Below are 218,445 nucleotides of genomic sequence, written 5' to 3' on the forward strand. Positions count from 1 at the left end.
CAGTTAGCTCAGGGCTAATCTTCCTCAAAAGAAAAAAAAAGATGGCAGTATTAAGTGCTCATATATCAATAATCACTCTAAATGTAAATGGACTGAATTCTCTAATCAAGAGACACAGAGTGGCAGGATGGATTAAAGAACAAGACCCAACAATATGCTGCCTCCAGGAAACACATCTCAGCTCTAAAGACAAACATAGGCTCAGAATGAAGGGATGGAAGACAATACTCCAAGCTAATGGCAAACAAAAGAAAGCAGATATTGCCATACTTATATGAGACAAAATAGACTTCAGGATAAAACAGGTAAAGAGAGACATAGGGGCAGTATATAATGATAAAAGGGTCTCTTCACCAAGAAGACATAACACATAAAGATATATGCACCCAAAACAGGAGCACCAAAGTACATAAAGCAACTATTAACAAACCTAAAAGGAGATATTACCAACAGCACAATAATAGTAGGGGACCTCACACCCCACTTACTTCAATGGATAGATCATCCAGACAAAAAGTCAACAGGAGAGAGTGGGATTAAATGAAAAACTAGACAAGATGAACTTAATAGATATACAGAGAGTACTCTATCTCAAAAAGTAGAGTATACATTCTTCTCAAGTGCACATGGAACATTCTCAAGGATAAACCATATGTTGGGAAACAAGGCAAACCTCAATAAATTTAAGAAGATTGAAATCATATCTACTACCTTCTCTGACCATAATGCCATGAAACTAGAAATCAACTACAAGAAAAAAACAGGGAAAGGAACAAAACTGTGGAGACTAAACAACATGCTACATGAACAACCAACGGGTTCTTGAAGAAATACAAGGAGAAATCAGAAAATACTTGGAGACAAATGAGAACGAAAACACACCATAGCAACTCATATGGGATGCAGCAAAAGCAGTCCCAAGAGGGCAATTTATAGCAACACAGGCCCACGTCAACAAATAAGAAAAAGCTCAAATAAACAATCCTAAACTACACCTAACAGAATTGGAAAAAGAAGAACAAACAAAGCCCAAACTCAGCTGAAGCAGGGAAATAATATAAATTAACACAGAAATAAATGAAATTGAAACAAAAAAGACTATAGAAAGGATCACTAAAACAAGGAGCTGGTTCTTTGAGAAGATAAACAAAATTGACAAACCCTTAGTAGACTCACTAAGAAAAAAAGAGAGAAGGCTCAAATAAATAAAATTAGAAATGAAAGAGCAGAAATTACAACAGATATGACAGAAATACAAAAGATTATAAGAGAACATTATGAAAAACTATATGCCAACAAACTGGACAATCTAGAAGAAATGGATAAATTCTTAGACTCTTACAAGCTCCCAAAACTGAATCAAGAAGAAATAGAGAATCTGAATAGACCAATCACAAGTAAAGAGATTGAAACAGTAATCAAAAACCTCCCCCAAAATAAAAGTCCAGGACTGGACGGCTTCTCAGGAGAATTCTACCAAACATTCAAAGATGATTTATTACCTATTCTTCTCAAACTATTCCAAAAAATTGAGGAAGACGGAAATATTCCTAACACATTCTACGAGGCCAACATCACCCTGATACCAAAGCCTGATAAGGACAACACAAAGAAGGAAAACTACAGGCCAATATCACTGATGACATAGATGCAAAAATCCTCAACAAAATTTTGACAAACCAAATACAGCAATACATTAAAAGGATCATACACCATAATCAAGTGGGGTTCATACTAGGGACACAGGGATAGTTTAACATCTGCAAACCAATCAACGTGATGCACCACATCAACAAAATGAGGAACAAAAATCACATGATAATCTCCATAGATGCAGAGAAAGCATTTGACAAAATACAACATCCATTCATGATAAAAAAAAAAAAAACTCTCAATAAAATGGGTATAGAAGGAGAGTACCTCAATGTGATAAAGGCCATATATGACAAACCCACAGCCGACATCATACTTAATGGGGAAAAACTGAAAGGCATCCCTCTGAGAACAGGAACAAAACAAGGATGCCCACTCTCACCACTCTTATTCACATAGTACTGGAGGTTTTGGCCAGAGCAAGTTGGCAAGAAAACGAAATAAAAGGAATCCAAATAGGCAGTGAAGAAGTGAAACTCTCACTGTTTGCAGATGACATGATTTTATATATAGAAAACCCTAAAGAATCCATAGGAAAACTATTAGAAATAATCAACAACTACAGCAAAGTTGCAGGATACAAGGTCAACATACAAAAATCAGTGGCATTTCTATACTCTAATAACAAACTAACACAACAAGAACTCAAGAATACAATCCCATTTACAATCACAACAAAAGGAATAAACTATCTAGGAATAAATTTGACTAAGGAGGTGAAAGACCTATACAAGGAAAACTGTAAGATACTACTGAAAGAAATTGATAATGACATAAAGAAATGGAAAGACATTCCATGCACAGGGATTGGAAGAATAAACAAAGGTAAAATGTCCATACTACCTAAAGCAATCTACAGATTCAATGCCATCCTAGTCAGAATCCCAATGACATTCTTCACAGAAATAGAACAAAGAATCTTAAAATTCACATGGGGCAACCAAAGACCCCAAATTGCTAAAGCAATCCTGAGAAAGAACACACCTGGAGGCATCACAATCCCTGACTTCAAAATGCACTACAAAGCCATAGTGAGCAAAACAGCATGGCACTGGTACAAAAACAGACACAGATGAATAGAACGGAATTGAAAGCCCAGAAATGAAACCACACATCTATGGTCAGCTAATCTTTGACAAAGGGGCCAAGAACATATCATGGAGAAAGGAAAGGCTCTTCAATAAATGGTGCTGGGAAAACGGGACAGCCACCTGTGGAAGAATGAAAGTAGACTATTTTCTTTCCCCATGCACAAAAATAGATTCAAAATGGACCAAAGACTTGAAGGAAAGTCCTGAAACCATAAAACTTCTGGAAGAGAATATAGGCAGTACACTCTTTGACATCCAACTTAAAAGGATCTTTTCGAATACCAGGTCTTCTCAGGCAAGCGAAACAAAAGACAAAATAAACAAGTGGGACTTCATCAGACTAAAGAGCTTCTGGAAGGCAAAGGAAACCAAGATCAAAATGAAAAAACAACCTACCAACTGGGAGAAAATACTTGCAAATTGTATATCCGATAAGGGGTTAATCTTCACAATATATAAAGAACTTACACAAATGAACTACAAAAAAAAAAACAAACAGCCCACTCAAAGAGTGGGCAGAAGATATGAGCAGACATTTTTCCAAAGAAGATATACAGGTGGCCAATAGGCACATGAAAAGATGCTCAACATCACTAATCATCAGGGAAATGCAAATCAAAACTGCACTTAGATATCACCTTACACCCATTAGAATGGCTATAATCACCAAGACAAAAAGCAACAAATGTTGGAGAGGTTGTGGAGAAAAGGGAACCCTCATGCACTGCTGGTGGGAATGCAAACTGGTGCAGCCACTGTGGAAAACAGTATGGAGATTTCTCAAAAAATTAAAAATAGAAATACCATATGACCCAGCTATCCCACTACTGGGTATTTACCCAAAGAACCTGAAATCAACAATTCAAAGAGACCTATGCACCCCTATGTTCATTGCAGCATTATTCACAATAGCCAAGACATGGAAGTGACCCATGTGCCCATCGACTGATGAATGGATAAAGGAATGGTATATACATACAACGGAATACTACTCAGCCATAAAAAAGACGAAATCGTCCCATTTGCAACCACATGGATGGACCTTGAGGGCATCACATTAAGGGAAATAAGCCAGACAGAGAAAGACAAACACCATAGGATTTCACTCATATGTGGAATATAAACAAACTTATGGATAAAGAAAACAAGTTAGTGGTTACTGGGGGAAGAGCGGGGAGGGTGGGTACAAGAGGTGAAGGAGCACATTTATATGGTGTATGACAAATAATAATGTACAACTGAAATCTCACTATGTGACCAGCTATTATGACCACAATAAAAAAATAGATTTTAAACTGCCAAAAAAGAAAGAGATGCCCGGGCTTGGACGAGGTGGGCAGAGAAGAGGAGATGATCCAGGGGATTTACGGATGGAACACACAGGCCACAGGGCCCTATGGGGATGAGGTGGGGGGAGGAGAAGAGGAAGATAGAGGAAGGGGCCTCCCGCCATGGGCCATGCCTTCTCCAACAGGACACGAGTCTCCAGGGGAAGAGAGGGTTGAACTGGTCCCTGAGGAAAAAGAAAAGGTCTAGAGGCTGTTCCAGCACTCAATTGCCAACATGTTCCTGACTTCCTGAGCATCGCTTGTTGCAAACAGTGTCGCTGGGGAGAGGCCTGGGAACACGAGCCTGTGTTTGCTCCCGGCAGTCAGCTGGGCAGGAGGGCGGCCAGTCCCGGCCAGGAGCTGGTGCTGCGGCTGGGTCCTGTGCGAGAGAGGCGGGCCGACCTCGGCGGCATCCGGTCTGCACTCCTTCCGTGGCCTGTGGCTCTTCTCAGAAAAACACCCACAGGCACCAGCACCATGGGCTGCACACAATTTTACCCTCCCTCCCAACAAGCCCGTCTGCGGGCCCCTGGGGGTTAAGACGCTTCATTTTACAGGATGGAGAAACGAGGCTGAGACAGACTTGTCCAAGTCCCCCCAGCGTGTCAGGCGCTGGGCAAGGACTAAAGGCCAGATGTCTGCGTGCACACAGTCAGCACTTGTCGAGCGCTTACCACCAACCAGGCACTGCGCGAGGTGAGAGCTTTCCCTCTCATTCTCAAAACAATGCTCTGAGGGGGTTGTTGTTTTTGCACCAGGCTCAGAGAGGCCAGGCAGCTCGCTGAAGGGTGCGTGACTGGTGGGGGGCACTCAGCCAGGGTAGTTCACTGTTCTATGCAACGTTTCAGGACATCTAGGAAGCTTCCAGCGGCGGTGACGCGTGAGCAGGGCCACGAAGGAGCAGGTGGGAAGCAGGACAGGGCCGTCCAGGCTGAAGAGCTGGGGGGGCGCAAGCCGTCCCTGGGGCTGGAGTGTGAGCACCAGTGTGGATTCTGGGTGGCAGGGAGTGAACTGGATTCTGACGCTGCAGGGTGCTGGCAGAGGTTTTAGCAGGAGGAACACATTGGCTTCCTCCTTCTGAGGGGCTGCACAGAAGGCTCTCCTCTGTACATCAAGAATAAGGGCGTCGTGGCCAGACTATTTTGCAGGCGTGAGAGGAAAAAGTGAGATCTGGACTGAGAACGCCATTTGGAAACAGTGAAGCTTCCAGCAGAAGAAAGGGGGGTGCCGCGCGTGGTGTAGGGCCTTGGCGAACATTCACAGGCAATACTCAGTGAGCCTTCGGTACATGCCAAGCACCGTCACAAACTGGTGTGTGTCTTGTCTCTTGCGTCTCATTTTCTCTAATCCTCGCGCCCAGTCCTACCCAGTTTGGTTATGTGCACTTCACAGAGACAGAGAGACAGGAAGTTGCTTCCCTGAGATCAAGCTTTTGAAGGGCGGATCCAGGATGGATCTTTGAGAGGCCCAAATGCAGAGCTCTCCATAGTCCCTCCTTGACGTCTCACTTTTTCTCAGCCAGGACTCCCAGAAGAGAAAGCTGGAGCGCAGGCCCGGGGGTGGCAGCCTGTAATCGGGAGGTGGCTGGGCTGGCAGGAGAACAGTGTTTGTTCTTGTCTTGGTTATGGGTTCTTCCTTTCAGAAAGAAGCGGATGCCATAGCAACCACCCAAACAGCACTCCTTAAGCCGGTCCAAAGAGACGCAGAGCCCGGGTGGCCAGCCGGGCCCCTCCCCCGCTTCACATCAGCAGAGCGGGAGATTTCATGCCACGGCCTGCAGCGAGGACCCAGGGGCCAGCGTCAATATTTGCATCTCCCAGCCTCCGGCTCCGTCAGTACTCTAAGTATGACAGATTCTTTACTGTGCAAACACACAGGGACAGATGAAGGGGATTTAAAGTGGCTCAGGCTTCGCCCCAGGGTTTGGACTGGAAATCTGACCTGCTTAACCCTCTGCCGTCACTGTTTGCTGGCCCTCTCCGTTCATCCTTAGACTCATGGAACCGCAGACGTCAGAGCAGGTGAGGAGCTCAGCCCAGCCAGGCTGCTGACAAGCGGACACTGCGTTCCAGAGAGGGAAGGGACCAGCCCAAAGGGCCCTGCCTGATGGCTGTCGCTGGGATTCTGAGGGCCACCCAGCAACTCCAGGCCAAGGTAGGAGCGATTTCTCTGAGTCCTACAAAATATATATATATTTATTGAGGTATAATTTACATGCAACGAAATGCACAGATCTTAAGCATACAGTTCAATGAGTTTGTTTAAACAGCTTTATTGCAGCGTAATTAAAATATAATAAGCTTCGCATATTTAAAATGTACACTTTCCTAAGTTTTGACATATGTATACACCCACAAACTATCTCAATTAAGATGGTGAGCATATCCATCAACCTCAAGTATCCTTGTGCCCGTCTGTAATCTTTACCCTCACGCTCCCCAACCCTCACTCCCACACTCAGGCAGCTGAGGATGGGTTCTCTGTCCGGACAGGTTAGTTGGCACTTTTCCAGAATGTTATAAAACTGGAATCCTGTAGTGTATGTTCTTTGTCTGTCTGGCTGTCTTCACTCTGAATGACTAATATGAGACTTCTCCATGGGGCAGCATGCCCAATGCTCATCCTTTTTTGCTGTTGAGCAGTATTCCACATGGTTTGTGCATTCCAGGCTGGAGGTGCACCCTTCAATTATCCATTTATTTGTTAATGGATTTGGGATTATTACCAGTTTGGGCTATTACAAGCAAATCTGCTATGATGATTTATGTACAAGTCTTTATATGGACACGTGCCTTCATTTATCTTGGGGAAATACCTAGGAGTGGAATGACTGGATATAGTCAGTGCATATTTAAGTGAAATCGCCTGTTTTCTGAAGTGGCTGTATCATTCCACACTCCCACCATCAGAGTAGGAGAGTTCAGTTGCTCTGTATCCTCACCAACACTTGGTCAACACCAAGCTAACACTTAGTGTTAGCTTTTCTAATAGGTGTGTGATAGCAGCTCATTGTGATTTCACTTTGCATTTCCCTAATGACTAAGGATGCTGAGCATCTTTTCATGTGCTTATTTGCATTCATCTTCCTTGGTAAAGGGTTTGTTAAATCTTTTACCCATTTTATTAGATTGCTTGTTTTTTCATTATTGGGTTTGGAGAGTTGTTATATACTCTGACGACATCCTTTATCAGATGTACCATTTGCAAATATTTCTCCCAGTCTGTGGCTTCTCTCTTTTTTTTTCTTTTATTTTTTGAGGAAGATTAGCCCTGAAATAATATCTGCCACCAATCCTCCTCTTTTTTTGCTGAGGAAGATTGGCCCTGAGCTAACATCTGTACCCATCTTCCTCTACTTTATATGTGGGAAACCTGCTGCAGCATGGCTTGACAAGCGGTGCCACGTCCGTACCCTGGATCCAAACTCCAGGCTGCCGAAGCGGAACGTGCAAACTCAACTGCTGTGCCACCGGGTCAGCCCCTTTTCATTCTTTTAAGCATCTTTCAAAGAACAGAAGTTTTTTATTTTGATGAAGTCCAATTTATCAAATTTCTCCTGTTATGGATTATGCTTTTTGCATTGTATTTAAGAAATTATGGCTTAACTCAAGGTCACAAAGATTCTATCCTATATGTTCTTCTAGAAGGTTTATGGTTTTAGGTTTTATAATTAGATCTATGATGCATTTTGAGTTAGTTTTTGTAAATGATGCAAGGAATTACATGAACCACTTTTCAAATGCATGATGGATATTGGCCCGCATTTTTCTTTTCTTGACAAAGGAATGTCCGTCAAGTTTTGGTATGAGGGTAACGTGGGCCTCATAGAATGGGTTGGAAAGTGTTCCCTCCTCTTCAGTTTTCTGGAACAGTTTGTATAGACTTGGTGTTATTTCCTTAAATGTTTGATAAAATTCACTGGTGGAGCCACTGGTTCTTGGAATTTTCTTGGTGGGGAGGTTTTAAACCACAAATTCAACTTCTTTAATACACACAAGAATAATCAGAATATCTAGTTCTTTTTGAGTCAACTTTGGTAATGTCTTTCAAGGAATTTATCCATTTCTTCAACCTTGTTGAATTTGTTGGCATAAAGTTGTTTGCAATATTCCCTATTACTCTTTTAACATCTGTAGAATCTGTAGTAATGCCATTTGTCTCATTCCTGATATTAGTAATTTGTGCCTCCACTCCATTTTCCTCATCAGTTTAGCTAGAGGTTTGTCAATTTTACTGACATCTTCTCTCTTTTTTTCTTTGTTGGTCTTCCTAGAAAGACACCATTTTCTGCGTACACTTGAAAGAATGTGCTTTCTGCTGCTGTGGGATTTTATAAATCAGGTCTAGTTGGGTGATAGTGTTCTTCAAGGCTAGTATATCCTGCTGGTTTTTCTCTCTACTTTTTCTGACAATTATTGAGAGGAGGGTATTGAAATCTCTGGTTAGAATCACGGATTTGTCTATTTTTCCTTGCAGGTCTATCACTTTTTGGCTCATGCATTTTGAAGTTCTCTTATTAGGTGTATACACATTTAGGATTGTTATATCGTCTTGATGAAGTTACCCATTTATCATTAGGAGTTGATCTTCTTTATCCCTGGTAATATTCTTTGCTCTGAAATCTATTTGTCTGATGCTAATTTAGCCATACCAGTTGTACCAGTCAGCATGGTACATTTTTCCATCCTTTGACTTTGAGCCTATTTGTGTCTATATTTAAAGTGTGTTTCTTTTAGTCAGCATGTAGTTGAGTCTTGCTTTTTATCTAACCTCACAATTTCCTCTGCCTTTTAATTGGGATATTTAGACCATTTACATTTAATGTGATTGTTGATATGGTTTAAGTTACCTTGCTGTTTGTTTTCTATTTGCCCCATTTGTTCTTTGTTCCTTTTTTTATGATTTCTTTTGGGTTAATTAAATATTTTTATGATTCCATTTTCTCTCCTTTGTCGGCTTATAAATTAAAACTCTCTGTTTTGTTATTTTAGTGATGCTTCAGAGTTTATAGTACACATTTTTAATCAGCACAGTCTACCTTCAAGTGATTTTATACCATTTCACATAGAATGTAAGAACCAACAATAGCATACTTGCATTTCTCCCCACCTGACCTTTGTGTGCAATTGTTGTTGTACATTTTATAATCCATCGCTGTTATTCTCACTTAAACAGGCAATTACCCTTAAAGAGATTTAAATAATAGAGATGTTATATATTTCACCATGTAGTTATTTCCAGTGCTATTTTTTGTGTGTAGATCCATATTTCCACCTGGTATCATCTTCCTTCTGCCTGAAGGACTCCTTCGACATTTCTTGCACCGTAGATCTGCTGGGGGTAAATTCTGCCAGTGCTTTAAAGAGGCTATTCCACTGTTTGCATTGTTTCCAATGAGAAATCTACTGTTGGCTTTATCTTTGTTCCTCTGTATGTGAGGTGCCTTTTTTCTCCGACTGCTTCTAAGATTTTCTTTATCACTGCTTTTGAACAATTGGATTAGGACGTGTTGCTTGGTGTGGTTTTCTTCACATTCCTTGTGCTTATTGTTCATCGGGCTTCTTGGATCTCTTTTCATCAAATCTGCAAAAAAGTTTACCATTATTTCTTTAAATACTTTTTCTGTCCCTCTTTCTCTCTCTTCTCCTTCTGGGTCTCCAATTACACACATAGTAGGCTGCTTGAAGCTGCTCTCCTCATTTAAAAAAAATGTTGTTTTCCTCTCTGTATTTTGCTTTAGACAGTTTCTATTGCTATGTCTTCAAATTCACTAATTTTTTCTTCTGCAATATTTAATCTGCCATTAATTCCACCAATGCATTTTTCATCTTAGACAATGTTGTTTTCACCCCTAGGAGGTTGATTTGGGTCTTTTTTCTATCCTCCATGTCCCTACTTAACTCTTTCAACACATGGAACTCAATTATAACTTTTTTTTTTTTTTTGGTGAAGAAGATTGTCCCTGAGCTAACATCTGTGCCAATCTTCCTCTATTTTGTATGTGGGATGCCACCACAGCATGACTTGATGAGCTGTGTGTAGGTCTGCACCCAGGATCTGAACCCACAAACCCCAGGCCACCAAAGTGGAGTGTGCAAACTTAACCACTATGCCACTGGGCTGGCCCCTCAATTATAACTTTTAATGTCCTTCTCTGATGATTCTAATATCTGTCAGTTCTGGCTAGATTTAGATAGATTGAATTTTCTCTTCATTATGAATTATATTTCTTGCTTTTCATGCTTGGTAATTTTATTTTCATATTACAGCTTTATTGAGGTACGTACATACCATACAATTCACCCATTTAAAATGCACAGTTTAATAGTTTTTAGTATATTCTTAGGGTTTTGCAACCACCATCATAATCATTTTAAAACATTTTCATCACCCCAAAGAGAAACCCCATACCCATTAGCAGTCAGTCCCCATTTCTCCCAAACCCCCATACCTAGGCAACCACTAATCTATTTTGTCTATAGATTTGCCTATTCTGGACAATTCATATAAATGGACTTATCCAACGCGTGGCCTTTTGTGACTGGCTTCTTTCACATACATGTTTTCAAGTCTCATCTATATTGTGGGACATATCACTACTCCATTCTTTTTTGTTGCTGAATAATATTCCATTGTATGGAATACCATATTTTGTTTATTAGTTCCTCAGCTGATGGACGTTTGGGGTGTTTCTACTTTTTTGGCTATTATGGATAATGCTGCTGTGAACATTCAGGCACATGCTTTTGTGTGGATGAACATTTCAATTTCTCTAGTAGTGGGACTGCTGGATCATACGTTAAACCTTCTGAGAAACTGCCAGACTGTTTTTCACAGTGGCTGTACTGTTTTACATTCCCACCAGTAGTGTATGTATAAGGGTTCCAATTTCTCCACTTCCTCAACACGTACTACGATTGTCTCTTTTCTTTTTTTTTAAAGATTTTATTTTTTTCCTTTTTTCCCCCAAAGACCCCCGTACATAGTTGTATGTTCTTCGTTGTGGGTCCTTCTAGTTGTGACATGTGGGACGCTGCCTCAGCGTGGTTTGATGAGCAGTGCCATGTCCGCACCCAGGATTCGAACCAACGAAACACTGGGCTGCCTGCAGCAGAACACGCAAACTTAACCACTCGGCCACGGGGCCAGCCCTGATTGTCTCTTTTCTACTACAACCATCCTAGTGGGTATGAAGTGGCATCTTATTGTGGTTTTGATTTACATTTCCCTGATAGCTAATGATGTTGAGCACCTTTTCATGTGCCTACTCGCCATTTGTATATCTTGTTTGGAGAAAAGTCTACTCAGACCCTTTGCCCCTTTGAGTAATTTATCTTTTTATCGTTGAATTGTAAGGGTTCTTTATATATTCTGGATACAAGACCCTTATCAAATAAATAACTTGCAAATATTTTCTCCCATTCTGTAGGTTGTCTTTCCATTTTCTTGATGGTGTCCACTAAAGCATAAAAGATCTTCTTTTATTTTTTTGAGGAAGATTATCCCTGAGCTAACAACTGCCACCAATCCACCTCTTTTTGCTGAGGAAGACTGCCCCTGAGCTAACATCCATGCCCATCTTCCTCTACTTTATATGTGGGACGCCTACCACAGCATGGCTTGCTAAACGGTGCCATGTCCACACCCGGGATCTGAACCAGCGAACCCCAGGCTGCTGAAGCGGAGCATGTGAACTTAACTGCTGTGCCACTGGGCCAGCCCAAAAATTTTATTTTTGATGAAATTTAACATATTTTTTTTGGTTGACTGTGCTTTTAGGGTCATATCCAAGAAGGCCTTGCCTAACTCAAGGTCAGGAAGATGTGTGCCAATGTTTCTTCTAAGAGTTTTATAGTTTCAGCCCTTACATTTAGGTCTGTGATCATTTTTAGTTAAATTTTGTATATGCTATGAGGAAAGGGTCTAACTTTATTCTTTTGCTTGTGGATATCTAATTGCCTGGCATCATTTGCAGAAAAGAGTATTCTTTTCCCATTGAATTATTTTGGCACCCTTGTCAAAAATCAATTGACTATACATTGAGGGTTTATTTCTAGACAATATCTGGTAATTTTTTATTGGATACTAGACATTGAATTTTAATTTCCTGGGTGCTGGATATTTTTGATTTCTTATAAATATTCTTGAGCTTTGTTCTGGGATGTGGTTAAGTTACTTTTAACAGTTTGATCATTTAAGGTCTTGGTTTTAAGATTTATTGGGCAGGACCAGAGCCTTGTTTAGTCTATGCTAATTATTTTCCAGGATTGATCATTCCCCACTACTGAGGTGAGACTTTTCTGAATGACATACTTAATACCCATGGATAAGGTTTCCACTATTCCCAACCCTGTGTGGCCATCAAGTGCTGTTTCCTCTAATCCTTTTTGATGGTTCTTTCCTGGCCTGGTGTAGTTTCCTCACATGCATGTGCTGATCAGCATTCTGCAAAATATTCAAGGGGCACTCCGCGTATCTCAGTGTGCTCTGCATCTGCAGCTTTCTCCTCTCCACTGCTCTGTCCTGTGAACTCTAGCTGCCTTGTTTTCCCCAGTCTCTAAGCTCCATCTCCTCGGCTCTGCCTGGATGCCCCTGCTCTGTGCTGCAGCCTGGAAACTCTCTCCAGGCAGTCACTGGAGCAGTCGCAAGGCTCACCTTGTTTGTTTCCTGTCTCTCAGGGGTCACTGTCCGTCACTGCCTGATGTCCAGTGTTTTAAAACTGTTGCTTCATCTATTCTTCCTGTTTTTTTCGTTGTTCCAGGCATGAAGGCAAAGCTGGTCCCATTTTTCCGTCTTGGCTACTTTCCAATTCCTTTGAGCAAGGCAGAGTTGCCAGAGTTTTCCAGACCCACCCAGGCCTGGGGTCTACACCTGCAGATTTGTTCCACTTCATTCATCAAGAAGACAGGGTCCAACCATCATTATTTTGTTTTATAAGCTAGGAGACTGAGGCAGCGACTCAAGCCTCCTGTTCTCCCCAAATGGGAGTGGTGGGAGTGAATGAGATTAAGGCTTGAAAAATTTTCCATTTAGCCTGCTCAGTGCTGTAGGGAAAAACTGGACCTGAGAGTCGATCTGAGATTATACCCTGACTTTCCCAGCAAGCCCCTGCACTGCCAAGTCTAGTTTCCACTCTGCAAAGCACACTGAGATTTAGAGTTGGAAGATCCTTGTTATCCTCATTCCACCACCTTCATTCAGTTTCTCAAAAAGGAGTCCTGAGATCTGCCACATCAGATTCTCGGGTCGGGGCTAGGGTGAGGTGGGGTGTTATTTGATTAAAATGCAGGTTCCTGTGGCCAACCAACTCTCCAGCATCAGAATCAGAAGGAGTGGAGGTTATCTGCACTTTTCCTTACAGGCTCCCAAATGACCCTTGGGAACTTCTGGGAACCACTGATCCAAATCTTAAGCTGGTGATTTCCCTCCCAAGAGCTACAATGCTTGCTATATGTGCTATCTTGTTAAGCTATACTCTATACTATCCCTCTCTAGCCCCAACCTCATAAGCATTATGTGGCATGATCTTTTTTTTAATAAAATAAATCAAAAGAGTCTTTTTGATCATTTCACAAAATCCTTTGAGATGACCAGAAAAACCTGATAAATGTTAGGGATTCCTAAGTCTGGAAGGGACTTTAAAAGTCACCTAATCCACCCCCCACCTGATGTTTGGATGGTCTATGTACCAGCTTTGCCAAATAATCACCCAGCTTCTGTTTGCACACTTCTGAAGATGAGGAGCTTGCTACCTCTCCTAGTAGCCGTGAATTTAGAAATTTCCTTCTGCTACTGAATCAAGTCTCTCTCTCTTTAATTGGTTCTGGATTCAGGAAACATACCTGTTCCCTCTGCCACAGGAAAGTTCTTCCTCTTAAAACAGTTAACCATCTCCCTGTGAGGCCTCTCAAGCTGAACAACCCCCAGATCACTGGCTGTTCCCCCTGGGCTGAAGGCTTCTGGTCTCCTGAACAAGCCCACACACACAGCTGCACAGGCTGCCTCCACTCACCTGTCACTTCGCTTCCTCCTGGTCCGTGTGAGCCACTGGCAAACTGCCCATGGCCACTTCTTTCCTGAACAGTAAGGACTGATGCAGCCTGGAGCCATGGTGGCCATAGATGCCTGTCCTTCTCTGCTGGTTCGTTCCTTGTATCATATAAACATGGGTTGTGTCTAGGTCTTTCTAATTAAAACCGCCTGCTTCTACATCAGGCTCTCCTCTGGCTACTTTCTCAACTCCAGATCAAATTGCTTGTATCTGTCTGTCCTCCTTGCCCTCTTTGCACCAGGGGGTACGTCTTGGAACATTCCTCTCTCTTGGTTTCAGCAGTGGTGCACTCTTCTGGTTTCCTCCTTCTTTGACCATTTCTTCTCAGTTGCCTCTTCTCTGCTTCCTTTTAAATGTTTCCATTCCCTAGGGCTCCAGTTTTAGCCATCTGCTTATTCCATTTTACCTCAGTGGTTCATAATTTAGGGGGGAGGGTGTATCTTCTCCCCTTTGAGAATTGGCAATGGCTGCGGATCTACTCCACAGTGCATGGAGTGGGAGAAAAACCCACATTTATCCAAACACAACATTTTGTATACAATTCCAGGTCCTTAACCTGAAGCCTGTTCTTCCTGCATGATTTCATTCCCATCCCCAGCTTCTTCCCAGTCTTTCTCCCAGGCCTATAGCTCTGTTGCCTCTCAGACTAACAGATCAATAGTCTCCTGGGCATTTTCATTTGGTTGTCCCACAGGCACCCCAAACTCTACAAACTCCAAACTGAACTCATCTGACCCCAAACTTGTTCCTTCTTTAGTGCTCTCATCTCAGTGGTTGCTTACTTTGGGCTAGAAACCGTAAAGTTATCTTTGACACTCCCGCTACCATAGGTCAACACCAGTCCTCTCAGTTCCACCACCGAGCTCCACAGCACAGTGTCTGCTGTTCATACGGATCCCCATCACCGAGCAGAGTACCCGGCTCATAACGGATGCTCAACACACACATACTGAATGATTACATCTCACTGCCACCCCCTTGGCGGCAGCCCTCAGCCTTACCTCAGGCCTCCCCTGGCTCCTCACGGGGCTTCCCCTCCCAGTCAGCTTTCACCTAGTAGCCAGAGGTGTCAGATCTCTGCCACCCCTGCTTTAACCCCTTGCATGGCTCCCTGATTTTCAGGGTAAAGGCCTCCTAAAGTGGTCCCTGCTGACTGCTCTAGCTTCATCGCTCAACTCTCTCCAACTCCCATTGGCTCCAGCCACCCCGACCTCCAGAGAGCCTCGCATGACACTCGCTTCCTGTCTTATCTGCTCTAGCAGAGCCCACAGGAGTTGCCCAATAATTGTTTACCACATGAGTGAAAGGAAGAACGTATAAGGGTTCTCCAGAGAAAGAGAACCAATAGGGAGCGTGTGAGTGTGTGTGTGCGCGCGCATGTGCAGTAGGTGTGTATACGTATGTGCTGAGAGAGAGAAATTTATTCTAGGGCTCTCAGTCTTTTCTCTCGGGCCTACAACTGATTGGCTGAGGCTTATCCACATTCTGGAAAGTAATCTGTTTTATTCAAAACCTACTGGCTTAAATGTTAGTCATGCCTATAAAATACTCTCACAGTGACACTCAGATGGTGTTTGACCACACGTCTGGGCACCACACCCTAGCCAACATGACACACAAAATTAACCATCATAAGGAATAAAGTCTTTCTCTCTGAGGCTCAGCTTCTCCACCTATGAAATGAAGAGCCATGATAATGTCTGAGGATTCTACAAAGAAATCAATGACCGTAATTAGAGAACAGCTGGATTAGACTCTAGTTTAAAGAATTTCACTTGCATTCTATCATTTAATTCCTACAACAATCCTATCAAGCAAGTCTGTTACTGTACAGCAGTCCCCCCTTACTCCCGGGAGATACATTCCAAGACCCCCAGTGGATGCCCAAGACTGCAGATAGTACCAACCCCAATACATACTATGTTTTCCCTATACATCCATATTTATGATAAAGTCAATTTATGAATTAGGCACAGTTAGAGATGAACAACAATAACTTCTCTTTGGCATATCTGAACTGCCAGTGTCACTACTCTTGCACTTTGGGGCCATTATTCAGTAAAATAAGGGTTATCTGAACACAAGCACTGTGATAGCTCGACAGTTGACCTGATAACCGAGAGGGCTGCTAAGTGACCAAGGGGTAGCATGGACAAAGGGATGATTCATGCCCCGGGCTGGCACAAGGTTTCATCATGCTACTCACATGATGTGCAGAATGATGCACAATTTAAAGCTTACGAATTGTTTATTTCTGGAATTTTCCATTTAATGTTTTCTGAAACTGTGGAAAGTGAAACCGCAGACAAAGGGGGACTATAGCATTCTTTTCACAGATGAGGATATCAAGGCCCAGAGAGGGGAAGAGATTTGCTGATAAGTGACAGGACCTGGCCTAGAGCCTGGCTTTTCTGATGCCTACTTTAGAGCTGATCCTTCAGGGCCCAAAGAACCATTCTTGAGAGTTGGTAGAGGAAGTTGCCAGGAGTGAGAGGCTGAAGCAGAAGCAGAAGGGAAAATTTTGCTACAGAAACTCAGAGTAAAACCACGACAGCAGGACGTCAAAATCGGCCTGATCAGGGCAATCTAGGAATTTCAGAATATAACTTCTCTTCTCCAATTGAGAGAGGCCAAGTATGGCCAGGGCTCAACACCTGGTGTATTAAGAACTTGGCGTTTAGGATAAATTCCAGAAAGTAAAGATAGCAAAGATAGTTAAAGGTGGCCAGAAAAGCTGGGTCACTGCTCTTTACTTGCCAGAAGTCATGCAGCATTTATTGTTGCCAGAATATTCTCTTACAAATCTACTCCAAAGCTAAGCTTTCAGGTTATTCCCAGACCAAAGATACAAAAAGACCTTCAAGGACTAGAAGGACTAGAAACAGAGCAAGGCCTTCTGGAAAGATGTTCTCTCTGACATGGTATTACTTTTGTTTATTTACAGGACTCCAGAGGTTCAAAGTTAAATTTAACACTTAAAAAGGCAGTAGGGAGAATCTCAAGACCAGAAAAAAATCTGCAAGCTGACTCTGCAAGACTCGTCAAGAAGCCAAATGTCCCAAGCACCTCCATGGCTGGGAAAGCTAACTGCTTTCTTTAACAGTCCCCATACTTTCTCATTCTCCTCTATTTCCCCTGTCTGGGGTCTTCAGGGGACCATCCATTTCCTTGCCACTTTCAGCATCTGGAGGCCACCTGTATTCCTTGGCTCATCTCCCCTTCAAGGTATCACTCCAACCTCTTGTGTCCATCGTCACATCTCCTGCTATTGACTGATCCTCCTGCCTCCCTCTTAGAAGGACCCTTGTGATTACACTGGGACCATCTGGATGATTCAGGATAATCTCTCCATCTCAAGATCTTTAATTTAATCACACCCGCAAAGTCTCTATTACTATGTAAGGTAACGTGTTCACAGGTTCTAGGAGCTCTGATCATTCAGTTATTCAGCCTACCACAATGGGTAATGGGTACATGGGGTTTGTTCTATTCTTTTTTTTAAATATGTTTGAATAAAAATTATGAAAGAAAACACTCCTTTGACCCCAAGACTCTAGTTACCATCAGATTTTGGAATTTACACTCCCTTACACAGTAAAACTTCTTGAATTTTTTTCTGTAGTTCTTGTCTTCACTTCCTCACATCCTGTTCTCCTTAATCTATTCCAGTTGGGTTTTTGACATTTACCTATCCCCACAACCCAACCGAGACCACAATCTCCAACTTGCCAAATTATCTGTCCTCATCCAACATGACCTCTCAGAAACATTAACACAATTCACCACCCCCCCTTGTCAAAACAACTTCACTGCTAGGCTCACATTACACACCCTCCTTGCTTTATCTCCTAATTCAACACCCACTCCTCTTCTGCTTGATTTGAAGAGTGGCAAGGCCCCAGGCCCGGTCTCAGGCACTCTTTTCCTATCTACACTCTCCCTACGTATCTCATGCAGCCATGGGCTCCAAAGATCACCTCTCTATTGCTGAAGCCCAACTATATTTATATCTTCACTCCTGACCACTCCCTTGAGCTCCAGACTCATATATCCAGTTGCTTACTTGTGCACCTCATTAGGCATCTCAAATTTACCTAAAACAGAACTTTCTGATTTTCCCTTCTGCCCCAAACCTGTTCCTCTCCTGCATTTTCCCATGGTAGTCAATGACACCATTATCCACGCAGTTGCTCAGGCAAAGCTTTATGAAGGAGTCATCTTTGACCTTACTCCTCTGCTCCTTTACTCCCGGACAACAAATGAATTAACATGACCTATCAGCTCTACGTCCAAAACAGCCCCTGAATCCAACCTCTTCTCATCGTCACTGCTATGGTCTGGTCCTAGCTGCCATCATCTTTCACCTGGACTTCTCTAATGGTCCCGATTGGACCCCCTGCTCCACTGTTGCCCTATGATCCATGCTCCACACATTGGGCCCATCAAGCAATAAGGGTTCATTCTTCAAAATATAAATCAGATCACATGTGATTTGTACTTATCAGTGGCTTCCTGTTACACTGAAGCAAAACTCAAATTCCATAAACCACAAGGCCTAGATGGTCTGCCATTTCTCTCCCTAAACTCACCTTTCACCCCTTCTTCACTATGCACTAGCCACCTGCCTTCGCGTTTTCCTTTCGTCTCTTGAATGTGCCAAGCATCTGCAGCTCAAGTTTTTGCACTTGTTCAACCTTCCCTGAGACCCTCTGCACCCGGATGTTTGCATCATTAGCTCCTTCTTACCATACTTCTCAGCTCAAACATCACTTCCTGAGAGAGGCCTTCTGGAACCCCCTCAATAAATTAAATATCTAAATTAATTCTCCCCATCCCCCAATAACCCACTACCCTGTTCTACTTTCTTTAAAGTACTTATCACTATGTGCACTTTGTTGACTGACTGTCTTATTTACTCACTTCTTGTGTGACTCACCCCACATGAACGTCCCACTTGGATGTAAGCTCCCTGAAAGTAAACACTCTCTTTTGTCTTGTTCACTGCTGAGGCCCCAGCACCTGGAACATGTTAAATCTTCTCAAATGAATAGCTCAGAATTTTTTTAATGAATGCATGAGAAGAAACTTAGCCTAATGTCAGATTCTTACGTAATTCTAACAAACCAAAAGATTCTGATTCAGTAAAGATGGGTAGGGTCCAGGAGTTTTCATTTTAACAAATACTCCACGATGCTCTGGGGCAAGGGTCCACAGATCCTACTTTGGAGAATATTGATTTATTCATTCTTGCAAGCATTATGTAGGTAGGAGACCTAGTTTTAAAAAGGCAAATTGAGGATTAGCAGAATTGATTTACTTGTCCAAAGTTCCTGATGAGTCGGCAAGTGAATTCTAAGAAACAAACAAGAAACTCTAAAAACAGCTAATTCTCACATGTAAGTTAAACACACACACAAATTACCCCATCTACTTTATGTTAGTCATAAATTCCTGACCTTCATCACAATCATTAAAACAAAGCCTGGACTATCACAACTCTATTTGAATGACTACAATGAACGGTTCAGATCAAACAAGAAATATTTGTTTAAAAGAATCACCAGCAGAGAAAAATGTGATCCTTGAAACAAAAAAAGGATTAAAGAAAATGAAATCTTAGCACTTAGTACACTGTGTTTATAAAAAAGAAGTGATCAGGGGCCGGCTTAGTGGTTAGGTTCGTGCGCTCTGCTTCAGTGGCCCAGGGTTTTGCCAGTTCGAATCCTGGGTGCAGACATGGCACCGCTCATCAGGCCATGCTGAGGCGGCATCCCACATGCCACAACTAGAAGGACCCACAACTAAAAATACACAACTATGTACCAGGGGGCTTTGGGGGGGAAAAGGAAAAATAAAGTCTTCAAAAAAAAAAAAGAAGTGATCAGAAGTTGCTCTGAAGGATTTGTCCTCCAAGATGATAAAAACAGGTGGGATGTTTGAAAAGTAATTCCAGATGCCACTTTCTGACAAAGCATTGCAACACAGCAACAAGGGGGTGTTCTTGGAGGGAGCTGATCAAATTAGATTCAAGTTTGACTAACGATATATGCTAAGTTTGACAAGCAAGGCTGACTCTTTATTTACACCAGGAATTTGGCAAGGTGTGCTACTATCCATCCAAATGACATTTTATAACTCAACTTTACTTCTACAAAGAAAAACAATCTACACGGAATCTGCCTTTCTCATTTTATCAATTTCAAAAATCAGAGCGTTTGATACGATCTTGGGCAACAGGCCAGCTTTCCAGAAGTAGCACCTTGTCTAGCTCTAAATAGCAAATACAACATGTATCAGATGCACGATCTACCTTTATTAAAATCCTGGTTAAACTCCAGAGCATTTCCAAATGTCAAGCCAACGTTCTTAATTCCTTGAGGTCTTCTGTTCCTTCCTTCTATTTGCCAGTAAGTCTTGCTTTAAGCTCACCTTTTAAGAATGGAGTGAGGTCTAGAGCAGCACTGTTCAATAGAGATATAACACAAATCACATGCAAGCCACGTACATTTTCTAGTAGCCACATGAGAAAAATAAAAACAGATGAAATCAGTATTTTTAACATCAAAAGTACCATTTTAACACATAATCAATACTTAAAAAAATGAAGATACTTTTCATTCATATTTTCGTACTTTGGTCTATCTGATATCCAGTGATTTACAGCACATCTCAATTTGCACCAGCCACATTTCAAGCATTCAATGGCCACATGTGACTAGGGGCTACCATATTGGACAGTGAAGATCTAGAGCCTTGCTACTCAAAGTATAGTCCACAAATTAAAGCACTGGCATGCTCTGCAAACTTGTTAAAAATGCTCAATCTCCGTTCCCACTCCAAACCTACTGAATTAGAATCTGCATTTCAACAAGATCTTCAGGTGATTTGCATGCACAATAAAGCTCAAGAAACACTGGTCCAAGGCAAGTTATTGGTCTCAGGTTCCTCATCCGTCAAATAGAGGTGACAATCCTCACTTTGCAGGACTCTCGTGAAGATTCCTGGCAGTTTACTTCACAGACTGAATAGCTGGGATTTTAATAAATGCTAACTATCATTTAAGGAGGCGAGGTAACAGAGTGGGCTTCAGAGTTAGAGCAAAAGGAGGACAAGTTCTAGTGCTGTCACTTCAAGCTCTGTGACCCAGAACGACTCACTTACCTGGAGGCTGAGTTTTCTTAACTTTAAACTGGGGCTAATATCTATCTTCCATGGTTACTGAGAGGACAGGGCATGGCACATAGGAGGCATTCAATAATGGGAGCACGTGTGTGTGTGTATATATATATATCCTATGGGCTAGGTCAAATTGGGGTAGTAACAAATCACGTGAAGCTGCCTTTTTAGTTCACACGGCGTTCCATCCCCAACCAAAGTCTTATTTCTAGTTGCTCCAGTCTATATTTCACAAGCAGAATTTATGGACAGCAAAACGTTTATTTGAAAAATTACTATGTATTGAAAATATACATTAGAAATTACATACTTCCATAGTACTCCCCTCCCCTACCACAAAAGTAGAAATATCTGCTTGCTATGCTAATGCCATAGGTAAATTCAAACAAAAAGGAAAATGTCATCAGCCCCCTTTCCTCATACATTAGAGCTGGGGGGGAAAGGTCAATTTCTATCTGCCAGTCAATAAGAATTTAACAAGTCCCAGTCTTCCACGGCAAGACACACATATTTCTGCTTTGAAGACTGTGAAGAGTTACTTTGTTCCTTCTCTGGCTCCTCAAAAACTCTCTTCTTGCTCTTCTTTGACTCCTGGCTTAAGACAGCTTCACATTTCAACAATGGCCCATGGCAGTCTGCAGCTTTCTCTTTATAGAACTGGAGTTTCTCAGAAGAGTTCATGTGGGTATCTGCCAGCGGACACTTCCCTGGGGCTTCTGTTCGAGCCCGCTTCCCATCTATAAGAGCGACAGGAGGGAAGGGCGATGAGTTTACCACTGGCCTGATAATGCCCGCTTAAGCCCAGAAGATGATCCAAGGAAACAACAAAGGCCCCAACAAGTGGTGTTGGACTAATTTTATTCCCTTCCAAGTGCCCAGTCAAGTAACGGTGGCACAGGCACTAGCACAGGCTGAAGGCAGGTACTCTGCCACTTCCTGGGGGAGTGACCTTGGGCAAGTGACTCATCTCGAAATTCACTTTTCTCATCTTTATAAAGATATAAAACCTGTTTCATAAGGGTGATGTGAAGATAAATGAAATAATGTGTAAAAAGTGCTTAGCACAATGCTTGGCACACAGTAAAAGCTCAAAAAATGTTACCTACTACTATTCAAAATCTGGACCGGACTGCCTTCTAAGAGCCAAATTTGTGGCACAACTCTAACAAATGTTACAACCTTTTTCTGTATTTTTTGATACGCCCTGGATTCTTCTTACTTTGTTACCTTTATTTTTCCCTCACTCCAATTTCATCACTTAACTCTTTTTAAAAATTACTGTAAAATATCTATAACATAAATTTACCATTTTAACCATTTTTAAGTGTACAATTCTGTGGCATTAAGTACATTCACACTGTTGTGCAAATACTGCCACCATCTACCTCCAAAACGTTTTCATCTTGCAAAACTGAAACTCTGTACCCATTGAACACTAACCCTCTGTTACCCCTCCCCCGAGTCGCAGGCAACCACCATTCCACTGTCTCTCTATGAACTTAACTATTCTAGGAACCTCGTATAAGAGATTCCTATATGTATAATATGTATAAGAAGAATCATACAATATTTATCCCTTTTTGACTGGCTTTTCACTTAGCATCATATCTTCAAGCTTCATCCAAGTTATAGCATGTATCAAAATCTCCTTCCTTTTTAAGGCTGAATAATATTCCACGGCATGTAAATACTACACTTTGTTTATCCATTCACCTGCCAATGGACACTGGGTTGCTTCCACCTTTTGGATACACTTAATTCCTTTTTAATCCCTGTACTCTATCTACTTTTGTGCCACCACAAATCTTTTTTGGAACAAGACGGGATATAAATAAATAAATACCTACACCACTTAATAAGCTATTTTCCTGGTACAGGTGCTCAAAGCTGTGTAAATTTACATTGGAACCTATGTTGAGAGAATACAACTCTTGCTGATCTAATGAAGTCAATTCTATCATAACTTATTTTCCCACTGAGTGAAAACAGGCTTACTGCTTTAAGGGTGAAAAATAACTCAAAGGCAAAAAACTCCAAAGGAAAGGGAAAGTCTCACAGAAGCGCTGAGCTGCCGCTCGAGGCTCCGAGGTTTCTTGTAGCTTCACAGCTTCTGAAGTCACACGCTCCCACTGCAGAACAATCTAAAATGTATTTGGAAAGATTTGAATCCGAACAAAATCTCAAGCTTTGAATCTCAAGCCTTCCTTGTTCCCCTTGCTCCCTTTCCATAGACACAAACCCCTGTGGCAATCCTACTTGAGATGAGTGGTGATAAGAATAAGAACTAAGTCAACTCTGGACGTTCTGTTTTAATAAAGGAGTTGGTCAGAAAACACACATGTTGGATATGTATGTTCGTATGACTCAGGAAAAATCTATAGTAATGCCCTGTCTATTTTCATCTCTATTCCAAGCTAGAAATAAATTGCATATCCTTAAACTAAATACTAAAGTTTAAAACCTTCGTCATAATACTTTTCACGCATTCCCAGAGTCACTTTCATGCCTTAACATATACCAATTGTAACTCAAACTCGTGTGTGTGTGTAAAACGCTGTTTCCATATTCTCACACTTCACAGTCAGTTTCCATTTTTAAAACTGTCACAAATGTATTTTTATTATAAGCTACTACAAATCCTTTTGGAAATTTGGCTGAATATAAACCATGCATAAATAAAATAAAGTAAATGATTATTTCACATTTCCCATGAGTAACAAGAACTTTAATATTTCTCACTACGGTATGCAATGAAATGATCATAAAGAATCAAGGAAACATTTTCAGGGCACAGAGGCCGTCCAACAGCTTAAGAACACAGTCCCGGAGTCAGCTCCACTACTTACTAACCAGGGGACTCTTGGCAAGTGATTTAATTTTTGAGTCTCAATTTCTTCACCTGTAAAATACGGATTAGTAACAATACATACCCCATCAGGCAGTTGTTAGGATTAAATGAGATCACACACATACGGGGCTTAGCATCATGTCTGGCACACACAAACCGCTCAGTCAGTATTAGTTGCCGCCCCTTCCATGATACTTTCCTGATTATGGAAAATGGGGACAGAGCTAAGAGAACACCATGAGGAACAGCTGACTCTGGCCAGTCAGTGGCAACGGGGAAAACGGTGCTTCCACTAACGGAAAGAAGAACATCAACAGGACGAGCTGTTCAGGGCAGAGGAAGAAGAAAACGAGTCTGGTTCTGGAAAAGCTGGATCTGAGGTGCCAGGTGGAGATTTATGGACGATCCTTAGGAAGAGGTTAGTGTGTGAGAGAAGATAATGTCATCTCTGCAGGGACAGCTAGGCTCTGAGAACAATTAAGATCACAAGGAGAATGCGTGGAGACAGAGGAGGACAGGAGGAATTGAGGACTCAGCAAGAGGTAGAGGGAGGAGTGAGAAAGTTAGGGGAGAGCTGGGGAAAGGCCAAGAGAGAAAAAGCACAAGGCACGCATGTTTCCATCAGCACTGCGGAGAAGCCCGGCAGGTGAGGGAGGAGAGCACGTGCCGCCTTCCAGAGAACACCTGCAGGAGAGCAGCGGGGCCAGAACTAGGTTACGAGGGACTTAGAACTGAGAAGGCAGCAAGGAGGTGGGAGGAGACAAAAATAGCAACGAGCCACCGCTGTGCTGGGGGTGAGGCACATGTTAGAACAAGGGTAGCTCGAGTATGTTTATACACAGAAGGCAAACAGGCAGCCCAAGGTGAGAATGCAGATGCAGTGAGGCAGTAGAAGGAAACAATTACTAGTAAAACATCACAGAGGAAGCCGGAGATCTTAGGGAATAGAAGTGAAAACAAAAAACAAAAACAACTCTAAAGGGCTTATCACTGGAATAAGGTGGCACATCTGTGCCTCTACAGAGGCGGGAGGTAGAATATGGCTGAACAAACGGAGAAATTTGGAGACAGAGATAAGGCAGTAAGGGGACTCCTGTCAGATGGCTTCATTTTTCTGTGTTACCTGCTGAGAGTGAGGCAGGAGGGGAATGGAGTCAGCCTGAAACAACTCCAATAAGGGAGCAACAAGACATGGAGGAAGCTCTGCTGCCGAGCCGCAGGGGCCCACGCGCGGCGCATGGCATGAAGCTGCCCTGGCCCAATGAGCTCCCTCCAGGCCCGGCTGCCAGGTATCTCCTTCCCCCTTACCAAGCTCTGCTAGAGCGGTCTCAGTTGCTGCATTTCACAGGTGAAGAAACAGAGACTCAAAGTTGCCTCAAGTTGTACAGCTATGGCGTTATCAAGCCAGGATCCCACACCCAGCTCTCTGACGGCATAGCCTGTGCTCTTTCTACCACGTCACCTGCTACCAAACTACATCAAGCCTTTGTTACGACCATCCCACACCCGCCTCAAGTCCACTGGATACATCTAGCCTTCACCCAGGCCTACCAACTGTGCCTGGCAATGCACTGTGGTGATTACTCCAGGAGGCATTTTTCTGGACCAACTTCAAAGTGCTTCTGAAACACAGACTCACTTGCCCCCTCCTTGCTCCTCTACAGGGAGGTGATGCTACAACCAGGCGGTTGGACAGGTCCACCATCAGGCATTATAGCTTGAGTCGAGGAGGGATCCGGAACAAAACAGTCTGCGGGGGGCCTCTAGGCTTCCGCCAACAGACCTTGGGTTAAAGTGTCTGAAGGAGAAAGGACCAGCCACAGGTAAGCTGGCAGCTATGGCTGCTACGCTCCTTGGTCACCCTGTGACTTCCTAATTAAGTCTGTACTCTACTACATTGGGAAAGACCATCAAGAAGACGAGAGGCAAAGCAAAGGTCAGCTAAGAAACTAAAAATGGGAAGGCTCAGTCAGAAAAAGGCGAAAAAGACATTTACCTCACTAAGGCTCTGAGTGGTAAGAAATTTGCCCAAAAAGGGAGAAGAGCCAGATATGAATCCTTATCAGTGTGGCTTATTCTCTTTCTAGTATATACACATTGCTAAGAGAATCTGTCCTTCTGAAGGTGGGTCATACTGCTTTTCTGCATAGCAAGCCAGAATTCACTTATTTTCTGAGTCATTTATAAGAAGGAATTTTCTCCTACGTCCAATAAAGATGAAGCAGAATCTAGTGCCAGAAGCATGAGATTTAAGGAGAGGCATCTAACACCTTTCCTCAAGTAGCTGGGTCAGTTAAAGGCCATCAGTGTCTCTGATTTGACATGATGATGACAATTCAGCCAAGCAATACCAAAAGGGTTAACGTTTGTTCAAAGTGTTGAATAAGACACTTGGAATTAAAATGAAAACTACATTAACTGTAGGGGAGAGAAAGCTGCATCACCTGGTCGGCCCAGCCCTCCGTCTTGCAGTTACTGTGATCGAATTCCTTCAAGGGCACTTTGGAGTGAACAAGGCCGATGTGGGTCTGGAGCTTGTGTTTGATGGCTGTGATGTCCTGGCGAGGGGAAAACAGAACAGCAACACACACCTCAGGTCAATCCTGACTTGCTTTCAGTAGCAAAGGATCACTACTAGAAATACCGGCCCTTTCTAAACACCAATTAGCAGAAGTAAAATATCAAACTGTGAGTGTGGAAAAATACGAGAAGGGAGCACAAGTCTTACCTTGATCCCCGTCCCAGAGATATCTAAGCAGTTTAGTTTTCTAAAAGAGAAGAGGTATCCAATTCCTGCATCTGTGATCTCAGGGTTACCTAGATGTCAAAAACATGGATAGTATTCTGTTACAGTATAACTATTGCTAAAATGCCAACAACAAGGTCAGAAAAAAAGCTGAACAATGATAAAGTATAAAACATTGAGTGAGCAAACTTAAGAGTAAATTAAATACACAGATCTTATCTTTAGCCTATCTGTAATATGTAGGAGCCACGCTAAATAATCCTTAAGATCCTTTATAGCTCTAACTTTCTAGAAGCTGAGGGTTAGCAGAAAAATAAATGAACCAGGTAGGGTTTAATCTGGAACCACATGAAAACAGCATATAAAAAAGTATTAAAATGGTACATTAGACTTTGTTCACAGCCATTTCACCTCCAAAGTAAAAAGATTTATTTTAAAAAGATTTTCAAAGGTACTTAGATACAGAGACTATTACTACTCTTACTAACTTGCATTGTTTTCAGAATCCTTTCTTGTGTACTGCCTTCTCACATCAGAGAATACTACATGTAGCACTGAGGCCTCAAGGTCATGGGCCCAGTGCCTGGCACATTGTACACGCTCAAAAAATATTTGTTGAACGAATACACTTCCCTAGGAGGGAGGGAGGACATTCATTATTATCTTCATTTTACAGAAACCAGAACCAAGGTTCAGAGAGGTTAAATAACTTACCCAAGGGCAGACAACTGCTAACAAAAGTAACAGTGCAATGAGTGTTACCCTGACCGCAAACCCTGCTCCTTCTATTCTTTTGACACTATACCATCCTGCCACATACTCAATGGATGCTCAGTTAAATCATAAATGATTTCTATCAGCTTTCTACCATTGGAGTCAATATCTGGTTAATTCTGAGTAAGTTATCAGAACTGTGGATTCATTCAGATTTTCATCAAGCAAATACTGATAAAAAAAAAGACCTAGCTGACAGACACTATGGATCAGCAATGCGAAGAAAGAAAAGATGAGCCACATGTCCTTTATATATGCTAGGAATATGATGAAAGGCTGCCCCACGTGCACGTAGTGAGAGGCATGGATGAATCAGTCAGGGCTTTTCCTCCTCTAAAGAGGTGGCAGCAAGCCAGGAAAGGTATCTGGCCAGGAGTCAGAGCCTCTGCCTAGGGTCCTGCTCTGTTAACTTGCTGTGACACCTGGGAAAGTCCCCTCAATTTTATCACCTCTAACATGAAGAACTAAATGATTTCTAACGCCATTCTTCCAACATTAATAATCTATAATTTCTAATAAAACTTACAAGATAAGTCTAATAATGTTAGATTTTCAAGGCCTCTTTTCATCACTCGAACTGGTGCTGTCATTTTCCGCACCCCGGCATCAGATAAACAATTATCCTTCAGGTGGAGTTGAGTTACGCTAGGGAAACAAAGTCCATAAATAAATTACTTAAAGAGGGTTTGAGACAGCCTAGGTATGAGAACATGCTTTCATAAATTTCATTAAAAAATACAAAATGTCCTCGACTTCTTGCGATTTCACACCCAATGCATTTAACAGACAAAGATCTTTCAGTGCTACTTCAGTTACTAAGCGAGGGTTAACTTAGCGATCAAAGTGTCATGTAGTACTAATCTCAGATGGCAGAGGGCACTAATGGCATATGGGCAAATGAGCTAAACAGGGACATCATGAAGGGGACAAATATACTTTGCTTAACACAAAAGGTGCACTCCTAACAAATCCTGTTGAAAACCCAAAACACCAACTATGTCAGGCAAGTCTGCTAAAGAACTCCTATGAGAATTCTTTTTGCACAGCAACCAATCGTTTAATTTTAACTAGCTTTATAAATCTAGATTTTTAGATTGGGTTTGTAGGTATCTTCATAACCCAATCCATCCAGCTAACCTGAAATTGGTGTAGAATGTTCTTCACTGTCCCAAAGACAACAAGAAATGTGAACCTTTACTAATCTCACACAGAAACACTTTTGGACGGAGCCGTGGGTAGGTGTCACTAAGGCAGGCCCCAGGTAGTGGGTTGGACTCAGGTTTGTAATGCTGCTATCCTTCTGGGTGTTTATGAAACCACAACGGAATCCATCTGGCCTCCTCTCTGCTGGCCAGACTGAGTAACCTGAGACCAGTCAGACTATTTGCAAATGATATGAACTGGACAATTTCTTTAAATTATGGTTCTAGAAACGGACTTACTTGACTGCCTTTAATAGTTCACTTTTTAGTTCACTGATAGTTAGAATATGATAATGATTGTAGAAAATTGTACAACTTTTCACCTCTTGTCAGCATCAACTAGGACTGGACAAATAAAGGACAAAATCATTTTTCAACCCAGGTAGCTTCCAGTACTACATGTTGAAATAAAGGTTATTCAGAAAAATGAACCAACTGACTTATTTTCCTAAGAGTTGTCCAATCTATATTGTTTGTACCATGTAAGTGGAGATTGAAAATGTTTTAGGAAAAAAAAAATTAGCAAATAAACACAGGATTGGGAAGTAATTAGCATTCTTCAAGATGATCCCATTGGATCATCCTTTAAAAAAATAGCAAAACATTTCATCTACAAGTGGTGGCAAGGCAGTACCTAGACAGGGCCTCATTGGTGAGATGCTCTAGAAGTTCGTGCTCATCTCCAAGCTTGCAACAGGAAAGATCCAGACAGGTCAGCTCCCGGAAAGACTTAATCTCCTCAAGTTTTTCTGAAATCACCAGATATCTGTGGGGTGGGGAAAGCAGTCAACAGCTTTTCTCTCCCTTCTTTTATAACATCATCACTTGCGGCTTTGTGCCACAGTCAACATTCCATCAGGACAAGGTACTAGGTAATAAGCAGACTCACTGATTACCATGTGGGCACAGGTTGAATTCTTTAATTAGTAAATGCCTTGAAAGTTTTTTTACATGACGGTGGAATAATCATCTTACATGACAGAACTTGGTGCTGGTGTTGGGACCTTATTCGAGAATTTCCAAACCTCAGGATACTCAATTATTCTTTAAGGTTGCTTTTTACCTAATGCTCAGTATCTAGTGGGTCTAACAACTGCAACAGGGCCAAGAACTCTGGGTTCTAATCTTGACATCCCCAAGAACATACCAAGAGATATCAGCAGATGACTTTTTATCTTTTCTACTCAAACACAAGCTTGAGTGGCTGCCCACTCCACTGTGCCTCTGTTATCCTGCTAACTTCACTCTCGAAGTATGGGCAGCCCTCCTACCACAAGGACTCCTTGTAATCCAGATGGGTAAGATAAACCTGTGAACAAGCACAATTACACTGGAGCACCTCGCCAAACTGTTATCAGGAAACATCAGGGAGGCCTCCGGAGAGGAAAAGGAGATTAAAAAGGCATTCCACAGCCCAGGCTACCAGCTCCGCCCTGCTTTCTAGTTGGTTGTTCATCTATTTCAGATGACGTAAGTGAGAAAAAACGAAGAGGGATTAGGTGTGACAGGAAACAAGAGGAGAGGATCCTAAGAGAACAGGGAAACTGACTTGTAGCAAGAGCATGCCTTTCTCATCCACTTTCCTCACGGATTTCCAGAAGTTTCCACCGCAAGATGGTACGCTAGAATCAGTGGGGTTACACTTAAAAGCGTTCACATCTCTCTTCTGTCAACAGGATCATAATTACCAAAAACAGGACGCAATAATCTGAGAGCAAGAGGGAAGTTAAATCTCTTCTCTTCCTACTTCCAACCAAAATAAGATGTACTGAAGCGGATCGCTGGCCTGACTGCTAGGTACAGATGGCCTGGGGCACTGATACCCCCTCTAAGCTGCCTGGTGACCAAGCTCAGCTGGGTACACAAACGAGCCTTATTTACTCAGACTATTTTAATTGCCGCCGGCTTCCATCTTCCAATCACAGAGCTGCAGTGGGTTAATGGAGATTTGGGGGATTACTGGCAATCAGAGAAAGGAAAACACACATCCTTTGATCAATTAACCAACAGACTTTTAGTAATTCTGAAACAAAGGTTAGCTGTCAAGTACATAACAATGTATAACATGATTAACAAACACTACAAAAATGAAGACTGAGAAACAAACACACAAAGCCACAGACACTCTTAGATGCTTCTCTAGGACATAATCAAAGCTCTAGAGTCCTGCTCACACAAGTCTTCCAATTTGCCCCGTAGAGTTCAGAACCATGTAGCAGAGAAGCAACAGAAAGAGCAGAGATATATTTTAGTGTCAGACAGGCCTGAGTTTGGATTCTAACAACCTTAATTACTTGTGTGATTGTGAGAAAGCTACTTAACTTCTCTGAGCCTCAATTTCTCCAGCTGGAAAATGGGGCTGACGATTACTTTTCAGGATTAAGAAAATGAGAAACAATATTCCAAAAGCACATGGCATTTTATAGGCCCTCACTAAACAGTAACTATTGTAATTACTTCAGTCACACAGCGTGATATTTTAAGGAAAACATACTTGCCTCCCTGAGACCACCAATAGGACTGAAAGTCACTGGGGTTTCAACACAGGGAAGAGTTTTGTAGGGCTGGAACCCAGTCAACAAAGAGACTGGCTTCTGCTTCTGGCGGAAAGCTTTGTGACCCAACCTCAAGACATCAAGTGCCTGCACCTACCCAATTATCTTATTGTCAATTATTTTCTCAAGCTCTTTCCCTCCAACCTGAACCCTTCTGTGCTGGTAAAACCTTTGCTGCTGCAGCTTCAAGCCTGGATTGCAAATGCAAACCCAAATCTCCTACCCCTTCCTATTTTCCTTTGGGGATTCAAAAGGAGAAGGGAAGTTTTTGATTATAATTGAAAATCTTACTCTTGTATCTGAATAAATTCAGACAGTAAAGTTTGGAACTGTCACAATAAAATATTAGCCAAAAGAGTACATTAAAAAGTTCCTTATATTTTTCCGATTATAAAAGTAATACATGTTCCCTGGAGAAAAAATTAAGAAAATATGGACATTAAAAAAATTAAAACCAATTTCAATTTCACTATCTAGACTACATTTCCATGGGTTTCTTTTTTTCTTTCTATATACTCAATACATATAAAAACTGCCATTTTTAAAGCAAAATTAGAATCATATAGTATATGTAACCTTAATTCTTCTTGCACTTTTTATACAACAAACATTTCTCCACATGATTTTAAATGATCTTTGAATATTATGTTAATAGTTATATAATATTTCATCATATGAATGTACCATAATTTGCTTAACTAATTTCCTATTGTTGGATATTCAGCTTTCAAGTTTTCACTATTACAAATGGTACTATAATGAACAGCCTTATGTAAAAATATTTGTTCCTGTAACTGATTATTACATTAGAAATTAGAATAGATTCTTAGTCAATGGAATTAAAGGGCAAACAACTGGTACGGATGTTTTTAAGGCTCCAGATGCATACTGCCAAGTAGCTTTCCAGAAATGCTACAGTAATTTATGTGCTCATCAAACATGAATGAAAGTGCTATTCTCATCCAATCTGACCACTGGAACAGTATGGAGACATCACAAATGGATAAAAGGATTTTCACTACCATGAGAAATACTTAACTTATAATGGTTAGGTGGGGGGGAAAAAGAGAATACAAGTCGTAGATAGAGTATACTCCCAAATGTATAAAGATATATATTTGAGGGGGCTGGCCCAGTGGCACAGTGGTTAAGTTCGCACGTTCCACTTCTCGGCAGCCCAGGGTTTGCTGGTTGGGATCCCGGGTGTGGACATGGCACCGCTTGGCAAAAGCCATGCTGTGGTAGGCGTCCCATGTATAAAGTAGAGGAAGATGGGCCCGGATGTTACCTCAGGGCCAGTTTTCCTCAGCAAAAAGAGGAGGATTGGTAGTAGTTAGCTCAGGGCTAATCTTCCTCAAAAAAAAAAAAAAAACAAGATGTTTGAAAATGTAACCACGAATGGCGGGATTATGAATTTATTACAGTTTTATGTATCTCCAAAATAGTATGTACTGCATTTATAAAATAATTCTAAAACAAGGTACATACCATAATTCTATTTTTCATTTTTCTAATATTTCTACAATGAACATAAATAACTTGGAACAAAAAGTGAAGGCATAAAATTATTTTCAATGTATGAACTACAATGGAATATTGCTTGGCTTTTTCATTTAGACAAGGTAATTTTTTTCTTTTCCACTGACAGCAGCCCCAGGCCCAGCTATGCCTGAGACCACAGCACAGAGAGAGCTTCCACAAGGTGCCTGCTCAGCTCCTGAGTCCCCGGTTCTATTCTTGTCTGCATGCGTTTATGTCTTGTCTTTATAAAGAACAATATTTGGCCTGGGGTAAAACCACTAATTCTATGAGCTGATTAAATAAAGACTGCCTCTTTATTTTTTTAAGCATAAGAGCTTAGCTTATGCTTTTCGGTAAGACTTTCTCCTCTTTTCTCACACACTCTGTTTAGCCTTGTTTTAAAGGTCATAGTGATTATGCATCTTAATAGTAAGCTACCTTTCACATTTTCTAACTACAAAAAAGTTCATATAGGGGTATACCACACAGTTACTTTAAAATTCGACAGGTATTCATGGTAAATACTTTTCAAAATATGTGAAGCAAGCAAGGTGCATAACAATGTAAGCAGTGTGCTTCCATTCCTGTAATGAAGGGGAGAGCTATACACGCATGTATATGCACAGAACACCTCTGGAATGATATAGAAGAAACTGATAACAGCAGTTGCCCCTGAGGAGAGGAAATAGGAGATGAGATGGGAGGAAGGCTTATGTTTCACTTTATATCTTTTTGTGTTTATGTTTGAATTCTTTCCATGTCCATTTTCTTAATTAGTAGATGCTTTGAAAGTCACTTTACATCTTGGCAGAACAAAAACTTTAAATCAATAAAAGTCTGAGCAAAGTCAAGTCCTAAGAGAAAACATCTGCTCTCTTGGAAAACAAACAGACCTTGGTGTTGGTTTGGGGAACTTAGTTGAAAATTTCCCAACTTTAAGACACGTACAATTTTAATTACTCATTCTTTTAAAGTTGCTTTTTATCTAATGCTCAATATCTAGCGGTCTAAAGACTGGAACAGGGCCCAGAACTCTGGTTACTAATCTTCACATCCCCAAGAGCATACCTAGAGAGAGCTGGCAGATCACATCTTGTTTCTTCTATTTTCTCTTACCAGGAAAATTGGCAGAAGAGTACTTTCTACCTAATGGAGGAACTATGGCAATCAACTAATCCTGGTAAAGTGTTTTCAAAACAAAGCTAAGTGTTGTCTGGGACGGTGAGGGGGTTAGAAAGACAGTGATTGTTCTCAAAACGGCCCACCAATTTGTGTTTGGAAGTTCTATTTCATGGGGGAAACCCCCAAGCTGCTAAGCCCCGGAGCTCGACAGTATTAACACACCCAATACAATACTCAATATCCTAACCTGAACACCCACCTGTTTCGCAAACACAGGGAGCAGAGCACCAGACTTCCATAGGCCTCAGTGAATTTCTGCAAAGCCCTCAGCCCCGCACCTGGTTCTGTGAATTTCTGTCTGGCTTCAGCAGCAGAGAACAGCTTTTCAGCAATCTGCTCAGGAAAGCCAATAAGGGAATCAATGTGATCAACATTGTCGGAGATGAAGCCTAGGACAAGGCTGAAGAGGGATTTGGCAGAGTACCGAAGATTCCCCTCCCGGGTGTATGTGAAGATGAAATGATCAGTCTTCTCTTTCTGGGCAGTATCATCTTCCCTGTTCATGCAAAGCTCCACAGAAAAGCCTTTGGGAAACAGTCTGAAAGGCCTTGGCTTCTGCAGGCTACTCCTGACGCCATCCAAGGCCAGATTGACCATGTGTAGCTGCCCATTTTCTCGCACATAGATGGGCCCTGGGTCCAGGTGGTTTTCTGAGTTGAGGTAGCAAGACATTGCCTTGGGTGTGACTGTAAAAGTAAGGCACAAGGAAAGCAAATCCAATTAAAATGCCATTCGTAACACGTAACTTCATCTTGCTATGCCCAGAGCTTTATGAGCCTACCAGGCAGGCCTATGGCTAGTTTGGGGAAACAAAGCTTACAAGTTGCCTGTGAATTTTAGCACTGCAGGTTGCTTCTACTGCCTCTACCTGGAATGCCCTTGCCGACCCTTCCATTTCTCTTGTCTACCTGGTAAACTCCTACTCACCTTTCAAAATCCAGCTCAAATCTCATTTCTAAAACTTGCCCTGAAAAAGTTATCACAGAAGCGGCCAAAGAGTCACCTACAAGGAAAGTCATGGCCGCACAGTTGATGTTTGCAAAACAACTGGAAACAACCTAAATGTCCAACAGGAGTGTATTAAATAAATTATGATATGCCCATGCCGTGGAATATTATGCAGCCATTAAAAGTGCAGAATTTTTATTGATTCACAAGTTACAAACAGTACACATGGAATTTACTATTTCTGTTTTTTATACATACTTCTGCACAGAACAAAGAACAGAAATTAACAACTTTCTTGGCATCTTCCACACCCTTCTTTGTTGTACCTGGCTCACTGTTCTACTACTGATTTATCTCTGGACTTGTGCTCTGCTGGTTTGAGCTCAAGAAGAGGGACCATGTTTAACTCATCTAGACTCCCTAAAAAGTGCTCTGGCATGTAACAGTCCCTGACTATTTGTGGAATTAAAGTTAATTCATTTTCTAAACCTTACAGAGACCACAAGCAACAGGGTTTTTTGGATCTACAAATAAATACCTCCACCACAAGAGCAAAATAAAAGCTATTCTAACCCTTGGAAGCATCACATCTATTAAAGCACTATTAGGGCACTTGTAAGGTAAGACAAAATATCAAAAACAGCTGGGCATTTATACAATGGTGTGGGCGACATTTTTTGCCCAAGCACTAACTGGAATAACTACTTGTTTTCTGAGCAACTGTGAGATTTCAAAATATATGAGAAATTGAAATGAATATTTCAAATTACTTATGAAATTAAATAAAACGAAAGTATCTGATTATCAATTCTACAATAATTTAAAGGGAAAAGAGAGGTAAACTTCAATATAACATAGGTCAAAAAGCTGCTATTCTCTCTAAAAAACTGATTGACTTTCAGAGTGAACTAACTCAGCTTCTTCTGCGTTAATGCAGGACTAGGATGTAGCTCTGATGCCACTTAAAAGTGTCAGCAAATCAAGTCAGTGATGAAAAATGCTGAGTCTCTGGAGATCAGACCTGATCCTGTTTGTGACATCAGTACCATCCATGTTTCCCCTGAGAATAATTATGTGTGTAAAAGCACATCAGAAAGGAGGGCCCTGCCTAGCCTGAGAGCCTCACCTTTCCTGCTTATCTCCTATGCCCTGCTCTCTGGCCATGCCATACCAGCCAGGTAAGTTGGCTGTGCTCTCTTGTCCTACTTGGCCCTCACCCATTCTGCTCCCTTCGGCTGGAACATCCTTCTCTGCTTCCCTGACTTAGCTAATTCCTACTCATCAGCACTCAGCTCAACCACTATCCCTCTCCTGGGAAACCTTCCCTAAGGCCCGCACGAGCCACCAGCGCATGCCTATCTGGTTCTCCCAGAGAACCAGTGTCTCCTACATAGCACTTAGCACCGCATACTATGTCTGCTCACTTGCTCACGTTCCCAGAGCTGGGAGCTCTTTGAAGGCAAGGCACTTAATTGCTTCGTCTCTCTTTCCCAGGTCCAACACAGCCCCTAGTACTGAGTAAGCCCTCAACAGACATTTGCTGAACCGAAGGAGAGGGAGGGTGAGACCTCAAAGGGACAGTGCTCTGAGCTGCAGGGCCTGCTGATACTGTTGCTAGGAGCCAGCTCCTCTTCCAAGCAACAGCTGCAGGCTCCTCCCCCACTTGCCAGACCCTTCTGCAGGTGGTAGAAGCAAAGCAGATGATAGGAGTATATTGTTACTGGTACTACCAGGCGAAAAAAAAAATCTAAAAACTGGAAAAAAAAATTCCTGTCACAGTGCCAGCTCTTATAACCCAGAGCATAGCCTTGCCAGTATTCAGTGCCTGCTGCTAAGGAGATGCCTCGCTTACTCTAAACTATTCTTCCAGGAGAAGCAAGCATCTGGCCCCTTCAACCTCACAGATTTAATCCTGATGAAGAGATAAAGCAGATCTCCTCGGTCTTTAGCCCTGTGATTGGATGTTCAGAGTCCTACTCTACCTGTAGGGCAGAAAGTAGACACCAGGCAGGGCCCTAAAGAGGAATGACTTGATTTTAATAGAAGAAAGGCAACTTCTATGGAAGATAACACATAATAATGGATCAACACACTACAGGCTTCCCGACAATGAAACATGGTCTGCCCATCTGAATTACCCCTAACCCTCAGCCCCAATAGTGCCTTCCACAAACTTTGGGGTAAAATGGACAAACGGATGAATGGACGACCACTTTGGGTGAAAAGCAGAAAAGTCTGATTCCATCCAGCAGAGGGCACAAGCAGACTGGGACCAGAGTAAGGATGCTACGTCAAGCTGCCCCAAATCTTGGCAGCTTCTGCTTCCATGGATCATTGTCAAAAAAGTCATAGTTCTGGCTGTATTTTATCTTTAAATTACTCATCGAATGCTAGTTCTCTTTCTAAATGACGAAAAAAATCAGGTCTTTCCTGAAGAGTAAATCCACATCATCCGTCCAGATGCCCCAAGCCTCTGTTCTTCAACTATGGTTCTTGAGGAAGTGACCGTGGTTCAGGGAATCCTGGTGACCTTTGATTTCTACCAAATTTGTGAATCTTACATTCTCCAAAAAAGGAGTTTCCTGAGAGTTTGGGACGTACTATAAAATGGTCTAACAAGTAAATTAATGTTTAAACTTTTCAAGGTTAAGAAGCATAAAGACGAGAGAATTCCAAACAAAGCTGCTGTACTAGGCTTTGCTTGTAACTGGCTGATGTACAGTGGGGTTTACTAGAAATGGGCCACTTCAGGAGACCAGGCCTGTCCCAAACCATGGTAAAACCCCATACAAACTGGAAAACTAATTAGTATCTGCAAGAATAACAACGTGCAGTGTAGCTCTGCATTAGCTATATTTTATATTAGATCAAGAGAGTAACAGGGGCACTCTGAGAGTCTCCCAGCCCCCTAAAGATAGGGAGTTTTGTAATTCATACATCACAGAAAAATACTAGAATAGTGCATGTTCTAGTAGTTGGTCACCACAAATGAGTCAAAGTTTCCATGAAGCATGTCATTTTGAATAAGAGGCAGGATAAAATAATTGATAACTAGATATAACAGCTTTTTCGACCTTGAAGCCAGTTTACCAAGCAAAAAGCATGACTATCCCAGTCAAGTGGACTGGGGGAGGAGAGGAGGAAAGGAGGAGGAGGGAGGGAGGGAGGGAACAGGATTAAAATTGTGAGCTGAGTCTATGGCTATCTAATTTGAAAAGAAAGATAAGAAAACTTTAGAGTAAAGAAAGTTAACAATCCCAGAATAATAAATCATAGCAATCAATGATTACGATGCTAATGAGAGTGGGTGTGACAGCTACCATTTATTAAGCAGCCACCAGTTGCCAAGCATTGTGCTGGGTACCATGTAAAACGATCTCATGTGTCCCCAACAATCCTATGAGGCTGGGACTGCCATTTAACAGGTGAAGAGGCTCACAGAAGTAAAGTAACTTACTTAAGGAACAGAGCTACTAAGTGGCAGAGCCAGAATTCAATCTCAAGGCTGTATTACTCCAAAGCTTAAACTCTTTCCACTGCATGATGCGGTCTCTCAAGAATAAAAATACGACATCAGCCTTAATCATAAAAGAAAAAGTTAAAAATTAATCTCACCCACCTGTTTGATTCCTCTGGTATTCACTGGCTCAAGCTGGGGGGAGACAGAGAGGAGATAAAAAATAGTAGACATGTGAGGAAAGAGCTGGTGGGCACAGAGCCAGGACAGAGCTACACTGAGGCCTCTCCCCTCCCCTCTGCTAGGGTAGAAATCACCCACATCCACACACCAGGAAAACATCTGCAACCCACGGCCTTCACCCCAAGGCTGCAGACACCCCTGGTTTATCCGGAAACGCAGTATTCTTGAGAAAATTTCTAACATAAAAACCCGAACAGAAGCTAGCTCCAAACCACCAATAACCAACTAATAATCTTCCATTCACTGCTCTGCGCCGCCACCAGCACTCCATTTTCAACTCCTCTCAGTACTGCTTTTTTCCTATAACTTGCACTTTCCTACCTGCCTTCCACCCATACCCTTTCCTCCCCCAAGGTCCAAAGGGTCACGCCTAGCAGCTCCCTACTTCCCTCCAGGAACGTGCCACTCTCTCCTACATCTTGACACCCTTCCAGTTTTCCTACCTGCTAACTCTAGAGCCTCACAGGAAATCCAGTCCCCACTCCAAAAATCCTACGCTCCTCCCTTCCCCCCACTTCCAGCTCCCCTGCCCCCTCCTCTCAAACCTCCTGCCCTTCCAACCCTTCCAGACCCTGAAATGCGGCTGCCTGTCCCCCAGACCCAACCGCACCCCCACCTGCCTCCCTTCCTTCCCCACGCCGTTCCACCCCCACCCCCGACGCCCCCTTCCCCGTCCTTCACCGGGTACTCTTCCCTTCCTCCCACTCTCCGGGATTCCCTCTCCTAGGACCCCCGTCTCTCCATCTCTTTCCTTGTTTTCTGTCCTCAACCTTCAAAACCCCCTTCCTTCACCCCTCGCCATGCCCGACTTCACAATCCACAACCCCAACTTCTTTCTTCCCTACCCCAAGACCCCACCCCTTCTATTCCGATCCAAGATCCCTTCTCCCCGCCCCAGGACCGCAATTCTCCATCTCCCTCTGAATTCCCACGCACGCCCCTCCCCAAGTCCGCCCAAGCTAAGCCTGCTCCCTGCTCGCGCCCCGGTCCCGACCCCCAGTCTCACACGCCCAGCACCCCGCCCCCACCCTTACACCCACCTCCCAAACCGCAACATCCTCATCCTCGCACCTCTCAGCCGGCCACACCCCGCCTGTCCCTCCCGGCCGTCCCCTCCCCCACACCCCGCCCCGCCCCCACTCGAGCCCCGGGCTCCGCGAGCGGCTCAGCCCGCGGCCGCCACCTACCTGTGTCTCTGCCCGGGGCAGCGAGCGGCAGCTCCTCCGCGGCGGCTCCCTCCTCCCGCGGCGCGGCTGAGGGGGAAACGGCTGGGCGCCCCGGGCACAAAGCTGCGGAGGGTGGGACGGAGAGAGGGTGGGAGGAGGGAGGGGGCTGGGGGCGACCTGGCGCCGTGGGACCGCGGGGCGGCGGGGGCGGGGGGAAGGCTGGGTAGGAGCGACGCGCGTGCGCGGGACCCGGCATGAGGGGCGGGGCCGGGCCTGGAGGCGGGGTCGGGCCGGGGGCGGGCGACCTGAGGGCTCGGATCTGGGAGCGGGGGCTGAGCGTACGCACTCGCACGAGGGCGGGTCCCATGGGTCTTGCAGGCCCCAGGATCGACCCCCTGGGGGAGGAGGCAGCGCGTGCTCAGGAACTAGCCCGTCGAAGGGCGCCTGGGCGGGGCTGCGCCCCTCGGCCCGCGAACTGAAGGGGAGCACGGGGGCGGGGCGGGGCGGGGCGGGGCGAAGAGCCGACACCGGGACTCTGAGGAGGCCGGGAGGGGGCGGGGCGGGGCGGGGCCTGCGAGTGAAGTGGGCGAAGAGCCGGGAGAGGAGTTGTGCGCGCGCACGGGAACTCCGTGGGGCCCGGGGGGCGGGGCGGGGCCTGCGAGCGGGGAGGAGCGAAGAGCCGTGGGTAGAGCCATGCGCGCCGGGCCGCTCTGAGGAGGCCGGGCCGCTCTGAGGAGGCCGGGCCGGGCGGGCCGGCCGGGAGAGCCCGAGGCCCGACTGTCGGCGAGCCTGGAGCTAGCCGGAGGTCCAGGCGAGCGGGGCGGCGCGGCGGGCTAGGCCGGCCCCAGGGGAGCGGAGCCTGGCGGGACGAGGCCGCCGGCGGGGCGCTGGTGGCGGGGAGCGAGCGAGGGCGGGCGCCGCGGGGCGGGGAGCGAGGCCTGGGGCGGGGGGGGGGGGGGGGGGTGGATCTCTTCCCTGCCCTTAGACGCTGGTGCCGGCCCACGAACATTTTGGAGGCCTGGAGTAATGTTTTGACCCCAAAGAGGGAGAAACGATTGCAAACCGAAATTAATAAATCAACCAAAATGTAGCCTGTCGACTGTAACGGAACCCGTGTAGTTATGAACTATGTTTGATGTAGGATGTGGGTTCATGTAACACGTTTTAAATGGTTTGGGGCAGGACGCCCAGCAGGCAGTGTGGAGAGCCCTCGGGCCGGGGGGCGGGGGTGGCGGCGAGGAGGGGTGGCGGCGCGGGTTTGCCGCTCAGCTGAGGCCAAGCGCAGGCCCCGGCCGCGGGGAGAGCAGGATGGCTGTAGGCCGAGTTACACAGGGGAGTGTGTTAGGGAAAAGGGGCTTTGAATTGCAGAATCAAGGGGCTGGTTAGGGAGAAGGTGAGCTGAGGACTTCACCCCGAAAGGCTTGCGGAAAGAGGGCCCGGAAAGGGCATGAGAACTGGAGGTGAATGGGTGGCTGAGTGGCCCTGGGGTTAGAGGACAGGGTGAGGCATCGGGGGAGTCCGGGGTCAGGGGCCTTTAAAAATGCGAAGGACGGCCCCCCAGAGGGCGCCGCCGTGGGCGAGCTGAGGCCCGGGGGAACGGTGTGTGTAGAGTAAGGCGTCCCAGCTGGGGCTTAGGCTGCGTCCCCCAACCTGCCTTTGAAGTTGTGGAAGCGCCACACCTGCTGAGTTGTTCCATGGGTTGGTTTGGGGTTGGTTTGCCTCTTTCTCACTAACCACGACAAAGGAACCTTAAAGAGAACCCAATTTCTGCTGTGTCCTACTTCCGACTCAGGAAATAGGAGGGATATTGACGGATGTGGGAGGTGTGAAATGAGTATGGTGTTAAAGCACGTGTCTGCTTCCCTCAGACAGCCGAGCTCGTAAGCGTGGGAGAAGACCTGAACATCCCTTCCTTGTTCATGGACCACGTGTCAGCGCTAGATACCGCTCCCTAAAGTATAAAGCAAGTTCTTTCCCTGAGTCTCCAACTCCCGCATTTCCACCCCCAAATAGGTTGCTACAGGGTTTCTCCACCTCTGCACTATTCACATTTTGGGCCGTATAATTATTTGTTGTGAGGGACTGTCCTGTGCGTGGTGGGATATTTAGCAGCATTACAAAATGCCCACTAGATGCCAGTAGCAGCACCACCCCCACCCCCACCCCCCCGTCGGAACAGCCAAACTGTCTCTAAACACTGTCAAGTCTCCCCTGGGGGTCGAAATCACTCCCAGTCCGGTTGAGAACCGCTGGACTAAAGGATAAAACCCATTGTCTTTAACGATCCTTCATTATCTGTTTCCAATCCACCTTTCCTAGAATTTGATTTAGGCTAGAAGAACCACGAGTGCAGGAATCCTTTCTTTAGTTTCCCTCACAGATTATCTCCTAGTCTTGGACACTTTCCGAGGTGGAAAAGATTTAAAATCTTTTAAGTTTTTGTTCTTGTATCTTTGGTGTCTTCTTCCTTAAAATTCATATTTGTTGAGTCCAGTCCTCCCTCTTGGAGTTGTAAATCCTTTTTCCATTTGTGAATACTTAACGATAGGAAAAATTGTAATCAGGTTTCTTTTTTATCGCTGTCGAAACGTTTCAGCCCCTATTCTTTCACCTTTCTCCATGTAGCATGGTTTATAGATCTTCATGAACTTTTTGCTTTCCACTGAACAATATCAAACCTGACAATGTCCTATTTAAAATATGCTACCCAGTGGTGAACACAGTGTTCTGGGTGTAGATCACACTATTATCACATAACATATTATGTTGCTAGTTACATGCTCATCCATCTTCCTTGACTCTGAGCTTGAAGGCAAGAACTAAGTCTTAGTCGCTATCTTTGTCTTGGGTTGTAGTCATCTTTGCGTTACTAGCACAGCGCCTGGCCCTTAGTTGGTGTTCAAAAACTTTGATGGAATGTAGTTTCTCCTTAACTCTATTGATAGAATCTAAGACCACATTCCTTTACCTTTGGGGGCAGATACAGTACACTCTTGCCTTATGGTGGCTTCATAATGAACCAAACCTGTATGCTTTACACATCTTGATCAAAGATCAGCAAACTTTTTCTGTGAAGGGCCAGATAATAAATATTTTAGACTTTATAAGACTTATAGTCTCTGTCACAGCTACTCGACTCTGTCACTGTGCCACAAAAGTAGTCATAGACAATATATAAATGAATCAGCATGGCCATGTTCCAGTATAACTATTCATTCTCACTGAAGTGTGAATTTCACATAATTTTTATGTGTCACAAAACATTATTTCAATTTTTTTAAAAATTTAAAAATAAAAAGCATTCTAAGCTCATGAGCCATACAAAAAGAGGTGGCAGGCTAGATTTGACTTTCAGGCAGTAATTTACCAATTCCAATCTAGACCAATCCTTGTGTGATTGATATTTTAAGTCTGAGTATAAGCCTTTACTGTTATCCTTATTAAATATCTTATTCATTGCAGCCCATCTTTCTAGCTTGCTCAGATCTTTTTGTGTGCTAATTCTGTCATCTAGCATATTAGCTGACATCCCAGCTTTGTGTCATCTGCAAAATTGATAAGCATACTTTTTCCCTTCCTTAATTTAAAATGTGGAATGAGATAAAAATAGAGGTCTTCCCCAATTCATTTTGTTCCATTAATCATCATTCTTTGAGTATAGCCATTCAGAGAGTTAAAAATATCTATGAAAAGTACTGCCTATCAGCCAACCCACATTTCTATATCTGGTCCACATATTGTGAGAAGCTTTTTTTTTTTTTTTAAAGATTGGCACTTGAGCTAACAACTGTTGCAGATCTTCTTTCTTTTTTTTTTCCTGCTTTTTCGCCCCAAATCCCCCCAGTGCATAGTTGTATATTTTAGTTGTGGGTCCTTCTAGTTGTGGCATGTGGGATGCTGCCTCAACATGGCTTGACAAGCGGTGCCATGTCCACGCCCAGGATCCGAACCAGGGAAACCCTGAGCCACTGAAGTGGAGCACACAAACTTAACCACTCGGCCATGGGGCCAGCCCCTCGTGAGAAGCTTTGTCTAAAGTTTTGTTGAAATGTTCAGAACATGTCCCTAATTGGTAGTAACTCCATCAAACAAAAGATATAGGGTTGGTATAACTTTTGTGAACTAATGTTACTGCTGCTTCCTATTTTACTACTTTCGTGTTTACCTTTTCAAGACCATCATTTTAATAATGAAATTTAATAATTTTAGAATTTTGTTGAGAAAATTAACATCCAAGTTCATCAATCTGTATTTCTAGGAATTCACCATCCTTTTCTTCAAGCTAAGTTAGGTTAACAGTGTTCATCCAACACCAGTTCTCTGGTATCAGTAGTATTAAAAGCAAAAAAAGGTACAAATAAAAAATATTGGAGTATGTGCCTTATTCATGCTTAAAAGAAAAAGAACTGACAAACTAGAAAGAGAAGGGAATTTCTATAATCTAGTGAACTATAAGACCTTCAGTGAGGGGCTGGCCCCATGGCTGAGTGGTTAAGTTCTTGTGCTCCACTGCAGCGGCCCAGGGTTTCGCTGGTTCGGATCCTGGGCGTGGACATGGCACCGCTCGTCAGGCCATGTTGAGGTGGCATCCCACATGCCACAACTAGAAGGACTCGCAACTAAGATATACAACTATCTACGGGGGGGATTTGGGGAGATAAAGCAGGAAAAAAAAAAAAAAAGACCTTCAGTGAGCATCACATTTAATGGTGAGGTGTTAGAAATATTCCTTGTATGGTAAAGAATAAGATTTTTTAAAATAATGTTATTTTTTAACAGATCCCATTTATGGTAGAAATAGAACCTGCAAGGCATCTCAGCGTAAATCTAACAGAAGAAGTGAAGATATGTTTGAGGGAAACTATAAAACAATTTAAGGACTTAAAAGAAGTCTTAAATAAATGAAGAGTTATGCCAGATCCATAGATATGAAGACTCATTGTCGTAAACACGATATTCTCTCCAGATTAATCTATAAATGGAATTGAATTGCAGTTAATATCTCAAAAAAAATTTTTTCTGTCACTTGACAAAACTGTTTCTAGAAATCAAGGTATAAAGCATAGAACCAAACCAATTTTGAAAATTAAGTAGAGGAATTTACCTTATCAGATATTGAGACTTAGTGTATCTTATTCTAACCTTTTACTTTGTTTATCCTTATATTTAGAGTGTGACTTTTGAAAAGAGTATCTGCTTGGTTTTTTAATTGTCTGATAGTGTAGTGTTTAGTTTCTTAACATTTAATGAAATAATTGATGTATTTGTGCTTAAAACTATCTTCTTGCCATTTATTTCCTATTTGTCTTTATTCTTTTGTTCCTTCTTTTTGGCTTTCAGATTAATCAATTGTTTTTATGGTATTCCATTTTTTCTTCTCTGTTGGCCTTCTTCCTGTAACTCTTTGTTTTATGGTTTTCAGTGATGACTTATTCTAATCCTAGGATTACAACATGCATCCTTAACATCCTAGTCTCTTTTGAATTAATATTATTTCAGTCATGTTCAATGTAAGAACTTTATAAAAGTACTTTACAAAAAGTACAGTCTTATTTACCCTCCTCTTGCCTTTTGTGTTGTTACTGTATTTATTACTTCTATATCCATTAAATCTATACCATTCATTGCTGTTTTTTTCTTTTAAAGAATCAGTACTCTTACAAAGAAATTTTTAAAATATTATTTTACGTTAGCAATATATTTGGTATTTCCAGTGCTCTTCATTCCTTTCAACAGATCCAGGAATCATTTCCCTGTAGTCTTAAGAACTTCCTTTAATATTTTTTGTAGCGTAGGTCTAGTGGTAGCAAATACTTGTAGCTTTTGTTTGCCTGAAAATGTCTTTATTTTCACTTCGCTTTCAAAGAATATTTTTGCTGGCTATAGAATTCTATATTTTGTCTTTTAGCACTTCAAATATGTCGTCCCATTGTCTTTTGGCTTCCATTGTTTCTGATGAGAAGTCAGGTTTGATTCTTGTTCTCTTAAATGCAATATGGTTTTGCTTTGACTGATTTTAATTTTTAATCTTTTTTAAATTTTCAGCAATTGGCTAAGATGTGCCTAGGTAGGATCTTCTTTGTATTTATGCAGCTTGGAGTTCATGAGCTTCTTGGATCTGTGGGTTTATGTCTTTCATAGATTTTGGAAAAATTTCAGCCATATCTCTTCAAATTTTTCTTCCACACTATTTTTTTCTCCTCTCCTTCCAGAACTCCAACTATGTATACTTCAGGATAGTTTGATATTGTTTTCTAGATATTTGGTGCTCTGTTTTTTTGTTTTCATATTTTTTCTCTCTCTTTCATTTTAGATCATTTCCACTGACCTATCTTTAAGTTCACTGACCCTTTCTTCTGCTCGGTCCAGTCTGACGGTAAGCCCATCTAATGAATTCTTTATTTCAGATTTTGTATTTTTAAGTTATAGAATTTCCATTGTATTCTTTTTTAGAATTTCCAAAATTCTCTTTCTGTTCACCCAGTTTGTCCATTTTTTTTGCTACATTCTCTAACAGATTTGTGGTAGTTATCTTTATCTCTGTCTGCTAATTCCAGCACCTGGGTCATCTATAGATCTGCTTCAAGTGACTTTGTATGTTGGATGTCGTGTTTAAAAAAAAAATAGACACTGAAGTAGATAATGTTTTTTTCCCAGAGAAATCACACAGTTTTCTTGGTCTCGTCGCTAGGATAAGGGGCAAATCACTTCAGTCCAGCGAGAGATTGTGCTGGGATTGGACTGCGTTGTAGTTTTATTTGAATAGTTTCACTTTACCTCTGACTGCAGATATTTGGGAGTGAAATAATTTCCCTCCTTCATTAGGGCCTTGGGATCTGAGTTAAGTACTCCAGATTGCAGAAATCTTTCTTTGCTTTTCAGTTCCTATCCAGTGTTCTGTGAAGCTCCACTGAGGGGCTGATTTCTTTCTATCTTATCAGGAGCTGAGGTGAGTGGGGCTGGGTTGCAGCTTTACTTAGTTGCACTTCGGTGCAACAACAACTGGATAAATCTCAAAACATGGTGACTGAAAGAAGCCAGATACCAACAAGTACAAAGTGTATATTCCTTGTATATATATGACTATATATATATATAATCCTAACTATATATGTATACATCTATATAGTTCAGGCAAAATTAATCTATAGTGTTAGAAATAAGGACCATACTTACCTTTGGGAGGGAGGGAGGGGTAGTGCTTGGGAGGAGGCATAAGGACGGGTTCTCAAGTGCTGGTAATGTTCTATTTCTTTACCTGGGTGGTGGTTACCTGGGTGTGTTTACTTTGTGAAAATTTATTGCGCTATACACTTATGATTTGCGTTCTTTTCTGTATGTATGTTATAGTTCAATAACAAAAAAGAAAGTATGTGATGGGGATGAGGGGAACTCTTACACAAAAAAACAAAGTTAAAAAGAAAAATCAAGCCACAGAGTAGGAGAAGATATTTGCAACATATGTAACAAGGGATTTGCATCCAGAATATATATATTTTTTTTTGAGGAAGATTAGCCCTGAGCTAACATCTGCTGCCAATTCTCTTTTTTTTGCTGAGGAAGACTGGCCCTGAGCTAACATCCGTGCCCATCATCCTCTACTTTATGTATGGGACACCTACCACAGCATGGCTTGCCAGATGGTGCCATGTCCACACCCAGGATCTGAACCAGCGAACCCCAGGCCGCCAAAGCAGAATGTGCGCACTTAACCACTGCACCACGGAGCTAGCCCCCCAAAATATATTATTTGAAAAATTCCTACAAATCAGAAAGAAAAGACCAAAAAAAAAAAAAAGCAACCCAACAGAAATATGAGCAAAGAATAAGAAAAAGCAAATAGCAGAAGAAGAGACCTGAATGGTCGATAAACGCATGAAACAGTATTCAGCCTCACTAGTAATCATGGTAATACAAATTGAAACCTTATTGAGATACCATTTCACACTAGTGAGACTGGCTAAAGCCCAAATGTCTTAACGATACCACGTTTGTGAAATTATGAGGAAGCCCTCTCATGCATTGTTGACGGTAATGTAAATTGTTATAATTTAGAGATCAAATCGATCATTTATTGACTTGAAGATATGCTGATTCCAAGTTTCTATGATTTTGCTTCTATAAAGAGAGACTCTTTTATCATTAAAGACTTTCTACCACTTCTGCATGAGAATATGTGCACAAAGATGTACACTGCAAATTTGTTTATAATAGCAAAAAAATTGGAAACTGACCTAATACCCTTCCTTAGAGAAGTGGGGAAATACCTTACAGCAGTTAAAATGAATGAAGTAGATTTACATATATCAACATGATAAAATCTTGAGAAGAATATTGAATAAAAAAAGTAAGTAGCCAAAGGATATATGCCCTGTGAAACCCTCTAAGTTTTGAAAGAACAGTACATATTGTTTATGGGTACATATATGGTAAAAGTATAAAAATATAGTCAGGAGGGATATTCATCCACTTCAGGATAGCTGTTACCTCTGGGCAAGGAAAGGAATGGGGCCACTAATAGGCTACTTATTTCTAAAAAAAAAAGTAGATATGGTAAAATGTTAACGTTTGTTAAATCTGGGCAGTGGGTACAAAGTTGTTTAATATATTTATTATTCTCTGTACTTCGCTTTTTATTTGAAATAATTTCATTTTTTAAAAAGTTAGACTGGGCTCAGGCATGAAGGGTATTAGAAGCCTTCCTCCCTTTTCCAGACACTCTTTGTGTTTTAATTCTTTTTGGATACAGCTTTCCCAGTCACTTTGCATCGATATATATTTTGGTTTGTGCCCCATCTCAACCAGACCAGAGAGGAGGGTGAGTGAGATGTGACAGAATCTTCTCTCGTCTTCCTTCTGCCTCACCCTCCAGGGTCCATAGCAGAGCTCAACAATATCTTTTCAGGATACTTTTGTTAAACTTAAAATATTACCATACAACAGAAATGTCTTTAAGTCCATGACCTAAGTGACTTAGAATTTAAAAATAAGTAAAATGTTTGCTTCTCTCTTATTTTACATTTCTGTTCAAAAAAATAATAATGATGATAAGGTGTCTTTTAAGATGTAAATAGTATTGTTTGCTACTTCATTTGACAAGTGTATGGATAAACAGCCACAAAGCATCTGTTTTTATGCTTCAGTTTTTTTTTATTTCAGAGAGAGAACAATATAAACAACTTTAAAAAAAATTACCCACTAATTCGTGTCACTTTAGCTTGTTAGATGTTTCCATATAATTATTGAGGGCTTTTAATTTTAGAAGCAGAAAATGATGTCAGAATAGTCAGGGACTTGTTTTGTAGACTAGTGGAAATAGTCATATCTTACAGATTGTCCCTGGGAGACATCAGACGTTTACTTATGTAAATAAACATGTCAGAGCCCCTCCCACTTGTCGAAGAGCTTGGTGGTTAAGCTGTGTGCTAGGCAACAGGCTTTGGCTTCCTTTTCTCAGAGAAAGTTCAGAGAATCAAAAAGTTGCTTTTGTTATTGTTTTATTTGCAGGTTCAGCACTTTAAGATGAGAAAAGTTGATCTCTGTTTGAGCTCTGAAGGGGCTGAAGTGATTTTAGCTACATCAAGTGATGAAAAACACCCACCTGAAAATATGATTGATGGGTAAGAGTTACTGTTCTCTCTTCCTTAAAGTCTTGCTTTTACGTCAGTGAACCGCTTGAGCACTGGAACTATGTGTCTTACAGCAACTAGCACTGTTAAACATACTTTAATTTGTGTTTAGTGAACTGGATTACCTGACGGTATCCACCTGTGGTATCATTCCTGGAACTAATTCAGTTGTGTTTATTCAGGTTTATGATCCTTTTCTTTATAATTCCTAAACTCATCCTTTCATACAAATAGTTTTTTAAGAAGTGGTTTAACAAGGCAAAACTTCAAACAACCACGACCTTATTTTATGGAAGTGCATATTTTAATATCTGGTTATAGTTTTATTCCAAGTTTTTCTTAATATAAACGTTGTAACTTCCCGTCTGCTGCCTATTTCCTTACTGGTCTAAGCAACATCTTTGCTAAACTGAATGCTTCACTTCCTGCTGTCCACCTGCGTTGTTTGGTTCTCAGCTGCTGGAGATCATTCCACTTTCCACTCTTCACTGTGCTGGATTCTAGGTAGAGATAAATATCATTCTCAGACTTTCCAATTCCAAGACAAAGTAATTAATGGGAGAACTCCTTTTTTAATAGTTCTGGCTGTTTTATTACTCTCTCGAGTTCTCTTTCTTGGTGTCTGTACAATGACCAGAGTTTGACTCATAGAATCATGATTTTAGAGCTGGAAGGACTTACGAGTTCATCTTATTGACACCTTTCATTTTAGAATTGTGGTAAGAGAGTCTAAAGAGGTTAAGTCCTGGTTTTAACTGTCGAAGGCAGAGCTAGTTGTAACAGGTCTTGTGTTTTTTGTGTTCTATTATGAAGCCCAAGTATATGGATAAAATTCTAGCAACTTGACCTCTTCCTGTAAGCCTAGTCCTTATGTCATCTCTGACATCTGTTCCTTTCCCCTCAGGTAGAATGAGTTTGCCTTTTTGTTGGACTCCGTTAGAATTTGGTATACACCTCTATTCCCTTATTTATTCCTTTCTTGTGTAATTATTTATTTTTTATATTCATCTCCACCCTTCAATGTGAATTCCTACAAGGCAGAGTCTATGATTTGTTCATCTTCGACTCCACAGTGTCTTAAAATATTTGTTGAGTAGCTTCTTGAATTAGACCATCAAATATTAGTCAAACTCAACTAATATTGAAAAGCAGCTGAGTATTTATATATATATATACACACACACACATACATATATATGTATATGTTACTTTACATTTGCATAGAGCTTTGTAATATCACAGATGTTATATCATTTGACCCTCACCATAAGCTTAGGCAATAAGAGGCAAAAATATATGTATTTTAAACCTCACTGTAAAGATGAGGAAAAGGATGCTCAGAGGCAAAATGACTTGCTCAAAATCACACAGATAATTAAGTGGCAGAATCAAGGCTCACACTCAGGTCTTCTAACTCCTAGTTTGGGGTTCTTTGTACTATGCTATGATAACTCAAACTTAAGGTTTGAATCAGAAACTTCAGGGGCCGGCTCCGTGGCTGAGTGGTTAAGTTCACGTGCTCTGCTGCAGCGGCCCAGGGTTCGCATCCTGGGCACGGACATGGCATCGCTCGTCAGGCCACGTTGAGGCGGCGTCCCACATCCCACAACTAGAATGACATGCAACTAAGATATACAACCATGTACAGGGGGAGTTTGGGGAGATAAAGCAGGAAAAAAAAAATAAAAAGTTTGGCAACAGTTGTTAGCCCAGGTGTCAATCTTTGGGAAAAAAAAAAAAGAAGATTGGCAACAGTTGTTAGCCCAGGTGCCAATCTTTAAAAAAAAAAAGCTCATATCTGTTTTGCCTATACCTCTTAATCCTTCTTAGATTTTTACTTCCTGAAATTCAGATAATCGTTGTTTATCCCACTCTACCTTGGAGTAGAGAAATTAATGTGGGAACTGCTGTGAGGACACACAGACCTGTAAAGATTTACCTTAAGTTGTTTGCCAGAAATAGAGATTTCTTCCAAAGATCAGCTGTACTAATTAAGGACATAGTATTCTTGAGATTAGACAAAACCTTTTAGTACAGAAAACTATGGAATAAAAGTAGTTACTGACCTAGTAACTGAACAGAGCACATCAGAGACTTTTAATACATATGCACATCCAACAAATATAATTAGACTTTATATGATAGATATGAAAAATTATTCTCTGCTCAAAAGTTGATTTATCTAAATGGAAGTAACCATAGAATTATTTGGAGACAATGGTGCTGTAAATTTGCCCCTATTGGACAGTGCTCTCAACTCAATTTCCTCAGAAATAAGAGTTAAAGGAAGTGATTGTATTTCTGTTTGTCCTTGACTCTACTTTTCCCCTCTGGTATTTAATATGTCAGTGAAAAAAGAGGAAAAAAAGTTCTGCATTAGAAAAAACTTAGTTAAGAGAAAAAGTAGAAGAGAGAGAGAGAATTAGTCTTTTGGCATAGTGTAGAGGAGTGCTAGATTTACAGTAAGCTCCTGGGTGAGTGAGAAATGTGTGTTGCCTTGGGCTCACCACAGTTTCCTGGTGTGAAAAATGGGAGAACTACCACCTTCCCTGACTACCTCAGAGGTGTGAAGAAAACCACGGGAGATGATGGGTGTTAAACCAGTTGTCAGCTATAAAGTCGTTTTTTTTTTTTGGCACCTGAGCTATTAACTGTTGCCAATCTTCTTTTTTTTTTTCTGCTTTTCCTCCCCAAATCCCCACAGTACGTAGTTGTATATTTTAGTGGTGGGTCCTTCTAGTTGTGGCATGTGGGATGCCGTCTCTGCATGGCCTGACAAGCAGTGCCATGTCCGCACCCAGGATCCAAACTGGTGAAACCCTGGGCTGCCAAAGTGGAACGCACGAACTTAACCACTTGGCCAGGGGGCCAGCCCCTATAAAGTCTTATTTAAAAAAAAACTACCATTTTGATGACTATTATTTGTAATTATGAGGATTCACTTATATGTCATTTTTAAATCCAAATACATCTCTATGTACTATTTGATATATTGGTTGCTATATTGGTCGTGTTCCTTAAAAGCACCTGAGAAAAAATATAGGACAATTAAAAGCCCTATATTTATATTTATTTAATATACTTATTTAAATAAATAAAATTTAAAGCCATATAAATTTATGAAAATAAACTCTATTTAAATAAAATTTAAATTTATTTTTTATTAATTATTAAATGTATTTAAGTAAATACAATTTAAAACCATATAAATATAAACAACAAATAAATTGTGAAATATTAAGCATAGTATTAAAAAAACCAGAATTGTGAGTTAGGAGACCTGGCTTCTTTCTTTTTTCTTTTTTGTCACAGTTTTATTGACATATTATTCATATGTTATACAATTCACCCATTTAAAGTGTACAATTCGTTGGCTTCCAGCATATTCACAGAGTTACACAACCGTCTTCACAATCAATTTTAGAACATTTCAGACAGTTTTAGAACACCCCAAGAAGAAAACTTGCAACCCCTCACATTCCCCCTGTATTCCCCCTCTCCCCACCAGCCTGAGGCACCCACTAATGTGCTTTCTGTCTCGATAGATTTGCCTGCTCAGACGTTTCATATAAATGGCATCATACATATGTGGTTTTTTGTGAATGCCTCTTTTACTTACATGTTTGCAAGGTTCATCCAAGTTGTAGAACATATCAGTGCTTCATTCCTTCTTATTGTCAAATAATAGTCCATTGTATGGACATAGCACATTTTGTTTATCCATTCATCAGCTGATGGATATCTGGGTGGTTTCTACTTTGTGGCCGAATTTTCCCCCAGTGTTATTTTAAAATGCCATCTTGTAGATCCAAGAAATTCAGCAAACCCAAAGCAAGATAAATACAAATATACCATATTGTAGTCTGCCAAAAAACAAACATAAAGAAAAAAAAGGAGGGAAAAAAATACATTAAATACAGGGGAACAATAGTACCAATTACAGCTGACTTTGCATCACAAACAATGGGAGCCAGGTGACAATGGAACAATATATTTAAAATGCTGGAAAAAAGAGGAATAATAAACCACCCTGTCAACCCAGAATTCTGTATCTAGCTAAAATATCCTTCAAAAATGAGGACAGAATAAAGACATTTTATTCATCAAAAGTTAGACCTGCATCACAGGAAATGATAAAGGAAGTTCTGCAGGTTGAAGCCATATAATACTAGATGGAAATTCAAACCTATGGAAGAAATTAAAATGGTTACGCACTGGAAATGGTAGATATTTGGGTAAATAGAAAACATGTCTTTTTTTCTGGGGCCGCTTAAGTTCGCAAGCTGCAGTGGCCCAGGATTTGCTGGTTTGGATCCCGGGTGTGGACATGGCACCGCTTATCAAGCCATGCTGTGGTAGGCGTCCCACATATAAAGTAGAGGAAGATGGGCACAGATGTTAGCTCAGCGCCTATCTTCCTCAATAAAAAACCACTATCTTTTTTTTCTTTTAATTTTTTTGAAAGACAACTGACCACTTAATAGAAAAAAATACATTTTACTGTGGGATTTATTACATATGTATATGTAAAAAGTGTTATATATATAGATATAAAATATACAAAAGCAATGGCACAAAAGTGGAATTCACTGTAAATTGACTATCATGACGTTCTTATAACCTTGAGAGCAGCCATTAAAAAAAAGGTATATCTTCACTGCTGATGGGAATGCAAACTGGTGCAGCCACTATGGAAAACAGTATGGAGATTCCTCAAAAAACTAAAAATAGAACTACCATACGATCCAGCCATCCCACTATGGGGTATTTATCCAAAGAGTTTGAAGCCAGCAATCCCAAAAGTCCTACGCACCCCAATGTTTATTGCAGCACTGTTTACAATAGCCAAGACATGGAAGCAACCTAAGTGCCCAGCAACAGACGAATGGATAAAGAAGATGTGGTACATATGTACAATGGAATACTACTCAGCTGTAAAACAGAACAAAATCATTCCATTTGCAATAACATGGATGGACCTTGAGGGAATTATGTTAAGTGAAATAAGCCAGCGAGAGAAGGATAATCTGTGTATGACTCCACTCATATGAGGAATTTAAAATTGTGGACTAAGAACAGTTTAGTGGATACCAGGGGAAAGGTGGGGTGAGGGGTGGGCACAAAGGGTGAAGTGGTGCACCTACAGCACGAATGACAAACATTAATGTACAAGTGAAATTTCACAAGATTGTAACCTATCATTAACTCAGTAAAAAAAAAAAGGTATATCTTAAAAACCAATAGAGGAGTTAAATGGAATTTTAATTTTTTAAAATTCATTCTAAAGTAGACAGAAAAGGAGAAATAGAACAAGAAAAAAATAGATAGGAGGGACAAATAGAAAATGAACAGCAAAATAGTAGACTTAAACCCAACCATATCAGTAGTTATATTAAATGCCAATAGGCTGAACAGTTGAATTAAATGGCAGAGATTGTCAGACTGGGTAAAAATGTCAGACTCAAGTATATGCAAGAGATGTGCTTTAAATATAAAGTCATGAATAGGCTGAAAATAAAAGGATGAAAAATATGCATCCAATAAACAGTAAGCATAGGAAAGTGGCTGTGACTATACTCATGTCAGATAAAATAGAATGTACGATAAGGAGTATTACCAGAGATAAAGGGGACATTTTATAATGTTAGGAAGTGAGTTCATCAGGAAGAAGTAGCAATCCTAAATGTATATGAACCTAATAGTAGATCTTCAAAATACATAAAGCAAAAACTGACAGATGAAAGGGAGAAATAGACAAATCTACAGTATATTTGGAGATTTTAACACCTTTCTTTCAGTAATGATAAAGCAGCTAGACAAAAAAATCAGTAAAGATATAGATGACCCACACAACACTATCAGTCACTTTGACTTAATTGACATTTAGAGAACACTATAATCAATAATGGCACATGGAACAAGTGTGCATTTAACATTCACTGAAACATGCTGAATCATAAAATAAATCTCAATAAATTTCAAAAGACTAAAATCTTAGGGAATATGTTCTCAAAAAAAGATAATTGAGATGATGGATCATTAACAAATTTTATTGTGGTCATCATTTTGCAATATATATGTGTATTAAATCATCATGTTGTACACCTTAAACTTACACAATGTTGTATGTCAATTATATTGCAATAAAGTTGGGGGAAAAAAGAATGTGTTCTTTGAGCACTATGTAATTAAATTAGAAATAACAAAAAGACATCTAGAAAAATACCACTGAAACTTAGAAATCAAACATGACACTACTTCTTTTTGGTGAGGAAGATTGGTGCCAAGCTAACATCTGTTGTCAATCTTCCTCTTTTTGTTTGAGGAAGATTGTCCCTGAACCAGCATCTGTGCCAGTCTTCCTCTATTTTGAATATGGGATGCTACCACAGCATGGCTTGATGAGCCGTGTATAGGTCTGCTCCTGGGATCCAAATCCACAAATCCTGGCCCACTGAAGCAGAGTGCGCAAACTTGATGACTACGCCACCAGGCTGGCCCCCAAAACATGACACTTCTAAATAACCCGTGAATCAAAAGAGGAAATCACAAGGGATATTAGAAAATATTTCTAACTGAATAGTACTGAAAATTCAGTATATGCGCATTTATGGTATGCAGCTAAAGCAGTGCTTCCAGGGAAAGTTATAGCATAAATACTTATATTAAAAAAGAAGAATATTTTAGAATCAGTAATTAAATTTCTACCTTAGGAAGCTAGATAAAGAAGAGCAAATTATACCCAAAGATATTAGAAGAAAGTAAATAATAAAAGTAAGAGTAGAAATCAATGAAATGGAAAATAGATAATCGGAAAAATTAACAAAGCCAAAGTTGATTATCTGAAAGGATTAATAAAAATTATAAACCTCTAGAAAGACTGGCCAAGAAGAAATAAAGAAAATGCAAATTATCTGTACCAGCAATGAAAGAAGCAATATCACTACAGATTCTAAAAGAGTAATAAGTCAATAGCAAGAACAAATTTAGGATATCAAATCATTATGTTGTACACCTGAAACTAATATAACGTTATATGTCAATTATACCTCAATTAAAAATATTTTGGGGGACTGGCCCCATGGCTGAGTGGTTAAGTTCGTGCACTCCACTTCAGCAGCCCAGGGTTTCACTGGTTTGGATCCTGGGCGTGGACATGGCACCACTCATCAGGCCACGCTGAGGCGGCATCCCACATGCCACAACAAGAAGGACCCACAGTGAAAATATGCAACTATGTACTGGGGGGATTTGAGGAGAAAAAAGCAGAAAAATAAAAAATAGACTTAAAAATATATATATATATTTTTTAGGGGCCAGCCCAGTGGCCTAGTGATTAAGTTTGTGTGCTCCACTTTGGTGGTCCAGGGTTCACAGGTTTGGATCCTGGGCACAGACCTACACATCGCTCATCAGTCCATACTGTTGTGGTGTCCTACATACAAAATAGAGGAAGATTGGCACAGATGTTAGCTCAGGGCCAATCTTCCTCACCAAAAATAATAATAATAATAAAATAAAATAACTAAAATTGGAGTTTGTGGCAGGGCCCAGGAAATAATAAAGCATGGCTTAAAAACAAAATTTTTTTAAAAAGAAAAGTTAGGCTAATAAATTAGTCAGATTCCTTGAAAAAGTAAACCTATAAAAATGACAAAAAATGAAATAGAAAATCTGAATAGCCATATATCTATTATAGAAATTAGATTCTATCAAATATTTAGAGAAAAAATACTGATCTTTCAAAAATAGAGGAGGAAACATTTCTCAGATTGTTTAGGAAAACAACATAACCCTGATACCAAAACCTGACAAGAACATTACAAGAAAGGGACATTAAAGACCAATACTCTTTATGAACATTGATGCAAAAATCCTTGTAAATTGAATCCGGCAAATGGAGTTTATCTTGGGAATGCAGCGTTGGCGTATTTACCACATGATCATGGGAATACAAGGTTGAGTACAGTTCACTTTACCAGAACAAGGGAGAAAAATCGTACGATCATCCCAATAGATACAGAAAAAGCATTTGGCAAAATTCAACATCCATTCATGGTAAAAATTCTCGGCAAGCTAAGAAGAGAAGGGAACTTCCTCAGTCTGATAACAGCATCTACTAAAAACATTCAGCTTAATGGTAAAATAATAAATACTTTCTCCCTGAGATTGGAAACAAAGCAACAATGTTCGCTCTCACCATTTCTACTCAACATTGTTCTGGAGGTCTTAGCAAGTGCATGAAGGCAAGAAAAGACATAAAAAGCATAAAGATCAGAAAGAGAGTAAAATTATCTTTGTTCACAGATTATATGAATGTTTCATAGAAAACTCTAAGGAATTTACAAAAAAAACTAGAGCTAATAAGTGAATTTAGCAAGGTCAATATACAAAAATCAATTGTATTATTATATACTAGCAGGAAACAATTGGAAAATAAAATTTTTAAAAATTCCATTTACAATAGCAGTCAAAACATAAAAAAATTAAGAATAAACTTAACAAGATATGCAGGATCTTTACGCTGAAAACTATAAAATGTTGCTGAGAAAAATTAACTAAATAAATGGAAAGATATACTACATTCATGATTGGGAAACTCAATATTGTTAAGATGACAATTTCTCCATAAAATGACCTATGGGTTTGGTGCAATGTCAATCAAAGTCTCAATGGACTTTTACGTAGAAATGAACAAATTGATTCTGAAATGTATATGGAAATGTAGTGACCTAGTCTGGTCAAAACAATCTTGAAAAAGGAGAAAGTTTGAGCACTTACATTATCTGATTTCAAGATTTAGGAATAATATAAGGTAATCAAAACAGTGCAGTATTTTTGTAAAGATATGTCTATATAGAACGTTGGAACAGAATAGAAAGCACAGAAATAGCCACGCACATATGTCAATTAATTTTTAACAAAAGACTAAGGATACAGAAACAAGTCAGTGGAATAAAATGGAGGAGGCAGAAATAGATCTCCCCATGTATAGACCACTCATTTTAGACAGAGATACCAAGGAAATTCAATAGGAAAACAAAAGTCTTTTTAATAAATGGTGCTGGAACAACTGTATAAACATACAGATAAAAATGAACCTTGACCCCTACCTCATAGTCAACACAAAAATTAATTCAAGATGGATCATAGATCTCAAAGCTAAAATTATTAAGCTTCTAGAAGAAAACATAAGTACCTTCGTGACAATGGGATAGGCAAAGATTTCTTAGGATATAAAAATCACTGATCATAAAAGAAAAAGTAATAAAACTGAACCTTACCAATAATAAAATTTCTGCTTATTGAAAGACACAATTAAAAATGAAAAGGGAGGGCTGGCCTGGTGGTGCAGTGGTTAAGTTCACATGCTCCACTTCAGTGGCCGAGGTTTGCCGGTTTGGATCCTGGGTACAGACCTACACACCACTTGTCAAGCCATGCTGAGGCAGTGTCCCACATATAAAGTAGAGGAAGATGGGCATGGATATTAGCTCAGGGCCAGTCTTCCTCAGCAAAAAGAGGAACATTGGCAGCAGATGTTAGCTCAGGGCTAATCTTCCTCAAAATAAAGGCAAACTACAGAGTGGGAGAAAATATTCACAATACATGTATCTCACAAAGGACTGCTACAAATATATAATAAAAATACAATCTGTTTAATAAAAAATGAGAAAATACCTAATAGACGCTTCACAGAAGGAAATATATGAATGGCCTTAAAGCACATGAAAAAAATGCTGAGCATCATTTGTTATCAGGGAAGTGCAAGTTAATACCATCGTAGGACACATGCCCTGGAACGGCTAAAATTAAAAAGGCTGACAACAGCAAATGTTGGCAAGGGTGTGGAGCAACTAGAACTCTGATATTGCTAGTAGGAATGTAAAAGGGTACAACCACTTTGGCAATCTGATAGTTTCTTTTAAAGTTGAACATACCTCTACCCTGTGACCCGTCACTCCTTCTAGTAATTACTCAAGAGAAAGGAAAATATGTCCACAAAAACACATGTACAAGAATGTAGCAGCTTTATTCATAATCATAAAAAACTGGAAGCAATCCAAATACCCAACAAGAATATCATACATAAGAAGGAATGAACAAATTGTGGCATAGTCTATAGTCATAGAAATCAGAGCGGTAGTTGCCTAAGGGAGGTAGGAATTGTCTGGAAGGAAAGAGAAGGAAAGTTTCTGGAGTGATGGAAATGTTCTGTACCTTGGTTGGGGTATTGGTTGCATAAGCATATGTATTTGTGAAAACTCATTGAATTGTACAATGTAGGTAAGTTTTACCTCCAAAAAGGAAGAAAGAGGTTCTGTAGTTAAAATAGAAATGATTATTTCGGGGCTGGCCCGGTGGCGCAGCAGTTAAGTACGCACATTCTGCTTCAGCGGCCCGGGGTTCACTGGTTCAGATCCCGGGTGCGGACATGGCACTGCTTGGCAAGCCATGCTGTGGCAGGCATCCCACATATATAAAGTAGAGGAAGATGGGTACGGATGTTAGCTCAGGGCCAGCCTTCCTCAGCAAAAAGAGGAGGATTGGCAGTGGATGTTAGCTCAGGGCTAATCTTGCTCAAAAAAAAAAAATGGGAAGAAATTATTATTTCTGTAGTCAGTACTATATATGTTATATAAATAGATTTAATTTTATATATATGACATAAAATTGAGTACATGTTTTAATATTTTTCAACACATATATTGTGCATCTACTTTGGCTCAGCCATTGTGATAGTTGCTGTGGTGTAAAGATGAGAAAGAGAAAGTGGCTGGACTGAAAGAGCTCAGCATCCAGCAGGAGCCATAAAAACATGAGATAAATGCCAATGTAAAAATGGATGTTGAGTGAGAGGCAAGTGCAAAGGAAGGAGGAATGATTCTGATTTGTTGGGGTTGGAGGATGGCACCAAAAAGTGAATAAACTTTTGTAAGGGAAGAAAGGTTTTAGGTCAAGAGAACCTTGTGAACTAAGGCACGGGAGCATGAGCCTGCATGACGTGTTTGCAGAATTTTAATTGGCCCCATGTGAATACAGTTATGAGAGATGATATCGTGGAACTCTTTACTTTAATGATGGGACCAATGAGGAATTGAGATTTATAGGCCATAAGGGACCACTGAAGCCTTTTAGACAAGAGTAACATCAATGCTTTGTTTCTCTGTTTTTTAAGAATACGTCTGGTAGTGGTCAAGAACAGTTATTAAAGTTGGGGAGAGACTCGAGGCAAAATGAACAGAGAGGGACTGCGGGAGTCTAGGGGTCACTTATTTTTTCTAAAAGACTTATTCACTAGAATTTTGTGGTTAAACATTTTAATTTGGCTATTCCTTTCTCTTTTTAAAATTAACAATAGGAATCCAGAAACATTTTGGACCACCACAGGAATGTTTCCCCAAGAATTCATTATTTGTTTTCACAAACATGTAAGGATTGAAAGGCTTGTAATCCAAAGTTACTTTGGTAAGCAAATCATATGTTAATTTTCATCATCTGTAAACTTTTGACAAAACACTCCTCTTTTTTTGCAGCATGGAAGCTAGTTTTATTGCTTGGGGGGAGAGCGGGGGGTACAGGTCAACTGCCTTGAGCACAGTTAGCTTCTCTGAAACTGCGCATTTGAAACCCTTCCAAAGCACGTCATAAGTTCCATGCAGTTTGCTGTGTGAAAGGCTTTGGCAAAAGACCCTATTATGAACATAAGAAGCCAATCTGCCAGAACTCTAGATTCCTTGACATCTTTATTACAAAGTCATTTGGCTTGGGGTTTTCTGTCAAATTCTTTCTGAAAATCTGATAACCCTTGTTATTTGCATTGGATAATTTTCGTTCTTCTGTTCATAATGGATTTTCTGAGGGATTTAGGAGAATCTCCCATTGGGCCATCGTTCTAATCCTGTCTTATGTTTATTTAAGCATAAAGTGTATCAGACAAAATCATGGCAGGAAACAGAATACATCCTAGATGATTCAGATGAAGAGATTTTATTGCTGGGACTACTTATAAAATTATCTTCTGGGTTAAGGGAACAAACCAGGGAAGATGAGACACCCAGAAACTGGCTACAGCAGTAAGCCATTACCACTCCTGGGACAAAGGAAGGAAATAGTGTCGCTGGAGCCCAGTGAGAGCTGGAGCCTGTGGATGAGGGCCTGCCCGGCAGGAGCTGTAAATCATAAAGGGACATAGCCACTGTCAGAGACATGGCACTGAAGCAGGAAGGGAGTGCAGGAAAAACAGCTTCATCTCGCTTCCCCACTGCCCTCCAGTTTCCTCCCATTGGCCAAATCCGACCAGGAGCCAGAAGAGTCCTGGTGATACAGTCCATGGCGGTCCTCCCCACAGGGCACAGAACAGAGCAGGGGAAGAACGGATCTGGGGTCCCAGGAGCCAGGTTAGGGGGGATGGAGAAAAACCAGCGCAGAAGGAAGATGGCTGCATTCCTGCGAAGTCTCTCTTCTGTCGTAATTGTAGAGGCTCTGGGGTCAGACAAGCCTGGAGCTTGAGTTCCGCTTCTGGCACTTACCAGCACCATATCACTCAACACTCTGCCTGACTTCTCTAAGTTGCCTGATTTCTCTAAAGCTGTTTCTTCATCAGTAAATCAGGTTAACAACACTTTTCTCATAAGATTGTAGTCAAGAACGAATGAATAAATATGCCTGACTTATAGTAGGGTCTTTATAAAGGTTTATGACCAAGGTCACTAATAGTATTATTATTCTTATTACCAGTATACAAAACAAAAATTCTGGACGATACCAAATTCAAAAAGGCTTTACCAGCTCTGTGTTGTATCCTTGCAAACATTTGTAAGATTACAGTGACACAGACTGCACTGCACCAAAGAGACTTATGCAAAAACAGAGTGAGTGAGTGATTTTCAGAACATAGTGTTCCTGACCCCAGTGTGTTGTACTGACATACCAATGTCTGACAGTCTCGGACAGAAGAGAAAAGGAACATGGGGACAGCAACATAGAATCGGGTACATAAGTAACACTTTATTTATTTTGTTTATTGACAACGTCAGTGCAGACTTTGAGGATTGAAAAGAGCACATCTAAAGAGCCCGTTGATTTTGAGCAATGGATTGAAAGAGGTATGTGTTTGTTTCATCAGCATTGTTCTGAGCGTGTGGGAGTAGAAAATTGTCCTTTGACTATATTTCCAGTCAGGCTGCATTTTGGTGAAAAAAGATGACCTGAATGATTCTTGTGACCTATGTAGGGCCTACAGAAACCCAGGTTTGAATACAAGCCTGCTTCTTCACTTACTGGTTATGTGTAACTGTTAACATGTTACTTAATTTTTCTGAGTTTCAGAATCCTTATCTGAAAAATAGAGATGATATGTACCATTTAAGGCTTTTGTGAACATAGTGTCTGGCATGTGGTTGACAAACAATAAATACTAGTTTCTTGTCTTTCCTTCCTTCCTGATTAATGGTACAATTTAAATAACATCAGCAGAATTGGTAGCCTCTAGTTAAACACAGCATATTGCCTTCATGTGTGCATCCCCTTTCCTTCCCAAAGTACTATGAAAATAATAGTAAAGGAGCAAAAAGAGGCTTAAACCTACAAGGACAAAAATTAAAAATAAGCAAAAAAACAGGAGACAAAAGCAGATGTGAAAGATCAATATATATTATGGAAGAGTGGACAGCCATGGAGGAGAAGTGACTTCAGTAGCTCAGTGGAGTATGTTGTCATCTAAGTGCCGGCCAAGGAGAATGTCAGTGAGAAGCAAGCCGGGTTGCCCAGGAGAACCCCAGAAAGATGTAGAGCTTGAAGGCAAAAGGTACCATGGAAAGTGTGAGTGAGACATGGACCAGAAAACAAGGGTGATTAGTTGAACATCTATATGTGGAGTGGTTGGACCCTAGGTACCTTCTCCTTCCCCACAAAGCTAGGTGACCACTCCTTCCTGCCACAAACTGCCCACGACGGATGACTAGGAATATTGAATGTTGGGGCTCAGAACTCAGGGAAACCAGGCGTGGGAGAGAGAGTGAGTGTGACATGGAGTTGAAAATGGGATTGAAGTGGAAGCCTGCATATGGAATGATTGGGAACTCCTCCTGTGCTCTGCTGTTAACGACAGCAACTGAGAATATAGCCCCAGCCAGGAGACTGGAGGGTTCATCTTTGGAGAAACTGAATGGCCCCAGAAAAAGATCTCTGGATACTGAGAAAGGCTAGCTCATTCTTGGTCACCTGATCAAAGTCTATTAGTCAGCGAGTCTGGCTCTTGATCACAGTTTTCAAATGAGTTATTCGTAAGTAGCAAAAGACAGCCAAAGATCACCACACATTTGATGAAGACCTCAAACTCTGAATGTAATCAAGACTTTAGCTCTAATTTCCAATCTATAGGAAATATAGAGGATAGAGGAACAAATTAAATGAAACCATGAGAAGGCAAGATGGCAAATTGTGGGACATTATACAGGACAACTGACCTGCTTTCTTCAATAAGTCAATGATGTGGGGAAAAAAATATGTGTGTGGGAGAGAAAGCAATTCAAGATTAAAAGAGACAATTCTGGGGGCCAGCCTGGTGGCATAGTGGTTAAGTTTGCATGGTCCGCTTCAGCGGCCCAGGATTCACAGGTTCAGATCCTGGGTGCGGACCTAGCACCGCTGGTCAGGCCACGCTGTGGTGGCATCCTGTATAAAATAGAAGAAGATGGGCACAGATGTTAGCTCAGCGACAGTCTTCCTCACCAAAAAAAAAAAAATTTTGATTTGAATAAATCAACTGCAAAAAGACATTTTGGGGGAAAATGGGGAAATTTGAATATAGACTAGGTACTACAGTCATGCGTTGCTTAACAATGGAGATACATTCGGAGAAATGTATCATTAGACAGTTTTGTCATGTGAACATCAGAGTATACTTACACAAACCTGGATCCTATAACCTGCTACACACCTAGGCGATGTGATACTAATCTTATGGCACCACTATTGTATATGAGGTCTGTCATTGACCAAAATGTCATTTTGCGATTCATGACTATATATGACTTTGGAGCAATTTTTTTTTTTTTGAGGAAGATTGGCCCTAAGCTAACATCTGCCACCAGTCCTCCTCTTTTGCTGAGGAAGATTGGCCCTGAGCTAACGTCTGTGCCCATCTTCCTCTACTTTATATGTGGGACACCTGCCACAGCATGGTTTGATAAGTGATGCATAGGTCTACATCAGGGATCTGAACTGGTGAACCCCGGGCTGCCGAAGCACAGCATGCCAACTTAACCACTGTGCCACCAGGCCGGCCCCTAAAGCATTATTTTTAGCGTTAGTATGATAACAATATTGTGGTTATGTAAGAAAATATTCTTATTATTTAGAGATGGATAATCAAATATTTAGAAGTAAAGTGTCATGATGTCTTAGACTTGCTTTAAAATAGTTTAGCAAAAAAATTAAATAAATCAAGTATGGTGAAATGTTAGTAATTGTAAAAGGTGATGGGTATATATAGGAGTTATGTTCTGTCTTTTACATATGTTTAAAATTTTCCAATGTTTCATAATTAAAAAAATCTAAGTAAATGAAAAAAGAAGTTATTATTAACTCCTGATTGGGGAGGAGTTGTATAAGAAAAAAAAATATGATCTTAATTTATTACTTATTTCAGCAGCAAATAACATTTGTGTAGATAATAATGTAACCATCAAGTATCGATTTCAAAACGGAGAGGATGGCAGGAGGGAAAAGTTAGTGGCAGGAGGAGAAGGAAGAGGATATTGGTCCTAGAGACCTAAATTTTCACCTACCATAGTATAAAGTCAGTAAAAATCGATAAACCAAGCGGAGAAATATAAACATAATTCTAGGAAAAACAGCTGAAAGAGTTACAAACATTTACCTCTGTGGAGCGGGACTGGAGGAGTCAAGCCGGGGTTACTACTTTTCATTACCTCAGAGAAAGGCTAGGAGACAGAAAGAAAGTCATATATAATCTTACTTCCGGAGACTCCCCTTTTTGTACTGCATGCCTTTGAAAATTGTGTACACTAACTATTTTGATACATATAAAATTAATTTCTAAATAATGTCAATATTTATTATTGTATCAATTAAATATTTCATATTTCCAAAAGAATGTTTAACCAAATAAATTAATCTGTCCTAAAAAAATAAAAGTTTTGTAAGTTGGCTACCAGAAAAGATCAATTCATGGGCAGCTTAGCATAATTCGGCATCACAGTGGAACTTCACAGTGGGAGCTGAGGTCTAGTCGTTACCCATGGGCACTGTGAGGCGGCTCCCTTCAGGCCTGCAGTTACTGTCGGTAGCTTAATCCTTAAAAAGGATTTTCACATTTTATCAGTTCCTTCCTTTATATTCCTTTACTATAATTTACGTTTGCATTTCCTTTTGTTTGTACTCACTAGAGAGATTTTATAGCTCATAAATAGTTTATCTTTCATATCTTTTATATCAAATATCTCTCTTTTTATGTTGAATTTTAACCCCAAAACACTGGCAAATCTAGTCTAACTGTAGTTTACCAGATATCCTTTTTTGCTGAACATAAATTTCAGTAGCTCACTTCATGTATTTTGAGCCCTAACTCATTTCTGTTAAATTTGTGTTTCAGATCTAGTACACACAGAAGGGCAGCTTCAAAATGAAGAAATTATGGTAAGTAAATTTATTTCCTAGAGATAAATATTGTCTTTAGCCAGCGCAATGTATTTAAATTTTAAACGTATCTCTATAGTTAAAGTTAATACATACCCGTATGATATTATAGGTTCTGTACCTAATCAACCAATAGAGGTATTCGCAATAATATTAATCTAAATGTAGCATTCATAAATTAGGCTCTTATCTGTCATAGACAGAATGACAGCAAGGATAAAACAGAATTCACTTATTTGTTTTTGTTTTCATTCATAGATTCTAAGTATTTACTTGCTTTACTTTCTTTCATTTGATTCTGTAGGCCTATAGGAATCAAAAAAGGTTGAAATGCCAAAATTGGATGTTAATTTAAGCATGAAAGGACAAGGGAGATTCAGATGAGGGGAACTGGAGCATAGGATCAGCAACAAATAAGCCAAAGAGAGATGAGGTAGAAAGAGAACCAGCATTTTTCGACAACATTCCATTGGGCTTTGCTTGTCAATGGAGTGAATGGCCGTTGATGAGGAAGCTGCTGCCTCATCAGGAGTTTCTCTGCTCCTGCTGCTTGGTCAGGCCCTGGTTTCAGAAAACACAAAAAAGGGAAACAACTGAATGTGTGTTTTTTCAGGTGGTAGTGTTTGTTTAAAGTTTCTCTAAATGAGGGTTAAAGTGGTACTTTGTCCATTAAATTTCCTCCTTTACAACTTTCTGGGAGCCGCCATGAAATAAGTATTTCAAAAGATTCTGTAGGAAGTTTTTGAACCCTATGAATTCTCTTCTCTACCACCCAAATGTGCCCGATGCCTGGGGAGGCCAGTGGAGGGGCAGAAAAATGATTAATTAGACTGAATTGTATCTTCCTGTTTTTCTTCATCTTTATAATGGTTATGATTAGTAAGTCTCTGCTAAATATTTTGTCAGGACTCACTGTGGATCAGGCAGGGTCGCACTGCAGAACATTTGGAAAATAGTAAGAGGAGGTGGGAGGCTGAAAATCACCCATCATTTTATACCCTGCCACAACAGCTTTCACTACCCCTGCCTTCTAGTTGTCGGCTGTAAGCATCACATAGTTATAATAGCAATGATGAACAATTTTGTATCACTTTTTTAACTTAATATTATATGCAGGCTTCATAATTATAATTCTAAGATTAAATGTATATAAATAGGCAAATGCTAACTAATTTCTTTTTTCCTCCGTCTGTCGTTAAAAGTAATACTACAAGGGACGTCTTATGCACGTTCCTGCTACCATGATCTCATCTTTTAAGTTATTTTCTAAGATTAAATTTCAAAGAATGGAATTACTGTGTCCAATGATATAGACGTATTTATAGGTTTTTATTTATATTGCCAAATTGCTTTCCAGAGAAATTATATAAATGTAAAAGTATAGTAATATTTCAGGATTATATTTCAGTATATTTTGAGGCCTCATTAAGCAAAGGAAATCTCTTATCATGAAAACTACTCTAGAAAGACACTTTTATAAATTTGATGAGAAGTGTGCAGTTGCGATTTTTAGCTCCACCTGTTATTTTTCCTCAAACCAAGGCTGATGTTCAGTTGATACACACTAGAACAATGTACTGTTATATATGGCTGACTTTTCTTCTGAATGTCATCCTGTAGATTGTTATGTATTTAGACTATTACTTTGGCATCAAACCCTTTCTTCTGCTGACTGCTTGTTTAACAGTGAACTAGAATTGCTAAAAGTGTCTGTATTGATTTTTCCCCTACAGGCACGTGATGGACATGCCACTTACTTGAGATTCATTATTATGTCAGCCTTCGACCATTTTGCATCTGTACATAGCATTTCTGCAGAGGGCACAGCACTCTCAAATCTTTCTTAGTAATTATAACAAGATGTCTGGCATGATGTTTTAACAATATATTTATTTAAATGTGAGGTTCTTTTATATACTTTATTAAAGGGATTTGTATCAGTCTATTTCAATTTTCATTTATTTTCTGTTCAGCATTTTGTGCAAAGGGATTTGCTTTCATCAGTCACCAATGATGGTCATCATCGAGGATATAAAAGCTTCTGCTTCAATATATAGCTTCATCAAGGAAGTGACTATACATGAAAACTTAACTGATAATACATTGTGTCCCCACGCATCTAACATGGTGCCTTTCAGGTCTCAGTGCATTACACATCTCAGTGCATTAATATTTTAATTTATTGATTGATCGATGCAAAGGGCTAAGTGAGCAATATAGACAAGGTTAAATCAAGCACAAGAAAAAATGACACGATCAAGAGACATGGTAAATACACTGCTGCCAGCGTAACACCGCATACTGTTTTACAGTAAGCTTTTTTTATAATTAAAGTGTACACTCTAACATAATAATAAAAAGTATAATATAGCAAATACGTAAACTATAACATAGTCACTTATTATCATTATCAAGTATTATGCATTGTACATCATTGTATGTGCTATATTTTCATATGACTGGCAGTAACTAGCTTCGTTTACACCAGCATCACCACAAACACATAGTAACACATTGTGCTACAATGCTGTGACAGCTATGACGTCACTAGGTGATGGGAATTTTTTAGCTCCATTATAGTCTTATGGGACCACCATTGTACATACGAAACATTATATGGCCCATGACTGTATGCACACACACACACACACACACAAACATACATACATATATACATACACGCATCCTTTTGGTTCTGTTTCTGTGGAGAACCCTAACTAATTCAGGTTTTGGTAAAGACAAGTAGAGCTGCGAGGAAATCTTAGACTTCGCTTAGTTAGTTATAGGTAGTAATATTGTACTTTATCTTGAAACTATCTTATTATCCTATATATTGTAGGATAATGCAAATAAGTTATTATGATAATCTGGTAGGAATCATGATTATAGTTTAAAAGTAAAGAGATACAAGTATAATATAAAAGAAATTAAGGAGGGGCCGGCCCCGTGGCTGAGAGGTTAAGCTCTCATGCTCCGCTTCAGCGGCCTAGGGTTTCACTGGTTTACACCCCACATGCCACAACTAGAAGGACCCACAACTAAAAATACACAACTGTGTACCAGGGGGCTTTGGGGAGAAAAAGGAAAAAAATAAAATCTTTAAAACAAAAAAGGAAATTAAGTAAATTTCTTACAGTTTAATTTTAATTGAAAATACAGTATAAACTCTCTCCCTCTCCCTCTCTCTCCCTCTCCCTCTCCCTCTCTCTCTCTCTCTCCCTCCCTCTCTCTCCCTCTCTCTCTCCCTCTCTCTCTCTCTCTCTCACACACACATTTCTGGGGCCAGCCCCGTGGCTGAATGGTTGAGTTCACGCTCTCTGCTTTGGTGGCCTGGGGTTTTGCCAGTTCAGGTCCTGGGCATGGACATGGCACCGCTCATCAGGCCATGCTGAGGCAGCATCCCATGTGGCACAACCAGCGGCACTCATGGCTGGAATGTGCAACTGTGTGCTGGGGGCACTTTGGGAGAAGAGGAGGAAAGGAGGGAAAAAAAAAAAAGAAGATTGGCAACAGATGTTTGCTCAGGTGCCAATCTTTAAAAAAAAAAAACAGAATACACATTTCCTCCTTTGTCCACTGAAAGGGCTTGGAAGCAATGACATCCACATAGCAGTGAGCACAGCAAGTACCCAGAGTGTGGTCTCTAAATACCTTTCCCATTAATTGGAACCAAGGCTCTTTGGAGCAACTGCTGATTTCAAATCTGGGACAAGAAATACACAAGATGAGCCTGGGACATTTTATTATGCCACAATGTAAAGAGAGATGGGTCATATTAGAAGGATACAGAAGCCAACATGAAGGCACTCTTGTTGGCCAAAGACGGGGCAATTTGAACAGAAAATAAAATAATACAGTTGATTGAAACATATTTAATATATTTTAAAAATTAATTCATATTGATATGTGAAAGAGAAAATAAAAGACCAAACCAACAAAACCCTCGTTGGACCCCATGGGAAGTAACTAGGGCAAAATTTCTCCTTTGAAAATTTGTATTTAAAAAGAAACAATTAGGCAACTATTGTGTACAAGCTGTATTTGAGGGTTACTAAATAACCCTAGTAGATAAGAGAAAGTTCTTTGCAAAAGAATTCCTGCAAATAAATGTGGAAGGTATAATAGAGTTAGAAAATCATTATTAATTTAGGTGAAGTTAAAAATTGATACGGGCAACAATCATTAGTGGATGAAACCTTAATTGAAAGATTGATGGGGAACTTTATAATGAAGGGATCAGGCTGTTACCACCTGAATCTACTAATTTACCAAAAGTAGATGAACCAGTATATCAATTGTTGCTCTGTTATAGGCCACTGGCCTCAAACAACAATTTCATTTGCTCACAATTTGGTGGATCTGCTGGCAGTTTTTTCCAGTTTGTGCCTGCTTGGCTGATCTCTTTGGTGAGCTGGCAACTCGGCTGAGGTTTAGATTGTTGAGGATGACTTCTCTCACGTGTCTGATGGCTTGGAGGTTGGTTGGTCTAGGTGGTCTCAGTTGGGACTATTCATCTCTGCTCTAAGTGGTTTCTCATCCTTCAGTAGGTGCTACAGCCCAGGCTTCTTCACATGGTGGTCTCAGAATTCTACAAAGTAGGAAGAAAGGGACAGCCCCAATGTGCAAACATTTTTTGAGTCTCTGCTTGCATCATATTTGCTATTGTCCTGTTTCCCAAATGATGTCATATAGCCAAGTCCAGAGTCAGAACGAGAAGGGTCTACCCAAGGGCGTGGATACAAAGAGGTGTGACCAAATGGGGGGAGGGGGTGGTGGTGACTATTACTGCTACAGTCTACTACAGTTAGACTCCGTATGCCTCCTGATGTGATGTGCTAGGAAGCACACAGACCAGCTATGAAGTTCTGTCACCAAAATTACTGAGCCTGTATCTAATCAAGTTCCAGATTTAACTTTCATTTTCAGGAAATTCAAGGGATAGAGGAACAAGTAAAATGACACCACAAGGAAGCAAACAGATGAGTAGCCATTAATGCAGCTCACTGAAATGCCCAGATCTGCGCCTCCCCCAAACATAGTAAGATATACTTCCCAGCTACCTTTGTTTGGGTAGGTCCATGTGACCAGTTTTGGCTAACTAGAGGAAGGGTAATTGACTTTTAGGCTGAACATTTAATTACCTGCATGAGACCCTTCAAAGCTCTTTTCTTTCTCTGATGCAACGACCAGTAGTGATGTTCTACATAGTAACTGCTTCCTCAGTCTAGGTCTGGGAGCGAGACTGAGGATGACAGAGGGCAGAGCTCCCAGTCAATCAGCGATGGACGTATAGGAGAAATAAAGCTTCATTGTCTCAAGCCAATGAGACTTTGGAGTTGCCAGTTATCACAGTATAACCTGGCCTATCCTGACTGATAGACAGACAAATCTAGAATGTGGCTCATCCTACAAGAAAAGTGACCTGACTTCTTCAACAAGTCAGTGGCATGAAAAATGTTAATTAATTCAAAAGGGGTTCTGCTCTAAATCCAAAGAGATATAAGAGCCCCAATAACCGCATGCCATGTATGGCTCTCATTTGGATGCTGATTTGAGCAAACCAATTGAAAAACAAAATGTTGTGATAATTGGGGAGATCTATGGACTGCATGTTATTTTTCATCCTACCAGGTGTGATATGTGATACAGGCATTAAGCTTGTGTAAGAAAATGCCCATATTTTTCAGAGATGTATATAGAAATATGTGGGGGTGAAATGACATGATATCTGGAATTGGCTTTAAACTACTTAAGCAGATTGTTTTTAAAGGAAAAAATGTTAGTTGAAGCAATACAGCAATAAATTCTTGGATCTGGGTGATGGATATATGGGGCTTCATTGTACTAGTCCCTCTACTTTTTTTTCCTTCTTCTCCCCCAAGCCTACTAGTACATAGTTGTATATTCTAGTTGTAGGTCCTTCCAGTTGTGGCATGTGGGATGCTGCCTCAGCGTGGCCTGATGAGTGGTGTCATGTCCACGCCCAGGATCCGAACGGGGGAAGCCCTGGGCCCTTGAAGCGGAATGCGTGAACTTAGCCACTCGGCCACAGGCGGCCCCTAGTCTACTTTTATGTATGCTTGAAATTCTTCATAATAGAAAAATAAAAATAAATAATGTTGCTGGGGACATCTTTGTACATAAATCATTGCCTGCCCCCAGATGATTTCCTTAGAAGAGATTCTGAGAAGGGTGTTAGTCAGTGCTGAACAGCTTTAGGGCTCTTTTTTTTTTGAGGAAGGTTAGCCCTGAGCTAACTACCGCCAAGTCCTTCTCTTTTTTGCTGAGGAAGACTGGCCCTGAGCCAACATCGTGCCCATCTTCCTCTACTTTATACATGGGACGCCTACCACAGCATGGTGTACCAAGCAGTGACATGTCCCCACCCGGGATCCGAACCGGCAAACCCTGGGCTGCCGAGAAGCGGAACGTGCGAACTTTGCTGCACCACCAGCCCGGCCCCAGCTTTAGGGCTCTTGACACTTCCTGATAACTTGCTTACCAAGACTTGTTGCACAGATTTACGCTTGGAAAGGTAGATTTTAGATCAATGGAGGAGAATAGGAAAGGTATCCTACGACAGTGTGGTCAGAGGTGAGGGGTGTGCTCTCTCATGAAGCACATTTGGGGAGTGATGAATAAGAGTCTGACCAGACCAAAGAAAGACCAAAACCGTGCATGACAGCTGGATCACAGAGAGCCTCTAATGCTTTCAGATATCTTCCCGGAACGCTGGAGCCATTTAAGGTTTTCGAGAAGGAAGGTGACTTAGAGCAATCATGTTCATGTTCAATAAAATGAAATGCTGAGGATTTTGTTTTGGCCAACTTCCTAAACTGAAATGTCAATAGTTCTTTGTCTAAGAAAGACTGTGTAAGGCTTACAGATTGCTAGAAGGGGTCTCCAGAGGTTATCTGATTGATCTTTGCGGCACAGGCCTAGTAAGTTATTTCTAAGTCTTTTTCTCTGTTTACATCTTCTGTGGAGGCAGAGAACAAGTTTTCAGTGTAGTACTTGTAATACCACTTTATGATATTGGAGAACAGCATCCTTTAACCTTCGTTTTCCTAGGCTTTAAAAACTCATTTTCACCTTATAAAACCACTCCAAGTTTCAAGCAATAGACATAATAACATGTGGCTTTATCTTTTTCTTCACTGCTGAACCCCATCATCTCTTTTAAGTCTCGTTGGTCCCCAGCTGGCTTCTTCTATCCCCTTCATTTGGCCTCTTCTCCACCTGCCCACTAACTCCTGACAGCCACCATGCTGCGTGTGCTGCCTGATCCAGACCTTTCAGTCTGCTCTTTCCTCTGCCTGGAGGCCTCTTTGCTTGGGTGTCTGTACAGCTAGCTTCCTCATTTATTTCAGATCCTTACCCAAAAGCTCCTTCTCAGTGAGGCCTTCCCTGGCCAGCCCTTCCCGCCGCCCCCCCCAGGCTCCCCATCCCCGTCCACCCCTCCAATGGGATTAGGCCACTGAGGTAGCCCCTGTGTCCGGTGCTTCGGGCTTCTTGTACTTTACTCCTTTATTCTCACTACCATTACAATTCAACTTAGGTTTGTTCCCTTTAATGATATCCCAAGCATCCTATGAAAGAGGAGGGCTGTGCGGCCTCCTTTCAAGTGTGAGTATGTTGGGTGGGGGCTCAATTGATTGAATTGCCCTCGGCTCCCATACCCTTTTAGGGAGCCCTGCTTATCACGATCTATTTCTCCCTTATTTATCATGTAGGTTGTGTGCTTTGTCTCTCCATCACTGGAATATAAGTTATGAGGGCAGGGAGTTGTGTTGCTTTTGCTCTTGACTATATCCTCAGGGCTGAGAACAGTGCCTGGCTCACAGTAGACTTTCAATAAATATTTGTTGACTGAATAAATGAACATCGTTCATTTATTTGCATGTCTGTATCTCTTTACACAGTAAAATCCTTGAGGAGTTTTTAATAAAGTTAGCTAATAATCTATACATTTTTGGATCACTTACTGTAGGTCAGTGCCTATCACAGTGCCTTGCATAAAGTTAAACAACCAGTCAGTGTTTATTAAAAGGGATGGATTTTAAAAAGTAGAAATCTTATCTTAAAAAATAACTTTTCGGGGCCAGCCCCGTGGCCGACTGGTTAAGTTCGTTCACTCACTTCTGCGGCCCAGGGTTTTGCCAGTTCGAATCCTGGGCGTGGACATGGCACTGCTCATCAGGCCATGCCGAGGCGGCGTCCCACATGCCACAACTAGAAGGACCCACAACTAAAATTACAACTATGTACTGGGGGGATTTGGGGAGAAAAAGCAGGAAAAAAAAAAAAAGATTGGCAACTGTTGTTAGCTCAGGTGCCAAGCTTTAAAATTAAAAAAAATAATAAAAATAACTTTTCAACCATATACTTAAGCAAGGCAAAGAAATACTATACAAATGAAAATTAATGTGTCCAGCACTCATTCACACAGACTATGCAGTTGTGAGTCCCGTCTCAGGAACGCCCCTCTGTGGGCATCCTTTTAGGGGCTTCATCTCCTAGGTGATGCTCCAACAGCCCTTCGCAGCTTGCCTCTGACAGCAAGCCTTCTAAAAAATAGCACACGGCAGAATGCATCAAAGTTCTAAACACACATGTAGCCTTTGACACGGAAATTCCATTTCTAGGAATCTAGTCTCATGAAATAATCAGATAAGTGACAAATGGACAAAGATTTACAGCAACGCTCTTTATAAGATGGGAAACCGGAAACGACTATGCATCCATACATTAGAAAGTATGATATACATGTGATATATACAGATATCATATATCATACTTTATAATGGGATATGTGTCATATCTAAATATAGAATGGATACTTCTGGTTAAAGATGCTGGAGTAAAGGGATTTCTACTCCAACCTCTTTTTCAAAAGTGATTGTTCACAGCAAAAATGTTATAAAAAGAGAAAAAAAATTATCTTCAAGGAAATAGTTACAACTTCTAACTGGGAAGTGTACTCACTAAATACTGTGAAATTAGGATTCGGTGAAGGAGGAAGCTGAGAACTGACATGCTCTCCCAGAGCTGGAGACTTTCTTCACGTGACACAGAAATGGAAGGCTTATCCGACAATCTCTTGATTAAACTGAAGTGCTCTCGGTCTGTAGGCACCATCAGGAGGATGGAGAATGTCCCCGTAGGGCTCAGGTTAATAACTTGAAACGGCAGGGAGATGGAGCTGAAGGAGAAACATGGCAAGACACGCCAGAGGAGGCTGCTGGAGGTAAAGCATGGTGAAGGAAGGGTCTTCGATGGCTCAGGCTGCCTTAACGAAACGCCGTAGACTGAGTGGCTTAAACAGACGTTTATTTTCTCACAGTTCTGGAGGCCAAAAGTCCAAGGTCAGGGGGCAGCATGCTTGGTGTCTGGTGAGACCTCTCTCTTTCCGGCTTGTAGGCGGCCACTATCTCACCATGTGCTCACATAACTTCTTCTTTGTGCATATACAGGGGGAGAGGGGAAGGGGGGCAGGGGCGAGGGAGGGAGAGGTGAGCCAATTCTCTGGTGTCTCTTGCTATAAGGACACTAATCCTATGGTATCAGGGCCCTACTCTTGTGACCTCATTTAACCTTAATTACTTCCTTATAGGCCCCATCTCCAAATACAGTCACATGGGAGTCTAGGGCTTCAACATATGAATTTGGAGGGACACAGACAAAATTCAATCCATACCAAGTGGTGAAAAGGCAGTCAAAGCACAGAGAGTGTGACCAAAGGGGATTTCTAGAAACCCCATTGTAAAGGAAGGACTTAATAAGAGGATATTCAAGACAACTAATCCAAATCAAAGTTGAGATTGCCCAGCTTACTCCTCATCCTTCTACACTATGTCTCAGCAAATAACCAGCCCCATCAGAGAAGAGCAATCAGAAAAGCCCCAGAAGGGGCCGCTTTAGGTCGGGTTCTCTAGACACATAGCCTGAGACAGGAATTCTTCCAACAGTGATTTTATTAAGGGAGTGTTCTCAGGAAGCAGGACAGGGCAGGGCCGAAACGTAATCAAAGATATGGCTTCCTTGAAGTCTAGCCTCAGCCTGACCTCATAGGGAGCTCTGGAGTGTGAATGGCACTAGGAGGTATACTCCCCGACTTGAGGCAAAGTACCAGGACTTTGCACTCCCCAGCCCATCAATCACTCACCATGTGCCACCCTCAGGGAACATAACTTCTCAGGCATTTTTGGGTAATGTCATTTAGGGCAATTCTCAGGAGAAGGGGCATCTATGAGCCGTCAGCAGCCAACATTCACAGCAGCTGGCAGATGAGTGCATTGGCTTGTAAAAGGGATCTGGGCAGAACACCAACAGCATCCATGATAACAGTGGTTCTCAAAGTGTGGTTCCTGGAACAGCCACATCAGCCTCCTCTGAGAACCTGCTATAAATGCAAATTCCCTTGGGGCTGGCCCCATGGCCTAGTGGCTAAGTTCAGTGCACTTGGGTTCCGTTCCTGGGCATGGATTTGTACCACTCGTTGGCAGCCATGTTGTGGTGGCAACCCACATATAAAATAGAGGAAGATTGGCAACAGATGTTAGCTCAGGGCAAATCTTCCCCAGATCTATTGAATAAGAAACTCTGGGGATGGGACCCATGAATTTGCATTTTCATAAGCCCTCCAGGTGATTCTGATGCATGCCAAAGTTTGAGAACCACTGTACCATAGGGATCTGTGCCTAGAAACTAAAACAAAAGGATGGAGGGAAAAAAAAAACAGAAAAATAAGGCAGATACAGAACATTTGTTTTAAGGGAAATTACACAAAGAACACATCAAGAACTGAGACCCATAGTTCTCTCTCAAAAAGACAAAAAGAGCTCAAAGGAAAGATACAAAGATTTAAAGAAAAAATGACACAAGATGAACAGTAAACTGGCAGAGCTAAGAAAAGAAATGGAAGAGAAAAATAAAACAGTTTCAGAGGTGAAAGCCACAAGAAACAAAGGATGATGATTATGATGCTAACTGTAGCAGTCAAATGCTCAATTAGGAAAACCGAAATCACTCTACATATTTAAAGCAGAGAGGGAAGTAATGCAGGTAATCTGATACAAAGTGTTGGAAAGGCTGGGAAAACAAAAAGGAGATGGCTGTAACCCAGAGCCGGAGCCCGTGAGCTACACTCACTGTTGACCAGTGGAGGCACCATGACTGCCTCTGAACCAAAACCACCCTGTCACCATGGCTGGTAGTACCAAAGCTGCTACAGTGTGCAGTCACCTGCAAGCCTACAGCCAGAAGTGGCAAAAATGGCTTCTCCCTTGCACCCACCTTCCCAGCTCCCACCAGTGCTTCCCATTGGCAGAAGCCAACCAAAAAGCAGCTGACAAGGGAGTCTGGGAAATGCAGTTTTCAGGCTTCCAGCTCCCTGAAATCCAGGCGTAGGAAGAGTGGGAATGGGTGAGAACCAACAAACTATATCTGACACAATAATAAACCCAATTTAAGAAGAATCAGGATCAGAGAGCTTGAGAAAATCACAAAACGGAATCGAAAAGAACAAAGTTTAAAAAAATAATTATAGAGAAGATAATAATTATGGAAGAAAAGGAGATAAAGCATAGGACAAAGGCAGCAGAAAACACATTCAAGGCAATGTCCCTGAAATTAAAAAGAATTAAATCTTGGGATCCAAAGAGATATTGTGTTTGCCTTAGTCCATTTGGACTACCTTAACAAAAATTACCCTAGACCAAGTGGCGTATAGACAACGGAAATTTATTGCTCACAGTTCTGGAGGCTGAAAGTCCAAGGTCAGGGGGCCAGCGAGGCTGGGCGGAGGCCTCTTCCAGGTCACAGATATCTTGTATCCTCCCGTGGCACAGAGGAGCAAGCTAGCTCTCTGGGGCCCTTTTGTAAGAGCACCAGTCCCATTCACGAGGGCTCTACTCGCATGACCTGATGGCCTCCCACAGGCCCACCTCCTGATACCATCACGCTGGGATTCAGTATTTAGAATTGAATTTTGAACGTGAACTTTGAGGGGAGACAAACAATCAGACCATAATATTCCAGGAAATTTTGATAGAGAATAATCAACACTGGACTATGTCTTGGTGAAGTCACTGAACTTCAAGTAGAAAGAAAGAATCTGACGGGTTTCCAGGCAGAATACAAGCAATTCAAGGGTCAGGGGAAATAAATTAGGCCAGCCTCAGACTTCTTTCATAACCAGTACATGACAGTGGAGCAATGTCCACAAATGTCTCAGGTAAAGAGCCTGAAACAGAAGAATCTAGAACCCAGCCAGGCATCCCTCAGGCTTGGAGACAACAGACTGGCAGTTGCAAGTGTGTAAGACCAGGGAATTCACGATCAACGTGCCCTTCTTGAAACGATGTCATCTACGTGGCAGATTAGGTATCCTGGAATCCTTCCTCAACCAAACCCCTAACGGTGCTGGATAAAATATTCTAACACACCCTTTTAAATGAATGACTCAGTTTTCCAGAAATAAAATAGGCTGTGGCCAAGAGCAAATGGAGAGCCCACTCTAGAGAGGTGAACCAGCATTAAAGTCGGGGGGTGGCTGGGGGGCGCGTGCCAACTCCTAATAGTCCAAGCTTGGGTTTCTGGGCCTCGGCCTAGGAAGGCAGATGTCTTGCATCTGCTAGCTCAGAGCCCCCACGTAAAGCCAGGTACCACAAAGGGCATCATTGTCAGAGAACAGGTGAACTAGGGGAGAAACCTCCCCATTGAAAGCAGACAGACATGTTGTGATGAAGTATTTCCTTCAAATCAGTTGATGTTCTGAATGCCAACTATACTTGGAGCTGGACAGGACCCATTAACAAGATTTTTTTACTTACCAGTACCCTACAATGTTGGCCAAGCAGAGTGGGTTCATTCTTGGTATGCAGACCCAGAGAAGTCACTTTCAAAGAGAAAAGCCCTTTCTCCTCAAAAAACTAAAAATAGAAATACCGTATGACCCAGCTATCCCACTACTGGGTATCTATCCAAACAACTTGAAATCAACAATCCAAAGTGACCTGTGTACCACTATGTTCCTCGCAGCACTATTCACAATAGCCAAGACACGGACGCAACCCAAGTGACCATGGACCAACGGTTGGATAAAGATGTGGTGTATACATATACAATGGAATACTACTCAGCCATAAAAAAGACAAAATCATCCCATTTGCAACAACATGGATGGACCTGGAGGGTATTATACTAAGCAAAATAAGCCAGGCTGGGAAAAAACACCAGATGATTTCACTCATATGTGGAAGATAAACAAACATAGGACAAAGAGAACAGTTCAGTGGTTCCCAAGGGAAGGGGGGAGAGGGGTGGGCACAGGGGGTGAAGGGGAGCAGTTATACGGTGACAGACAAGAAACAATGTACACCTGAAACTTCACAATGATGTAAACTATTATGAACTCAATAAAAAAAAAAAAAAAGCCCTTTCTCTTTCATGAATTAGAACTGGGTCCAAACCTCTTGCAGTCCCCTTCGCGTGCTCTTTTTCCCACCTTTGCCGTGTAGTTTTCTCCACTCGCCCTTCTCCCTTCCAATGTTCTCCAGGTTCCCATCCCAAATTATGGAAGGACTGGGCATCCTTGAAGACCAGGCCCAACGCCACCACCTTCATAAAGCTTTCCCAGATCCGCCCAGCTCAGAGGGACTGCTCCCTCCTCTGTGCTCTCGGAGCATTTAGTCTTCACACCGGCTCTAACCCATCACGTTCCGCCCTGAATTACGGTCATTGCAGTGTGAGTCTGGTCCCCCAGGAGGTTAAGCTGCTGGAGGATAAGAGCTGGACCTTGTCCATCTTTGTGTCATTCAGCATCCAGAAAATAACCAGTGCTTAATTAATCTCTGAAGCATTACATTGAAGAGAAATAAACTGAAATGCCTGGGGTCTATTTCATCGTTCTGCAAACTCCTCCGTTCAGCGACTATGATTTGTTGAAAATGGGAGCTTTCTGTGCATTTACAGACACGAACTGAAGGAGTTTCTGAGAAGTGATTCAGAAGAGCGTGGCCTTACACGCTCCCTCCTTTTGTGGACCTTAGTGCTGGGGAAGGACAGTGCCCGGCTGTGCTTTAGCGCCACCGTTTTCACAGCTACTCATTCTCAGTGGGACCTCACCAACTCATCTCAGTATCACTCAGTGGCTTTGGCAGGATGAAGAGTTTTTATTCAGTGTCCCCACTGTCCTGTCTCTTGTCCATCCCCCACCCTCTAAAAAGGGGCCCCAGTGAGGCAGTTGTGGGACAATAATGATGATAGTAATAATAATAGCCAACACTTCCATGGTCTTTTCTACAAGCCAGGCACAGTTCTGAGTGCTTTATTCATGAATGCTCTCTGGGGGAGGCACTGTTCATGTCCCATTTTATAGTTCAAGACCCCAAGGCAGCTTAACAAAGTTGCACAGCGGGCAGGGAGCAGAGCTGGGACTCCGGCCTTGAAGGTGGAGACAGGGTTTGAATCTCGGCTTGTTACTTACTAGTTCGGAGACCTTCCACAAGTGACTTAACTCTGAGCCTTGATTTCCTCGTCCTTAAAACGGGGATCATAAGCTCCTCTCTGACATATAGACATTAAATGAGATAACGTATCTGAAGGTGCCTGTGCCTGGTAGGTGATTAATGATAGCTATTTTTAAAAGAGTAAAATAGCAACATTAATTATATTAACATTGTAGCAGCTAAGGCAGTCAAGACTACGTGTTTTCATCTTAGAAAAACGTCTCCCGGGTCCATTCTTTTATGTCATGTTGTGAAGGTAGTTTGATTCCAGTGTGAAAAATTCTCTAGCGGGAGTTCTCAAGATGAAACCACATTTGACACGTAACACAGCGGGTGAGCATTCATCCCACCGAGTGAGGTCCTTCTAGCCTGTGGGGCTTTTGCTGATCAGATTACATTGGGATATAATAAAAGATAGCACAGGCTGACACAAATTGGAAAAGAAAATGTAAAGATCACACTGAAGACATACACAATAGCCCGACGTACTTTAATCATTCTGTATTAGCTTGCTGCATCTTAAACCATTTCCTTTCAAATCAAGTCACAGCTGTGTGTACTTTAGGCTGTGGCCATCATAAACAAATAGGAAAAGAAGCAGAGTTAAAACAGACGAACACTAATAGTTATCCATTAACACAAATGACCATTAAGAGACTTGCAAAAAAAGCCAGAGACTCAGAATTTCAAATATGAGCTCAAGCATGACCGAATGACAGCCGCGCGGTGACTACTGTCTAGTTTGGTTGAGGTTATAACGTTTTTGGGAAGCAAGTCCTCCCTGCAAGTGACTCTGTTGATAAGTGAAGACAGCGGAAGATTCCAGGGCACAGAGAGCCGGGTTTCTGTGAAGTACCTTCAGAGACAATAAAGTGAGTACCCTCTTCTGCGGTACAACTGGGGATAAGTTACCGTGGAAACTCGCCCCTCACCACCACCACCAACTGGTTTCAATCTTTTGGCAAGGAAAGGATCGCCATCTTTACTGTCTCCTCCCATTCCCACCCCCTCCTCTTCCAGTTCCTCATCTTTCTCTAAACCCCTGGACTTCTCCCCATGCCTGGTTCTAAAAACCAATTTAGTGTCTTAAAATATCAACCCATAATGGAAAATTGGGTAAAATGAGTTTACCTAAGGGTTGCCTATCTAACCATATGGTGTCAGAGTGGCTGGAGAGAGCACACCTCAGAGGACGCCAAGGCGTGCCACGGCGCTCGCTCTCAGACATCCTGCAGTGCCCCGGGTCCCCACCGTGGGGGCAGCGGGCAGCTGTATACTCTTTGACACTCTGCTTGCTTGCTGCTTTGTTGTCTGATGATGACAATTGCTCCTGATTGAGTGCTGTGTGCTGCGCTCCCCAGCTGAGAGCTGTTTGCTTAGATCAGAAAAATCTGAGTTGGTGATTGAGCCGGGGACACAGGTCAAGAGGTAAAAGCCAGCTGGGTCAGGGGGCGAGCAGAGCCTTGAAGAGCCCTCCCATTGGTCACCTGGAACTGGGGGATCTTTCCAGATTAACTGTGGAGCTTTTCTAGAACAGCACGAACTTCCTCTGGATGGTAGTTCCAAGGGCCAGGTTTACCCTGCAAGAGAAATGAATGAGCATTCCCAGATTTGTGACTTGCGGGAACACCCGGGTCTGGAGCTGAGAGATCCAGTGATGGCTGTGTGGGAGTCGACAGGACTGTGTAGTTGAGGGCAGAGGCACCCAGAGGTGGCTGAAATCACCAGGGAGAGTGTGTGGAGGGGCACCAACATTTAATGGGAAGGCTGGATAGAGAAGTCGGAGGGAAACCAGAGGGAGTGAAGTGAATCCTTTCAAAAAGAGGAAGGGGTCTATGCAAAGAAGCTTCTCTCCCCTAAGCAGACCTTTACACTGGCCTTATCTTCTCCACCCCCACGTCAAGTTCCACCGCCCGCCTCAACCACCTCAGCCTCTTTAATCCCGCATCCTCAGTCTCTGCTCCCTCCAGTCCATTCTTCCCTCAATACCCCGTGATCTTTCTAAAGTAAGGATCTGATCGCGTCTCCCCCTGCTCAAAACTCTTCAATGGGTCTCCTTTACCCTAAGAGGAACGCCAAACTTCTTGGTCCAGAACGAGACCCCTGTAGCACAAATGCCCTCAATTCTCCGTTTGCTCCCTGACCTAACATGCCTCAGTGCCTTTGCCCACCCTCTTCTGATATTTGCAATGATTTTCACTCACCATGCTCATGTGACTGGCTCCTTATTCTGAAAGGCCCAGGCAATTGTCACCTCCTCTGAAAAGCCTACCCTTCCCCCCAGGGTGGGAAAACTCACTGTCTGAGAGCCAGATCTGTCCCAAGGCCTCACTCCCTTTCTTTTGAGTATTGTCTATGCTGTTTTTGTGCTAAATCAGCAGAACCAAATGGTTGCAACAGGGATTATTTGGCCCAGAGTCAAATCTTTCCCCTCTGGCCCTTTCTCAGAAAGGTTTGCTGGTCCCTGCTCGGGAGTCTCACAGCACGTGGGCCACTGCGATGCTGTTTGTCTCTTCCTTATGCTCCCATCTCCGAGCACCTTGACGTAAGGTGTGGGCCGTTTTTAATCCATTTTTGTGTTTCCAGTACTCGCACAAGGCCTAACCCACGGTAAGGACTCAGTGCCCAGCTCGCCCCAGTCATGCCATTTTAGTACCATGTCCCAGGGGAGGGAAAAGGAAGGATGGGATCTTTGTGCCGTGACCCTTGGCACCCTGGGGATTCATCTGCAAGTTGTCGCTTGTTTCACCTGCGTGAGCAGGGCCAGCCTGAGCAGAGGGCAGAGGAGCCTCCACATGGTTGGGCTTCATGTGCTCTCCAAGGCTGGAAATCCCTTTAGCGGCTATAAACTTAGTTTCTGCCCTCTCAGAGGAGGGCAACACTACCCGGCGTGGGGGCCAGGGGTTGTGCTTCTCTCCTTCTCCCTGGCCAGGCTGGAAGCCACCAGGGGGCCACGATCGCCCGAAAGGAAGCCTGAACTCATTCCTGCTTCACCGTTTCCAGCTCCCCACTACAGGGCTCACTTTCTCCCAGCCTCCCCCACCCGCCTCCAGGTTCCGGCCTGCCTCCGAGATCAGCAACTGCAGCCTCTCCCACTCCTGGCCCATCCTATTCAGACGATTTAGAATTGAAATTAGAGCCTCGTGCAGTGTGACCTCGGGCAAGTCCGTTTCCTTCTCTGGACTTTGTTTATGAAACGGAAACAAGGTTCTCTCTCAGCTCCAAACTAAACGCAGGCTGGGCCAGTCTTCCGGGCTCAGAAGGCAGCCATGAGGTGGCAGCTCCAGTCCAAACGTGAGGACTTCCCTATGCATTATTTCATCCCCTGGGATGAGGGGGCCAACACCTCCATTCTGCAGAAAAGAAAGCAAAGTTCCAAGAGGGGAAAGGACCTGCCCACCGTCGCACAGCTGGTAAATGGCTGGGCAGCGATTGAATCCGAGGCTGCCTGATACAAAGCCCCCTCTTTGCCCTCTGCCCTCCCTGGGCGCCTTCCCCAGGGCCCCACCTTGTAGAGGATCCTGCGCGCCTGCAGCACGTAGAGCCTGTCGGGCAGCGCCGCGTAGAGCTGGCTGCTCCGGTTCTCCATGCTGTCCACCACCACAGGGCACGGCGGGCTCCTGTCCAGCAGCAGGCGGGCTGCCCGCAGGCGGTCCTGGAGATTTCGGTGATTCCTGATGACCACGTTGTTCTTAAAAGCCCAGCCATCTGCAAGAGAAACCAGGGCAGTGGTCCCAAGGCACAACACCCACTTCCTGCAGACTAAATACACCCCACTTTCAATTGAGGGTCCCAGATGGAGGAGCCCTTGGCCGTGATTTGGCCCAGTGTCCCATTAAAGGTGAGAGCACAAGATCACGTAGGGAGTCAGTGATGGATCCAGAACCAAAGCCCAGGGCTCCTGAGTCCCACACCTTGGCTCCTCAGTGTGAGACAGCCCGATAGACCGCTGCTTCTTGATCTTTATTGTGTGTACGACTCACTCAGGGACCTTGTTAAAGGAAGATTCTGATTCAATCTGTCCAGGGTGGCCCTGAGGGTCTAGCCAGCTCTCAGGATGCCAAGGCTGCTGCCGCCTGGCCCACACTTTGAGAAGCAAGGGTCTGGAGCAGTGGTTCTCTACGAGTGTGCTGCCCAGACCAGAAGCGTCAGCCTCACCCGGCAGTCTGTTAGCAATGCAAACTCTCAGGCCCCACCCTAGACTGACCGGGAGTGCAGCTCAGCCATCTCTTAACAGCCTTCCAGATGATTCTAACACACACTGAAGTTGGAGAACTGCTCGAGAGTCTAGACAGTTTCCCTCTTGTAATTCTTCTCCACCAGTGTCCTTTCCAACATGCAAACCTGACCACGTCACTCTCCTGCTCGGACCCTTCGAGGGCTCCCCCTCTCCCTCAGGACAAATCCCAAGCTCCTAGTGTGGCCCGCCAGGTCCTCAGTGACCTGGCCATCGCTCCAGTGGCCGGGGGAAATACTTGGGATCGCTGGAGCCAGTCCCTGCGAGCTGTCTCTCGCGTCCGCCCTTTTCATCGTGGCCCCTGCCTCCCCCCGCGGTGTGGATGGAGCAGGACCTCCTCTGTCCTTGGTTTGGAGGCAGTCACGTCCACTCCTGCCGCTGATGTGTTAGCCCTCCCCCCAGCCTCATGGTAAGCCCCTCGGGGTGAGCTCACAGACAAGTACTGCTAGACCGGCAATGGCCCTGATCTTCACCCCCTCCTAAGCAGTCCTCCGGCCTCCTGATCTTGCTACTGTCCAACTCACCACCCAAAAATCTCTGAGAAGGATCCCTAACAGGAAATTGGATATTTTTTCTCTGCTTAGAAACCGATTACAGGACCAACTCCTTAGCATAGCGTTCATTGATCCCTACCATCTCTCCCGACCTGCATTTCTAGTCACGGCGGCCAGTGCTCCCACATCTAGCCAAAGTGGACTCCTCCACAAGCGATGCTGACGTCTCTGCCCTTTCCCCTTGCCATCTCTTCCACATTTGAAATCCTACCCGTCCTTTTCAGCTCAACTCTAACGCAGGGCTTCTCAGTGCTGGTGCTGCTGACGTTTTGGGCTGGATCCTTCTTTGTTGTGGGGTCATTCTGTGTGTTGTAGGATGTTGAGCAACATCTCTGGCCTCCACCCACTAGATGTCAGAGCACCCCTCACCTTCAATCTGTGACAACCAAAAATGTCTCCAGACATCGCCAAATGTCCCATGGGGGACAAAATCACCCTCATCTGAGAACCACTGCTTAACACCGTCTCCAGGAGGCCCTCCCTGATGCACTCAGCTGTGTGACATTGGGCAAGCTCTTTAAATCTCTTTAAATTCTGTTTTCCTGTCTGTTAAACGGGGTTAATAGAACCTACGTTGCAGATGGCTGTGAGGCTGAAATGAGATAACTATGGAATTCCTAGTACTCTGCCTGCTTCTTAGTAGCCGCTCGAAAAATACTGGTTTAGGGGCTGGCCCGGTGGCACAGTGGTTAAGTGCGCACATTCCGCTTCGGTGGCCAGTTCGGATCCCGGGTGCGGACAGGGCACCGCTTGGCAAGCCATGCTGTGGTAGGCGTCCCACATATAAAGTACAGGAAGATGGGCACGGATGTTAGCTCAGGGCCGGTCTTCCTCAGCAAAAAGAGGAGGATTGGCAGATGTTCGCTCAGGGCTAATCTTCCTCAAAAAAAAAAAAAAAGAAAGAAAAATAGTGGTTTATTTTTGCCTGACTGCCCCAAAATAACAGGTGGGAAAGAACCTAGTTTTCATTCTATGCCACGGGTTTTCTATTACTTTGTTCTGGAGATATCTCCCCTCCCCCCACCCCCAAAACAAACCCATTTAAGGCTGCTTAACTTTAAATGGAAGGGGATTTTCAATTGGCCTCGTTTGCCAGGTGCCCTTCTGCCTCCCTACAAGAGGTGGTATTCATTAGCTAATGGGCCCACACGTCAAAAAAATAACCATAAACTGCTCCTGGCCTTGCCCTTCTACTTGCTCCAGCTCTGGGCAATCTGGAACCCAGACAGTGTGGTCACGGGTTCCTGCGGAGCCATACGGGCTGGGTTTACAGTAATCATTGCCTCCCAGGGTGGCCCGAGTTGCTTAGGTCTATCAGCAGCATTGGCTCCGCCTCCTCAGCGCTGCACAGCTCTCTGCTCAGTCCCTTCCCCGAAAAAACCAGCTCTCAGCAGAAATTCACACCAAGATACATGTGCCTGGCCACGGTTCAACGTATTTGTTACCTGCCTCGAGACATCAGAACTTTGCGTATGACAGTGACACCAGCATGTATTTGTGTCGTGTTTAGGCCGTTGATCTTTCCACCTATCAGCTCCCTGGAGCTTCTTCCTATGGAGGCCGAGCAGGGCTTCCCATCCCCATCCTGCAGCTGAGAACATGGAGGCCCAGGGAGGAGCAGTGACTGGCCTCCCAACTTAACTCTGCCTTCCTCAGAGGCAGGAACTGTGTGTATCTTCCATCCCCATTTCCCCGGGCTTGGCACAGGGCTGGGCACATAGCAGGGACATTAAACTCTGTCCAGTGAGTGACTCTGTGAGGTCAATGTTGTCATCCCATCATGTTACTGGCACAGAAGCAGGCGTGGAAGGTAAGTTGCCAAAGGTCATGTGGCCAGCACATGACGAAGGTAGGACTCACACTCAGGTCTGAAACTCGGCAGTCTGTCCGTCCCACCACACCTCGTGCCTCCTTATTAATTTACCTGGACAAACAAGTGGTGTGTGGGAAAAAGGAAGCCAACTGGTTTAGGCCACAGACCCCAGACCTTCTAGGATGGATGGACACTGGCTCCTTGCACTTTAATTCTGGGTTTTAGGCCACACCCACCTCTGTCTGATTGACAGAAACAAGTACCCTGGGGAGGGAGGTGGGGAGGAGGAAGGAATGCCCCAGCTCGGAGTGGCAAAGCACGGAGGAGAGAAACGGGTCTTTGTCAGGACCGGGGGGAGCAAGCCTTCCCTCAGTGGCTTGAGGTGGACAGCCCCATGCTCTGGAAAGAGCTAAACCTGCTGGGCCTGGTTCCTGGTGAAATGGGTCAGGAGACAGGTTTCAGGACCAGGAACAATTTCTGTGAGCATCTGACACCTCTTGTCTTTTATTTTTCTTTTTAGATTAAAGCTGGATCCTCCAGGATCTTTTTTCTCCAAGTGTGGTCCCTGGACCACCAGCCTCAACACACCGGGAGAGCTGGTTAGAGATGCCAAATCTCAGGCCCCTTTGCGACCCTGCTGAGCCAGAATGCAGGGGACTGAAGTGCACAGTGAACTTCGAGAAGTGCTGGCCCGCGACAGTTCACTCGGCTATGGCTGAGCATCAGCTGTGCTCACATCGAGGCATCGTTTCTTCCCAGCCGTGGAGACCACAGACGCCTGGGGGTGCCCAAGTTCTGTTTCTTTAACTGATGGCTGCTGCTCTCCCAAAGTGGCATTTGATGAAGAGACACATTATGCTTGCATTTGATCTCCTGTTACCTACGTTGTTTGTTTTAAATTTTATTATGGGAATTTTCAATTTTACATAAAAGTAGAGAGAACAGTATAATGAACGTCTGTGTACCTATCACCCTATGCTAATATTTTAAATTGTCCCAAAGTCTTAATGAGGACCAAAGTTTCCAGTTAAATGAACAAAGTATTAAGCTGAAAGCAGCTCTCAGACCTTAAGGTGCATATAAATCAAGATGCTGTGGGCCTGGGGTGGGGCCCTGGAACATGCATTTCAACAAGCACCCATGTGGCTCTGACATGAGGGATTGAGGGAACATGCTGGGGAAAGTGCTGCTGGACCAACTTTGCTGGTCTCTACACTTACAACACACGGATAAGCCAGCAAGGTTAACGCTGGCCGAAACACTCCCTCATTCACCCAGCTTTTACTGCGCTCTGGCTCTGTGACATGGACTCTGCCAGGTGCTGGGTGACAGAGACGAATCTTAGGGGGAGATGAGTGAGTAAATTATATGTGTTCCACTCAGCCGCATGAGCCTTCTTCAGTCTCTGAGTTGAGAGTTGGGCCAAAATCATGGGTTCAATCCCCGTGAAAATCAGGGAGATAGGGTGTGTCTGACCATTTTGTAAAGTTCAAGGGGCTTAGACCAAGCTGGAGAAGTTTCAGGAAGGGATATGTCTGTCCACTGTAAGGAAGGACTTTCTCCCAAGCCGAAGGAACAAAATTTCCCGTGAAGTAATGAAGATGAGTGACCACCTGTTAGCGGCTGAAAAAGGACCCTTGCCCCAGGGAAAAGCTGCCTAGAGCAGCTGTTCTCAAAGCGTGGTTCCCAGACCAGCAGCTTCAGGATCACCGTCATGCAGCTTGTTAGAGATGCAAATTCTCAGGCCCCACCCCAGATTTAACTCAGGAACTCGGGGGCGGGGTCCAGGGGTCTGTTTTAACAAGCGCTCCGCATGCTTCTGATGCTCCCTAAAGCTTGGGAACCACTCACCAAGGGGAACCACAAGTCCCTTTGCACGTGGAGAGTCTCAGGGTGGATTTGACCAGTAGCTACATAGCTGTCATCTCACTAGTGACATTTCAGGTCTATATTCCCTGTAGTTGTGTTCATATTAACCCCTCTGCCTTGACTTCCCTATTATCCACTCAAAATGTTAGATGCTCTCCCAGCCAGACCCGCTCACTGCAGTTTTGCCGCTCCATGTGCCTGTCTGAAAGCACAGCGGCGGAGCTGGTGGGTGGTGGCGAACCCTCGCAGAGACCGGGAGATGGCAGGTGCTCAGAGAATAGCGCCTCTTTCCCTCTCTCCTCCTCTTCCTCCCCACTCCCACCTTGAAATGGGCTTGGAAGAAGGGGAGAGAAAGGAGAGGGCAGGAAGAGAGAGAGGCAGGGCATCTTTCTGTACCTGATGCGTGTGCTTCTTCTATGTAGATGATGAGGAAGTCTGCTATGGAACTGAAGTCTTCAATAAGTCTCTTGAATTGGTCAAATTTGAAAAGAAATGAGGGTCAGGTACAACTTCCAAAATTCAGCACCAATGGCCTGTTGCCTAAAACAGAAATGGAACCACCATCAACCAATAATCTACACACAGCGTTTTGCAAGCACCATCCCCACTCCAGCGTTCAACTCGATTACCTTTATTTCCCTTCTAAGATGGATCCAGGGCACAGTGCGGGGCTGAAGCCTGGGGACGTGACTTAGCGGAGGCTGGAGCCAGTTTACTTGAAAATGAGGGTCTCTAATCAGGTGGGTTCAGTGGACTACCTGCAGTCGCTGGCTGGCGATTAAAACAATGATAAGGAGAGTCCCTTTCATGCAGTTTCTAAGGCAGACATGCCTCCATTCGCTCATGTGATACTAACATATGTTGCAAGGTAGGTTATTTTTTTCCTGGTTTATAGACTTGCAGTAGTCACACAGTAGGTCACACAGTAGGTCAGTGGTGGAGTTCAAATTAACACTCTGGCTTCTAGATGCTCAATTCAGTGCTCTCAGGAATCTGAGGGGCTTCCTCATCCACAACTACACATAGTTATAACACTTAACTTACAGGATTGTTATGAGGATTAAAGAAGTTAGTGCAGATAAGGGCTTCCAATGGTGCCTGGGCCATGGCAGGCGCTCGGTAAACGTAAGCTGTTGTTACTAGCTCTTCTCTTCTCCCTGAGCTATGAAGTAGGGGAGTCAGTGGAGGGTACTCCTCAAAGGGGAGTGCAGGATGGGAGCAGGACTGGCTACATAATTTGCTGGGCCCAGTGCAAAATGAAAATGCAGGGCCCCTTATTCAAAAAGTGGGGAAAATGTGCCATTAACATATTAAAATATAAAGTTTTTTTCCTGCAGTCTCTCTCTTGCCCTGGCATAGTGCTTTTTAGCTGCTTTTAAATGTCACTCTCCCCTGGGCACAGGGATATTCATAGGGTGAATGCAGTCACCTTACAGTCACCCAGGAGCCCCAAAACTCAGCGCACATATGTATGTGTGCCTATGGCAGCTGGCTCCCGGCTTTCCTCTCCCTCCAGCCACCAGACCAATACACCATGCCCTGGCCAGGAGCACAGAAATTGAGCCAGACATTTCCCCTTCCCACCTGCCTACCACCCCAACATACAGGATATTACAACCTCCATACAGGGGCCTGCTAGGCTCCGTGATGGGGGAGCGGGGTAGGCAAGTAGCTTCTCCTGCTGAGTCACCCCCAGTCACTTGCCCAATGCACCATGGTGCTGTCAGCCCAGGATGGGGACAGCCACCTCCATGCCCTGTCATGAAATGCTGCAGGAGGCCCACACCTGACCCCAACCTCTCCCATGCCTGGGTTCAGGCCCTCTCTGGGGCCAGAAGGTGGCAGCAGTCACTGGTGGGAGCAGGAAGGGGGTTGGACAAGCACAGCATCAAGGGTGGAAGAGTGGGCCTTGGAGGACTTGTCCCAGGGGAGCAGGGAGGCTGTGGGAGGCAGGATCCTGCGTGAGCCAAGGCTCCAAGTCCCCAGGACAATGTTCCATTGTCCCGTCAGTCTTCACTTACAAAATGCAAATCCAAAGACATAATTATTGAAGATTTCAAGTCAGCCACTTCAGAGCATTAAACCCCAAGAAAGGGTCCTTCTGAATGTGGGACCCTGTGTGATTCATTGGTCACACGCCAGTGAAGCCAGGCCTGGGAGGGGGACCCTTGTGTAACTCCCCCAGCCTAGACTGGGGGTAACTCTGGGGACGGACAGCGCCCTGTGGTCACTTATGGCCGGAGCTGACAGTGTTGAGCCCTTACCTCGTGTCTATTAGGGCACGGCAGCTCCTGCGCTGTGACACAGACTGTTTAGGTGTCTGTATCCTCAGGCTGCTCACTGCCCCTTGAGGGCAGGGCCTGTCCCTCCTTCACCCTCATGTCCCCAACACTGAGCACACCCTCATTCCATCTACAAGCATTTATTCACCACTTACAATGTGCAAGGCTCTGGGCCACACGCTGGGGACTCAACAGAGAGCAAGACCAGTAGGTCTCTGCCTGCTCACAATTTGAGATCTGTTTAATGGGGAGACAGGCAAAAGACAAGCAAACAATGGGCCCGGCCCCGTGGCGGAGTGGTCAAGTTCCTGTGCTCCACTTTGGCGGCCCAGGGTTTTGCCAGTTTGGATCCTGGACACGGACATGGCACCGCTCATCAGGCCATGCTGAGGCGGTGTCCCACATGCCACAACTAGAAGGACCTATAACTGGAATATACAACTATGTACTAGGGGACTTTGTGGAAAAGAAGAAAAAAAAAAAAGAAGAAGATTGGCTACAGATGTTAGCTCAGGTGCCAATCTTTAAAAAGAAATAAATAAATAGAAATTTTTAAAAAGTAAACAGCTAAATGAGGTAATTTCAAGTTGTGGGCAGAGTTATGAAAGACGCTATAAAGGTCAGTCAAGGAAGGGCTCCGAGGAGATGCTGTTTAACCTGAGAAGCGAAGGGTAGGAATGAGCCAGCCGTGGGCAAAGGAAGAGAAGGCATTCCAGCCAAAGGGGCTTGATGTACAAAGGCCCGGAGTAGGGACAGACTTGGCGTGTTCAAGGACCTGTGAGGCCACTGTGACTGGAGCGTGGCCGGGGCGTGGGTGGTAATGAGAGATGCGGTTGGAGAGGGAGGCGTGGGCCACCTCGAGAGCTGGTAGGCTCTCCTACACCTTTGAGAAGAATCTGGATTTTATTCTAGGAACAATGGGATATCACAGAGATATAAAGCAAGGATGGTGGGTATTTGTTGCAATTTGGCTGCTCAGCTCTTAATCCTCCTTCCCACTTGGAATTCCCTATTTTGTGTACTATTCACGGGAGATTGTGCCCAGCCTCACTCTGTGAAGGACACAGGGGCCACATCAGTGCTCTGCCCCCAGAAGCCAGCACAAGCAGTGACCCAGGCTGAGCCAACTGGACCCTCGCACATAGATATTTGATTCTGGAGTCATTGAGATGGTAGAATTCACCTACAGCCCAGTGGTAGTGCTCTTGTCAGAGATGGTGGAGTCCTACAGTGCTGATGGGTTTCTATGACAACCACCATGAGAGCAGCATCCAGGCCCAACAGCTGATGCTAAAAGACGGTTCAGGCATGGTGATTTAGCTGCAGTTGATTCTGGGGAGCCCGCAACATCTTTCCAATACGTTCCTTTGCATATGTATGTGTGTGTGTGACTAAGAAAACCAGAGCAAGTTTCTGTTACTTGCAAGTCAGAGCCCTGACTGCTCCAGGAGGCTGTGTAATGAGAAATGAGCAGATTCACACTTGAAGATGACTCTGGCTACTCTGTGGAGAAAGGACTGAGGGTGAGAATGGAAGTGGGGGCAGAGTTAGGGGGCATCGGAGAAATCCACATGAGAGAAAACAGGAGGCTGGGCTAGTGTGGGGCAGTGGAGAAGGGGAGAAGGAGGAATTGATAGGACTTGATGGATGGGGCGTAGAGGGCATCTTAACTCGCTTGTGGTTTATTTGGTTAGTTGTTCCCTCATCTTGTTCTGCAAAGGATTTGAAACAGCTTGTACACATTTAATCATGCATTGCTTAACCATGGGAAAACGTTCTGAGAAATGCACCGTTAGGCAATTTCATCATTGTGGCAACATCATAGAGTGCATTTACACAAACCTAGATAGTAGAAGCCTGCTACACACCTAGGCTACCTGGTACTAATTTTATGGGACCACCATCATATATGCGGTCCATCATTGCCTGAAATGTCCTTTTTTTTTTTTGGAAGATTGGCCCTGAGCTAACTTCTGCTGCCAATCTTCCTCTTTTTGCTGAGGAAGATTGGCCCTGAGCTAACATCTGTGTCCATCTTCCTCTATATGTGGGACACTTGCCACAGCTTGACTTGATAAGTGATGCGTAGGTCCGCGCCTGGAATCCGAACCGGCGAACCCCAGGCCGCCAAAACGGAGCGCACGAACTTAACCGCTATGCCAGTGGGCCGGCCCCTGAAACGTCCTTATGTGCAGCATGACTGTAGTAAAATATTACACAGAATTTTTAAAAAAATTGTGCCCCTCTGGGAGGCATAGAACAGGAGGGAAAAGTAGAACACAAAGAAACAGCCCTTAAGGTTCCAGGCACTTGTTATAACTGAGCTAATATTTGACTCTGAGTTTCCAGGTGGCCAAGTAAAAGGAGAAATGTGACTGGTTGTGTATTCCTCATTTTTCAGTACATGAGGAGAAGCAGGCCAATTCCTCTGGAGACACAAAGCTCTCCTTGTCCTTGGCTCACAGAGTTTCTCATAGGGGACCCCAGGAGGCATTGAGTGAGCCTCAGTCACTGATGGTTGACTGCACAATGAGTCCTTATGCATGTGACAGGGTTGCCCAGGCCTCAGCAGGGGAGGATCAGAGGCCAGTCGTGAACAAGTGGCTGACCATTGGCCTCCCATGACCCCAGGGAGTCATGCTTCAGATCAGAACCCAGGAGACGTAAGGTTGGGACCAGCACCAAGTATTAGCTATCTGGAATTTTGTTTTTAATTAGATAAAAAATTTCAATGCCTGCTGATTGGGACCCTGGAAAAAACAGGGCGATTTGTTTGCTTGTTTGTATTGTGGCTGGGCGCAGAGATCAGTATTGAGGGCAATGTTTAAACTTAGCTCCCTGCTTTCCTGGTAGCAGAGGGAGGAAGGATGGGTGCCAGGGGTTTGCTGTGCTGAGGGCTGGCACCCTGCCCGTGTCCACAGGCCGTGGTGCAGAGAACACCATTGCAAGAATGTCAGGCGAGGACCGTCAAGTCCAGCTCGTCTGTATAAATGGGAAAACAGCTCTGTCGTGTGCTGGACTCGAACCCACCATCATGACCCCCAAGCTAGTAAATTAACCCCCATTCCAGGCTCTCTCAGCAGAGAAAGCCCATTTATAGTCACTAAATGACACTTCTTGTACAATTGGAGAGATTTTAGAAGATTTTAAACAGGGGCTGAAATAAATTGTTCCAGATAAACTGCCAGGTACTCAGAAAATAAATTATCCAGACTTGCTTTCTGCCACAACATGCCAGTTAATCAATGTTTTGCTCTGCATGTGTGTCCAAGAGCGTGCATATGTCATGTGTGCCACGTGTGTGCATGTGTGCGCACATGCAGAGGATAGGAGGTGGCTGAGAGTTTCTCTGAGCCCCTGTTGTCTTATTCAATAACAGAAAGTACACTAGCTGAGAGTCAGAAGGCTCAAGTTCTAGTTCGGACTCTACAACAACTCTGTTTGACTCTGAGCAAGTCGTTTATCTCTGGGCCTTTGCATCTGAAAAATGAAAGAGTCGCTTTAGATTATCTTTAGAGAGGCTTCCAGACCTTCCAGTCTGTGGCTCTACAATGAGCTCAGATTTATTCCTAAAGCTTGTAGTGGTCTGGTGGGTTTCCAAAGCAATTACAGGCTGCCTTTCTAACCAGCAGATCTGACCACGTTTACTCCCTGCCTAAAAGCCTTCCGGAACTCACAATGCCTTCAGGACCAAGGCTACCCTCTTCACTAAGACATATAAGGTCCCCAAGCTCTGGTCCCTGATGGTACCTCCAGCCTCGTCCTCGCCCTTTCATGCCTCTCACACCCCACTTCTGCCAGACGGACCAACGTTCTTCCATGTCTCGGGCCTCTGCTGCTCCTCCCCTCTGCCCTGCTCTGCCCCCCACTCCCCTCTTCCTCACCCACCCCAAGGCTTCAGTCCCCAGACAATCGGCTCACCGTCCTCTTCTCCAGGAAGACTTCCCCGACCCCCTCCCCGCCCCACCCAACTTCTTCCAGAACCCTCCGGTTCTGTCTCCCATGACATCATCTCCCTCTCAGAGTTATGAGAGCTCCCAGGGCAGAGACCCCTTGTGCTGACTGCTGCACCTATTATTTCAGGGGCTCGGGGTCAATGTGCTGAGAGCCCACTCTGTTTTATAAATAGAGTTTTCTTTTGTCCCTGTCTCCTCTCTCCATTCGCTCTCTCAGGTACAACAGCGGGGAGCAGAGACCATAGAATATCGTTAAAATGTAAGCTGGCCCACTGCAAGTAAACGGTTAACAGAAGCAAGTAAGTTCTGTGAATTGGCCATGAGGTAAGTTGGCGTTCATGGAACTGATCGCCAGATGATTGATGGTCAGCAAACTGGCCTGGTCCATCACAGTGCTTGGCTCGTAGTAGAAGCACAATAAGGGTTAGCTGTTATTCTCATTGCTCTGATGATCAGTGGTCACTTAGTGAAAGTTTGTTGAGTAAATAGAGGTCATTTGTGCACTGTGGTTTAGAATCATGAGCAGAAAACTCTTCCCTTCCCTCTGTTTGAAACACTTTTCCCTCTTCTCTTCTCAAACTACAAAAATCTTACTCATTCTTCAAGGCCTAGTTCCAAAGTTACCTCCTCCAGGAAGCCTTCCAAGCCCTGCAGGCTTGTTCATCCCTTTACAGCCTCCCCATCTCAGGGAACTGGACGGATTTGTTTATCTCATCCTTCTGTTCTGGAGAACCGTGAACTCCTTGAGCAAAGGAGCAAACTCTGACCTAAGGCTGAGGCCCCGGCGTTTGGCTGAGGGCCTGGCACACGGGCGCTGCTCACAGTGTGTGTTGAGGTGCACTGGAAAAACAAGCAGCCCTGATTCTGGGTCTGACTGGCTCTGCTACCTTTGCTCTCAGTGTTCTCCATTTCCCCTCTAAAATGAGAGGAGTGGATTTGGGGTTAGTTTCCCAAAGGGCGTTCTTTGGAACCAGTATGGTGAGGACAGGCATTTCCTTGGGTGGAGAGTGGGGAGTTGTGTGCCTGTGTTAGGAAAGATTGTCAGTGCTGGGTTAAGGTGGTTTCAAGTTTCGTTTGTCTGTGTTTAAGCTTCAGGGCTTCTCAGAGCCTTTCATGTGTTCAAGCGTACTACGAATTTCCAGGAGGAGGGCATAGCATGCAGGGTTTCCCAAACTACTTGGATCAGGGAACTCCACGTAGTAAAGCCATCTATGGGATTTGGGTTCCAAAGAAGACGCTTTGAAAAACACTAGATTAGCCAGCTGCCTCCGGGACGTCCTCTGCTCTAGCTGCTGTGTCTAGGTCCTGGGAATTCAAAGATGAGTCAGACAGCCCTGTCGTGAGGCTCCCCACCAGGCAGGAAGAAAACACTTGTGCTTAGGCAGCCAGATGCTAGATACAAAGAATCACTGTCCTGGGAGAGGTGCAGACAGAGAGGCACGAGTCTGGAAGGGAGAGAAAGCGTGCCTGGCTGTAGGCATCTGAGATGGCCTCGTGGAGGGGGAGGCAGGAGAGCAGGACTCTGATGACCAGGGGGATTTCAACTGTTGGCGATGGAGGGAAAGGGCCAAGAACCTCGGCAAAGGCAGAGAAGGGACAGCCCAAGGGACAGATGAGGCTCAACAGTCTGTCTGGAGGCAACGAGCATGCGGGGAGCCTGCAGGTGAAATTGGGAAGAAAAGCTGGAGTCAGCCCAGGCTGGGCCCTTGAGCTCTAGGCTGAGCCAGGGCTTCACCCCTAATGCAGAGGGGGGCTACCGAAGGTTGCTGAGCCAAGGTGTGCTTGCGGCCGGGGGTGTGCTTGTGGAAGGGTGTTCTGGTAGCCATTCACAAGGTGGGTGGGAAAAGAGGGAGAGAGGCAGAGAAGGAAGTCCTGGCAGGAAGAGCAGCCGTGAGGACAAAAAAAGAAAACTAATCTGACAGGTCTAAGATCCCAAATAAATAGAACTGGTTTGCCTGGAAAATATATATAGAGAGAGAGCTCTTCAACCAGTATTTCCTGAGCCAGCAGCCACAGGGGCGCAGCAGTGGCTTAGAGCAATGGTCTCCAGCTGCACGGAGCTTACAGGCCTGAGACAGGGACAGACGTTAATCAAAGGCCCAGACACAATTACAAACCGGGATGGGTGTAATAAAGAAAAGTTTAGGATGTTAAGCACACAAGAGCGGGTAGCCTAGTCCAGGAGAATTGGGGTTGGCTGGTTGCAGGAAGTGTCACGGAGCAGAAGTCTGAAGGCTGACCGGGGGTTGACCGGGCAGAGAGGGAGTGAAGCGCGTCCCAGGCAGAGCGACGGCGGTAGGACTGCGCTAAAGGAGCGAAGGCCAGGGTGCTGGTTGGTGGTTTGAGTGCTGGGAAGGTGGTGATGCCTCTTAGAAAAACAGAGTCCAGGAGAAGTCCTAATTTCAGGAGGTGAGAAGAGGACAAGAAAGCGAAAGAGGAGCAGCTGGAGCAGTAGAAGAAGAATTCAGGGCTTTCCCACCCACTCCCTCACCCCCCAGGAGCCCCCCCATTCCAAGCACCCCCAAGCTTGCGTCAGCCTCCTGACCTTGCATGAAGTCCCAAATGTTGCACCTCTGCCCTGAGAGGCGGACCACGGGGCTGTTTGGGGCCAGACCCCCTCTCTTAGTCGTGTCCTCTAGTCGCTGCCAATGGACCTTCAGGACAAACCAGAAATACTGGGTGCTGTAGAGGGTCGGGACCCAGTTGTCGTAGGAGAAGTGAGGGTTCTTCTGGTTCATGGCCACGATGTGCTGCTTGACTCTGTCAGGAAACAGTGTCAGCAGCACTTTGCCCACGGCCACTTGCAGGGCCACCTGCAGGAGCACCCAGAGCCTTTTCAGCCACAGCCCTGCCCGGGGCAGCCCCATGTTGGCACAGCCAGAGCTGGCTTTGAGGCTGAGGGGCAGAGGCCACAGCCGGGTGACACTGGGCGGAGCTGGACAAAGGTGCAGGGTGGGAGTAACCAACCCAGGACAGCAGGAAGGGGTCAGGACAGAAGGTGTTTGCCTTCCTGTCGTGGACTGGAAAATTCCAAACCAGGTGCTCAAAGGTCTGTCCTTTTTTTTTTTTTTTTTTGAGGAAGATTAGCCCTGAGCTAATATCTGCTGCCAATCCTCCTCTTTTTGCTGAGGAAGACTGCCCTGAGCTCACATCCGTGCCCATCTTCCACTACTTTATATGCGGGACGCCTGCCACAACATGGCTTGCCAAGCGGTGCCATGTCTGCACCAGGACCCGAACCGGCGAACCCAGGGCCACCAAAGTGGAACGTGTGAACTTAACTGCTGTGCCACCGGGCCGGCCCCTCAGAGGTCTGTTCTAATTGTTAGTGTTTCTGATTCTTCGTCTTAACCTTTGAGAGATTCTTGGATGGGGAGAGTTCAGATCTTAAATTCTCCCTCTGATAAATTTTTTAAGACAAATACTCAAAATGGTTACACTTACAGGGATTCTGCGGTCCTTTGGAAAGGCTCTGTTGCAAATGAGTGAGCTCTACTGTTAATTATTCTTTTAATAATGTAAATTGTCCTCTTACTAATGAAAGATGTTTCTCCCACTCACAGCTTCTAGCTGGTGGTTGAGCGTTTCTGGAGGCACAGCCCTCTCCAGAGGACTTGGGTCTGGAAGCTCCCCAGGCAGGGACAGAGCCGGGACCATCCCCAAGGACATCTGCGGCAGAGTGATAAATACCACGCTCCCTCTGCTCTCAGGGGTGGTGGTCTAGAGCAGGGAAGAGACAAGGAGACAGAAAATGATCACTTAGTGTATAAGGGCAGAGATGGGGGGTGGGTGGGGGAGCCTGGAGAAGGGACAGCTCATTCTGTTTAGAGAGGTCAAGCGGACTTCCCAAGGAAGCGACGTCTATGCTGAAACCAGAAAGACAGAACAGCAAGCAATAAACCAGGTAAGTCCTGGTGGAAGCTGTCACATGCCCAAAGGCCCGGGAGCCAGAGAGAGCGTGGCTTAGTGGAGAAAATGAAAGAAGAATCCTAGAAGCTCAGAGCTAGCAAATGTTTTAGAAAACATCTGAAACCACTTTCTTTTTTAAGCAAGGAAACTGAGACCCAGAGAGGGAAGTGGCCTAAGGCCAGTTCTGCTGTTAATTAATTGCTAAGGAGTTCGCTCACAAACTTTAAGTTTACTCTCCCTGAGGCATTTGGACACCTGCGTGTCAGGGCAGAGGGAGAATGTGTGAAAGCTGGCTGCCCCCTCCACAAAGCTGTCAGCCTTAGCCTCCAGCTCTCTAACTTGATTTAGAGAAGGAAAGAAAGCTGCAAGAGACGTTCTGTTTCTGAGCATCTTACTGTAAATGCCACGTGCTGTGCCACAAAGTCCAGCACGTGCCGCTTCGGGCGGTAACAAACCCCTCGTGTGCAGAGAGCGTTTTGCCGTGTACAAAGCAATCCTACAGCTGGGGTTGCACTTGTTTTTGCTGTTGATTGTGGTGGTTTGTTTCAAATAGACTGTATTTTTTTGAGCAGTTTTAGGTTCACAGCAAAATTAAGCAGAAAGTACAGGAGTTCCCATGTATCCTCTGCACCGACACATGCACAGCCTCCCCCACTATTCCTGTCCCATCAGAGTGCTGCATTTGTAGCAATTGATGAAGCTATATTAAGAAATCGTTATCACCCAACATCCGTAGCTTATGCTGGAGTTCACTCTTGGTGTTGCACAGCCTGTGGGGTTTGAAAGATTTCTAGGTGTGTATCCACCGTGCTGGCATCATAAAGAATAGTTTTGCTTCCCTCAAGCCGTCTGTGGTCCTCCGATCCATCCCGCCCTTCCCCTGACCTCTGGCAACCATTACTCTTTCTACTGTTTCCACGGTTTTGCCTTTTCCAGAATGTCATACAGATGGACTCATACAGATGGACTTACAGAGATTTTCAGCTGGGCTTCTTTCAGTTAGTAAGATGCATCCAAGAAACCTCCGTATCTTTTCATGACTTGATAGCTTATTTCTTTTTAGCACCGAATAATACTCTGCTGTCTGGAGGTGCTACAGTTTATTTATCTATTCACCTACTGAAGGACATTTTGGTTGCTTCCAGATTTTGACAATTATGAATAAAGCTGTTTCTATAGACTGAATGTTTGTGTCCTCCTAAAATTCATATGTTGAAACTCAGTTCCCAATGTGATGGTATTTGGAGGTGGGGCCTTTGTGAGGTGATTAGGTAACTGGAGTGGAGCGCTAATGAATGGGGTTAATGCCCTTATAAGAGAGACCCCAGGAGCCAGCCCAGTGGCGCAGCGGTTAAGTTTGCACATTCTGCTTCGGCATCCCGGGGTTCGCCGGTTCAGATCCCCAGTGCAGACACGGCACCGCTTGGCAAGCCATGCTGTGGTAGGCGTCCCGCATATAAAGTGGAGGAAGATGGGCATGGATGTTGGCTCAGGGCCAGTCTTCCTCAGCAAAAAGGGGAGGATTGGCAGCAGATGTTAGCTCAGGGCTAATCTTCCTCAAAAATAAAACAAAAGAGAGACCCCAGCAAACTCCCTTGCCCCTTCTACTATGTGAGGACACAACAAGGAGATGGCTACCTGGAACCAGAAAGTAGGCCCTCTCTAGACACCAAATCTGCTGGCACCTTGATCTTAGACTTCAAAACCTTCAAAACTGTGAGAAATAAATTTCTGTTGTTTATAATCCACTTAGTCTATCGTATTCTGTTATAGCAGCGCAAACATCTGTGTGCGGGTTTTTACGCAAACATAAGTTTTCAGGCCATTTAGGAAAATATCAAGGAAGCACAACTGTAGGATCTTATGGTAAGAGTATAGTTAGCTTTGTAAGAAACTACCAAACTGTTCCTCTAAAATGGCTGTGCCATTTTGCACTCTCACCATCAGTGAATGAGAGCTCCTGTCGTTCCACATCCTCACCAGCATTTGGTGTTGTCTGTGTTCTGAATTTTGGCTGTTCTGATAGCAGGTAAAGGTGTCTCATGGTTGCTATAGTTTGCAATGCCCTAATGGCATATGCTGGTGATCATCTTTTTATATACTTATTTGCCATCTGTGTGTCTTCTTTGATGAGGTGTCTTTTCCAATCTTTTGCTCATTTTAAAATCAGATTGTTCTTTTTTTTTAGGAAGATTCGCCTGAGTTAACACCTGCTGACAATCTTCCTCTTTTTGTACGTGAGCCAGCGCCCCAGCGTGGCCACGGACAGACAAGTGGTGTAGGTGTTCACGTGGGAACTGAACCTGGGCCACCAAAGTGTAGCACACCGAACTTAACCACTAGGCCACCAGGGCAGGCCCAGATTGTTCTTTTTTTTATTAGTGAGTTTTAAGAGTTCTTTGTTTAGTTTAGATAATAGGCTTTATCAGCTATGTCTTTTACAAATATTTTCTCCCAGGCTGTGGCTTGTCTTCCCAGCCCCTCGACCATGTCTTTGCAGAGCAGAAGTTTTTAATTACAATAAAGTCAAACGTCAATTCTTTCTTTCGTGAATTGTGCCTTGGTGTTATAACTCAAGATCATCTAGTTTTTATTCCTTGTTATCTCCAAGTTTTACAGTTTTGTGTTTTAAATTTGGGTCTAAGATCCATTTTGAGTTAATTTTTGCGAACGGTGTAAGGTCTGTGCCTAGATTCATTTTTTTACATGTGGATGTCTAGTTGTTTCAGCACCTTATTGTTGACTACTACAGAAGCTCCTTTGCCCCAAATCTAGCCCATGTCCTCCATAAGATCACTTGTCAAGGGCTAAAGTTTTGGAAGGAAAGCTATGGGGTCTCTGTGTCTGTGTCTACGGATATGTGTTATGTATATGTTATTTTTTTCCACCTCCAGAGAGTATTGCCAAAATTAACCTATAAAAGAGCTCTATTTAATTTGCTCAAAGAAAAGGAAACTTTAATGTCAATAGTGCACTGTAAAACAAAAACAATTTTCTTTCATCTGCTAGAAAGACAAAATTGTCTTACACCATTTTTCTGTTCTTGATTATAATGTGAAAGGTTTTTCTTTACCTCGCTCTCCTCAAGGCCAGGTGGGCACGTTCTGTCTTCCACTGGTGTGATCATTTGGCTGCCATCTTTGTTCCCTCTGTTGGCCTGGAGGACATCACAGCACATATAGAAGCCCTTGCTAAACTCACCCAGAAAGCCTTAAGTGGTAACCCACAAAGCTCGTCCTTGCTGAACACCGAAATGTCTCTAATGAGGAAAGCTGTCCTCCAAAATAGGATGACCTTGGACATTATTAGTGCCTTGCAAGGAGGCACTTGTGCCATTATCCAAAGAGAATCTTGTGTGTTCATACCTAATGAGTCTGTTAATGTATCATCTTTATTAAATTACATGAGGGCACAAGTGAATGCCCTGAGTGATCTGACCCTCAGCCTAAGGGAGTTAATAAATCAGTGGTTCAGATCATGGGGCTCTGGTGGAAAAAATTGTCACTGATTTTGGGAATCATTGTCTTACTCTGTATTTTCTCTTGCATGTCCTTGTATTGTTGCCATAGCATCTGCCTCCAGTGCAGCCAGATAGTCACCAAAGAGCCACCTTCATGCTGGTGAAACTGCTTGCTGACTGCTCAGGGCATATTGCAGAAGAAGAGGACATATGAGATTGTAAGAACCAGCCATGAGGGACAGAATATTGGAGGAGGTCATTGAGAGGGCATGACTGCTGGTTGACCTAAAAGCTGGACCCAGGTAATCAGAGGCTCCTCACCCACCCCTGTCCTTGGAATGTGCATTCCACTTGTCTTTCCTGCATTAGAAACTGCCCAAGGATGCAGCCTTGAGATAGTAATGTGTCTTTGAGACTATCTGGATGGTATATGTGACTGAGTTTAGGCCTCTATATAAACTTTTAAGATTCTGGTGGTTGGGTGCAGAGATCTACTCATCTTGTAGCTGCCCAGGACAAGCCTCGTAAGTAAGTTCCCTTGCTTATTACAACTGTCTCTTACCAATCTAGAGTGGCTTACCTCTTTCTTTGGTCACTCCTTGCCCTCCATGTAAGGGGCCAGTCTGCAAACCAACAGGGGATATCCTCACTTTGTTCCTAATCTTGGTAAGAGAGCTTCTACTTTCTCACCATTGAGTATGATATAGGCTGCAGGTCTTTTGTAGATGTTCTTTATCAGGTTAAGGAAGCTTCCCATCTAATCCTAGTTTGCTGAAAGTTTTTGCCATTAATGGGTATTGGATTTCGTCAAAGGCTTTTCTGTATGTATTGGTATGATCATGTGATTTTTTTTCCTTTAGTCTGTTGATGTAATAGATTATATTAATTGATTTTTGGGTGTTGAACCAGCCTTAGAGATCTGGGATAAATTCCACTTGATTTATGGTGTATAATTCTTTTTATACATTGTTGGGTTCAATTTGCTAATATTTTGTTGAGTATTTTTGCATCTATATTCATGAAAGATATTAGTTTGTAATTTTCTTGTATTGTCTTTGTCTGATTTTTGTATTGGAGTAATTCTAGCTTCATAAAATAAGTTAGGAAGTATTCCCTCTGTTTCTAATTTTTGGACAAGATTGTAGAGTATTGGTATGATTTCTTCCTTAAATATTTGGAAGAAATCGCCAGTGAACCCATCTGAACTTGGTGCTTTTTCTATTCTGGAAGGTTATTAATTATTGATTCAATTTCTTTAATAAATATAGGCCTATTCCAATTGTTTATTTCTTCTGTTATTGGTTTTCACAGATTATATTTTTCAAAGAAATGGTCTATTTCATCTGGGTTATCACATGTGTGGGCATAGAGTTATTTATAGTATACCTATGTTAACCTTTTCACATCTGTGGGATCTGTAGTGATGTCCCCTCTTTCATTTCTAACACTAGAAATTTGTGTTTTCTCTCTTTTTTTCTTAATTAGCCTGGCTAGAGGTTTATTGATTTTATTATCTTTTCAAAGAATCAGCTTTCGGTTTCGCTGATTATCTCTAGTGATTTCCTGTTTTCAGTTTCATTGATTTCTACTCAAGTTTTTATTATTTACTTTCTTTTCCTTACTTTGGACTTATTTTCTCTTCTTTTTCTAGTTCCCTAAGGTGGAATCTTAGATTACTGATTTTATATCTTTCTTCTTCTCTAACATATGCATTAAATGCTATTAATTTCCCTATGAGTACTACTTTTGCTGCATTTCACAGATTTTGTTAAGTTGTATTTTCATTTTAATTTACTTCAAAACATTTCTTAATTTCTCTTGAGGTTTCTTATTTGGCCCTGTGTTATTTAGAAGTATTTTATTTAATCTATAAGTATTTGGGCATTTTGCAAGTATTTTTCTGTTATTGATTTCTAGTTTGATTCCATTGTGGTCTGAGAGCATATATTGTATGATTTCTATTGTTTTAAATTTGTTAAGATATATTTTATGGCTCAGAATGTAGTCTCTCTTGGTGAATGTTCCATGTGAGCTTGAGAAGAATGTGTATTCCACTGTTGTTGGATGAAATAGTCTATAGATGCCAATTATACCCAGGTGACTGATGGTACTGCTGAGTTCTACTGTGTCCTTACTGATTTTCTGCCTGCTATATTTGTCCATTTCTGACAGAGGGGGGTTAAGTCTCAAACTATAATAGTGGATTCATCTGTTTCTCCTTTCAATTCTATCAGGTTTTCTAATCTGATTTTATTTCATCAAAATCCTCATGTATTTTGATCCTCAGTTGTTAGACACATACACCTTAAAGATTGTGCAGTTTTATTTCTGGACTTTCAATTCTGTTCCATTGAACTGTGTTCCTGTTTTTGTACCAGTACCATGCTGTTTTATTTCTTTAGTAATTTGGGGTCTTTGGTTGCCCTATATGAATTTTAGGATTCTTTGTTCTAGTTCCGTGAAGAATGTCATTGGGATTCTGATTGGGATTGCATTGAATATATAGATTGCTTTGGGTAGTATGGACATTTTAACTATGTTTATTCTTCTGATCCGTGTGCATGAAATCTTTCTCAATTTCTTTATGTCATCATCTACTTCTTTCAATAATGTCTTACAGTTTTCATTGTATAATTCCTTCAGCTCCTTGGATAAATTTGTTCCTAGATATTTTATTCTTTTTGTTGCGATTGTAAATGGAATTGTATTCTTGAGTTCTCTTTCTGTAAGTTCATTATTAGAGTATAGAAATGCGACTGATTTTTTTAAGTTGATTTTGTATCCTGCAACTTGACTGTAATTGTTGGTTATTTCTAATAGTTTTCCGATGGATTCTTTATGGTTTTCTATATACAAGAGCATGTCATCTGCAAACAGCGAGAGTTTCACTCCTTCACTTCCTATTTGGATTCCTTTTTGTTTTTTTAAAAAAAGATTGACACCTGAGCTAACAACTGTTGCCAATCTTTTTTATTTTTTAAATTTTTCTTCTTTTTCTCCCCAAAGCCCCCCAGTACATAGTTGTATATTTTAGTTGTGGGCCCATCTAGTTGTGGCATATGGGACGCTGATTCAGCATGGCCTGATGAGTGGTGCCATGTCCACACCCAGGATGCGAACCAGTGAAACCCTGGGCTGCCGAAGCGGAGCATGTGAACTTAACTACTTGGCCATGGGGCCAGCCCCTTGGATTTGTTTTATTCCTTTCTCTTGCCTAATTGCTCTGGCCCAAACCTCCAGTACTATGTTGAATAAGAGTGGTGATAGTGGGCACCTTTGTCTTGTACCTGTTCTTAGAGGATTATTTTCTTAATTTTTAACACTTTGATTTTCATTGTATTTATTATTATAGCTACATTCTATGAACGGCAAGAGATCATGGTTTTCCATTATATGGAGTTGATGTAAAGTTTCTCTTTAAAATAAATGTATTTAAGTTTAAAAGTGACCTTACAAAACCATAAAAAGAAAGAAGGAAAAGGGGGATAGATGGCAAAATTGTGATACATGAATATGGGTGGTGGTATATGGGATTTCATTATATTGTCCTTTACTTTTTTAAATTTTTTTATTTTTTGAGGACGATTAGCCCTGAAATAACTACTGCCAGTCCTCCTCTTTTTTGCTGAGGAAGCCTGGCCCTGAGCTAACGTCCGTGCCCATCTTCCTCTACTGTATATGTGGGACACCTACCACAGTGTGGTGTGACAAGCGGTGCCATGTCTGCCCCCAGGATCTGAAGCGGTGAACCCCGAGCTGTCGAGAAGTGGAACGTGTGAACTTAACTGCTGCGCCACGGGGCCAGCCCCATCCTTTATTTTCTGTGCATGCTTGGGATTTTGAATACTATAAAAGTTAGTTGAAAATTTCATTTCTGGCAGTATGTCAGACTTTTGCTCAGAAAACAATTAGCTTTTCAAGGAAATAACTATTTTAATATACTGCTTTCATAAGAGATATGGAAAAATCTCCCAACATCCACACATACGTAAATCATATCACTGGGTAAAACCAAAATAGGGAACTGGGCAAAATAGTCCTGGGCAAGTACCAGAGACAGAGCATCCTTGAGGGGAATGCCAGTGTCAGCTCTGTGATTGTGACACCAAGCCCTGAACAAGCCATAGAGTAGGGGTGCTGATTCTGAGATTCCTGCATTAAGACAGACTCTTGGAAGGACGTGAATGTGGTCCCATATCCGCAGTGAGTCCTGGCTTCTGAAGAAGCAATAGTAACTCTTGCGTGAAAAGATATCCCCTAGGGCCGGCCCCGTGGCCGAGTGGTTAAGCTTGTGCGCTCTGCTTCACCGGCCCAGGGGTTTGCTGGTTCAGATTCTGGGCTTGGACACGGCACCACTCATCAGGCCACGCTGAGGTGGCGTCCCACATTACACAACCAGAGGCACTGACAACTAGAATATACAACTATGTACTGGGGGCATATGGGGAGGAAAAAAAGTAGAAAAAAGAAATAAATAAGAAAATATATCCCCTGTATCTTGGTGTCAAAAATTACTATGTACATTTGAAGAAAGAGCCAAATAGAACTTTTAGAAAGATTAAATATTTAGACCTTGGGGATTTCCACAGATTAGGGTGAAACTTATAGATTATGAGCTCACAAATGGTCAACACACAAGAAGCAAACCACCATGAGGGAGAGTTGGCAGAAATAACGTTTAAATCCTCAAGAATTTCAGACATTGGAATTATCAAATACAGACTATTTAAATACCTGTAGCTATATATTAAAGGTTTAAAGCAGTCATAGGAGCGAGGGCATCCTGACAGCAAAGATCAGCTTCCACCAGCAAGCTATTAAAGCATTTACCTCCCTGGATTAAAAAAAAAAAAAAAAAAAAAGCATTCATAGGCTATCCAAAATGATTTTTGAAAGAGCCAAGTAGAACTTTTAGAAAATAAATCCATACTTGTTGAATTAAAGACTCAGGGGACAGGTTAAATAGCAGATTAGGAACCACTGGTGAAAGAATTAATAAACTAGAAAGATATATAAAGAAATCACCTAGAATGCCACATAAATCAAAGAATTTGAAAAATGTAAAAAAATTTTATTTGAAAATATGAAAGAGAAGTTAAGCAATTCAAGCACAAGATTTTAAAAAAAGAAGAAATCAGTAGACAGTTTCAGTGAAGCTGTAGAACACAAAAAACAAAGATCTTAAAAGAAGCAGGCATGAGAGGATGGAAAATTGGCAAAAGCAAGCAAGAAAAAAAAAGAAGTTAGAGGAAAGAAACAATTGCCTACAAAGAAATGACGAATATATTGACGGCAATCCTGAGTCAGTTTCCCTAGAAGCAGAGCCTGAGACATGATCCTTCTGTGAGTGGTCTTTTGAGGGAGCGCTCTCAGGAGGGCTCAGTAAGGAAGAGAGGAACCCAGGACAGGGAAGGGAAGAAGCTAAGTAAAGTGTGGTTTCAGGTGAAGTCTAGCCTTGCCCTGATCCACAAGGAAGCTCTGGATCATGAATGGAACCATTGAATTATACCAATTTAAGGCAAAGGGGGGTCAACCATTTGTACACCTATCACAGTCAGTTATTGGCTGCAGGTACAACTTCCCAGGCAAAGCAGCATCCTTCCACTGAGGGTAATTCTCCAGAGAAAGAGGGGGCTCTGAGGCATTAGTAGCCAACACTACATACAACACCAGGCGGTAACGAAGATCTGGATGGGGCACCAACAACATCGACAACAGCAGAGTTCTCAGCAGCGACAGTGGAAATCAGAAGGCAGTGGAATAATATCTTCAAAGTATCAAGGAAAAAAAACAACTGGCAATCCAGAACTGTGTGCCCAGCCTGTCTTTCAAGAATGAGAGTGAGGAGGCTGGCCCCGTGGCCGAGTGGTTAAGTTCGTGCGCTCTGTTACAGGCGGCCCAGTGTTTTGTTGGTTCGAATCCTGGGCGCGGACATGACACCACTCATCAGGTCATGCTGAGGCAGCGTCCCACATGCCACAACTAGAAGGACCCACAACGAAGAATATACAACTATGTACTGGGGGGCTTTGGGGAGAAAAAGGAAAAAAATAAAATCTTAAAAAAAAAAAAGAATGAGAGTGAAATAAAGTTTCTGAATAAACAAAAACTGAGTTTACTATCACGGACTTCATTAAAATTACTTCTAAAGTTTTCAGGAAGAAGGAAAATGCTCCCAAGAGAAATGGCTGAAATGCAAGCAAAAATGGTGTCAATGAAACTGGTAAACAAGTAGGCGATTTACCTATGTACCTAAATAGATATTGTCTGAATAGAATAACAATAAAGATAGAAATACAGTGTTGAACATTGTCCCCCTAAAAGTGAGTGATTTATTATATTATAGTTCCTAACTATAAAAATATTATAGTTCCTAACAGGATGGAGACACTTGAAAACACCCCAGAAGCCAACGTGGTCGATCAGTCTGTGAAATTAGTGTAACCATTGTGATAACTTCCGCAACAGAAGGTGAGCAGGTCTTGGTGCGGGGACAGGCTAGGGTGGACAAGAGAAGACAGTTGGGCGCTGGGGACTGGAAAGAGTAGACTACCGTGTTTTCTGTGTGTCCTTTCTGTCCTCTACATTTCACTGATAGACCATTCACTCCTTCTTATCACTAAGAAAACCTCATTAGCCAGTCCATCACTACTACTTGAACCCATTTAGAGTGGGGCACTGTTAATTCAATTTCAGGCAGAGTGGCCCGCCTTAAGTGGTCCCACTTCTCCCATCTCCTTCCAAACCTCCAAGGGCTAGGTGGTTACAGCTAAAGAAAGCAGTGTTTTGAAAATAAGCAGTGCCAGCGCAGCGATCTAGAATGTAATAGCAGCAGCTCTCCATGCTCCTGGGTAGCTCTCCACACCTTTCTCTCCCAACTCATCACATAGAACAGGGTTTTAGGCTCTCCTCTCAGGTATTGATCATTTATTCACACCAGCTCAGGGACTACAAGCCCCAGGGGATAAGAATTCATTCAGAAAAATGAGACCATCTTAAGAGTGCAGCTACAATAAGAGAAAAGCATTCAATTGAACAACCTATGTTAAATGAGGCAGAATTTCAGATAGAATAAGAATTTTAAATTATCATATTAGATATTCCTCAAATAAATGAAGAGAAAACCCAAATGAGATACTAGTATATACCCAGGAGAATAGCTACAATAAAAAGACTGACAATACCAAGTGTTGGTGAAGATGTGGACAAATTGGAACCCTATCCATTGCTGGTGGGATCACACAATGGTAAGACTAGTTTGGAAGATAGTTTGGCAGCTTCTCAAAAAGTTAAACATATATTTACCATGTGACCTAGCAACTCCACTCCTAGGTGTCTTCCCAAAAGAAATGAAAACATCTATCTCCACAAAGACTTCACATGAATGTTCATAAAGCATTATTCGTAATGGCTAAAAACTGGAAACAATGCAGAAGCCCATCAAGTGGTAACTGAATAAACAAAATGTGGTCTGTCCACGTAAGGAAAATACTATTTGGCAATAAAATGGAACGAAGTACTGATATGCGCTGTAACATGGATAAATCTCAAAATCATTGAGGTAACTGAAAGAGGCAAGACACCAAAGGGCACATAGTCTATAGAGACTGAAGGTAGATGCAGAGTTGCCTGGGTCTGGGGATTCAGTGCAGACACGCATGAGAGAACTTTTTACAGTGGTGGAAATATTCTAAAACTGGGTTGTTGTGGTGCTTGCAAACTCTACAAATTTACCAAAAATCATTGAACCATATACTGACAATGGGTGGATTTCATAGTATGTAAATCATACCTGAACAAAGCTGTTGGAAAGAAAACAAGACAAGAGAGGATACTGGAAAGGGAAGCAGAAACAAGAAGTCACGCAAGAGAATCAACTGGAGGTATTTGATATGAAAAATATAATGGTTGAAATAAAGAATTTAATAGACAAGTTGAGCAGAATAAATGCAGACAAGAATAAATAAGTGAGTGGAAAATCAGGTCATGGTATTCAGCCAGAAGGCATCAGAAAGTGATGAAGCTGTATGTATATCATGTATATATATATATATATATATATATATATATATATATGGAAGATGGTAGATAAAGAAGGACCAACAGCAGTCTGTGGTAGATTGTATTTCTCTTTGCTAAACATCCCGTTTCTCTTCCCCTGGTGTTCCTCCCTGCAGGAGGTTTGTACATCCCCACCCTGTTGATCTCGGGAGTGTCCATGTGATGTATTCTGACCGAAAATAAGCACACAAAGAGATGTGTGTCATATCAGAGCAGAAGCTTTAACAGCTGGCACAGGGATCACCATGTCTGTTTTTCTCTCTCACATTTCCCTCTGCCATGTTCCCTCAGCCGTATTTTAGATAGAGGCCACTCTGTTGGCCTGGGTGCCTATGGTGGCATGAAAATGCGCCGCTCAGATCTCCTGCTGCAGAGAGCATAATTAACTGACAGCTCCAGGTGCTACCCCTCTGGATCCACCACTGTGTTTGTGCTGAGGCCATGCTTCCCGTGGGCTGCTGTCAACCAATGACTCAGCTTGGCAGAGTACTAATTCAGGCCAAACTGGTAAAACACAGGACTCCTCCAATGCGTGACTTTGGCTGAGGGACTCATGAACAGGCTGGCAGAGACTCTTCCTAGCCCATCCTCCTTCCTTCCCTCTCTCCTTCCATGTGTGTTAGACCTGCATCATGCTTGAAGTTTCTTCCCACCTTGTCCAGCCCTCTCCTCTAATAAATCTCAAATATAATCCTGCCTTGGTGGCTGTCTTTTGGCAGATCCAAACTAACTCAATCCTGAAGTGAAGAAACTCTGGGGCAGAGCTGCAGCCAGCTAGGATGGAGTTGTAGTCTGAATGAGATATAACCTTCGTTAATGGAAGTCACTGAGATTTGGGGTGGGGAGAAGTCATCTGCTATTGCAGCATGACCTAGCCTATCCTGAGCGACTCAAAGTCCCAGGAGGAATACACATATAAAGAAAAAAATCTTTTGATGAAATAATGACTAAAACCTTCTATAATTAGAGAAATATGTAAGACCTCAGATTGAAAGGGAGATTAAAAAAAAAACACCTAATCACATTATAGTGAAATTTAAGAACATCAATGACAAAGAGAAATTTCTATAAATTTCCAGATAGGAAAAGCAGATATCACATAATATTGAAGGAAAGGAACAAAGTTGGAGGACTGACACTACCTGACTTCAACACTTACTGTAAAGCTACAGTAATCAAGACAGTGCGGTACTGGCAAAGGGACAGACAAATGTATAATGGAGCCGAATAGAGAGCCCGGAAACAGACCCACACTAATATAGTCAACTGATCTCTGACAAAGGAGCAAAGGCAACTCAAAGGAGAATGGACAGTCTCTTCAACAAATGGTGCTGGAACAACTGGACATCCACATGCAAAAAAATGAATCTAGGTACAGACCTTACACCTTTCACGGAAATTAAAGTAGATTAAAGACCTAAATGTAAAACACAAAACCATAAAACTCCTAGAAGATAGCATAGGAGAAAACCTAGGTGACTTCAGGTTTGGTGACGATTTTTTGGATAAATACCAAGGGTACAATCCATGGAAGAAAGAATTGATAAGCTAGACTTCATTAAAATTAAAAACTTCAACTCTGCAAAAGATGCCGTCAAAAGAATGAGAAGACAAGCCACAAACTGGAAGAAAATATTTGCAAAAGACACATCTGATGAAGCACTCTTATCCAAAATATATAAAAAACTCTTAAAGCTCAACAATAAGAAAGCAAACAACGTGATTTAGAAATGGGCCTAAAACCTTAACAGACACCTTACCAAAGAAGACATACAGATGGAAAATAAGTACCTAAAAGGATACTCCCATCATATGTCATTAGAGAATTGCTAATTAAAACAATAATGAGATACCACTACACATCTATCAGAATGGCCAAAATCCAGAACACTGACAACACCAAATGCTGGTGAGGATGTGGCAAGATAGGAACTCTCATTCTTTGCTGGTGGGAATGTAAAATGGTACAGCCACTTTGGAAGACAGTGTGGCAATTTCTTTAAAAAACGAAATGTACTCTCACCATACAATCTAGAAATCATGATCCTTGGGCAACCACAGGAATTGAAAACTCATGTCCACACAAAAACCTGCACACGGGTGCTTATACAGTAGCTGCTTTATTCACAATTACCAAAAACTCTGAAGCAACCAAGATGTCCTTCAGTAGGTGAATGGATAAACAAACTGTGGTACATCCAGACAATGGACTATTATTCAGTGTTAAAAAGAAATGAGCTATCAAGCCATGAAAAGACATGAAAGAACCTGAAATGCATACTACTAAGTGAAACAAGCCAATCTAAGAAGGCTGTACATTGTACGATTCCAACTTTATAATATTCTAGAAAAGGCAAAACTATGGAGACAGTAAAAAGATCAGTGATTGACCAGAGGCTGGGGGAGGATGAATAGGAGGAACACAGAAGATTTTTGAGCCATTGAAAGTACTCTGTCTGATACTACAATGGTGGATACATGTCATTATACATTTGTCCAAACCCATAGGACATACATCACCAAGAGTGAACGCTAATGTAAACTATGGGCCTTAGGTGATTGTGATGTGTCAATGTAGGTTTATTAACTGTAACAAATGAACCATTCTTGTGGGGGATGTTGATAAGGGAGGAGGCTATGCTTGTGTGGCGCTAGGGGGTATATGGGAAATCTCTTTACCTTCCCCTCAGTTTTGCTATGAACCTAAAACTTTTCTAAAAAAATAAAGTTTTATGAATGGATAAAAAAGATGTGGTGTATATACACAATGGAATACTACTCAGCCATAAGAAATGATGAAATCCAGCCATTTGTGACAACATGGATGGACCTTGAGGGTATTATGCTAAGTGAAATAAGTCAGAGGGAGAAAGTCAAATACCGTATGGTCTCACCCATAAATAGAAGATAAAAACAATGACAAACACACAGAGACAGAGATTAAAGCAATGAAAACACTGGCAAAAATCATCAAATTCAACTTTTTCAGGATTTTGTAAATTAACCAAAGAAAAGTTTGCAATAATCTGAGAAGTGTCTATTCTAGAGAAACTGAAATCTTGGTAAGAACCGTGAGCTCTGCAGTGTTTTAACTTGCTCTACTCTCGTTCCCCTCTCCCAGCTCTATGGTAGCCTGGAAATCCACAGCCGTGCAACCAGGGTTACTGTGAAAATTAGCATCTAGTAGACACTGGAGGAGGGAGAACGGATTTGGAGCGCTTCAAAAAATCCCATTCCCCAGAGAATTGTCCTTGTGTGACTTGTCTAACACCTCCCTCTGAAAGCTCCATTCTCAGGTCCTGGTTTTATTTGATCTGACTCAGAGCTCACTTTATAAAAACAGCATTTGTTGAACAGTCAGTGGCAATCATTCAACATTGCAACGCGAGTCTGGGGTAACGAGAGACTGAGCGAAAATTTTAAAAAGAAGAAACTGAGGAATGAGATGTCCACTGGAGGCTTTAAAAACTTCACCATACTCCTGGGACTCTAGAAGCCTGTGTGCATGTGTCGGGCTTTAGGCACGCACAGGAAAGACCCAAGAAGGCCCTAATCTCTACCCTCTGACTGACCTTGACGCTCTGCACAAGCAGGAAGTGAAGACAGATAGAGCTGTCAACTGCCTGGCTGAGTGTTGGAGGCATGGGCCAACATTTACACAGAGCCCCTCAGCAAAGTCTGAGAGACTTCTTAGTTCCAGGCAGTTAAGGGAATCTCTGTCCAGTTATTACCTGACCACTAAGCAGCAAGCGGAGATGTAAGTAGCCACACATGACAAAAAATACAGATTTTACAGTGTTTGGAAAAGTCACCATATAATCCAGCAATTCTACTCCTGTGTATACGCAAAAGGAATTAAAATGTACATTCAACTAAACTTGTACATAAATGTTCATAGCAGCATTATTCATAATAACCAGTAAATAAGTGGAAAAAAACCTACTTTTTGTCAACTCGTGTATGGATAAACAAATTGTAGTATATCCACACAACAGAATAGTATTAAGCAATAAAAAGGAATCGTTACTGATACATGCTATGATATGGTTGAATCTTGGGAACATTATGCTAGGTGAAAAAAGCCAGTCTTAAGAAGCTACATATTGTATGATTCCATTTACGTGAAGTGTCCAGCGTAGACAAATGTTAAAGACGGAAGTTAGATGAGTGGTGGTTGCCAGGGGCTGAGGCGGTGGGGGAAATGGGGAATGACTGCTAAGGGGTACAAGGTTTCTTTTTGGGTTGATGAAAGCATTATAAAATTAGATAATGAATGTACAACTCTATGAATGTACTAATAACTACTGAATTGTACATCATCATTAAATTAGAAATCAATAACAAAACCACAGCTAAAAAATTCCTTATGCCTTGAAACTATAAAATATACTATCAAATAAGCCTTGGGTTGATGTAGAAACCATAAACTATTTATATTTTAATGACAATGAAAGCACAGTGTGGGTCATAGCTTAAACAATACCCTGAATAAAACATATGTCTTTAAATACTTTTTTTATAAAAGAAGAAAATGAAAGAACGAATTAAACATTCAGATGAATAACTATAAAAGGACAATAGAGAAAGCCCAAGAAAAAAGGAAACAATAAAGATAAGGAAAGAAATTAGAGGGGAGGGGGGAATGGAGAGCTAGAAGTAGAAAAAAAGGACCCCCAAACTGTTCCTTGAAATGATTAGTAAGATAGACAATTTTTTTTTTTCTTTTGAGGAAGATTAGCCCTGAGCTAACTGCTGCCAATCCTCCTCTTCTTGCTGAGGAAGACTGGCCCTGAGCTAACATCCATGCCCATCTTCCTCTACTTTATACATGGGACGCCTGCCATAGCATGGCATGCCAAGCGGTGCCATGTCTACACCCAGGATCCGAACTGGTGAACCCCAGGCCACCAAAGTGGAACGTGTGCACTTAACTGCTGCGCCACTGGGCCGGCCTGACAAATTTCTAACAAGATCCAATCAAGAAAAAATCTCAAACATTAGTAAGAACAGACACAATAGAGATTTTAAAAATAAAATAACATTTGAATGATAATATATCAACAAATCTGAAAACTTAGATGACATGACAGATTTCTGGAAAATGTAAAGAATGCTGAAACTGGTGCAAAAAGAAACAGAAATTTGAAAAGACAGTACTCATTTAAAAATTGAAACTCTAACCAGACATCTTCCCCACAAAAAAGGCCCTAGCCTCACATAATTTTTCAAAAGGAGCTCTACCAAACTTTCGAGGGGCTGATAATGCCTGCCTTGTACAAGATTTCCAGAGAATATAAAAAGAGGGAATGCCTCTCAACTCATTTTATGAAGCTATATAACTTTAATTTGAAAGTTGGATGAGGACTGTACAGGAAAAGGTCTATTTCACTTCTGAACCTAAATCTAAACATTACCAGAATTCTCAATAAAACATTAGCTAACAAAATGCAACAGTATTAAGGATGATTTAGCAAATACCATTTGTGTTCAAGGTCCCCAGACTACGCTCTGGTTCAATGATTTGTTAGAAAGACTGACAAAATTCAGAAAAGCTGTTATATTCGTGGTTACAGTTTATTACAGGGAAAGGATACAGAATAAATCAACAATGAAAAAAGAGGCATAGGGTAGGATCCGGGAGATACCAAGAGCAAGCTTCCAGTTGTCCTCTCCCAGCGGAGTTTACAGACAGTGCTTCATTCTCCCAGAAAGAATGTGTGACAAAATTCATGGAGTGTTACCAACCAGGGATGCTCACACAGCACTGCTGTCCAGGTTTTTCATTGGTGGTTGATCATGTGGGCATGGCTGGCAGTTTCATGTGGCTTATCTTCAGTCTCCAACCTCTCCAAGGGTTGAACTGATACCACATGGCCTAAGTTCCCACTGTAAGTCACATTGTTAGCATAAATCATCTGGTGTGGCCCGAGGCCTCAGGTAAACAGGCTCTGTTAATAGGTAGGATGTTCCAAGGGCTCGGAGGGTATTTTTCAGGAGCCGGGCAAGGGCCAAAGTTTTATTTGAAATATGCAGGATTTGGACAACTCAGACCTGCTGAGTTAATCTTTTACTGCACACCATTTTAATGGACTAAAGAAGGAAGATGACATGATTTCTCACTAAACCTAGAAAAGGCATGTGATACAGTTCAACATCTATATTAAAAAAAAAAGGAAAATAAAATCTCTAAGACATCTAGGAATAAGAGGGAGCTTCATTAACTGGAAAAAATGATTTATATGTATATCAAAACCCATAATAAACTCAGTGGAGAAATTAACCCTGGCCAATACAATAAGAAAGAAAAAGTGTCATAAGATAGAAAGAGAAGGTACTAAACTCATTATATGTAGATATTTTAAACTACAAAGAAAATCCATCTGAATCACAGACAAACTGCTCTAATTAGTATGAGAGTTCAGCAAGGGGGAAGGTTACAAGATCAGCTTATAAAAATCCAGAGTTTTTTTCAATACCAGTCATAACTAACCAAAAATGTAACAGACAAGATACCACTCACAACTGCAACGGAAACTACAAGATCTAAGAATTAACCTAACATAGATTGCACAAGGCCTTTATTTCAAAAATATAAACACTCAATTGAAGGATATAAAGGAAAATTTGAATCATGGGAAAAATACATCATGAGTGGGATGTCTATTTAAAGATCTCAACTATCCCCAAATTAATCTGTAGATCTATAAATTCAATGTTCTTCCAAATAAAATTCCAAAAAAAAGTTTAACAAAAATATCTCAAAGTTATATGGAAGAATAAAGACTCATAAAAAGCTAGGTACATTTTAAAAATAGGAGCATATGAAAATAAAACAAAGCCACAGTAATTTAAAAAATAGTATGGTAATAGCACAGGGACAGAAGAAAAACAATGATCTATCTAACTACCTATGTATCTGAACTGATGTATGTTATAGAGATGACACCACAGATTAGTGGGGAAAAGATGAATTAGTGGGAAAACCATGGAGAAAAATATAACTGGAGACATACATTACAGCATATTCAAAGGTAAACTCCAGATGGACTAAAGACCTAAAAATAGAAAAAGTAAAACCATAAAGCTAATAGAAGAAAATATTAGAGAATAACTTTGTCAACACAGAGCTTTTAAAATAAGATCTGAAAAGCATAAATCAGAAAGGAAAAGAACGGATGGATTTTGATGAAATCAAAATTAAGAATTTTTGTGGAAAAAAAGGGACATAATAGAGTTAACCAACAGATGCAGATTGGGATGTGCTATCTGCAAAGCTAAGATATTAACCTTTGTCACTTTTTGTTCAAAGGTGGGGGAGGGTTACGTGAATAATGTGGCATAGCTGCAGGCAGTTCTCAGACAGGCCAGAGAGCACGGCGGCGGTGGCCCTGGATGGCTGGGATTTGGAGAACATCAGTCTCCCTCAAGCCTCTTGGGCTGTCCCACAGCCGGAGAAAGAGGAGGAGTGTGGACTTTGACAAGAGACGTGGGCCTGAACGTAAATGTTAAACCACTGGTTTTTGGGGGGGGGGGGGGGGGGAGCATATATCCACACATAAGTTTATTATAAATTTTACTGATATAAAGGATGTGCAGTAAACAATTTACAAATAACAATAAAATATACAGTATTCCTTATTGCAAATTCCATACAGCCAATTGATTCTCACAGAATGCTTTCTTTGATATTTGCCAAACTCGTGTTTCTGTAGCACACCTATGTTTGCAATTGATGAGCAGGATAGTTCAGACATGAACGTTGGCTAATATTTCCCTGTAAGCTAAGGGGAAGATGAAAGGGGAAAAAACAAAGACACATGGCAAAATGTGAGGAACTTCTTTTTGGGTACTCAAATTCTACCTCAATTTTTTGTGCTATTCGCAGTATTACTACTACAGATACAGCACACACTTTTATATTGAATCTTCACTTTGACATTTTCTCCACCAATTTTTAAAATCTAGGTCGGGGGTCGGCAAACTGTGCCTTATGGGCCAAATCCAGCCCTCTGACTATTTTTACAAGTAAAGCCTTATTGGATCGCAGCCTGTTTGTTCATTTATCCTTTTTCCCATGTCTGCTTTTGTGCTACAATAGCAGAGTTGAGCAGTTGCAACAAACTGCGTGCACAAAGCTGAAAAGATTTACTATTTTGGCCTTTATAGAAAAAGATTGTTAGTCCTGGTCTAGACAATTAACATAACAATAAATTGACCCCAGACATGTAGCATTTGCCAATTTCTGTGATGTAAACAATTCCACCACTGCTGACTGAAAGCTACCAATGTGATGTCACTGTGTGTGTGGAGTCGGGAAGAGATGCTCAGAAGCACACTGTATGTGTAAGATAGACATAAGTAACCTTAAGAGCATAGACGATAGCAAAACGTAGAGAAAGATTTATGAAGTGATGTTTTCCATATTATTACCTCTGTTGTTAACACACTTTTAAAACTGTTAATATAATTTATTTAATTGTAAGTTTATATAATTTAATTTTTAATAATGTCTGGGTTTAATAACTGGCTCACAGAATTCCTGAAAATTTAACAACCAGCTCTCATGAGTTGGTTTGAGCACGCTCCAGCACACCACTGGCCTGAACTCCACCTGCTGGATGACCAAGGCCCACTTACTTCACCTCTCCACCAGACAGGACAGGCAACGGAATGCAGCCCAAGCTGAGGGAAAGGGCCCCAGACCACGCTTCTCAACCCTGTCTCCCAGGTACCTCTAACTACTGAGTCTCAGGGACTAGCCTACTCAGTTTTCAAAGTCTTTGAAGTCTCCTGTTTTGTCTTTTAAAATATAAGCGGTTTGCGTCCAAATTTTTATAACCAAATTTTAGCAGGGGTGGGTGGGGAGAACATATATGAATTTTGTGTTCTGTTTATTACAAGATGGCCCTGGACTACCCTCAGCACCGTGCAGGCAGCCTGTTCCAGTTCTCCCTGGCTCCACATTGGCTTCAAACAATCTCAGCCCTTCTTGTCCTTCAAAATAAAACAGCCAGTTATTTTACCAGCAAATGGGTTTATTCAGGAACAGCAGAGGAATTGCAATTTGGACAAGCAAGCTGTAGCAAAAGCCACAGGCAAGTTCAGCAAACAAGGGAGAGGAATGTTACTTTACAGAGAAAAGGAGGAAGTTGGGGGGTTGTTTTGAAGGAAAGTTCATTGGAGGAAAATGAGAGTTCAGGGTGATAATGGTTTCCCACTGGCCAGGCTTGTTGCTGGGCGAGAAGTGTTCTTGTGGGGGTCTGTAATTGTGTCCCAGCTCCCGCTTCTGGCCTCCCAACTCCATTTTAAATGAGGTTTCCTTTCTTCTTATTCACACCCTTAAATACCATAAAAAAAAAGGAAAAGCGGTCTGTTACAGACTCCAAAAGAAAAAGATTAAAGTGGTAACAACTCATCCTGTAACTGAATTCTGTGGGTCCATCTCTTGGTGAGTGTGGAGCCAAAATGCACAACCAAGGCTGAAGTGGGCGAAGGAAAAGGTGTATTGTTTGTACAAACAGTGGAGAACAGTGTGGACAGCTCCCAAAGCAGTGCCCCGATACCCCCCCAGCTTAGCGCCCATGGAGGCTTTATACTGCAGAGTGCAGAGGATGTGTTACAACTGTGTAACAACTGGGCCTGATCAGGGCACATGTGCAGGCCATTACCTAACGAGTCCAAGGCATCATTACAGAACACGTTCAAGGCAACAAGCCAGTACATAACAAGTCCATGGTAACTTTTGGACACTTAGAGCTGGAGCAATTTGCAGGGGTCCTGCAATCGAGTAAGTTTCACTGCAGGATGGCAACATCTGTAAATATGAGGACATCAACTTCTGAAAAACAGCACATTTAGTTTTCTCCTTGTCTGGGAAACATTTGATAGACTATGTTCGCTTAGGGCTCAGATTTTCAGTAACCCTCTCCTTGCCCCGTTTCCAGTCACAATCCCGCATTTGTGACCCCTGGAGCCAGGGTGAGATGCTCCCACAATGCCAGCAGCCTTCTCCTTGGGATGGGTGTCTCTCATGGGGTGTTGGAGACGCTTTCTGGAGCGTGGCTCAGCTGTGCTGTTGCCAACTTTCCTCTCCAAGGAAAGCCAGAGGACTCAGTCAGGACCACATGCCGCATCTAACCAAGGCTCATGCTTTTCAGAGTGTCCCCTCCACCCTCCATCCCTGTCCATCAGAGCAAGACTTGCTCCTCAGCTTCCCTTCCCCCCTCATCCTTCCCCCATTCTATCTAAGCGAGTGCTTCTAGCTCTCATTGGTTCATTTCCCCCTTGGAGCCATAGAGGTCTGATTAGCATCATTGGCTGGGCTCACCTCCCTCACCACACTTGAGCGGACAAGTTAAGGAAATCTGAATATTTGAGGTCAGAGTTTTTCAGACTTGACACCATTGACATTTTGGACTAGACGATTTTTTATTGTGAGGAGCTATCCTGTGCATTGTAGGATGTTTAGAAGCACCCTGGCCAGTAGCACCCCACAAGTTGTGACAATCGAAAATGTCTTCGGACATTGCCAAATATCCCCTGGCAGCAAAACAGCTCCCAGTTGAGAATCACTGTTTTGGTTAAACCAGTAATCTTTGATTCTGTCTCATTTTGAGCTAAAACTTACATATCATTATAACTATATATCAAAATAACTTTTCCTTCTGTTTCCGAGAGAAGAAATATATAGTCTAGGTGTCATCACCTCTCCCCTGACTCACTTATCACTAGCAATGAAGTTATTGTTGCATCTGACTGGTGAGCAGCCTAATTCCAAAACTGCTTTCTGGGGTCACTCTTGGTACCAACATGCCTTAGCATGGGTTCCTCATCTGAGTACTTTGTTGGCAAGTGTGAGTTCAAAGACCAGGAGTGAAAGACAGGGATTGTAAAGCAGAGAAGGGAGGAGAGCCGTTGCAAGGATGCATTATCAATTGGCCACTTCCAAAGGCACGTGGTTGCTTGGCTCTGCAAGAGAGTTTGACAGCCATGTGAAATATCTGAGGAGAGTCTATCTGTGGGGAAAAAGAGAGAAGCTTGTATTCATCAGTTGTTGAGTCCATTGGTCAAAGATTTGACCCATGAGGCGTTAACCACTGTCCAACCCAGCACTTCCAGGTTGCACTTGCCCTGGTGCGGAACGGCTCCAACAGTCCTACGACACCATGGTATCAAGACAGCAGCCCTGATGCAGAAGGTGAGAAGCCTGAGGCATCGGCTTGAAGCGCAGCTCACTCAGGTGATACCTGCTGAAGCTGGAACAAGATCCGTGATGGTAAAAGAGCAGCAGGTGAGGCCAAAGTGGGTGAAATCGGGCATAAGAGGTGTTTGATACACTAGCACACCTGAATTTGTGCACTGAGCTTCAGTCCTGGTACATATTCAACCACAGTACCCTGCACTTGCTCTAAGCCTCAGCTTTCTCTTTATAAAATGAGGACAATCACCTCAAGCTTGCAGGAGTGTTCTGAAAATTAGAGATCCTGCATTCATAAAACCTGATCATGATGGCAGTTCAATAAATACAGTGTGTGTGTATGTAATTATTGTTAGTCAGATGATTATTATTAGTCAGATGTAAAGTCTTTCCAATTGACCACAGAGGCCCAGCGTGGTGAGGCCACAGTCACAGGTTCCACCTTGTGTGAGCAGTGAATTTGGCTTATGCTGCTCAGACAGCAAGAACTTGTTCACGCTACAATTAGCCTTCAGTGAGCCACTACTGTGTGCTTGGCCCTGGGCTGGGGACCCGGAGACCAGCATCATTCCTGATCCTTGCCCTCCAAGCACTCACAGGCTGGCAAAGACGGGCAGACGATGACAACTGCCGTGCTCGAGGCAAGCCCAGGAGACCACGGGAGCAAAGCAGTCCTGGGAGGCGAAGGCAGGCTTTCCCCAGGAGAGGAAACGCCGCCCAAACCTGAGGCTGTGCAGGCGTTCACCAGGCAAAGACTGGGGGCAGGGCAGACGTTCCTCACCAGGTCCGCCCCGCGCAGCCCCGCCGTGTTTACGGGGCCTCCCGTGTGGGGCGGCGGTCAGACGCCGTGGGGGACACAGCGGTGCGTGAGGCCAACCCCCACTCCCACCCCCACCCCCCATCAAGGGGCAGGAGCCCGACTGTCGCGGGAGCGAAGGGACAAGTTACCGCTTCCGGGGGGCGTCCGTAGGAACGGACGTCAGCCTGCCTCTATCACTCTTCACGAACTCAGAAGGTCACTGACTCGTTCACTCCTTCACTGGCCACTAAATTTTTATGGCCGGAAGGAATGCGAGGGATTGATGACTTTTTCCTTTTGACACTCGCCCTTCGTCACACTGTCCTATATTTCAGTAAGAAAAGAGGGTTAAACAGAAAGAAAACCCACACTCTTGAGAATTCTCTGCCCCCATGCCCCTCCCGGGGGAAGCGAGCGGAGAGGGACGCTGTCAGCCCCTCGCCCGTCGGCCGGGCTGCGCCTGTCTCTTTAAGAGCCCGAGCCTCATCCGGAGGGGCGGTGGAGGCAGCGGGCTCCGGAAGGCGCTGCCCTCTGAGGTCTCCGGAACCTTCGTCTCTTGGTGCCATTGTCTCTTTAAGGAGGCGGGGCTCTGCCCGGAGGAGGCGGGGAAGTGCCGCCCCCCGGATCTCCAGCTTCCGGCAACCCGGCGGGCCCGGATCCTGCGCGGAGCGCTTGAGGCCCGAGCCTTCCCGGCCCGGCTGGACGCCGAGGGTTCGAGGTGAGGCGGTCGTCTGCGGGCTGGCGCGGGACGAGGGGGCCTGGCACGTCCTGCGCGCGGGCCCGCGGCGGCCCGCTCCTCCCCCACAGCCTTCCTTGCTTCTGGGGCGGCTCAGGGTGTCCCGGGCTGCGGGGTCGCTGTCTCCCCAGCGCCTCCTAACTGCTTGGCTGTGCACTAAGCGCCTTGCTCACTCATTTAATGGCCCCCAGCACCGCGTGAGTAGGTGCTGTTATGAACCCATTTTACAGATGAGGAAACTGAGGCCCGAGGAGCCCACAGTCACACAGCGAGAAGCAGCAGAATCGGGAAGCAAACCCAGGTCTGTGTGGCCCCAGAGCCTGTGCCCTTAACCACTGGCTGGGCTGAACTGCCTTTGCTCTTCACTGTCCTCAGCCGCCGCTCTCACACCCCAGCCCCCCTTCCTCATCCTTCCACCTCAGGCCTCCCCTGGCCCCTAAATGCACACCGTGAGTGAGATTGGACGGAACTTTTTTGGATCCCCCAGGTTAGTTTGCTTGTAATAGTTTTAACAGTACCTGATGCTAAATGGTTATCTTCATATAAACCTATCATACTGCACTGAGAAAGGAGGCACGAGAAAGCAATACCATTTCTCACGCTGAAGTAAGGGTTGTTTGCAGCTATTTTATTCTGGAATCCTCTTATGTTTCCTTATTTTTCCTTTTTAGACCTCTGCACATTTCCTCGCTAGTAATTGGGAGAAGCCCCCCTGGCTGAATGGCAGCTGTGGACGACCTGCGGTTTGAAGGTGCGTTAGTTGGGTGCCCACCTTTGTCTTTATGGTCAGTATTTCCACAGGCGCAGCAGCAGATTTTCATTGCTCCACTGGCACAGCTGTTAAAGAAGGTTACTGCCAACATCTTGGTAAAAGAGTGTTGGCCACACCCAGGGTTTCCTGTGTGTCCACACCAGCTGCTCTTTTTGGTCAAACAGCCCTTCAGATTGTTAACATGGTAAATTTAGTACAGTGGTTACAGAAAATGTATGTGGAGTTCCTGCTTTAGTTCAATATGCACTTATTGAGCCCCTACTTTGTACGTAGAACTGTACTAGATACGGGAGATATAAGGATAAAGGAGAAGTTTTTATACTGGTGGAGTAGATAAAAGTGTAAAAAAAGGTAATTCTGATGAAATGTGGTCAGGTCATTCCTTCACTGAATCAGTAAGCATCTCATGAGTGTGACCGTGAACCGGCCAGGTGTTCTAGTCATCAGGGATGGAGGAGTGAAGAAATGGTCAGGTTCTTCCCTTACGAAGCTCTCAGTCTAGCGAGGGAGACATTCATTTGTAAAATGATCATTTAAATATGTATCTACAGACTATGAAGGCGCTGGAGGAAAAGTGATAACTCATAATCCAGAGCTTGACCTAGGGATTCACGAATGCTTATCTGGCTTGTAAACGCCTGTGTAGCACTTACTGTATGGCAGGCACTGTTCTAAGGGCTTTACAAATATTAACTCATTTAATCCTTATGTCAGCTTCATGAGACAATCATTTTATTCTCTCTGTTTTACTAATGAGGAAACTGAGGCACAGAAAAATTAAGTCATTTCCCTAAAGGTCACCTGGTGAGTAAGTGGTAAAGCAGACCTACACGCACAACCTATGCTTTCCCACTACCGTCTGAGGAAGAGATATAATGTTTAAAGAGAAATCTTTTCCATCCTCAGATACTGCCAGCTCCATCTTCAAAGTACATCCAGGATCTGACCACTTCTTAGCACCTCTACCGCGCCCCGCCATGCTCAGGGTCACCGTCACCTCTTGTGTGGATTATAGCCCTCACCTGCCTTCTGGTCTTCCTGCTTCCTCCCTTCAGTCGATATTTTGCAGCCAGAGTGGCCTTTAAAACTGAGTCAGATCATGTCATTTTCCTTCAGAAATTTCCAGTGGCTCCCACCTTACCAGGAGTGAAAGCCAGAGCCCTTTCTGTGCTTAAGAGGAGGCCCTACGTGATCCAGCCTCCACTCCTCAGGTTTCGTCTCCCGCTACTCTTGCCCTTTCTCTCTCTGCCATACCCAAACAGGCCTTGTCACTGTTCCTCCTAGACAGTAAGTACTCTCACAGATGGGGGCTTTTGTGCCATCTTTCTGTGTGGGACATTCTTAGTCCAGCTAGCCACATGGCTTGTTCCCTCATTCTGTTCAAATCTCACTTTCTTACGGAGGCCTTCCTTGGCTGTCCTACCTGAGAACAGCGCGAGAAAGTTCGAGCGTGAAGAACAGCATGTGCAAAGTACCTCAGGAGGGAAGAAGTTGGATTTTTTTCCCCAAGGAATTGAAAGGAGGCCAAAGCACAGACAGTGAGGGAGGCTGTCATGAATTGACGTTTGAGAGAAGACAGGAGCCAGATCACACGGGGCTTTATAGACCATGTTAAGGACTTCGCTCTTTAGAAAAGAACACGGGATGCTGTGGGGGTCATAGGAGGCTTCCCCAAAGAAGCATGGTAGTGTTAGATGAAAAAGTGGAGATCAGGACCCTTCCGGTGAAGACACTGCGTCAGGAAAGGAACAGCGGCAAAACATAGCATAGGATGTGCCAGGATGTAGAAGCAGGTAATGTTGGTAGAAGAAATAAGAAACGCACCAATCTTGCCCTCAAGGAGCTGAGATGGACGAGAATAACTAATGGAGAGCAGAATGTGTGAATAGCCATCACGTGAGCAGTCCACACAGCCTACATTCCTATAAAACTGTGCCGTCTGCTGTTCCTCAAACACAGGTCACGTTTTCTGTCTTCGGGGTCTTGCTCATCTCATTCCCTTTTCTTGAGATACCATCCTTCTCATACAGCAGCTTCTCCAGGGCTTTCCTAATCCCAGCACCGAGATGGGTTATCATCTTCCCTTGAGCCTCTTCAGCCTTTGTACCTCTAAAGTGACACTCTCTATTCCTCCTGGCATGCCGTCCCCCCGGTAAACTACTGCTTTTTAAATATAAGACTTAAGTCTATCTTCCTTGGTCTGATTCCTTCAGGCAAATTTGTGACCATCTTTTTAAATGTCAGTTCCCTGGCTGGACAAATGATAGCTATAACAATATTTATTATTATCATAATACCTAAGATAGGTACTATGTGCATTTTATAGTTGAAGACACAGAGACTCAGAGATACAGAGTAATTTGCCCGAGGTCGTGGAGCATTAGAAGCTTCACCTAAATGGAGGACCGACTCACTCCAGAGACTCACACTGCCTTAACAGCCAGGACACTGGAGACTGAAGTTTGAGTAATTGTTACCTATCAGCCACCTGATAACTAATTAATTTTAGTTACTTTAATTTTCTTCACAAAACTATTTGCAGAGCTGAAAGGCAGTAAGGTGGGCTGGGTTATCCAAGAGCCCATCCTACTGCCGGTCGTAGGATTCTTGCCACGCTGGCAGTGTTATCGTGGTGCCCTGCTGGTATCCTCTGTAGTCCTGTCAGATTCCCAAGCTGCCCTGAGTTGTATTCAAGAGCAGCTAAATGAAGTTTGTTAGGATATCCAGAGACAGGAGGTCTCAGTCATTGCTGGTGGACGGGAACAGGGAGGTGCTGTGGAGAGCAGCTTACAGGATGGCTCAAGGACCTTAAAAATGGTCTGCACCCTTTGACCTGGGGATCACACTGAGAGCTGTTCACCCCAAGGCCGTAACCGGGAAAGCTTTGTCTACACAGACACTCCTCACTGTGTTATTTGTACTAATGAAAAGTTGGAACCATCCCAAATTCCACTAACAGTGGAATAATTGTGTTAACTTATGGTGTCTCTCCTACTCTACCCACACCCCTGTTGATGAAATATTGTGTAGCCACATAAATGATCCTTGTAAGGACTGATAGAATAAGAAAAAAAATTTTTTAATATAGTTTTATATAATCCCCTGTAGACAAAGCAAGATACAAAATTGTTTACATAGTATTATCAGACCATAAATCAGTGCTCGGCATGTTATTTTTGTTGTTAGTGCCATTGAGTCGATTCCAACTGCTAGCTCCCCTGTGTACGGCAGAGCGGAACCCTGCCCGGTCTTTTTGCTCCATCTTCTCACTTTCCAGCACTATATCAGACAATATTCTGCTGCTATTCTTAGGGTTTTCGTGGCCAATTTTTCCGAAAGTGGGTTGCCAGATCCTCCTTCCTAGTCTGTCTAGTCTGGAAGCCCCACTGAAATCTGTCCACTGTGGGTGACTCTGCTGGTGTTTGAAATACCAGTGGCATAGCTTTCAGCATCACAGCAACACACAGCTATTGTAGTATGACAACTGACAGATGGGTGGTGTGGTTCCCTGATCAGAAACGAACCTGGGCCGGGGTGAGAATGCTGAATCTCATCGGCATATTGTAGGCATGGAGTAAATATTTGTTGAATGAGTGAATGATCATCATTGGCATGAATCCTTACTACAAAGAGAAAAGGAAATATCCCTAAAGTTAATAGTGTTTGCCTTTGTGTTGTGGGACTAAGAGTGACTTTTAGTCTATGGTTTCTACTTTCATTTTCGTCCCCATGTTTTCTGTAGTGATTATATAGAACTTAGTGGAAGAAATAATTTCCATTAAGAGTTTTTGAACTTGAATCAAGGAAGAGAGGTTTGATTGGTTACTTAATATGGGCCCGGCACTCTGCTAAGGACTTTACTAGGACTTAACTTTCCCTGAATTCTTTAAAATAAGCATTATTCTCCCCAGTGTATAGAAGAGAACACTGAGGCTTATAGAGATTAAGTTACTTATTCAGGCTCATATAGTTAGTAAGTAGCTGAGCTAGGACTAAAATCCAGGTCTGACTTCAAATTCTGTTCTGTTCATAATCTTTTTTCTCTGTCAGCTTGATTTCTAGAAGAGATGTTTTTCAGAGCCTTTTGCCATTTGTATCAGTGTCTGTAGTAAAGCTGAGGTTGGAACAACCCGTCTTTGAGTTGAAGGGATAGAATTTCCAGTGTGGGTAAGACCTCTGAGGCCCTTGTCCTCTAATCTGTTTCAGAGTTTGGTGATGCAGCCGCTTCTCTAGCAGCAAACACAGATACCACCACAATCAGCATCGAGGATCCTGGTGACACCCCGAAACATCAGCCAGGACCCCCAGGAGGCTCAGGGAGAGAAGAGGATGATGAGTTACTGGGAAACGATGACTCTGACAAAACTGAGGTTCGAACTTGTCTTTGAAATTTTTTTTCTTTTAATTTTTAAAAAACTTGTTCCTGCGTTTCTTCATTGTCTCCTGTGTGCCAGGTAGAGTGCCAAGTAGTGGCCACACAAAGGTAAATCACACGTGGCCTTTGCCTTGGGGACGAAACAGACAGGCAGACAGACCATTGTTACCTATGGGAAGCCCACGGGTGGAGGGGAGCTCCGGCGTTGTGGGAGCAGAGAGAAGCCGGTTACGGAAGGCTTCCTGGAGGTGGTGATGCTTCAGCTGAGTCTTGATGAAAGAGTAGGTGATAACCATGGGAAGAAGGCAAGGAAGGATGATCTAGGCAAAGGGAACAGTTTCGGCAGAGTCACAGAGGCATGGAAGAACGTGGCACAGACAGCATGTCTCCCATCTTCATATACAGGGGGAGCAAAATCTAGGTGAAGACGGACATGAGGCTACACAGATAGGCAAGGAATCAACCCAGTGAGCATGAGTTGTATTCCAAAAAGTATTGGGAACTGTTGAAAGATTTTCAACAGTATGGCCAGATACGTTTAAACATGTTTAAGATATGGTGGCCGTGCGGAGAATAAATTGGAGGCAGACAGACCGGACACCAGAGGACCAGGGAGGGGACTCTTGAAGTGTCCAGGCTGGAGGTGATGAAGCCTGAACCAGATGTTGGAGGGTGGGCTCAGTAGGAGTCGGTGGAAGGGGGTGGGGGGAGAGAGGGAGGAATCTGGGGAGACTTCTAGGTTTCTGCATCTGGTTGGATGGATAGTGTCAGAGCTATTTTTGATCACAAAGATTTATTTCCATGTACACCATTGGTGTGTTCCAGAAAAATAGTATTTCTTGTCGTATTTAATAAACGGAATCATGATTGTAATGCCCTAGAGGAGCACCCACTTTACAGCCGTGTATTCGCAGGCTTATTAAAAGAGTGGAGTTCTTGGGTGTTGGATGCTCTTTGTGGGACTCCATGAAATAGCGAAATAAGTACCAAAGTTTGTGCTAAATTATTATTATTATTATTAATTTTTTTTGTTGAGGAAGATTAGCCCTGAGCTAACTGCTGCCAGTCCTCCTCTTTTTTGCTGAGGAAGCCTGGCCCTGAGCTAACATCGTGCCCATCTTCCTCTACTTTATATGTGGGACGCCTACCACAGCATGGTGTGCCAAGCAGTGCCATGTACGTACCCGGGATCCGGACCAGCGAACCCTGGGCCGCTGAGAAGCAGAACGTGCGAACTTAACTGCTGTGCCACCAGGCTGGCCCCTGTGCTAAATTAAAGACCGTTATATACTAGATATTGTGGCAAGAGCTCAGACAGGAGCCTGAGTGCGAGGCCTGGTCCGGCCAGCAGTAGTAGCTGTGTGGTCTTGGGTAGGGGGCTTTAATTTCCCTAAGCCTGGATTTCCTCATCTGAAATAGAAGAAAATAGCCTGTTGACCATTGTCATCATCATCATCACAATAGGTGATATTTGTTCACCATTTAAAGTTCCTTACTTGGATCATCTCATTTAATCCTGAAAACAACCCTACATGCGAAGAACTGTTCTTATCCTCATTTTACAAAGGAGGACCCTGAGGCAGAGTTGAAGTAACTTGCCCCAGGACACTCGACTGGCAGGTAGCAGGTGGAGCTTTGAACCGAGGCAGTCGGAGTCTAGAACTTGTGCTCCCCTCTCTGCTAGGGTTAGTCTGTGTTAAGTGCGTATTAAAGTTGTTGACCCTCAGGACACAGGAGTGATTTTTAGTATAGCTAAGTGTATTAATTAGTCAGAGTTCTCCAGAGGAATAGAAGCAATAGGATGTGAATATGGAGAGAAAGAGGTTTATTTTATCTTTTACTTTTTGTTTGTATTTATTTTTAATTTTTTTATTGCAGTAACGTTGGTTTACAGCATTATATAAATTTCAGGTGTAAATCATTATATATTTCGATTTCTAGTAGATTACATCATGTTCACCACCCGAAGACTACAATCCATCACCACACACGTGTGCCTAATCACCACTTTCTCCCTCCCCCCGCACCTCTGGTAACCACCAATCCAATCTCTGTCTCTATGTGTTTGTTTGTTGTTGTTTTTATCTTCTCCTTATGAGTGAGATCATATGGTATTTGAGAGAAAGAGGTTTATTTTAAAAAATTGGTTCACGTGATTGTGGATGCTTGGTGAGTCTAAAATCTGATGGAGGAGGCTGGCAGGCTGGAGACTCAGGAAAGAGTTGGAGTTTTGAGTCCAAGGGCATGCTGTTGCAGAACCAGGAAGAGCCGATGTTGCAGGTGAAGCCTGAAGGCAGTCTGCTGGAGAAGCCCGCCTTACTCAGGGAGGTTGGCCTTTTGTTCTCTTCAGGCCTTCACCTGAGTGGCCATGGCCCACCCACATTATGGAGGGCAATCTGCTATACTCAGAAAGTCCAATTTAAATGTAAAACTCATCCAAAAACACCCTCACAGAAACATCCAGAATAATGCTTGACCAAGTCTCTGGGCACTGTGGTCCAGACAAGTTGACACAAAAAATTAACCATCACACTGAGCGACAGCAGACGTCGAAAGTTTAAGAAGAAACGTATGGGAAGAGAAATATTAAAATGGAAAACATTGTATCCCTTAGTTTTGTCTGGGAATTGGGAAGAGGTTACCAATATTCTGGTACTGACAGAATTCCTTGGCCCAGCTTATGGAACGTGGGTCTCTGTGTTCAATACCTCGTAATATTAGAGTTGGAAAGAACCTTCAGCTTCCTCTATTTCAGCTTCCTTCACAAGATATTAACGCTGTCCGTGGAGTGTCAGAAAGACGACACTTTAGTGCCCCCGGGAACTGGCTGTTCATTGCCATGTAAAGCAGCCGCTGCCACTGTTGGACAACTTTAATTGTGAAAAATTTTTCCTTTTTCATGAACAAAATTATCTGCCCGTAGCACCTTCCTCTGTCCTGCAGAGCTCGTCGGAGCCCATCTGTCCACTTTGCTGGATGGCTCCTCTTCAGGTATCTGAAGATGGCAGTCACGAGTCCTGGCATGGGCCTGCCTTCTGCTGTCCGATGGCTGTGCTGTTGGGGCAGGCGTGGCCCTCCTCATGTGCCTCTTCTAAACTGAAATTTTGTTTTTTTGTCAGAGCAGCGTATTTTAAGTTTTTAGTACTTTAGAATGAATCAGTATATCGGATTTTTGAGCATTCAGGTGGTGATAATAGTAAGGATCTTGAGGGGTAGGGAAAGAAGAATTACATTGACTGCCTTCTGTATGTATATATTTCTGTGTGTGTGTATATGCATATATATGTTATTGTACATAATATATATGATATATAATTAATCTAATCCTGTAATCCTATGAGGTCGATCTTGTTAGCTGTGCCTTTTAGGTAAGAGAAGGCAGACTCAGAGAGTCTTGGGTTTTGACGAAGCCGTCCTCTAGTTGAGGGACCCAGATTTGAAACCTTTTGGTGTGCCTTCAAAACTGAGGCTGGTTTTACAGCGGCCGAGAGCTGGGCGTGGCTACTGCAAAGTTGATGAATGCAGAAGAGCTTGGTCTTCCCTACGTCTTGATTTTCCATTAGATCAGCTCCCCATCTCTCTGCTTAGCTGGAATAAGGAAGCTACTTCTGTGTTCATTGTGTTTTGTTTTACCTCTGACAGTTACTTGCTGGACAGAAGAAAAGCTCCCCCTTCTGGACATTTGAATACTATCAAACATTCTTTGATGTAGACACTTACCAGGTTAGTAAACCAATTGCGCTTGCCCTTTTGTATGTAGTGGAGACTTGTTTCTTCTGTGGTTAAACAATCAAATAATGTGAAAGACTTTGTATACCGGATATGGTCTTCAAAAGTAAAAGGTTTTAGCATTTGAAAGTACCATCATCATAAAAGCTCTAATAACCAAGTTTCAATTTCGCAGTGGTTGACTTTATTAAACTTTAAGAAGAAATCTTCAGTAAACTGACTGCTATGCTGATTTCCAGGTCTTTGACAGAATCAAAGGGTCCCTTTTGCCGGTACCAGGGAAGAACTTTGTGAGGTTGTACGTCCGCAGCAATCCGGACCTCTATGGTAGGTGTGGTGCTGTTTGGATTCTTGACCTTGTACCAGCTGAACTGAATGAGTGTGCGGGTTGCCTGCAGGGTTGAGAAGTGCACTGCTGGTGGAGCATGCCACATTCTGTTTCACTCTTCTGAGCTTCAGTAGCAACCTTTAAAAGGATTTTGGGGAAAATGCAATTATACATTATATTAATACCATGAATACAAGTGATAGTACGTCCTTTGAAAGTCTTCAAATGGCATTACAGACATGAAGCAAATTAAGTCACTTTATCTAAGAGGAGATTGTTGACTTTAATTTTAGAGGATTTGGCAGTGGGGGTGAGTGTGGAGAAGGTCCTCTCACACTTGTTCACTGATGTGCTGAGATCCAGCTCTGCCCTCAGATGGGCTGGCATCCCATGCGATTCAGTCAGCAGCACTGGAAGTCTGTAAGAGTGGTGCACCAGGGCATGGCTGCCACCCCTGACCTCCCTGCTATCAGACAGGACGTCAGAGGTCCCCCAGCGCTCCCGAGGGAAGGGGCTCCAACAACGGCAGCTTTTGCTTGAGTGAGACGCTCTTGTAGGGTTCGAGCAGAGCAGTGACATCCTCTAAGTCAGCTTTTCAAGCATTGTCAAGAATGTGGAGCAGTGGGAACTTTTGTATATCTGATGGGTATGTACCTGGTACACCAGTTGGAGCAGTTTGAAGATGCTTATACCCTACAACTTAGCAGTTCCACTCCTACATATACCTTCTTAGAGAAACTCATGTATGTAAGAGAAGACAGACAGAAGACTAGTATTCACTGCAGCAGCTTTGCTTGCAGCAGCAAATGGTTTAGAAATGACCAAAATGTTCATCAGCAGGAAAAGGAATAAGTAAATTGTGGTGTATTCACACATGGAATTCTGTAGTTTTTAAAAATGAGTGACATCTATAAGCCTCAACATGGGTAAATCTCAGAACAATGGTAGATGGAAAAAAACATGTTGTAGAAGGATACGAATAGTATGACACCATTAGAAGGATTTGAAAAAGTGCATGATGAGTACAACAGTGTTTATTTTATCATTCTTTGTGCTTTTCTGTATGTTAGAAATATTTTGTAATATAAAAATGCATAATACAAACTAAACTAAGGCTCTCTCCCACCCCATATTAAGAGTAGGAATTTGGCAGGAAGAGGAAGAGAGAAGGCAATGTGAAGCAACGTGCAAACCCTGGGATGAGTCAGTGGTTGTGTCTCTGGAGTTGCAGCTTCCTATGTGTCTGAGTGTGTCAGAGGCGGCGGCTGTGTCTGTTGCTCATCGTGTCCCCAGCAACTAACCTTGAGTCTAGAGGACAGTGGGTTCTTAGTAAAAATGGCCAATAGGATACAATAGTCTCTGCTTTCTACTTATAGGTACTATAATATTTTGCCCACTCGTGGTCATATGCTTGGATAGTCTCAGCCCTTTTGACAACATGTTGTCAGTTTTGTTCATTCATTCAACAAAGCTTTTGGGGATTTTTTTATTGTTGGTTGTAGGATTTTTTTCTTTTTGTCTTTTTTGTTTGTTTGTTGCATCTTTTATATGCTAGGAACTCAGAATAATATAGTGAACAAGATTTAGTCCTTGGCTTTAGCAGGAAGCTTGCAGGCTGCTGAGTAAACAGCTGTTTGTGGAAAGCCGATATTGGTGACTCTTGGGAGTGTCCCAGTTGATTGCTTGTGCTCCCTTTCCCAACTCAGGAACCAGCTGGGCTTTGAAAAGTGCTAACACATTTCTGCTAGTTATCTCCCCCAACACAGTAATTTTCTTAATTTTATTTTATTTTATTTTTGTTGAGGAAGATTAGCCCTGAGCTAACTACTACCAATCCTCCTCTTTTTGCTGAGGAAGACTGGCCCTGAGCTAACATCCATGCCCATCTTCCTCTACTTTATATGTGGGACGCCTCCCACAGCATGGCTTTTGCCAAGTGGTGCCATGTCCACACCCAGGATCTGAACTGGTGAACCCCAGACCACCAAGAAGTGCAACGTGCGAACTTAACTGCTGCACCACCGGGCCAGCCCCAAATTTTCTTAATTTTATGATATGTCAAGGTGCCTGCAATAAACCCCAAAAGGTATTGCAAAATGTTAGTGAAATTGAAAAATGAAATTCATAGAATTTATTAAAACCTGTCAATTTAAAAATTGTGTTTGTTCTGATAGTATTTTTTCTAGATGGGGAATAACAAGGATGGTGTTCATGAAATCAAGTGAAATGAAGAAAGCGTGGTGTACTTATCCACTTAGTGGAGTATTTTATAATCACTAAAAAAGAATAAGCTCATTTTTATGAATAGCTATGGTAGAATCTCCAGGCTATATTAAGGTGAAAATATATATGTATGTTATCATTTGTATAAAACGTGCACACACACTCACAAATATGTGTTTGCTCATGTGTTAGAAATCTCTGGCAGCGTTCATCAGAAGCTGGTCACAGTGATGACCCCTGAGGAGAGAAATGCATGCTAGGCAACGGAGAGGGAAGGAAGTTTACTTTTCTTTCTGTTTGTTTCCTTTTGTACCTTTTGAACACTGACCTATGTGCATATATTACTTTTTCATTAAAAAAAAGAAAGAAAAAATAAAACCTTAAATACACACATGCACAAACCACCCCCATGGTGAGTTATAGACTAAGTTAACTCTTTCCTGAAATGTTCTGCTTGCCCTGCTCTTCCGTTTAGACTGCAGAAGGACCTGTCTGATTTAAGTCATTTTTCTCTGGCATTAACATTTGGCACTTAGATAAAGGAAGTAACCTTTGCTTCCTGTGTCCTGATGGTGAAGTTAACAAACCCTTGCAACATTTAACAAAATGTCTGAATGTTTTTGGATGATCTTTCAATAAAAGAAACTATAAATGAATCAGTATCTTTATTCATCTATCATGGAACATGTTTTGGCCTTTGCATTTCAGTCTCCCATCTTTAAGGCAACTAATTTTTGAGTTGTATGTTTGACCTTTTAGAAAAGAAAATTTCCACTAAATGAGTATTGATTGCATCTGAAATTCATTTTCCTTTGCTTACATGAATGGGGGAAGGAGATGAGAAATTATTCTATAAGAGTCTAAGGGCTGGTGCTTCATTTTCTTGTCTCTGAATTTTCTGGTTTCCTTTGCAGGCCCCTTTTGGATCTGTGCCACATTGGTCTTTGCCATAGCGATTAGTGGGAACCTTTCCAACTTCTTAATCCATCTGGGAGAGAAGACATACCATTATGTGCCCGAATTCCGAAAAGGTTGGTGAATAGCTTGAAGCATCAGAATGCTGTCAGTTTGTAAGCATGAGTTCCTTTTACCCACTGAGCTCTTGGCCCCTTGTCTAGGTGCTGCAGCCCTTGATTTCTATATTTAAGGGTTCAAACACACCTACTATCTAAGAATTTACCACCCATCTGTATAAATACACATAATTTTTTTATTGTGGTAATTTTTAAACCATTTTTAAGTGTACAATTCAGTGACATTAAGTACTTTCACAATATTGGGAATCTGCATAATCTTTTGGAAAACTGTAAGGCAAGGCCAAATAGCAGTTGGAATTTATCCAAAGAAAAATGTACAAAATAAGCAGAAGGCATTGTGCATGAAAGTCTCCATTGTAACATTGTTTGTGTTATCCAGATGTTGGAAACAATAGGAGCATTGTTATTTAAGTCATGATAACTCTAGCTGGGTCTGTAGCCACCAATTATGAAGCACTTAGAGCAACATGGAAAACTGATAATCCAAACTTAGCCAGTGCTGTTAGCAACTGCGTTAAGGAGAAGTCTGCAAATGGTCAAGGCCGGGAAGGGAAAATGCAGAAGTGAACGTGTCCTAGTGGTGGGCTTGTGGATGACATTCTTGGTTTTAAAACTTCATTTCTGAAAAAAAGAACTTGCAGATGGCAGCCACCCCAAGATGAAGAAGTCTGGCTTTGTAGGAGATTGACCCATGCCACTTTCTCCGTTCTCTCCCTCCCTCCGTCCCCACCTGCCTGCTCTCCTGTCAGGAGGCTGTACATAGACGGTACAGGAGCACAGGCTCTGGAACAGGCCGCTGGCTTCAGGGTCCAACTCCACCCTCGTGAGCTTCTACCTTGTTGGGCAAGATGTTTCATCTCTCTTGGCCTCAGATTCCTTATCAGTAAAATGGAAATAATAATACCTATATTATTGGGCTGTCATAAGAATAAAGAGTTAATATATGTAAAGAGGTTAGAATAGTGTCTTGTACAAAAAAAGAGTTCAATAAAGGTTAACTATTGCTATTTATAGATAGACATAAATGTGTGCCTGTAGAGGTATGTGTTCACCTGTGTGCGTGTCCATGTATTTTTCCTTCTTTCCCTTCCCTCTACCCACCATGCCCATTTTCCCTTCTCTTCTTTCCTTCTCCATTATGGAGTCAGACCTGGATTCAGTCCCAACTCCATTTATCAAATGACCTTGGTTTGAGTTTAACTCAATAAATGTTACCAATGAGATATCGACTCTGCCCTCCAGTAGTTCAATGGTTAAGTAAAGAACGCCAGGTAAGCGAACATTGCTGTAGACATTGTGTGTTAATTTCTCTATGAGAGGTATGCTAAGTGGATTGACAGAGAAAGAGGAGTGAATCACCCTGCCTGAGGTGAAGCTGGGGAGGGGCTTTATCAGTTCTAATCCTCCTTTGCTGAGCATCCCAGTGTAAGGGAGTTGTGGGATGTATGTACCACTAAGATAGTCATTGACCTTATCAATAAACATTTTTCCATTTTATGTAAAGAGTATGAGTTACACTTCCAGGGTCAGATCCTGCTTCTGCCCCTTAGTAGTTATTTGACCTTGACCAAACCACAGCCTATCTGATCCTATGTTTTCATCTCTAAAGTGAAGATATATGTTACATGAAATAATGTATTTACGTATCAACAATATAAAAAACTAATTCTTAATTGAGCGCTTATTTATCAGTCAGTGTTCTAAGTATACCAAATCTAACTCACTTAATTCTCCTAATAATCTTATAAAGTAGTGTACTGCCATTATTCCCACTTTACAGATGAGGAAACTGAGGCAGGAAGGTTAATAACTCACCACCCAGGGTTACTTAGCTGTAAGTGGCAGAGCTAGAACTAGAGCCCATGGAGTCTGCACCCTGACCGTTAGACAACGTTGCCTCTCAGTAAAGTGCTCAGTGTACTGCTGGACGCCCAGGGGGTAGCTGCAGCCGTGGTAATTCCCTTCCCCTTCCTTTAGTTGTCCAAGAAAAAGGCAATATGTCAGCAAAATTACATTTGGCTTAATGAAGGAGTTCCCAACGTGAAAAAACTGTTCTGGGAGCTAAAAATATTTTGGGCAATAACATGTCTTAACCAGAGTCTGCTGTGATTGCTAGGGATGCCTTTGTTCTTGCCAAGAGTGCTAAGTGAATTACCTGCTTGTGTTCATGTAGGAAGGGCGGGTGCCACGGGCTTAGCTGTGCTTTAGGATCCTCCGCTCCAGAAGAGGGAAATGAATCCCCTAGGGCATGCTCCTGCTGGAGGAGGAGGGGAGGGACAGCAATATACTGAACATTGCTGTTCTGAGGAGCCACTGAATAGCGTTTCCACCACAGAGACAGAATGATTTAAAGAAGAAAGTGAAAGTAGAGAATATTTCAAGCAATTCATCTATGAGCTGGATCTCCCTATTTCAGAGACAGAAGGAACTCTAAATAGCATGCAGAGCAAGTTAATCTGTACCCAGGGCATTTTAATAAATTTGCTAAAGAAGTCAGTGTCAGCTCTCATTATGCTAGGAAAGAGGATGTGTTCTTCCAAGGGAATAGTTGGCTTTTATTTGGCTCAGTATATTTAAGCACTTGTAGTGTGGCCCTCTGAAGTATTTCAGTTGCATGATTCAGTTGTTAATAATACTGGTTGGTAGTTATTAAACAAATTGTAAAAACCTTGTGAGAGACTGCTGGTCACCGCTGCAAAGACAAATGCTCACAATTCATCACTTCAGTACATTTATAGAGTGCCTACTGTGTGTCAGCTACTGTACCAGGCTCAGGGGCTCTGAAGATCAGTAAGACGTGACCCCCATGGTCCAATGAAGTAGATGGGCGTATCAGGAAATAAGTCCAGAGAGGTGTTGAAGTGCTCTGATAGTACTTTAAAGGCTTGACGGGGAGTAAAGCTTGTGTCTTGTCGCCCTCAGTGTCCATAGCAGCAACAGTTGTCTACGCCTACGCCTGGCTGGTCCCTCTCGCACTCTGGGGTTTCCTCATGTGGAGAAACAGCAAAGTTATGAACATCGTTTCCTATTCATTTTTGGAGATTGTGTGCGTCTATGGATATTCTCTCTTCATTTATATCCCCACAGCAGTAAGTACCATCCTTATTCTGAGTAGTGCCCTGTTCTTGGTTGAAAATTCACCTGGCATCATTGTGTCTAGCCTGACAGTGATGTGAGCCTGAAAAATACCTTTTGGATTTAGAAGTTCCACAGGAATGGGGGCTGGGGAGCCAAGTGCCTTCACTGGATCTTGAGCCCTTCGTTATGAAAGTATGCCCCTCAGTCTGCATGCTGCTGGGGTTTCTCAGGCTGTCCCCAGAAAGCAAGGTGGCAGTGGGGCCCAGCTCGGATCAGCTCGGGGGCCTTTATAAACATATGTGCCTGGAACGAACAAAGCCCTCTCTGAAAGGCCTCCAGAGAAACCCTGTCCTCCCTCCTTTTCTTTCAGATACTGTGGATTATCCCCCAGAAAGCCGTTCGTTGGATTCTAGTCATGATCGCCCTGGGCGTCTCAGGCTCTGTCTTGTCAATGACATTTTGGCCAGCTGTTCGTGAGGATAACCGGCGCATCGCGTTGGCCACAATTGTGACAATTGTCTTGCTTCACATGCTGCTCTCTGTGGGCTGCTTGGTATGGTCTCATTCCTGTGTTCTTCTGGTGTGCTTTAGATGCAAATGCTGAGAGACCCCAAACTGTTAGACATGATGGTTCTTTTAAAACTCGCTTTGTGAAATAAACATCATTTTTAATAGACTCTCCTAGATGAGAAGTGGTAAAGTTATGAGAATTTGATTGTAATCTCTAGCTTTACCTAAACCCAGAAAGAGTTTTGAAATTTAGCTTCATGGGTGGAAAGCTTGAGGATGAAGTCAAATATAGGAAAGGGGAGTTATTTTTAAGGTGAACATTTGAAACAGTTGTTTTTTTTTTTTTGAGGAAGATTAGCCCTGAGCTAACTACTGCCAATCCTCCTCTTTCTCTCTCTCTCTCTCTCTTTTTTTTTTTGCTGAGGAAGACTGGCCCTGAGCTAACATCCATGCCCACCTTCCTCTACTTTATACGTGGGATGCCAAGCGGTGCCATGTCCTCACCCGAGATCCGAACCGGCGAACCCTGGGCTGCCGAGAAGCGGAACATGTGAACTTAACTGCTGCTCCACGGGCCAGCCCCTGAAACAGTTTTTGAGTTTGTATGTTGAGGTGTCTTTTTAGGGAGATCTTGTGCTTTCGAGTCGGACAGGCCCAGATGGAAGAGCAGCGCTGTCACTCACTGGCTCTGTGAGCTTGGGCGTGGTACCTAACTTTGCTGAATCTGAATGTCTTAATCTGTGACATAGGTATAGGATTTCCTGCCACATAGGGTTGTTCTGAGGATAAAATAAAATAATACATATGAAGCCCTTAACATAGAACTTGTCCCCTAAATGCCCATAAATTAGGACCTTTTCCTTTGATTCTAAGGAGACATGGTTTTATGTCTTCTGTATATGTTATGCACAAAAATTGCTGTCCATGGCCTTAACAAGGCCTGATGCAGATTTTAAAAAAACTGAATGCGAGAATATTAAGGTCACTGATGAAGGAAGGGACGTGCCCATGGGAAGATGCCCACAAAGCATGTGTCCAGACCCTTGGTCAGGTTTTGCAGTTGTGGGAGTAAATATTTCTTTGACACTGTTTGATCTTCAATATTTTTGTGTCGACAACCATGGTCTCAATAAGTGCATTGATAAGATCCTGATACTTCATCGCTGAACAAGTCTCATAAAAAGTGTCAGGTTCTGAAACACAGACCTGGTTTACATGGACTTTACTTGTGCCTAAACTGTCAACTCTTGAGACAGAGGACTGTTGGTTGACTCCCGGCAAAGCCACACTATTAATTTCTGCCACTTGGAACCTCTGGGCTGATCCTTTGAAATGCTACTATGACCCTTCTGTGACCCTTCCGTATGCTGGAGAAGAACGTCCTTTTCGTTGTAACCGACTCACTCAGTGCTCTCACTGCATCTTGCCCTCCCTCTCCTGAATATTTCCGTTGCGTACCTAGTTGAGAAGTCAGTGGAGAGGAGGAGGCAGGAGAAAAGGCCCTGCCTTGTTCAGTTCTGTTCAGAAGAGAGGAGCAGGGCAGGTGGTGGTGGTAGTGTTGCTGCTATTGTTGTTATTAAGAACTTATTTCATGTGGTACCTGTGGCAGGATCTTTGCCCTCCTTTGCCTGTTACTCCCTTTTGGGGTAAGTAACACTGAAGTTAGGATTTACCTGCCCATCTTGCTACTCAGGAACTTTCTGAAAGAGAGCATTATAATGGAGTAGAAAGAGCCCTGGCCTGGGAGCCGCTCAGCACTGTGAGCCTAGGCAGATGCTTAACTCTCAGAACCTTGGTTTCCTCCTCGGTCAGGGAGATTCATATTTTCGTGGGCTTTTGTGAGACTTGTGAGATGGCTCTGGGAGCCCTTCATGTACTGTGAAGGGGTCTTCAGATGTAAAGAAGTTATTGAAAGAGCCCTGTGTGCTCAGAAGCTGCCGGGGCTGCTCTGCTGCTGATTCTCCCTGAGCGCCCCAGGAGGAGTGTCCACGGCCACACGACTCCAGAACAGTGCCCTTGCCTTGGTGCCTCTCACTGGCGTCCTCGCATCTGTCTCCTGAGCTTCTTACCCATTATACACCTGATTGAGAAGTTGGAGGAGAGAGGGAGGCAGGAGAAAGCGTGTTACCCTGTTCAGTTCCAAGGGACTCAGAGGAGCAGGCAAGTCATTGCGGGTGTAGGACCTCTTCTTGGAGAGAAGGCATAGTTTTCTCCTCGAGGAAGGGGGCCATTCCATGATCAGGGCTTGAGCCAGGGGCCCCTGGGCCTGGGGTTTGTTCTCCACACTGGAGATGCCCCTCCTTTCCCGTCTGGTGGAAATATGCGGTACAAGAGGGTGGAAGCGGAAGTTAGGAGGTGGGTTCTGGTCCCAGGTCCATCACTCCCTACTTTGGTTATTTCCCTCTCTGGATCTCCACCTACTCACTTAGAAAAAGGAGCTATAGTAACATCTTTACTGTTGTAAGGATTGAGTGATGTGTGCAACATGAAAAATAGGACAAGCTGTACAAACAGAAGACATTATCATTGTTGGAAGGGAGGGAGAGGAATTAGCAGGGGGGTTATTTGAGGGGCGCTGGTTGGACCAGACATCTTGCCTCCTCACTCGCCCCTGGGGAGCACAGATTGGTGTTTTTTGCCTTAGTGCAGTGAAGCATATGACAGCCCTACACCTGGTGGGCCCTCAGCGCTTGCACCTGTACAGAATCTCTAAGTTGGTACGAAAACACACCTGGTAGGGATGATAAAGAAGCACCAGAGGGTGCGTCTGGGGCAGGTGTGTTTGAAGATGTACAAGCTTGTGTTTGAGGTTGTCACTGCTGACAGCGAAGGGTCTTGTGCCCTGGCTTTCTGCCAGGGGACACTCCTACCCCTACTCCTAGAAAGCCTACTGATCCATCTGGAGGCCTCACAGTGCCCAGATCTGGGCTGGGCGCAGAGTAGATGCTGAGTTGCAGGCTGCCTGGGAGAGTAGAGGAGCATAGACTTTGGAGCCAGATACACAGTTGTATAGTCTTGGGAAAATTTCTATCTCTTTGAGCCTCGGCTTGCTCGTCTTTAAAATGGGGATAAAATAGCCTGTTACAGGGTTATCAAGTAGATTAGCTATCAGGTATGTGCCTGGGGCTGGCCCTGTGGTTGAGTGGTTAAGTTCCCGCACTCCGCTTTGGTGGCCCAGGGTTTCGCTGGTTCCGATCCTGGACGTCAACATGGCACCACTTATCAGGCCACGCTGAGGTGGCGTCCCACATAGCACAACCAGAAGGACCTACAACTAGAATATACAACTGTGTACTGGGGGGCTTTGGAGAGAAGAAGAAGAAAAGAAAGAGAAGATTGGCAACAGATGTTGGCTCAGGTGCCAATCTTAGCAAAAAAAAAAAAAAGGTATGTGCCCGCCGCACAGTAGCCACTCCCCAATGATAACTGTGGCCATAGTAAGCATTCGTGGAATTAGGGATCGTAGAATTAGAACTCTGCCGTAGACATCACTTTCTTCAGTCCTTTCATTTAACAGATAAGAAGACTGAGGCCTACAGGAGTGGACTTGTCCGAGTCACAGTGCGGGTTACTGGCAGAGCCAGGTCTAGAACCCGGGCCTCTTGCTCATTCCATCTGATGAGTGTTCCCCCAGTAGCCTGGCAGAAAGGCATTGTTCCCGCATCGTGGGGCCTCTGTGGCTCAGTGCCACCTGCGAGATAACTGGACAGGCCCCTGTCCCCACCTTAAGTTAGGGACTGTTCTTTCCCTGCCTCAGAAAACAGCTGCTGGAAGAGGTCCTGGGGAGGAAGGCTTTTAAAACTAATAGAATTGCTCTGGGAATGTGACCAACTGGAGGGAGTCTGCAGCTGGAAACTTTTTTGAGATGGACTGTTGACGAGTTACCATCTACTAGGAGGATGTTGGAGAAGCTCCAGCGTGTCATGTTGGTGCCCCCTTCTGGCTGATAGAGAGCAGAGCTGGTGAAATGGTTCTTGACTTGGTGGCTGTTATCTTTTTACCTTCCTAATGCCCTGACTCCAAGGGGCAGTCATGAGTGTGCAGTCATCTTGACTTACTGATGGACTTGCCTTTTCTTGAGCAACTAGCATTCACGGCGAGTGAGACTGGTGTTTTCCTGGGCTGAAGTTAGGATTCTCAGATCTCGAAACAGATGGGAAGACCCTCCCTGGTGTTTTCCCTCTTCCATCTCCTTCCGGTTTTTGACAGTTAAATTGTAGATGGTGAGTGGAAGCACTTATCAGATCTTTCATTTTCAAGCTGAAGAATTAGGAGGTTAAGGGCTACGTAGCACATTCTTTTAAAGGTCTTTACGGAGAGCCACTGGTTCAGCAGCACTCTGTCGTGGTTCAGTTCACTGAGTACTGATTGTTTACACAGTGTGCGAGGCCCAGTGCAGGGTGCTGGTGACATGGAGACAAGAAGGATGCAGTCTTTGGAGGAGAGGCCATGGAATGTGGTCAAGAGCTTGAGCTTTGGAGTCAGCAAGGCCTGGCTGTGAGTCTTCCACGCTCATTAGCCATGTGCACCTGATCCAGTGACAGCCTCTCTGAGCCTCAGTTTCTTCATCTGTCAAATGAGGATGTTAATTATGACCTCACAGAGTTGTTATGAAGAGTAAGTCATATGTAGTAAGTGCACAATAAATGGTAGCGAAATTTGAGAAGGCATTCACAGTTGAATAAGTGAGATGGACAGAAACAGACGGTTGTAGTTCAGTGTGATGAGCAGTGTGGTAGGAGGATACGTGGGGGCCATGAGATCCCAGAAGGACTATTAGCATGGAGTCTAGAACACTCACTGAACCGCTGTTTTTTAAACTCACTTCATGGGTCTCCTTTTCCTGTAGGCCTACTTTTTTGATGCACCAGAGATGGACCATCTCCCAACACCCACAGCTGCTCCAAACCAAACAGTTGCAGCAGCCAAGTTGAGCTAAAGAAGAAGGTAAGAAAAGATACTTTTATCTTCTTGCTGTGTGTTATGGTGAAATGGGCAGGTGTATCAGTTCTGTTCCTGTTAGCATCAAGAGCAGAGAGGGCTGGACCCTTTTACCTGTCTGCACAGTGTAGTGGGTGTGTGTGCACTTGTGTCTGTGTGTCTCTTGTTGAAGGCTTCAGTTGTGAAATCCACCTCATCTGGCTTGATGGATGTGGGAACCATGAGCTCTTAGACTCTTCTGTAGGAAGAGTTCCTGCCTTTTACTCCCTGCATCCCCTCTTCTCTACTCCCTGTCCCCTTCGCAGCAGCACAGTATGGGTTTGTTCCATTTCGTTACAGTCCTGGTGGTTTTTTCCAGTTTCTTCGTGACGACTTAGGCTGGCCTCAGACCCTGAGTGTGACCTGTCTTGAATTACCCATGGGGTTCTCCAAAGCTTACAGACTCTCGTGCCTGGTTTGTTCTCAGGGCCTCTTTGATGATTCCACTGTCAGCGGTTGTTTCAGTAGGTCAGAGCACAGGAAACAGACCCGATTGCTCCATGGCTTGTTCCGTCCCTTCCTGTTCCACCTCTGTAGTAGTCTGAGGCTGTAGCCATACTGAACACCTTGCTGTTGCCAAAACACGTCATGCCTCTGCACTTGCTGCTCCAGTTGTCTGAAATGTTCCTTCTCTTCCAGCAGTCATCACTTACCTTGTGAGCCCATTACAGCTTGAATCCTTCTATTAATGGTGCTTGAAACACTCATCGTTCACTGTCTGTGTGTCCATCTGCCTGCCCAGTTGCTCTCTCATTCATTCATTAGTTTTCCGTGTGCTGGTGTGTCTCCCCAATTAGATGCAGCTCCATTTGAACAAGGAATGGGTGTTACTTTAATTTTCATTGCCCACCACATGACCTGGTGTACAATGGGTGCTCAGTAAATGTGGAATGAATGGGTGTAGCCACACTCTGCACGTGATCTCCCTATGGGCCAAGAACCTTTACTCTGTTTTGTAATTGCTGGGTGACGTTTCTGCCCATGCTGCTGTCTCCCAGAGCAACAGGGTGTGGTGTGAAGACCAGGGCCTTTAGAGTCAAAGAGAATTAAAATTAAATCCTGGCCCTTCCATCTACTAGCAGTGTGCTCGGGGCAAGGGGCTTACTCTCTCTGAGCCTCGACTAACTTAACTATGGACTAAGGATGATACAACCTGCATTATAAGATTGTGGTGAGGATGAGAGGTCACGTTATAGAAGTTCCTGGCACATAGTTAAGGTACTCAGTAACAGAATCAAAGCTCCTGCCCCTCTGAGAGTGGGTCTGTAATGAGTGTTGGAATTTCGTGGTTCTTACTCACTTTACCTTGACCCTTTATTTCCTTTTTGTAAAACAACTGGAGATTTTCCCTCTTGGTTGTGAAATTTAGATTACAGGCCCTGCAAGTTGACAAGATGTGATTGGTCAAGAATAGGTCCCTCCAGGTGCTGGCCCCGTGGCCGAGTGGTTGGGTTTGCACACTCTGCTTTGGCGGCCCGGGGTTTCGCCAGTTCGAATCCTGGGCACAGACATGGCACTGCTCATCAAGCCATGCTGAGGCGGCATCCCACATACCACAACTAGAAGGACCCACAACGAAAAATACACAACTATGTACCGGGGGCTTTGGGAGAAAAAGGAAAAACATAAAATCTTTAAAAAAAAAAAAGAATAGGTCCCTCCAGAGGCCTTGTTGGTTAGACAATCCCCCTGCCCGGTGGAATGACTAGGGAACTACTAAGTGTCGCAGCCGGCCCTCCCTCTCCCTCTCGTCACATGGGCATGTGACGTTAGAGTCCCAGAAGTCATAGTGCCTGGAGGGAGCATGGGCTTTGCTCCTCTTTTACAATAAGGAAGCTGGCTGACAGGTATATCGCATTCCCCTTTACAAAACACTGCCCAGGTCATTCTCTGATTGGCCACTGTTACCAGCCTTGTTGACCCTATTTATAGATGAGGAAGCTGGGCTTTGTAAGTCTGAGTTGACTAGGATCACCTACCTCTTAGAGGCACAGCTGGGACTCAAACCCAGGTCTGGGGGAGCCAATTCCTGAGGTTTTTCCACTTTCCCACTTTTGAGACTGATGTTCTTTTTACCACAAAAACTTGCAGGCTCTGCCTGCTGGCCTTTGGCTTTTTTTAGGAACCCACATTTGCTGGTCTAGAGATGCTTTAGTTCAGAGGTCTCCACACTGCTTTGATTACACAACCTGTCAGTTAAGAATTTGAGGACTGCATTAATTATCTATTGCTGCCTAACAATATTACCACAAATTTAGCAGCTTAAACAACAAACAGTTATAATCTCACAGTTTCTGTGAGTCAGGAATTTGGGCATAGCTTAGCTTAGTTCTCTCCGTCGGGTTCTCTCCCAAGGCTGCACTCGAATTGCTGTCCCTGGCTGGGCTCTCATCTCAAAGCTGGACTGGAGAAGGAGCCTCTTCCCAGCTCACATGGTTGTTGGTCGGATCCACTTCCTGTGACATGTTAGACTGAGGGCCTCCCTGCTGATTGTCAGCTGGAGGCTGCCCTCAATTCCTTGCCACATAGGCCTCTCCATATTATGGCTTACTACACTGAAGCCATAAATGGAGACAATCAACAAAGAATCTGTTAGGAAGATGGGAGTGACAGTCTATGGGATGTAATCATGGAAACGACACCTGTCACCTTTGTTGTATTCTTTTGGTTAGAAGCAAGTCACAAGTCTTGCCCACATTCAAAGGAGGGCGATTTCACAAGGGCATGAGTACCTGGAGGCAGGGATCACTGGAGGCCGTTTTTAATTTAATGTAATTTAATTTTTCAGCTTTATTAAGGTATAATTGACAAAATTGTGAGATTTAAAGTGTACATCGTGACGATTTGAGATATATATATATATATATATATATATATATATCAAATTCTGATATTTTCCTTCCATCTCCTTAGTGGATTGTTTTTGGAGCTTCCTGCCTTGGAGTGAGCATGTGGTAGCTTGTTTGTATGTCGGTGTAATTGTCTACACACTTGTTCAGCTCATCTTGCAGATGGACGCCATTGACCATTAGCAGAAAAGGCTCAGGGCTGGGGCGGGGCGGGGGTGTCTCTTCCTTCCCTTGAGGTCCATGGGGAAGGGACTGAGTCTTATTTGACTTGGTCTGCCCAGTGCTTGGTCTACTGCCCGCCTGGCACAGACAGAGCGAGTGCTCAGGTAATGTTGGGTGGGTGGAAGTGACCCTTTGCAAGACGAAGGCAAAAGTCAGGAGTTGGCTTTTGCCAGAGGTGCCTTGGCTCGCTGAGTCCTGGATCATTGTTTACTCTCTCATTCAGTGTTTATTGGAGGCTGCTGTCTGGCCTCTGGGCCAGGCACTGGGACCTAGAAAATCAGATGCAGTCTGCCTCAAGGATCCTAGGCCCATGGGTAAAACAGCTGAACAGATAATGACCACGCTGTGGGAGAAGTGCCGCAGCCAAGCTGTGAACTGATGAGCGATGTGGGAGAACAGAAGCAGCGGCTCATGGGACCTGGGGGAAGGCTTCACACGGGCTTGTTTGAGCCGCGTCCTGCAGGTTGAGCAGAAGCAATCAGTTACCCGTTTTTCTGAAAAGAGGAGCTAGCTTCCCATGGCTTTGGGGAAGGTGAAGACATAGGCTGTTCACTTGGACACAGTGATGCCATGCAGGCTCACATCACTGAGAACGAGAGAATCTGAGCCCAGCTGGAGGGGACAGAGGTAGAGGACACAATGGCAGTAGTTGCCTAGGTCTCTGCCTTGGCCCAGATACCTGCCGTCAACCCAGTGAGGGGTTCTCAGCCTGTTTCCTGAGCTGGGACTTCAGTTCCTTCCTTACATTGTGGTTATGAGGCTCTAGAGCAAGTGTCCCATGTGCTGTAAACCTTCAGATAGTCAGAAGCTGGCGTCTGAGGAGAGCCTGACCCTCGGGGCTCTTGCAGACCTCCCATCCTGAGTCACACAGATTTGACGCCACTGGTCTGTAAACTTGGGCGTCAGCGCTTCCATTAGGGTGTCAAGTCTCCAAATGAGATAGTGATGAACAGTTTCTTTGGAGCCTCCCTGGCAGAAGCATCAATCGCTTTGCCAATGAGAGGGGCCATCCAGAGCCCCAGGCACTGCAGATTTATGAGCTGGCTGTGCCTTCTACTGTAATCTCTGGACTCCAGCTTTCACTGAAAAAGAATGGCTTCTAATCTTGCAGATAACCTTCCTTATGTAAATCTGTGCATTGGAGGGCTTAACCTGGAATGGGTTACTGGGAGAGCATTAACCCCCTCTCTCCCTGGAGCTGTAGGGTCGTAGGTGAGCCTCCAGTTCCCTGTAATCAGGGAAGCTACACCTACGTAAGTCATTGAGATATTATAAAAAATATCGGGCTTTCTTCTTTCATTTCTTCCTTCACTCCTTCCTTTTTTATTAACTTATCACCTAAGGACCACTGCCATTTCTTCTCTGAGCCAAGACCTGATGAAGCCTGGAGAATGGACCCAGGGAGTCTTATTTTAGCTTGAACGGTGGAGTATCTGAGGACTGCATCCAGATTGGGGCTGCCTTCCCAGGGGTGGTGACGAGTGGGTCTGTCCAGAGGAGGGTGGCCAGCAGACAATTATACAGAGTGTGATAAGGGCTTTATTAACAGATGAGCAGAGGGCTGCAGGAGACTCCTTTGTAATTAAAACCCTCCTGATTTGATACATAGGGTTTATATGCAATTATCCTTTCACTCAGTGTGTCAAGAATGTTCATTTTATAAGCCAAAGCCACAAAGCTTTTTACTAGGTTTATACCTATCAATTCTTTTATTCTGAAATCATTTTTAACTCAATGCTCTAATCCCCCTTAGCACAGCATCCACACCGCATGATTTCACACATGGCTAACACTGCTTTCTACAGCCCTTCTTTTCCACACCATGTCTGAAATGTCCCTGCCCAGAGAATCCATTTTCAGTTCCTGGGATGTTTCTTTCTCAATTTTTTTCTTTGTTCTCTTTCTTTAAGGAAAATTGGGGGAACCTGGGATGACAAGTGGGTCAACACAGTAACTTTTTATTCTTTTTTTTAAACTAACTTAGTGGAAAATTTTAAACATAGATAAAAGTAGAGTGAATAGTGTAATGAATCACCATGTTCTTGTCACCCATTTTCAACAGCTGTCGACTCATGGCCAGTCTTGTTTCATCTGTACACCCAGCTATTCCCCACCGCTCCCCCCATCCTATTTTGAAGCAAATCTAAGGTAGCCTCTTATTTCATCCATAAACATTTAAATTCTGTTCCATAAAAGATACTCTTTTTAAAACATGACCATAATAGCATAATCATATTTAAAAAATAACTCTTTAATATCAAATGTACTTCCTTGTTTGAATTTCATCTTGAATTGGTTGATGTATCTCTTAAAGGCCTTTAAATGATAGACTCTGACTCAGTCTCCCTCCCCTCTTTCCCTTTGCCAGGTGTTTGTTGAAGAATCGTGGTATCTTGTACTAGTTTCTCACTGTCTGGATTTTGCTGATTGCATCTCCATGGTGTCATTTAACATGTTGCTCTGTCCTCTCTTTTCTTTGAACTGGTGCTTATATCTAAAGGCTTGATCCAGATTCAGGTTTGATTTTTTTTTTGGCAAGACTTCTTGATATGTGCTGTGAAATTCCTCCATCCATAAACTCATAATGTCTAATTCTCTCCCTCTCTCTTTGATACTAGTGGTTATTAATAAGCAATGCCTAGATCCATTAATTCATTAGGGGCTTCAAAATGGTGACATTTCAATTCTATCTTTCTTTCTTTGTTTATTAACTAGAATACTTCTCTAATAAAAACTTCCTTCATCTACTATTTGGTTATCCAGTGGTATCATTTATACAAGAAAAGCAGGATGAGTGATTCTTTCTCTTTATTTACCAGCTTTCAAAATAGCAGTTGGTTCACTGGCATTCTGCAACAATGACCAATTAGCTTCAGTCTATTGCTAGTATTATGTTTATTGATGCCCAAATTGTCCTGTCTCGTCCAGTGGGAACCTCTTCAGGTTGGCCCTTGAGAGCTGTTGGCACAACCTTAGATGTCTCTGATGACTGCCTTGCTATCTGTTATGACAGAAGTTTTCAGGCTCAGGGCTGGCCCCGTGGCGTAGTGCTTAAGTCTGGTGCACTATCCTTTGGCCTGGGTTCCAGGGTTCGGATCCCAGGCGCAGACCTACACCACTCATCAGCCAAGCTACAGCAGTGACCCACATACAAAATAGAGGAAGAGTGTCACAGATGTTAGCTCAGGGCTAATGTTTCTCAAGAAAAAAAAGAGGAAGATTGATAATAGATTTTAGGTCAGGGCTAATCTTCCTCAGCAAAAAAGTAAACAAATAAAAGGAAGCCAGCCTGGTGGCATAGTGGTTAAGTTGAGCATGCTCTACTTTGGTGGCCTGGGTTCTCAGATTTGGCTCCCAGGTGTGGATCTACAGCACTCAGCAGCCATGCTGTGGCAGCAACCCAAATACAAAATAGGGGAAGATTGGCATGCATATTAGCTCAGGACCAGTCTGCCTCATCAAAAAGAATATCTCAGGCTCATTTTGAACATTCCCTGATTTCCTGTCCCAGATGCAGATTGAGCTGTTTCTCTAAGGCATCCTGGTTCTGTTCCATGGGGAAATAGTATTTCCAGATCTAGTGGTGCAACTGGCTCGGTCATTGTTTTCAGGCCTTTTCAGTGTTCAGAGCCAGGAAGTATGTTAGTTGTTTGCTTGTTTTGTTTTGTTTTTTTAAAGAAGATACATTGTGAGTTCATACTCAAGCTTCCAATTTCTATTTAGTACTATAACGTTTTTATTAAATTGCTTTTATCTTATATCTGTATCTCTTTTCTTCCAAACTGAAGATCTCACTTCTCAATGACACCAGAAATGATAGACTTGGACTGTCATATAAGTACTTACTTGTTTTATCCTATGATGTACTCACAATAGTCTAATAATAACAGTAACAACGTTACCACTAATTACTGGAAATAGTACTTTAAAATCTTTGAAGATTTTTTTTTAAATTCTGGAATACGCTTCCCTGCCATGTGTACTTGGAAACTTGCTTTATTCTTCAGGACCTACTTCAGACACCCTCTCCTTAGTGAAGTTTATCTTCCTTCCTTCCTTCCTTCCTCTGTGCTCTCCTGCAGCTCTTTGTTCCTCTCTTATGGCAATTTTCCTATTTACTGTGACTTCATAGCCTGGCAGCTCCTCGAGGGCAGAGATTTATTTCCCAGTGTAGCCCAGCACCCAGCAGGCGCTTGGGAAAGTCTGATTTTAGACTAGTGTCAGTTGACATACTTGTCCTGTGGCGCTCAATCTTCCTTGGGGTCATCTGCCAAGTCACTTAGGAATCGTTCATTCATTGAGGGCATACTCTCTGCCAGGTGCTGGGCTACTGGGGTGAACAATGGAGATAGGTCCTTACCCCGCCCGAGATTTTACATCCTAATTTTGTGTCTCATGAGTCACACAGACTGGAAGCCCCTGCTGAATTACAGAGAGAGTCAGGATTTTGGGAACTTTGCATTGGAACACCCCAGATCAGGAACATTGACATTGTGCAGGCTGGGACCAGGAATGGAGCAGGCATGTCAGGGCCGCAGTAGGGCCACCCAAGGTGGGGAGCCAGAAGTGGCCAGCAGTCAGGTCTTAGGCGGGGAAGAGGTAAGGGAACCTGGCTGACAGTGAATTATGGACGAATTGTGGCACGAAAGGCAGTGTCATCTTACTTGCCACCCTCTGACCTAAGTGCCAGGAATTCCCAAACTCTGCTCTATAGGCCACCCACTAAAAGTTGGCAGCAGGAGAAGGGAATTTTCTGTCTTCAAATTCTCCTCTAGTCTTGACATTAATTTGGAACAGACATCTAGAGAGATGAGAGAAAAACAGAGTATGTATTTATGGAAATAAAATCTCAAGTGCCTGCCCTGTGGGCTAGTTTGTCCCTGCCTTCATTTAGCATTTCAGAAACCCAGCCTGATGTTTGCCAGAAAGCTGGTCAGGACTTTGGGTTCTTTCACTCCAACAAGTTCCAGCATGTACCCTTCTGCAGCCACTTTCACAGAGGTTTTGTTGGCAACTTTTCCATTTTCTAGAGCCGGTGGATTGAGGCAGACAGCCTCTGCCTCACCTTCACAGGGTGCTCCAGCGCTGACGTCTGGCTGGGATTCTGCCCCGAAGAGGTCTCCAGGGAGGCCTGGCTCCTTCTCAGAGGTGGAAGGCCACGCGTCAGGAATGCCTCTGATACGTTCCTTAACCTCCCCTGGATTTCACTGTATCGCTAGCCCCTCTTTCCAAGCTCCCATCTCTTGAAAATCTCCAATTAAGTGAACCAAGGGGTGCCTCAAATTCACTAACTAAACTCATCCCCCACACCCAGATCCTCCCTAAATTTTCCTGCCTCACACCGCCTAACTTCAGACAGGGTTAGAGTCCGTGTCCTACCCTCTCACAGGACCTTACACGTGTAACTAAATCATGTTCCATGTATTTGTTTACCCTGTAGTTTTCCCTACTAGACTGTAAGTTTCTTGAGAGTTGAGACCGTGTCTTCCTTATTCGTCATTGTACCCAGTGCCTGGCGTGTGAGTCCTCAGTCAATATTTGTTGGGTTAATTAAGAAATCCACTTACTAATCCAAGCTAGAAACCTCAGCATTCGTGTAGATTCCTCCCTCTTACCTTCCACATCTCATCTGTCAGCAGGACCTGTCTATTTACCTCTGAAATACTTCTCAGGTCTGTCCTCTCAGTACCACACCCAGCGTTCAGGACCCAGTCATCTCACACTTGGGCTGTGCTAATAGCTTGATGAGTTTCTCTGTCTCTTTTCTTTTCCTCCTTCCAGTTCCTCCTATGTGTAGCCACATGCGTCTTCAAAAATCTGCAAATCTGACTGTGCCACTCCTCTACTTAAAAACTGTTTTTTGGCCTCCTGTTGTCTAAAGAACAGAATCCAGACTCCCTGGATTACGTGATCTCTCCCTCTGTTCGTCCTGCCACTGTCCCCTGTAGAACCTCATGTTTCAACAACCACACAGCGGCTCTGCAGCTCCCAAATCGGTTTATCTCCCTCCATGTTTCCTTTATATGTAGTATAAACACAGAGCTGTCACAAAGAACAGAGAGAAAGAAGGGTGCGTGGAGGTAGTTTTGGGAGCTGGGTCACAGAAAGTTACTGGGTTTGCAGAGAAACAGAGGAAAACTTTAAAAAATGTCTTCTCCCCCCCAATGGTAAGTCTCCTTGGAGCTCACAGGTCAGTCTCAGGCTGGAGGTTTGGGACTTGGCAGTGGAGCCACTCTGGTGCCGCGGTGCTGCCTCTGAACGTAAGTGAACGCCCTTTTCTGCAGTGTAGCTCCTCTCTGTGTGGGAGCATCTTTATCTGGAAATTTACTCTTGTGTTTGCAGCTCTCTCTTGTCTTTTTGGAGTGTGGTTCTTTCGGATATGGATCCACTGCAGGAAAGTAGGACAACCAACGCCAGCAGGACTGACAGAGTGGCACCAACCCCCAGCGTCCGGACAGTGCTGCACCAAAGCCTGGTCATTTATTTAACAAACAAAAATTAAGTGTTGTTCAGCACGTGTGTTTCGGCTCTTCTTTCTCACCTGTTGATTGTCGCTGTGACTGTGCGCTGATTCGGAATGCAGTACGAGGGGATGGTTAGGCGTGCTCGGGTGCCCTGCCCTTTCTCACGGTCAAGTGGTGTGCTTCACGTGAGGTGCACCCTTAGTTCCGAAATGGATCCATCCTAACTTGGGATGGCTTTTCTCTGAATTTTGTACAGATTACCTAAGTGGTCCTCTTCTCTCCAAATCCTTGCCGTGCCAAAGTGGCCAAACAGTGTGAACTTTGATTGGGAGTCATTGGGAGGCTGAAAGTTTGTCTTTGGTGACCTGACCCTGGGCACCTGAACCTAATGGTTGCACAAGAGATACTTCACATAACGTCTGTGTCTGCACTTCAGGACTGGGCCTTAAGTTCTTCCTTGATGTTTGCTCTCCAGCATGCCAGAGGCTGCCGGGAATCTCATTTAATGTGCTACCTAATTGGGGTGTGAGGGTTAAAATGGACATTGGAATTTTTCCTTCTATAAGTATGGAACACTGGATTTAAAGAACATGCACACTTACACAGATTTTAGAAAATTCTTTTAGGCGCTTTGAGTGTCTCTTCAAGGTAGCATGACTTCCTGGTTGGAGTGCGTTACAGGGAGAAACCAGTGACACCTCAAAGATACTTTTTTATACTTTTTATTCAAAATGCACATCACCCGGAGCCTGAGCTTCTGCCTTGTCTAGACTGCTGATTCCCTGCTGTTTCTGTAGTCCTCGTCAGGGCAGGAGTTCCCTGTGTGGTTCTGAGACAGCTGCAAGGACATGTCTGGACTTAAGAGGCTGACCATGCAGATAAAGGAAGGCGCACACAAATTCCGGCTACAGTGAGCTTAAGGTTAGCTTGGCAAAGCTCCCATCAAATGCTGGGGATCCCCCCCATTAATTTACTCCACATATGTATTGTGGACCTACTGTGTGCCGATCACCATTCTAGGTACTGGGGCTAGAGCAGCAAACAGAACAGACAAGGTCCCTGTTCAGTGGATCTTCAGTCCATGGTCACTGCTAAGCCTCAGCCTCTGCAAGGCAGCTATTTCCTCTTCCTGCTGGAAGCACCTCTGCAGCTTTTGCTTTGGTCCTGTTTCTACCCTTGGGCCTCTCAGATCATGTCTGAGCTTTTTGCTCTTTGTTAATTTTATCCCTGCCCCTCCAACCTCTCAGTCTTCTCCAGCTACATACTTCTTTTGTCTTCAAGGGCTTTTCGGAGAATTTGGTGTCCATACCTTCCAGTCACCCTCTGGGCTGGTACCCTGGCTCACTCTTTAATACTTGACTCCTGCCAACCAAGGCAGTGATTCTTATACATGTGAATTATACCTGTGACTTCCCCCGTACAAGCCATCTGCAACCCCTTCCCATCTGTTACCAAAAGTGGCAGGATTTTTCTCCTATTGAAGAACAGAAGTATATTGTGAAATAATAAGAAATACATATACTGGTCTCTGCCCTTGTTCCTGACACAGAACCCCTAAAAGCCTTGTAAATAGAAGTGCTGGGAGAATCTTTTTGTCTTTGACTCCAGTTCCTGACACAGAGCTCTTAAGACCTTTGTAATTTCCTGAGTGATAGAAGCTTCTGGGAGAGCTCCTAAATCCCTTGGGATTTCCTGGTAGTGCAGCATTTTTTGTTCTAATGAGGCAGTTCTTGGGAGCACTTGGAGGGCGCTGGTCACCAGAAAGACCGAGCCATAATTAGAAGCTTGGAACTTTCAGCCCCAGCCCCCACCTCCTCCAGAGGGGAGAAGGGCTGGAAATGGAGTTACAATCATGCCTATGTGATGAAGCCCTCATAAAAATCCTAAGACAACGGGGTTTGGGTTGGTGAATTCGTGCACGTGCTGGGAGGGACAGAAGCTCCTGCAGCCGGGACCCTTCCAGACCTTGCCCTGTGTGTCTCATCATCTGGTTGTTCATTTGTATCCTTTAAAATACCCTTTGTAATAAATCAGCGAGAGTAAGTAAACTGTTTTCCTGGGTTCTGTGAGCAAATTATGGAACCCAAGGAGGGCGTCGTGGGAACTTCCAATTCGTAGCCAAGTCAGCCAGAAGTCGTGGGGAAGCTGGGGACCCACTGCTTGCTTATTGGCATCTGAAGTGGGGCACAGTCTTGTGGGACCGAGCCCTTAACCTGTGGGGTCTGCGCTAACCCCAGGCAGTTAGTGTCAGAATTGCTTGGTGTGGGAAACCCACACATCTGGTCACAGAGGTGTTATCAGTGTTAAGGTTTAGGAAAACAGTAACTTTTCACAGGCACATATAAATATCCACATTTGAGGGGGAATTTAGTTACTACTAAGGACTTTTAAGTGTGGTATGACTGGTAAATTTTTCCAAAAACGTTGAGAGATTCTATAATACAGTGGTTAAGGTTTAATTTTTAAGTAAGGATTTTAGACACAACCAGCATCATAAATTAGCACCGTTATTTTACAAAAAGGAGGACATTATAATATCAAATAATCCATAATCTCAGAACTAAAAACTTGAATAAGTTTAGCTCTATGAAAAACTGACTACACTGTTCATTTTTTCTCACCTGCCAAGGACCAGTGAAAATTTCAGGAACCAACCAGCACCACCATTTGGGAGCCGCTGCTCCTGCGACTCCCACGTGGCACTTAGGAATTGCATTCGCTGTAAAAGAAGTCTGAGAAGCAGTCCCTTGAACAAATGAGCAGTTTCATTTTTCTCATGTGAATAGAAGTTTAGAGATAGCCATAGGTTAATATGGCTGCTCCATGATTCTGTCTTTTTGTTTTTCTTCTGCTCAGCGGTCCTTAGCATGAATTTGTCGTCATCTGATGTCAGGCTGCCTGCTCTTCCTCCAGCAAAGTGTCGGCGGTGAGGAGTCCGGCTCCAAGCCAGAAGCCTGTGTGTGATCTTTCAGGCCCAACCACAGGCAGTTAGAAAGCTGACAGGCCTGGGGAAAGCTGCCCGCCCACACAGGCTCGGTGCAGAGCCCAGCACTGTGCCCTCTGAGGGGGTCGCTGTCAAGGACTCTGGCCTCACCCCGCCATCACCCCAGCCTGGCTCTTACGCACAGCGCACTTCTAGCTCAGGCTCCACCATTTGGACGGAGGCCTCCTTATGGGGGAAGGAGTGAGACCCCTAGCTGTGGCCTCTCAGCTGCCTCTGCTGAGACCAACTTACTCTGGGGGCAGGGGCTGAAGATGTTTTCTCTACTCTCGCTCAGTATTCAGTACTTTTCCACTCCTAGCCCTTCCCCCTCCCTCCTCCTAGCCTCCTGGGTCTGTAAAACGGCAGGAGCCCTTTGTTAAGGATCCTTTGGCAGAGAGACAGTCCCCTCCTGTCACAGTAAATGATGAAAGGCTTGACTGTTCCTTTCGTTTTTTCTATTCTGCCCAGAGACCTGGTGGCTCAGCTCTCTCTGGCTCAGCTCAGCTCTTGACAGGCAGGAGGAAGGGGAAGGGCAAAAGGGGCTGGCAGTTGAGTTGATCTGCCTTTTAATGAGCCTTCTCCAGAGCCCCACCCAATGTTTTATGCTTATTTCTTATTGGTCAGAACCATATCACATGGTCACCCCTAGCTGCAAGGGACGCTGGGAAATGCTCTTTAGCTGGGCACGGTGCCAGCCTGAGTGAAACCAGAATGGGCTTTAGATAGGTAACTGTTACATCTTGGAACCCCTACTTTAAGAAAAGTTAACGGATGGTGGTTTGTCCATTTTGATTTCACTGGTTGGCACTGTATCTTATATGGAATCATAAGAATTGAGAGAAAAGAATTCTGGGAAGATGGCAGTAGCATTTTTTTATTTCCCTGAATTCCCCCCGTAAAAATGGAGGCACTGGGATAGCAAAGCAAAAATCTGTGGACATCTACAACAAACAGGGTGACAGAGGGCACCACAAACCCAACATTCAAGTAGGTGGAGACCACTGGCAGCTCAAAGACTTGCATGGTATCGGCATTTTTGTGGAAAGAAGCAGAGGGAAGCAACAGTGTGTCTAAGAAATCAAAAAAGAAGAGAACCCCACAATAGCCAACAGGTACTCCCGGAAAGTACAGTGGACCAACAGGAGGACAGCTGCTGGAACTGGGGGAGTTTTGCACACGCAGTTTACAGCTGATGAAGCAAGGGGCCCAAAGTAAGGTCTGAAGAAGCTGGGGCAGCCCAGGCCCTGGGCACTCTCAAAGCCAGCCACAGTGTCTTCCCGGGACACCAGCGTAGAAAGTGCAGGGAACAGAGCACCGGTAGGGTGGACCAGCGATGTTTGGGGCGAAGGACAGGGGAGTCCAGATGAGGGCGGGGAGGGGAACAGAGCCAGGAGGTCTCAGAACCTATGAAGCCGTATTTCTGAACACTCGTGAAAACAGAAAGGGAAGCTGTGGAGCCTTGAATTTCACAAAGCTGTCCTAGCTCCCCCTCCCCCTAAGAGCGTGCAGGAAGACTAATTTCATGTAAATGAGCAACAGAAAGCACTGCACCCACATCTCACAATGAAGTTATTATAAGAAAAATGAGAACAGGGAGGAGAACAACATCCCTAATGAAATGAAAGCATTCCAGAAAGACAGGCCCACAAACCCAGACAAAACCATAACTTAATATTTCAAAATGAGCTAGAGTAAATTAGGGAAATAATACAAGATATGAAAGAAAAGCACAAATCAGAATTAGAAATCAGAAATTAGGTAATCTAACTTAGGAAAGAAGTAGAAAAAAAATAGAAAACTCATTTCACAAATGAAGACTGGAGTAGAAGGAATATAGTTTTTGCACAACAGATAATGCCTTAAGGGAATAAAAACTGAAAAGAAGGAAAAAATTTAAATTCTAGAATGAATAAAGAGAAATCAAAGAATTCAAGAAAAAAACAACAAATATAGAGGACGGGCCAAAAAAGATCTAATGGGATATTATATGTGTCCCTGAAGAAGAAAAAAATAACGAGGCAACAGAGGAGAATAAATACACAAAACTAGAATTAAAAAAACACTTTCCTGAAAAAAAAATTAAAAAGACTTGAGACTGCATATAGAAAAGGCACACCTCCCAAATAGGGAAATCAACCCGGATCAACACTGAGACATATTCTAGTAAAATTAGTGAATTTTAAAGAAAAAATATTTGGGGCATCCAGCCTAAAAGACAAATTCACTTATAAGGGGAAGAAAGTCTCTCATCAGACTCTCGAATAACAGCACTTTCGGTCAGAAGCCTGTAGACTAACGACGTGGCTAAGATATGCAGACACAGGAAAGGTGAGCTAAGGATTTCACAGCCAGCTGAACTGACTTTCAGGTGTCAAGGTCACAAACAAAATGTTATGTACATGGAAGTGCACAGGGAGTGTTCTCAGGAGACCTTTCGGAGGCATCCTCTAGGGAATAGACTTGAGACAGCCCAAATGACTGGTGAGACGTTGACAGAACCGGTGCTGAGCCCTCAGAATCTATTTACTTGCAGAACTAGGAATAAATGATGGTTATAAGGGAGAGAATATAGTTTATAATGGTTATGTGCCTTGAATAAATATACAGGATGACTAACAAAAATGGAAGGAGAACAGGAAGAACATTTAAAAGGCAGAATGAGCTTGCTGATTACCTCATAGTTATTAACCAGCAGTAAAAGAATATTGCCTCAGATCAGATGCTGGAGAAGAAGGGGAGGAGGAAGTTACTAGATAATGTCAATGTTGTTCATAAGAGGGAAACAATTGACAATAATCGCCCTCCCCAGATAGAGGGGATTAAAGATGTTACATAAAGGAAATAAAACAAAAGTACAAATATTTGTAAATACTAAAACAAAAAAATGGAGAGAACAAGCAAAGAGACCATACAGTGAAAAACTACTTCTATAAAAGACTTGAAATGTTCAAGCAGATGTAGGTGTGAATCCCTGCTTCACTTCACCTCTCTCTGCTCCGCCTCCTCTGTAAAAGATTATGTGTGTGTATGTATAATCAATTGTGAAGGGCAAGTGTGAGAATTAAATTTATGTGATACGATTTCCAGGGTCCAATATATAATAATGTTCAACCAAAGCAAAATCTCTAGCTTCTCAGCCAGGGAGGGGCAGAGCCAGGCCTTGAGAGCAGGACTGTCTGGCTCCAAAGCCTGCCCTTCTCTGCTGTGCACCTCGAGGCGGGCTGTGTCCACGAGTGGGGGGATTACAGGATTTTCAGAAGGAGAGATTTGACAGGAAAGGCTTCATGGAAGATGTGGCGTTGGAAGACGTGCGAGTCTGGCTGAAGCAGAGGCATGAAGGAGAAGCAAACAAGATGTGTTGGTGAGGAAGCGAGGGGTCAGTAGGCAGATCTTGGGCCCGTACTCACCCTTTTTCCAAGGATGACTTACAAACTGAAAACTGATAACCAGCCGTGCTGGATGCATTAGTTGAGAGTCTGGTTCAGGACAGTGAGTGTCTGGAGATGGGGCCTGTACCCTAGGCAGGAAGGTCCTGATGGCAGGGACTCTGCTCCGACGGACCCACACAGCGCCTGGCCCATGGGATTGCTGCGTAACTTCTGGTGGGGCGAATTAATAAGGTAATACATCGAACATAAAACAAAGTTTTTCAAGGACTTTTCAGGCCCTCCTCAGGTAGCTGCATCTATTATCTCACTATTTGTGTCATTCGGGATCGGTGAGATTATTCTATAACATACAACTCCAGAATATCAGTAATTTCAAACAACCAAGTTTTATTTCTCGCTCACGTTGCGAGTCCATCACAGATTGGCGGGGAACTCCTGTTCACTGTCGTTGCTCAGGCCCCGGGTTGACGAGCAGCTGCCATCTCAGATGTTGTTGGGCGCTGGGCCAGAGGAAAAGGGAGCTCTGGAGGGCCTCCCAGTGGCAATGATATCTCCACCTGTAAGTGACACGTGTCACTTCTGCTCACAATTCATTGGCTGAAACTGTCACACGGCCATACCTACCTTCAAAGAGGACCATGAAGTGCGAGCCTGTTATGTGCCAGAAAGCAGAGAGCGGGAAATACTTGGTGAACAGTATTAATGACCATCACACTATTTGGAAGGGAGATAATGGGCTCAATTCAGACAGGTAGAAAAAAGAATGAACAGTGTTCACTGCCGTCCGCCTTTTTACAGTTGAAGGGGCTGATGCGCTAAGCGGTTGAGTTCCTCGCTCACACTAACCTGCTATGAAGCAGGAAGCTGGATTCAAATCTGCATTTGTCTGGCTCCAAAGCCTCTACCTCTTGCCTCCCGGGCCCTTGCGTGTTCACAAAAACTTCTGGTCCTGCCTCTTCCTCATGTGCTTAAAGACGAGGCACCTACTAGCCTCGCCCTCACCCACAGATTTCATTTCACTGTCTGTGTCATTGGCGGAAGGTTAAATCAGACTTTGTAAACAACCTAGGCCGGTTTAAAAGGGAGAAAAAGGGGCTGCCCTGGGGCCAAGTGATTAAAGTTCCATGCGCTCTGCTTTGGTGGCCCAGGGTTCGCAGGTGTGGATCTGGGCGTGGACCTACTCCACTCATCAGCCACGCTGTGGATGCATCCCACATACAAAGTAGAGGAAGACTGACACAGATGTTAGCTCAGGGACCATCTTCCTCAAGCAAAAAAATAAAAAGAGAGGAATATTGGTAAAGAATGTTAGCTCAGAAGAAAATAAAAAGGGAGAAAAACCCATTTCTGAAATCTAGCTTACAACATTTCGCTTGTACTATGTGGATTTTCCCTCAAGGATCTCACTCTGTCTTCATTGCTCTTTCTTTTGAAATCTGACCCCCAAGAAAGAGGCAGTGGAGGCCAGCCCCAGCAAACAGCCAGCAAGAGGTGCAGCCCGGCTCCAGGGAGGGGGCATCAGAGGAGAAAGGAGGACGCTGCGCCTTAAAAGTTTGGGGGATCTTTCGAATTCTTCCCCAAGGCTTGGAGTTTGGTTAAAAAGAAAAAAGGACTTAGGTTAATCCTGGGGGCTATGTGTTCTCTACGCCCCCGCTAGGAAATAGCATCCAAGTGTTTTCAATTTATTTTTTGCTTGACTCATCAAAATACTGTTGCACAAGAGACTGGATGTCCAAGGAGCTGTATTTCAAAATAAATGTCTTTTATTTTGCCTTTGGAAATGGCTAATCACATTTTCTCAAGACTCAGCAGCCTTCTCTCCTGGAAGGACTGAATTTGATACTAAACTGGTTACAGATGGGGAGAAAGAAGGGTTATTTGCCACCACCACCCCTTAATATTTTTCAGGGTATATGATGCCCAGCACTATACAATAAGTGAAAGTTTTAAAATAAAACTTTAGGAAAATGATGGCTCATATTAAAATATTAGGACAATTTGAGAAAAAGTAATTCCCACATCCCTGTACCTTGTTGGGAGAGAGTGGTGGTTTAAAACGCAAGTCCAAGTTCTTCAGGGGCTCCCATTATCCACATGTTAGATCTTCTTTGCCTATCTTCTCTATTTGTTGCTTTTTAAAAAATCCTTTCTGGGGCTGGCCTGGTAGCATACTGGTTAAGTTCTCACACTCCGCTTTGGCAGCCTGGGGCCCACAGGTTTGGATCCTGTGCATGGACCTACACACTGCTCATCAAGCCATGCTGTGGCAGTGTCCTACAGACACAATAGAGGAATATTGGCACAGATGTTAGCTCAGGGACAATCTTCTTCACCAAAAAATCCCCACCAAACAACCTTTGTTTCTTTCTTTCTTCTTTTTTTAATTAAAAAAAGTCTTTCCTTTGTTATGGCATTACTGTTGTTTCTTTGTTCTTGAGTTCCTTCTAGTTCAACCTTCCTTTTCAGAATGATTTTTTCTTTGTTTCTATTTCTTCTTAGAGTCCTATCTCATAATTTCTGAGTTTTTCTACTACTAATTGGTATTGTTCTTTCATATTTCATATTATTTTTCTTAACTTATTTTATTCCGTTTTGAAGGATTAGGTTATGGTTTCATCTATTTAGTGCTCTTGTCTTTCTAGCATGCTTTCCTTGTTTATAGCAACGCCTCTTACACAAGCTGAGAAAGACACAGTGACTTTCTAAGATCCTACAGTTCCTAAGTGGTAGAGCAGACATTCACACTCACATTTATGTGACTCCAAAGCCTGTAATGTTTCTGCTGATAACATTTATCATATATTGAAAGCCTACTGTGTGGTGAGAATTTACAAACAAAACCTCATTCAATACAACACCTTGCAAGATGATTTTCTTATTGATGAGGAAGCTAAGGGTCAGAGAGCAACTGCAGGTGGTTTTGGGCATGTGTGGTGGTTTCCACAGCTGCAGGGTTCGAGTTCCTCAGTTCCCGCTCAGCAGCGATACTGTGGTCCTACTAGCAGCAGTGGCACTACCCCAGCAGCTCAGCATCAATTGTGGGTTCAGGGGCAGAAGCAGCAGCATCTTCCCCATATTTGGGTAATAACTCCTTTCTCCCTTTTGCTACTACAACCCCATTCTTTCTCCCCTATGCTCTTTCAGCTCTTCCAATACTTTGGTTATCAATTTCTTGCATTAAATCCTTATTTGATTTAGATAACAAAGTTTGTTTTCCTGAATAGACATTGTCTGATGTAGTTATTTTCTTCCATTCATTCATTCTTTTGTACATTTAACAAACATTTATTGACTACCTGCTAATGTTAAGGGCATTTTGGAAACAATGATAAACAAGACAGACAAAGCCCCTGCCCTTATGAAGCTTGTATACTTGTGGGAAGACAGACAATAAATAAGTAACTACACAGGATGATTTCAAATTGCGGTAAGCGCTTTAAAATTCAAGTGGCTTAAACAATAAATATTCGTCTCTCTTGTGTAAATGAAGTCAGGAGGTAAAGGTAGGTAGCCCCAGACTGGTTGCTTCAAGTAAGCAAGTCTCCCTTTAGCTCAGCACTTGATTTTATCTAGAGCATGACCCTCTTCCTGTGGTTCAATATGGCGCTAGAGCTCAAGCAACACAAGTTCCACACAGCTGGATGGAGGAAGGGAGGTGGGAGGGGCAAAGAACACGCAAGCCCTCTTTAAGGGGCGATTCTGAGAAGCTGCTGTGCAATACTTTATTTTATTGGCCTGAACTCAGTCACCTGCTTCCATCTAGCTGCAAGAGAGACTGGAGAATGTAGCCACACATCCAGTTAAAATTAGGGATTCTATTACTAAGAAAGAAGGGGAGAATAGATACTGGGCGGACAACTAGTAGTTTCTACCAAAGGAACTAAACAAGGTGATCTGCTTGCAAGTCACCTGAGGTGTGCTTATGGACACTCATTTAGAAAGATCTTCATCTTTCTCACCACCAGATGGAAGGTTTCTTCATGGCGGACACTTGACCTACCTTTGTTTTCTGTTTGTCCTGCAATGCTTCAGACACAATTGGTATGAACATGCTTTTGGAAGTGAATGTGATATAATCTTAAAGCAACTCAGGAAACCATTATTAGCAAACACTGCAGAGCAGTATGTGTGATCTGTTTCTCTCACTAGACTGTGAGCGCCTTCAGAGCCCGTAAATCGCTGAACCTCTCTCTCTGTCTTTCTAGACTACTGAGTGTTGACTGTCTGTGACTGGGTATTACAAGGTGTTAGCAGTATGCCCCCAGGGATCTCACTGAGGCCTAACGCAATAGGAAGATTTCATCAAGTGGGACTCAGGTGGTGAAAAGCCTTTGTTCTCACTGGCAGGAAATTAATGACAATCAGTATTTGCATAGCATTTTATCACAGGTTCACAGCATCACTGGATGCCATCTTTATTGTTATCCTTTTTTTATATATGAAGAAATGAGAGTCAAGAGATTCCACTTAGCAAGTGGCAGAGTTGGAACGAGAAACTAGTTCTTACGAAACCAGATGCTCCTATAGGGAAACAGATTTTTCCATTTCAGTAAAATTAGTGAGTAACTTTGTGGAGAGGGCCACGGAATCTTTTGATTTCACTTTCAGGCGGTCGATAAAGTGAAATCAAGAGAAATGAGGGCGAATCATTTTGCCAGATCTGTCAAAGTGCAGAATTCCGATCAACCAACCCTGCGACTAATATCGGCTTTATAAACACTACGATTCCCACCATGCTTCACGGTACCTCTGGGAAGACTTCCACTCCCAGCATGCTGTACGCTGGAACTCCGAGTCCCAGAATGCAACGCTCCTCCTCGCGCCCAGAAGGCCGTCGAAACTACAGTTCCCAGCATGCAGCGCCGCCCCCAGTTTCTGGAGCCCCGCTGGACCCTGCTTCGGAGAGACCTTTTGGACTCCAGAGGGCGGGTCCTGGAGTCCACGTTCCCTTGGGGGCACGTGTCTGCAGGGCAGTGCTGGCCCGTCCGGCCTGTCCAGACGAAGCATCGAAGGAATGGGTTGGGACCTGGGCCGGGCTTTGCTCAGGCAGCGTTTGAGGCAGCCCCAACGGGGTCCTCCTGGGACTTTCCTCCCTTTGAACTGCGGTGGCGGGCGGGCTTCCCGTCGCCTGCTCCCCGCAGAGCAGGGGCCGCCATCACCATGGCCACGGCTGTGAGTCGGCCTTGCGCCGGCGGGTCGCGGGATATTCTGTGGCGCGTGAGTCTTGCGCGCATCGTGGCGCGTTCTCGGCCGCTTCGGGGGTCGGGCTGGGCGGGCGCCTACGGCGCGTGCGCGCAGGGCGTTGGATGGCCGGCTCGAGGGGAGCGCGTGGGGAGCATGTGGGGAGCGCCTGGGGAGGGGGCGGCGTGACACCCTGGTTGCAGGTTGTAGGGAGTGGGCTGAGGGGAAGCTGGCTGCGGGATGTGTGTGCGCGGGACGTCCCAGGGCAAGCTCGTTACGGGATGAGAAAGGATTCCGGAGGGGACTGGTGCGACTGAGAGGGATGACCTGCATGGAACTGTGCAGGGAATGGGGAAGAGGTTTATGCAGGAGTGGTGTACCTAGAGGGGGCAAAATAACTTGGTGATTCCCTGGGATAAGAAGTGGCAAGGGGTGTCCAGAATGGGAAAGAAAGTGGCGTGGCCTTAGCAGAGGCTGGGGTTGGGACTAGGTAAGCGGGACAGGTATTCTTTGTAGGTTAGAGGCGTGTATGCACTGTGGGGCTGAGAGGAGGAGACACTTCTGTTGAAGTTGCATCCACAGTTCTGCATCCATTCTGTGGAGGGCAAAGGGAAATAGTAACACACGCCAGCGGCACTGCCCTCTACCCTGTATCCCAAGCTAAAAACTTTTGAGTCCTTAAGTCTTACATATTCTTTACCACCTATGTTATCAATCACCAGTGTCCTGCAGATTGTACTTTAGAAATGTGGCTGCAATTTGTTTCCTTTCCGATTGTCACTGCCTTCCTGCAGACGCTGACTGTAATCTTTGACTTGGGCAGTCTCGGTGGCCTGCCTCCTAACTGCTTCCTGTCTGGGTCTTGTCCCTTCTGATCCGTCTTCATCATAGCCACCTTACAAACACACGGCTGTTTTACCTTCCAGAACAAACCCGTTTGTCACTTTCATGCTTAAAACCCCTCAGTATCTCTTCTTATATTCACTTATTCAACCATAAATCCTGTTTACGAGTTCTGAGTATGATAGGCACTGGTGCTTCAGACATGAATGAGATGCAGTAAGTTGCCCCAAAAGGAGTGCATATCTAATAATTGTAAACACAATTACAGTATGCAGATGGTTCCCCTAAAACATATACAGCTTTTAGATACTGACATATCTATCAATTAAACCTAGAGAGACAAGTAGAAGTTGCTGTAAAACATACTTGTAAAACTAGATAAGACCATCCCTCCCCCTCCCCCAATGTGTGATGTTTAATGTGGCGCCTGACTTTGGACTAACAGGAGCATCAGTTCACTGATATAAGATTCCGTAGCAGTATGTAATGTTATTCATAGTGGTAACCATTGGAGTTTATATATAGGTGCATGAGCAGTGATGTGAGTGTAAACATTAGTGATTCGCATCTGTATGAAGAGATGGGATTTGCATAACTGAAATAGTTTAACTGGCTTCACAATTGAGGTTTTGTTGGTTTACTTGTAGATCTTGGGCTGGAGGATAGTCTCAAGCATTGTCTGGTCAGTGCTGCTGCTCCCCATCTGTACCACAGTGTTTATCATCCTCAGCAGCATTGATTTATTTCATCCTATACAGTGGCTGTCTGGTAAGTGATAGTCAGTTTGGAAAAAACAAATTTACACGACCTGCTCCTCAGCATAAAAATTGCGTTGTTTCAAATAGTTCATTTTTAATTACTGCCCTTTACTTCAAGGTAGTCTTAAAGCATGGCCTTCCTAACTAAGCCACCTTTTCCTTATGTAATAAGATTAGTAAACCCGTCAGAGACTTTGTCACATCAGAAGACCACATAAATGAAAACTTAAGCTTTGTTTCTCTTTTCTTTTTGACAGCTTTATTGAGATTGTCTTCTTAAGGAAGAGAGTTATTTTATTTAAAAATTGTGGATAGAAAATATGACATGTATCTCTTTAAAAAACCTGTCTAAGATTAAGAATACTTCATTTCTATATTGTGGCTAATAAGAAAGAAAGATGAGAAGAAGAAAAGGAGGAAAGTTAAAGACTAAGGAATGTAGAGTTAAGTGCAAAGATTGGTGAGGAGGAAAAGATTGGAGCAGGCTGAATACTTCTCAGAATCCTTGGAGACAAAATAAAATTACTAAATTCATTAAAGTATAAACTATTTTATGTTAACTAAGAATAGCTACCAATTATTGCTGTCTTCAGTGTGCCAGGCCCCCTGCTAAGCTCCTTAGGTGTCTTACCTCTTATCTTCTTACAACCCTGTATGGTAAAGAGGTGTTATCCCTCCTTTATTTTACTTTTCCTCCCAAAGCCCCAGGACACAGTTGGATATCCTAGTTGTAAGTCCTTCCAGCTCTGCTACGTGAGCTGCCGCCACAGCACGACTGCTGACAGAGGGCTGCTGTGCCTCTGCGCCTGGGAACCGAACCCAGGCCGCCAAGGCAGAGCGCAGCGAACTGTAATAACCACCAGGCCGTCAGGGCTGGCCCTGTCCCTGCTTTATAATAATGGGGAACCTGAGAGTCAGGTGGTCAGTCTGTGCAGAGACGCGCAGCTAGTGAGGAACTGAGCTAGGACTTGAACACTGGTCTCTGACTTCAAAGCCTGTGTTTTTCTAGTATGCCCACACTAGAATTAAAAAATGGAAAAAGAGAAGTGTTGCCAAAATAAGTTTTGAAGTCTTTAAAGTCTTTCTTAAGACTAAGAAGCGCAAATACTTTTGAAATTCTTTTATTTCCCTCTCAACAGTAGTAACAGTAAATTTCTTTTCTTTGGAAAGTGGGAAGTGTGGTATTAATTTTTCAGAAGAAAATGCCAGTTTTCAATTAGTTAGAAGCTTTACCTTGTGGCCTTTGGAGATGCTGCTGCTGAAGAATGAAAGTCACGTTCAGTTTTTTCTTGAGACGTATCAGCCACTTCTTGGATGGGTCCCACAGGTCGCATGAAAGTGAGCCCTGAGGCAGAGCGGGGATGGCAGGGACTTCTGTCACCGCCTTGCCCGAGTCTGCGTCACTCATTGGTCCTGGCTGTCTAGCCGCAGCCTCAGAAAATTCAGCATTGCCGTCTAGAGCCGTTACCAGTGGTTAAGAATTCACACTTCACAGAAGAACTTGTTGCCATTTCATGGCCAAGGGCTTTTTAACCCTAATAACACTTTCTCCCAGGCTAGGTTTGGTTTATGCCGTCTTTCTCCTCAAATGTTACTTGTCTTCTGCAACTTTTGCTTCATAAAGTCTTTTCAGAGAAATTGTACTCTTTCCTTACTTATTTCCAGTCATTTGAGTGAGTTCTTTCATCTTTTTAGCTCAGTATAATGCTTGGGTTTAATTGTGAATACTTAGTAAATATTTTTCATTAATTTTGGTCCATGAATTATGCTTCTAAAAATCATTGGTTTCATTATTGTCTTAGTCTATTCAGCAAACATGTCCTTGTTTTTATTCTCTTGTTCATGTTTTTAGGTATATACATATTTTAAACTTTGCCATATTTTTGAAATGGAATATTGATTGTTGAACTACTCTGAAGTGTGAATATGTTAGTATTTCACAAAGATATCATTTTTTTGTTTTTTAATTCAACTCATTTTGATGATTTATGGATTATGCTATTTTCAGAAATGTTACTTTTTTAGCTATAGGGGCTAATTGCATTTATTAAGAGATCTGAAAAATATTATTTACATTTTAAAAAGAAACATTGTTGGTTTATTACTAAATATGGTACCTCTCTGTTTCACATGATGAAATATGTTTGCATATGGCAGTATTTTGTCTGACGTTAACATCTGGGTTCTCTGAAAGAAATTCTGCTATAATTTTAAAAGACTTACAGCTTGGTCCAAATAGCTCACACCGTACTCCTTGAGTTGATGTCCTGTAGGACCTGTCAGCATATATGAGTAAATTCTCAAAGAAAACATAACTTTTAAAATTAAAATTATAGTTTTGGTTCAGATCCTTTTTCTTTTTCAATATACCGAGTGTAACTGCATGACTGAATGAATTTACTAATTCGTCTCTCTTAAATGTTTCAGATTCCTTCAATGATCTATACAGTTCCTATGTAATCTTTTACCTTCTGCTGCTGTCAGTGGTAATAGTAATAATAAGTATTTTCAATCTGGAATTCTATACAGGTGAGTTTTCAAATGTTAACTGTCTTAACAAATATCTGAATTTATTTTACTAAGGGCAGACTCAGTGCGTTTTTACGTGGGTGTGTATAAGAGGCTGTGTTTTGTGTCAAAGTTTAAAAAATATATACAGAATCGTATACTTTAGATGTCTTACCTTAAAATTTATTTAATGCTGGTTTCTCTGTTTTTAAAAAATATTTAGAACTCTTAGGACAAATATTATAAGATTCCACTTATATATATTAGGTACCTAGAGTATCAAACTCATGGACACAGAAAGGAGAGTGGTGGTTGCCAGGGTAGAGGGGAGGAGGGAACGGAATTGGTTAGAGGGGGCAGAGTTTCAGCTGAGGAAGGTGGAAGAGTCTGGAGGTGGATGGTGCTGATGGTCGTACAGCAATGTGAGTGTACTTATGCCACGGGACTATACATTTGTGGTAAGCTGTATGTATATTTTACCACAAGAAAAAATAACTTAGATCTTTTAATAGTTCACAGCTGGTATAAAAGTTGTGTTTCAGCACCTGTGTTATAAAAATAACTGCTTTATAGGGTAGGAGATCAGGGCCGGGTGGTTTCTCCATCCTTTTCAAATATAAAAGTCTGTAATTGTGTGGTTTTCCAAAAAATTTAAAATATTACATGTTTTTTCTTTTGAAGATTAGCCCTGAGCTAATGTCTGCTGCCAATCCTCCTCTTTTTGCTAAGGAAGGCTGGCCCTGAGCTAACATCCTTGCCCATTTTCCTCCACTTTATATGTGGGACGCCAACCACAGCATGGCTTGCCAAGTGGTGCCATGTCTGCACCCAGGATCTGAACTGATGAACCCCAGGCTGCTGAAGCGGAACGTGCGCGCTTAACCACTGCGCCACTGGGCCGGCCCCTCAATAAGCCTTCTTTATGCATTTACTATGTGCCGTGTATTGGGGGGACTAAGAGATAAATGTTGTGGTCTCATTTTTCCCCAGAGGATCACAGTTAATGGGGAGACAGACAGTAAACATCAAGTATATTCAAGTAGAACATACTGGCCATCATGGGAGTTTAGAGGAACGCCATTTACCCAGCATGGGGAGCTTCTGGATGAGATGGTGCTTAAACCAAGCCTTGAAGGATAAATTGTATTAAGTACACAAAGAAGGGAAACGATGTGCTAGGGAAAAGGTATAGCGTATAAAAAGGCTTAGTGAAATGAGAAGGTTTGGTGTATTCAGAGTATTTTAAGTCAGTCGCGCAGTTAGTAGGTCCTCCTGGGCCTTTCCGATGGGGCGGGAGAGGTGATGGCAGCCTCTTCCCCAAAGGGTAAGGCACCTGAGCCCTCTCCCTTTGTACCTAGTTTTCCGCCTCCCCACAATCTCTTTACTGTGCGGATATTAAAAGAAGATTGCAGAGGGCAGGGAACCCTGTGGTAGCTGTTTTCAAAGGTCACCATCCCTCATCTTCTGCTCACACTCACCTCCCTCAGTTCATTTCCAGAAAGTTTTTTTGGACTATCAGAGAGGTATTAGGAATTCCCATGTAAGCATTTATTTTAATATTCAGTATTGTCGTTATGTACCTAGTTTGTGGTTTATTTTTCACAGATGGACTATATAGTGATAATTTCAAATGCTGAAATAAAGATAACTTGCTGGAGGGCAAGCACCATCTTTTTAAAATTATTATTATTATTTTTTTAAGATGTTATTTTTCCTTTTTCTCCCCAAAGCCCCTGGTACATAATTGTATATATGTATGTATATATGTATTTTTTAGTTGTGGGTCCTTCTAGTTGTGGCGTGTGGGATGCCACCTCAGCATGGCTTAATAAGTGGTGCCATGTCCGCATCCAGGATTCGAACCAGTGAAACCCTGGGCCGCCAAAGCGGAGTGTGCGAACTTAACCACTTGGCCACGGGGCCAGCCCCTGTTATTTGTTCTTTTATGGCACTTACAAGAGTGCCAGCGTAGGCACTATTTGAGCTATCAGGAAATTTTAATTAAAAAGAACTGAAAATTGTTAATCATGTTGTCCTTAGGCTTCATCTCTCTAGGTTCTTTGGTTTTTGTGTGTGTGCATCTCTTTGTGTTCAGTCTTTTTTCAAATTATTTTAACTTAGCGTTGTTCTGTACTATATTTTACATTCGCCCTGGGTTTCTTCCTGCCCTTTGGAGTGTTTGTAGAGGATGGAAGGGAGCAGTGTAGGTCCTCTGACTCTGTGTGCTGCAGATTGTAACACGACAGCCGTGTGCTCTGTTTGCAGTGGTGCCTTCCGTTCCCTGCTCCAGGCTGGCTCTGATCGGGAAGATCCTCCATCCTCAGCAGCTCGTGCACTCGTTTATTCATGCCGCCATGGGAATGATGATGGCCTGGTGCGCTGCTGTGATAACCAGGGGTCGATACAGTTTTCTTGTGGTTCCCTGCACTGGTGCTGAGAGGTAATATCAAATACAGTTTTTCTAAGGACTTTGTTTAGTTACTAAGCTGCAGGTGACCTGTATAGCTTAATAGTTTATGGATATTCTTTACTTTCCAGACTTCTATAGAAGGTGGTTTTTTTTACATACCTCAAACTTTTTTGATGTTTTATGTTTGTTGAATTCAACAGTTTTTTGGGTTTTTTTTTAAGATTTTATTTTTCCTTTTTCTCCCAAAGCCCACAGTACATAGTTGTGTATTTTTAGTTGTGGGTCCTTGTAGTTGTGGCATGTGGGATGCCACCTCAGCATGGCTTGATGAGCAGTGCCATGTCTGCACCCAGGATCCAAACAGGTGAAACCCTGGGCCGCCAAAGCAGAGCATGCGAACTTAACCACTCAGCCATGGGGCCAGCCCCTCAACATTTTTTTTTTTTTTAAACCATTTGTTCTGTGCAATGTGCTATGCTAGATGCTGTTGGATTTTTGAGAGTGATTCACACATGGACTCAGCTCCTTGAGAGTTAACAGTAGGGGAATTAAGACATGGATGCTAATGGATGTAACAGAAAAATAGGAATGTTTGAGAGAGAGGATGTAATAGGAAGAAAGTGAGATGTGCAGATAAAACTTGTGGGAGTTTTTATCTCCCAGGGAGCATCCACAGGTGGCTTCTTGGAGGAGGTGGCATTTAGGTTGGAGTTTGAAGGAAGGATAGTCTGGGAAGCACAGATGGGCACCTGGGCTAACATCTGTTCCCAATCTTCTTTTTTATTCTTCTTCTCCGCGAAGCCCCCAGTACATAGTTGTATATTCTAGTTGTGGGTCCTCCTAGTTCTGCTATGTGGGACGCCGCCTCAACATGGCCTGATGAGCGGTGCCATGTCCACGCCCGGGATCTGAACCGGTGAAGCCCTGGCCGCCTAAACAGAGCGCTGTCACCTTAACCACTCGGCCACAGGCTGGCCCCAAGAAAAAATTTTAAAATAATTATAACTACCTTCCTCAGTAGAGTACTTCTGTGATTTTGAAACTTATACAGTTCTTGAACACATGGCCTTGATATAAATTTCAAGTTGATCTTCTGACTTGAAAAATCAAAAAAGATTACTGGAGTAATCTTAAGTTCTCTGTTTTCCACTGACTTTAAAACAGTGTTCATGAGTACTGTTGAATACTCAATTTCCTTTTGTCCCCCTATTATATAAGGCAGTTCTTTTCCTACTGTGATAAATTTTCTTTAGTGAAAAGGGTCCTCGTGAGGGCTGCCCGGGTGCAGGAGACGACGCAGAGAGAAGCGCAGAGTTGCAGCTTCTGTGTCCGGTGTATCGTTTATTTGCAGTCCCGCTCAGTCCCCGTGCAGTTTCCTGCCGTGCAGGCAGTGTTGCTTACTGTCACAGGGACATTCTTACTCTTGTCAGATTTCCAGAGCAGCAGAGCTAGAGACTTAACTAAAGGGCAAATTCTCATGCATCAGGGAAAAGAGTTTTGTTAATCTTTTGCCCACACTTAACCTAAAAGGAACTGTTTTATTAGAATTTGGGGTGTTTCTTAAGTGATTAAGTCAAAGCTTTGCTTTCAGTGAATATTGAGCCTAAAACAGTGATGTGTGCCCCTGACTGTTGAATTAATAACCTAACTTCTCCCTTCAGTTTAGAGAACCATTCTGCACAAACCTGCTTAAATGAGTATCACCTTTTTTTCCTGCTGGCTGGAGCATTTATGGGCTATAGTTATAGCCTCCTGTATTTTATTAACAACATGAACTATCTTCCGTTTCCCATCATACAGGTAAGACGGCATTGGAGCATTACCTTCTGTCAGAATTTGGCAGAGTTAAAATTGCCTTGGTAGATATAACGGGCCTCATTTCTGATTAATTCAAGATTTGATCAGCAAAATTTAGCCCTGAGATCCTCAGAGTGCCATTTGGAGGGGAGAGATTAGTCTTCATGGGACATTAGCGTATGTCTGAGGGCTGTGGGTGCCCTTCCTCTGCCCCTCCCAGAAGACTGCTTCCTGCGCTCCTCCCTCCCTGCTAGGCAGAGGCAGTGCTGTGACCTGGCAGGGCTGGGTGAGGATGATGACATTCATGCAGAGTGCCTCTGTGCAGCTGCCAGCTTCTTTTTGAACCTAAGAACCTTAGAAGCTTGAGGCTATGCGAGTTAGTGTCTCAGATCCTTTTCAGAACAAGGCGTGATGTGTATAAACAAATAAATCAGTGTCAGCTGGTTTGAGTGGGACAGTTTAAACTATCTTTCGGTTAGGTTTTTAAAAATCTGCTAATCTGGTGGGAACTGTCTCTGGAACTCAGAAGCACGTCCTCGGGCAGGAGAGAGAGAGAGCGGTTGGGATTTCTCCTGTGGCATCAAGGCTCTCCCCAGCCTGTTCCCACTCTTCCAGACTGTGCCGTTGTTCACTTCGTTCCCTCTGTGGCAGGCTGAAGACTGGGCTTTGGAGCAAAATGATTGGAACCAGCCCCTTCCCATGAGGACCCAGTCTGGTGGGCAGGGAGGGATGTGTAAACACGTGATGTGTCGTGAGAGTGTGATGGCCTAGGGTTCTGCGGTGCTCACACGCCTGTAGTCCCCACGAGAACACGGTGGTGAAGACTCCGCTGCGGGAGATGGTGCTCACAGGCCAGGACTGGGCCTGCCTCCCTGGGCCTGGGCGTGTGACGGAGAATCGTTGAGAGATTCCTCACGTCTTGTGAAGATGAGTTAAAAGCAGAGTGTCAGCTTTGCCACCTAAAAATTTCACAAGGAGAAAAACCCCAGAATCCTGTACAGAAATAGCCATGGTAAATTATCTTTGAGCTAAACATGATTAAGAATACAGAGAAAGAAGAAAAAAAGTGTTAGAGAAAAATGAGATACCCCCAAATCCCTTCTCCTCCATGAACTCAGCTGAAAGTACCCATTATTTAACACCGCAGATGTGCAATAGAGCAAACAGGAGCAGTCCAGTGAGGGACGGTGCTCAGAAATTAAGAGTTTCTACCATGAAGTGTCACGTTTGTAAAATTGGACTACTAAACTTTTTGTAATTTCTTTTGATAAAATTTTAGGTTCATTTTTATATCCTAGAAGTTTATTCTCTGGTGGTAATATTCAGCTTTGGCTTCAGGTTCAACTTTAGCAGAATGTTGATTTTTAATATTTGGCTGTTCAGTATTTTGCCAGAATATATTTTGGGGTCCTCTGTTGTGACCGTGAGTGTGCAGTGGTGTTTAGTCTGCCCATCTGGGTGCTGTTCCTCAGCCTCGGGATGGCTGGAGCAGGGCTCTTGCTGGGCCGGCGCAGTGGAGAAGGGAGGTGAGGATTTGGGCAGGAGTGGTTGAGATGATGGATCTTTGTCCTGGGATCAGAGTTTCTCATCCATCAGGTTTGTAACTGTCTGTTTGCCTAGCTGGGTAGATTTGTCTCCCCTGAAGACTGAGGGTGAAGGAGGACCCCATGGCCTAGCTTGCTTTCGTTAGCCGTAAGAGCATGGCGCACAGAGTATGACCTTCCCTTACAGGGTTTACGTTGCTCAGGTAAGCAGGCCTTGATTGTCAGGAAATCGCAAGCTTGATGTGAGAAATCAGGCCCATTCCTTCTCCTTCTGAGCCTGCATAAAGTGATGCGATGGCTGTAGCCATTTACTGTTTTTGTTAACCAGCTAAGCTGACCAAAGAATGTTAGACCTTAAAAAAATTGGTTTTTTACAAGCAATTATTATCATTGCTATCATTATCATTGGTGCTGCCTGTCAGCCAATTTCCTAAGTAGAGTGTTAACATTTTTATTATAAAATGTTAGTCACATACTATAGGTAAAATGGAAGTTGTCTTGGGCCAGTCTGTCGCCAGTCTCAGTGTTTGCCTCAGAGATAACCACTGGGACCAGTTTAGTGTATATTCTTCCAGACCCCTTATCATACGTTTACTTCTGTAGTACCTTTAACATCATACATTTTGTGGGGTGAGGTTTCTACAGTTTTATATTGTACATATTATTCAGTAACTACTTCTATTATGTAACAATATGAAAAATTAGATCTTTTAAAAAATCTGCTAATTTTAACCAATTTGCCATTAGCCCATTAGGTTTTTTTCCCTAAAGTTGCCTATAGTACTGAAACCAATTTCGCTGCCCTTATCAAATTCTTGATGACAGACTGATAGGGGAAAGCAGATGCTAGCATGGAGTAGGGAACAAAGAAATGGATGCACACCAAGACAGGGCTTGGCAAGCTCTAGGCCAAGACTGTTTGAAAGTATTAAATGAGTTAAGATTTCTAGAGCCTGGCACACAGTAAATATTCAGTGAAGGGTATCTCAAAGCCAGATCACAGAAGAAACCCAACAGGGAATTGAAAAACACTTCATCTTCGGAGCAAGAAGAAGGCATGTTAGCTATTCTCTGCATATCTCCTGAAATGCCTGCGTGCTTCCCTCCCTCTCTGGAACCTTCTGAGTAATGGTTGAGGTGAGAGCTGCAGTAGGAATACTACAGAAACTGTGCCCTTTTTATTGGGGGGATTAAGGGGAGAAGGTGGTAGCACGTAGCGGCTACACAGAATAGGGCAGTTTCACATCTTGGACTTTGAAGATACCTGAGTAAACCAGGATACTGGAGGCTGTATGGTTAGTGACAAGTATTTCTGTGGGCTGATTTTTGTAAGATACTGCAGGAATCTGCTGACATGGTGTGAAGATGTAAATAACCTCCACCCAAGTGCTATAGTTCTTGGCTGTACTTTAGCTTCTGAAATCCCTTAAAGAAGGATGAGCTCTAATATAAGGCAAAAGCGGAGCAGAATTTGAGAAGTTCATCTTTGGTTTGTTAGGTTTCCTTAGATTCTTTCCAATAATTTAAAAATATTTTCTCCATTGGCATTTTTGGGGCAGAGACTGGATAAGGCCAAACAACCGTTGTTTCACAAGAAGTATAGTTTTTTCAGGAAAAAACTTTTTTTCTTATTTGATTCTTTTTTCTTAAATTGTTAGAAGTGGAAGATATGCACTACGGAACTATTTAGCTAGTTCAGCCGTCTTATCTCACAGATGACTAGATAGAGAGGAGACATGACTTGCTCAGTGTTGTACAGAAAGAGGAAACACTAGAACTCGGGTCCCTGATCCTTAGACTGGTGTCTTCTTCACTGCCTCCTATTTTTCTACAAGCAGCATTTAGAAAAATTTAGTGTAGAGTACAGTGTACGTTGTCTTTAGGATTTCAGGCTCTAAAGTCAGTTTGCCTGGATTAAAACCTCAGATTTTCGTTTTGCCAGCTGGTAACAGGGGTTAAGTTACTTAAGCTCTATGCCTTGGTTTTCCCATCTGTAAGATGGGGGGATAATAATCGAACCTCCTTCATAGGGTTGTTGTGCGGTTTAAATTGATTAATGCTTGTAAAGTGCTTAGAACAGTGTTTGGTATGTGGTAAGCGCCCAAAGAATGTCACCTGCTACTGTTGTTGTTATTTTTTTAATATTTTCTCCATTTCCATAGTCCTTAGTATCAAGTATAGGTTGATATTGTCAATTTTCTTTCTTCTGATCTCATATCAATGAGATGTTGTATAATGTAAATATTAAACATTTTAACATCAGAAGTAGTTGATTTTTTGCCTCTGGAGTAAACGTTGTCTTTTTGTGCAATGATTATGTTGTATATGTGGACAGTTATAGTTATGTGCTTGCTTTAGAATGAAATAAACCTCTGTGTGGATGTGTCATTTGACTCTGTTTTCCTTTTTTTCCACAGCAGTACAAGTTCTTGCGCTTTAGGAGATCTCTGCTCTTACTAGTTAAGCATAGTTGTGTGGAGTCACTGTTCCTGATTAGAAATTTCTGCATTGTGTATTATTTTCTTGGTAAGAATTTCTACTTTTTGATACAGGGTATGTGTTAGCTCATAGCTCAGAAAATGTCAGTTACAAAGTCATTCTTGGTTGTATTTGTATGTTTCCTATAATTGTAGTATGTGATTACCCAACCAATTCATTGTTTAGATATTCAAAGTGTTTAGTTAAGGGAAAATATTGCTAAAGAAAATGTAGTATATACATGCAATGGAATATTATTCAACGTTGAAAAAGAAGGAAATCCTGTCACATGCTATAACGTGGATGAACCTTGAGGACATTGCGCTAAGTGAAATAGGCTAGTCACAAAAAGACAAATATTGCATGATTCCACTTGTGTGATGTATGTAAAGTACTCAAACTCTTAGAAACAGAAAGTAGAATGGTGGTTACCAGGGGCGGTGGGGAGGGAGAAGGAGTTGTTCAAGGGGTACAGAGTTTCAGCTTTGCAAGATGGAAAAGTTCTGGAATCTGTTCCACAACAAGGTGCGTATAGTGGACGTGCAACTAAAAATGGTTAAGACGGTAAATTTTACGTTCTGTGTTTTTTTTACCACAATAAAAAAGAATGTATTCCTTTAAAAAAGGAAAATATTGTATGTCATTTGATCATTACTCTAAAAATAACATACTGTTTTTTATAAGTTTGTAACCTGTTACTAATACCATAGAAATGTCCTGTTGCTAAGGGAACCTTGTAGCATTTATTAACATGAATCTCAAGCACAAAAATACAGCTTATTTAATATAATGAGCAGTACAAGTTGAGTGGAAAACATTAATCTCAATAGCAACCCGTAATAATATAAATAAAATCCAACATTCTAAAGTACTGTTTCCAGACTAACTTTTTCTAATCCTACTTTTTTCTATGGATATAATTTTACAAAATTGTTCTCACTGTGTAGAGGCTATTCTGTTGTCTACTTTTTTCACTTGTAGTTTGTATAATCCGTTTTTCTACACAGCTCTTGTCATTGTCGTTCTGATGTCACCACTTTGCCATGTTGGATTAACTTCACTGCAGTCAGCCTGGCAGTTCCTTTGTAGTTGTACGTTTGGGCTGACGTAGCGGCTGTGTCAACATTTCCATGGTCAACTGTTTCTTCTATAACTCCATTTATGTCCCATTCAAATTTCATTTCCAGTATTAGCACTTTATTTCTTTGCTGCCCCTTGGTCTTTTTTGGCCAGTTTCCTCTTTCAGTTACGTTTGTACAATGTCATGTGGGTCTATCGTAGGGGACAACAGCTGCATGCTTTGCTGTCTCTGTGAACTAAATAACACATGTGAGTGACCAATTACCAACAGACGCTGAAAGAAGTGACATGGCTGGTCACAGATCATGGTATGCATCTGTTATCTCCATACTGATTTGTGTGCTAAAAAGCCGGAAGTAGCACATTCAGTTCCTCACAGGTACTGTGCCACAGTAACTGAAATTTGAATTGTGGCGTTGAAGGCTGGTGTTACTTCACTAAACCATACTGAAATATGTACATATTGGAACTGCACAGCAAGGACTGCCTGTATTTAGAAATTACTCTTTTCCTGCTCATTCCTGATCAAACACTCTAGCGTTTTCACTGAGGTCTTGGTGTCGACTTGGTTGTCTCATCAACTCCATATTCCAAAGCATGATTAAGACTTATTAACTTTCTAATGTTCATAGCATGGTGTTCTTTCCCCCTTAGGCCATATTCCCAAAGCTTGGATTAGCACTGCTATGGACCTTCGCATAGATGAGTAAGTGATATATGAAAAGTCTAATTTTAACTCTTTTTAGATGTTTCCATCCTTTTAGATGTTTGCTACTTGCCAGATATTTTGTTTAGATTTAGGCTTTAATTTTTTAAAAATTGTATTCATTTTTGAATACACATAGTTCACATAGTTTAAAATTCCATTGGTATTTAACAGTGCGTACTGTGAAAGAGACGCCTTTTGCTCCTTTCTCCAGTCACCCAGTTACTGTCCCCAGAAGTGAGCAATGATAATTCAGTTTTTGTTAGATACAGCTTTTATATTATGGACTTACAAAAGTGGACTTCTTGAGTTGTGTGGACATGCCGCTCTTTTGTTTTTCTCCTCAGTGACCATTGTGTGCTTTGTTGTAGACAAGCACAGTGCTGTGGTGTTACTCTAATTTTGTCCATGAGGAAACCATAATTGAGCAAGGTCAAGTGTCCAGTTGAAGGTCACAAGTGGCAATTGAGTGGCAGCACTGGGTGTATTGTTCTAGTTACCACGAACTTTGCACCTAGATAAAGCTTTAATCTTTATTCGTCAAATAAATGTAAATTTCTCTATTAGTGTTTGTTCTTTTAATTTTTGGTTCCTCCACTGTGAGACTTTCTAGATCATACATGCCAGTTTCTGGGAGTGGAATATTCGCATTTATGGGTGTTTGAAATATTATTGCCACAGTATAGGTTTCAATTCCTAACTTTTAAAACTTACCAGGAAAATTTAGTTTTGCTTTCTGCTTAATTGCTAAGTATGAAACCAAATGCATGGGTCATTCATTATGTTAGCCCAGATTTTTTCTTTTTTAGGAAGGTTAGCCCTGAGCTAACTACTGCCAATCCTCCTCTTTTTGCTGAGGAAGAGTGGCCCTGAGCTAACATCCATGCCCATCTTCCTCTACTTTATATGTGGGATGCCTACCACAGCATGGCTTTTGCCAAGTGGTGCTGTGTCTGCACCGGGGATCCAAACCAGCGAACCCCGGGCTGCCAAGAAGCAGAATGTGCGCGCTTAATCACTGCACCACTGGGCCGGCCCCATTAGCCCAGATTTTAAACTGGGTCAAGTGGAAAGAGAAAAATGATGCTTGATAGAAATTTATCATAGTAGTTCTTTCCTCCTTCCATTTAAAAAATGTTTTGTTTATGTGGCAGTGCCTGATATTCTCTCCTTAATGTATGCCAGCAAATGTTTACTTGAAAGCTGAAAATAACTTCATTTATTGTGTGGCCCCCTGCTCTCCAGTGAATGTCAAGCGCTATGCTGGGCACTCCTAGTAAAGCTGTTTTAAATCTCATAATGGCCTTAAGAGGCAGAATGAAGAGATTATGCCACCGTTACATGGATGAGGTCACTGAGGAGGGGGAGGTCACTGAGTGGGGGGAGGTCACTGAGGAGAGAGAGGTCAAGGGTTTACCTGATCACAGCACTTACACATGACCGGGTCAGAGGTTCACATCCTGTTTTTATAATTGCTAGTTGTGTGACTGTAAGATTATATTGACTTTGCTAATTGATCTATTCAAGGTTTTGGCAAAATAGCATTCACTTTAGCATTGTAGCAGTTTCTTAAATTATTTAAAAGTAAAGGTTTTTAGGTTATTGTTACTTTTAACTACTATGAAACTGTTTATCGGTATACAGATGGAGCTGAAATCTGGTCCAGGAGAGGTACTGGTCATGTTGAATGGGTTTTGAGTATCAAACTACAGAAATAATAATAAAATTTTATCCACCCTCTAGGGCTTATAGGCTCAGTTCATTCTTCATAGTAAACGACAGTGATGATCTGGAACACAAGAAACTGAGTGCCAGTTTAGATCTCCTCTTCTCTTAAGGCTCCCTTATGTACCTTGTAAGACAGTATTAGGGAGAGAACTCTATAGGGTACAAAAGGAGAGGAGTCTATCACCATTATTATTTCAAAATTGGATTTATTTGTTTCTCAGTGTGGAGCCCCAAGTCTGTTAAATGGTTAGATTGTGTTTTTCCCATAAGATTAAATAGTAATTCCTTCTTTTATAGGCAGTTTCACAGGCCTCTTGACACTGTGAGTGGCCTCTTGAATCTCTCCTTACTCTACCATGTCTGGTTATGTGGTGTCTTTCTCCTGATGACTTGGTACAGCTCCTGGATACTCTTCAAAATCTATGCCACAGAGGTTGGTATTGAGTTTTTTGTTAATGCTTTTGTGTTTGGAGTGCACAGATTAATTTTTAGTAGAGCGCTTGTCAGCATGCTCTTAGGCCCAAAGCCATCTTGAGAAGTTGGGTTTGGTTTCTCTTCTGAGACTTCGTTAGGGACGTATCATTTACAGCTGTCATGTACGTGGTATTGTCTTCTGACGAACAGTGTTGGTATTCTTAATTGTTGGAAACTGAACAGAGTGGACTGCTGATGGTACTTACTATGCTCTATCTACAGTTTAATTCTCTTCTGAAGGTTTCCGTTTTCTCTATTGAGTACCTACTAGATGGGCCTGAATTTTAAATTATTTTTATGTGCTATTGATAGAGATACTATTAAAATATTTAAGTATAAGGCAATAAAATATTTGTTCTTTGAAGGAAGCTTTTAAAGTTTACATTGAAGAAATTATTTTAAATGAATGGGAGTTACATTGTCTTTATCATCCAAGTGTTTGTCTTGGGAAACAAGTGTTTCTGTTTCATTTCACTATCTCTGTAGGTTTGTATCCTTCAGTGGCTTCAGAGAATCTGTTTCTACAATTTGTTTCTATTATTAGAAGCCAGAGATCTAATAAAATTAGGAGAGTAACATTTTAGAAAGTAGTATGTTTGGGTATATGTAACTTAAATACAACCTATTTTTTCAAGGAACACTGAAGATGTTAATTTGTTTGTATTGTTTCCTGTTTAATAAATTTCAATTGGTGCTTAATGTAATAAAGTATTACTTAATGTAATAAAATCACAAATATAATAATTTTCATAGTCCTCATATTCGATTATATTTGACAGGCTCATCTGTTTCCTGTTCAACCACCATTTGCAGAAGAGTCAGATGAATGCCTCCCGAAAGTTTTAAACAGCAATCCTCCCCTCATCATAAAGGTGCCAGAATGGTGCATTTTGTATCTTTATTCAGTCATCTTGAACTTATCTGAAGGAAGGACTTGATATTTAGCATATTTAGCTATTTAGATATATTTTCTGAGGGCCTAGAATATTCTAGGACTAGTGTTGTAAAAATCACCTACACGCTACCCTGAATGCTGTTTCCTTTTTCAGTTTTCTTTCCCTTTTTTTTTTTTCTGAGGAAGATTAGCTCTGAGCTAACATCTGTGCCACTCTTCCTCCACTTTATACGTGGGTCACCACCACAACGTGGCTGACCTGTGGTGTAGGTCTGTGCACAGGATCCAAACCCATGGACCTAGGCCGCCTAAGCAGAGTGCACTGAACTTTCCCACTTCGCTGTGGGGCAGCCCTAGTTTTCTTTCGAAGTGACTAAAATGCAAGTATGTATTGCAATGGATGTATAGAAGCTAAGCTCATTCTATATTCAGATTAGATTCAAAAATATTTCCAAGCATGAAATATGATGATGTACAACCATATGCATTAGCTTTTCACAAACTCATGGTAGCAAAACAAAGCACCCTTGGTTTTTTTTAATCTCTGGATCAAGACGTATTTTTGCTTGTGTGGCATTTTGTTGGCTGTGATGATCAAAGGTGGTGCTTGGTAGTATGAGGCCTTCAGTGAACTCTCTTAAAATGTGGATAATGGTAGTGATTCCAAAACATTTTAACCAAAAGAGTTTAAAGAAGTTGCAATAAGTTTACAAATCAAGCTAAGTGAGAATAAATTTGATTTTAAATTGCATTTTTGCAATTTTAAAGTAGATCTACAATATGTGTGATCCTATTAAGAGGACATAGTACTTGAAAAAGAATTGAAATAGTTAGAATCAGAGTTTTGATTATGCTCTGGAAAAATTATAACTAATAAGAAAATGAACCATTGAGGCTCTGATTACCTTTAAATAGCAATTAGGACTAACTTAATATATAAACAAAAATATAAGTTATTCATTTAGTTATTTAACAAATCGTTATTTACTGGGCAGGTGTCAGTTACTGCCGGTTGCTTAGGGTATAATGATGAATAAGGTGTTACAAACTCTAAAGGAAAAGGCAGATACACAAAATAATGAAAATTTACTATGCTAAGTGCAGCGGGAACCACTTACTCTCCATGGGACCAATGCAAGAGAGTTTCACAGAGGGGATGGTGTCTTGAATGATGAGTGAAGAGGTATGTCAAGGAACAAAATGAAGATTTTCAGTAAAAAAAAAGTACAACATATGTGTGTGTCTCCTATGTGCTAGGCACTGTCTTTGGATGGGGTAGCAAGCAAGATGTAGTGTGGTGGGTGGAATGAGATGAGACAAGTAAACAAGCAATTAGAATAAATTTTGTTAAGTGGCACGATTGAGAACCGTGTGAGTATGTGTTTGTGCAGGGGAGGCCAGGGAGAGTTCCCAGGAGGAAGTGATGTTTAAGTTTCCTACCACAGGTCGGAAAGAACAGAGAGTTCTGTAGTGTCCTGTAGCTGGAGCCTACGGTGGGTGGGGTGGCCAAACAGAGGGTAGAGGCGGGAACGTTCTGGAAGTCTAGAAAGGAAGGTTATAGTGCTGAAGTACTATTTCCTTCGTGAAAAATTTCAACTCATCTCCCCATAGATATATAATGCTAAGCCTAATTCATAAGTAAGATTTTATATGGAGATTAAACAATTAAATAATGTATATTTTTTCTCTTTTAGTATTTGGCCTTGCAGGACCTGATGTTGCTTTCTCAGTATTCTCCCTCACGAAGACAAGAAGTTTTCAGCCTTAGCCAACCAGGTATCGCTAAAAGTAACAGACTTGATTAGGCATGTGTATGCAGAAAGTATTCCACTTAAAGTTTTTGATGAGAGAGGTATATTTAATAAAATTTTATACATGAGCAAGTGCATTAAATGAAGTCTTGATTTCAATCTTATACACCTAAGTGTTTGCATTGTTGTGGTTAGAAGTTATATCGTTGAGAAAAGTTTTTTTTTTATTGAGGTCATAATAGTTTACAACATTGTGGAATTCCAGTTGTACATCATTATTTGTCAGTCACCATATATATGTGCCCCTTCACCCTTTGTGCCCACCCCCCAACCCACCTTCCCGTCTAGTAACCACTAAACTGTTCTCTGTCCATGTGTTAGTTTATCTTCCACATATGAGTGAAATCATACGGTGTTTGTCTTTCTCCGTCTGGCTTATTTCGTTTAACATGATGCCCTCAAGGTCCATCCATGTTGTGGCACATAGGATGATTTTGCCTGTCTTTGTGGCTGACTAGTGTTCCATTGTATATATATACCACATCTTCTTTATCCACTCATCAGTCGATGGGCACTTGGGTTGCTTCCAAGTCTTGGCTATTGTGAATAATGCTGCAGTGAACATAGGGGTGCATAAGTCTCTTTGAATTGTTGATTTCAAGCTCTTTGGATAAATACCCATGAGTGGGATAGCCAGGTCATATGGTATTTCTATTTTTAATTTTTTGAGAAATCTCCATGCTGTTTTCCATAGTGGCTGCACCAGTTTGCATTCCCACCAGCAGTGTATGAAGGTTTCTCTTGTTCTGCATCCTTTCCAACATTTGTTATTTTTTGTCTTGGTGATTATAGCCATTCTAGCGAGCTTAAGGTGCTATCTTAGTGTAGTTTTGATTTGCCTTTCCCTGATGACTAGTGACAATGACCATCTTTTCATGTGCCTGTTGGCCGTCTGTAAATCTTCTTTGGAGAAATGTCTGTTCATGTCCTTTGCCCATTTTTTGATCAGGTGGTTTCTTTTTTTGTTGTTGAGTTGTGTGAGTTCTTTATATATTTTGGAGATTAACCCCTTGTCGGATATATGATTTGCAAATATTTTCTCCCAGTTGGTGGGTTGTCTGGGAAAAGTTTGGGTTTTTTTCCTTCTTCTCCCCAAAGACCCCCAGTACATAGTTGTATATGTTAGTTGTGGGTCCTTCCAGTTGTGGCATGTGGGATGCCGCCTCAGCATGGCCTGATGAGCAGTGCCAGTGCCATGTCTGTGCTCAGGATCCGAACTGGTGAAACCCTGGGCCGCCAAAGCAGAGCGTGCACACTTAACCACTTGACCACAGGGCCGTCCCCTGAGAAAAGTATTTTTAAACTTTTATATTGTTTCCTTCAGCTCTGTCATTCCCTTAACCTGCAGAAATTATGAGGTAGCTTAATAGTTTTAGAAGCAGAAATCACAGTTTAAGAATCCTAAAAGTTTTGATGCTACAAGGGATCTTAAAAATCGGGTGGTCTAATCTGCAGATGGGAGCCCTAAGTCTCAGAGAGATTAAGTAGCTTAAATAAAGGTAATGTCAGAGTTGGAGTAAGAAGTTCTGTCCTTTAACTCCAAGTGCAGAGTTCTTTCCTCCTGCCATGCCACTGTGCCTCCCTTAAAGACTAATAGAAAGGAACTGGATTTGATGGTCACCCAAGGGTGCTCTTGATGACTCGGAAGCACTTCTCCACTGTTACTTGCCAAACTCTTCAAGACTAGTTGTGCCAGTACTCTGCTTTGTTTCTAGAGAGAGAGCATTCTAGCCCCGGCCACCAACGGGGAACAGAGAACCTGGTGGCTTTTCATCTTCTCTCTTTATCTTGCCAAACTTGCCAATTCTCAGATTGTAAAATAAACCTTCTACAGTTAAATGTTGCATGGGAATGAAATTCAGTTATATAAAAATATAAATGTTTGGAGCCCCTGTCCTTTCAGTAGTGTGAAAAATCCAGAGCTGATGCTGTGGAGAATTAACCGTAGCCGTACTTTTCTCTCGGACTTAGCTTCACTTAGGAATCTCTATACATTAACTATTTTCACCAGATACTCAAGTAAGCTGTAACAGGGTGGTATGTTCTCTGGCAGAGAACTTGCATTCTAGGGCATATTATTAACATTTAATTGGACTGTTAGGTGGTTCCCTAGTGGTCCTGAGTTAAGCAGTACAAAACATCCTGGGGTCAACTGATGGGCTGTTTTGTTTCTGGGATTCCCCTGGAGTTGTAAATGGGGGGCATGTTTAAGGAGCGACCTAAGTAAAGAGAGAATGCTTATTTGGCACCCAGGGGAGCCAGTTCTCAGTGGGTTCCTCTGCTATTCTCAACTCCTAATGAAGCATAGTGGATTTTTACGTCATAGCTCTAGGGGATAAAGGTCTTAGAAAATCAAAAGATAATGAGAAATAAGGGAAAATAAGAGTGTGGATCACAGTAGTTTCAATAACCAGACAGCAGATATGTAAACTCTCCAAGAGTAAAATGTGATCATTATCAAAGAATATGTCACTCCTAGAGATACACGGGTATCCCCTGCTTTTCGAAAGTTCGCTTTGTACCACTTTGCTTTTACAAAAGGCCTATGTTAGTTAACTGAAGGAAATCTGAAGATGATTTTCACTGTTAGGGAAAAAGGTGAAAATAGCATTTTCGCTTTATGCTGTTTTGGCTTGTGAAGGGTTTCATAGGAACACTCTGCTTTCGGATAGTGGGGGAAACCTGTAATAACAAACGGACTGGTGTGCAAACGAAGGTGTCGGGAAGCACAGTGGGTCAGACACGACAGTTGAGAGGTCGCCGGGGCCAGAGGGTGCCTCTCCGTAGATGTGCGCATGCTGGTTGTCTTAGGCCTCAGTCTGCTCAGTGCTGCTAGTGCAGTAACCCTGGGCTTTTTCACTCCAGCTCTGCTGTCGTGTTTGGCTTTATTTTAGCGATCAGTTTGAGAGGGTTTTTTTATAGTAAAATAGCAAGTTTTTGCTTGTAGACTCTTGTGAAAATTATTTCATCCAAATATTTATTGGACTCCTGCTGTGTATTGGATGACACAATTTATAAATAGTAGCTAAACTGAGAAAAGGGGGCCCTGATGCAAAGTGTAATGGAGTGCTTCTTACTGAGTTTTCTCCCCACTTGGAGCAGAGACTGTGAGATTATCTACATTTTAAAAGCTGCTGTTTGGACCTCCTAGGTGGACACCCCCACAACTGGACAGCCATTTCACGGGAGTGCTTGAATCTTTTAAATGATATGACTCAGAAACTTGTTCTCTACCAAGAAGCTGCTGCTACGAATGGGAGGGTGCTGTCTTCCTCATACCCAGTGGAAAGTAAGAAATTGAATTGTCCAGGTAACTTCTTCTACTCCCAAGAGAGGGGAAAGCATTTACATTTTCTTTCCTAAGAAAGATAACGGTGGTTAATCTAAGGATATGTATATGAATGTGAGGTATATATTTTTAGGGAAAATTGATCTAATATATGGGGTATTGTACTAAACCAAGAAAAAGGTCTGGGTATCATTGCAGATTGAAACAGTTAAGTCCAGTGTGGTGGTGGGGTTAAAAAGGCTGACAAAATGTTGGTCATCACAGAGAAGACTTCAGCTTACTCTGATACAAGGCCAGGTGCATCTCTACAGGTAATATTGGATGCTGTTCTGGTTGCAGTATCCCAGAGACAAAAAATTGTTGGACAATGTCCAGAGAAGAGCAGTTGAAATGGAGTGATTCAGGGGTGGGGGCATCACATTTACTGTTTTAAAATAGCCTAATAGAATGTTAGTACCCCTTCAGTTTGAGAGATGAAAGCTGAGAGAAGGACGTACAGGTGGAGGAACCTATGCTGTTTTACCAAATCCCGTAAGTAGAAGATGCCTAGGCGTGTAAGACTGATAAAGACTTAATGTTCAGATGCCTTTGGAGCCAGACATTTAATGGAAGTGGGCGAAACTGGCTGGGTGAGGACGCCGGTAAACTTGAAAGCACAGGCTTCATCTGAAGGGGGCGGCTGCAGGTTAGCTTCAGTCCATTGTTCCTGTGTGGGAATTTGGACCCAGTATCTGGACTTCTGTTCTTTTTTTTTGGAAAGAAGCCTGAAATCTGAAAAAAATTTTAGGTCAAATCTTCTACTTTTTAAATGTTGGCAACTAATCTGTTTAAAAAAATCTCTATATGGGCCAAAGTAAACACATCTCTGTTTTTGACTTCATTACTTTGGACGGATCATAGACCAAAAACAGATTACAAAGGAAAAATGATTGAAATAAGTTCATGAATTTTAAAAGATTTTTAAAGCTTCTAGAATATTTCAGAGGTTATCAACTTTCAGGTTAGCATTTATTTATTCAACAAATACTTTACTGAATGCCTACTGTGTACCACAAAATGTGCCAAAAGCCGGAGAACCAAAGATGGAAAACCCCTCTCAGAACTGACCTTTTAGTGGGAGGCCCATGAATAGTAACAAGATAGTGTAACTGCTAAAAGGAAATCTGTCAGAAAGGAACCCCAATGGGTAAGATGATGTTTGATAATGAAGGGAGGCCTTGGATGTGTGAAAAGGAGTTTAGGTTTTATCCTGTAGGGATGTGGAGCCATTAGAGAGTTTTAAATAGGCTAGAAACATCAAATTAGCAAATTAGGAAGATTATTGTAACCTTAGGTTGGAAGGATCATGGGTCTGACCAAATATGGATTATTCATTATTTTAAATTGTTGTCATATCCCATTACTTAATCAAAAGTGACCTTCAATTTTGAAGAATAATTGCAAAACTTAAAAACCCCAGTCTTAATTTTTCAGTTGGTGATTCAAAGATTCTAATTGACACTAACCCTTAAAAAGTCATGTAATGAAAATTTGGCACTTTAAATGTTCAATGTATTATGGTGGTTTAAGAAGACAGAATGCTAATATAATTTGTCTTTGTGCCTTCTACTGGAGTGGCAGGAAAAATGTTCCTTTGTTTTGGTACAACAGACTCTAAATTAGTAGAGTTAGAATTTTCCAAGAATCTATTTACAGAGCAGATTTGTAGGGTCAGATGTATAGATGTCCTGGGCAGATTAGTCTTTGCTGTGACTTTCGTTAGCTTGAAAGAACTTTGGAGAAAATAGGATAAGGTTAGCACTCTCTATCTGTCCATTTTCACAATACAAATTTGGCGTGTTTAGCTGAGTAATAGGTACAGTAGGATCATGCTGTAAAACTGGACAGATTCTAATGCAGTAAAATTAAAGTTGTTGCCATTTAAAAATAAAATATAAATTGGCAAGTTCATTCAAAACAGCTTAGAGTTAGAGAAGCTGACCTTGAAGATGAGGATATCCATAGAGCGGAAAAAACAGGAGAAGCTGCACCAGTCTGCCGTGAAGAGGTGGATGAAGCTCCTTGGGCTGCAGCAGTGAAGTCTGGCTCTTGAGAAATGACCCCACATGGAAACAGCCGGCTGAGCCTGGGGAAAATGCGTTAGACAAATGATGGGGACGTGTAGGTCTTGAGAACCCCCACTGGCCTGCTTGAATCAGGTTGCCTCTTCAGCACTGGCTCTGTTCTTTTACAGAAGAAACTACTTTTCAGACCCCGACATCTAACCAGATGCCTCGGCCTTCAGTGCCACCATTAGTTAGGACATCACTGTTTTCCTCAAAATTATCTACGCCTGACGTTGCAAGTCCTCTTGGAAGCCCATTTGGCTCTGGTGTAATGAATCGGATGGCTGGAATTTTTGATGTGAACACCTGCTATGGGTCACCTCAAAGTCCTCAGCTAGTAAGAAGAGGGCCAAGATTATGGACTTCTGCTTCTGGTGAGGACTATTTTTTTTCTCAAATTTGAAATGTCATAGTTTCAGAGAATCAGATAGCCTAAGTTTTCACCTTCTTGGGTTTTTTTGTAGATCAGCAAATGACTGAATTTTCTAATCCTCCATCTACCACTGTTAGTGCTGAGGGTAAGACAGTGAGACAGCCCAGTGGGATTTATTCATGGATTCAGAATAAACGTGAACAGGTAGGATGATATGGTTACAGGATTTACATTTGGGCATGTAACATTGAGAGCATCAAGGATCTCACGTGAGGAAGCCAACAGGAATGAATAGGACTTTTCTTTTGATGCTTCTTTTATTAACTTGACCCATATGAAATTGCCAGTACAGTAGTCTCCCCTTAGTTGCTGGGAATACATTCCAAGACTCCCAGGGATACCAAGAGCCCTGTATATACTATGTTTTTTTTCTATACGTATATATTTGAGGTGCGACAGCAAAACTAGCATGAATTTATTTTTCCTTCTTCACAATTTCTGGATAGATTTGTTCTTACTGTGGATCTTAGCAACCTCAGCATATGATTTTTTTTTCTTTCCTTATTAAGTTAAGAACTTTCACATTTTCACTTAAAGGCAGCACTTTATGGCTTCTCTTCGGCATATCCAAATGGCCACCATCACTGCTCTTGCGCTTTGGGGCCTTTACTAAGTAAAAGAAGGGTGACTTGAACACAGGCACTGTGATACCGTGACAGTCAATTTGATAACCAAGACAGCTACTAGGTGACTAAGGGTGGGTTGTGTATACAGTGTGGATATGCTGGACAAAAGGATGATTCATGTCCTGGGCCATACGGAGTGGGGTGGTGTGAGATTCCATCACTCTACGCAGAACAGCGTACAATTTAAAACTTATAAAATGTTCATTTCTGGAATTTTCCATTTATTATTTTCAGACCACAGATGACCATGGATAACTGAAACTGGAAAGCGAAGCCACAGTTAAGGGGGGACTACTGTATTTGACTAGTTTGGAGCTATATAAATTGCAATTTAGTATAGCTTAACCTAGTACAGTGCCTTTGATCTGTGAATTCTTTAAGAGAGATTTATTGAGTTCTTTATATATGCAGGATGTGGTTTTAGGCACTGGGAAAATAGCAAACAAAAGTCCCTGAACGTATGTTTACATTCTAGTGAGGGCAAATAGATGAGCAAGAAAATGTATTATACTATATTTCTTTGAGTCTACAAAAACTATTAATTGTAAGACTTATTTTATGTACTACTAAGAAAAATTTGCCGGTTAAACCGTGACAAGCTATTGACTGTAAGGTGCATCCTGATATGTTCAAAATATGAAAAATATATGTCTTAAAAGGGAAGAAATTTGATCTCTTGAGTGCTCTATAGAAACAGAGCAAGTAAGGGAAATGGAGTGCCTGGGGCAGGAGTACCATTTTATGTGGGGTGAGCAGGGGAGTCTCAGTGTTAAGGTGATACTTGATCAGAGACCTAAAGGGAGGCAGGGAACAGCAAAATGCACAGGCCCTCAGGTGGGAGCGTGCTGGGCTTGTGTAAGGAACAGCATGGACACTAGTGTGGCTGGAGCAGAGAGTGCGGGGAGAGTGCTGGGTGGGTGATGAGGTCGGGGCGGTAGCAGGCATCCAGAGCTCCTCGCTGTTGTAAAGACTGCCGTTTTCTCTGAGTGAGATGGAAAGCCGCTCGATGGCTTTGCCCACAAGAATGACGTGATGTGACCTTACGTTTTGAAAGTGCTGCTCTCGCTGCTGTGTGGAGACTAGATTCTCTGCGGCAGGATAGAAGCAGTAGAGCTGCTGGAGGAGCGAAGGAGGAGGAGAGGAGAGGCGGTAGTAACGCTGCTCGGGGAACTGAGTGGGAGATGCTGGTGCCTGTGACCACAGCGGTTGTGGTAGAGACTGTCAGGTGTGAGATCAAGGCCTGAATGTGTTTTAAGGGTAGATGTAATAGGATTTGCTTGTGGTTTGGTTGTGGTGTGAGAGAGTCAATGTTGACTCTAGAGTTTTTGGCCCAGCACTGTATTGAGTTGCAATTTATGGATGATTCTGAAAGAGGAAATTTGATAGAGGTTAGGTGGGGAAATCAGGGGAAATAGACGTTTCAATTTTGAGATACTTATTAGACAAACAAGTGAAAATACTGAGTAAGAAATTAGACATGTATCTGGAGTGTAGGGGAAAATTCTGGGCTAGAAATGAATATTTGGAAGTCATCAGAGTATAGACAGTATTTTAAGCCGTGAGACCCCATGAAGACTCTTGGGGAATATAGATACAGAAGAAGAGATGCAAGAACTGGGACCCTCCAGTGACTGGAGGTCTGGCAGAAGAATAGCAGAGGAGCCCAAGAGGCCATTGCCGTGAGACGAGGACCAAGAAAAGAAAGTGTTTCAAGGAGAAGTGTGGCAGTTCTGTTGATAGATAGCATGAGATTCAAACTAAGAATGAGCTGTTGGCTAGAAATGTGCAGGTCATTGAGTCCTTGACAGGAGCTTTGGGGGGGGGGGGGTGGTAGGGATGAACGCCTGATCGGCATGGGGTCAGGAGAGACTGGGAGAGGAATTGGAGACCACAAGAAAGGCTGGATCTTTAAGGAGTTTTGCTGTAAGGGGAGCAGAGACATGGGGTAATAGCTGGGAGGAGTTGAGGGGTCAAGGAAAGGTTTTATTTTTTATGATGAGAGAAATAACATGTTTGCTGATGGAATGATCAGTTTTTAGAGAGGGAAGAACTGAGGACATTTTAGTAACTTCAGGATCCCCATCTATGGCTCTGTATGCCGGAAGTACTGCCTTGTCATGAATTCACTTTCAAGTCAGTTGGGCTATGTAGCTTTCAGCTTAATACTGAGGAAATTGTTTTCCATGTAAATGTCAACTAGTAGAAAAACCACTTCATGTCTTCTAAGATTTTTTTTTCGGTAGAGGGAACACATTCTTTTTTGATATTAAGAGGTTAAAAGGCAAGACAACTGTGGAGAATTGAGAAGGAATATGGTCTTAGAAAATGTCACCAGAACCCCTTTGAATTCGTTTTATTATGACAGAGCTCTGATTTGGGGGTTAGACGTATGTATGTGGGAATGCAATTTAGGCTAGATGGCGCATCCTGGTTATCCAGTTTATGATACAGAGGTATGTACTTAACGTAGTTTATTGTAAATATTGTTCTTTCTCTGTAAGATGTGAGGTGTTGAAGTTAGTGTCAGGAAGAACCTGGAAATGTGTAATACTTGAATAGAATTGAAAACTAAATGTGTTAATTCTTTTTTTCCAACTCAGATTAAGAATTTCTTGTCAAAACGGGTGCTGATAATGTATTTTTTCAGTAAGGTAAGACTATGTAGTTATAGCCACGTTGGGATTGGGGGGGAGAGGAAATGAAATAAAAAATGAAGTAGCAGATAGAATTTGACTTGTAAATATTTAGCTTGATCCTAGCAAGCCCAACAGCTTTGCCTAGTGCTTCACTGAACCTCCACGTCGTTGACCGATGTGCGCATCTCACCTCGCTGCCTCCCTGTGGCTTAACTCTGGTTGGCCTCTGAGTCTCTGGGCGGCTGGCAGCTTTGTGCTGACGTGCAGCCCTTCCGGCCATGAGCAAATCCATGACTATCTGATCCTCCGTGGCTCATTGTCCTACTCTAACATCTTTGTTGCCAATTTGGTGTTCAAAAGAAAATTGACTGGGTTAGATCGCAGATGTTAAACTTGTAATGGATAAGAAGTAATTTCAGGCCACAAACTTAATGACTTTCCGACTTGTCTGTCAGCTATTCCAGCTGCCACAGGAGAGTAAATCTCAGTTGCAGACACTAAAGATTCGTTCCTGTTTTCACTGGCTACATCTGTTGTGTGTTAATTAATCCTTTGATGAGCAAAACCTTTGCCCATATGTAGGGGAAAGAATTTTTTAGTCTTTTTAATCTAGCTTCTCTCTTTCAGCAGATATTGCAGTATCAGCTAATAATGCACTCGATTAATGCCTTTAAGTGAAAATTTGCATTGGCATACATTATTCATTTTTATTCTTTGGGATTCATACTCTGGTGGGGAGAGAGAGCTGACTAACTGATAGAGTGTGGATACACATCACAAAGAAGTATTTCAAGTTCTTGAAACTTTTTTCGCTATGGTGGCAGGGAAAATCCACCCAACTAGCAGTTACCTTTACCAAAAATAGTCTATCTTAGGCTACCCATTAAAGCTTTGGAGAGCTGTCAGGCCCCTGAGGAAGGTGTCTTGTCTTCCGCCAGGAGGAAGGGAGGTGGTCGGAAGTTTGACTTCAGTTATTTGTTTCAGAAGGATGGGAAGAGAACTCACCTTTGTGTGTCTTATGTATGCCATGCTCTTTTCACTCAAGTGCCCTGCTTTAATTCTAACAGCATTCCGGTGAGATTCTTTGTGTCCTCATTTTACAGATAAGGAAACCTGAAGCTCAGAGGGGTCAAGTAGCTAGCCTAAGGGCACATAGCCAGTAAATGGCAGAGCACACACTGAACAAGATCTCCTTTTTGCTTGGAGGTGAACGGCCACTTTTGATTCTGATTTTGCAAGGGGATCTATTGTATGATAAGGAGTTGTAGACACTGCTACTTGATGCTGAGAAGTGTACTGTGCTGGTGTATTTACTTGACTTCATTGGGCGCATTACCAAAGCCAGCAGTTGTTTAAATGGGCCACTTATTGCCCCATACTGTTCAACCTTGCTATGTTAAAGAAGGTCAGGTGATTTTTCTTTGGAATGGGCTTGAGGGTAGACAATTTAAGAGAGGTAACATGTATTTAGGCAGTTCTTTTGTTTTAAAAAAAGCTTTTGTGGGGCTGGCCCGGGGGCGTAGTGGTTAAGTTCAGTGCTCTGCTTCGGGAGCCCAGGGTTTGGGGGTTTGATTCCTGGCTTCCAATCCCGGGCGCAGACCTACACATCGCTCATCGAGCCACACTGTGGTGGTGTTCCGCATGCGGGTGAAGGATGGTCGGCACAGATGTTAGCTCAGGGCCAATCTTCCTCACACAGAAAAAAGCTTTCCTAATCATTCCGTTAAGTGATTGCTCTGCTAATCCTCTGAGGTTGATTGAGCTTATGTAACTCTTATTTTAAATGAGAAACTGAGGCACGTAGAGATTTAGAGACTAGGCAAGGGTCACACAATAAGGTGGGGGCAGAGTGCTTTATTGCAGTGAAGTCATATTGTATAAGTATTTCAGATTTTAATTCTTGAGAGGCAGCTGTGAATTTATTATTGTTAGACTCTACATAGTGGATTAGATGAAAATAGAGTTTTTGCCTGGGGGAACTTAAATGTTTTTGTTGTGTTTGTAGCACCCAGAGGCCTCCATTCAGGCTGTTTTTTCGGATGCCCAAATGCATATTTGGGCATTAGAAGGTAAGCAATCTCAGTGTCCTGCAACTGTGTTTTAATTATCAGTTAAATATTGAAGGATATCCATGAAAGGTCAGTTCTGGACTTTGATGTCAATCTTTGAATTTTCAAATACATTTTTCTGTCTTGTTTTCTGTAGATCATTTTTCTTAGGTGTTTAGGTGTCCTTTAATTTGGGCAGAAATTTTCCTTGTATGTGAGTAGACAAACTGAGCCTGGGATCCCTGCATCTTCTGTACTGCAAAAAACTGTCATTAATGGATTGTTTTTTAACTGCCAACTTGTGTTGACATGACTTATTTAGCATATTTTAACATATTGAACTTAGGGTAAATAGTGAAAATTTAGTTGTTAAAGAGCTGTTTCTTTCCGTCGTACAGCTGCCGCCTCCTCAGTCTTAAATGCTGCTTCCTCAGAGATGCCTTTCCTGGCCCCCCGGGAAAAGTGTCCTCAGGATTCCTACTCTGTTCCCTTACTGTGCTTTGTTTTTCTTCCTAGCGCTTATTCCCAACACAGTATTATTTTTAAAAAAATGTTTTTCCCTGCCGGCACATAAGTCGAGACTGTCGCTCACTCGTGACTGCTGTGGCTGAGCACCTTTCAGGGCCTAACCCAGACTTTGGCCCCTCTGTCTATGGTATTACCCACTCTCCTTTATTTAGAAGTTTGTTATAGATTCAGGATGTTAATTGTTTCTCAAATAGACGTATTGCAAATAGATTTGCTTAATTTTGATTCACTTTTCACTTTTTTCTTCTTTTCCCCTTGAGGTCTGTCTCACTTGGTAGCAGCATCATTTACAGAAGATAGATTTGGAGTGGTCCAGACGACACTACCAGCTATTCTTAATACTTTGTTGACGCTGCAAGAGGTAGGCACTGCGTGGGTTGGTGGGGCAGAGATTGCGTCTATTCATTTCCCCACCTCCCCTTGCTTTTTCCATTTGTTTTTTATATATCACGTTTATTGAATAACAACACATATGTTGGAAGTTAAAATAATGGTACTATTCTCATTCTCAGGAAATTATAATCTAAGAGAGACCATGAAGAGAAACTTTTAATTCATTTATAAATAATTTTATAGAAATTGAAAAAGTATACTAAACTTGTAGGAGATACCTCTGGTACTAAACGGATTATTTAGGATATTGGAATTCTGTTCAGTGATAAAAGTTTGGATCCTTACCACTTATAGCTATTCAAAGTGACCTGTAGCTAAATTACCCATGCAGATAATGAGTTACCTATTGGTCAGAGGCTCAGGAAGATAGAGCTGAGGGCAGTGGATGTCTGCCACGAGTCTGGGTGGTTAGTTTTAAACTAACAGATCTTTTTAGTCCTGGACTTAAAGAAAGGCAGAAAAATAAAACCTATGCTTCTTGCTTTCCCGGACTTCATGTTGGATGATATGTTTTACACCGCCTTGTAATATTAGTTACATGGCACATGAGGGAGAGAAACACTGAGTGCTAGAGACAGTGAGAGGTGTGGGGGTTGGGGCGGGCAGTAGGTTTTCTGAAAGAGGTGCTTCTGAACTGGGCTTGAAGGATAACAATGGGTACATCATAAGAGCAAACATGCTTCACGATTCTTCCAATCTCGATTCATTTTACCTTTTACCCATCAAGGCCAGTGATTGTTTCTCTTTTACTTTGAGTCCTCTTTGTGCTCACTTTCTCATGTGTCACTTGAGACATGTCTGTACACATGGATAGTTTCATTATTTGTGCCCTTTTGCTAGCTACCTTTCTCTAAAAAAATAATTTCCCAGTATTTCTCCACACTTCTCATATTTGGCCTGTCTAACCACATAATGGGTAAGCATGATTCAGGCGTATCTTTGGTACTCATAGCAGAGTTTGTTTCTATCACTCTGGCTGTGTCATCTAAAACAGAAGGGCAACAGAATAATGACTTCACGTCATTTCTTTTTTTTGGCTCTTCATAACTGTCTTGTGAAGTAAGCAAGATGGAGCTGTTTTAGCTGTTTGACAGACAAGTGCTCGGCGGCTCGTGGGCTTCTCAGGTCTCACACACGGGTCTCGTGGAGGCGGAGCTGGGACTAACTGGAGCTGATTCCAGGGCACCGGCAGTGTAGGAGACCCCAGAGGAAGCTACACATCCACATCCCTGCTTCTTTCTGAACTTGTCTACCATCTTGTCCCGGGCTGCTTTTTTTCATGTAGGATTCTCTTCAGAGAGAACGGTTCTGCCCCTAGAACTGTGGCTTTCAAACTTTGTGGACCATGACCTACAGTATGTTTATATTAGACTCAGAATATACACGTGTGTGGAATAGAAACAAAGCTTCTTAGAACAGTACCTTTTACTGTGTGCAATGCATTCTAATATTTCATTAAAAAGAGGCTAGTTGAAACTGAGTTGATTTACGAGGCTTACACGACCTCACGCTAGAGGTGTTGCACCCCAGTTACTCTGTTCTCACCTTCCACACCATCACAATTTCTAATTCTTCTTCCTAGTTGGTTATGGTTAGGTATGACAAGGAAAGCAATCTGTTCATTCCATTATTTATAGTCATCCATACCATTGGTTAGGAAGATAAGAATCACACATTTGTCAAGAGGTCAGGCCCTATTTCCTTTGAAACAGAGGAGTTGGAGAATACTTTTGAGGGGCAGGGTGGAAAGAGGCAAAGAGGCATATTTTTGAGAGTAGGGAAGAGGTAAAAGGAAGAGGTATACTTAGCTTCTGAGCATAAAACCTTTTCCTTGTGTGAGGCTTGTGACGTCTGCCCTCCCCTATGCCGCACCACAGGCAGCCTTTTGGTCGTACTCTGCAGCCATCAGATTTTGCAAACCACTGTACCAGTCTTTCCGTTTCTACCCCGGATCCTGAGATTGATTGTAGTGAGTAATTCAGAGCCCACGTGGATATGTGTCCCCGCCTTGGCTGCGCAGTGCTGTGACTTCCTCCTCTTCACTCCTCTTTTATATACCCTTCAGTCTCAGCCCACGACTACCACCTGGGCCTCATCATGCCCTGATTCTCCACCTCCAAAGCTTAAAACACCCAGATTCTACCCTCTGAGCCAGAGTCCTGAAATGTTTTTTGTGCCAAGGGTCCCTTTGGCAGTCTGATGACGCCCATGGACTTTTTCTGAGAAAAATGTTCTTAATGCGTAAAATAAAGTTCTTAGGATTAGAAAAGAAATCAGTTATATTGGAATATAATTATCAAAGTGTTGAATTTGTGATATAAGAATGTGTGCTTCTTAATTAATGCATTAAATAACAAGATCTATGAGTGAGCCTAATAACTATCATCGTTTTGAAATAGTGGTAAGATGAATGGTATTTCAAGATACTGCAATAGTAATGTAATGTGAAGGTTTGGTGATTTCTGTTGGTGGCAGAGTCGCAGGACCTGCTAATACTGTTGTGATTTGTTGCTTACATTCATAATTGAAAGAAATGCTAAATTTTAATTGGAGCTTAGTGAAGATAAACATCTAATTTTTATCCCAAAGTTCATGCCCCCTGCATTTTACCCCAGGTCTGTGGGTCCCTGGAAGAGCCATCCTCCAGCACAGCCTCTAATGCCCTTGCTTATTCTGTACACTTTCCTTGTCCTTACCAATATTTTCACTTTCTTTGTCTTTCGTTCCCTCCCGGCTACATATATATCTTTCCCTACCCAATTTAGACCTTATAATCTATCATGTCAACCATTTTATTCCTAATTTCGACAACTTGTCCCCATGTTTTTAGCTGCACCCATGTGGCAAAACCCCAAGGGATCAATCCTGTATCCACTACCCGTCTGTTCTCTTTTGCCCATCACTCCTGCTTCAGCCTTACTTGGCATTCCTGATCTGATTATTACTGTGGTCTCTTGGCATTACTAGCTCGTGATGGAGATTCCCTCACACCGACTCTGGCTACTCTTCTGTCCTTCCCGTGAGCCCCCTGCTCTAATGGCCACCATGGACTGTTCAGTTTCCCCCCCAGATACATATTATTTTCTTAACCCAACTCTATACATGATGCCTTTTCTTTCCTTTTTTGCCTAGAACACATTTATCTCCCTTTTTCTGGCTCTGCCCTATAACCCCCATCGCAACACTTTAATACATTGCATCTTAATTGTCCATTTACTTTTCTTGTCTTTATTAGTCAGAGTAGAGGCAGGGACCTTGTCTCATCTTTGTATTCCTAGCATCTGACATGGTACCTGGCAAATGACCACACTTATTAAACGCTTGTTGGATGGCTGCTGGATAGCTTCATGGTTGGTTCAGTGGGTGAAGCCTTCTGTTCTGGGGCCTGAATTGAGTGACAGTTCTGATGCAATGAGGTAATTATAATGATCCCAGCTGTTTGGTTTTGAGAGGAAGGATGTGATGTGACTCATACGAGCCCTGTTAGGTGTTTTCGGTTTTATGTTCTTTCATCTAAAAGGGATACTTGGTTTTAGTAAAGAGTGAGTTCTAAGTATCGCTGTCATTTAAGGCAAGTTGTACAATACTGGCTTCTGGATGTCACTAAGGAACAATTGTATGGAACTGTTCTTTTATTTTGCTTTTCACTATCAATAACATCAGCCATTTCACTGTGAATCATTAAAGGCAAAATGTGAAAGGAAAGGGGAGTCTTTTACTCTTCAAACCATTCAGAGGGCAGGGAGTGGAGGGGTGGATATGCAAGAGTGGCTGTTCTACCCGTGGACCAAGCCGTCCTGGGAGAGTCGCAGTATTACAGGGGGTTCATGAATCCACACGTACGTGCTGTCATCTGAATAACTAATGGGTGTCTAACATATCTGCAGCTATTTTTCAGAGGTTTATACGTGCTGTTTTGGTTAATTACAAAACAAATTCATTTGAAAGCATTGCCAAGTTTGTCGTACTTACTCCTTTCCTCCATTAGTGGATGGAGAACAACTGTCCTTTGGAGTTCCACAATATTTACTTTTTGTCCTTAAAGAGGGTCCTTATATTGCCAAAGGTTGGGGACCAAAATGGCAAAGTTCTTTTTTTAATTAAAAAAATGTTTTTAATTGTAGTAAAGTATACATAACATAAAATTTACCATTTTAACTAATTTTTAGTGTTCCATTTTTGTCATTAAGTACATTTACATTGTTGTGCAACCACCACTATCATCTGGCTCCAGAACTTTTTCATCTTTAAGAGTGTTTTAAATTCTTGAAAACACCTTTGTTTCCGAAAACCTTGATGCAGGAGATCAGCTCCATTATATTTTTTGCCTCCTTGTCTGAAGCTCAAATTTTGATATACTTGGAATATTGAAGTTGACCTTTTTGCCGTTGACAGATCCATTCATCCAATAAATATTTAATTATCAAACTCAGCACGTGCTAAGATGCAGAATGGAAAAAGACACACATGGTTTCACCCTGCCGGGGCTTACAGACTCTAAAACAGATAATCACACAAATAGTCGACCACGATTGAAATCAGCACTACAATGTACAGAAATGCAAGATGATCTCTGAACATAGGACAGGTGAATCTAAGCTAGCCTTGTGAGTGAGTGTAGAAAGGAAGGGTGTGAAGTCATTGAACGCTTCCCCGAGGAAGTGATAGAGATGTTAGAAGGGAAAAGGAAAGGAATATTCTTGAGGGCCAGAACTCTGGAGGTTCCAAGGCCCAGAGGCCCTTGACCAATATTCTTCTACGAGTCACAGTCCGTTTTTTGTTTCTCTAGAATTCTGTGCTACTTTACCTAACATTTGTGTGGTACAACAAAATAAATGCTTCTTTTAACTTTTGTAACAACCCTATAAGATTAGAATAAGGCTTATTTGGCATGACTGAATCTCTCTCAGGAAGACAGTATCTATTGGTATGACTTGTTCAGGATCTTGCCCAGCGCCAGCCCTGATGGCCTAGTGGTTAAAGTTTGGTGTGCTCTGCTTCCGTGTTTGGTTCCCGGGCATGGAACCACACCACTCGTCTGTCAGTAGCCATGCTGTGGCAGCAGCTCACATAGAAGAACGAGAAGAATTTACAGCTATACACAACTATGTACTGAGGCTTTAGGGGAGATAAAGGAAGAAAAAGGAGGAAGATTGGCAACAGATGTTAGCTTAGGGTGAATCTTCTCCTGCAAAAAGAAAAGAAAAGAAATCATGCCCAGTAAATGCTCGAGTCAGATTTGAAAACTGGCTGTCAGACCCCAAGTCTTTTGCTCTCCACCTGATCAGATTATCTCTGAGGGCTTGGCAGGGGTATGCATTTCTTAACCTCTTTTCTTAAGGTAGAATAGCAGTGTGTCAGAAGGGCCAAAGTGTGAATCTAGGATCAGATCTGTCTGTCTAAATCCCAGCTCCTACTTCTTCCTAGCTGTGCAACCTTGGGAAAGACATTTACCATATTTCATTGAATCTAAGATGCTATTAATTAGAAGATACATCTCTGTTTCAGAAATTATAAAATCAGGGCGGGGGGAAGTACATTGTATAACCAATAAACGTGGTAATCTCTAAACTCAATTTCTGTGTCTGGAAGTGGGGATGATGATGATAGTACTTACCTCATAGGGTTGTGAAAAATCAATGAAATCATCTTCGTGAAGCACTCAGGGTACCTGGCCTGTATTAAGTGCCCCCACAAATGTTAGCTCTTAGGACTTTGACATCATTATTACTGTGTTGTATGACAGAATTCTTGTACAGAAGAAAATATCTTTCAAGATTAAAAAAAAATATTTTTGTCAATACTATGAACAAGCAGTCTAGCAGACGCAGTGTCAGACTGGTGCCCAGTTCAAATCCGGGCTCCACTACTTTCTGAGTGACTGAGGGTAATTTATTAAACTTTGCTGAGATCAGTGTCTTCATTTGTAAGATGGAAATAGTACCTTGCAGGGTTGTTATGCTGGTTAGAGATAATATCTGTAAAGAGTCTAAAATGTTAGGCAAGTGTTAGGTATGCAGTAAATGGCAGGTACAATTATTGTAAAAACATCTAATTAAACGAAAAGAAGCAAGTTCTCTCAGTTACTGGCACAGTAATTGCAGTCCATGAATTTAACCATTGTCATCTCATGTTATTCTGTACCCGTGGCTCTCAACCAGGGGCAGCACTGTGTTTCTCAGAAGACATTTGGCAGTGTCTGGAGACATTTGGATTGTCATAAGTAGGGGAGTGTTACTGGCGTCTATTGTGTAGAGGCCAGGGATGTGGCTAAACAGCCTATAATGCACAGGACGGCGCCCACAACAAAGAATTACCCAGCCCGAAATGGCAGTAGTCCTGAGGTTGAGGAACTCTGCCCTGTAGTCAGGATTTCCGGTAACACAGTCTGCTCTTATCCTTAGCTTTTGTTTGGGATTCTGGCTTTAGTGGAGTAAACCTGTTTTAACTGGGTTATAAGTAGGATCCTTGACACCAGGGACTTCTAAGGCTCTGCACAGTGGACATTTGTTAATAACACTGATAGATCAATATTCAGGGGAGAACTACTGAAGTTTTCTCTTATTTGGCTATTGTGCATATACTACTGCATATAAATGTAAATGGACAAAAGGTTCCTGTTTTCATAGTATCACCCCCCTTTAGGCTTCTACTAGGGCCAAAGTAAGGCCTTCATAGAACTTTTTATTTTTCCTCAAGAGTATATTGTTCAGTGATGTATTGTACTCACTGCTTACTCTTTTCTTTGTTTGGGACACTTCTTAGGTAGATATTCGAGATCCCAGTTGTGTGATCTGAGTGTTCAGGGCAGGGACCGTGCGTAGTGCATAGAATGAGTCCTCAGTGGGTGGCTTTTTCAGTCTCACAGCTGATTAAGTACTTCAGTGCTTCTAACCATAGGGCACATCATTAAATACTCTGAACCAGTGTTTCCTGGATTTGAGTGATTCCTACACTACCTTCATCGTTCTTGTCGTAACTGTTGATTAACACAGAGTATTGTCCTAATTTTAGTCATATTTATATACCACCTGAATTATTGTTTATTTAGTATTTTAAGTCATTCTTTTTTTTTTTTTTTTTTAAGATTTTCTTTTTCCTTTTTCTCCCCAAAGCCCCCCGGTACATAGTTGTGTATTTTTAGTTGTGGGTCCTTCTAGTTGTGGCATGTGGGACGCCACTCAGCATGGCCTGACGAGCGGTGCCATGCCCGCGCCCAGGATCTGAACCGGGGAAACCCCGGGCTACAGAAGCAGAGTGTGAACCCAACCACTTGGCCACGGGGCCAGCCCTTAAGTCGTTCATTTTTAACTTAAGTTTATGTAAAAGGAAACTTTATATCACTATTGTAAAAGGAAAACTAGTTTGACTTGCTACAAATAGAATATAGGTTTACAGCCCCTTCTCTCAGACCCTAGGATATGTGTCAAAATTCAGATTTTTTGGATTTTAAAGACGTAACATGGTTTACTTATCATATATTACATAAAACTCCTATTGGTATCTGAGGTAAAATCCCCTTAATCAGATACATTAATACTTTTCTCCAGCGAAGTGTTTGATTATTCATATTTAGTGGGATAGCCTGTGTCAGCTCAGGTCAGGTTTTGCTGCCAGATGAGGTTGGGTCAGGTCAGCCTTTGCCACCAACAGAGTTAACAAAAGTTTTTGTTTTCAGGGCTTTTTGGATTTCAGCATTGGGGGTGAGACAAAGTGAGAAAAGACAATAGTTTTAAGCTCTAGGTAGATACCACTGTTTGCTGAAGTGCCTGCACCTGAATCCTGCTTCTCCTTGGTTCTAAAAAGAGATTGATGGGGAATAAAAGGGACACATTCGCCCCATGTGAGACTTTCCCACCTGACTTGACCCTTAGACCATTCCAGTCTCTTGTGCCTAATTTATTTTTTGCATTTCTTTTTTGAGTTGTTCCAACTACTTGTAAGGATTGATATTGTATGACTTATTCTTCCTTAGAGGTCTTTCAAAGAATAAAGAGAAAACAATTCAATAGAATTCATTCTTCTACAATTACCCTTTGGACCCTTTAAAACCTAAGATGTATTGCGGAATCTTAGTGATTTTACATTTCCAGTATCTTGAAACAATTTGCTGTTTGATCATCCTAGGAATTATTTCATTATTACTCATCAGTTATTTGTAATTGTGGTAAAAAGCCTAATAAGAAAACAGAAGAATGATGAAATCATGTAGTATTGCATCATTTTTCAAGAAAAGATACATAAGTAGTCTGGACACACATCTGTACAGTCTTTTTTTTTTTAGCTTTCATTGAATACAGTTGCTAAATCAGAATTTTAAAATTTTCTACCCACAATGGTAAAGGGAAGAAAATTGCCGGTATGTTAAATAATTATTTAGATAAATCAGAAAATGAATGCAAAGAGACACACTCTAGGCCAGCTCTGTCCAGTAGAAATATGATGCAATCCACATGTGTAACTTTACATTTTCTAGTGGTTACATTTAAAAAATACAGATGAGGCTAATTTTAATAATACGTTTTATTTGACTCAGTATGTCTAAAATATTTTATCATGTAATCAACATAAAATTATTAACGAGATATTTTGTATTCTTTTTTTTTATACTAAGTCTTCAAAATCTGGTGTGTATTTTTCACTTACAGCATTTCTCAGTTCAGATCTGCCACATTTCAGAGGCTGGATAGCTACATGTGTCTGAGTGGTTACCATGTTGGACAGCACAGCTCTAGACTTTAATGATGGTGGTGAAATTGATCACATAAGAGGAATTTCACACTATGAATCTTCAGATGATAATGTTCTAGATATATGTTCTCAAACTCAAGAATTGATGACAGAACAATATATTTTTTAAGGAGAAAAAGGAAATATATGTGATATTTTCATCTAGTAAGCCATTCAACAGGAAGGACTTTGTCCCACAATATTTTATAATAAGAACTTGAATCATCCCCTTTTGCTAAAAGTGCACATGACAGTATCCCTGCATCCTCTGTGACGTTTGTGCACCGTACATAGATAAATGCTGGAGGTATGCAAAGGTGATTGGAAGGAAATAGTCGATGATGAAATGAAACAAGTCACTGGGTTGATCATTTGAATTTGTCTTTATAAACCTAAGAATGAAAATGTTTTGCAATTATGGTGCAAAGAAAATGGCTGAACTCTCTTCTACAAAATTAGGAGCTGTCAAAAGTTTTAAGAAATAGTACATTTTGATGGTGCAAATGTGAGAAAAAGAACCAGAAGTAATGATAAGCTAGAACCTATTGGAGATAATGTTTTCAATTTGAAATCAGTATTCTAAAATGGTTATGTTCCAGGTTTATGCGTGATAGCTGATGAGCAGCTAGTTGCATTCAAAGGACATTGCGCATTTCAGATGTGTATGTCGTCAAAACCTGGCAAATATGTTTATATTCTTATTTATATTTCTGTAAAGTTATTTTATGTTATTCTGTCATTCTTACTTCTGTAAATTTTTTGTAAAATGACTTTAAAAAGAATCCATTGGACCCAGGTGGTAAGTGATGATGATGACTATTTTTCCTAGTATGCTGAGGGTTAATCAGAAGGTTTGCAAGAAACTTTTCCATTATGATTCAGTGTTATTTAATGTTGCTTAGGTATGTCACTGAATTCATCTTAAATGTTCCCAGTTTGGGGAAATATTCTTCTAAGCTACTGTTGAAAGAACAAACAGTTGGACTTGAAGTTCCCATGACAGACTGAACACACGCATCAAATCTTGTTCCTTCCCCCCAAACTCTGCTAACGTACAGTAAAAGGACTATTAAAAAGACATAAATCCATAAACAAGAGAGGAGACAACAGCAACAGAGTTGTCAAAGCTGGAGAGCAGATGGCTGAGATAACTAACTGAGCACGCCCCAGAGGCAAGTCTGAAGTTGGTTGTGAGACAAGCACCAGATACCTCTGGAACCAAGGGTGAAGGGACAGGTACCTAAATAAGGAGATTTGAGTGAGAGCTGTTTAAAAACCAGTTAGATCCCAAATTCTCTGCAGCTGGTTCTTCTCCCTCGCTCCAGCAGAAGTAGAGGTTTATCCTCTTGCAGGGGTAGAACATCGGGTCTCTAGACTGGGAGAGTCCAGACACAGCTGTGGGTACTACCCTAAAAGCATAGGGATGTGCTCATAGCTCTGTCCCCCGCCTGGCTCTCTGAGCACTGGGGACCAGGCCCTCCAGACAGGGTCCTGGAAGACTCTTCTCTGGGAACTCTGACCAATCCAGGAAGACCTAAGGTTACTGCGTTGGGCGCTTACCCAGAAAAAGTGCACGCAGATCACCTGTTGTGAAGCCTCTTGCCAGTAACTTCAACCGTGTACTCAGAGCTTTTGGTCAGCTCTTCAGGAGGTCTCCTCTCAGTCATGAGCCAAGGGCCACTAGATTCTGAGGAAGATCTCTAATGCAGAAGATAGAGACCAAAAGAAGCAAAGAGGGAAAAAGTAGCTTGGAAGAAACTATAACAAACCAAAAACAACAAAAATCATCAAAATCCTCAGAAATAAGAGAGTATTGCATCCTTGAAACAAAAATAGGATGCTAAAATAAAAAGGATCACTCAGGTGACATGAAAGAGCTCTTGAAGTTAAAAACATGATGGCAGATACCATTTTAACTATCGTTTTTAGTTCTTTTGGTGGTTACATCCATAACTATAAATAATGGGTTTATACTATGATTTCTTGTCACTTTAGACATTATTTTGTTGTAGTAGATTAACACACTTATATTTCTCTTTCTTCTTTTCTCTTTCTCTTAATATACTTATATCATTTAAAAATATTATTTACTTTTGGCCTTTAAAAGATATACTTAGATCTCTATTTCTTATTCTACCAACTATAAATAAAATCAGTTTCACTCGTGAATTCTCTCTCTCCCCACCTAGTCTTGTTCATGGATGCTTTATCACCTAGCATTGAAGAGGAAGATACGCTAGTTTAGTAAATAACTGTAGGGGCCGGCCCCGTGGCTGAGTGGTTAAGTTCCAGCGCTCTGCTTTGGCGGCCCAGGGTTTTGCAGGATCAGATCCTGGGCGCAGACATGGCACTGCTTGTCAGGCCACGTTGAGGTGGCGTCCCACATGCCGCAACTAGAAGGACCCACAACTAAAATACGCACAACTATGTACTGGTGGGCTTTGGGGGAGAAAAAGCAAAAAAAAAAAGATTGGCAACAGTTGTTAGCTCAGGTGCCAATCTTTAAAAAAGAAAAAAATAACTTTATGTAAAGTATAAAGTTTTGGTCCTTTTTTTGCTGAGATTTATAATGAAAGTAGCCTTGCCTGTCACACATCACAAGACCAGGGTGTCTGTTTTTCACTTCCCAGCTTTGCATTCCGAGACCATTGAAGCGTGGCTGTCTCGTGGAGGGTAGTCTGGACTTCTCCCTGTAGCTGCTGAAGGGGCTGAGCCTCAATGCATTGTTGTTCCAACTGTTCTGTGATCCAAAATAATATTTTACAGTTTGTGTCTGTGTGTATTTCTCCATCGACCTATCTATCTGAAAGAAAATCTCCTTAACCTTTGGACTAAGTTCGCTTTGTTGATAGTCTGAACTAAGGTGTTTTCTTTCTTTCTTGATCTAGGCAGTTGACAAGTACTTCAAGCTTCCTCATGCTTCCAGTAAACCACCTCGGATCTCAGGAAGCCTTGTGGACACCTCTTACAAAACATTGAGATTTGCCTTTAGAGCGTCACTAAAAACTGCCATCTATCGAATAACTACTACATTTGGTGAACATCTCAAGTAAGTACCTGTTTTGATCCATTATAATAATTCACTTGCAGGAGTCCCCCTGAGAAATAGGTAGGAGAATTAGAAAGGCTCACATGTTGAAAGTCTTCTTTTGAGGACTTCATGATTCCTGTTGGAAATGAACGGCTTGGATTTAGACTTAATATTTATATTTTAAAATTTAGCCTATCAAATAAGGTTTGGGGCATTCTTTTAAGCGGACAAAAAAGAGGATAAAAAATTATAAAAGCAGCAAATGTAATTATATATATATTTTTTAATGACCAAAACATTAATGGAGAAAAAAGGCAAAAAACCAAGTACCTTGCCAGAAGAGCATATTAAAAATAATTATCTTATTACATCTTGGTCAGCAAACTAAGACTTAGGGTAGGCAGAGTATTCCATGAATGAGTCCTTGGTGCTTTGTGAATTATGCTGGAAAAACAATGACAGATCACGGCACCTTGAGAAATGAACCTGAAAGGAAATCACAAACGCCAAACCTGTTTGTATTTGGTTTCCTTGATGTCACTGCTTTCTTCTCATGAAGTCGTCTGGCTGGGCAGGATAAGGGATATTAGTTCATCAACTAGACTATGTTTATCATAATTATAAATGTACTTTAGAAGACATGAGCGCTTGCCCTGCCTTTTCTGTATACAGTCAATAAATAGTTTAGAACTTTCTCATACCACCTGCTTTTAAAGACAGGTGGTGTATTTCCTTTTACTTCGGTAACACTAGGCAGCAGCAGTAGCAATTTTTTAAAGGGCACACTTTGGTTCTGTGTGGGAATACAAAAGAGCTGTGGATAATCCTCTATCCTTAAGAGGTTTTATTTACTTGTTTAAAAACAAACAAAAATAACTATTTATTGAGTGCCTTTTTGATCTACACTCTCCAGTAGGATAGCCATGCATGGCTATTTAAATTTAAATTAATTAAAGTTAAGTAAAATTAAAAATCCAGTTTGTCAGTCATGTTGGCCCTGTTTCAAGTCCTCAGTAACTGCATATGGCTAGTGGCCACAGGATTGGACAGCTTAGGTATAAAACATTTCCGTCGTTTCAGAGAGTTCTGTTGGACGGTGCTGTTCTAAACGATGCACTTAGCACGTTTTATGTTTTTTTCATTTACTCTTCTCAAAGAGCCTGTGAGGTGTAGAGGTTATCTTAATTGTACAGATATGGAAACTGAGGCTCAAAGAAGTTAAGAACTTGTCTAATAGCACAATCTAGTGAGTATTAGAACATGAGCCTGAAATCAGGTCTTTCTTGCTCTTAAAATTCCACCTTCTTTCCCTGTACAACACTAGATCGCCTCTAAATGTAAAGTGCCATAGACACTCTCAGAAAACACTTGATGAATGTAGAGAGTGAACTAGATATGATGTATATTGATGAGAGAGCAAAAATGGAGAGAAAGGGGAAAAGAAAGATTTCTTAGGTAAGAAAGGGAGGTAGATGACTGACAAAATATGAGAAGAGCCATGTTTTGTATATGCACTAAAACTGATGAGGTCAGTAGAGACTATTTTGTAAAAAAAATAGGATAGATTGGTCTGGTGGAAGAAATAGCAGATTTGGGGTTCAAACATTTAGATTTGTGTCTGGTTACATCACTGGACTTTCTGTGGTTGTGGGCAGGTTAGCTAATGATTGAGGTAACTTGCCCAAGACGATGCTCGTGCTAAGTTGCAGAACCAGAGGCCAGACTCCAGTCTCTCTGACCCTAGAGTTCTGCTGACAGTGTCTGTCCTCTGTTAACCAGCAGACTGCCGTCTCCCCTGACCTCTGGACCTTACTGATACTCTTTACCCGCCTGTGAGAAGGGGATGTTATCCATCCCACTTTGTTCCATTTGCTGTTAATAGATGTAAAATGGGGTCATACATATGTAAAGCCTGCCCTCTGTGCCTTTTATATTGTTGTGGCAACAACTATTATCACTGTATAATACCTAATTTATTCATTCCCCAAAGCTCTGCCTTTGAGAACCAGATGTAGATGAAGTAAACTCTTGAGGCGGGAAAATTAACACAGGCCAGTTACTCATTGGAGATGCTTGTTTAGCACCTGTTTACTCTTAATTTAGGCAAATTTGGTTTACTGGTTTTCCAGCCTATAACATTAAACTCTGAGGGGAAGAGAGTACTGTTAGAGTGAGGAGTATGACGACAGTAAGGGATAGTTCACTGCCTGCTAGCAGAGGGAAGAGGCCTGAGAAGAGCTGCAGACCTGGTGTTTGAGAGTCCAGAGCCGGTTACTTAGCGACGACAGCCTCGCCGCACCTCGAGGGAATCTGCACGGGGAAAATGCTTGAAATGGTTCCGTTAGAGGCAGCTGCACGCTTTAAGAAAGCAGAGATGTGTATGTGTAAGATGTATAAGGCATTTTAGGATGATTTGCAGCAAAATTATCGTGATAAGACTCTTTTGGCACTTTTAAAAGTGGTGACCTTCAGTAACCTGGAATTTTATGACTCAGTAATGATATATTACTGTTCAACAACTAGAAAACCAGAATCTTTCATTGTGTTTAATTTTTGCACAAAAGTTTAAAAGGAAGTTGTACACTAGTTTCAGCCTGAGTTTTGTCAAGGTGATGTGTTTTTTTTGTAGGGGTTAGGGTGGGGAGAGAACTCAGTTTCCCCATCCAAGACATAACTTATGTTCAAAGGGAAAAGTAAATCTAAACCACCAAGCTGTTACCTTTGAAAACGATTAGTGGCGTCTATTATGTTTTAACCAAACATTTTAGTTTAAAGGATTTTATATTAAAGGCAATTCAAATACTCCACAACTCAAAGATAATGTTGGAATCTGGTTTAAATAAAGTAATAAAATCCAGAAAATCTACTGCAAGGCCTGGAACTCTGCACAGCAGGTTCCGTAGGAGAGCAGGTTAGAATCGATGCCTTCCCTTGTCAGTCTTAATTTGTTTTGGTCTTTAGAAGGTAGAAGCATGCCATTACTGGATGCAAGTCCTCCTCCTCATTAGATTAAGGAGGGTTTTCATCCAGCTTTTTCAGAAGTACTAAATAAGTGAAGATTTCTAATCATTTTTAATTGTTTTGAAAAATATTGACTCTCTGCTCTGTGGTTCACTTAATATGCTTAATGTAAAATAAAGCTTATGCTTTGAATTTATGTTTCATTTAGTGCTGTGCAAGCATCTGCAGAACATCAGAAAAGACTTCAACAGTTCTTGGAGTTCAAAGAATAGTTAAGTAATATAAACTGTGTTCATTACACTGCTGATACAACTACAGATGGGACGGTAAATGTTCAGCATTCTTGCATCAGAAGAAAATGGACTAATTAGATGCTTCCTTTGTCGTGGCGGTTGCTTTGAAAACTATACTTTAATGGGAGAAATCATGGGAAGAAATTCTCAACGGAATAACTAAAAACTGCCTTTTCTGTACCGATTGCTTTTTGTATGTGTGGTATAATAAAATCTTTATTCAATTTTACAGAAGCGTCTGTGGCAGTGGACGTGTCTCTAGCTTATATAGATTAATAAGAATAACTAAAGAATTTTTAGAATTTACTTTTGAGAGGAGTAGAGCCAGTTCAGAAGGTAAAACCGGGTTGACTTGATCCCGTCTTCCTTCCTAATCATTCTGAGAGGTTAGCTCTTTGGAAACTCGCAATACATAAACTTTTTAAGAGTAGTTTCTGTTGACTGAAGTATAAAAATGGTAACAGTGGAGAAAAATTCACAGAAAAAATATTGTCTAAAGCACATGTTTTGTTAATCTGTTAGGTTGTGCTTTTGTTTCCAGGGACAAATTAAATTTGCATGATTGTCCAAAAAAGGTCTCAATTTACAGAATGCCAACTCTATATAAAGGAATGTGGAAAAATTCAGTTCTTAAGTTACAAGATTAAACAAGCACATTTGGTTTTTGAAAGACGATTGACTGACGTCCATGAATTTATTTCGCATCATGCTAGTAAACAGTAAGTGTATGCGTATTTTCCCCACTAGTTTTGCTTTCTTTTTCTGGAACAAAACATTAAGTGATTTGCAGAGTTTTTCAAGTGAGAGAAAAGGTTTTGCAAGAAAAAACAGGAGACTTTCCCTTTTTCCCCACTCTGCATCTTCATTAGATCAGATTATTTTGCAAAGTTTGTTTTCACAGACTTTCACAGAGGAGCAGCTTTTTTTGTGTTAACTGGCTAATTAAAATATATTAGGAAAATCTTTAAGCCAGAGACAACTCAGTCATCCAATAGCTAGTGAAACCAGAACTTCAGGGGTCGCTGTGCTTGGTTGCGTTGTCTGTCCCACACTGAGCATGAGGATTTTCTAATTTATTGGATCAGCTTCTTTGCAGATGAAAAATGCTCAGTCCTGCTGGTGGATATTCACTGGACTAGCTTGGACTGAAATGCTCCCTTGGAGTTCTTTTCCTATTATCTTTTCCCTCTAGTGTCCTGAAATGTTTTCTTTAAAGTCAAGCACAGTGTTGTATATGAATCTTTAATGTGGTATATATGTCTGCCATTGTCTGATTGCTTATGTATTATGTCTTTATTCCCTTTATTTGTTGCCCCTTCAACCAGCACATGCCAAATTTTAAGTGAATCCTGCTGGCCTTTAAAGTGTCTTTATGAGACAGTTCCCCAGTTGTCAACTGTTTGGAGCATTTAGGCTGTTGCCATTGCTTTTCCGTGTATGTGTCTGAAGTGGAGTGGGTCTCTTTTTTGCATAAGAAAGTTGAATTTTGAATGTGGTTACTTACAGATGACCAGAAGATTGTGGCTGGGTTGGCTGAGAACTGTTGAGTTCCATGTTTTAAAGCCATTGAGCTTTTTGTATTCCATTCTCTGAGGGAAAAGGATTCTTAACCTTCTGCTTCCATTAAAGAAGAATTGTGGTATTTAACCCATTGGATTCCTGAGACTGATGATGGGATGACCCTTTAAACTTTGATTTACTTGGATACAATGTCTGGCTAGGTTTAAGTTTTTGCATTTCCCATATACTTGGGGCAAAGGTATGTTTGATGAGCAATGTGAAGATTTCTGAGGTGTTCGTCCCTATTTTCTCTCAAGAGAATGAACTGTGTACCAAATACAGGTCACATAATGTCTGCCTGGTAGAGATTTGGAAAATGCCTCCCCACATCTGGATTGTGTGTTTAGTAGATAAGGGAGTCAGTTCCTTTGCCCACTGTATGTTGCTAATCTACACAGCGTCTTTTGGGGTGTGGTATGGCTCAATCACCTGTTCTTACAGAGAGCTCCTTCTCCTGTGTCCAAGGAGGGGGTCTTAGGAATGCTGAGAGGAGAGAAGCCTTTCCTTTGATGAAGTCACATCCCGCCTATGAGCTCACCGATGCTGTAACATTGGCCTGAAGATTAGAGTGTTCTTTAAAAGCTTTTCTCTGTCAGGACAAAACACGATTCTGTCAGCTCTTGTAATCTTTGCTTGACCCTTATGGAGGGTGTGAACCACATAACTTCTTTCCTGGAGGACTAGGATTCGGTCCTAGAGTAAACCTTGTACAGTTGAGCGGACGTGGATGAGCAGCTGTTTCTTAGTTTGCTGGATTTGTTCCTCAGTAGTTGTTTTGTGTGTCTTTCTGTAAATATGGTAATCCATTTATATCCTTTTGTATATCACTGACACTGAATTGGTAGAAAAATAAAATCGACAGTTTTTCAAAATGGGACTGTTAATTGAAATACGTGTATCTGTGAAGTCAATTATTTAATTTCTGATGTGTGTCTTTCCTTGGCCATTTCAATTCCATCTTAGAGTTGTTGTTTATAAAACACAAAAAGGTTTAACTTCTTGAGAAATAAGCTTTTGCCCCTAACTGGACTAATTTGGGGGTGATCTGTGTTTAGTGGTAACTCTGAGGAGCCTGAATTCTAAAAGTCTCTTTCTTCGTTGTCTTGGCCGCCTTTCTTCCACAGCTAAACAAAGGATGCAGGTGCTGAGAGCCGCCTCCTAATAGAGATTTCTTTTCCTGCCAGAACAGTGCTTCTAAACGGATCCTGTGCCCCCAGGCTAAGAGTTATGGCTGTCAGCTTTACTTACTCAGAACTTCACCTCAAGGTAGCTGAGGTACTGTACCAAGGCCCCCAGCGCCCTCTTCTCTCCCAGTCTGCAGTCATCTTTCTTTAAAACAAAGGTGGCTTTCATTCATCACTTAACAATCCAGGTATTCTTAGCAAGCTACTGACCACCATTTTTAAATAAGCAAAATCATTATTTTGAGGGGTAGGAAGTGGGCTAGATAAGCACATACCCCCTTAGTTGTCCGTCATGGTCCTAAGCAGCCCTGGCAGTTGCTGTAGTGCTGTGCAGATTCATGCAGAGCCAGCTAATCACTCAGAGTATGCGCTGAGTGCCTGTTGTGGCCTGGCTATTAGAAACAAATTTAACTGTGAACGAGACAGTCCTGGCCCTTCGAGGAGTTTATAATCCAGGCAGTGGCACTGAAACTTGGGATGAGAAACCTCAGACTCACAGGGAGTGCTTGTTAGAGTGCAGAGTCTGCTTCAGAGGTCTGGACTGGTTCCCAAGAGCCGGCGTTTGTAACACATCCTAAGCAGTGGTCTGAGAATCACACTGCGAGAAGGGTTTATTTTAGATCAGGAGTTACCAAACTTAGCATGCATCAGAGTCACTTGGAAAGCTTGTTTAAACAGATTACTGGACCCCACCTCCAGACTTTCTGATTCACTAAGTCTGGGGTGGGGCCCAAGAATTTGTGTTTCTAACGAGTATCCAGATGCTGCTGATGCTGCTGGTCAGGAGGGCACACTTTGAGAACCACTGCCCTAGTGGATTTTCTTGTATGTGTTCTCTCAGATGAGCGTCTGAAGCATATGAACTATCATTTCCTATAAGGTGGAGTTTTTCCATCTGATTCATTTATTGGAAAGCTTGAAGAAAACGGCTCGATCCCGTAGGTAACGCAGGAATGCTGAGAAGTCCTCGGGTGTTCATCTGCTTGTCTTGAAGTTGCCGCTGTGATGTGAGCGGAGTAGCTCTTTCATGCCATCGTCTGCTCATGCTCCTGTTATTTCCTTTGTCTGAATTGCTGTCTTGGCAAACTTCCCTTTCTTCACGATGAGCTTCGCCTTCCCACGTACTCCCAGATAGATTTCCTTGTGTTTTTTCAATACTTTGTCATTCCTTTTTTTTGGACCATATCATATTGAATTGTAATTTCACTGATTACAAATCTGCTTCCCTTTGTAGATTATGAGCTCCGTCCTCTTCCAGGATTCCAGTTAGACGCTTTCTCGGTGTTTCATCTGGGTCTTAACCTGTCTCCCATACTGTAATATTTTTGACTTTCCCTGCTTTATTGTGGGTAGTTTCTTCTGACCTGTCTTACAAGTCATTTTCTTCAGCTGTGTCACATCAGCAGGTAAACTGAACCACGGACTCCACGTGGACTGAGCTGCACTCACAGGAGTTTCCCAATAGAGTGAACATTGGTAGTCCTTTCTAGGTACTTGAGTTTACATCCTTAGCAGAACTTTATTTATAATTCTGAAATCCAGAGGGTTTTTTTAGTTGGTAAGTTTGCTGACAAAATTTGGCAACTAAGCCCGACCTTAACTGATGTGAGGCCGTTTGTAAACTTAATTTATTCCATGTCGTATGACTGTACTTAGACTTACCGTGGAATATTTGGTTATGAGGCGCTGTCCCAGACCCCATGGGAGTATTATGTAACACGCATCAGTATTACCGTTCTAAAATCTGAAAACTCCTTTATTCTGAAACATCTAGCCTTGGGTTTAAGAAAAGGTGTTGCAGACTGTTTTTGTAAAATGCTGTTAGTTCTTCCAGTCACTCGTTCAGCCCGCTGTATACCAGGCCTGCGCTAGGCACTGATGGTACAGACCCACAGACCTTGCCCTCAGAGAGCTCACTGCCGTGTGTGGGAGAAGCAATGGAGGCAATCCTTGTTTACAAAGACACTTTTTCTACTTATTTACAAAATTGCTGTGTGTCTTGCTGTTGCTGCCTCAGTGCTCGTTGGTTGCGCAGCTGTTCTATTCCTAGCCTGCACGAAATGCAGCCTCTCCTTAGGTCCCGGTGTTTGCCTCTTTGTCACTGGCATTATTTTGCAGAAGTTGTGTAGCTCTACTTGCCCCCAAGTGCTCCTCTTCTCCCTGCGCACACATCTTACCTTGAGTGTGCCTTCTAAGTGATCCAGGTGGTAAGGTATTTCTGGAAGATCTGTGGGATGTCTCTGGCAGAGAAACATTGGAAGGTGACCTCTACATCACAGGTCTTTACCTTGACAGTCTTTTGAACATACGTTTACTCTTGATTGGTTTATTCTTTTTATCTCTCAACTTAGTAACAGTGGTCTACAGTCTTGAAAAAATATTAAACACTAGTCCCTCCCTAACTGCATCATGAGCCTTAGTTGCAGGGACACAGTCCCCACCTCAGCCTAGCTTAAGCATAAAAAGGAGAGTTGATCCTAAGGGCACAGAAAAGTCTGGGTGAGCCCAAGGATAGATTTCCTTCTGGGCCATGTGAAGAACCTGGAAAGCTCTCAGGATCTCTAAAGGGTTCTTCTCTGCTTCTTTGTGCATCAGTGCTCTATTCTGTCTCCCTGCCTACTGGCCTTCTACCACTCTCTCCATCTGCCCTCTAGCTCCTGAGTTTACGTGTAATAGAGGCTGACCCGCTATTTCTGAATGTCAACCAAATTCCTGATTGAAAGAAATTAGCCTAAATGGATCGAGTGTTCGAAGGTCTCATTAGGCTCCAGGGACCAGGTCATGCAGTACCAACATGCTTCTGAGAACTTAGCTTTGTTGATTGGGATAGAGTGGGGTGAAGGGAGCTCCCAGAGCCGCCCAAGATAGGGACAAGATTCGGGGTTCATGGCCTGCAAAGAGGGGCTTATAATCCCCTTTGCTTTGGGGTGGAACCCCAAAGGGCAGCGTCCTAGAAGGAAGGGTGAAGAGGAAGTAGAGTGCGCGAACTGTAGTTGAGTTAGAACCCTCATTAAACTGAATTGCGGTAGTCTCTGTTTGCCAGTGTTTCTGGGTCCTGGAAGAGGCTATCATAAATCCTCTCTGGAGGAAAACAACACCCTGGGCCTCAATTATTTCTACAAATAAGTTTTTAAATACAGTGTCTGCACACAATTAAAAGTAACCAGGGGGCTGGCCCCGTGGCCGAGTGGTTAAGTTCGCGCGCTCCGCTGCAGGCGGCCCAGTGTTTCGTTGGTTCGAATCCTGGGCGCGGACATGGCACTGCTCATCAGACCACGCTGAGGCAGCGTCCCACATGCCACAACTAGAAGGATCCACAACGAAGAATATGCAACTATGTACTGGGGGGCTTTGGGGAGAAAAAGGAAAAAAAAAATAATAATAAAATAAAATCTTTAAAAAAAAAAAAAAAGTAACCAGGCACAGGAAGAGACAAGACAGCATGAATGAAAACAACCAAAGCAAAAGACAATACAATAGACCCATAGGGGCTCTCAATAATAGTTATTAGAGATTTTAAAATAATTATGATTACTATGTTCAATAAGATTAAAAAATGAAATTCTAATTCATTAGAGAACTAGAAACTACATATATATGTAGTAGAAACTACACCCACAGAGAAATTCTAGGACAGAAAAATAGACTGACTAAAATGAGCAGTCAATGGATAGGTTTACCTGCAGATTAAACATAGCTAAAAAGTGACTTGGAAAATAGGTCAGAAGAAATTATCCAGAATAAAGCATGGAAAGTCAAAAATACTGAAATAGAGAAGACGGATTAAGGCACAGATACTATAATGAGAAAGTTTCTAAGTGAATTGGAATCCTGGAAGGAGCTGGAGATCGAATGGAG

The 218,445-nt window shown here is 42.7% G+C and overlaps 5 protein-coding genes and 2 long non-coding RNA genes across 51 annotated transcripts; 4 read left to right on the forward strand and 3 right to left on the reverse strand.

Annotated features, from left to right (window-relative positions):
* Positions 1-4,384: 4,384 nt before the first annotated feature.
* Positions 4,385-17,655, forward strand: LOC138923136 (uncharacterized). Its single transcript, XR_011436337.1, has 4 exons — positions 4,385-4,768; positions 5,715-5,916; positions 6,066-6,226; positions 17,068-17,655. It is a non-coding gene; the product is annotated as an uncharacterized lncRNA (long non-coding RNA).
* A 3,885-nt stretch (positions 17,656-21,540) lies between these two features.
* On the reverse strand, positions 21,541-40,451 carry LRRC42 (leucine rich repeat containing 42). 7 transcript variants are annotated; one of them, XM_070259906.1, is made up of 10 exons: positions 40,288-40,451; positions 39,963-40,064; positions 38,695-38,727; positions 34,327-34,813; positions 29,504-29,635; positions 28,194-28,312; positions 26,876-26,964; positions 26,592-26,705; positions 23,356-23,440; positions 21,541-22,036 (listed from the first exon to the last, which is right to left on the reverse strand). In XM_070259906.1, the coding sequence occupies exons 4-10, from the start codon at positions 34,797-34,799 to the stop codon at positions 21,762-21,764; spliced, it is 1,287 nt and encodes a 428-aa protein (XP_070116007.1). In that variant the 5' UTR covers positions 34,800-34,813; positions 38,695-38,727; positions 39,963-40,064; positions 40,288-40,451; the 3' UTR covers positions 21,541-21,761. The 7 variants fall into 7 exon arrangements, with proteins under 7 accessions (XP_070116007.1, XP_070116009.1, XP_023485347.1 ...); XM_070259908.1 differs by having other exon boundaries at positions 23,295-23,440; XM_023629579.2 differs by lacking the exon at positions 40,288-40,451 and having other exon boundaries at positions 39,963-40,222.
* A 128-nt stretch (positions 40,452-40,579) lies between these two features.
* IFT25 (intraflagellar transport 25) lies at positions 40,580-68,180 on the forward strand. 24 transcript variants are annotated; one of them, XM_070259917.1, is made up of 11 exons: positions 40,606-40,746; positions 41,810-41,897; positions 46,255-46,317; positions 46,824-46,890; positions 47,505-47,641; positions 48,691-48,759; positions 49,449-49,561; positions 60,933-61,039; positions 62,611-62,679; positions 66,192-66,235; positions 67,969-68,180. In XM_070259917.1, exons 5-11 carry the CDS (start codon positions 47,570-47,572, stop codon positions 68,080-68,082), a joined length of 588 nt encoding a protein of 195 aa, XP_070116018.1. In that variant the 5' UTR covers positions 40,606-40,746; positions 41,810-41,897; positions 46,255-46,317; positions 46,824-46,890; positions 47,505-47,569; the 3' UTR covers positions 68,083-68,180. The 24 variants fall into 24 exon arrangements, with proteins under 24 accessions (XP_023485369.1, XP_023485418.1, XP_023485409.1 ...); XM_070259926.1 differs by lacking the exon at positions 48,691-48,759 and having other exon boundaries at positions 40,601-40,746; positions 47,505-47,849; XM_070259918.1 differs by lacking the exon at positions 48,691-48,759 and having other exon boundaries at positions 40,605-40,746; positions 41,810-41,904.
* Positions 68,181-81,221: 13,041 nt separating this feature from the next.
* On the reverse strand, positions 81,222-98,350 carry DIO1 (iodothyronine deiodinase 1). Its single transcript, NM_001166452.1, is given in 4 exon segments — positions 81,222-82,325; positions 84,254-84,453; positions 89,615-89,758; positions 98,002-98,350. Coding segments are annotated over 4 exon segments (735 nt in total). The 5' UTR covers positions 98,324-98,350; the 3' UTR covers positions 81,222-82,256.
* Positions 98,351-98,445: 95 nt separating this feature from the next.
* On the forward strand, positions 98,446-154,236 carry YIPF1 (Yip1 domain family member 1). 8 transcript variants are annotated; one of them, XR_011436339.1, is made up of 17 exons: positions 98,450-98,767; positions 102,935-103,127; positions 109,196-109,296; positions 119,421-119,614; positions 121,996-122,176; positions 123,461-123,600; positions 123,849-123,919; positions 124,290-124,369; positions 128,597-128,760; positions 132,408-132,488; positions 132,734-132,821; positions 135,960-136,076; positions 139,005-139,171; positions 139,531-139,713; positions 140,099-143,057; positions 144,520-144,617; positions 154,064-154,236. XR_011436339.1 is itself a non-coding variant. In XM_070259916.1 (17 exons), exons 9-16 carry the CDS (start codon positions 124,339-124,341, stop codon positions 144,607-144,609), a joined length of 921 nt encoding a protein of 306 aa, XP_070116017.1. In that variant the 5' UTR covers positions 98,472-98,767; positions 101,554-101,746; positions 102,935-103,127; positions 109,196-109,296; positions 119,421-119,614; positions 121,996-122,176; positions 123,461-123,600; positions 123,849-123,919; positions 124,290-124,338; the 3' UTR covers positions 144,610-144,617; positions 149,784-150,469. The 8 variants fall into 8 exon arrangements, 4 of the variants coding, with proteins under 4 accessions (XP_005607095.2, XP_070116017.1, XP_070116016.1 ...); XM_070259916.1 differs by lacking the exons at positions 140,099-143,057; positions 154,064-154,236 and adding exons at positions 101,554-101,746; positions 149,784-150,469 and having other exon boundaries at positions 98,472-98,767; XM_070259915.1 differs by lacking the exons at positions 98,450-98,767; positions 140,099-143,057 and adding an exon at positions 101,554-101,746 and having other exon boundaries at positions 119,540-119,614.
* LOC138923137 (uncharacterized) lies at positions 119,901-123,457 on the reverse strand. Of its 3 annotated transcripts, XR_011436343.1 has the most exons (4): positions 123,032-123,457; positions 122,681-122,838; positions 122,016-122,141; positions 119,901-121,901 (listed from the first exon to the last, which is right to left on the reverse strand). It is a non-coding gene; the product is annotated as an uncharacterized lncRNA (long non-coding RNA). The 3 variants fall into 3 exon arrangements; XR_011436341.1 differs by lacking the exon at positions 122,681-122,838 and having other exon boundaries at positions 123,032-123,367; XR_011436342.1 differs by lacking the exon at positions 122,681-122,838 and having other exon boundaries at positions 122,012-122,141; positions 123,032-123,349.
* Positions 154,237-163,034: 8,798 nt separating the features above from the next.
* NDC1 (NDC1 transmembrane nucleoporin) lies at positions 163,035-212,072 on the forward strand. 7 transcript variants are annotated; one of them, XM_001489053.5, is made up of 18 exons: positions 163,035-165,774; positions 167,229-167,349; positions 169,767-169,868; positions 172,113-172,287; positions 173,919-174,057; positions 178,016-178,124; positions 179,811-179,862; positions 181,888-182,023; positions 182,844-182,936; positions 184,654-184,735; positions 187,922-188,080; positions 190,293-190,538; positions 190,629-190,741; positions 193,824-193,874; positions 195,865-195,928; positions 196,696-196,796; positions 208,447-208,607; positions 211,759-212,072. In XM_001489053.5, exons 1-18 carry the CDS (start codon positions 165,412-165,414, stop codon positions 211,820-211,822), a joined length of 2,331 nt encoding a protein of 776 aa, XP_001489103.3. In that variant the 5' UTR covers positions 163,035-165,411; the 3' UTR covers positions 211,823-212,072. The 7 variants fall into 7 exon arrangements, with proteins under 7 accessions (XP_001489103.3, XP_005607100.2, XP_070116013.1 ...); XM_005607043.4 differs by having other exon boundaries at positions 187,922-188,059; XM_023629675.2 differs by having other exon boundaries at positions 165,362-165,729.
* Positions 212,073-218,445: the final 6,373 nt, after the last annotated feature.

This window comes from Equus caballus, chromosome 2, assembly GCF_041296265.1.
Source record: "Equus caballus isolate H_3958 breed thoroughbred chromosome 2, TB-T2T, whole genome shotgun sequence".
NCBI classification, from domain to species: domain Eukaryota; kingdom Metazoa; phylum Chordata; class Mammalia; order Perissodactyla; family Equidae; genus Equus; species Equus caballus.

Coding starts and splice junctions, on each gene's coding strand:
- LRRC42 (XM_070259906.1), bottom strand. CDS start 34,799: ATGTCTTGCTACCTCAACTCAGAAAACCACCTGGACCCAGGGCCCATC. Junction 26,965..28,193: donor AACATTATTAGACTTATCTT/GTAAGTTTTATT, acceptor TTTGACATCTAG/GTAACCCTGAGATCACAGAT. Junction 22,037..23,355: donor AGCGGCAGCTCAGCGCTTCT/GTGAGACTTTCC, acceptor TCGCTCTTATAG/ATGGGAAGCGGGCTCGAACA.
- IFT25 (XM_070259917.1), top strand. CDS start 47,570: ATGGCTTGCCAGATGGTGCCATGTCCACACCCAGGATCTGAACCAGCG. Junction 48,760..49,448: donor CAACCAGACCAGAGAGGAGG/GTGAGTGAGATG, acceptor TTTTATTTGCAG/GTTCAGCACTTTAAGATGAG. Junction 49,562..60,932: donor CCTGAAAATATGATTGATGG/GTAAGAGTTACT, acceptor AATTAACAATAG/GAATCCAGAAACATTTTGGA.
- YIPF1 (XM_005607038.4), top strand. CDS start 124,339: ATGGCAGCTGTGGACGACCTGCGGTTTGAAG. Junction 128,761..132,407: donor ATGACTCTGACAAAACTGAG/GTTCGAACTTGT, acceptor TACCTCTGACAG/TTACTTGCTGGACAGAAGAA. Junction 132,489..132,733: donor TTGATGTAGACACTTACCAG/GTTAGTAAACCA, acceptor GCTGATTTCCAG/GTCTTTGACAGAATCAAAGG.
- NDC1 (XM_001489053.5), top strand. CDS start 165,412: ATGCAGCGCCGCCCCCAGTTTCTGGAGCCCCGCTGGACCCTGCTTCGG. Junction 178,125..179,810: donor CATTGTGTATTATTTTCTTG/GTAAGAATTTCT, acceptor TTTCCCCCTTAG/GCCATATTCCCAAAGCTTGG. Junction 208,608..211,758: donor ACATTTGGTGAACATCTCAA/GTAAGTACCTGT, acceptor TGTTTCATTTAG/TGCTGTGCAAGCATCTGCAG.